The 288,358-nt window shown below is 40.7% G+C and overlaps 1 protein-coding gene and 1 long non-coding RNA gene across 14 annotated transcripts; one reads left to right on the top strand and one right to left on the bottom strand.

Annotated features, from left to right (window-relative positions):
* Positions 1 to 65,398: 65,398 nt before the first annotated feature.
* RAP2A (RAP2A, member of RAS oncogene family) lies at positions 65,399 to 110,468 on the top strand. The gene is made up of 2 exons (XM_051850525.2): positions 65,399 to 65,854; positions 106,713 to 110,468. Exons 1-2 carry the CDS (start codon positions 65,541 to 65,543, stop codon positions 106,948 to 106,950), a joined length of 552 nt encoding a protein of 183 aa, XP_051706485.1. The 5' UTR covers positions 65,399 to 65,540; the 3' UTR covers positions 106,951 to 110,468.
* LOC103349100 (uncharacterized) lies at positions 110,139 to 269,678 on the bottom strand. Of its 13 annotated transcripts, XR_011378725.1 has the most exons (10): positions 269,361 to 269,548; positions 222,003 to 222,135; positions 218,628 to 218,702; positions 216,535 to 216,599; positions 203,159 to 203,488; positions 169,721 to 169,849; positions 141,240 to 141,283; positions 135,830 to 135,942; positions 124,423 to 124,490; positions 110,139 to 111,660 (listed from the first exon to the last, which is right to left on the bottom strand). It is a non-coding gene; the product is annotated as an uncharacterized lncRNA (long non-coding RNA). The 13 variants fall into 13 exon arrangements; XR_011378724.1 differs by having other exon boundaries at positions 216,535 to 218,702; positions 269,361 to 269,678; XR_011378730.1 differs by lacking the exon at positions 222,003 to 222,135 and having other exon boundaries at positions 269,361 to 269,543.
* Positions 269,679 to 288,358: the final 18,680 nt, after the last annotated feature.

The following is a 288,358-nucleotide window of genomic DNA, read 5'->3' as shown; positions in this document are numbered from 1 at the left end:
AATCCACTTGCTGTTGCTTTAACAGAGTCCCCGAGACTGAGCAATTTACAAAGAATACAGGCTTATTTTGGTTCACAGTCCTGGAGGCTGGGAAGTCTAAGACCGTAGCCCTGGCGTCTTTTCTGCTTCTGCTGAGGCCATTGTGTGCTTCAACTCGGTGGTGGAAGGTTGAAGGGTAACTGGGTACATACCAAACACACAAAACAGGAGGGCAGGCTTTCTTTACAACAACATGGTGGATACTAAACCTGAATAACTAACCCAGTGCTGAGAAAGGGAGAATTCACTCCTGTGCACCAAAATTCCACCAAGGAGAAAAGCATTAATCCCTCTTACTGCTCCTACCACCTCTGAAAGATCCAGCTACCTCTCAATGCCATTAGATTGGCAATTACATTTCAACATTGGTTTGGGGGTACACAAAACATGGTTCAACCATAGGGGAACATTCCTTGCCATGCCGGGGTTGGCCAAAATCAGTTCCTCCATGAGCCAAGGCTGGAGCAGGAGAGAGCAGAAGCTTATCGCCAGGGCAGAATAAAGCTTCAGACCTTCTGGGGGGTTAGGACGTCCCTCACAAGGACAGAAAGTAGAAATAGTCAGCAGATCAGACACACACAAGTAAAGGCGCTTGTATTTTCTAACTGTCCCATCAGGATTTCCAAAGGTAAAAACATCTGTAACAGCTTTGTGGATATTTGTAAAACTGGCTATATATTTAGATGTGCAATTTTTTTCAGGGCAATGCACAAGAAAACCTGCTATTCCATCAGGTACGCCTTACAACAACAACAACAAAATCCTATGTTAACAGTAAGTTCAAGGTGCCAGCTTTAGAGAGCAGTTGTTATTTTAAGTGAAAAACCTAAGACAAGCTGTACTTAAAGTTTTTCACACCTGGTTTCATGAAGTGTAACTTCATCAGTAGGCTGGCTTTTTATGGCACTACATCAAAGCAAAAAATGAAACCTAAACCTCAGAGGGTTAAAAATATAACTCCTCAGCTTTGAAAATATTTAGGCATAAAATATCCATTAGCCTACAATTACTGCTAAAACAAAATCACTATTTTAATTGTGAACTGTCTAAACAAAAGTGATGTTTCAAACACAGAAATATATTCTTTGCCTTTTGACCAAAGTCCTCCTGCAGTGGTACAGATTTTAGGAGCGGCTAGGCAAACCAAATTAAAGTTCAACCTTTCGATATTTATAAGAAGGTACTGGCTCCCTAAAGAATTATTTTTTTCTTTCCCTCAAAAATATCTTTCAGTCTCTGGAACATTAAGTGATCTTTGCGGCTGTACTTGTCTGTCTCCATAGAAATGGCTGTACCACTGTAAGTAAGTATGAGTCCTACAAAAAAAAACCAAAAACCAAAAAACAAAACAAACAAAAAAACCAGCAAGGAACTAAGTGTAACAGCGGAAGCACCTCAGTCTCCCAAGCAGCACCCAAACCCCACCCACTTTCATGCTGACTGCCACTGTGGAAGGTTTTGCCATTTAAGAGCTAGCACCAGCTCGAGATATCCACCAGGGATGCAGGCTTGGCACACCCACTCCTTTTTTTTTTTTTTTTTTTTTTTTTTTTTTTTTTTTGACAGGCAGAGTGGACAGTGAGAGAGAGAGGCAGAGAGAAAGGTCTTCCTTTTGCCGTTGGTTCACCCTCCAATGGCCGCCGCGGCCGGCGCACTGCGGCCGGCGCACCGCGCTGATCCGATGGCAGGAGCCAGGAGCCAGGTGCTTTTCCTGGTCTCCCATGGGGTGCAGGGCCCAAGCACCTGGGCCATCCTCCACTGCACTCCCTGGCCACAGCAGAGGGCTGGCCTGGAAGAGGGGCAACCGGGACAGAATCCGGCGCCCCGACCGGGACTAGAACCCGGTGTGCCGGCGCCGCTAGGCGGAGGATTAGCCTAGTGAGCCGCGGCGCCGGCCCACACCCACTCCTATCATGCACCTGAACACCACTACCATCATGACATCATGCACCAGACTCCATGACAATTACCAGATTCCCAAAAGAGTGACACACTAATGGCAGGTACCCAAGCCCTGCCCCCAGATACCACCCTCAATATTCAATTAACCACCACCGCAGGCACCACTCCTATCCTATAAAAGGGACTACCCAAAATTGGTTTCTCTTTCTGGAACTTGCCTGCCCTTATTCCTTGTGTGTGTATTTTCCCTTCACATTTATATAAATCTTGCTTTCCTGCTCACCTTTATTTATGTCGCTTTTTAGAATTTCTTCCTGCATGAAGACAAGAATCTCGAATAAGCCTAGCAAGGGGCCTCCCCCACAAAACCTTCAGTAGCCTGCATGTAAATTTCGTTGGCGCTACTTGGCCCAAACTTCCATAACACTACTTTGGAATTCCTCTCAATACTGATGATAATTCAGGGCCAGTGCTGTGGCACAGCGGGTTAATGCCCTGGCCTGAAGTGTCGGCATCCCATATTGGTGCCAGTTCTAGTCATGGTTGCTCCACTTCCGATCCAGCTCTCTGCTATGGCCTGGGAAAGCAGCAGAAGATGGCCCAAGTCCTTGGGCCCCTGCACCCACGTGGGAGACCCGGAAGAAACTCCTGGCTCCTGGCTTCGGATAGGCGGAGCTCCAGCCATTGTGGCCAGTTGGGGAGTGAACCAGCAGATGGAAGACCTCTCTCTGTCTCTCTCTCCTCTCTCTGTATAACTCTTTCAAATAAATAAATAGGGGTCAGCGCCGTGGCTCGCTTGGTTAATCCTTTACCCGCGGCGCCGGCATCCCATATAGGTGCTGGGTTCTAGTCTCAGTTGCTCCTCTTCCACTCCAGCTCTCTGCTGTGGCCCAGGAAGGCAGTGGAGGATGGCCCAAGTGCTTGGGCCCCTGCACCAGCATGGGAGACCAGGAAGAAGCTCCTGGCTCCTGGCTTCGGTTTGGCACAGCGCTGGCCATAGCAGCCATTTTGGGGGTGAACCAAAAGAAGGGAGACCTTTCTCTTTGTCTCCCTCTCACTGTCTATAAATCTACCTGTCAAATAACAAAAATTAAAAAATAAATACATTTTTTTAAAAAAAGAAAAATAAAAAAGTAGTTTTCATGAGATAAAATATAAAGTACCTTGGTTTGTTCACAAGTATTTTACACAAGCCTTAGTGTTATAACAGATCTAATATCCTCATAATGTAGATGAAAAATTAACTCACAAAAATGAAACTCTTCCAAAATTGCTTACAGCAGAACTCTTCAAGTCTTGGCCTGTCATTAACTGCAGTCATGTTCAAGTGAGCTTTATTTGTGGCATATTTGGGTCAGAATTTCAGAGTAAAGGATAGGATTAACCCAGGCTCAAGGTGAAGTTACAATAAAAATACTTCGTTGGTGTACTTAAACAGGCTTTCTTCACTATTATAAGAATAGGATTTGTGCTGGGGCCGGCGCTGTGGCTCACTTGCTAATCCTCTGCCTGTGGGGCCATCATCCCATATGGGCACCAGGTTCTAGTCCCAGTTGCTCCTCTCTGCTGTGGCCTAGGAAGGCAGTGGAGGATGGCCCAAGTGCTTGGGCCCCTGCACCCGCATGGGAGACCAGGAGAAGCACCTGGCTCCTGGCTTTGGATCAGCACAGTGCCGGCAATTTGGGGGGTGAACCAACAGAAGGAAGACCCTTCTCTCTGTCTCTCTCTTTCACTAACTCTGTCAAATAAATAAATAAAAATAAAAAAGAATAGGATTTGTGAAATATTTTGATACTATGGACTTCCAAATAGTCATCTCTCTATATTCCTGGAGTCTACATGCATGATTTCAACCAAATTCATATAAAAAAGCATTCAGAATAAAAAACTGCACCTGTATTGAACATATACAGACTTTTTTTCCATGTCATTTCCTAAAAAACACAGTATAACAACTATTTAAATAGTATTTACATTATATTAGGTATTTTAAGTAATCTAGAGACAATTTATAATATTCAGGATTTATTTAACATTTATTAAATTATTTATTTATTTATTAGAAACAGTGAAAGAGAGACAGAGAGAGAGAGAGAGATTTCATAGGTTGATTCATTCCTCAAATGGTCACAACAGCCAGGGCTAGTCCAGGCTGAAGCCAGGAGCCAGGAACTCCATCTGAGTCTTCCACATGGGTGTCAGGGACCCAGGCGCTTCTGCCATCTTCCGCTGCTTTCCCAGATGCACTAGCAGGTAGCTGGATGGGAAACAGGGCAGCTGGGAATCAAACCAGCTCTCCAGTATGGGATGCTGGTGTTGCAGGCAGTGCCTTAACTAGCTGCACCATGCCTGCCCCCTAAATCCACCATAGATGTACAGAGTGATAACTATTCAAGGGTAATTCAAAAAGTTCATAGAAAATGAAATTAAAAGGTAAGTTTATTTTGGTTCAGAAAAAAGTTTGAAATCCTAGCATCATTTTTTTTGTAATATACATTCCTCCATAAAATTTTTGAAGACCTGGTGATAACATGCATTTCATTTTTTAGCACTAAGATAAATTTATCATTTAATTAAATTTTCCATTAATTCTTTTTAAAAGAAAAGATCTTAGTTTTTATTTGAAAGGCAGAGTGACAGAGAGAGAGAAGGAGAAACAGAGAGAGAGATCTTAGCTCCCAAAATGGACACAACAGCTGGGGCTAGGTCAGGCAGAAGCCAGGAGCTCAGAATTCCACCTGGGGTTCCAAGTACTCGGGCCACCATCCACTGCTTTTCCAGATGCATTAGTAGGGAGCTGTATTGGAAGCAAATCAGCCAAGACTCATACCAGCACTCTGATATGGAAAGTGGGTGGCTTAACCCACTATACCACAATGTGGGCCCCTTCATGAACTTTTTGAGGTACCCTTGAACTATTCCAGATTCAGGATAGAGCCTAATTCTTTACTAGGATCAGAGGAACATAAGAAATGTTAGCTACATTGTACCATCTCTTTTGTTGTTCAGAGTTTTATTTTCTTTTTTTTTAACTTTTATTTAGTAAATATAAATTACCATAGTACACCTTTTGGATTGCATTGGCTTTTCCCCCCCATAACTTCCATCCCATCTGCAACCCTCCCATCTCCCGCTCCCTCTCCCATCCCATTCACATCAAGATACATTTCCAATTCTCTTTATATACAAAAGATCAATTTAGTATATATTAAGTAAAGATTTCAACAGTTTGCACCCACACAGAAAAACAAAGTGTAAAATACTGTTTGAGTACTAGTTATACCGTTAATTTACATTGTATAACACATTAAGGACAGAGATCCTACATGGGGAGTAAGTGCACAGTGAATCCTGTTGTTGATTTAACAATTGACACTTTTGTTTACAGCGTCAGTAATCACCCTAGGCTCTTGTCATGAGTTGCCAAGGCTATGGAAGCCTTTTGAGTTTGCCAACTCCGATCTTATTTAGACAAGGCCATAGTCAAAGTGGAAGTTCTCAGGCCGGTGCCGCGGCTCACTAGGCTGATCCTCCACCTTGCGGCGGTGACACACCGGGTTCTGGTCCTGGTTGGGGCGCCGGATTCTGTCCCGGTTGCCCCTCTCCCAGGCCAGCTGCAGTGGAGGATGACCCAAGTCCTTGGGCCCTGCACCCGCATGGGAGACCAGGAGAAGCACCTGACTCCTGGCTTCGGATCAGTGTGGTGCGCAGGCCACGGCAGCCATTGGAGGGTGAACCAATGGCAAAGGAAGGCATTTCTCTCTGTCTCTCTCTCTCGCTGTCCACTCTGCCTGTCAAAAAAAAAAAAAAAAAAAAAGTGGACGTTCTCTCCTCCCTTCAGAGAAAGGTACCTCCTTCTTTGATGGCCTGTTCTTTTTGCTGGAATCTCACTTGCAGAGATCTTTCATTTAGGTGTTTTTTGTTGTTGTTGTTGTTTTCCAGAATGTCTTGGCTTTCCATGCCTGAAATACTCTCAGGGGCTTTTCAGCCGGATCTGAATGCCTTTAGGGCTGATTCTGAGGCCAGAGTGCTGTTTAGGACATCTGCCATTCTATGAGTCTGCTGTGTATCTTGCTTCCCATGATGGATCGTTCTCTCCTTTTTAATTCTTTCAGTTAGTATTAGCAGACACTAGTCTTGTTTATGTGATCCCTTTGACACTTAATCCTATCATTATGATCAATTATGAACTGAAACTGATCATTTTGACTAGTGAGATGGCATTGGTACATGCCACCTTGATGGGACTAAATTGGAATGCCCTAGCACGGTTTTAACTCTACTGTTCAGGGCAAGTCCAATTGAGCATGTCCCAAATTGTACATCTCTTCCCTCTCTTATTCCCACTCTTATATTTAACAGGGATCACTTTTCAGTTAAATTTAAACACCAAAGAATAATTTTTTGTTAATTAAAGAGTTCAACCAACAGTATTTAGTAGAACAAAAAAAAATACTAAAAGGGATAAAGTATTAAATTGTTCCTCTATGGTAGGACAAGGGCTGATCAAATCATTGTTTCTCATAGTGTCCATTTCACTTCAACTGGTTTCCTTTTTGGTGCTCGGTTATTTGTCAAGAGTTTTATTTTTAAATCTCCATATGGTTCTCCTGAAATAAAATATAATGAAAACCTTTGAATTTTTTCAACAGTGATGTGGAATTAAGTTATGATATAGCCAGTCACATAGAAGCAACCCCTGAGAAGATGTAATGTGACGTTCTAGGGGAAATGGCCACAGAGAGTGAATTATTGGATAAAGCTCATACATGGAATACGAATCTCTAAAACCTAGACCTCCAGAAAGGTAAGAAGTTAGATGTCACTGCTGTTGTTACCTTTCTCTAACTTTACTGGGGGTCCTTCCAAGACTTTGGCTTATATAAACAAAGAAAGAGATTAGTGTCAGTTCTGTGTATAAATTAAAATCTGAGTCAGGACTGTCCAACTTTTCCTTTGCTAGAGAACCTTTGCTTTCCAGGGGGTTGGAACCCTTTTTTTCTGTCAAGGGCCATTGGGATATTTATGACATCATTTGCTGGCCATACAAAATTACCAACTTAAAAATTAGCCTGCTTTACATATTGAATTGTGAGTCCTAAGTATGGTTGTCTTAGCAGGGCCAAATCAAATCATTTTTCAGGCTTCATATGGCCTGCAAGCCAGACATTCCCCAATCCTGCTTAAACAAAAGCTCACCCCTCCAAAAGTGCACAGCGATGTGATCTGGCTGCATGGACTTTCCCATTCCTGAAAGCCTCTAGTATGCGCCACATGCAGACATGGATCCTGTTCATTTAAATGTAAAATTTGAGGCTTTACAAAGGGAGAAAAGTGTATTCAAAGCAGCATGACAGCTTGGGAAAATGAGGTTCTCATATTCTAAATTTGTCTGAAAAAATTGATCAGATGTATATATGGAAGTAACATACTACAAAATAAATATATATTCTCCACTTTCACACATTTATATGGAGAACAATCTGAACACATTATCATTCATAAACCCAGAGTTGAGGAATTTTTGTATCCACAGAAAGGAAAGATCTGTGTTCACAACAGTTTAGTTGCTAAGAGCTAAGTTTCTGGTCATACTGTGCAAATTTAACTCTCAACTCTAAACAGCCGACAAGCACTGATTTTTGACATCAGTAAGCTGGGTTTTCAAGCAATGCATTTCTTTGAGACATAATAAGTATTAAATGAGCACAAGGAACAAAGCTGGACACTTAGCAAACTTTCAGTGAGTATCAGTTACTGTTCTTAATATAAAATTAAAATGAGCCCTTGTATTCCCCCATAAGTATTTATTTCCTTGTTCTATTCAAACATCATGGCAACTAAGAGCCACCTTGTCTATTTCCTCAACAACAATTCATGCCAAAACTTTATGGGTAAATTATATGAAATTTATAATAACAAATGATGAGCCACATTATTTCTGTGGAATCCTACAATTACCTCAATTCACCAAATGTTCACTGAGCCCTGCCTAAGCCTTGTTAAGCTATTCAAGAGACAGGAGAACATGAGCAAGCCCAATCCCCTGCCTTCAAAGCGTTTGCTGTGTGAAAAAGAGGAAAACACAGGACAAAGAATTTCCTGTGGTTGCCATAACAAGGTGCCACAGAAACAGCAGCTTCAAACAACAGGAATTTGTTTGTTGCAACTCTAGAGGCTAAAAGTTCAGGGTATCCACAGGTCATGCCCCTTCTGAAACTCTGGGGAGAGCCCCTCCTTGACTCTGCCAGTTTCTGGTTATGGCTGCTGACCCTTTGGTGTTCCTTGGCTTGCAGCTGCATCATTCCAATTTCTGCCTCTATCATCACATGGCCTTCTCCATTCGAGTCTGTCTTCACATCATTTCATAAGGACACCTGTCATTTGATTAGGGTCCACCATAATGACTTCATCTTAACTTGATTACATCTCTAAGGACCTTGTTTCTGAATAGCACTACATTCACAAGTCTTGGAGGTTAGGACTCTAACTTATATTTTTGGAGGACAAAATTCAACCACAACAAATAATAATAGAGCCTAAATAAGTATTTCTTTCTATAAATAACAATGTATTAATAAAAGAGTGTCAGTTGCTTTGTCAGTAGAGATACCACCCAGTATCACACAGCCAAGTGGTCTTCCTGATTTACAACAAGAACAAATGTATCTAACAGTTTTTGTGCCCTTATATTGTGATAGCCTACTAAAATGAAGTATCTCCTTTAATCTTTGCTGTAAGTTTCTATGGTTGATTGTGTCATGAACATTTTCAGTCACAGGACTGGACAGGTTGGATCACTGCACCAAAGTCACAAAGTTTGCAGTAAAGTGGGCATTCCAACCCAGCAGTCTGACTTTGGATCCACAGTGCTTTGATACCTTATTACTCTACGTAGATCTCGAGTCAGTCATGGAACTAACTGGGGATTTGCCAGAAATGCACAATCCTGGGTTCCATGTGAGACCTACTGAAGCAGAACCTACATTTTCACCAGATCCCAAGTGTCATGAGCACCTACTGTTGTGCAGCTTGACAGGGCTTAAGGGCAATGTGTCAGAGTAAGGGGAAGAAGGAACACATGGACACAACTGTCTTTCCAATGAAAGGATTTTATTGTTCACACCAATTCACACTAGGGCTTCACCACTCTGCATACCAATCTGTATAGTTATATTCATTAATCTACAAATCATAACACATCTAGCATCAAAGCAGTCTCAAAGGCAATCTAATTATAATAGCATAAGTACAGCAAAGCAAATGGCATTATTCTTAGTCATAGGATCGAGGCACATTCCTTCATATTACACATGGCTAATACCGTTATAAATGCTGCGTTCTCGAGGTTCATATCATGGTCACGAAAGTCAGAGTCCAAAGTCTCCATTACCACTCAGAGAGACAGATCTCAGAACAGTCCCTTATAGGAAGGAGTCCTGGGATGACTGTCACTCTGGGCAGTAGCTCGGAGTTCCCAGGCGGACGGCAAGGGAGGAGTTGGAGAGGTCCTTGCTGAGAGGTCTGGTCCGGCTCTGTGGTCGGGTCTGACAGCAGGCTGATAAGAGGTCCAAGAGAGGCAGCAAGGCGGCAGCGGCTCTGCTGGAGTTTGGTCCCGTAGTCGCGTTGTGCCCGCTACAGAGTAGTGAGCTGGTTTTCCAGTTCCAAGTACGAGGAGATCCAGAGATTCACAGGTACTGGGCCATGATCCCCGAGAGGATGGAGAGCAGTGAAAAGAGCTTTCCTTTTATCCTTGTCACTCCAGGGGAAACGGCCCCTGGTGGGGCTCTGGGTGTCAATCTGTCCTGGGGCACCACCAATCCGCTGTCTAGGACAGGACATAGCAGCTGTGTCCCTCAGGTGCTGCCAATCACCATGGTATTGTTGAGGGGACTTGAGGCTGTCATCCTTAGCACACACATTATCAGACTGTCCAGAGGCATCTGTTCAGTCTGAGGAGATGTTTTTCTTGGCAGATGCTAAACTAAGCGTAAGAAACTCCATTCTTATTTTAGTTTGCTTGTGGTTAGCTGTGCTCTGTAACTCATTTGGGACTACCATGATTTCTCCATGGTCCATCTCCTATTGGTTGTTGGGTAAGCGGTGATCCATGACTCGTCTTTGGGACTCCTGTGGGATTCCCCACACCAGGTGACTGGCATCACTGAAGGCTGAGAAGTGGTGGTATGGTACCCAGACCAAAATACCCTGTAGAGGCTTGGCTGACTAGAAAGCAATGAAGAAAGAACAATAACAGTAGGCCACTTTAAGGTTCCTCTTCAATAATTAAATTTAAAAGAATTGTGGTTGGATGAAAACTATGGTCTGTCTGATGCACACTTCTGCCCTTTGAGTCATTCTCCAAAGAAAAGACAATACCTTCATAAACTTGAAATCAGATCACAACACCATCCTAATCAGAGGTAGATACAGGTTTTGTGGACCCTGAACTTAAAAAATTAGGGATATTAAAGAAAAAGAACCCCAAAATTAATATAAAATTAAATACAGAAGGAAATATATAGCAAAACAACATGTCATTTTTATTAATTGCCCATTTCACACACATCTATAATGTTTTACTTAAATTTTTGACTGCATACCCTTTAAATTTATTAGATCTTAATGTAATAATGCTTTTGCAATACCTATTCTGATAAAATTCAAACCCTTTACCCTAGCTGACACCATCTTCAATCTCATCTACTGCCAACTAACCCCTCTGAATATTTCTATTTCTCAAATACATGGAGTCCTTTCTGCCTCCTGATTTCCTCTTTCTTTTGCCTGAAATGCTTATTTTTTCTCTCCAGTTATGGCAGAATCATTTCATCTGAAGCCAGTATTACCCCACCCTAGATCTCAAATGGCATACTCTGTCTCCCCACTATGTTTATTGCCATTTTTTCCCAAAGACAGAGTTACAGAGAGAGGTAGAGACAGAAAGAGAGGTCTTCCATCTGCTGGTTCATTCCCCAGATGGCCACAACGGTCGGAGCTGCGCCGATCCAAGGCCAGGAGCCAGGAGCTTCTTCTGGGTCTCCCACGTGGGTGCAGGGGCCCAAGGACTTGGGCCATCTGCTGCTGCTTTTCCAGGCCATAGCAGAGAGCTGGATTGGAAGTGGAGCAGCCAGGACTAGAACCAGCACCCATATGGGATGCCAGTGCTGCAGGCTGGGGCTTTAACCCGCCACACCACAGCGCCAGCCCCTATGTTTACTGCCTTTATTACACCTATCACATTGTGTAATTACTTGTTCATTCATGTTTCAGTACATTATCTGTCTCTCTCACTGGAATTTAAGTCTCGTACCCTCTATTCCCTCTCTGCTCAAACAGTATGTGGAGGGTCTAATCAATATTTGTTGAAACAATGACTAGTAAACCCCTGGTATCAAAAGGATAGCCAAAGAGGAAAATAAAACTGTGAAGTTCAAGTTTCTCATTACTGTTGCCTACACCCAATCTACATCACTGGCCATGGAGCTAAAAAAGATACCTACTCATTTACAAAGTTTTTTGAGCCTCTATAGTGTGTATGATTATTACAAAATGCTAGAAAACATGTAGAACACAGAGTTCCTTATTAGACTGAAAATAATCTGAGGTCATGGCAATCCAGTTACAATCTTGTGAGAAAAAGAAAAAAAACATACAAATGAAAACAAATGTAAGATATATATTGAGGCGCTTCATGTGAGTTCCAAATTATTAGACAGTGAGTGCTAGGAATGGTAAAAACTGGAGATGTTACAAAAGTCTCTCTGGAGGTCGAGTCTCTTGAGATGGATCCAGAGGAGGAGTAAGTACCGATTTTGGCAAAGCAAGATACATGAGGAATAACAAATACAAATGCAGAGATGGCTGAGTAGAATAGATGGGTTTTTATACTCAAAGGAATAAGAGGCACCCATAAAACAGGAGTATCAACCTTTACAAGATGGCCGAAACTCAAATAAAGAGTGACTTGGGGCATTCGGATCTGGCTAAAAGGCCCATGAGAGTCTCACAGGCATGGAAAGCCAAGACACTGTGGCAAAAACAACCTAAATGAAAGATCTTGGTGAACAAGACCCCAGCAGAAAGAATGAGCCATCAAAGAAGGAGGCACCTTTCTCTGAAGGGAGGAAGGAACCTCCATTGTGATATGGCCTTGATTAAACAAGTTCAGAGTTGGTGAACTCAAGGGGCTTCCACAGCCTCAACAGCTCATAGCAAGAGCCTTGAGTGATTACTGACGTCATAAATAAGAGTGCCAATTGTTAAATCAACAACGGGAGTCACTGGGCACATGCTCCCCACATAGGATCTCTGTCCTTAATGTGTTTCACTATGAGAGCTAAAGATAACACTACTAGTTGAACAATATATCTTGTGCGGCTGTGTGAGTGCGGTCTGTTGAAATCTTTGCTTAGTATATACTAAGTTGATCTTCTGTATATAAAGATAATTGAAAATGAAACTTGATGAAGGGTGGGATGGGAGAGGGAGTGGGAGAGGGGAGGGAGGTTGGGGGGAAGCCACAACAATGCAAAAGTTGCACTTTGTAAATTCGCATTTATTAAATTAAAAAATGGAAAAAATTGTTGGGGAAAAATAAATTAAAAAATAAAATAAAAATAAATAAATAAGTTTCAAAATTCTCAAAAAAAAAAAAAAAAAACAAATAAAGGGTGACACAGTGAGTCCCAGCCTTGTGCCTGATTCCAGTTTCCTGCTGCTGGGCTGCTGGGCACTGTGGCAGGCAACAGTTGACCGCTCAAGTACTTGGATCCCTATCACCCACGTGGGAGACCTGGATTGAGTTCCAAGTTCCCTGTTTCTACCTGGACCAGCCCTGACTATTGAGAGAACTTGGGAAGTGAACAAGCACATAGGAGTGTTCTCTCTCTCCCTCTATCTCTTCCCCCGATCCTCAAATGAATGAATGAATGAATGAATAAATGATTTAAAGTACAAATTCTGACTCTCTACTGTCTGCCTATGTGAACACAGGCCAGTGAACCTCCAGTCCTTTCTTTCTTGTCTTCCTTCTCTATACAATGGAACTGATAACGGAATCTATCACATCACATGGTTGTGAGAATTAAACAAGTTTCTATAGATATAACTCTCAGAACTATATCTGGTATATTAAAAGCATTAGTTATCCTTGAAAAAAATCCAACTTTTAAAAATATTTATTTATTTATTTATTTATTTGAAAGGCAGTTACAGAAAGAGAGGGAGAGACAAAGAGAGATGTCTTGTCCACTGGTTCATTACCCAAATGGCAGGAACAACTGAGGCTGGGCCAATCCCAAGCCTGGAGCTTCATCCAGGTCTCCCACATGGATGCAGGGGCCCATGGACTTGGGCCATCTTCCACTGCTTTCCCAAGCACACTAGCCAGGACACAAATTAGTACCCATATGGAATGCTGGTGTCACAGGCAGCATCTGAACCTGCTGTGCCACAGCGCCAGTCCCAAACAAACCCAACATTAAAAGTTTATCATCCAAAATCAGTTTCCCTCTGTGTGTCACTTCCCAGACAAGGCAGACTCCCAGGATGACTCCTAATAACGTTAACTAGGACAGTCTGGTCACCTCACATGGGAATTAGGTGAGCCGAGCCAGTCATCAGGCAATAGCTTGCTCAGCAGACAACTCAGCTCTTCAAATCTTAACAGTAATGAACATTCCAGACTTCCATTTATGGGGGCACAAAGGAATAAATACACTGAATGAGTCTCCGGAGGAGAATAACAAAGACAGCTGGATAAAATATTAGAGCTCCTGCATTAAATGTACTGTAGAGCTAGGAGCAAAGGAAGAAATGCTCAGGAGCTGAAAAAATGTGATGCTGTACCAGGAGCTTGCACCAAAGCTACCCTCGAACTTAGAGGCAGGAACTGGAGTCTCCACATGACACAGGAGCCGAAAGGATGACTCAGCCTGGCCCAGGCATAGGGACCAACAGAAAACTGGTTTATAGCCTTACTCCCAATGGGCCTCCTTGCCTGACTCAAAATAAAAGGAAGCAACACCAACAACGACATAAAAGAATTCAGGATAAAAAATGCCTTAGAAATCAAAATGCAGAAGAGTTCATGATGAACAAAATAACAAAACTGTAAACAAGGAGAGGCTATAGCTTTTTATTTGATTTGCAACCACAGCAAAGACAGTAAAATTTTGGGTTAATTTCACTCATGAAAATAGATATTTCACTACAATATCCATTTAATGGAGAAAAAACTTCTCTTCCCAAAGATGTATATCATTAAAAAAAGGTTTCACTCCTCTATAAGAAAATCTCTTGACAAACTAGTAATAAGAAGGGAACTTTAATATCCTGATAAAGAATATATACAAAATATCTGTTCCAAACGTGATAATTAATGGCAAAATGTTCAAATAATTTCCTGTTTTTGAGGATTTATTTATTATTTATTTGAAAGGCAGAATTACAGAGTGGGAGAGAGAGAGTAGGTGGAGAGAGAGAGATCTTCCATCTGTTGGTTCACTCCCCAAATGGCTGCAACAAGCCAGGAGCCAGGAACTCCATCCAGCTCTCCCAAATGGGTGGAAGAGACTCCATCTTCCATTGCTTTCCCAGGCACATTAGCAAGGGGCTGAATTGCAAATGGAGCAGCTGGGACTCAAACCAGCGCTCATATGGGATGGCAGCATCACAGGCGGTAGCTTTACCCACTGCTCCATAAAGCTGGCTTCAAAAATTGTTTTTAATATCAAGACCAGGGCAACATGGTACAGGAAACCTCAGCTAATAAGAAAGAAAAGTAAAATGTATAAAAAGAAGAAAAGAAGATAGCAAACTCATTATTTCCAGATGATATAATGCTTTACACAGAAAACACCAAAGAATGAACAACTTTCCGAGATTTGATCTTATTTGTAATGACAGATATAGCTCATTGGCTTAACAGAAGAAAATACTGTCTTTTGGTAAATAAGGCTAATTTAATGGTGAGCATGGCTATATTCCACAAAATCACTGATAAAGACACCACACTATTCAACATGAGACCTCCAAAATCTTCCAGACATGAACATTGAGAAATACACAGGGAAAGAGAAAATTAGGAGTTGTAGAGGAGGTTTTTATGAGCAAGACCTCAAGGCAGTACACATAATATATGCCTACCTTCGATCTGTTAGAAGGCAGTCACAGGGCCACTTCTAACTGGAAGAAACGATGAGAAGAAATATGGATATGCAGGAACAAAGGCAAATAGTTTCAAAGAAAATGCAAGGCTGTCTCTATCACATAATAAGCAAAAATTGCATAACTATCCTGAACAGCAATTTATTCTTTTTCCTTTTTCTTTCTTAATTTTTGTTTAATAAATATAAATTTCCAAAGAACAACTTTTGGATTATAGCGCCTTTCTCCCCCATAGCCTCCCTCCTACCTGCAACCATCCCATCTCTCTCATCCCATTTTTCATCAAGATTCATTTTCATTATCTTTATATACAGCAGATCAACTTAGTATATACTAAGTAAAGATTTCAACAGACTGCACCCACACAGGCATACAGTGTATAGAGAACTGTTTGAGTAGCAGTTTTACCATTAATTTGCATAGTACAACAGATTAAGGACAGAGATCCTACATGGGGAGTAGGTGCACAGTGACTCCTGTTGTTGATTTAACAATTGACACTCTTATTTATGACGTCAGTAATCACCTGAGGTTCTTATCATGAGCTGCCAAGGGTATGGAAGCCTCTTCAGTTCGCCAACTCCGATCTTATTTAGACAAGGCCATAGTCAAAGTGGAAGTTCTCTCCTCCCTTCAGAGAAAGGTACCTCCTTCTTTGATGGCCCGTTCTTTTTGCTGGAATCTCACTTGCAGAGATCTTTCATTTAGGTGGTTTTTTTTTTTTCCCCCAGAGAGTGTCTTGGCTTTCCATGCCTAAAAACTCTCATGGGCTCTTCAGCCAGATCCAAATGCCTTAAGGGCTGATTCTGAGGCCAGAGTGCTGTTTAGGACGCTCTGCTGTGTATCCTGTTTCCCATGTTGGATCGTTCTCTACTTTTAATTGTATCAGTTAGTATTAGCAGACACTAGTCTTGTTTAGGTGATTCCTTTGACTCTTAATCCTATCTTTTTGATCAATTATGAGCATAAACTGATCACTTTGATTAGTAAGATGGCCTTGGTACATGCCACCTTGATGGGATTGAATTGGAATACTCCAGCAGGTTTGTAACTCTACCGTTCAGGGAAAGTCCAATTCAACATGTGCTGAACTGTACATCTCCTCCCTCTCTTATTCCCACTCTTATATTTAACAGGGGTCACTTTTCAGTTAAATTTAAATACCTAAGAATACTTGTGTGTTAATTAAAGAGTTCAACCAATGGTATTAAGTAGACCAAAAAATACTGAAAGGAATAAAATAGTAAGTTGTTCATCAACAGTGATGATAAGGGCTGAACAAGTCATTGTTTCTCATAGTGTCCATTTCACTAAAAACAGGTTTCCTTTTTGATTCTCGGTTAGTTGTCACCAATCAGGGAGAACATATGATATTTGTCCCTTTGGGACTGGCTTAATTCACTCAGCATGATGTTTTCCAGGTTCTTCCATTTTGTTGCAAATGACCAGGTTTCATTGTTTTTGACTGCTGTATAGTATTCTATAGAGTACATGTCCCATAATTTCTTTATCCAGTCCTATGTTGATAGACATTTAGGTTGATTCCAGGTCTTAGCTATTGTGAATTGAGCTGCAATAAACATTAAGGTGCAGACAACTTTTTGTTTGCCAATTTAATTGCCTTTGGGTAAATTCCAAGGAGTGGGATGGATGGGTTGTATGGTAGGGTTATATTCAGGTTTCTGAGGAATCTCCAGACTGACTTCCATAGTGGTTTAACCAGTTTGCATTCCCACCAACAATGGGTTAGTGTCCCTTTTTCCCCACATCCTCGCCAGCATCTGTTGTTGGTAGATTTTTCTATGAAAGCCATTCTAACTGGGGTGAGGTGAAACCTCACTGTGGTTTTGATTTGCATTTCCCTGATGGTTAGTGATCCTGAACGTTTTTTCATGTGTCTGTTGGCCATTTGGATTTCCTCTTTTGGAAAATGTCTAATGAGGTCCTTGGCCCATCTCTTAAGTGGGTTGTTTGTTTTGTTGTTGTGGAGTTTCTTGATCTCTTTGTAGATTCTGGTTATTAATCCTTTATCAGCTGCATAATTTACAAATAATTTCTCCCATTCTGTCGGTTGCCTCTTCACTTTCCTGTTTCTTTTGCAGTACAGAAACTTCTCAATTTGATGCAATCTCAAATGTTAACTTTGGCTTTGACTGCCTGTGCCTCCAGGGTCTTTTCCAAGAAGTCTTTGCCTGTGCCTATATCTTGCAGGGTTTCTCCGATGTTCTCTAATAATTTGATGGTGTCAGGTAGTAGATTTAGATCTTTAATCCATGTTCAGTGGATTTTTGTGTAAGGTATAAGGTAGGGGTCTTGCTTCATGCTTCCGCATGTGGAAATCCAGTTTTCCCAGCACCATTTGTTGAATAGACTTTCCTTGCTCCAGGAATTGGTTTTAGATCCTTGATCAAATATAAGCTGGCTGTAGATGTTTAGATTGACTTCTGGTGTTTCTATTCTCCAAACAGCAATTTAAAAATCAGTTTTTAAGCAAAATAACAGAGACAATAACAATAAAAGTACAACATATCCAGGAAACAATATGACAAAATATGTGCAAATACTTTTTGAGAAAATTTTTAACTTTTTGGGAAGACCTTAGTAAGCAGAGAAAATATCCCTTTTGTACAAGCAGGAAATAAAGCAATATCATTAAGATGTCATTTATTAATCTGTAGCTTTAATGCAGTCCAATCAAAATATACCAACAAGTTTGTTTATGGTATCTGACAAAGTGATTCTAAAATAACATCCCTGAAGCTGATTACCCAGCACCTACCAGGAAGAATTAACAGAACTAGTAACTAAGTGAGGAAGTGATATAGTGTTAGCTAAGGTAGATCCATGGAACAAATAGCAAAGCTACATATAGTCCATGCTTACAAGAAAACTTGACTCAGGACAGATGAGCACTGAAAATGAGGGGAACAACAAAAATTACAAGGGAACTGCACAACAAATGGTCCTTGAGCATTTGTAACCCAGTGGGTTAAAAAAAAAAAAAAAAGCAGATCCCTACTTTAACATAAATGAATGGCATCCATTCCAATGTAAACACTTAAAATATAGATTTTTGAGAAGTTAGTACTGTATATTAGAGTATTGCTATCATCTTGGCATAGGGCAAAACACATTACTTTTTGTAAAGCTTAGAATCTTAAGGGAAGAGATTGATAAATTTAACTCCTTTAAAATAAGAAATTCTATTTATTAAGTGGTCCTAAAAAAAGATGAAAAGGTACAAACTAACAGAAGATATGTGATACAGATACTTGTAAAAAGAGATTAGAATTTGAGCATGTAAGGGATTCCCATGGATGAATATGAAAAAAAGATATAATCTTCAATATAAAAATGGGTAAATGACACGAACAGACATTTTGTAGACAAGGAAATACAAATGACTCAAAAACGTGAAATTTTTTCCACTTCATTAATAAAAAGGGAAATGCAATTTAAAGCCATAGTGCTATACCATTTCACACCACTCAGTTCAGTAAAACATTTAAACGTTAAACAGCAAGTACTCTCATACAGTGCTGGAAGTTTAAATTGGTATCAATACTTGAGAGACATTGGGCATTAACTAGTAAAACTGAGCATGTTCATGGCAAAATGGCTGGGGTAGAGCTTTAAGCCCCAACTTAGATACCAGCAGTGATAATAATGATAATAGCAACTGGAAATAATAGCGGTGTGATAGTTTCTGCCTATGTCAGAAGCTCATATCAGTGCCATAGTTTAATAAGGGAAGGGCAGTTAAGTGCGTGGCTTTGAAGAAAGATTGCCTGGGTTGCAGCCTTGTCTCTCGTCTTTTATTAATCGTGAACCTTTGGCGAGATCCTTAACCACTCTATTATATCAGTTTTCCCCCCATCTATAAATGGAGCCAGTAAGATTGAATATTTAGTAAGTGCTCCTGTGATTACTAATTCTATGAAAGTAAGGCTGAAGATGAAGATGAAAGAAGGGGGTGGACATGGCCCAGCCTGGAACAGGGCCCACTAAGAACAGTTGGAGCCCACGTCCCATCCAGGTGTGCTGTCTCCTCAGGACTGTCCTGAAGGCATCAGTTCCACCCCAGATGAAGGACAAGCTCAGGATATCTTCATGTCTTAGGTAGAATACAGCACATTCCTAACAATTCCACAGAAGTCATAAAAAGAAGCACATAAATTCCATGTCCAGTTTCCAAGCATAAATGAAAAAAAATATGAAGTCACTGCTATTTTAAAAGCTAATTGCCAGTAAAATACTTTCAGATTCACATTTCCTGTGAAATAAAAAATTCTGCCTTTGAAATAAAGGTCCCTGGCAAACCTACTCAGCAACACCTTGGTTGCAAGCAGACTTTTCCTTTAGTACAGAACACACTGTACCTACTCAGAAAATGACGGATTTAATGTTAAAAAGGAGACAATTAAAGCACATAACTCTTTAGACACATTCAAAAATATGCCATGTCACTAAAGAAACATAAAGGTCAATGAGTTCTTTAAATATTGATAGTTGTATGATGAACAAATGAAATAAAATATATAAATAGTTCACTGTCAGACAATAAAATAATTAATGAGAAGTGTTTGGCACTTTGACATGTTTGACAACCCACACATGGGCTACAAGAAAGCCTCATATCCAATTTCAGCTTCTTTGCTAGAATGTTCCTTATAAATATTTTAATGGCTCCACATTTTAACTGATACTTTTGTTGTATGAAGACTATTGATTCTTCTCAAAAAGCTAAGGAATAAAAAGGAATATGAAGAAAAGAGGATTTAGAACTTTTTATTTCCTACTGATTGAATTGAATCTTATTCCAATTTATGTGTGTCAAGCTTCAGGCTCTGTAACTGGAACAGAATAACAAAAATTACATCAATGAGTTGACTATACTGAGTTCGATAAATATAATTCTGCTGTATTGATGTCAGTTTACTTATAAAATTGCACAATCCTTTGAATTACTTCAAATCACTTGAGGTCAAGAAATAGAACACATTCTCTTTTCTTCTTCCCTTCCCAGTAAAAAAAAAAAAAAAAAAAAAAGGTAGAAAAAGCAGTCTTCACTACAATCTCCATTTCCTCATCTCTAATTTTCTCTTCCTTTTAGAAAAGGATTATGCAAAGTTTAAGATATGAAAAGGTATACAGAATCAAACAGTCCGTGTACCTACCTCCCAGGGCTCCCAGGGTAACATGCAATGCATTTGTATCACAAGTAAAAACCCTGTGAATGCTTTCTGATTATCACTCTCCTTCTTGGATTTGCACTATACCATTCTCACGCATCTCTTCCTCATAATTTTATTATGTGTATATCCTCAAACCACATGGAACTTGCTTGGCATTTTTTAAAAAAGATTTATTTATTCATTTTTGTTGTTGTTGCTGTTGACTTTTTTTTTTATTTGACAGATAGAGTTATAGACAGAGAGAGAGAGACAGAGAGAAAGGTCTTCCTTCCATTGGTTCACTCCCCAAATGGCCGCTACGGCCTGCACTGCACCATCCAAAGCCAGGAGCCAGGTGCTTCTTCCTGGTCTCCCATGTGGGTACAGCAGACCAAGCACCTGAGCATCCTCCACTGCCCTCCCAGGCCACAGCAGAGAGCTGGACTGGAAGAGGAGCAACCGGGATTAGAACCTGGCACCTATATGGGATGCCGGTGCTGCAGGCAGAGGATTAACCAATTGAGCCATGACACTGGCCCTGTTTTATTTATTTTTTACTTGAGAGTCAGAGTAACATAGAGAGAGGTCTACCATATGCTGGTTGACTCCCTACAACAGCCGAAACCGTGCCGATCCGAAGCCAGGGGCCAGGAGCTTCCTCTGGGTCTCCCAAGGGGATGCAGGGGGCCAAGGACCTAGGCCATCTTCTACTGCTTTCCCAGGCCATAGCAGAGAGCTGGATCAGAAGTGGAGCAGCCGGAACTAAAACCAGTGCCCATATGGGATCCCAGCACTTCAGGCCAGGGCATTAACCTGCTGTGCAACAGTGCTGGCCCCTTGTTTGGCATTATTGAACTTCATACACAGTGTCCTAGGATAAGTATTCTTCTGAAATTTGCCTTACTCAACAACATTATGTGTGCCAAATCATTCTTTTTAAAAAATTTTATTTAATAAATATAAATTGCCAAAGTACAGCTTTTGGATTACAATGGCTCCCCCGCCCATAACTTCCCTCCCACCTGCAACCCTCCCCTCTTCTACTCCCTCTCCCTTCCATTCACATCAAGATTCATTTTCAATTCTCTTTATATACAGAAGATCAGTTTAGCATATATTAAGTAAAGCTTTCAACAGTTTGCACCCACACAGAAACACAAAGTGTAAAGTACAGTTTGAGTACTAGTTATACAGTTAACTTACATTTTACAACACATTAAGGACAGAGATCCTACTTGAGGAGTAAGTGCACAGTGACTCCTGTTGTTGATTTAACAATTGACACTCTTGTTTATGGCATCAGTAATCACCCTAGGCTCTTGTCATGAGTTGTCAAGGCTATGGAAGCCTTTTGAGTTCGCCGACTCTGATCATATTTAGACAAGGTCACAGTCAAAGTGGAAGTTCTCTCCTCCCTTCAGAGAAAGGTACCTCCTTCTTTGATGACCTGTTCTTTCCACTGGGATCTCATTCACAGAGATCTTTCATTTAGGTCATTTCTTTTTTTTTTTTTTTCCAGAGTGTCTTGGCTTTCCATGCCTGAAATACTCTCATGAGCTTTTCAGCCAGATCTGCATGCCTTAAGGGCTTATTCTGAGGCCAGAGAGCTGTTTAGGACATCTGCCATTCTATGAGTCTGCTGTGTATCCCAATTCCCATGTTGGATCGTTCTCTCCCTTTTTTATTCTATCAGTTAGTATTAGCAGACACTAGTCTTGTTTATGTGATCCCTTTGACACTTAATCCTATCATTATGATCAACTGTGAACTGAAACTGATCACTTTGACTAGTGAGATGGCCTTGGTACATGCCACCTTATGGGATTCAATTGGAATCCCCAGGTCAGACAAATTTATTCTTAAGGTGTCTTCTATTTCTTATTAACATGAAATATTTATCTTATGTCTAGAATTTAATACATGTCAGAATTGCAAATTATACAATCCATCTTTGGTTTTGTAGTTTTCTATCTAGATAGGTGATCAATCTAAACTATTAGTTTTATTTATTAAACCCTGCTCAGAGGTATAGATTTCACCCCATCTACCATTATGTTAAAAATCTAAATATGGTAGTCCAAGATATCAGATGAAGTATAGCAAAAAAGAAAACCAATTTCAGTGAAAGATGAATTAATAAATACTGTGCCAGTCTAAGCCAAAATTAACATTTGGGATTGCATCAAATTGAGAAGTTTCTGTACTGCAAAAGAAACAGGAAACTGAAGAGGCAACCGACAGAATGGGAGAAATTATTTTCAAATTATGCAACAGATAAAGGATTAATAACCAGAATCTACAAAGAGATCAAGAAACTCCACAACAACAAAACAAACAACCCACTTAAGAGATGGGCCAAGGACCTCATTAGACATTTTCCAAAAGAGGAAATCCAAATGGCCAACAGACACATGAAAAAACGTTCAGGATCACTAACCATCAGGGAAATGCAAATCAAAACCAGAATAAGGTTTCACATCACCCCAGTTAGAATGGCTTTCATAGAAAAATCTACCAATAACAGATGCTGGAGAGGATGTGGGGAAAAAGGGACACTAACCCATTGTTGGTGGGAATGCAAACTGGTTAAGCCACTATGGAAGTCAACTGGAGATTCCTCAGAAATCTGAATATAACCCTACCATACAACCCAGCCATCCCACTCCTTGGAATTTACCCAAAGGCAATTAAATTGGCAAACAAACAAGCTGTCTGCACCTTAATGTTTATTGCAGCTCAATTCACAATATCTAAGACCTGGAATCAACCTAAATGCCCGTCAACAGTGGACTGGATAAAGAAATTATGGGATATGTACTCTATAGAATACTATACAGCAGTCAAAAACAATGAAATCTGGTCATTCACAACAAAATGGAGGAATCTGGAAAACATCATACTGAGTGAAATAAGCCAATCCCAAAGGGACAAATATCATATGTTCTCCCTGATTGGTGACAACTAACTGAGCACATAAAAGGAAACCTGTTGAAGTGAAATGGACACTATGAGAAACAATGACTTGATCAGCCCTTGCCCTGACTATTGATGAACAACTTACTATTTTATTCCTTTTAATATTTTTTTGTTCTACTTAATACTATTGGTTGAACTCTGTAATTAATACACAATTTTCTTAAGTGTTGAAACTTAACTGAAAAGTGATCCCTGTTAAATATAAGAGTGGGAATAAGAGAGGGAAGAGATGTACAATTTGGGACATGCTCAATCGGACTTGCCCCAAATGGCAGAATTAGAAACGTGCCAGAGGATTCCAATTCAATCCCATCAAGGTAGTATGTACCAAGGGCATCTCACTAGTTAAAGAGATCAATTTCTGTTCACAATTGATCATAATGATAGGATTAAGAGTCAAAGGGATCACATAAACAAGACTAGTGCCTGCTAATACTAACTGAAAGAATTAAAAAGGAGAGAACGATCCAACATGGGAAGCGGGATACACAGCAGACTCATAGAATGGCAGATGTCCTAAACAGCACTCTGGCCTCAGAATCAGCCCTTAAGGCATTTGGCTCTGAAAAGCCCATGAGAGTATTTCAGGCATGGAAAGCCAAGACACTCTGGGAAAAAAAATGACCTAAATGAAAGATCTCTGTGAATGAGATCCCAGTGGAAAGAACAGGTCATCAAAGAAGGAGGTACCTTTCTCTGAAGGGAGGAGAGAACTTCCACTTTGACTGTGACCTTGTCTAAATATGATCAGAGTCGGCGAACTCAAAAGGCCTCCATAGCCTTGGCAACTCATGACAAGAGCCTAGGATGATTACTGATGCCATAAACAAGAGTGTCAATTTGTTAAGTCAACAACAGGAGTCACTGTGCACTTACTCCTCAAGTAGGATCTCTGTCCTTATGTGCTGTACATCATGATTTAATGCTATAACTAGTACTCGAACAGTATTTTTCACTTTTTGTTTCTGTGTGGGTGCAAACTGTTGAAAGCTTTACTTAATATATGCTAAACTGATCTTCTGTATATAAAGAGAATTGAAAATGAATCTTGATGTGAATGGAAGGGGAGAGGGAATAGAAAAGGGGAGGGTTGCAGGTGGAGGGAAGTTATGGGGGGGAAAAGCCATTGTAATCCATAAGCTGTACTTTGGAAATCTATATTCATTAAATAAAAGTTAAAATAAATAAATAAATCTGTGCCAATCCTGCAAGCCAGGATTATGAGAAGAGATTAACGTGTTGCCTCTGCCAAGGCAGAAACCAGAACATGCTGCCAGCAGGTATAACACTGTATTAAATAATGTTCTCAAAAGTCATTCTGGGAATCTAGGAGAAGATAGTTTTAAAAAAAATAGGAAAGAGTGAAGTCTCAAGGAAGAGTTAGGGAGAAAACATCAGTGAACCTCTACTTAAATCGGAGTAACACGGTGGGTCTACATGGAGGGCAAAGCCATGCACAACTTAGGACCTCACCAGCCAAGAGCACTGCACCAGTGCTGGAGAGCAAGGTGAGACCAGACTACCGCAGTTCAAGCCACTGGTGAAAAAGCTGCAGGAAGAGCCTAGAGGGAATCAGGTTTGGAGCCCTGTGGGGGATAGTGTACCTGCCAAACTAGAGGAGAAAAAAAAACAAAGTGGGGCATGTTTTGTCTCTCCCCAATCATCTTGCAAAGGCATCTTGTAACAAGCTGACAGAAAGCCATTTTGGACATACATAACAGCTGTGCCAGCCCATGTCCAAGCCCAGCAACCAGCCAAGAGGAGACTCCTGAGTCTGGTGGGAACAGACAGGGTGCTGAATGCTTGTGGGAACAGACTGAGGGACTGAAAACACTGAGGTTGTGTGGGAGGACTCAGAGTGTGGCTGAGACACTGGACAGTCACTGTCGGAGGCTCTACATGATCAGGGCTCCCTGGTTACCTGGTAAGAGCGATTCCTGGGGAATCTGAGCTCATACTGAAGACTGCACAGATCCTTTGTGTAGTCCTTGTGGCAGAGCGGACAGATAATATATTTACTGGGGCTAGCGCCCAGGTACTGCTCTCCTTCAAGGAAAGGAGCTCAGCTGAGTCTACACCGAGAGACAAGAACAAAATGGATTAAAGATATGCCCTTCACCCTGAAGAACTAAACAGAGCTCCCTGGCCACTCCAACTACACACCTCTAGGTATTCCCTGAAGGAAGATACTCCACTAATCCTATTAGACATAGTCAAAAAAACAAAAGCCATCACAGCAAAAAAATCAAAGAATAAACAATTGAGTATCCCCACAAATGCAGAATAACAAATGCACCCATCCGAGAAACAAGGAAGACAATATGATACCCTCAAAAGAATACAACACCTCAATACTAGATTGTGAAGATGATGAGACTGAAAAAAGGCCAGAAATGGAATTCAAAAAAACTGATCATAGGATTACTTAGAAGTACTCAGAAGCAAATGCACAAAGTAATGAAATCCATGCATGACATGAAAGAAAATTTCTCCCATGAAATTAAGATCTTAAATCAAAATGAAATCCTGGAAATGAAGAATTCAATAGAACAAAGAAAAAATACAGTGGAGAGCCTGTATCAGTGAAGCAGAAGAAAGAATATCTGACTTAGAAGACAAAACACAGGAAATTATACAGTCAGATCAAACACAAGAATAAGAAATTAGAAAACTAAAGAACACTGTTGGGAATCTACAGGATACTATTAAACGGCCCAATATATGTGTTCTAGGAGTTCCTGAAGGTGTGGAAAGAGAGAAAGGATTAGAAGGCCTTTTCAATGAAATAATAACAGAAAATTCCCCCCATTTGGAGAAGGAAAGTGACATCCAAGTACAGGAAGCATATAGAACTCCTAGTAGACATGATCAGAAAAGATCCTCACCTTGACACATTGTAATCAAATTCTCTACAGTAAAACATAAAGAAAAGATTCTAAAATGTGCACAAGAGAAATGCCAGATTACTTTCGAGCACCTCCAATTAGACACACAGTGGACTTCTCATCAGAAATCCTATAGGTTAGGAGGAATGGCAGATATAGTTGTAGTCATAAGAGAAAAAACCTGTCAAACCAGGGTACTATACCCTGCATAGCTCTCATTTAAGAACAAAGGTGAAATAAAAACCTTCCATGACAGAAATTAAATCAGTAATAAAGACCCTCCTAAAAAAGAAAAGCCCAGGACCAGATGGCTTCACTGTCGAATTCTACCAGATAAAGAACTAACTCCAATTCTCAAGTTATTCAAAACAATTGAAAGGGAGATATCCTCCCAAATTGTTTCTATGAAGCCAGCATCACCTTTATTCCTAATCTTGAAAAAGATACAACAGAAAAAGAGAACTACAGATCAATTTTCCTGATGAACATAGACGCAAAAATCATCAACAAAATTCTGGCCAATCAAATCCAACAACACATCAGAAAGATCATTCACCCGGACCAAGTGGGACTTATCCATGGTATGCAGGGATGTCTCAGCACTCACAAATCAATCAATGTGATACATCACATTAACAAACTGAAGAACAGAAACCATATGCTTATCTCAATAGATGCAGAGAAAGCATTTCATAAAATACAACAGCCTTTCATGATGAAAACTGTAAACAAACTGGGATTAGAAGGCACATTTCTCAAAACAAGCAAGGCAATTTATGACAAACCCACAGCCAGTGTCCTACTGAATAAGGAAAAGTTGGAAGCATTCCCACTGAGATCCGGAACCAAACAAGGATGCCCACTCTCACCATTGCTATTGAATTTAGTCCTGGAAGTTTTAGCCAAAGCCATTAGACAAGAAAAAGAAATAAAAGGGATTCAAATTGGGAGTAAAGAAGTCAAACTATTCCTATTTGCAGACGACATTATTCTATAAATAGGGGATCCAAAAGACTCCACCAAGAGACTATTGGAGCTCATAGAAGAGTTTGGCAAAGTAGCAGGATATAAAATCAATACACAAAAATCAACAGCCTTTGTATACACAGTGTCATGATTGAAAAAGAACTTCTTTTTTTTTTAACTTTTATTTAATGAATACAAATTTCCAAAGTACAGCTTATGGATTACAATGGCTTTTCCCCCCCATAACTTCCCTCCCACCCGCAACCCTCCCCTCTTCTACTCCCTCTCCCTTCCATTCACATCAAGATTCATTTTCAATTCTCTTTATATACAGAAGATCAGTTTAGCATATATTAAGTAAAGCTTTCAACAGTTTGTACCCACACAGAAACAAAAAGTGAAAAATACTGTTTGAGTACTAGTTATAGCATTAAATCACAATGTACAGCACATTAAGGACAGAGATCCCACATGAGGAGTAAGTGCACAGTGACTCCTGTTGTTGACTTAACAAATTGATACTCTTGTTTATGGCATCAGTAATCACCCTAGGCTCTTGTCATGAGTTGCCAAGGATATGGAAGCCTTTTGAGTTCACCGACTCTGATCATATGAAAAAGAACTTCTAAGATCGATCCCAATCACAATAGCTACAAAAAAAATCAAACACCTTGGAATAAATTTAATCAAGGATGTCAAAGATCTTTTTGCTGAGCATTACAACACATTAAAGAAAGAAATAGAAGAAGATACAAAATAAAAAAAGGAAAAATCTGGCCGGCGCCGTGGCTCACTAGGCTAATCCTCCGCCTAGCGGCGCCGGCACACCGGGTTCTAGTCCCGGTCGGGGCACCGGATTCTGTCCCGGTTGCCCCTCTTCCAGGCCAGCCCTCTGCTGTGGCCAGGGAGTGCAGTGGAGGATGGCCCAGGTGCTTGGGCCCTGCACCCCATGGGAGACCAGGAAAAGCACCTGGCTCCTGGCTCCTGCCATCGGATCGGCGCGGTGCGCCGGCCGCAGCGCGCCGGCCGCGGCGGCCATTGGAGGGTGAACCAACGGCAAAGGAAGACCTTTCTCTCTGTCTCTCTCTCTCACTGTCCACTCTGCCTGTCAAAAAAAAAAAAAAAAAAAAAAAAAAAAAGGAAAAATCTTCCAGGTTCATGGATTGGAAGAATCAATATAATCAAAATGTCCATTCTTCCAAAAGCAATTTAGAGATTCAATGCTATACCAATCAAAGTAACCAAAGAAATTCTTCTCAGATCTAGAAAAATGATGCTGAAATTCATATGGAAGCACAGGAGACCTCAAATAGCTAAAGCAATCTGGATTTCCACATGCAGGAGTATGAAGCAAGATCCCTACTTTATACCTTACATGAAAATACATTCAAAATGGATTAAAGACCCAAAGGTATCACCTGATATCATCAAATTACTAGCAAACATTGGGGAAACCCAACAAGACAATGGCATAGGCAAAGAGTTATTGGAAAAGACCTCAGAGGTGCAGGCAATCAAAGCCAAAATACAAAAATGGGATTACAGCAAGTTGAGAAGCTTCTGCACTGCAAAAGAAACACTCAGGGAAATGAAGAAGCACATGACAGAATGGGAGAAATTATTTGCAAACAATGCAGCTGACAAAGGCTTATTCACCAGAATATATAAACAGATCAAGAAACTCCACAACAACAAACCAAACAACCAAATTAAGAAATGGTCCAAGGACTTAAACACACATTTTTCAAAAGAGGAGATCCACATAGCCAAAAGACACATGCAAAAATGCTCAGGATCACTAAGCCAGCAGAGAAATGCAATCAAAACCACAATGAGGTTTCACCTCACCCTGGTTAGAATGGCTTTCATACAGTAATCAACAAACAACAAATGCTGGCAAGCATGTGGGGAAAAGGGTACCCTAACACACTGTTGGTGGAAATATAAACTGGTAAAACCACTATGGAAATCAGTTTGGAGATTGCTCAGAAATCTGAATATAGATATGACCCAGCCATCCCACTCCTGGGAATTTACCCAAAGGAAATGAAATCAGCATATAAAAGAGTTATCTGCACCCCCATGTTTATTGCAGCTCAATTCACAATAGCTAAGACATGGAATCAACCTAGATGCCCGCCAACTGAAGACTGGATAAAGAAATCATGGGATATGTACTCTATGGAATACTACAGAGTAGTAAAAAATGAATTCCAGTCATTTACAATAAAATGCAAGAATCTAGAAAACATCATATTTAGTGAAACAAGCCAGTCCTAAAGGGACAAATACTGTATGTTCTCCCTGATCTGTGATAACTAATAGAGTACCTAAAAGGATACCTGAATAAGTCAAATTGACACTTTAAATGGAAGACTTGAACAGCCCTTGTCTTGACTGTTGAGGAACATTTTTTTTTGGTTTGTCTTTTTCTTAATGGAAAATGGGACTGGGAATGGGAGAGGGAGGAAGGGTTGGGGTGGGAGGGCGGGTATATGGGAAGAATTACTATATTCCTCAAGTTGTACTTATGAAATTTACACTCATTAAATAAAGTTTGATTGGAGAAAAACAAACAAACAAACAAAAAAACCTCACACAAACACAGAAGAGTGACAGTAAAACCAGGAAATGAGAATAAAGTGGGTGCATGGTGTCAAAAAAAAAAAAGTCATTCTGAAGAGGGGCAGGAAAAGTTGGTAAAACAAACTTCAGAAATGTTAAGGAATGAATTCTCAGATGTGTAAAACTCATCACCTCTTCTTATCTGGTAACTTTTTCCTATAATATTGGTTTCTATATCTTAAGATCCCCCAAGCAAAATTTATCAGAATGTGTTCTTGGCTTAGTCAGTAGATCCAGTGACAGTAGGGCCAGATTAGATAAACAAAGTGAAATCCTTTCTGAATTGTTTTTTTTATGTAGCTGCTTTCCATTTGAGAGTGTGGAGTATAGGAAGATTTAGCCGCTGTGACTCCTCTGGGCTAGGGGTAGAAGAGCAGGAAGGGAGATAAGAATACATATAGTCTTACAAAACAAGAAAGTAAACTTAAAAATTTGAGGCCACACTCAGCTAATCATTTCTTTTCTTGACTCTGCCTCATTAAGAATTATGTTTATCACCCAACTTCTTAAAACAGTCTTTGTTTTCCAGTCTTCCAAGCAGCTAAATAATTATCTTTTATTGAACAGAATACTTTGTAAAATCTCAAGAACTTGACCTTTCAGATAATTTTGCAGATACAAGGTGGTATGCTGTGGTCACAATGAATGACTGCTAAAGCTATTTTTTCCTCAGTGTTGCTAAACATCTTTTCTCAGGCAGCAAAGCCTTTGTGTGCACTATTTCCTCTCCTAGAACATCCTTTTTCCCCATCCCCCTTTTTATCTCAGACTCAGCATTCAAATATCACTGCACAAACGTTTCCTAGGGATGCTTTCTAAGTCTCTAGATGAACTTATTTTCCTCTGTGATAGTCTTACTTCCTTTCCACAAGACTTACTTTTATCCATGAAATTTTTTTATTGATGCCTGTCTCTGTCAAGGGAAGGTATGCTCCATGAGGCCAGGCCCATGCCTAATGTTTTCCATCATTCTGCCTCTACTGCTTAGCACAGTTTTTGGAGGATATCAAGAACTCGATTCATACTTCTATTTGTTGAGTCAATGACTGAAAAGCAAGAGCAATTTGTCTTTTGAATTTGGTGAGAAAAGGAATGCAAAACAGCTTTTGTACCTTTCAATACCATCATAGCATCTGTACTGAGTCCAATAAGAAGGGAAGGCTTCTCTCTATTATCTTACACACTGAATGATTGAACAGCAACCTCGAGTGTCAGCTAACTGGAAATAAGTATGAAAGATGTTTGAATGGATGCTACACTATTGCACAACAAATACAAGTACATAACTGCTTCAAAATTGCCACCAATTTTCTATTATTTGTTTGGAAGAAGGAAACAGGAGAAAATTTTTGAGATGGACCCACTGAGCTTCTTGACTATTTATAATTGTATCACTTCCGTTTTTTCTGCTGTTGGAAAATCTGCTGACCTTCCATGACATGTTTTATTGCTCCAGTGCAGCAGGAGAGATCTGCAGTTGAACATCCCATGGAGATTATAAAGTGGGATTTCCTTTTATTCTATGACCTCAAGCCTCCCTTCCCTCCTCCACCCTTTGTGGCCTTTAGTTCCTCTTTCTTTTGTCAAGGAAGGTGTCACCTATAGGTTTCCTCTTCACAATTGTAAAGGAAATTCAAGATGTAGCTCAGTGGAGTAGTAAAAACTAAGAAATGAATAAAAAGCTCTCTGTAGTTTGCTTTTTATCTCACTTTCAATTAGCATGTTTGTTGCTTCTATTTGATATGGTATGTGTCGGCTAATAAAGGACATTCACAGTCCAGTGGGAGAAGCAAAGTTGTAGCTATTAATATAAAATAGATAATGGTAAGTATTAGAAGAGAAGTTTAGACACCATGCTATGTGAGCATGGGGGAGAGGGAGATTGAATCCACTTTATGGATTTTCTAAGAATTTGGGAAAGATTGGATCTTGAAAGATGAACTTCAATAATAGGGAAGATTTCAGTGAGCTTAGAGACTGAAGAGAATCTTCTAGGCAGAAGGAACAGGGAAACAGACAAGAAGATCAGAGGACATAGACAATGCTTTAGAGTAACACTGAGTAATACTGAGTAACACTGTGTGGCTGGAGTTACCAGTTGTTACAAGATATTATAAGAAATAAATTATAAAGGTAGGTTGATCTTGTAGAATAAACCTCAAATGCTATGCAAGACAGTTTGGACTTTTTTAAACAGAAAGGATCTGTTTAAAGTTACTCTCATGAGAATTTCAATAAATTTTGTTTAGTATGGTTTAGTAAGGTAGCTGGAATTCTGTGCACATGAGGTAGTGAGGGATAGCCCAGTCTCTAATGCCTTCTTATGTCTTGTCTTCTGAGTCTCTAGGGATTTTGACATGAATCCACTGAAAGTTGTGACATGAACTTTGTTGGCTGGAAGGAACCTAAATGCATGCTGCCTGAAAATCTATTATCTATGGAAGAGGCTGGTTCCCCACTGGTCTGACTGATGATAATGATCCTGGATCCTTAAATCCAACAGAAGGATTTGGAGGTGAAACAATACTTCTTGGGGCCAACACCGTGTTGTAGGCAGTGAAGCCGTCACCTGCAGCACTGACATCCCATACGGGTGCAGGGTCTAGTCCCAGCTGCTCCACTAATGATCTGGCTCTCTGCTCTGGCCTGGAAGGGCAGAAGATGGCCCAAGTTCTCAGGCTCCTGCACCCACATGAAAGACCCAGAGAAAGCTCCTGGCTCCTAACTTCAGATCAGTGGAGCTCTGGTTGTTGCAGTCATCTGGGGAGTGTGCTAGTTTCTCCTTCTCTCTCCGTGGAACTCTGACATCCAAATAAATAAATAAATTTTTTTAAAAAAATGAAAAAGCCATCAGAAGACTGGAATTGGTAATCCTGTCTAGCCTGTTCTGATAAAACTAAGTGTTGCTAAAGGCAGCCTTTGGGAAGAAGCAAGCACTTTATCCACTCTTAAAAGGACTCTGCCCCTTTTCTCATTCTGACAAGGACCTGATCTAACTGCCTATTACCCCATCTGACTCTTCGCATCATGATATGTTTCTTGTCTGTGATTATTTACTAACGTCAGGCAAGATGAAGGGGAGTTTGGAAGGTCACCTAAGCCACTATTATAGCAGTCCAGGTGAGAGGGACTCAGGGCCATAACTCAGACTATCATAGTGGAAATATAGATGAGAGGATGCACATGAGAGTGCTCAAATGGGTAGAATATGCAGAAGTTTATTGTTGATTGAATTCACTGAGATAAAGGGTAAATTTAGATTATTACTCAGGTTTGTGCCTTCAGTGATGAACAGATAATAGAAAATGCTACTGAAAGGGATGATAATGTAAGAGTAAGTAAATATTTTTACAAGACCAATAATGAATTTCCTTTGTATGTGTGAGACTGAAATGCTTGTGAAGGATATAGGTACCTATATAAGCAATGAGAGAAAGATAGTCATTAAAAGAGATTAGTAGGTAGATTAACCCATGTGCCTCATCATCCTATATACAGGACACCTATAAAAATGAATTGAGCAGTAATCACATGGGATTACAGCTTAGGAACTATATCTGGCCTAGAATTGTTAGTTCAGTAATAAATACTACTGTGCTGAGGGACTGAATGAATTTCTCAAGGGTGAGCATGTGGAACACGAAGATTAGCAGGCCAGCATCTGAAGCTTTGAGCTAAAGATCACTTGTGGTATGAACAGAGGAAGAAGATAGCATCCAAAAATGTGAAGGAAAGGCCAGGAGGATATGGTAGAGGGAAAAGGTAGAGATTGGTAAAGAAAGGAAGGAGCGTTCCCATTATGGAACAGTTGCTTGAGCTGGATTGAGAAATAACCACTTTGCATTTAGATGCATGGAGATGGTTGCTAAATTATATATTTTATCAAACATGTAGTGTTTGCCCAAGTTGAGGAGGAAACTCAGATAAAGAGATGAAAAGAAGACATTTGTATATTACTGGTTATCTCAAAGAGATAAATGCATTGCTAAAATGTGAACATGTTGAATATGAATATAAGAGAGTCAAGCATGCCTCAATCCAGTCATTCAGCTTCTAGGACAGGAAACATGCTTGTCCTAGGGTTATCAAATTGCCTAGGGTAATTATGGTTATCAAACTCACTCAGTGCCAGAGTTAAGTCTGTAAGTTCTCTGGCTGGTGGGAGCCAGATCCTAGTGTTAGCAAAACATAGGGATCGTTTGCTTGGGATGTTACCAAATAACACCATACGAGATTTATTTGCAGAAAAATGAGTGTACTTGCAATGCACTTGCAATGTACACCTTGCAATGTGCTTCAGTCTCCTTTCTTGCAGCATTTAACTGTTGGCTGTGTTTGATGGTCTGGCCCCCTCCTAATACAAATTTGCAAAGAAGCCTTCCTGAAACATATTTGGGAACTCAAACTCATGTCAATACATTGTTTTAGATTCTTTTCCATATTCCTGTGCTCCCCTCTTGCCTAAATTCTATACTCTTGGGTGTACCAGTAAATGTTCTATTTTGTCACCCATGGACATCATAATGAATTTCGCATTGTTCTAGGAGCTCTGGATTCTGGATGAGAAAAGAATCTCCTGAATGCAGAACACAGAGATGCCACAGCAGACAATGGTCCTGAGGATAAGCTTAGAGGAAAATATCAAGGCACTGAGAAAACCCACCTGTATCGAAAAGACTCTAAATAGTCCAGTGTCTCGTAGACTTTAACATAAATATTTAAAACGTTAAAAGATATAAAAGAAGGACTGGGGTTTCTATTTTGATAGCTAGACACTTTTTTGGGAAAAAAATTTAAACAATGAGAGAAAGATAGTCATTAAAAGAGATTAGTAGGTAGATTAACCCATGTGCCTCATCATCCTATATACAGGACACCTATAAAAATGAATTGAGCAGTAAGTATACCACTTATGGTAACTTTGAAAGAAATGTCATTCAAATATTCACAAAATTTATGACTTGGGATTTAATATGATAAACAATGAAATGAATACCGGTGAAGAGGAAATTAATGAAACTTAAAGTATATCTGATGAAGCCATTATAAAATGTGTATCTCACAGAGAGATAAACAGATGGGAATATGAGAAAAGAAATGAAGAGACATGGATAAATGACACAGAAGTAGAAAGTAGAGTCTAGTAGAGAAGCAATTTTAAATGGCTTAGGGAAAATATTTTAGAACTGAAGGAAAAAAGAACTCTGTTTGAACAGGCATATGGAACCCAGACAAGATAAATTTTAAAAATCTGCATCTGGCAACATTATATTAAAATTGCAGAACATCAATGATAAAGAGGGAAAAAAATAGAAAATTATGGGCCGGCGCTGTGGCACAGTGGGTTAACGCCTGGCCTGACGCACCAGCATCCCATATGGACGCCAGTTCTAGTTCTGGCTGCTCCTCTTTCGATCCAGCTCTCTGCTATGCCTGGGGAAGCAATAGAAGACGGCCCAAGTCCTTGGGTCCTTGCACCCGCGTGGGAGACCAGGAAGAACCTCTTGGTTCCTGGCTTCGGATCGGTGCAGCTCCGGCCATTGTGGCCATCTGGGGAGTGAACCATCGGATGGAAGACTCTCTCTCTCTGCCTCTCCTCTCTCTGTATAACTCTTTCAAATAAATAAACAAATTTTTTAAAAAATATATAAAGCTACAGGAGGAAAGACAGATTTATGTGTAAAGAACCAAGTCATATCAACATCTTATGTACCACCTTTGTGATCACAGATATGAGAAGACAGAGCAATACTTTCTGTTTTTTTTTGTTGTTGTTGGGGGATAAATACTTTTATTTTTTTTAATTTTTATTTAGTAGATATAAATCTCCAAAGTACAGCTTATGGATTACAATGGCTCCCCCCCCCCCATAACTTCCCTCCCACCCACAACCCTCCCATCTCCCATTCTCTCTCCCATTCCATTCACATCAAGATACATTTTTGATTATCTTTATATACAGAAGATCAGTTTAGCATATATTAAATAAAGATTTCATCAGTTTGCCCCCACACAGAACACAAATTGCCAAATACTGTTTGAGCACTAGTCATATCATTAATTCACACTGAACTACACATTAAGGACAGAGATCCTACATGGGGAGTAAGTGCACAGTGACTCATTGTTGATTTAAAAAATTGACACTCTTGTTTAAGGCGTCGGCAATCTCCCCATGCTCTAGTCATGAGTTGCCAAGGCCATGGAAGCCCCTGAGCTTGCCAACTTTGATCTTATTTTGACAAGACCATAGTCAAAGTGGAAGTTCTCTCCTCCCTTCAGAGAAAGGTACCTCCTTCTTTGATGGCCCGTTCTTCCGTTCTATCCACTGGGATCTTACTAGCAGAGATCTTTCTTTTTTTTATTTTTTAACTTTATTGAATTATGATTGACATTAATATTTGGTGAGTTATACAAATGTTTCTGCTGTGTTACTGTTGTCCCAATCAATATACACATTTCTGTCAACCCACAAATTCCCCTAATTTCCCTTTGCAACCTAAATGATTCCCATTCCCATTTCTTCATAACCACTGCTCTCATTTCTCTCAGTACAAATTAATTTTTTGTAGGTGTGATACATTTATACATTCCCTATGTGTTCTACTTTGCTACTTCAATGCTACTTCCAGACTAGTATTCCTTATTTTTTTTATTTTTTTTAACTTTCATTTAATGAATATAAATTTCCAAAGTACAGCATATGGATGACAATGGCTTCCCCCCCATAACGTCCCTCCCACTCGCAACCCTCCCCTCTTCTACTCCCTCTCCCTTTCCATTCACATCAAGATTCATTTTCAGTTCTCTTTATATACAGAAGATCAGTTTAGCATACAGTAAGTAAAGATTTCAACAGTTTGCTCCCACACAGAAACATAAAGTCAAAAATACTGTTTGAGTACTAGTTATAGCATTAAATCTCAATGTACAGCACACTAAGGACAAAGATCCTACATGAGCAGTAAGTGCACAGTGACTCCTGTTGTTGACTTAACAAATTGACACTCTCGTTTATGGCATCAGTAATCAACCTAGGCTCTTGTCATGAGCTGCCAAGGCTATATCAGAGTTCATGACTCTGATCATATTTAGACAAGGCCATGGTCAAAGTGGAAGTTCTCTCCTCCCTTCAGAGAAAGGTACCTCCTTCTTTGATGACCCATTCTTTCCACTGGGATCTCACTCGTGGAGATCTTTCATTTAGGTTTTTTTATTCCCCCAGAGTGTCTTGGCTTTCCATGCCTGAAATACTCTCATGGGCATTTCAGCCGGATCCGCATGCCTTAAGGGCTGATTCTGAGGCCAGAGTGCTGTTTAGGACATTTGCCATTCTATGGGTCTGCTGTGTATCTCACTTCCCATGTTGGATCATTCTCTCCCTTTCTGAGTCTATCATTTAGTATTAGAACTTTCATTTAGGTTTTGTTTGTTTGTTTGTTTGTTTTTGCCAGAGTGTCTTGGCTTTCCATGCCTAAAATACTCCCATGGGCTCTTCAGCCAGATCGAAATGCCTTAAGGGCTGATTCTGAGGCCAGAGTGCTGTTTAGGACGTCTGCCATTCTATGAGTCTACTGTGTATCCCGCTTCCCATGTTGGATCGTTCTCTCCCTTTTTGATTTTATCAGTTAGTATTAGCAGACACTAGTCTTGTTAATGTGATCCCTTTGACTCTTAGACCTATTATTATGGTCTATTGTCACCTGAAATTGATCACTTGGACTAGTGAGGTGGCATTGGTACATGCCACACTGATGGGATTGTACTGGAATCCCTTGGCACATTTCTTTTTTTTTTTTTTTTTTGATACCTAAATGTCTTTTTTTAAAACTTTTATTTAATGAATATAAATTTCCAAAGTACAGCTTATGGATTACAATGGCTTTCCCCCCATAACGTCCCTCCCACTCGCAACCCTCCCCTTTCCCACTCCCTCTCCCCTTCCATTCACATCAAGATTCATTTTCAGTTCTCTTTATATACAGAAGATCAGTTTAGCATACAGTAAGTAAAGATTTCAACAGTTTGCTCCCACACAGAAACATAAAGTCAAAAATACTGTTTGAGTACTAGTTATAGCATTAAATCACAATGTACAGCACACTAAGGACAAAGATCCTACATGAGGAGTAAGTGCACAGTGACTCCTGTTGTTGATTTAACAAATTGACACTCTTGTTTATGGCATCAGTAATCAACCTAGGCTCTTGTCATGAGCTGCCAAGGCTATGGAAGCTCCCTGAGTTCACTGACTCTGATCATATTTAGACAAGGCCATGGTCAAAGTGGAAGTTCTCTCCTCCCTTCAGAGAAAGGTACCTCCTTCTTTGATGACCCATTCTTTCCACTGGGATCTCACTCGCGGAGATCTTTCATTTAGTTGTCCCCCCCCCCCCCCAGAGTGTCTTGGCTTTCCATGCCTGAAATACTCTCATGGGCTTTTCAGAGCCAAATGCCTTAAGGGCTGATTCTGAGGCCAGAGTGCTGTTTAGGACATTTGCCATTCTATGAGTCTGTTGTGTATCTCACTTCCCATGTTGGATCATTCTCTCCCTTTTTTATTCTATCAGCTAGTATTTGCAGACATCATTCTTGTTTATGTGATCCCTTTGGTTCTTAGTCTTATCATTATGATCAATTGTGAACAGAAATTGATCACTGGGACTAGTGAGATGGCATTGGTACATACCACCTCGATGGGATTGAATTGGAATCCCCTGGTATGTTTCTAACTCTACTGTTTGAGGTAAGTCAGGTTGAGCATGTCCCAAATTGCACATCTCTTCCCTCTCTTATTCCCACTCTTATATTTGACAGCGATCACTTTTCAGTTAAGTTTCAGCACTTAAGAAGAATTGTGTATTGATTACAGTATTCAACCAAAAGTATTAAGTAGAACAAACAAAAAAAATACTAAGAGGGATAACATATTAAGCTGCTCATCAACAGTCAGGGTGAGGGCTGATCAAGTCACCGTTTCTCATAGTGTTCATTTCACTTTAACAGGTTTCCTTTTTGGTGCTCAGTTAGTTGTCACCTATCAGGGAGAACAAGTGGTATTTGTCCCTTTGGGATTGGCTTATTTCACTCAGCATAATGTTTTCCAAATCCCTAACAGGGATCATTTTTCAGTTAAAATTTAAACACCTAAGAATAATTGTGTGTTAATTACAGAGTTCAACCAATGGTACTAGAACAAAAAAATACTAAAATGGATAAAGTATTACACTGTGCATCAACAGTGATGATAAGGGCTGATCAAGTCATTGTTTCTCAACAGGTTTCCTTTTAGGTGCTCAGTTAGTTGTCACTGATCAGGGAGAACATATGATATTTGTCCCTTTGGGACTGGCTTATTTCACTCAGCATGATGTTTTCCAGATTCCTCCATTTTGTTGTGAATGACCAGATTTCATTGTTTTTACTGCTGTATAGTATTCTATAGAGTACATATGGCACATTTCTAACTCCACCACTTGGGGCAAGTCCGATTGAGCATGTCCCAAATGGTACATCTCCTCCATCTCTTATTCCCACTCTTATATTTAACAGAGATCACTTTTCAGTTAACTTTAAACACCTAAGAATACTTGTGTGTTAATTACATAGCTAAACCAATGGAATTAAGTAGAACAAACAAAAATATTAAAAGGGATATAGTATTAAATTGTACATCAACAGTGATGATAAGGGCTGAACAAGTCATTGTTTCTCATAGTGTCCATTTCACTAAAAACAGGTTTCCTTTTTGATTCTCGGTTAGTTGTCACCAATCAGGGAGAACATATGATATTTGTCCCTCTGGGACTGGCTTAGTTCACTAAGCATGATGTTTTCCAGGTTCATCCATTTTGTTGCAAATGACTGCATTTCATTGTTTTTGACTGCTGTATAGTATTCTATAGAGTACATGTCCTGTAATTTCTTTATCCAGTCTACTATTGATGGGCATTTGGGTTGGTTCCAGGTCTTAGCTATTGTAAATTGAGCTGCAATAAACATTAAGGTGCAGACAGCTTTTTTTGTTTGCCAATTTAATTTCCTTTGGGTAAATTCTAAGGAGTGGGATGGCTGGGTTGCATAACAGGGTTATATTCAGACTTCTGAGGAATCTCCAGACTGACTTCCATAGTGGCTTAACCAGTTTGCATTCCTACCAACAGTGGGTTAGTGTCCCTTTTTCCCCACATCCTCGCCAGCATCTGTTGTGGGTAGATTTCTGTATGTGAGTCATTCTAACCTGGGTGAGGTGAAATCTCATTGTGGTTTTGATTTGCATTTCCCTGATGGTTAGTGATCCTGAACATTTTTTCATGTGCCTGTTGGCCATTTGGATTTCCTCTTTAGAAAAATGTCTAATGAGGTCCTTGGCCCATCTCTTAAGTGGGTTGTTGGTTTTGATGTTGTGAAGTTTCTTGATCTCTTTGTAGATTCTGGTTATTAATCCTTTATCTGTTGCATAGTTTGCAAATATTTTTTCCCATTCTGTCGGTTGCCTCCTCACTTTTCTGACTGTTTCTTTTGAAGTACAGAAACTTCTCAATTTGATGCAATCTCAAATGTTAATTTTGGCTTTGACTGCCTGTGCTTCTGGGGTCTTTTCCAAGAAGTCTTTGCTTGTGCCTATATCTTGCAGGGTTTCTCCGATGTTCTCTAATAATTTGATGGTGTCGGGTCGTAGATTTAGGTCTTTAATCCATGTTGAGTGGATTTTTGTGTACGGTGATAGTTAGGGGTCTTGCTTCATGCTTCTGCATGTGGAAATCCAATTTTCCCAGCACCCTTTATTGAATAGATTGCCCTTACTCCAGGGACTGGTTTTGGATCCTTGATCAAATATAAGTTGGCTGTAGATGTTTGGATTGATTTCTGGTGTTTCAATTCTGTTCCCTTAGTCTATCCATTTGTTTCCTAAGCAATATTTTCTAAAATACACCTTTAAGTGTACCTTTTTCATTGAAGAAAAGGTAAAATGTTTATACATTTGTAAGAAAGGTCACGGACTCTTCTAGCCAAAACTTCTAAGGGATCCATTTCAAATACAAAGAAATTGAAGCTTTCCTTTCAGAAGGAAGGAGCAGGAGGCCCTTACATATGTAGATAATTGATTTATATTTTAGGATTTTGCAGACCAATGGGTGAAAGTTACACCATTTGAAAAATGGTGCTGAGTCATTTTACTATCTTCAAGGGGAAAACAAAAAGAAATTGTATCACTGTATCACTGTATACACAAGAATACAAGCAGAATACTTTGAAAGGCAAAATTCTATATAAGAAAATTTAGGAAGGAATTTTTATGACCTTGCAGGTGTGAATAATATCCAGACTGCAAGCCATATAAGGCCGTGAAATAATTTGGTCTGGCCCTGCCAAAGCAACCACAGGCAGGATTTGAAATTGGATACATTGATAGAAGGCTAATTTTTAAGATGATAATTTTGTATGGCTTTTGAACGACATTAAACATATTCAAATGGCCCTTGGTAGAAATAAAGGTTCTCCACCTTTGCCTTAGAGTAATTTATTAAACCATAAAGAGAAATGCTTAATAAGTTTGAGAATAATAAAAGTAAAAAACAAAAAATCCTCCCCAAAGAGATTGGTATGTAGAACAAATGGCCAGAAACTTATAAGAAGGAGGTTATCTTTTGGATATATATGTAGTAGTAGGTTTGCTGGATCATATGGAAGCTGGATTTCTAGTTTTAAAAGGATCTCCATATGATTTTCCACAGTAGTTGTACTAATTTACATTCCCACCAACAGTTGATGAGAGTTCCCCTTTCTCCACATTCTTGCCAGCATTTACCACTTCCTTTCTAACGGGGTGAGGTAATATCTCATTGTGGTTTTGGTTTGCATTTCCCTAATGGCTAGTGATGTTGAATGGTTTTTCACATATTTGCTGGCTTCACATATTTGCTGGCAATTTGTATTTCTTTTGAGAAATGTCTGTTCAGATCTTTTGCCCATTTCTTAACTGGATTTTTTGTTGTTGAGCTTTTTGAATTCCATATATGTTCTGGAAATTAATGCTTTGTCAGAAAAGTACTTGCAAATATTTTCTCTTGTTCTGTGTGTTTTCTCTTTACTCTGTTGACTGTTTCCTTTTCTTAGTTTGATATAATCCCATTTGTATGATTTTACTTTTTTTTTAAGTCTCAGCTAAAAAAATCTTGGCCTGCACTTTCCCTTTGTTTTCTACTAAAACCTTCATAGTTCAGGTCTTACATTTAAATCTTTGAACCATCTTGAGTTGATTTCTATATGTGGTAAGAGGTACAGATCTAATGTCATTCTTCTATGTATGTATATCCATTTTTGCCAGCAATATTTATTGAAGAGATGGTTTTTCTCCAAAATATGTTATTGGCATGTTTGTCAAAAATCAGCTGGCTATATGTTATGTATTGGTTTTTACGCCAGCATCATGTTGTGTTAATTATTATATCATTGCAATGTGCTTTGAAGTAAGGTATCATGATGCCACTATCACCAACCCCCACCAAGGAGTGCTAAGGCTATTCTGGGTCCTTTGTGGTTCCACATGCATTTTAGAGTTTTTTTTCCTAGTCAGTCTGAACATAGAATAATAGAATCTGGGAATACTGAAGGAGGGATATAGAGGGGTTGGATAATGTATACGAACTCACAAGTAGAAGGAATAAATTCTCATGGTTAAATAGCACAGTAGAGTGATTGTAATTCATGAGAAACAATTATGTATTTTCTGATGTATTTTCTGAGCAAGTAGAAGAGAGGAGCTCTTAAACTGTAACTATATAAAGTAATGGCACAGAGAGGGAAACATTAATTACCCTGATTTTATCAGCACACCTTGTATATATGTATTGAAATATCAATACAATATGTACAATTATTGTTAATAAAAATTTAAACATGTTTTAAAAACTATGACAAATGCTGTAATAATAGGAAAGCAAATTAAGTTACAATAAAATAGCAAACAGCTAAAAAATGTAAATAAACTACCAATTTTTAGAGCAAGGGTAGCATAAAAAATAGAGATAACTGATGTCTATTCAAGTAGTGAGTGATCATTTATTGGTAGTCACCAACCAGTATGTAAATTAGAGTATATCCTACATGCATGTGCTAGAATGATTTGGCACACATCTACAGTAGACTCGACAAAAAATTATGGTATATGTACTCTATAGAATAATATACAGCAGTTAAAAAAATGAAATCTGGTCATTTGTAAAAAATGGAGGAATTTGGAAAACATCATGCTGAGTGAAATAAGCCAGTCCCAAAAAGACAAATACATGTTCTCCCTGATCAGTGACAACTAACAGAGCACCAAAAAGGAAACCTGTTGGAAGTGAAATGGACACTATGAGAAACAATGATTTGATCAGCCCTTGTGCTGACTGTCGAGGAACAACTTAATACTTTATCCCTTTTAATATTTTTTTTTGTTCTACTTAATACTGTTGGTTGAACTCTTTAATTAGCACACAATTATTCTTAGGTGTTTAAATTTAACGGAAAAGTGATCCCTGTTAAATATAAGAGAGGGAGGAGATGTATAGTTTGGCACATGCTCAATCAGACTTCCCCCAAATGGTAGAGTGCCAGGGGATTCCAATACAATCCAATCAAGGTGGCATGTACCAAGGCCATCTCACTAGTCAAAGTGATCAGTTTCAGTTCATAATTGTTGATAATGATAGGATTAAGTGTCAAAGGGATCACCTAAACAAGACTAGTGTCTGCTAATACTAACTGAAAGAATTAAAAAGGAGAGAATGATCCAACATGGGAAGCGGGATACACAGCAGACTCATAGAATGGCAGATGTCCTAAACAGCACTCTGGCCTCAGAATCAGCCCTTAAGGCATTTCGATCTGGCTGAAGAGCCCATGAAAGTATTTCAGGCATGGAAAGCCAAGAACACTGGCAAAAATAAATAAATAAATAAATAAAATAAAAAATAAAAAAAAAACCCTAAATGAAAGATCTCTATGAATGAGATCCCAGTGGAAAGAATGGGCCATCAAAGAGGGAGGTACCTTTCTCTGAAGGGAGGAGAGAACTTCCACTTTGACTATGGCCTTGTCGAAATAAGATCAGAGTTGGCGAACTGAAGAGGCTTCCATATCCTTGGCAGCTCACGATAAGAACCTCGGGTGATTACTGACATCATAAATAAGAGTGTCAGTTGTTAAATCAACAACAGGATTCACTGTGCACTTACTCCCCATGTAGGATCTCTGTCCTTCATGTGTTGTGCTATGTGAATTAATGGCATAACAAGTACTCAAATAGTACTTTACACTTTGTGTTTCTGTGTGGGTGAAAACTGTTGAAATCTTTACTTAATATATACTAAATTGATCTTCTGTATATAAAGAGAATTGAAAATGTATCTTGATGTGAATGGGATGAGAGAGGGAGCAGGAGATGGGAGGGTTGCAGATGGGAGGGAAGTTATGGGGGGGGGGAGCCACTGTAATCCAAAAGGTATACTTTGGAAATTTATATTTATTAAGTAAAAGTTAAAAAAATTATAAAAAAAGAGTAAAGTTTGTGGTTATCCTTTTACAGCAGATGAAATAAATGACAAATTTCATTAACTCTTGATGTAAGATGTCCTCCGAATGACTTTTAACTAACCATTGCCTGAATGAGACTGGTGTATAGATTAAAGAAATCCTGTTACCTGTCCTTAATTAGAGCCTTGCTTAATTAAATATCTAGATCTCTGAAAAAGTACTCTCTGCATATTCAAACTACCACCTTGTGATTTAGGGTATTAAAGTCCCTCAGATATTCAGAGAGAGAAGACACAGGCACAAAGAGAGGAATGCTAACTTCTTTTTCCTTAGTACCTGCCAAATAGAACCTAATGAATATAGTACAGAGTAAATGTTTGATTTTGTTTATACTTCTTATGAAGTGCACTTCAAAATGTTTATGGAAAATTGAATTAAAAGAGAAATTAATTTTGGTGCAAAATTAATGAAATCCATTCATAGTTTTTTAATAGTAAATATTTTCTATTACCTTCTTGAAGATAGATTTCAATTTTTTTGCAACAAAACTCTCTTTTAATTTTATTTTCCATAAACTTTTTGAAGTACCCTTGAATCCTTATATCTGTATGCTCAATATAGTAAATTAGCCTCTCAGGTTTTTCCATTTGTAAGCCAGGGATAAAAAAATCTGTTCCTTTATAGGAAAACTTTATGGTTCAGTTAGCTTTAAGGAAGGCAAAATAATCCTGAAAGCTAACAAGGAAGATATATAAATAAGAGACAATATGATTGCTTTTTAGAGCTTTTAATAAACAACTGTAGGCACTGGTTCTCCCATTGGGAAAATTCAGACCAGGAGTAGGGTGTCTAGGTGTCTAGCACCATGAAGAACAGGATTAGTGACTAAAGCAAGAAGATACAAAGAAGAACCCTTCCAGGTCTTCAGCAGCACAGAGAGTACGAGTGTGAGTGCTCAGCCCTGGAAACAGTGTTTTGGCCAGTGAAGTCCTTCCTGAACATAAACAAAGCAGCAGACCAGGATTTTCTGGAATATTCCAAAGATGGAGAGAGTCCCTACTTTCCAGGATTCACAAGTCATTTTTTTATGATAACTGTCAGAAGCTATTAGAATCTTTATTACCATTTTACAGATGACAAAACAAAGGCACAGAGAAGAGACTTCAGTAGTTTTTTCAGGGCCACAGAGACAGTGAAGGATGTAAATGAAACTCAACCTCACTCTCTAGCTTAATGTTTATGGAGAAGCAAGGAGATCTGCAACCCGGACTGTTTCTACATTTTGTTGTTTTCACAGATTAAAAGTTAACTAATCTTTGCCAGGGATGATGGCTTGAGTTTTAAAAAATTCTTGTTTAAAAGTGTTGGAATAATGACAGGTCCTAGGTATAAATTCTTCTGAGTAACCATATTCATTTTGGAAATAAGAGATTTCAAAGTTTCAAAGAGATTGCAAAGTTTCTATAGATACTGTTTTGAGCTACATAACCAAGGAATCCCTCACTACGTACGATTATCAAATTGGTTGAAGTTTTCTCTTAAGTTTAAATCGGAATTCTTGTTTTATTTTATTTATTTATTCCCACAACATTTTATCTTCTTTTAAAAATGAAATTGCAATGCATTATTTTCCAACAAATTTCTCTGAATCTACTAGTCACTATATTATGGCTTCTACCAAATTGCTAAGTCCTAATAACAATTATCAGAACATATTTCAAGTGAAAAAAAAAAAAGAGGTAACCATTTAAGTATTTTTAAATGACAGGAAAGGCTTTATGTTGCCTGAGTAAGAGAGCAGTTTAGGGGAGCTCTGAGGTGGCTGAGAACCTTCCAGAAGGTGTGCAGCCACAACAATGCAGGGGCCTCTCCCTAAGCCTAGAGACTGAGTCGCTCTAGTGCAGTACCAGCCCTCTTTCTCCCCCACTAGATTTGAAACCAGTGCCTTCAATGCCAAGCCCTTTACTTAAGTTTTCTTTTTTTCTTTCTTTTGCCTGTAACTGTTGGTGTTTATAGGCTGCCAACTTCTCCAGTACTCAGACTGGGACACGTAAGACAAACAGTAAACTCAGGCAGCAACTGTATTATTCTTTGAGCCTCAAGGTCCCTTAAGGGTCCTTCTACGCACCTCTTAGAGTCTTGTTTATTGTGTGTATTACGTGCAGGGGTTTTAGCTGTGCTTAGCGAAAGAAATAGGAAAGAGTATATGTATTTGATGTTTACAGAAGCTTGACTTTTTTGTCTAATTGTGGTAACAGATACACAACATAAAATTTGTTGTGATAAGCATTTCAAACATAAAGTTCAATGGCATTAAGTACGTTAACAATATTGTACAAAAATCACCACCATCCATCCGTCTCTAGGACTTTTCATCATTCCAAACAGAATCACCCTACACATTAACAATAGCTCACTCTACCTGCCACCCCCAACACTTAGCAACTTATGATCTATGTTATATATCTATGATTCTACCTATTCTAAATACTTCATATCAGTGGAATCAGACACCATTAGTCATTTGCGATTGGTTTATTTTCTTTAGCATGTTTTCAGAGCTCTTTCATGGGTCAGTAGCATGGTCAGAATCCTTGTCCTTTTCATGGCTGAACATTGTACTATGGATATACAGTACTACATCCTCCTTATTCATAATCTTTTGATAGACATTTGACTTTCTTCATTCGCCTTTTGACAAGGTAGTACTGAAAGCTACAGTAGCAGAGAGTGTGAAAGTGTGTGTCTACCTCTGTCTCTTCTTTTGGTACTATTAAACACAATGGAATAGAGAGAGCTTGGCTCTTAGGATGTAAGTCTCTGTATCCTGAAACAAATTTAGCCAGCTTTCCTTTCTTTAGGAAGTCCAAGAGAAGCTATTTTATAACTTACATAGTTGGCAGACTGGTGCTTACTTACTGTAATAACCTTCCAATACGGATTTATTCACAATGAAATCTGACACTTTTTAAATGCCAAAATGAAATTTAAAAAAAGCAAAGAAAGAAAATAACACTGTGAGTCTGTGCACATTCCTGCTCCTCCAGGCTTCATCAGTCCCTGTCAGAGCACAGCCCTACTCGGACTGCCCCAGCACTGTCACCAAGTCTCAGAGAACCAGTCAACCAAACCTGTGTGGAAAAAGCAGAAATGGGAAAACTACACACTTGTGAATGCTTGTGAACGCTTTTACACCCATTTAAATTTTGTCAAGAGATACAGTTAATGTACCAAGTCCTATAATTAAGTATACCAAATAAAAAACTTGTTTAAACACTGTAGCACCAGAATTGAGAGCAATGTGACTGAATAGTAGGACTCCTGATAACACAAGGGTAAGCATATGTCTATCTGCACCCTGATGTGTGCTCTGTTTCTGCAGGGATGAGCTGATGTTCACAAACTTCTTTCAGAAGTGTTACTCAAAATGAAACTCTACAAATACTATCTGACTTTTTGACATTATTCCTAGTAGAATAAATAATTCAATCTCCTCCCCGGGGTTTAAATTTTACAGTCTCACTGCCATCTGTGTCTAAGGTTTAAGGCTTTATCTCAAGATATTAAATATTTTAGGGTAGGAGCCTTTTGTTTTACCAAACAACCTGTTATATTTTGATGGATTTGAAATTTTTAGACTCCGACTCTCATTTTCTCCGTGTCAATTCTATTTCTGACAACCACTAGACATGTGATTTGGAAGACAAGAGGATCAGGAGAGTCAAAGCCTCATTTACACCAAACCTGAAGGTTAAACTAAGGTAGGAGGGCCTTTGTCTCATTCTAAGCACAATGTTGGATAAAACACATCAAGTATCACTACCAGAGCCAAGATTGGAAGATAGGACAGAGATCACTGGACATAGAAACAAGAAATTCAAACCTACAGTGGAAATTAGGAATTGCAGTTGAGGCTGTCGACAGGACCCCAATATAAACCCAGGGCCTGGTCAGTGAAGGAACGTTGGGATTTTAACAGCCAGGTCCAACCATAGTCAGGGAGGCAGAGAGCTGGACTATAGCCAGAGACTTTAAGGAGCTGCCAAATTCACATAGTAGGGACTAGAAGTTAGCCAAAATCTATTCAATCCAGATCCTTCTCCTCAAAAATAACTGAATGGTCAATTTTTTATTCAGTTGAAAAAGGCCTAAGGAAAGGATCTCCGGGTACCTGAAAGCTCAGAATCTTTATTAAGCAATGGTGTTTTAAGCCTTGTTGGAGTCGTGGATTATTTAAAACTTAGAATTGAGGGGTTGGCACTTTGGTTAAGCCATCACTTGCAGTGCTATTATCCTATAGCGACACCAGCTCAAGTCCCAGCTGCTCCACTTCTGATCCAGCTCCCTACTAACGCACCTGGGAAAGCAGTGGAAGATGGCTCAAGTGCTTGGGTCCCTGCACCTACATGGGAGACCCAGAATAATCTCCTGACTCCTGGCTTTGGACCAGCCATTATGGCTATTTGGGGAATGAACCAGCGGACAGAATGTCTCTCCCCCTCCTCTCTAACTCTTTGCCTTTCAAATAAATAAATAAATAAATATTTCTGTAATAACAAGGGTTAAGAAAGTATAGGTAAAAATGAGTTCTGAATTATTTCTGATGCACATGAGATAAATCATCATATTCACATTGCTGGTCCTTGTTAGTATCAGTTATAACTTCTAAATGGGACCATTGATACTTCATGCTAAATGTCTTATGAACAAATTATAGGAGTAACTCTTTCCAAAATAATGTTTACAAAAGGAAGCAAGTAGGGCTCAGGCTAATCAAACTGCTCTGCTGCATCAATAAATGATTAAAGCAACTTAACGTTGTTAGCCGAGTTCACTGCCAAGAGCCCTGAATGGGTAACCGCACTGAAGCTAGAATTGTTAGGAGTCATAGCAATCGCTTCTCAGCCTTTTGGCTAAGACCAAGTGCAGGAGTCATAGCATCATTGCAGCCCTGACAGACAGCCTGACAATGACCATGAATGAGATAATGCTAGGTGGGCACAGCACAATGCTGATGAAGTGCTCGTGAGTTTGTTATGTTAACTATCATTCTTCACATGTGGACACTTCTGTAATCTCCATGCACTACAGAAAACTCTTCTTAAAGAAACAGCTCTGTTCTCTCCACTCCAACCCTTTAATTGGAAACTTTCCACATCATCTTACCAATAGTTATAATAAGTGTATTATTATTGAACATACAGTAGGACTTGTGCAATGTGATTTATATACATGAATTTATTTATTACTTGAGATGAAGGAACAGAGACACTTTGAGCCTGTGAACACTTCCCAAGGTCATACATTCAAAAGGTGCAAGTGGGCAATTGAACCCAGGCATGTCTGACTCTGAATATTATTATATGTATAATTTTAACCAATGTAATTTTTCTAACAGTAAAAGCCCATATTGGAAATAGAGAAGCTCATTGATAATATTCTTACTTTTTTTTTTTTTTTTGGCAAGCAGAGTTAGACAGTGAGAGAGAGAGAGAGAGAGACAGAGAGAAAGATCTTCCTTTTTCCATTAGCTCACCCCCCAATGGCAGTTATGGCTGGAGCTACACCGATCTGAAGCCAGGAGCCAGGTGCTTCCTCCTGGTCTCCCATGCGGGTGCAGGGCCCAAGCACTTGGGCCATCCTCCACTGCACTCCCGGGCCACAGCAGAAAGCTGGACTGGAAGAGGAGCAACCAGGATAGAACCGGCACCCCAACCAGGACTAGAACCCGGGGTGCCGGTGCTGCAGGAGGAGGATTAGCCTAGTGAGCCGCGACGCCGGCCCCTGATAATATTCTTACTTTAACAGTAAGAAGGTGCAGTTGTACTTTTATGATATATTCCACATGACACTGACATTCTAATAGGAGCCAGATGGGTTCACAGGCAGTCAGGGTGGTCCTGGTGGAAATTTAGGGTGCAAAATGCTTGCTTTCCCCAAGGTCTTTAGCAAGGTCAAAAGTGCCTGCCAGCCCACTCCTTGAAAGCTTCCAGTTTTACTGTAAGAATAGCAAGCATTGGCTGGCGCCGCGGCTCACTAGGCTAATCCTCTGCCTTGCGGCGCCGACACACCAGGTTCTAGTCCCGGTCGGGGCGGCGGATTCTGTCCCGGTTGCCCCTCTTCCAGGCCAGCTCTCTGCTGTGGCCAGGGAGTGCAGTGGAGAATGGCCCAGGTGCTTGGGCCCTGCACCCCATGGGAGACCAGGAAAAGCACCTGGCTCCTGGCTCCTGCCATCGGATCAGCGCGGTGCGCCGGCCGCAGCACGCCGGCCGCGGCGGCCATTGGAGGGTGAACCAACAGCAAAGTAAGACCTTTCTCTCTATCTCTCTCTCTCACTGTCCACTCTGCCTGTCAAAAAAAAAAAAAAAAAGAAGTTCCATCATTTACTGTAAAAACAAGTCACCTATCTCACCCCTTGGCAAATAAGATTTCATATAAGGTCTTTTGATGGGTTTGTCCTTGCCTTATAACTGAATGCCAAATTAATAAGTTTTTCTGTCCCCCAAATTGTGCTTAAAAACCCCAGTACCACCAGCCCCTTCAGGTTCTCCCTCTCTTGGAGCCCCCCTACCCCCGCCATGCCACTCTGGGTGGAGGTCTCTGACTTAACTATGTCTTGCTTTTAAATCTTTGCTTTGTCCTCCTGGAAATTCTTCTTCCACATGAGACAAAGAACCGGAGTAATATTTTCTCTGCCACCATTTCATCTGTAACAATAGGAAGAGAACTATTGTTCCAGGTTTGCACAGCTAGTGATCACAGGCAACTCTCCAAAATGGCAACTCAAATTTGATTTGGTTAAAAAAAAAAAGTGCCAAGGATCTTTGAGCTTCTCAAAATAAAGCTACTGAGAAGCACTGAATGAAAAACTGAAGAGTGGAGTAGAGTGACAATAACATCCAGTTTGCCTGAGTCAACTCCAAGGTCTATTGTCCTAGCTTTATTAATAGCATCTCTTTTTACTCCCCAAAACGTCTAAACTTAGATGATAAATTAAATGGTCTAACAGGTTTGTTTCCAAAATGATTTAAAATTTAAATATAAAACTAGAGATGAAAGCAAGTTTACAAATTTTGACCTAGGCCATGATCCAGAAGTCCTGATTTCTCCTCATAGCAGATAGGACAACACGGAATCTCCTGTATTCACAGGAGAAAACTATACCTGTTTTCTGGACAAGCCAGTTACTCCCTTAAAGGAAAACTAGATGACCTCTCCAGAAGACAGTGGGAGAACTGTTGTTCCATAAGAGCACATGTAGGCCGGCGCCGCGGCTCACTAGGCTAATCCTCCACCTTGCGATGCCAGCACACCGGGTTCTAGTCCCGGTCGGGGCGCCAGATTCTGTCCCGGTTGCCCCTCTTCCAGGCCAGCTCTCTGCTGTGGCCAGGGAGTGCAGTGGAGGATGGCCCAAGTGCTTGGGCCCTGCACCCTCATGGGAGACCAGGAGAAGCACCTGGCTCCTGCCATCGGATCAGCGCGGTGCGCCGGCTGCAGCGCGCCGGCCACAGCGGACATTGGAGGGTGAACCAACGGCAAAGGAAGACCTTTCTCTCTGTCTCTCTCTCTGTCACTGTCCACTCTTCCTGTCAAAAATAATAATAATAATAATAATGATAAACAAAAAAGAGCACATGTGGTACACTGACGGAAAACACCTCCTTCTGAATTTGTTGACTACCTGCAGAAAGTGCTCAAGTCCTCCTGGACTGTCCTACCTTCACAGAGCTGGCACCCGGGTTCAGGCCTGGGTCTGAGAGATAAGCTGCACCCCAGGCCTCGCTTTGCATGACCCGGCTCTTGACTCGGGCTTTTGTGCTGCATTTTGTTATTAAATCTGCACGAGGAACAAAATTTCCATTTTTACAAAAAGTACAAACCATCTCCTCCAGGGAGTCTGGCAGGACCCTCTAACACACACTGTAATGCATCTCCAGAAGCCACTGTCATCAGCTATATACAATTAGGTTCTGAAAATACTTGAGACATAATTTATAATCAATGCTGAAACACTGACAGAGTGCAGTTCCATTCCAATGTAAACCTAATGGAAATGTAAGGGAGCATATTCTAACAGAATAACTTGTCTTCGTCAGAAATCTTCTGATTTTAAGTAATAAAAATCCACTGATATTAATTGGAAGGAAAATTTGGTGCAAGCTTTAGGTGGAGGAGGGATCTTATGTGTTAACATCAGAAAATGCCACTGGATCCCCTCACAAAGAGGAAAGGTGTCAGTAATGAACTGAACTACCACCTCTGAAACTAAGTGAGCCATCACTGCTTTGCTCCACCTCTCTAGGAATCGACTGCATCCTTTCAGATTTTACTGTAGGTTTGCATTCGCTGCTGATTTACTTACATAGAGAGAACCCGAAAAAGGCTTTCTCAGTGTAGCTTTTCCTTACTTCCTAGTTCAAATGTCCATGACTCTGGATCCCTAGTGTGATTTAGATAACTAATAGGCAGTTAGCTCAGGTCCTTGTTGGAATAAGAAAAGGGGGAGTCCTTTTAAGAAGCTACAAAATGCAGGCTTCTCCCCAGCCACTGACTTTTGCCAATCCTGCTCCTCTGAGTTTCTAGTTTTATCAGGAAAATATCAAGGAAGTAGTGATTCCACCCCTCTGAGTTTTTGGTTTATCATGAGAATAGAAAGAAGTTACCTATCCAGCCCTTGTAATACCTTTTCTACAATTCTGGCCTCCTAAAGGGTTTTGTCCCACTGATTGGCTATTCCCCCAGTTGAACTGCTTAAAAGACTCCACTTGAATCAGTTTCTGGGTCTTCTCTTGGAGCCTCCCTCCTGACAGCTGTGGGAGGAAGTTTCTGGCTTAAATAAATCTTGCCTTCCTCTCCCCTTGTCCATGTGGAAATTCTCCTACATGAGACAAGAACCAAGGTCATCTTTCTTCATCGTCATTTTACGCATACACTAGGAGGAAATAAATCTGACCATGAGCAAGACATGATGTGCCAATGCTTAGACCAACAAGCTGACCAGAGAATGCATGTGCTACAAACAAACGTGTCTTCTGGAGCCTAACAACAACCTGCAAAGGAACCTACACACAGCTATCAAGAGTTGTGTGCCTTTCTACTCTAGGTCTCTGTACCAAGAACACATGTTTTCTATTTTTCCCAAACACATTTGGAAATATGCTGGGCATATGGGTTCCCAGAGGCATCCTGTTCTGAGTAGATAGAAATGCCATTTTAGCACAATCAACCATGCTTCTAAAACTTCCGTATGGAAGTAGATCAGATTGTATAATTCATTAGAGTCACGCCAAGGGCCCCTGACCAAGGCAGCCAAGTAGCCACTGTGGACTCACAATGAGGAGGCCTGCATCCTGTTTTATCTACTCTGTCTGCTGTCACCTGGGTATGTCTGCCTGAGCCCCCGTGAAGTGTCTGTGCCACCCACTCTCTAAGCTTCTCTATTCTGCCTACAGCAGCCCTCAGGCTGGAATGAAAGAGGGGCTCTATAATAAAGGGATTAATGACATAAACATTTCCTTAGGTAGTTTTCCAAATCATGCCATTCAGATGTCCTTCATTTCTAAACAATAGAAAAAGTTCCTAAAATTTTAAGAGAATATAAGACAAGACAATATCAAGGTCAAGTTTAAGTCTTTATAAACTAGCCTAATATTTTTAATCTGGATGAGTCCTATCTTTAAAAATTCATTTGCCTTGGTGAATTATTATTATTGGTTTTGTTCTTCACCTGATTGAAATTGTCTTTCTAGCTATTTTTAATTAAAACAAATTGATGCAATTATTTTAAACATGATTTCATACACAATGTGATACAGCATAGGAGTTTTCTATATTCCCCACTATTCTGTCAGATTCAGTGTTTGTGTTTTAGTATAACAATTTGTTTAGAAAAACAAATGATTGCATAAAAGATGTTACTTAGTTGCAGTTCTGTACTCTAAGTCTATGTTACTGCTCCTTAAGGAACTATACTGTTTAAAACTTCACATTGTTACAATTTTATTTGGCTTAGAGTTTAAATTCAAAATTTTAAGACATCATTGACTTTAAGTATATAAAAGTAGATATATCTTAATACAGCATAATAATTCAATAACAGAAATTGATCACATTTTAATACAATTTAATATTTCATATTTAATGCATTCCGGTCAATATTTATTCAATACATAACTTTGACTAGCTAAAGCATTAGAGGGATTAGAAAGATAAAAATATTATAGCTTCACCATCACCCCCTCAAACATCCAAAAGATTATAAATATACTATATGCATATATCTGAAATGATAGATGAAAATAAAATAAACATACAAGACAAATTATGGGGCATATGAGAAAAAAGGCATAAATTATTTAGGGAATATGACAAGAGATTAATTCTAGTTTGAGAGACACATGGGAATGAAGAATTTAAGCTAAATCCTGGATATAGGATAGGTAATTGCTTTCAGTATACTCAGTAGAAATTTTCAGGATCACCTCCTACATTAAGCACGATTTTTACTTCAGAAAATATAGAACTGTTATATTGATTTTTTCAATCCAGGGGCAAGTCAGAATCATCAAGAGGTTTTTATTTACTATACTCATGTCCAACCTTCCTTTCTCAAATTCTCAACTGATGAGGCTGGTGTGTGTGTGAGAGGGTATGTGTGCATTATTCCTGTCAACAAACACACACACACACACACACACACACAGCACAATAAAATGCAAAGGCTATGGTGAAAGCTGTTCACGTGAGTGCACTCAAACATTTGTGAAGATGATATTAAGGTTTCTTGTAGAGATCTTATTTGACTATTAAAAATTACAAATTTGTCAATATACATCATTCTTAAAGTCTTCTCATTTTTATTTAAGGTATATGTATTTATAAAGTATACTTTAGTCCTCTCTGGAACTGAGAGGAGAAACAAACAGTAGATAACTAGATGGACAGCTAGTGATCTGATTTACTTGAATTCTTTATGCTGCTTTTTGGAGGAGCCAGAGTTTGAGAAGTATGACATTAAAAGCAATCCCTACTCACAGCTGGTTCACCAAGCCAGGGTTAAATGTCTTATTAAGCCTCAGCCCCACCATTATCCCAGAGTCACAAATCCAGATAGAAGAAACACCAGGCTTAAAATAATCTATGGTCCTAATGGACAGAAAACACTGGACGTTTCAAAATTCTGCAACTTTGGTATAAAAATCTCAATCATAATCGTAACCTTACAGTACCATAAGCTGTCCATTTTAGCTCCCTTCTCCGTCAGTGCATAGTATAGATATGGCTTATGCAGTTTCAGTCTTGAAGCTGAGTGTTGTTCATATAATACATGTACATATAAATATAATTATATTACTGACAGATTACTATTTCTTAGACAATTTGCATGTCATAGAATCTTTTCATCGGAAACATTAGTTAGTATGGAAAATGGCCAAAGTATCTATTTAAAACAAACATGTAGGCTGGTGCCGCAGCTCAATAGGCTAAGCACACCAGGTTCTAGTCCCGGTCAGGGCACCGGATTCTGTCCCAGTTGCCCCTCTTCCAGGCCAGCTCTCTGCTGTGGCCCGAGAGGGCAGTGGAGGATGGCCCAAGTGCTTGGGCCCTGCACCCCATGGGAGACCAGGATAAGCACCTGGCTCCTGCCTTTGGATCAGCGCGGTGCGCCGGCCGCAGCATGCTGGCCGCGGCGGCTATTGGAAGGTGAACCAATGGCAAAGGAAGACCTTTCTCTCTGTCTCTCTCTCTCTCACTGTCCACTCTGCCTGTCAAAAACAAAAAAAAATGAAAATAAAAAAATAAAAATAAATAAAAAAGCAAACATGTAATAGATACCAGAGACCAGTATACAGCAAAATATAGTCAAGGCAGCATGCATTAGGGAATAGTTTAACTTTGTTCAGTAACTAGGTACACCAAGAAAAAGAAAAAGCCTTACTGTCCCTGAAATGTCTCTCCCAGCTTCTCTCATTCAAATAAGGACTGTAATTAACTTCACCATCAGGCCATTGCACAGAGATAGCAGTTTGACTAAATAAATAAAGACATTTTTCCAACCAGTGCAGCCATTTGAATGTGATTAATTATTCATTAAGTAGTTAATATTTTGTAAGACTGTACGAAAAGCCTTAACTAGGATAATAATAAAATGATACACTGTTCTGTTAAAGCAGGAAATTGATTTTTGAGGAGATAACACTGGAAAGTAGGATAAATACTCTCCTTGACTAGGTATCTGAATGGATGCTGAGAATAATTGGATGGGTCTTCCATGGTGACCCACCCTGTCTTTCAGAGGCACCACTAAACCATGGTTGAACACAAAATGTAAGAAGCAGAAGAGATTTTGAGGGAATCAGGTGAGAAGCATACATCCAAATTTTGGAAAATTATTGCCTTCTTGTCAAAATAAGAGAGTATTTGTATCCAATTCAAGAATCTAGTACTTGGTGTGAAGGCTGTTATTTTCCACATTGTAACAGTTGAAAAGATTAACCTTATTACTGAAAAAGAAAATAAGCATATGACACAAAATATAATGGATTTCCATAACTTGCTCACACTTACTGTGCTTACTCAACTTGTGCCATGACTAATGCCCTGAAATACACTATTTTCTTCTCTTTATTTCCTTTCCTAGCCAAGTAAACATACCAGTATGCCCCAAAGTTGATTAATGATATTTCAAGTTACCTGCCTATCTCTTACATTTTGATTCAGAAAAAGAAAAAAAAAATTGACTTTTTACATCAAAAGAATAAAATTCTCAGTGTAAATTTGACTAGGAATGTGAAAGATCTCTATAATACAAATTACAAAAATTGAATAAAGAAATAGAAGACACTAAAAAATGAAAAACTTCCATGGAGATGAGAATGGATTGGAAGAATTAATATTATCAAAATGTCCATGCTACCCAAAGCAATTTACAAATGCAGTGTATTACCAATAAAAATACCAATGACATTCTTCTACGATTTAGAAAAAATGATGCTAAAATTCATATGGAAACATGAGATGCCAAATACCTAAAGTAATCTTAAATAACAAAAAGAAAGCCAGAAATATCACAATATCCTACTGGGCAGTTATAATCAAACAGCCTGGTAATGGTACAAAAATAGACTATAGACCAATGGAAGATAATGGAAACCCCAGACATTAATCCATGCATCTACAACAAACTAATCTTTGACAAATGAGCTAAAATAAATTCCTGGAAAAATGACAGTATCTTCAACAAATGGTGATGGGAAAATTAGATTTATGCATGCAGAAGTACAAAACAGACTCCTACTTCACACATTATACAAAAATCAATTCAAAATAGATCAAAGATTAAATCTACAACCTGACACCATCCAATTACTAGAGGACAACACCAGGGAAACGCTGCAAGATACTGGCATAGGCAAAAACTTCTTAGAAAAGACCCCAAAAGTACAGGCAATCAAAGCAAAATTAGACAAATGGGATTACATCAAACTAATAAGCTTCTGCACCACGAAGGAAACAGTCAACAAAGTGAAAAGTGAAAAGATAACTTACAGAATGGGAGAAGGTATCTGTAAACAATGCAGCTGATAAAGGGTTAATATCCAGGACCTTTAAAGAGCTCAAGAAACTCAACAAGAAAACAAACAATCCAGTAAAGAAATGGGCAAACGACACAAACAGGGATCTTTCAAAAAATGAAATTGAAATGGCCAACAGACACATGAAAAAGTGCTCAGGATCATTAGCCACCAGGAAAATACAAATACAAACTACAATGAGTTTTCAACTGCCCCAATTGGGATGGCTATCATCCAAAAATCAAAACACAATAAATACTGGAGAGGATGTGGGGGAAAAGGTACCCTAATATACTTGGTGGGAATGTAAACTACTGCAACTATTATGAAGAGAGTATGGAGATTCCTCAGAAATATGAATATAGATCTACCATATGACCCAGCCATCACACTCCTGGGAATTTACCCAGTGAAACAAAATCAGTATATGAAAGAGTTATGTGTACATCCCATGTTTATTGAAGCTCAATTCACATTAGCTAAGATATGGAATCAACCCAGATGTCCATCAACTGATGACTGGACAAAGAAAATGTGGTATACATACATGAAATACTACTCAGCCATAAAAAGGAATGAAATCCTGTCTTTTGCAACAAAATGGATGTGACTGGAAACCATTATGCCTAGAGAAATAAGCCAGTTTCAGAAAGACAAATATATGTTTTTTCATACATAATAATTAATATACAGTACAAAAATGTATATGAATGACATGGACATCTTGTGATATGATTGCCATTTTTGACCCTTGTTTATACTCCTGTGGAACTGTGGCGTGTAAACCACCACTCCTGTGGTCTTCCTACTTTTTATTTGTGAATATTATGGTTAGTTGTGAATTAAGCCTGTGATTAGTGTGGAGGGAAGTATATAGTGGAGGGTGGGAGATATGGTTATCTTCTTAGAACTATACCCATGAAATATAAAAATAATGTCTCAGGGTACAATTACAAGAAGCAGTTAGTGGAGAGAAGAGGTGATTTTTGAGATCCTTCCTAAAGCCTAGGGCCATAAAGTACCATCTTCTTTACTTATTTACTGCAGACTCATCTTTTTGAGTTGGAATCTTCTTTGAAGGTAAAGTCATGGAGAACATTTACATCTCCCTCATTTGGATTTTGAGAAAGATCTCCATTCCCTCCACTCTTTTTTTTAACTTCTGTGTATCAATAAAAAATAGGAGTTCTACAAAGTCATATTCTTTTCAATTGTTCATATATTTACAAGCATTATAGAAATTTCTAAAATGTTTTGGGGGATGTGCTAAGTGCTAGTAAAACAAAAATGAAGAAACCACAGTCCCTTCCCTCAGCCACTGGAGAAGACCACAATAATACACAACTGGTGGTAAGACAAGTCTGTTTAGGATTATACTTGGGGTCACAAAGAATGTGTGGTAGAAATAAGATGTATCTATATGTCTATATGTTATCTTTAAAAATGTTCTTATATTTGTATAGAAAATAGCATTAAAAATTCTATACCCATATCAGATCAGAAATGCATAATGCCTAATAAACATATGATTTTTTATCACCAGTACTTATTATTGCTACTATACTATTATATTTGGCACATCTGTTGGGGGGTTGTCATAAAGCTTCAATAATCTGTACCTTATTATTTCATTTTTTATTGAAAAGATCTTTTTACAACAAGGTATAAAAAGACATTCTAGGGAAAACACTTTAAATTAAATTGTTTACCAGAAGACTATTTTTATATATTACTGGTGTATTAAAATTAATTCAATCAAATTCCATTCACTTTTCATAATGCATGTGGATAACAGCTACCATGAAAAAAAAATTAACTACAAGTGAAAGATGTTTTCCTACTTGTGCTCTTTTTTTGCTAGTCCTCATTTTTCTTTCTAATTCTATTTGTGAAAGTTTCAATCTCTCCTTTATAATGCCCCAGGCCCGTAATTGCTTCTTATGACAATCCTTTCAGGATGCTCACCTTATAAATTATTCACTATTTTTGAATAATGCCTTAATTTCCAGTGCACTCTGTGCTCCTACTTCTTCTTCATTATTTCCTATATTTTTTATGCCTTTTAAAACTTTACTTCTTGCTTCTGACCCTGAGAGGCCACCATAGGATGCCATTGCTACAAGGAGTTCATGAATCAAGTGCTTCTGTATTTCCCTCTTTCACTCTTACTTCAGCCAGGCTTTCTTCTGCTGTTCTTTTGCTTCCTTCCATCTGGAGTACTCCTGTCTCGCCTAGCCTATCCTGTGTCCACTTCCTCCAGAACCTGGTTCTGCATTAATTTCCTTCAGACAGCATTTCTTGTCTACCCCACCTTAGTTTACTCTGTGAACTTTAGGAATTCGTGTCTAAACTATGTTTTGTCATACACTTGGAAAGTGTTTGATTTTATAAGCTTACTCATTTTAGTTCCATGTTATATTATTCTTTATGATTTTACATTTTATTAATCAGTTTAATCTCTTATTTTTCCTTTTAATTAGCATTAATTATGGGTATTATTACATTGATGTTTGTATATAATTTTGGTTGCTTGACATCTGTCACTCATAAGACGCATTCTTTTGGCTAATTGTTTATCATTGTATCCCCAAACCCTAGAGAAATATACATAGTATGTGCTCAATAATGAAATATCATTCTGGATGTGAGTAGAATAAAAGTACTTGCAAATGCTCTCTGATTTTTTAAAATACCATTTTGTCTGGAATCCCTCACAAGTTTTCTAACAGTTGGAATGGATTTGGTTGCAAGATGCAGAAAACCTAACTAAGATTTAAAGGACACCAGCTGTTTACTTAGCTGTAATTCCAAAGGTGAGCATGTTCAGTATTGGGTTGGCAACCCAGAACCTGGGTACTTCTCATCCTTTTCCTCAGCAACTGAAGCTGACTGGTTTATTATCTCAGCCATGAGGCATCAGAGTCCAAAACAAGAAGCAAGGGGAAGCAGGTGATGTCAAGACATGGGGACATCTCGCTCTTGTTACAATCCCCTGAATCCCTTAAGGCCCAGGGGCCTTTCTCCCATTCCAATGACAAAAACTGAGTCACAGCACAGGCATTTGCCCTAGAGGTTAAAGCTACCTGGGATACCTTCAACCCCATATTGCAGTGCCAGGATCTGTGTCCCAGCACCACTCCTGATTCCAGCTTCTTGCAAGCGTGCACTGTGGGAGGCAGTAGATGACAGCTCAAGTTCGTGGGTCCCTGCCTACCTATACAGGATTCCAAACTCCTAGCTTTTGCCTGGCCAGGTCACAACTGTTGCATGTATCTTGGGAGTAAACCAGTGGACAGGAACTCACTCGTTCTCTCTCTGCCTGTCTCTGTGTCCCTGCCTGGCAAATAAGTAAGAAAATAAATAAAAAATAAATATCACATGTCTACTGTCTACTTCTGGACTAACCATGCATACAAGGGAAGGCACTGCTATTTATTGCTAACCCTGATTCATCTGAACTGTCTCGGCACAAATAAAGAGAAACTGCTAGGTATGCAAACAGCATTGTGCCTGCTCTTCTGCTGCTTAGTTAAATGAACTCTGTTTGCCTCAGAACTCTGAAGTTCTTAAAACTGTTTAGGTTTTCCCTTCTTCTCCCTACATTTTCATCATTAAGTCTTTGCTTTCAAAATCTTGTCCTGCTTAAAAGTTGCCTTTGAACCATTCAGGTTTCAACTAATAGATTTCTTTTATTAACTCATTTTCATACTCAGTTTCTCCATTATAATTCTTTCATTTCAAAAGAATTCAGATGTATACTTTCAAAGAAGGACAAGTTTATTTTGCCCCTTCCTCTCCACTGCTCATTTATATTCCCGTTTCTTGACTGTATTAGGAGCCTCAGAGGCCAAGAATATGTCATTTGCTGTCTCTATAATTGCCACCAGCATTTCACAGGTGCAAAAGGTACCTGAGGTGTCCTTGCCTTTTAAGACCAACCAGAGTCAGGCAGGCTTGAAGAGAAAGCAACAGGAATCTGGGTTTTATTGCCAAGAATTACAGGTCATATTGCAAATGCCCTCTAGCAACTTGTTTACATTCGATTCTTTGCATATTTGCTTCTTACTGGCATCAGGAAGTCCCAGAACACAGTGTATTTCCCACTGCATTCCACCTTTTCCAACATCTTTTGCAGAAGGAAAGAAAGAAGCTGGGTTTCCATGGCAACACAATTGTGACAATTGAGGGTATCTGGATATAGGTGAGATAACTCCCTTTCAGTTGCAGCGGGAGAGGAGAAATGAAGTTTTTTCTTTCTTTCTTTTTTCTCCCTGCAATGTATTTCTGAAACTAAGGGGGCCCTGCAGTGTCTGGTACAGTGTTAAGTTTTCACTATCATACAGATTTAAAGCTCTTGGGAAAAATTCAATTTCATCTTATTTCACGTTTATTTTGCCTTTCCTACAAACAAATGAATGAAGACTTAAGTTTTTATAGCTAAAACCACTCTTGGAATAGCACCTATGTGGGCATAGAAATGAATATGATTAAGGGATCAGGAAATAAGACACCTATCTCCCACCCAAATTTTGAAAATTCTCTACACGTCCTGACATCCTTTTTAAAGCAGCTAATATTTCAATCAGCTTTTTACATACTGCCACAGATCACTGAAGTCCCATTATCCAAAGCAGAATAGGTGAGAAATATGTTCCTACCTGTTGTTTCTTTTGCCTGTTGGTAGTTAAAAATCTACTTCATGGGATTGGAAATATAAATTGAAGCTTATTTGTATGAGAAACATAAATGAGCTGCAACTACCCTATGGGATGGAATCCCTACAGTTTTTATCAAAAGTCAGCATTAGTGAAAGGTCAGGGAACACAGCCTAAGAAATATCAAAAAATCCCCCTCTGTATTATGCTGAGTAGAGGGACTAGGGAACTCACTGCTATTTTTGTGACATTTTCTATCAGATGCACTCCATTCCAGAGTTTCCCAAGTTTTGAGGACCTAAGAGTAATGAACACAATTGCTTAAGGCTACCTTCAGGACCCACAAACCCAAAGCAAATTAAAACAAACAAACAAAACAAAACAAAACCCTGAACCCGTATTCCTTGCTAAGTGAGTGGATTTTCAGTTCCACTGTAATGCAAGGTACTAGATGCACTGTTAGATCTTCACAAGATAGAAATATTTAAATCCCCAACAAATCTCTATATGAAGCATCCACGTGAGCTCTCTCAATTTTACTTCAGTTTTTCACAATACTCTTTCAGGATGAGATATTAGACGCTCTGGGGTTTCAATTCCCTCAAAATACTGCTGAATCTTTGTTCTTTTTACAATCTGCCTTCACTGCTGAATCTGCTGGTCAGGTATAATTGCTTGTATTTTTGATAACATATAACCAAGACATAACAACTGAGTTAGGCAGTCAGCCCTCCATATTCGTGGTTTCTGCCTTCATTGCAGAAGGGAACTATTTGATAAAAACTACAAATGTTCTGAAGGCATACAGACTTTCCTTATCAGCACTCCTTAGACAACACAGAATAACAACCATGTATATGACATTTGCGTGACAGTGGGCATTTATGCAATCTAAGGATAATTTAAAGTATATGGAAGGATTGTGTAGGTTTTATTCACATGAAAACAGTACATCATTTTAAATAAGGGGCTGGAGCATTGAGCTTTTGATCTGTGGGGAGGAAGCCAGGAACCAATCCCCAAGGATACTGAGAGGAGACTGTGTCTCTTACCCATTCTAAGTTTGACAGGACACTTGCCCAGAATTATTTCAAATGAAAACTTGCTTACTTATACCACACGTATGTGCAAATACAAATTATCCAGTGTAATATAGAGGGAGTGACAGGGCGGTGGGTCATTGCTTTAAAAGAAAAGAAAAAGCATGATTCTGCAGAGCTGGATCATGGACTGGATGGTCAAAGAACACCTGCAATTTCGAGGAACTCAGACCAAAACCGTCTTCGCGTAAAGACCTGTGGGAAAGAGGAAAGGTGGAGGGCGTGCCGCGATCTAGCATCAGCACCACAGAACGCACCATCCGTCAACGGGAAATGGTGATGGGCAGGTGTGCGCCGGTCCGAGAGGGACCAACAAGGTAAACTCGACAACCAATCATTGCAAAAATAATAATAATAATAAAATAAAATACAAAAACCCAGCAATGTCGGGAAGGCAAGCTCTGTCCTGAACTTGACGGCACGCGTGGGAGGGCGTGTGTGTGACTAAGACCTACGGCCGCGTTTTAGAACAGCAGTAAAAGGGGGCGCGCGGGGACGACGGCGCTACTGCGGCACCGCAGTCGCCTCCTCAGGGCCGGCGACGTCTCCCGCCCTGACCGCCGAAGTCCCGGCTTTCCCTCTGCAGCCCGCGTCCCACAGCACTGCTCCACGCCGACCCCGGGACTCGTCGCTCCCGCCTACAATGCACTCGCTCCCCTGCCAGAGCAGGGCACAGCCACCGGCCCCGCCATCCCTGCCCCTCCCGAACCCCACCAGCCCCAGCCCGGTCTCCACACCCCAGCCCTCCGAGGCCCGCGAATCGCGAGCTCCGATTGGCTTACCCATGCCTCCGTCATTGCCCAGCTCACCTACCATTGGTCAGCAGGTCGTGCGCATAAGCCCTGGGTGGTGGGGAGGCGGAGCCTGCGAATACACGTTTTCCTGATTGGCTGAAGCGGAGGGCATCACGTGGCATGAGGCTGCTCCCTATTGGCAGTCAAGGCTACCATGCGGTCCAGAGACGCGATCTGATTGGCTACCATGAATCCCGGCTTCCTACTAGACGTCCCCTGCGGGCTGTTGCTATGAGGTGTCCCCTGCCCTTCCGCAGGCTGGCGGAGACTCCGCTCTCCACGTTTTCCCTGTGCCCGTGGGTGACAGGGCGTGGGAAGAGCTGGACCACAGTCGGGCACCGGGAGGGCGGGGCTCCGGCGCAATCACGGGGCGTGGCCGCGAGCCCGTTCCCGACAGGCCTCGTGTCATCGTGTTCACACCACCTCAGGCAGAGGCCTGGAGGCGCCACACCACCTCAGGCAGAGGCCTGGAGGCGCTCGTCCCCTTCCACAAAGCGCACAGACAGCGCAGTGTCAGGCAAAGGCCCTCGCGCCTCTTGGACCCCGCGCGTCTCCGCCTCTCGCTACACGAAGCCTGACCGTGGGCGCTTCGAGGCGACTCGGCGCCCGCATCAAGCCGGAGCGGCACGGTCGCGGCCCCCAGCCCTGCTGCGGGGCAGAGCCCGGCGGCGAGAGCCCCCGGGGCTGGTTTATCTCAGCGCGGGCCGACGTTCTGGCGTGGCGCAGAGCCTCTCGGGAGCGCGCGCGGCCGGTCGCCTAGGCGACGGCTGCAGGGGCGGGGCTGCGCCGCGGGCCCCGCCCCGAGCTTCCAGGCTCCGCCCCCGGCAGGGCCGCGGCGGGGACTCGGGCGCGCTCCCGCGCGGGGAAGCGGCGGCGGCGGCGGCGGCGGCGGGCGGGGAGCTGGGCGTGGAGGCGCGAGGGGCGGGGCGGGCGGCACTGCGGGCCCGCGGCTCGGGCGGCTCCGGCTCCGGCTCCGGCTCCCTGCTCGCCTCAGCGCCTGCCGTCGCCCGGCTCGGCCCATGCCCAGGGCCGCTGCCGCCTCAGCCGCCGCCGCGGCCGTGAGGTGCGGGCGGCCGCGGGAGGCGGCGGCCGGGTCCGGGGGCGCAGCGCGGCGGGCGTAGGTCTATGTCGCGGGCGGCGGCGGCGGCGGGGGGACGATGCGCGAGTACAAAGTGGTGGTGCTGGGCTCGGGCGGGGTGGGCAAGTCCGCCCTGACCGTGCAGTTCGTGACGGGCACCTTCATCGAGAAATACGACCCCACCATCGAGGACTTCTACCGCAAGGAGATCGAGGTGGACTCGTCGCCGTCGGTGCTGGAGATCCTGGACACGGCGGGCACCGAGCAGTTCGCGTCCATGCGGGACCTGTACATCAAGAACGGCCAGGGCTTCATCCTGGTCTACAGCCTGGTCAACCAGCAGAGCTTCCAGGACATCAAGCCCATGCGCGACCAGATCATCCGAGTGAAGCGGTGAGCGGGCCCGCGGGGGGCGCGCGCCCCGCTCCGCGCCCTCCTCCTCCTCCTCCTCCTCCTGACCCCGCGCGCGAGGGCTTTGTTCCACCCCGGAGACCCGGCGTCCGGCCGCCCCCGGCGCCGCGCTTTGTCTCCCACGGCGCGGGTGGGAACCCCGCAGCCAACAAAGTTGGAAGTCGTGCGGGGGGACGGCGGCGCCTGACAGCGGGGCACGCTCCCGCGCGGGCTGCGGGGCTGTCAGGTCGGAGGCGGGAGGCCCCTGTCCGCCGCGCTCTACTCGGGGTCGGTGGGAAACTTGGAGGACGGGGCGCGCGCGACGGCCCGGTGGGGTTGCGGGAGCCCTGGCCCGGAGCGGGACCCCGGCGCCACTCAGGTTTGGGAACGCGGGTTAAGTTTTTAAAAATCGGCCTGCTGTACCCGCTCAGAAACGGGGCGGCGGAGGCGGCCAGGTCTGCAGACAGCCAGGTATTAGCTAATTTAAAGGTAATGCAAATAAACTGCCCCAGAGCAGCTTGGTCCTGAAGCATGCATTTTTGAAACAGGAACGACAGCTTAAATGGTTCAAAAAAATTTTTTTTTCTCCTAGAATTGACTATATTTTCCCTGTAATTTCAGTGTCAGGAACGTAATATCTTAGTTCAAAGTTTTGGCAAAGTTTTCTAATTGCTATTTAATTACACATTACCCCTGTGTCTGTTCCTTATTAGTTAATGCTTGCTGGCCATTTTCGTGTCATTTTCTTTTGTTGCTGCCTTATTCTCCCTGTGAACCAACATTGAAAGACATTTGCTGAAAGGTGGTTCTAAGAGTGATGCAGACGCGATGAGTTGTAAGTCAGTTTGAGTCTACTAAAGAAGTCCTGTGTACTCAGAGGATGTTCAAAAATTCATTACAAGTGGTGGATTTTTAACACAACTTAGGAGATCACAGGGAAGACTCACTTCCCCTTGTCTCTTTACATAATTAACTTTAATAACTAATTTTATGTTCTTTCTTGCATTAAGTTCCAAAGTAGAATAAAGTGTGTATTTTTTAGTCTTTACTGCTGTTCCCAGGTCTGTAAATCTGACAGCTTTTTGCTTCTCCAGTCTCATTGTTTCAAAGTTATATATCTGGGATTAAGAGAGAAACTATTTTGGTTTCAAACTAAGTGTGTATCCGATATTTAAGGAGCTACTTTTTAAGTGGTTCAAATCCTTTAACATGACTTCTCCCCAGTACTACTCAATTAAACAGAAAACTATAGTAAAGTAGTCTCATACATTGTCACAGGTCAATTTTAGGCCAAATACTTAGATGAAATAATAATTAAGTAAGTGCTTCACCAGCCCCACCCTTCACATTTGAATATCTACACTGAGTATGCATCCATACACTGCTAAAGTCACGTACCCAGACTATCTTCTTGACACAACCTTGGGGGAAGGAACATGGCAAACTGTCATTGGATGGTAGGCTGCACATCATTTTGGAGTTTATTTAGTGCAGGTTACTTTTCTCAGTTTTTTTTTTTTTTTTTTTTTTTTTGGACAGGCAGAGTGGACAGTGAGAGAGAGAGACAGAGAGAAAGGTCTTCCTTTGCCATTGGTTCACCCTCCAACGGCCGCCACAGCTGGCGCACTGTGGCCGGCGCACCGCGCTGATCCAAAGGCAGGAGCCAGGTGCTTATCCTGGTCTCCCATGGGGTGCAAGGCCCAAGCACTTGGGCCATCCTCCACTGCACTCCCTGGCCACAGCAGAGAGCTGGCCTGGAAGAGGGGCAATTGGGACAGAATCTGGCACCCCGATCGGGACAAGAACCCCGTGTGCCGGCGCCGCAAGGCGGAGCATTAGCCTATTGAGCCGTGGTGCCGGCTTTTCTCAGTTTTAATAATGGGTTAACCTAGGCTTGGTCTACAGGAAGAACTTAACCTGTTACACTGTGACTCAAGGGGGAAAGGGAGACATCTATCTGCATAGTTGGTTAGCATTTTTCTCACTAGTGTCAGTTCTTGATGTAAAAAGACCATTGATCAGCAGGAGCTTTTCGTAAAGTTCTCCCTGGAATTCAGCTATCATATCCATGAGAGCCACTTGGGCCTTTCTTCTGTGTCCTCTTATCTGGCTTCCCCGTCTGTAGCATATTATTTACAAACAGAAGGAAGAAAGGACCTGTGTTTGCTATATGGATTACAATGAATATATATTAAAGCAGGTGTTATTGAACCCTTCCCACTTAGAAAGAATAGAACATGATTTTCAAATAAGTGAATTTTCTACTCTTTTGAAGACCAGATTTTAAATGAAGCAGTTGCAATAGGAGTCATTGTTCCCACCCCTTGGCCCACTGTCTGGCAGCTAGCTACTTTGTACCTTATCTACAGCAGCTGTTCTGAGATTTCCTCCTGATACAGATGAAAACTGAAATGTAGAAATTTGGCATCTTGCAGGAGACTAAAACCAGTCACGGATGGAGTACGGATTTAAACCAGGATCTGTGTGAATCCACAGAGCTTCCTCTTTTGCACCCATTCATTCTTTCATCTTGGTATCTTCTGATAGCAGCCTTTGGTCTAGATCGTCACTGCCCCATAGAAGTATGATGCAAGTCACACATGCGATGTTCAGTTTTCTAGTAGCTCATTTTAAAAGTATAACATAAACAGGTAAAATTAATGTTGATAATGCATTTTATGTAATCCACTGTTTCCAAAATTGTCATTTGAAAGTGTAACCAGTATTCAAAAATTATTGAGATACTGCACTTTCTGTTCCATACGGTGTACTCACAGCACATCTCCATTCAAACTGGCTATACTTGGAGTGTTCAATAGCTACCTGTGGCCACAGGCTACCATGTTGGACAACACAGGTCTCAGGTGTTTATGACCTGGAAAAATGCTTGCTCATTGCTCTAAGCCTCATTTTCTTTTTTCTAATCTGTGAAATAGAGAACCTCTCAGAGTTATTATTAGAATTAAATGAGATAATATATTTTCAGATGCCAAACATGATACTACAGAAGGTGTTAAGAAAATTCTAGCTATTCTTTTATTTATAGTTTGTCCCCCTTCCTTCCTTAAATTTTGCCCTTGATATAAGTGAAACTTAGGAGGAAATAATTTAAACTTGTATTTGCATTGTGAAATCCAATAACTAGTATTGACAGGATAAAACAAAAAGCAATTAGGTTTGGAAATTTTACGTTGTTACCTTTAAAATGTTTTTTCTTATTAAGGGTCTTATGGAAAAAGGCATAGAGAATGGATATTTAACTTCAACTATAGAACCAGCACATAGCCAGTGAAATGGACTTGTCATTGGATTGTTTATATTTGAAGTGTTTCACTTTAAAACACATAAAAGTGGTTCATAGTCCCTTGAGTACTTATGTAGGTGCACACATATACATTTATTGGGAGATTTAAGAAAGTTTATGAAAAAGGAAACTAAAAGATGTTCATTTTGTTGCAAAAAATTTAATATCTATGCATAGTTTTTTATGAGAATGTATTTCAGTGAACATTTTGAAAATCCCCTTATACACCTATAACCTCCTGTCAAAGCTAAGTAGACCAAGTGAAAACAGCTTGATATTTTTTTTGAACTTCAGATGGTTGAGATCACAGATAAGAAGAGTGATGGAGATACAGATGTTTCCATGAAACAAAAATAAAATCCTGTCTGACGTGGTAATTACACCTCTTCTTCCCCAGTGCAGGGTCAGCAGTGATCCCTTCTTGAAATATCTTCAATGTGATTTACATGGTCTCTTTGTTCTTAGGGTAAAGCCCAGAAATCTTCCTTCAACGTGACCTTCCAAAACGTGGCATGCTCTTGCCTCTCACGGTCCCTGCAGCTTCATCCCTTACAGCTCTCCTCATCACTACTGCATCTAGGCCTTATTTTCGTTCTTTGGACGTACTCAGGCTCTTCCTCTACCTTGTGGAAGTCTTCTACCTTTTTTGCTGTTAATTCCTAGTCATTCTTTGCCCCTACTTAAAATATTTTCCCCCACACAAAGAAGTCTTCCATGTCTTCCCACACTGAATGAACGTCTTTCTTGTCTTCACACTGAAGATTACATGCCTCATCCCGTCCCTCAGCCATGCACACTTTAGACCTCAGTGGACCCCGTCCTTTCCCTTTGCTTGTAGCACTCAGCAAAATTTACTATTTGTGTGATAGTTTATGTGCAGTCAGTCTTCTCACCAAACTGTAAGTTCAGGTGGCTAGCGTAGTGCCTGACACAGAGGAAAAAATCAAGAAATACACTGAAAAAAGGAGTATTCACAAAGACAGACATATTTCTAATGTCCTTTGGCCTTAGTTCCCACAAACATTTTAATATTATAGATGGAGAAGATCTTCCTTCATCCCTAACACTCTGTGAGAGCATTTATAATTGGGGTAACAAGGGAAAAGGTAGAGTTTAATATGAACCTTTAAGATCCAGCTCGATGTCTTCCAGATGGAGGAAATGGCATGGGAAATACATAGAATATGGGTTTTTTAAAGATTTATTTATTTGTTTGAGAGGTAGAATTAAAGACAGAGAGCGGGAGAGATAGAGAGAAAGGTCTTCCATCTGCTGGTTCACACCCCAAATGGCTGCAGCAGCCAGAGCTGAGCCGGTCAGGAGCCAGGAGCTTCTTCTGCCGAGGCCCAAGCACCTGGGCCATCTTTTACTGCTTTCCCAGGCCATCAGCAGAGAGCTGGATCAGAAGAGGAGCAGCCAGGACACAACTAAAAATCCGTATGGGACGCTGGCTCCACAGGTGCAGGATTTGACTACTAAGCCACAGTGCCAGCCCCTAGAATATGATTTTTGGATGTTAAATCGACCACATGGGCTAAACTACAATTCTGTATAGAAATATGAGGGGAAATAAGGTTAAAAACATTACAGACGGTTCAAAGAATTCAGACATGATCCTGTAGTCAGGAACCATAGTCAAAATTGTTACAGATGGGGGCTGGGGCCATGGCGCACTAGGTTAATTCTCCACCTTCGGTGCCCGTATCCCATATGAGCGCCGGTTCTGGTCCCAGTTGCTCCTCTTCCAGTCCAGCTCTCTGCTGTGGCCTGCGAAAGCAGTGGAGGATGGCCCAAGTCCTTGGGCCCCCGCACCCGCAAGGGAGACCAGGAAGAAGCACCTGGCTCCTGGCTTCGGACCGGCGCAGCTCCAGCCATTGCAGCCATTTGGGGAGTGAACCAATGGAAGGAAGACCTTTCTCTGTCTCTCTCTCTGTAACTCTACCTTGCAAATAAATAAATAAATCTTTTTAAAAAGAGAGAAATGAATGGATATGGTTAGGAATCGATACTAGAAGTGAATTATTATAACCAAGGATAGAAATGATAGTTGTGCAATATAGAGACTTCATACCTTGCAGTGGGTTAGAACACATGAGAGGTTTTAAGACTGGAGAAAATGATGAGAAAAGGGTATTGATTTGCACTACCCTAAGTGATTTAAGTTACTGATTTTTAAAAATTATTTGTAATATTGCCCTATCATTTAAGGGATCACTTTGAAGTGGCCCAACAGATTTGATTGTGCTTTTCCCAGTAAGTAGCAACAGCGTTTGTTCTAAGGTTGAAACATATTGCCGGTTGCCATACAAAGGTCTTTGGCTCGTGCTCGATTAGTGCTGTGGAGCTAAAACCAGAGAACACAATAATATCAAATGATGTGTGTTTCATCCAAGTTAAACTTCCACAGCTCCACTGCCATTCCTTCCTCCACAACACCTCCACCCCATGAACCAAAATCTAAAGCTGGGCTTCCCCAGTACAAGTCACTCATCATTTTTTTTCTGGTTATGGTGAATCAGTAGGAAGAACTATCAACAGTTAAATTCATAAATATATACCATGAAAATTAATAACTCAATCCTGACAAACAAAAAATTCAAGTATGGAGGAAAGAACTAATGGTGAGAGAGCTATCTGTTTAAGTAAAAAATCAAGATTAAAAACCTGTGAGAAGTATGGCTTCAATATGGAATATTAGTGTTTATTAGTGTTTCAATATGGAATATTAATGGACAAAACAGTGTCACTAATAAGTCAGATTTGGAGTAGGGAATATGGGAAGTAAATCAATGTTCAAGTCCTTTCATGAGAGGAAATCAGATGGTCAAAAATTGAAATTTGTTTTAAAAATTGACTTCAAGAGTCAGTGTTTTTCATAACTTTTTTTGTCTTTCTTGAAAACTCCTTTATTGAGGTATGATTGGCATACAAAAGGCTATGCCTATTTAATGCATACAACTTATGGAGTCTGAAGACAAGCATACACATGTGGAACCATCACTACAGTCTATGCCAAAAGCCTATGCCTCATGCCCAGAGATTTCCTCCCACCCTGTTTATTTATCCATCAATTCATTCCATTTTTGTGATAAGAACACTTAACATAAGATCTATCTTCTTAGCATGTTTGAAAGAATACAGTACAGTATTGTGAAATAGAGACATTGCTGTACTGTAGATCTCTAGGACGTACACATCTTGCATAAATTAAGCTTTGTTCAATAAGTCCCTTTGTGTGGTCCAAATATTTTTTCCCAAAAGGAAATTTTTTTATTGTATTGTAAGGTTAGAACATTAAAAAATGGTTTTGTTTTTTCCATCCCAGGATTGGAATTTTAAAGTTCACTTTGCAGATGAAGGAGATGAGCTCCCTTGGGCTCTATCGTTCTGTGAAATCACTTCTGCCTAGTTGGGCTGGTAAGAGGGAAGGTAAAGGTTAATAAGAACCATCAAGAATCAGCAGCTTGTGACCTGCAAGTCTTGCCTCGTTAAGGTTTAATGATAATTGCACCAATGAAATCTATAATCAGGAGAATCATTATGATAATGTTTGTTTTTTTAAAGTGGGAGGAGCTAAAAATCAGGAGCCAACCAAGGATTCTACCACACACAGACAAAAGCTATCAAGTCTCCCTGCATATCGATAAACCCTCTGGCAAAGACAAATGAATGGCTGATCTGAAGGTGACTGAACAGGAATGAGAAATCTCAGACCACAGGCAAATAGATGTTGACTTTCCAGCCACCCTCTAGGAAAAGTCAAATAATTAATTAAAAGGCTTACATTAAAGAGAAGGAAGAGGAACTGATAAAAATGTAGATGCTGCAACCAATGGGAGGGGCCAACAAAGTTGGAATCTTTTTATTCAGTAAAAGTTTCCAGTATTAATAAACTTGTGATTCAATTTCTCTTGGCAAGCTTCTGGGAAATTTTCTATGGCATATTAAATCGTATGCTACACACTTAGACATATTTCTAAGCAAGAATTTTTACATAAAATCAGCTACATTTTAGGAATTTTTTTTCTTTTATACTGTTTTTCTTAGTCATTGTCTTCAGAACCTAATTCCTTAGGGAAGGCTGTGTGTCTCGCTCTAGGGTTTTCTTTGCTTCTGTTTTGACTTTTTGCCGTCACCTGTTTTGCTCCATCTGTCTTTACCTACTGTTTTCTTAACGTGGTTACATTTTTAGGCATACCATGTAAAAAGCTGTATATAAAAATTTTGGGTAAAAATATTTGAGTTTGAATAAGAGTAGATGTTCAAACCAGGTGAAACTTAGGGAGAGTAAATAGTTGCAAAGTAAATATATAGACATAGAATTTTGTAGGAAATTAAACATGAAATTTTAATGGTATACACAAATGTGCCATTTACTATATACTTTTGCCTATAATTTATTTATTGCTTTGACAGTTGTGGTTCTTTTCATTAAAAATTACTCATAAGCTGACAGAGGTTTTAGTTTCTTAAACATGCCTTTATGCTTTATCAGCTCAAACTGAGCCTTTTAGTAGAGTGGGATCAGTGGTGGTAATTCTGCAATCTTAGACGTTTCAGTAAAGTGTGTAAGTAAAGTATAAATATATTGATAAAGTTAAAGAAATAGAAATATCTGAAAATTCAAGAATACTTCAAAAAGTTCCTGGTAAGTACAATTAAGAGTAAGTTTATTTTGGTTGCAAACATTGTATGTAGATATAAGGAGTCTTCAAAAAGTTCATGAAAAATGCATATTATAACAAAACTTATCTTTCAATTCCATTTTTCCAAGAACTCTTCGAAGTCCTTTTGTAGAATATTTTAAGTTGCTAAGATTCTATCAGAGTATATTCTGAATACTAAATAGATTGAGTTTTGTACTCATCAAATATTTAAACCTCTTTGGAAATAATGGACCTAATATTTCAACTCTTTCACCTTTTATCCTTGCAAGAAAACTCTTAATAAAAAGCAAATTCTACATCAGGTTGATTTTTAATAAATTTCTATTTAAATTGGGGATTATTGCTATGAAGTAAGATTTCTTAAACATATGAGTCAGACTAAGGTTATTTATGAGTCAGATATCAATAGAATGAAATCATGGTTTGGAACAAATCAACTTTGGAAGTCTTTCGAAATTTGATGCCTTTAATTATAATGTTGGAAATGTACTTCTAATTACACATTGCTGAAAACTATTGAATAAACTATTTAAAATAGATTGAAACAGATAAAGTAAGTTCACTTTTAGATTAGACATTCAGGAGCTGGCACTGTGGCACAGTAGCTGGCATCCCATGTGAGTGCCAGTTCAAGTCCTGGCTGCTCCTCTTCTGATCCAGCTCTCTGCTATGGCCTGGGAAAGCAGTGGAAGATGACCCAAGTGCTTGGGCCCTGCAACCACATGTGAGACCTGGAAGAAGCCCCAGGCTCCTGGCTTCTGATCAGCCCGGCCATTGAGGCCATTTGGGAAGTGAATGAGCAGATAGAAGACCTTTCTTTCTGGCTCTCCCTCTCCTTGTAACTCTGCCTCTCAAATAAACAAGTAAAATCTTTAAAAATAAATAAATTAGACATTCATAGTGCTGAAACATACTGGCAGATTTAGGTAAATAGGTATGTGTATGTGTTTTCGTTTTCCTCTCATGTTTAAAATTTTATTTTTTTCATTTATTGACTTAAAGGACAGAGAGAAAGAGATCTTCCATCCATTGATTCACTCCCCAAATGGCCACAATACCGGGTTTGAGCCATGTAAAAGCCAGATGCCTGAAACTCCATCTGGGTCTCCCTAATGGGTGGCAGAGGCCCAGGCGCTTGGGCCATCTTCCACTGCTTTCCCAGGCACACTAGCAGGAAGCTGGATAAGAAGTGGAGCAGCAAAGCCAAGACTCAAACCAGCACCTGTGTGAGATACTGGAGTTGCAAGTGATGGCTTAACCCACTGTGCCTCAATGATAGTCCCTCATGATAAGATTTTAAAACATACAAAAATTGATATCTTAGGGAGAAGTAGGGGGATTGATGATTTTTGTTTTTTTAATCATTCCATCTGCCAACAAAAATATTGGGAAACAAATAACAAATCTCTTTTCTTTTTACCAGTCTACTCAGCAGTGACTTTCAGAATTTCTTAAGCAGAGCCCTTAGTAAGAAATACACTTTATACTATGACACAACGTACATAGGGGGGTAAATGTGTAGAGCTGAAACCAGTGTTTCATAAAACAATAAGTTCATTATGTTGCTTGTATTACATTTTCTGTTTGTCCTTTTTGTTTCTGTTTCATTGTTTTCACGTTCTTCATGACCACCAAATAGATATCAACTGCTCTCCTAGAACATTTTACTAAGAATACTAAATGGAATTGTGTGTTTAATATTTTGAGATAACTTTTTTATCATCTCTCTCCTGCTTTTCCAATTTCTAACAATTCTATATAAGATTACAAAATGAAATACTTCACTACACAAGTTAGTAAAAGCTACCTCTATTATAGAGAAAGTTAGCATTTAGTGCTTAAAAAAAAAAACTAAGGTACTTCTTTTGAAGAGGTTTTTATTACTGTTGTACATGATAGAAATATAAAGGTGTATTTCTTACATAATCTTGCTCATTCTAGCAGTGTTATGATAGCACTGGCCTTGTGAAAATCTAGAACAGAGCAAGGGAGGTTGTCTTAAATGAACATCCCTAAACAGAAAATTCAAAATCTGAAACTTTTTGAGTTCTGACGTGATGCCAGAAATGGAAAACTTTGCACTGACTTCAGGTGACAGGTCACAAGCAAAATACTAGCACACCAAAAATATTGTATAATGTTATCTTGAAGCTAGTTGTCTAAGACATATATGAAACATAAGCAAATTTCATGTTTGGACTTAGGTTGCATCCCCTCAAGATTTCATTATGCTTATGCAAATATTCTTTTTTTTTTAACTTTCATTTAATGAATATAAATTTCCAAAGTACAGAATATGGATTATAGTGGCTCCCCCCCATAACTTCCCTCCCATCTGCAACACTCCCCTTTCCCGCTCCCTCTCCCCTTCCATTCACATCAAGATTCATTTTTAATTCTCTTTATATACAGATCAGTTTAGCATATATTAAGTAAAGATTTCAGCAGTTTGCACCCACATAGAAACACAAAGTGAAAAATACTGTTTGAGTACTAGTTATAGCATTAAATCACAATGTACAGCACATTAAGGACAGAGATCCTACATGAGGAGTAAGTGCACAGTGACTCCTGTTGTTGACTTAAAAATTGACACTCTTGTTTATGGCGTCAGTAATCACCCTAGGCTCTTGTCATGAGTTGTCAAGGCTATGGAAGCCTTTTGAGTTCACCAACTCTGATCATATTTAGACAAGGTCGTAGTCAGAGTGGAAGTTCTCCCTTCAGAGAAAGGTACCTCCTTTGATGACCTGTTCTTTCCACTGAGATCTCACTCATCTCACTTGCGGAGATCTTTCATTTAGGTTTTTTTTTTTTTTTTTTTTTTTCTTTTTGCCAGAGTGTCTTGGCTTTCCATGCCTGAAATACTCTCATGGGCTTTTCAGCCAGAAATGAATGCCTTAAGGGCTGATTCTGAGGCCAGAGTGCTGTTTAGGACATCTGCCATTCTGTGAGTCTGCTGTGTATCCTGCTTCCCATGTTGGATCATTCTCTCCCTTTTTTATTCTATCAGTTAGTATCTGCAGACACTAGTCTTGTTTATGTGATCCCTTTGGCTCTTAGTCCTATCATTATGATCAATTGTGAACAGAAATTGATCACTTGGACTAGTGAGATATCATTGGTACATGCCACCTTGATGGGATTGAATTGGAATCCCCTGGTATGTTTCTAACTCTACTGTTTGGGGCAAGTCAGCTTGAGCATGTCCCAAATTGCACATCTCTTCCCTCTCTTATTCCCGCTCTTATATTTAACAGCGATCACTTTTCAGTTAAGTTTCAACATTTGAGAATAACTGTGTATTGATTACAGTATTCAACCAAAAGTATTAAGTAGAACAACCAAAAAAAATACTAAGAGGGATAACGTATTAAGTTGTTTATCAACAGTCAGGGCAAGGGCTGATCAAGTCACCGTTTCTCATAGTGTTCATTTCACTTTCACAGGTTTCCTTTTTGGTGCTCGGTTAGTTGTCGCCGATTATGGAGAACATATGATATTTGTCCCTTTGGGACTGGCTTATTTCACTCAGCATAATGTTTTCCAAATTCCTAACAGGGATCACTTTTCAGTTAAAATTTAAACACCTAAGAATAATTGTGTGTTAATTACAGACTTAAACCAGTAGTACTAGAACAAAACAAAACAAAAATACTAAAATGGATAAAGTATTACATTGTACATCAACAGTCAGGACAAGAGCTGATCAAGTCACTGTTTCTCAGAGTGTCCATTTTACTTCAACAGGTTTCCCCTTTGGTGCTCAGTTAGTTGTTGCTGATCAGGGAGAACATATGATATTTGTCCCTTTGGGACTGGCTTAATTCACTCAGCATGATGTTTTCCAGATTCCTCCATCATGTTGCAAATGATTGGGTTTCATTGATTTTGACTGCTGTATAGTATTCTATAGAGTACATGTCCCATAATTTCTTTATCTAGTTTTCTGTTGACGGGCATTTAGGTTGATTCTAGGTCTTAGCTATTGTGAATTGAGCTGCAATAAACATTGAGGTTCAGACAGCTCTTTTATTTGCCAATCTAATTTCCTTTGGGTAAATTCCAAGGAGTGGGATGGCTGGGTTATGTAGTAGGCTATATTCAGGTTTCTGAGGAATCTCCAGACTGACTTCCATAGTGGCCTCACCAGTTTGCATTCCCACCAACAGTGGGTTAGTGTCCCTTTTTCCCCACATCCTCGCCAGCATCTGTTGTTGGTACATTTCTGAATGTGAGCCATTCTAACCAGGGTCAGGTGAAACCTCATTGTGGTTTTGATTTGCATTTCCCTGATTGCTAGTGATCTTGAACATTTTTTCATGTGTCTGTTGGCCATTTGGATTTCCTCTTTTGAAAAATGTCTGTTGAGGTCCTTGGCCCATCTCTTAAGTGGGTTGTTTGTTTTGATGTTGTGGAATTTCTTGATTTCTTTCTAGATTCTGGTTATCAACCCTTTACCTGTTTATGCAAATATTCTTTTTTTTTTTTTTTTTAAGAAGTATGACGTGTGAAGCACTTTTGGTCCCAGCATTTCAGATGGGGTATTGGCTTGTGGTAGGGTTCAGACTTGAATGCCTGTTAGAATTCTCCCTCATTGCAACAGGTTGCTGAAGAGATCTGGGAAACTCATCTCTGAGGTCTGCCACGTCTGTCCAGGATGCTACTGACTTGGCTCTCCCTTTGTGGCGGTGAAATAGATGGTGACCACTTTTAATTATAGATTCCTTAAAAATCACTTTGTTAAGTTACCCAAGAGAAACATTACAAACCTTTACTTAAAACATTTAAATGTGTTGTTTTTCATGCTTTTTCTCCATCTGCTTACAAATTAATAATTCAAATGTAGAAATCTATATCATATTAATAATTCAATCCATATTAGTATTTTCTCCTTGCTATGTGTCTTTACAGCTCTCTTAATGAAATGTTAGTGTGCTTTTCTTCATATTTGGATGGAGAATTTTGTTCTAACTATATCTGTCTTTAGGTTTCCAATGAACATGGCAAATACAATATATATATATATATATATATATGTTTCTCCAATATGGTATTTTATTGTCCATACTGACCTTATTTTTTCATCTATGAAGACTGTAAGTATTGATCAGGTTAAAGCTGAGTTCTGGCACTTACTATTTTAGTAATTAGGAGCAAGTTAATAGTTGCTGTATTTCAATTTCCTCAGCTATAATATAGGCATGCTATAATAACTAACGAGCCAGTGAACATAAAGTGTTTCTTAATATAGCAAATCTAAAATATCAACAGTAAAGTTTTACCACAAACCACAGAAAAGGAATGAAACCCAAGGGCTTGCCTGTCGTAAAGTATACGCTGCTGTGAAATTTTAGGACTTGGGCTCAGTTACCTGACTGTATCTAGATGAATTAAATACCTAATCTGGTAGCACACTTCCATTCTTTTTCCATTGCTTTCTCCTCAGTGTTTTAAGCACTTGCACAGTATGTTACAGAACTTAGAGCATAAGCCTTGAATGCAGAAATTCTGCCTTTGCCTTCCCTGTACACCTAAACATGTTGACTATAAGTGATGACAGTATGTTTTTAAGAATCATAAGGAGTAATAGTAATGTTTAGCACATATATCTTTTTTTATAATTTTTTTTATTTGACAGGTAGAGTTATAGACAGAGAGACAGAGACCTTCCATTGGTTCACCCCCTAAATGGCCGCTATAGCCGGCATTGCGCCCATCTGAAGCCAGGAGCCAGGGGCTTCTTCCTGGTCTCCCATGCAGGTACAGGGGCCCAAGCATTTGGGCCATCCTCCATTGCCCTCCTGGGCCACATCAGAGAGCTGGACAGGAAGAGGGGCAGCCGGGACTAGAACCCGGCGCCCATATGGGATGCCGGTACCGCAGGCGGAGGATTAACCAAGTGAGCCATGGTGCCAGCCCCAGCACATATATCTTAAGTAGAAAAATGTTGTGTAAGAAGTTATTGATAATAACATTACTATTTGTTTAATAGCATTTTACTTTTCTTTTAAAAGTTGGTGGTAGACTTTTTAATGAATACCAAAAAGCAGGCATGAGGTGAAAATGATTTTAAGTCTTTAGCACTAGATATATATACTAATTGTGTTGACAGAGCTTTTAAGTAAATCAACTCCAGAAAAAGTTTCTCTATTTATAAAAATCATCACTGTCAACATCAGACAATATGATTTAAACGACTTCATTTGCATAGTACTGCCTTAGGCATATGCAGCATAAATATACTATCTTTGTCCTTCTGATAGTCAAAATGCACTATCAATGAAAATGTATTTGATTTTTTTGAGTTATACAGAAATTGTTTTTTTAACCAATTTGATTGCTAGTTTCAAGATATTTTTCTACCAAAAGTATTGCTTTCAGGAGACCACTCTTTCCAAAGAATTTTTCACTCATTCTAACATTACAGGAAGTCAAAAATTCGTAGGACTAATGGCAATTTTATATTAACTTGAGTCTGTCTTAATCTGTTCAGATTGCCAGAACAGAAGACCTTAGACGTGGTAATTTCCAAAGCAGGGAAATTTGTTGCTCACTGTTCTGGAGGTGGGGAGGCCCAAAATCGAGTCACCAGCGGTCAGTGTCTGTTGAAGGCATGTTTCGTAAATGGCTCCTCTTGCTCTATCCGTATGGTGGAAGGGACAAGTGGTTCCCTCCAGCCCCTTCTGAAAGGGCACTAATCTCTTCCACAATATGGGGAGCCCTCATAAGCTCATCATTTCCTAGAAACCCCGTGTCTTAAAAATACTGTCACACTCGGGATTAAATTTCATTAGAAATTCGGGGTCAAACAGCAGTATATTCAGTGCATCCTATTCCTCCCTATCCAATGTATAATCCCCCCCCCCCCTTAAATAGCAAACTTACACTCACAGTGTTCTTCTGCAAAGTGAACCAGCAGTCCAATAGGTGGCCATTAATGATACTGGTTGATAATGTGAAGGACCGGATACCTACTGTTTTTTTTTTTTTTAATCTTTTATTTAATGAATATAAATTTCCAAAGTACGACTCATGGGTTACAATGGCTTCCCCCCCCATACCGTCCCTCCCACCCACAACCCTCCCCTTTCCCACTCCCTCTCCCCTTCCATTCACATCAAGATTCATTTTCGATTATCTTAATATACAGAAGATCAGCTTAGTATACCTTAAGTAAGGATTTCAACAGTTTGCTCCCACACAGAAACATAAAGTGAAAAATAATAGATGATTTTTTTTAAATGATGATGAAATCAGATCAGACCTATTGTCCTGTTTAATCCCAGTGAGAGTCAAGTTGGGAATTGATACTTTTTTTTTTTTTTTTTACAGAAGATCAGTTTAGTGTACATTAAGTAAAGATTTCAATCATTTGCACCCCCATAGAAACACAAAGTGAAATATACTGTTTGAGTACTCGTTATAGCATTAAGCCTCAGTGTACAGCACATTAAGGACAGAGATCCTACATGAGGAGTAAGTGCACAGTGACTCCTGTTGTTGACTTTACAAATTGACACTCCTGTTTATGGCATCAGTAATCTCCCTATGCACCAGTCATGAGTTTCCAAGGCTATGGAAGCCCCTTGAGTTCTCCGACTCTTATCTTGTTTAGACACGGTCATAGTCAAAGTGGAGGTTCTCTCCTCCCTTCAGAGAAAGGCACCTCCCTCTTTGAAGACCTGTTCTTTCCACTGGGATCTCACTCACAGAGATCTTTTGCCAGAGTGTCTTGGCTTTCCATGCCTGAAATACTCTCATGGGCTTTTCAGCCAGATCCGAGTGCCTTTAGGGCTGATTCTGAGGCCAGAGTGCTATTTAGGACATCCGCCATTCTATGAGTCTGCTGAGTATCTCACTTCCCATGTTGGATCACTCTCCCCTTTATTTATTCTATCGGTTAGTGTTAGCAGATACTAGACTTGTTTATGTGCTCCCTTTGACTCTTAGTCCTTTCATTATGATCAATTGTGAACTGAAATTGATCACTTGGACTAGTGAGATGGCATTGGCACATGCCACCTTGATGGGATTGAATTGGAATCCCCTGGTATGTTTCCAACTCTACCAATTGGGGCAAGTCAGCCCGAGCATGCCCCAAATTATACATCTCTTCCCTCTCTTATTCCCACTCTTATGTTTAACAGGGATCACATTTCAGTTAATTTTCAAACTTAAGAATAACTGTGTGATAATTACAGAATTAAACCAGTCATATTAAGTAGAACAGACAAAAAAAAAATACTATGAGGGATAATGTATTAAGTTGTCCATTAGCAGTCAGGGCTATGCTGATCGTGTCCATTTCACTTCAGGAGGTTTCCTTTTTGGTGTTCAGTCAGTTGTCACCAATCAGGGAGAACATATGGTATTTGTCCCTTTGGGACTGGCTTACTTCACTCAGCATGATGTGTTCCAGATTCCTCCATTTTGTTGCAAATGACTGGATTTCGTTGTTTCTTACTGCGGTATAGTATTCTAAAGAATACATATCCCATAATTTCTTTATCCAGTCTACCATTGATGGGCATTTAGGTTGGTTCCAGGTCTTGGCTATTGTGAATTGTGCTGCAATAAACATTAGGGTGCAGGCCGGCGCCGTGGCTCACTAGGCTAATCCTCCGCCTAGCGGCGCCGGCACACCGGGTTCTAGTCCCGGTCGGGGCGCCGGATTCTGTCCCGGTTGCCCCTCTTCCAGGCCAGCCCTCTGCTGTGGCCAGGGAGTGCAGTGGAGGATGGCCCAGGTGCTTGGGCCCTGCACCCCATGGGAGACCAGGAAAAGCACCTGGCTCCTGGCTCCTGCCATCGGATCAGCGCGGTGCGCCGGCCGCAGCGCGCCGGCCGCGGCGGCCATTGGAGGGTGAACCAACGGCAAAGGAAGACCTTTCTCTCTGTCTCTCTCTCTCACTATCCACTCTGCCTGTCAAAAATAAAAAAAATAAAAACATTAGGGTGCAGACCGCTTTTTTGTTTATCAATTTAAACTCCTTTGGATAAATTCCAAGGAGTGGGATGGCTGGGTCGAATGGTAGGGTTATATTCAGGTTTCTGAGGAATCTCCAGACTGATTTCCATAGTGGCTTGACCAGTTTGCATTCCCACCAACAGTGGGTTAGTGTCCCTTTTTCCCCACATCCTCGCCAGCATCTGTTGTTGGTAGATTTCTGTATGTGAGCCATTCTAACTGGGGTGAGGTGAAACCTCATTGTGCTTTTGATTTGCATTTCCCTGATTGCTAGTGACCTTGAACATTTTTTCATGTGCCTGTTGGCCATTTGGATTTCCTCTTTTGAAAAATGTCTATTGAAGTCCTTGGCCCATCTCTTAAGTGGGTTGTTGGTTTTGTTTTTGTGGAGTTTCTTGATCTCTTTGTAGATTCTGGTTATTAACCCTTTATCTGTTGCATAGTTTGCAAATATTTTTTCCCATTCTGTCGGTTGTCTCTTCACTCTCCTGACTGTTTCTTTTGCAGTACAGAAACTTCTCAATTTGATGCAATCCCAATAGTTGATTTTGGCTTTGACTGTCTGTGCCTCCCGGGTCTTTTCCAGAAATTCTTTGCCTATGCCAATATCTTGAAGGGTTTCTCCAATGTTCTCTAATAACTTAATGGTGTCAGGACGTAGATTTAGGTCTTTAATCCACGTTGAGTGGATTTTTGTGTAAGGTGTAAGGTAGGGGTCTTGCTTCATGCTTCTGCACGTGGAAATCCAGTTTTCCCAGCACCATTTATTGAATAGACTGTCCTTGCTCCAGGAATTAGTTTTAGATCCTTGATCAAATATAAGTTGGCTGTAGATGTTTGGATTGATTTCTGGTGTTTCAATTCTGTTCCATTGGTCTATCCATCTGTTTCTGTACCAGTACCATGCTGTTTTGATTACAACTGCCCTGTAGTATGTCCTGAAGTCTGGTATTGTGATGCCTCCGGCTTTGTTTTTGTTGTACAAGGTTGCTTTAGCTATTCGAGGTCTCTTGTGCCTCCATATAAATTTCAGCATCTTTTTTTCTAGATCTGCGAAGAATGTCTTTGGTATCTTGATTGGGATTGCATTGAATCTATAAATTGCTTTTGGGAGAATGGACATTTTGATGATGTTGATTCTTCCAATCCATGAGCATGCAAGATTTTTCCATTTTTTGGTATCCTCTTCTATTTCTTTCTTTAAGGTTTTGTAATTTTCATCGTAGAGATCTTTAACGTCCTTGGTTAAGTTTATTCCAAGGTATTTGATTGTTTTTGTAGCTATTGTGAATGGGATTGATCTTAGCAGTTCTTTCTCAGTCATGGCATTGCTTGTGTATACAAAGGCTGTTGATTTTTGTGCATTGATTTTATATCCTGCCACTTTGCCAAACTCCTCTATGAGTTCCAATAGTCTCTTAGTAGAGTTCTTTGGATCCTCTAAGTACAGAATCATATCATCTGCAAAGAGGGATAGTTTGACTTCTTCCTTCTTGATTTGTATTCCTTTGATTTCTTTTTCTTGTCTGATGGCTCTGGCTAAAACTTCCAGAACTATGTTAAATAGCAGTGGTGAGAGTGGGCATCCCTGCCTGGTGCCAGATTTCAGTGGAAATGCTTCCAACTTTTCCCCATTCAATAGGATGCTGGCTGTGGGTTTTTTATAAATTGCTTTGATTATATTGAGGAATGTTCCTTCTATACCCAATTTGCTTAGAGTTTTCATCATGAAAGGGTGTTGAATTTTATCAAATGCTTTCTCTGCATCAATTGAGATAACCATATGGTTTTTCTTCTGCAGTCTGTTAATGTGGTGAATCACATTGATTGATTTGCGAATGTTGAACCATCCCTGCATACCAGGGATGAATCCCACTTGGTCTGGGTGGATGATTTTCCTGATGTGTTGTTGTATTCTATTGGCCAGAATTTTATTGAGGATTTTTGCATCTATGTTCATCAGGGATATTGGTCTGTAATTTTCTTTCAGTGCTGCATCTTTCTCTGGCTTAGGGATTAAGGTGATGCTGGCTTCATAGAAAGAATTTGGGAGGATTCCCTCTTTTTTCGATTGTTCTGAATAGTTTGAGAAGAAATGGGATTAGTTCTTCTTTAAATGTCTGGTAGAATTCAGCAGTGAATCCATCTGGTCCTGGGCTTTTCTTTGTTGGGAGGGCCTTTATTACTGTTTCAATTTCTGTTTCAGTTATGGGTCTATTTAGGTTTTCGATGTCTTCATGGTTCAATTTTGGTAGATTGCATGTGTCCAGGAATCTATCCATTTCTGATAGGTTTTCCTGTTTGCTGGCATACAGGTCCTTGTAGTAATTTCTGATGATTCTTTTTATTTCTGTGGTGTCTGTTGTTACGTTTCCTTTTTCATCTCTGATTTTATTGATTTGGGTCTTTTCTCTTCTTTTTTTAGTTAGTTGGGCCAATGGGGTGTCAATTTTGTTTATTTTTTCAAAAAACCAGCTTCTCTCTTGGCTGATTTTTTGTAATGTTTTTTTTGGATTCAATCCTGTTAATTTCTTCTCTGGTTTTAATTATTTCTCTTCTCCTACTAGATTTGGGTTTGGTTTGCTGCAGTTTTTCTAGGTCCTTGAGGTGCGCTGAAAGCTCATTTATTTGGTACCTTTCCAATTTCTTGATATAGGCACCTATTGCTATAAATTTGCCTCTCAATACTGCTTTTGCTGAGGATACCTACTGTTAAGACAAGTAGTAAAACACCCTGAAAGCTGACCAAAAGATTAGCTAGACTTTTCTTTCTAGTTTGTTTTTAGAGAAGATAAGAAAAGACTTTCTTAATGTTTAATTGAGTCTGCTTAATATTAATGATACAAAATACTTTTCCATGGTGTGGCATTCAGGAGCACTAATACATGTTCTCCTCACATGGCCATCAGCCAGTTTTGGAGTGCTGTCACCTTGGTTGAGGGAGGTTCGAAACAGAGTGTCGTGTCAGTGGCTGGTCATGTCAGTAGATGCGCTGCTGCATGGAATGTTGTACGGGGAAGCTCCTCCAGCTGGGTGTGGACTCAGCGGGGAGAAGACTGTGACCCACTGGCAGCATGTGCCCTGAGGAGGAAGCCAGGATGCTGTGTGTTTACCATCCCTGCCTAAGAAATCAGTTCCTTCATAAGGATGGGATGCCTCCCAGAGCTATGTACATTTTTAAGATTAATTTGGGAGGCAGAGAGAGATGGACAGAGCTCCCATCCATTGGTTCACTCCTCAAATTACCATAGTGAATGGGGCTCAAATGTGGGTGGCAGGAACCCAAACACTTGATCATCACCTTTGCCTCTCAGGATTTGCTTTGGTGAGAAGCTGGAGTCAGGAGCTGAAGCCAGGAATTGAACCCAGGCTCTCCAGTCCGGGAATGTAGGCACCTTAACTGCTTGGCTAAATGTGCATTCCTAAAAGTCTCCTCTTGAGGACAGCAAATGTTTATTCCTAAAGCCACTCAAGCACATCATCCCCCCCCCTCCCACCCCGTGTGTGTGTATGTGTGTGTGTGTGTGTGTGTGTGTGTTTAAAGCTTCATTTATTTGAAAGAGTGACAGAGAGAAAGAGAGATCTCATCTGCTGCTGTTTCCCTCTCTGGCCACAATGGCTAGGGCTGGGCCAAGCTGGGGAGAAGCCCCAAACTCCATCTGGTAGTGGCAGGAGCCCAAATACCTGGGCCATCTTCACTGCTTTCCTAGGCACATTAGCTGGACTGCAAGCAGGGCATCTGAGTGGCAGATTACCATCTATACCACAACATCAGTCCCTGTCATCTGGTTTTATTGAAAGTAATGCCTATACATTTATGGTGCCAGGGGCAGTTTGGGGGAAGGAAATTGATTCACTGTAGTCATCAGAAAAATACCAGTATAGGTTATGTACCCTTTGCAGCTACTTAAAATAAGTTGTACTGCCTCCTCCCCCATCACTCTCCCTGCAGTATATATTGCTTATAAAAGTAGTTGACTTGGACGATCTAATTTAAACAAAAAAGGTTCTTCCATGTATTTCCTGCTGCTTTGCTTCAGTGTTGAGATCTAGTATCTGGCACATAGGAAGCACCCAGTAAATGTTTGCTGAATTTATGAATAAAGGTCCCTTCAGGGCATTACATTCTGTATTTTGACCATTTTCTCCCTCAAATCTCTGGAGACCTCTTTTACCTCATATCAATTTAAGCATTTCAGCATCAAATGCAAGGCATGATAAAATAAAATAAAGATTTGTAAATAGTGTACCCTCCAAAATGTTACTTCAACCTCATGGCCATGTTTTATGGTTGCCTTGTTTCAGTGGGTTTTGTTACTGCAATAGTGCAGTGTAGGCTACATGAGAAAACTGTCAAGTTTGAAGACCATCACGTTGTTGACTTGGTTCTTCTTTGATGCCTGTAAGTGTCAAGAACTGATTCCAGCACTAGGGTACAGCTGCATTTCAAACATTCATGGCCCTTGCTTTCTTCAGCTCCCAGATGTAACTTCAAAAGTAGCACAGCTGGAGTTAAGGCAGAAACAAGACTTCAACACAGAACTCCTAATTCTATTGAGTATTTTTCCTATTTTTTATGTTTACCTAACTTCACCATTGTCTTACTAGAGCTTCCTAGCCATGTTTCCTTTCTAGCAACTTAGCAATATTTGCAGCAGGATGATAATCTACTTCTGTTTGGAGATGGTGAATTGTCAGCATTTGGCATTAGAGTAGGATGTCTCCTGTCTCTCTCAGATCTTTTCCACAAGGATACATGATCTTTAGACTAGATGGTGAGAAGTGACTATCCTCGGGTAAGAGAGAGGAAGTCAGACATAGGAGATTTGTACATTTTTATAGCTCTATCACTCTCAATTAAGATTCTAGAGCTGACTTACTAACAGATGGTTTGAGAGAAGTTAGAAAAGAATAATTAGCATTTTATGTAGTATCTTAACAGTATTCACAATACAATAGATAATTCATGTAAAGTACTTTAGCACAGTGACACACACTAAGGCTTCTACTAGCTGTTATTGGTGGGCTCATCATCAGGTTCTCCTTACCTTTACACTTAACTAGGATTAATATTGGTCTTTCACATATAAGGAAGCTGAGGCTCAGAAAGGTAAGAAAACATGTACAAGGAAGCAGATATTCTGAGTCCTCGAAATCCAGATCTAGCAGTCTTGCTCTCTATCTCTCACTCTCTGACTTACAGCACTCCATCCTGATTTTAGCCAACTGACCAATTGTGGTTGGCTTTGCTGTTAGTCTAGGGATAGGACTTTAGTCATGGTAGAGCCACCACATATTTTATGAAGGTGGTGGGGTTGGGAGAGGACTGTAAAAGCAGATAACTGTTGTGGTAATGGCATTGGGTAGGGTGGTAGGGTGAGAAACTGGAGGTAAGACCAGTTAGGAAACTGTTGCAGTAACTCAGGTGTGAGCTATTTTGGAAATAAAAGGATTTTTAAAGTGAGAATGAAAATAAAGGAACTGATTTTCTCATTCAGTAATATTCCTGCTCTGCCCATCTGTAATCACTGCTCTGCTAGACTTATTGTTACAGCCTTTCTTACACCTGATTACAGTTACAGACCACTGAAGGCTTTTTGCTTACCTCCCACTCTTCCATGCCCCACAAGGATTTCTTTTAACTGTTTCTCACTTTGTTTGCTTCAGTTTGGGCTTGAACCCTGGCAGAACATCTGAACTCATCATTCTGCGTTGGCCTCTGTTGGGGGCCACAATCTGACAATAATGAGTATGCAACTCCTTTCTTCACTGTGCATTTGTTTGATTTTGCTTTCTCCATCTATTACCTGTTACTTCTCCTGGTTCAAATCTAAAGATTTGTAAATAGGCATCACCAGACTATCTCACGGCAACTGAACCAGCCAGTTACAACATGTCCTATGTATTCCTCTTCCTCTTTTGTATTGTTAGTCGTGTAGCATGAGTTTTCTAGAAAGCTGGATTATAGAGCTTCAGTGTTTTGGAGTTTCTTAATTTTATTTTGTTTCTTACTATTTGTATTTAGTGGTTTGTAAGTGAGACAGTTTTTAAATTTTATTTCAACAATAAAGAAGATCTCTCAGAATAAATTCTCTCATTTAAAAGTTTCCAAGAGTCTTAGCTCCTTGTATATTTGAAGATCTTTAAATCTTCATTCAGATGTAGCTTGTAGAAAGTAGTTGTAACTGAACTTTGTGTTCTAGATACATAAAAATTTTTGTTCATAAAAAAATTTTAGCCAAGACTTCTGAAATGGTGCTAAAAATGTTTGAGAACTTATAAAAAAAAGTTCATGGAAAATACATATTATTTTTAAAATGCCTAGATTTCACCAAAATAAACTTATCTTTTAGTTCCATTTTCCCATGAACTTTTTGAGATACCCTCATATGTATTGTGTAATCAAGCTACAACTTTAGGTAGCAGTTCAAATAACTTGCATGCTAATGAGCTCTTGACTCAGTTTAATCTTTGTAAGTATAATAGTTAGGCCTATTTTTTTTTTAACATACCAGTTTCTGAACATCTTTGTCCCTGTTAGAGAGGAAAGCTGTGTGTTCTTCCTCTTTGTGGCCAATTTTGAATGTTCCTGCTGATTAAATTATGGAAGAGCCATCTTTGTGGGCTGATTTTAAAATGATAGAATTTTTTAAAATGGTTTTCTTGGCTGACACATAAGACTTATACATAGCTACTAGGTACTAAGTCATGTCTCCATATATGTGTACATTATGAATTGTACAATCACCTTAAACACATCCATCTCCTCATACAAAATAATGATGTATTTTTATTTGCATGAATGTACATGAAAATGTAGATGGGAATTTATCTGTGTATTTAATATGTATGTCATATATAGATTGACAACTGCTTTCCTTACCTTATCATGAAGATCTTGGGTATTGTGCTGTTTGCTTTTAGTTTCTAAATGACAAGTCTTTGATTTTCTAGGTGTGAACACTTCCTCACAACTAATGTATTACCGGCATAAATCACCTCCATTTCTAGTAAATGAAAAGTAACATTAAATGTAGTCATCATTATATTTTCTATTTTTAACATGGATTTTTGAAGAACCATGGCACCTTGGTTTGTCTGAAAATAATTATGGTCGGATGGATGTAATTTATAGATCTGATACTGAACAAGATGTTCAGAATTATTTCCAATAGCACATTGTACTTTGTGTCAGTATTGCTTATGTTTTCAATCTTTGGCCAATTTTGAATATAAACGAAACAGCATAGAACATGGACAGAAATTATAAATTGACCTAACAGACACTTTACATGACTTAAATGTGATAACAAACATGTAAGTGTACTCAGTTGGTCTTAAAGATTATTTTACTATTCCTGCTTTAATGAAGAACTTCTTTATTTCTTTTACTTACTGAGTTTTTTTTAAACTGTGATATAATTTTTAATGCAATAAAGTGCACAAATGTTAGGCATGTAACTAGATGGGTATGTCACAAAACCAACTCACAGATGAAGATGTGGGTCAAATATGTCAGACAATATAGCAAGCTCCTTTGTGCTCTATTCCTGTCACTTCTGTACTCAAAAATCACTATAGACTAGTTTTGTCTACTCTTGAACTTCTGGCTTTTGTCATTCCTGTTTGTGAAATTTATCCATGTTGTTGTGTAGCAACAGTTAATTCTCTTAGAGATTGACTGTACTCCTGTGTGAATGAACATACCAGGGTGTCCTGTTCTGTTGATAGGCATTTGGATAATGTCTAGATAGGGGCTGTGCTACTATTAATGCCCTTATGAGCATAGTGGTACATATACATTTTACTATATTATCTGTTGTTGACTTACAATGGTGTGTACCTTGCAGTGGAAATATCATTCCATAAATGGATATGTTCAGATTAGTAAATCCTGCTGAATGATTTTCCAAAGTAGTAACTAGTTGACTGTCCCACCAGCAAGAGTTCCAGTTACTTCACACCCTCAGCAACATGTGATATCACCAGTCTGTAATTTTAGCTAATCCAGCACGATTCTAAATATTTCAGTGTGATTTCGGATTTTTCATTTTTTGTTTCCCTAGTGTGTGAGTACCTTTTCATATGCTTTCTGGCCATTTGGAGTCTTTTGGAAATATCTACTCAAGTCTTCTGTCCATTTTAAAAACTTGATTTTTCTTCTTATGATTTGTAGAAATTCTTTATTTTTTTGATATTAGTCCTTTATATATATGTGTGTGTGTGTGTGTGTGTGTGTGTGTATTACAAATAGCTTTTCCCAATCTTTGGCTTACCTTTTTGCTGGCTTAATAGTTCCTTTTAATAAATAAGTATCAATTCTAATTTTAATGAAGTCCAGTCTATTACTCTTTTATGTTTAGTTCTTTGTGTACAATATATCTTTCTCAACTCTTACATTATAAAGATCTCTCCTTTGTATTTTCTTCTAGATGATATATAATCTAACTTCATTTTTATGTTCCATCTCTAACATGTATGGGTGATGTGAGATGGGGACCCAGGGATTTCCTTTGATAATATACTATCTGTTTGGCCTAGCATCTTTTATATAGAAGCACATTTTCCCCAATGAACTATAGGTGTACCCTTGTAAATGAGGCAAATCTGTATGTGTGAGTCTGCTTCTGGGTTCTCTACCCCATTCTCATTTTGCAAGTCTGCCTTCTTATGCTGAAATTACCTTCTTAATTCTCATAGCTGTATTATAAATCTTATTATCTGCTATCTAATCCTCCTGCATTGTTTTTCAGACTTGTTTTGGATTTTTAGGTATTTTGCTTTTCTATGGAATCTTCTGCATTTCCAAGGATCAGACTGTCCATTTCTATTGGGGTGGGGGGACTCGCTGGCATTTTAATTAGTATTGTTTGGAATCTGTAAGTCAATTTGTGGAGAATTGTCATACTAATAATAGTTCATCTACCAGTCAGTGAATATATTTCATCTTTCTGTTTATTTAGGTCTTTCCAAAGTTCTCTAAGCAATTGTTTTATAATTTATTTATGGTACTTGGTACTATTATAAGTGATTTATTTTAAATGGGTTTCCTAATTTGAATATGCTTCAATCCTATGTATAGATTGAGTTGGTATCTACAATTTTGCTTTCTAAAAGTTTGTAGATAATATTTATATTTTTATATTGCTTTTTTTTTTTTTGCCTTTTTTGGACTGGCTAGGATTTCAGTTGTACTTGAAAATTTCCTTTTTTGTACTTAAAACATTTTTCTTATCGTTTCTGTGAATTCTCTGTACCCTTTACTATCTGCAGTGATCACATCTTGTAAAGCCGTAGTACAGTATCGCAAGCAGAATATTGGCATTATTGCAGAACATGCTTGTCACCCAGGAACCCTCCTGTTGCCCCTGTGTAGCCACACACCCTTCCATAACCTCATCCTTAGCCCTGGTCAACCATTAATTATGTTGTCTTTTTCCATAATTTTACCATTTCAAGATTATTTAAGTAAAATCATGCAGGATGTAACCTCTTGGAGTTGGCTTTTTTTCCTCAGCTAAACTCCCTGGAGATTCATGCAAGGCTTTATGGATACCCAGAGTTCATTCATTTTTATTGCCAAGTGGTACTCCTGGTGTGGATTTACCACAGTTTGTTTAACCATTCATTTGTTGAAGGACTTCTAGATTGTTTCTGAATGGCCATGTATGTTTGTGTACAGGTGTTTATGTGAAAGTAAGTCTTCATTTTTCAAGGATAAATGCTCAGGGGTGCATTTCTCATTCATTTGTTAGTTGCAGGTTTCATTTCATACTGCCCAACTGGTTTTTAAAGTGGGTGTCCATTTTACATTCACTGGCAATGTGTAAGGGATCCAGTTTCTTTACATCCTTGCCAGCATTTTAATGTTCTTACTGGTCTTTATTTTAGAGGTTCTGAGAATAGATAGATAATTCATCATGTTTTTAATTTACATTTTCCCAATAACTAGTGGTGTTGGACATCTTTTCATGTGCTTGTCATCTATATACTCTTCAAACGTCTGCTCATGGCTTTGGGCCATGGTTTAATTGGGTTGTTTGTTTTTACTGCAGAGTTTTGAGAATTCTTTCTATATTCTACCTATTAGCTCTTTGTGGTATTAGCCCTTTGTCAGGTTATGTGATTTGAAAAATAGTTTCTCTCAGTGTGTGGCTGTCTTTCCATCCTCTTAGCAAGGTTTTCAGAGAAAAAGTTTTAATTTTGGTGAGATCTGATTTCTCAGTTTTTTGTTCTATGGATTCTTGTTTTAGTTTCAAGTACCTAGCACTAAGTCATGAAGATTTTCTCCTATATGTTTTTCTCTAAAAGTTTTACAGGTTAGCATTTTATATTTAAAAGATAATTCATTTGGAGTTAATTTTTTGTATAAAATGTGAGGTTTAGTTTAAGTATGCCTAATTGCTCAAACCTTTTATTGAAAGGGCTATCCTAGCCGGCGCTACGGCTCACTTGGCTAATCCTCCGCCTGTGGCACCCGCACACCAGGTTCTAGTCCCGGTCGGGGTGCCGGATTCTGTCCCAGTTGCTCCTCTTCCAGTCCAGCCCTCTGCTGTGGCCCGGGAACGCAATGGAGGATGGCCCAAGTGCTTGGGCCCTGCACCCGCATGGGAGACCAGGAGGAAGCACCTGGCTCCTGGCTTTGGATCGGCACAGCGTGCTGGCCATGGTAGTCATTTGGGGGGTGAACCAACGGCAAAGGAAGACCTTTCTCTCTGTCTCTCTCTCTCTGTCTAACTCTGCCTGTCCAAAAAAAGAGAAAGGGCTATCCTTTCTCCATTGAATTATTTTTATTGCATTGTCAAATGTCAGTTGGGCATCTTTGCATGGTTCTATTTCTTTCTCTTTTTTAAAGATTTAATTATTTATTTATTTGAGAGACAGTTACAGACAGAGAGGCGAGAGACAGAGAGAGATCTCCCAATCATTGGTTCACTCCCCAAATGGCCACAAAAGCCAGAGCTGGGCAGATCCGAAGCCAGGAGGGTCTTCTGAATCTCCAAAAGTACTTGGGCCATACTCCGCTGCTTTCCCAGGCTATTAGCAGGGAGCTGGATCAGAAGTGCAGCAATTGGGACTTGAACCAGTTCCCATATGGGATGCTGGCACTGCAGGTGGCGGCTTTACCCACTATGCCACAGCGCCAGGCCCCATGGGTCTGAGTTTCTTATTTGCTTTATTGATCTCTGTCCTTCAGCTAATACTACACAGTCTTGATTACTATCCATGCATAGAATAATTTTCAGCTATAAATTCTGCACATATATTGTTAGATTTATACCTATGTGGTTTTAGAGCAACTGCTAATAATATCATCTTTTACATTTCATCATGCTCGTGTTCATCACTAGTAAATATAAATGTAACTAATTTCTGTATGTTTATCTTGTATTCTGTGACTTTGCTGAATTCATTTATTAGTTCTAGGTTGGTTTTTGTTTTGTTAGATTTCTTGAGATTAGGTAACTAAATAATCTTTTCACCAGTATAGACAGTTTTATATCTTCTTTTCAAATCTATAAGTCTTTTATTTCTTGTGTATGTTTGTGTGTATGTTTGTGTATGTGTTACTGCTTATCATAATGGCAAGAACTTCTAGTACTATGTTGAATAAAAGTGATATTTTTCACCTTTAAGTATGATGATAATTGTAAAGTTTTATAGATACACTGTTTCAAATTGAGGGAGTTTTATTACTCTTATGAACAGGTATTGAATGTTATGCCTTTTCTGTATCAGTTGATAAGATCACATAAGCTTTTTTCTTTAGCTGATTAAAGTGGTATATTATATCATTTGATTTTTTTTTTGAGATGTATTTATGTGTTTGAAAAGTCAGAGTTACAGAGAGAGAGGTAGAGACAGAGAGAACTTCCACCTGCTGGGTCACTCCCCAGATAGCTGCTAGGAGCTTGGAGCTCTGTCTCGTCTCCCTTGTTGGTGGCAGCAGCCCAAGCACTTGAGCCATCTTCTGCTGCTCTTCCCAGGCCAGTAGCAGGGAGCTGGATCAGACAGTGGAGCAGCCATTACACAAACTGGGTCTTGTATGGGATGTTGGTGTTGCAGGCGGCAGTTCAACCCACTATGCCACAGCTCTAGCACTTGATTTTTTAATATTGAGTCAGCTGTGCATTCTTTTTTAATGTTAATAAACTGCATTAAAATTATAATAAGGACTTTTGCATTTATATTTATGAAGAATATTGATTTAAAGTTTCATGGTTTTGGTACTGTCTTTGGTTTTGGTATCAGAGTAATACTGTTTGTTTAGAGTGATTTGTCTAATTCTGTTTTCTGGAAAATTAACTAGAATTGGTGTTAATTCTTTAAACATTTGGTAGAATTCTCCAGTGAAATTATCTGAGCCTGGAGATTTTTCTCTTTGGGAATTTTAAACTTATAAATCCAAATGCATTAATAATTATGGGACCATTCAAACAATCTGTTTCATAGCAGATGAGTTTTGATGATTTGTAGTTTCCAAAGAATTGGCTGACTCCAGCTTACTGGGTACCATTTGTGCCACTGAGTACTGGGTACTGGTTACCTTTTCCCTAGATCAAGCAGCAGTGATAGCTTTTAGCTATCACCCCATCTTCCCTTCCCCCATCCTCCCAAACACCAGGATTTTGTGTACAGCCCTTGACTGTTTCCCTGCTGGACTAGACTATATCTGTTGAGCTCTTTCTTTAGTAGAGCCACTAAGCCTTTCACTATAATATAAATTAAAAATGTATTTTCTCAAAAAATAATAATAAAATATTAAGTTGATGGAAAAAAGAATTTGATTCACTGGGACCATCGTAGCCTGAAAGACTCCCGTGAGCAAGGCAACAGAATTTGAAACAGAAGTTTCTCTTTGAAAGCTGTGGGAGATAAGTTTAGATTAGATATGAGGGCCTAGGATTTAGATAAAGAAGCTGAACAGAGGACTTTCGATATGCTATGGTAAACGTGAAGAGCTTTTGTCAGCCCTGAAGAGGGGAGTGCAGATGTAAGTAAACTGGTGCATGTTATCTAATTTTCTATTTCAGGAGTCATATTTAATATCTGTAGGTTCCGTAATAATTTCCTTTTTCATTCTGATTTTGTTCATCTGTTGCATCCTTTTTTGGTCAGTTTGTCTAGAGGCTTAACAATTTTGTTAATCTTTCCAGAGAACTAGCTTTTTTGTTTCATTTGTTTTCTGCATTGTTTTCCTGTTTTAGGTTTCTTTGATTTTGTTCCTTATTATTTCAGCCTAATTAATTTGAATTTATTGTGTTCTTTTCCAGTTTCTGAAAATAGAAGCACAGGTCATTTATTGAGGCCTTTGTTAATTTTCAAATCTAAACACTTAATATTATAAATTTCCCTCTGTATAATGCTTTAGTTGCACCTCACAAATTTTAATATATTCTGTTCTCCTTTTCATTCAATTATTTGTTTTCTCATTTCCTCATACCTTCTTTGATCCAAGGATTATTTAGAGTAGTCAGTTTCCAAATATTTGGAGATTTTCCAGGAATCTTTCTGTTACTGATTTCTAGTTTAATTCCATTATGAACTGATAACATATTTATGTCATTTCATCTCTTCTGTGTTATAATTTTTATTTATAGCCAAAATTAAGGTCCTTTACAGTGCATATTTCAGAGGTACTTGAGAAAAATATGTTTGCTGGTGTGCAGTAAAGTGTGTTATAAATGTTAATTAGATAAAATTTATTAGTATTGTGCTGTTAGGCCTTCCATATACTCTAATTTTCTGTTTGTTCTTTCCATTACTGAGAGATGTGTTTGATGTTTTCATGTATGCTTAGGGATTTGGATCTGTGTATTTCCCATTTCTGTCTATTTTTGCTTAGTATTTTCCTTTATCTGAGAATATATTTTTCATTTACTTATTCAGGAAACTGAGAGACAGAGAAAGGGAGAGGAACAGACAGACAAATAGCTCCCATCCACTGGTTCAATCCCCAAATGCCTGCAAATGCTGGGACTTGAACCTAGGCACTCCAAAATGGGATGTGGACGTCTCAAGCAACATCTTTAACGTTGTACCAGATGCCCACCCCAGATAAATTTTGTTGATCTATTTTTAAGTTCACTGATTCTTTGTTCTGTCATCACTATTCTTCCTATCCAGTGAGCATTTTATTTCAAATATTCTAATTTTCAGTTCTAACATTTCCATTTGGTTCTTTTTTATACTTTCTCTCTAAGAGCATCTTATTTTTCTGTTTATCTCAAAACTGTTTATTTTTACCTCATGGGGCATGGTTATAAGCTTCTTTAAAGTCCAGCAGTCTCAGTATCTGGGTCATACCACATGTGTTGATTGTCTTTGCCTTTAGAATGAGTCATGTGTTCCTGATTCTTTGTATGTAATTCTGGATTGTATTGTACATTTTAGTATTAGTTTATTTCTCTGGAGATTTTTTTTCCCAACAAATGACCAACTCACTTAGGTTCCAACTGCAAACTTTACCTGTCCTTGTTCAGAAGATGGTACCAGTGTCAGTTCAGTTTTCAGAGCTTTTGCTGTCTTGTACAAGCTAGTCTGAGACTTAGGCAGTGGTTTAAATTGTGCTTTAGTTCTGAAACTTGTTATTCTGCTTGGGGTCTTTCCCACTCATGCAGAGTCCGTAAGAATTGATGTTGATGTGCACAGAGAATGAAGGAATCCCACTCTCCAGCTCTCCTCCCTCTGGGGTTCCTCCCACACTCCTTAGGACACATAAACTCACCTTTGTGTCCTCTGGCCAGAAATATGGTGTTCCCTCATCATTTTAGCTGTATACATTGCCACACAGTTTTCACAGTTGGGGTCATCTTAAATGGATAGTTAAAAGAGAAAACAAAAAAACAAAAAAGGAATTTCTTTCATTCTCTCACACTCTTTGGACCTTACAGGGAATCCTTTTCTCAGTGCCATTAGCCAGAAAAATACATTTATAATGATGGTTTAGCAGCTGGCACTGCCCACGACCCCAGGTGACAGGCCCTTTACCTGGGTCTTGAGGTTAAAAACACCAACTTTCTCCAAGGAGCATACCACTGAGTGCTCTGCAGGTGTTGATGGCTGCCCTGGGCTGTTTATGTGTCTTCATTCTCAGAGTTCTTTATTAAGTGATTTTTGTATTTTGTCCTTAGTTTTTTTGTTTGTTTGTTTGTTTTGTTTTGTTGTTGTTGTTGTTGTTGTAATCAGCAGGATTTAGTAGGTTTTCACCTTCCTGGCCATACCACAGTCCAAAAGTGGGTTTTGAATACAACATTTAAAATGCCTGGGGGGGTTGAATTTCCATCATTACTTTGTCTATCACAAATAAACTATTAGGAATCTGTTTTTCTTATAAAATATCAACTAATAATTTCTGTGAGAGCAAATTATTTATACTGGCATAGGGGATGAGATTTTAACATTGGGTAGAAAGTTGTAGGAGAGGACTTAGAATAGCCTTTCTGATTCCTTCTGAATTCAGATTAAATTGTCTTGCAACCTGCTTTTGACTAGGAAAACAACAACATGATAAAATTCATATGAGCATCCCTGAAAGCTTAGATAACTCAATTTTTACATTCTGTTCACAACTTTCTCTGTTCATCTCCACTGTGCGTTCTGAAACTGAGAGTAAGTCAGAGCAGAGGTATGTGGGTCCCTTTGATTATTCAAGGTAAATAACCAAATGCCCTTTTAATATGAAATATTGAGTCATTTCAAAACATGTCAGTGCAAAGGGAGAGGGCAAGCTTATGTAGCTTATGTTTTCCATCTTGACAAGAAGTACTGATGTTTCATGCTAGCAGGCTATGGTAGGAGCAGGCTATGGTAGGAGCCTTCAAGTCCTAGCTACAAATAGTTGTTTTTCTTCAGAACTTCCATAATATTTTATTGGAAAATTAGAAAATACCAATCCCAAGAGTGGGGAAACAAACTGTTAAATTCAACACTGTTGGTTTTAATCTAAATTTCCAGATATCCACTGTGTGTGTGTGTGTGCACGCGCGCATGTGCATGTATACAGTTGGATGAAGTAAAGCAGAAATGTAATTTTTTTTCTGGCTTAAAGGATATGCAAGAGAGAGAGAAAGACCCTTATTTTATATACTCCTTTGAAATGGAAATCTCACTTCTAGGTGTGGTTCATCAGGTTGCTATTTTAGCCCACAATTAGTGTGAGGGTCACTCAGGCACTAACAGGGAAGGAATAATTAACTGACGGTACACCCAGCAGTACAGATTGTAATCTGGAATACTACTTAGCCATTAGGATAGTGCATATCATTTATTGAAATGGAAGTCTCCATAATATTAAGTGAAATGACTAAATACAAGAGTAAAAACTTCATGAGGGCTGGCGCCGCGGCTCACTAGGCTAATCCTCTGCCTTGCGGCGCCGGCACACCTGGTTCTAGTCCCGGTCAGGGCTCCGGATTCTGTCCCGGTTGCCCCTCTTCCAGGCCAGCTCTCTGCTGTGGCCAGGGAGTGCAGTGGAGGATGGCCCAAGTGCTTGGGCCCTGCACCCCATGGGAGACCAGGATAAGCACCTGGCTCCTGCCTTCGGATCAGCGTGGTGCGCCGGCCACAGCGGCCATTGGAGGGTGAACCAACGGCAAAGGAAGACCTTTCTCTCTGTCTCTCTCTCTCACTGTCCACTCTGCCTGTCAAAAAAAAAAAAAAAAAAAAAAAACCTTCATGAAAAATGCATGTTATAAAAAAACTGTGCATGGATTTGAAAATTTTCTATACCCACATAAACTTTTAATTCCATTTCCATAAACTTTTTGAAACCCCCTCATTTAATTGATACAATCTCCTTTTATAAAAATATAAACCTATGTTTATAAAAATAATTTATATAAAAAGTCATCTGGAAGGATATTTGTACATCAGAGCATTATAGTGTGCATTCTCATGAATGTGACATTAAGGATATCTTCCATTTTCCTATTGAAGAATTATTAAGGATTTTTTTAAAATGATATTTATTTACTTGAAAGGCAGAGTTACAGAAAGGGAGAGGCGGAGAGAGAGAGCTTCCATCCCTCATTTGACTCCCGAAATAGCTGCCAAAAAAGGAGCCAGGAACTCCATGCAGGTCTTCCATTTGTGTGGCAGGGACCCAAGCACCAGGCCATCCTATGCTGCTTTCCCAGAGCATTAGCAGGGAGCTGGGATGCAGCAACCAGGACTTGAACCGGTGCTCATGTGGGATATTGGCATTACAGGTGGTGGCTTAATCTGCTGTGCCACAATAACTAACCCTAGGGATTTTTTTTTTCATGAAAATGTTTTCCATGTTTAATTTGAACAAAGCAAGAAGAAGGAAAGTCCACTTTCATTTTTGAGAAAAGAGTTCTGTGTTGCAAGTGTAAAAGAATTAGAACCTATGAGAAGATGGGACAGATCACAGCTCCTTGAATTGGAATAAACCTTTAAACTTTGACTTTATAACACAGCAGGTAACCGAACTGACAAAAGACAAGAGGTTGACTTTAGGTATGAGTTCCATGTCACTGAAGATATTCAGAGTTATGCTCCAAAGCCATGTGGTAAGGGTGTCATGGAAGTGATTGAAGTCACGAGTGTTTGGACATTTTGCCTTGAGACTCTTAAGTAGATGCGATTTTAACACCAGGTGGAAAAGCCATTCTGGTTGTTGTTTCTGAATTCAAAGAGAATTATTTCAGGATGCTCATGACTAAGGAAGTAAGAGCATGATAAAATTCACATGAAGTGTTGCCTTTTTTTAAAAAACTTTTAACATGTTCCAGAGCAGTCCCTTGAAGGTCAGTTAAACTGACAGGAGTGGTGTCTGTCTACAGTCTCACTGGTCACTAATGGAAGGGAAGAAGGAATTGACTCTGGATCCTCCATACCATAAAACCATAAGCTATGCATTTATGATGTTGTTTGGGGCCACAAAGGAGTAGATGAAGCCCCGATCCCTAAACCCTGGTGTGCCTTAGAATCAGTTCTCGGGGCTTACAGATACGGATCCATTATATGATTTTCATAGACTCTGGCATTCTGCTACCACAGATTCAGATTTATAGCTCTGGAGTAGAGCCCAGGAATCAGTTTTTTTTTTTTTTTTTTTTTTTAATTTTCAGATTAAGATGATCAGCCAAGTTTAGATAACACCAGAATAAAATATACAGGCACATGTGCATACATGTATATGTTTATTGAGACAGTTACAAGGCAAGAGAAAGCAACACAATCCATTGGTAAACACATCAGATGCTTTGGAGCCATTGATGTTTACAAAGCTACCTCACTGAGAAGCCCATCAACATTCTACAGCCAAGCAATGCCAGAGCCAGAAATACTGATGTTGTTAAATACATTAAGCAGAGCTGCTTGAAAGAACCAGTTTTACTTATTTTTAACATATGTAATCATGCTAATGAATACACTAGACAATAGGAAATTTATGTGAGTAAAACAAATGTCTACCAGCTATAAAAATGAAATTACTTAGCTGCATCAGTGGCCGTCTGCCTCTGGCTGTGCTCTTCCAGGAAGCAGGAAGGATAGTGTGCTGAAGTTGGGGAAATGTCCAAGAGATTCTCCTACAAACTAACAGTAATACATAAGTTGAATGGCTTTGGAATTTTGCCTTCTCAGCCACCTCCCCCAAATGATGTGTTTAGAAAAGGGAGGAAATGAAGACAGCCCACAAAACCGTTAATGAAAATAGAGCAACTGCCATCAGTCACTAACAAAGTGCTTAGTCTCCTAGATAAGAGAGCCTCAGCTCTGTTCTAAGAACAGCATCCAAGGGGCTGATCTGTTAACAGAGATAGGAAAGTGCAAGCCAGGAGTGAAGCCCAAATATAGGGGAGAACTTCCTGAGATCACATGGGACTGAGGAGCAAAAACTGCCCCTACCCTCCTCGCCCCTGCCCCCATGTGGAGCAGCTACTGCCAGGGTGTTCTTACTACAGACTAAGGCTCCTGAACGTCACACTGTCTTCCGAGGCCGCCTTCAGTGCCCAGCCCTTCAGTTCTGCTTGGCCTGAAATGAACACATGCCCTACACTGCAGGAATGCTGCTGGAAGTTCTGAGATGCCGCCCACAGGCCCACGTTCTACTCCAGAGCCACAGGCTCGAGCACCTTTGAGGCCGTGTCCTGCCTGGAGTGCTCTTCCCCAGATACCTGCTCGTGCCGATTCATGCCTTTTGCTCACAGGCTGCCTCCCCAGTGAGACCCCAGCCCACGCCCTGATCTCATTTTCTCTTTTGCACTCCCTTAACACCTTGCAGCACACCTGTAAATTACTTCATGGTTGTTGATGACAGTGTCCTCTGCTAGACAAGTTACTGTGAGGGCAGAGATCTCCGTTCATTCCCTGGAGTTATCGTTAGAACCTCGAACAGTGTCTAGCGCATGGGAGGGTCTTAGCAAATAAATATAAGGACACAAATATTTGTGGAAAATGGAATTAGAAGGTAAGTTTGTATGATGCAAAAAAAAGTAGAATTCATGCCTACAAGGGATCTTCACAAAATTCATGGAAAATATAATGGGAAAGTGCACAGATTTCAGTTTTTGTGCCAAAATAAACTTTTATTTGCATGTTTCACTTTTTGAAATACCCTCCTATGTGCTGAACAGATGGAAAAATATTTGATATATTACTAGTTTTTGTGCCATGTCAGGCATCTTTGAGCATAGCCTTAGTTAAAACCATCCCATAGCAGGTTAAATTCCAGGCCTGCGGCGCCGGCATCCCATATGGGCACTGGTTCCAGTCCAGCTGCTCCACTTCCAGTCTGGGAAAGCAACATAAAATGGCCCAAGTGCTGGGGCTCCTGCATCCACATGGGAGAGAGACCCGGAAGAGGCTCCTGCTTCCTGGCTTGGGATCACCTCAGCTCTAGGCCCTTGCAGCCAACTGGGGAGTGAACCAGCAGATGGAAGACCCTCTTTCTGTCTCTGTCTCTCTCTCTAACTTGTCTTTCAAATAAATAAAGTAAAATATGTCTTAAAAAAAGTTTGTGTTTGAACTACGCTGTCATTGACATGGAGCTGCCCATGTCCCGAGTGCTTTCAGAGAAGCGAATTCCGTCTCTGCTGCTCAGCCCTGCAGCCTCCCAGCTCCCCTCTGTTCTGGCTTTACTCCTGCTTGCGCTATCTCTGGTAAAGCTCAACCTCTTTAATGTGGTGGTGATTGTGCGCGTGGCCTCTCTGATGGTTTAACTTCAGATTTTAAGAGCAGTTTAGAAATGATTTACTGCAGCTCATTCTGTGAAGTATCCAGAGATGAAGATGGCAACCTTGTGTGTTACATGGGAACAGGTATTCTTACTCTTTTTAGACACATCTGCTAGGTGTTGCAGCCTCCCATGGGCAGGGCCGGAAGCAGAGCCTCCCCTAGAGTGCAATCTTGTCTTCAAATGTTAATGTTGATCCACCTGCCTGGTGTTTTTAAATGTACCTAACATTTCCTTCCTGAAGAACTCCGCTCAGTTCTCATTAAATGTTGTGAGGATGTTGATCTTGATTTTCTAGCATCCTGATTTTAGGAAAGACCACTGACAATCCAGTTGTGATACAACCTACAGGTTTCTGATACTGACTAGATTTCCTCCTGTATTTATCAGTTATTGAATTCCAGAACATACAGCCCTGTGCTTATACTGGTCTAATTGCCCTTTTGAGACTCACATTGTTGCCAAGATTCAAGTTCTTGATTTAAACAGTGTATTTACAGCTGTTAATAAATTTGTAAGGTTTGAGCATCCACATATGTGATAGATCCTTTGAAAATAGAAGTGTAAGAAATATTTCCTCCTTACTAAGATACTTTGAAAGTTCATAGAAGGCCAAGGTTGTAGCATAGCAGATTAAGCTACCACCTGTGATGGCGGTGTCCCATAGAGGCGCCGGTTTGGGTCCTGGCTGCTTCACTTCCAATCCAGCCCCCTGCTAATGGCCTGGGAAAGCAGCAGATGGCCTTCCACCTCACACATAGCAGACCCAGATGGAGCTCCTGGCTCTTGGCTTTGACCTGGCCCAGTGCTGGCTGTTGCAGCCATCTGGGGAGTGAACCAGTGGATGGAAGATATTTCTCTCTCTCTCTCCAACTCTTTCAAAATGAATAATTCTTTTTTAAAAAAAAAATTCATAAAGGGACTGGTCCTGTGGCATAGAAGGTTAAGTCTCTGCCTGCAGTGCTGGCATCCCACAGGGGTACCCATGGAAGTCCCGCATGCTCTGGTTCCCTGCTAATGTGCCTGGGAAAGCAGTGGAAGGTGGCCCAAGTACTTGGGCCCTTGCCACCCACATGTAAGACCCTGGCTCCTGGCTCTTGGCTTTGGCATGGCCCAGTCCCAGCATTGTAGCCATTTCAGGAGTGAACCAGTGAGCAGAAGATCTCTGTCTCTCCTTCTCTTTCTGTATCTCTGCTTTTGAAATAAATAAAAATCTTTAAATATATATATTTGAAAACTATGGTACCAAACATTAAAAAGTTTATCTTTGTGCAAAAAAATCTTGAAATCCACCCTTTTTTCATAATATATCTTGCATGAACTTTTTGAAGACCCCTTGCTTAATACTATATTTAAACTAAAAAATTTTTCCTTGAAATATTACTCCTTAATAATAGCAAGTGATAGCATATCACTTTCCTTTTAATTGATTTCCTACCTCTTACCTCTTTTGGTCTTTGAATGGTAAACAGAGATTGAAATTAAATTCAACTAGTACAATTTCCCCTTTGTATTCATGTTTATATGAGTAAAATTGACATTTTCAGATTTGATCGTTGTTTACAGCCCTTGTCTTCACCATTGAGGAACAGTGTTTTTTTCTTCTTACTATTTTTGAATTCTTAGTGGCGGGTTAAGCTTATGATTATAAAATAAGCTGAAAGTATGTCATTATAAAAATTAAAAGAATAAGAAAAGGAGGAGAGGAGCAGGAGAGAGGGTAGGGTAGGAAGTACTACTATCCTCCAATATATGTATATATGAAATACATGAAATTTGTTCACTTTATATAAATAAAAAATTATATAAAAAAGTTACTTCACTGCCAAGCAAAGCATACTCTTATGTATATACTCATAAGAAAACTGCAGTGCAGTTACATCTTTGCAAGTAAAACAAGTTAAAAACTGACATTGTTCTGACACAGCCGGCAGTGTAAGCTGGCTGCCAAGCTCCTCTGTACAGCACGTCAAGGGAGCCTGCATGCAAAGTAGCTGCTACATGGTGTTTTATGACACAGCTTCATTTTCACTGCCATTCGCCCTGCCTGAGGCCAGGGGTACACATATTGGTAGGTAAGAGTCCTAGAAGATGTGAAGAACATTTGGGTCCAATGTTCAGAGCTACCAGCATGATCTAAGGCTGAAATCAAAAGGTACAGTTGGTATTCAATAAATTCATGTTGAAGCTGTTTGATAGAAATTAGATCTGTCCAGGTTCATTTGTTTTTGCAAGTGATAATACCCAAAGTCTAGATTTACCCTGGGTGATGTCACTCCCACTCGTCTTTAAGTTGGCATTATGGTTTACATCTAAATGACATACTTCCTGGAGCATGCCCTCACTCACTGGGACCACCATTCTTGGTTTGATGTAGTGTCAAAGGGAAAAGTGAGGTTCTAAGGGGAATAGGATTTGTTGTGCAAGTTAGGTAAGTGAAACCATCTTGACAGGATGAGGGGATTGTTAACTACCTATCTGATCAGCATCCTAAATGCTAACAATGCCATCCAAATCCTGTCTCACCCGACCAAACTCCTAAAACTATCTTTAATGTAAAAATGATAATCTTGGGCAAATATGTTAACTACATTTGTTAGAACAAGTGCAAACAAGAATAGTGAATAAACAAACTAGTTGTTTTTACTCCATGATGTCTGTTGTGCCCATGTGGAGTAACCATTGTGGAGCCCCCATCTTAATGTACCTCAGTGATTTAGGAACTTGTTTTGTTCTTTTCTTCTTACATATTAGCTTTATCAGTGGAGTTTCTTCTAAATATGTTAACTCAGATCAATTTTGGTTAGGAAGAAAAAGAAATAACATCAAATAAAGCTAATGATTAAAGTGTGTGTCATCCTTGTCAGTCTTAAAAGAAACAGTGTCTCTCATCTAGCTAATTTCTAATAGTTTTATAAAGGAATCAAGTGTAGTTATATTTCGTGGTTTCCATCCTTTATGATTTCTACTACTTGTTTAGGAACTTACTAGAACATGATTAGTTTTAGATACTTAAAGAAGGTACTAATATTCTGACAATTGTGTTTGTTTACTTAGAACTATTTATTACATGATCAACTGGGAACTTCAAGTAAACAGCTCTTAGAATGAAAAAAAACTTTAAATGATCCTACAGATTTAGCCTGAAATTCTGAGAATATTTTTCCAAAGGTATCTGAAAAGGCAAATTGCTTTTTAAGGATATATAGGGATGGCACTGTGGCGTAGCGGGTAAAGCCGCTGCCTGCAGTGTGGCATCCCATATGGGCACCAGTTTCCAGTTCCTGTTGTGTCTGCTCCAGTTCTGATCCAGCTCTCTGCCATGGCCTGGGAAAGCAGAAGATGGCCCAAGTCCTTGGGCCCCTGCACCCATGTGGGAGCCCCGGATGAAGCTCCTGGCTCTTGGCTTCAGATCAGCACAGCTCTGGCCGTTGTGGCCAATTGGGGAGTGAACCAGCAGATGGAAGCTCTCTCTCTCTCTCTCTGACTCTCCTTCTCTCTGTGTTAACTCTCACTTTCAAATAAATCTTTTTAAAAAATGTATAAATGAATAGCCTAAAAATGCTCTCAGGTGGGTGTCAGATCAAGGGTGCAAATAGTTGTTCATGCAACTAAAGAGCCCATTTACAGCAGAATATAGTGAAAACTGAACAACATTTTTTCTGTTTTGTTATGTGCTAACTACTACAATATTTGTGTTTCTGTTTCTTTTCTCACAGATATGAGAAAGTGCCAGTCATCTTGGTTGGGAACAAAGTAGACCTGGAGAGTGAGCGAGAAGTATCGTCCAATGAAGGCAGAGCCCTTGCCGAAGAGTGGGGCTGCCCCTTTATGGAGACTTCCGCTAAGAGTAAAACAATGGTGGATGAACTCTTTGCAGAAATTGTGAGACAGATGAACTATGCCGCTCAGCCTGACAAAGATGATCCATGCTGTTCTGCCTGTAACATACAATAGCATCCAAGTCCAGCTGTATCCTAGGCGATAGAAACCTCGTCGACTCTACTGCAGAATTTGCAGTATGGGTGGTGTGAATCTACAGCGCACAGCAGCCCGTATTCAGAAGTGACAGTGGTTGTCAGTTGATACCTCTGAGTACCATTTGGGTCCAAAAGCTGTAGTTTTCACCACTGTCCTCAGTCTCCTTATGCATCTGCAACTTGAAGGCCTAGCCCAACAGTCTACAGGGTGACCTCACTTGAAAGCGATGATGATGCTGTCGCTGAGTTGACAGAAGCAGCAAATACATAACTTAAAATAATCATGAGGGAGAAACCGGAAGAATTCCCATGATCACTTACAATTAAAATATTTTGTCTTCTTAAAAAAAATTAAGTAAAGGAGAATATTTTGCTAAGAGAGTACTGAGTTTCAGGACTTGGTATAGAGCTTCTAACCAATGTATTCTGTCAAGTAAGATAACAACAGCTGACCTGTCAGTAGCATTGCAGGGAGGGAGTCTGCTCAGCTGACAAGGTTCTGTTTTGCAAAATTGATGCTTAATTGTAGATGATATCCTAATTTGTGACACGGAACTAACTCACACATCAGTCTTCGATCAAACAAAAGTACAGGTTCTATAAAAACACAATCTGGCTTTTGAATTTGTTAAATCACCTGCTTTGCCACAGGAAATGGAGGCTCTTACAAGGGTTGGATCAGAATTAAAACCCCAAACCCACCCTCTGTTAACCAAGCAGGGATGGTCTGCATTACTTTACTCAACAAGAAGGAAGCAACTGTAATGGGAAGAGATTGCCTCGCCTTACTAACAAGCATTCTAGTCAATTAGCTAGTACCATCATGTAAGGAAAATGAAGCCATGTTGCATCCACGTGTTCCCGTCTGCAGAAACTTCACAGGACAGTACAAATTCCTGGCACTTTTACGTCCATTAAAGCAGCAAATTCCTCCTTGCCTTTAAGGGCTATGGTTATGACGTGACCCTTGGCTAACAGGCTGTGAAAATCCAGTTTGCTGTAGCAGAGCTTTCTAACAGGCATTTTAAAAAAAAATGGAATAACCATGTGAAATAATTCCGGCTTAAAAATAGAACATAAATTACAGAGTAGAAGGTAAGGGACAAAAAGCCTTTTATCTTTAATTTTCCTGAAGAATTACATAAAGGTTTTCATATAACACCTTTGCCCTGATTACTGAAGTGGCAAGTAAAACTAGAGTGAATATTTTGTTCTGAAAAGGTGCTCAAGCTCTGATATTTTTGGTTTTCATAGCTGTGAAGTATTTATCATTTGCATGACTGATAGCACAGGGAAAACCTATTCATAAGTTTCACAATCAAGTGTAGAAGGGTTTTCAACTAACTTTGGAGTTTTTAAATGCTGACGAGATTATCTTGAGCTGGGCCGCTGGAGATAAATTTGGCCTTCAGAACTGCTATATCACTGAGCCTGAGATCTACGTACCACCCCAAATTTTCTTGGTTTCACAGTCTTGTGCAAGTAACCTTATGTCTTACGTGTGTAACTGAGAGAAGAGTGTATGTTGTGTGTGCATGTGTGTTTACAGTTCCTAAGAATTTGGCACAAGTTGGAAATAATTGCCTATACTGAGAATCTATACTGCAGAATATAGTGTATCAAAGACTTTTCTTTTAAATTATTTGAGTGTCTTTTATACATTATTGAAATCATTGGTAGCCCACCCCCCAAAGTGCTTAATAGCTGGCATTAAGGTTAGAGGATAGGAAAAAAGCTGGATAGTATTTTTCGTAGATAAGGAAACGAAAGAAATTAAAGCCAGGCCATGGCTATCAAGAATGTTTCCACTGTGAATATTTCCATGCTTTGGTGTAATTTTTTATAATCCTCATTTATGGAGCTCCTTGTGTAAAAGAAAGTTTTAACCAACTTTATTGAAAATATATTTGACTATTTAAAGTTGATTTGACTGAAATGCAGGGAAATCAAAGATTCAAGAAATATAGTTTACTGAAATAGGAAATATTCATTAGTGAATTGGTGGGGTTTTGAAGCTTCTAACTTCCCAGACTGATTCTGGTTTTTGAGAATTCTATAATTAATAGCAATTTATGCCAACTAAGATTGCATATTAGAAGCACCTATGAAAATTCTGCAGTTTTACATTTTGGATTGCTATGCAGAAGTTAAAAATAGGTTAAAAATGTGAAAGACTCGGCAAAATGTAAGCTGGAAAAGATTATAAATTTTGGAGTTTAGTTAAAAATGTTTCTATCAGATACTAAGGTGGGCTTTTACTGTACAGATGTTAGTAATAACTGATTTGGCTGCCTGATCAGTGTTCCCATATAGCCCTACACATTTTGTGACAAGACATCAAAGATTTCTGAAACCTGGACATCGGTCCACCTGTGCTCTTAGTATTGGTATTCATTTGGTATGAACATAACTCAGTTTGAATGAATGTGTCTGTTGAGATGGTAATAAAAAGCTTAACAATGGGAAGATTGCATTTGTTGTTACAAGAAATACTAGTGGCTATAGAGTAAAGCTGGTGACCTTGGGTCACTCTTCTATGCCCTGATCAGACTAGCAGCTAGATAGGTGAGTTTGAATTTCTAACATGCCTTAAAAATATGATGGTTTGATCCAAAGACCCACTTTTTCTTTAGCTACCATGATAAGGTTTTCTTTTGTTTTTTATTTTTATACAAAAGCAGCATTTTTTTAAGTTGTTTTCTTTCAATGTTGCAACTTTTGGTTTTTTCAGCTGTGATACTGATGGTAACTCTGCCTTTCATTTTGTTGAACTTTTAAAAGAAAACCAGCCAGCATCTGATCAAAAGTGTTACGTAAAATCTTTTCTTAAACTATTGGAGGTTGCTTCGGTGATTTTTCTCCTTTAGTTTGTAGTTAGGACTGAAGTTTCACCTCTGATCACTATAGATGCCATCACTTTTCTGTGTTTAAAACTACTGATATTTGCTTTCCTATATGAGGAAATGTTACCTAAGGATGTCTGGCATTTGCTTTCAGGGTTTTCCAGTTTGAGTGTTCTCCGTGTCTGTATGAAGATAATTGTTTTGTGTGTTGCTGTTGAGTTTTTGTTTGTCTTGTTTTTCAGTTTTTTGTTCTCAGTAGTTTTGTGTTAGCACTGGTTAAGCTTAATTGTCTCCTTAGCCAATGAAATGTTAAAGACTATGGGGGTCTTTTTTTTTTTTTTTTTTTAACATGTCATTGTGCATCTGTTAAATCTTGATCAGGGTTTCAAGAATGACTGCAGTGGGTTTTGGAAACAAACTTAACATTATTGATTTGGGGTTTCCCAGAGATATAGTTCACAGTTAATTGTTGAGCTCTAATACAACTGACCATTTAAAATTGAACAGCAGCTTATTGTTTTGTAACAGTGTCAGTTGTTAAATCTTGACATTTCAATTAAAACATGAATTGTAGTTATAACTCAATGCAAATTCAACAGTTGTATTTGGAGTTAAATTATTTTAACAAATAAATTTATTTAATGAAACTCTGGATTTTTGTTTGGCTTGTTTTGTTTTATATATACTCATGAGCTATGTCTATTTATCACATTATTACCACCTGAGATGCCCACATCCCAACTCAGAGTGCCTGAGTTCAAGCTCCAGCTTCACTTCTGAGTCTAGCTTCCTGCTAACGTGCACCCTGCGGACAGCAGCTGATGGCTCAAGCACTTGGGCTCCTGACACTCACGTGGGAGACTTGAATTGAGTTCATGTCTCCTACTTGGGCCTGGCGTAGTCCTTTCTATTGTGAGCATTTGGAGAATGAACCCGCTGATGCGAGATCTCTGTGTGTGTGTCTGTGTGTATGTGTGTCTGTCTTTAAATTAAATAAATACTTTGGTTTTTTAAAACAGGAAAGTTAGTAGTAGATAATTTTCATACCCTTTAAAAATAAAAACATGAGAGAGATTTTAAATCTGTCACTATAAATTTATAGGTAACATTTTTATTTTTTATGATAGCCAGTTAATTTGAAGCCCCAATCCCAAGGTTAATAGAATTGTTCTAGATAATTAACATTAATTATCAGTTGCTTTATGGTCTTGCCAATATCACTGAAATGTTTCATTGTCCCTTTAGTGATGCGGCTCGAGGCCGTCTTTCTGTCTTCAGGTCATGTGGATTGGAAGGTGCCGGAAGCTGAAGGGTGCAGCTCTGTGGGGCTGTAGGGCCTGCGTGTTCTACAGGGGACCCTGTGAATGTGGACAGATGCTGGTCATTGTATACAGCCTTCAGCTGCTCACATAGGAGCCCATTCATTCCCTAAGCCAATTTAAACTATGCCTTTTGGTTATGTTGCCTTCAAATTCTGTTGAAATCCCTGGCAACATCTCACCAGTTGAGAAGCTTCATTGTTTGAGAATATAAGAATAAGTTGAATGAATATAACAGAGGCACTGTAGACAGACTCTCAAAATACTTAAAGGAAAATGCACCTATATTTCAGTAATAAATATCTACCAGTTAGCTTGATCATCTCATGTGAAGTGTTTGTAAAGTATATAAAACCTGTCCAATTCTAATTTCAGTTGGGAGAATTTCCTGGAGGCTGAAAAGCAGTATTTTCAAATTCTCTCAAGTTGTACTGTTTGTCTTGTGTTAGTGGTCCATGAGTGAAAATATATGTATCCGAAGGAATACGGTTCTACCTGGTGTAGAGCCCAGGGGAACATTAGGACCTGTGAAGAAAAGAATATTGTCACAAACTCCCTTAAAAACTGTTGACCTCTGTCTGGGTTGCCACGTAAATACTAGGAAAATGTAGTGGCTTTTCATTTGTGAAATGGATCAAGAACACTGGTTTTACACTTGCAGTATTTATTTTTTATCCCTCCCCCTCTTTGAAGTATTGCATTTTAAATGATTTGCTGTTCTTCAAAGCAAGGTAATGTATTCTTTTCCTGTGTTTTCTAAGAAAAAATATTCTTTGTGTTGCCTTCCAGGGATTCCTCCAAGACTTATTGGTAGAGGAAAAGGTAGAGGAATATATGCTTGAAAGATGAAATAGAACATTTAAAATGCTTGAATTAGGAAGGCGTATACTAAAGCAATGATACTTGCTTTAGTTTAGGGGAAGTTTTTACACAGTCCTATTTCAAAGACTCAGAAGTATCAATGTTTTATTGTGTTATACATTTACAATTTTACGTTAGTATTTGGGGTACAGTTCTTCTTTTTTATTGTTATTTTCATCTACATAAAAGGCAGAGCAACAGAGAAAGAGAGATCTTCCATCCACTGGTTCACTACTCAAATGGTCATAAAGGCCAGGGCTGGACCAGGATGAAGCAAGGAGCCTGGAACTCCTTCTGGGTCTCCCACATGGGTGGCAGGGTCCCAAGCACTTGTGCCATCTGCTGCCTTCCATGACTGCGTTAGTAGGAAGTTAGATCAGAAGCAGAGTCCCTGGGACTCAAACCAGCACTCTGATATGGTATGCGGGCAACCCAAAAGGCAGCTTAACCTGTTGCACCCCAGCACCCACCCCTGATTCACTTTTTTACCTTAAAAAATCATATTTGTGAAAAACACAAGAAGGAAGAAGTTAGCCTAACTTCTAGATCCTTCAAATGACCCTGTTAATTAACCTTTGATGTAAATCATTGCAAACATCTTCCTGCACATTTGTACATATACAGGTATATACACACATGGATAAAATGGTAATAACTTGATGTTACTTATAGAAACTGTGGGGCTAAATACTAAAAATGAATTTACCAAAGCTCACAACTCATACAGTGGCATAGTTGTAGCGCAGCACCAACCTTCTAACTAAATCTCCTTTTCCTTGCTGTTAAACTTTGTTAAATCTTATCTATTGATTTTCCAGGTTCATTCAGCTATATTTGTTGAGGGTTACTCCTGCGTCTGGCACAGTGCAGCAGTACCAAACTAGTCACACACACATAATCCCTGATGTGAGACACATCCTGGTCTTAACTCCCCATCTTTCCCTTTTCTCTCAAGGAAGACACAAATTAACATACTCACGAGAACTAATTTGTACTGCTCCTACTTTGTTATTGTAGGACCCCCCATAACCAGGTTGAACCAGAGTCCTTACAGCACAACCCCCGAGCCTGGTGCTCAGTTCCCCAGCATCAGCCCAACCTACTTCAATCTGGGACCTTGAGGGGTGTGTCCTGCTGCACTGCCCTCTATCCTCACCCCACCACACACACACACACACACACACACACGTGTGATGGGGTGGGGATAGAGGGCAGTACAGCAGAACACCGGAGCCCTGCCACTGGAGTGTACTTCCTAAGGAAGAATTCAGGCCAACCGGATTTCACAAGGACCTTGGAGCCAGTTTGGGGAGAGCAGAAAAACAGTGGCAAAGGATTTATTTGTCAGACACCAGTCCCTGAAGAATAAATGGTTGACCCATGACTATGGTTAAATACTTGATATTTCAAGGTTTCAGTGAGATTTTTAGTTTAAAATGTCAGTATCAGAAAGTGTTTTGTAAGACCTGCCTACAGAATGAGAGATGAGTATTTGGAGAAATTACATCATTGTTTAGTGGAGAATAACATGAAATTAAATAGTAGTAATGCAAGACAGTATAATTTGGTCAAGAGTCAGAAAATCTGAGTAAGGGTTAGACATGAAATATAGAACTGTGAACTGAGGGAGGCGGTGGTCTTGATTTATTTAGTTCTTTGATTGTGGCTATATTATAAGAACATGAGATGGCCATGACTTTTCATCTGAATCTAGCTTCCAAGGGGAAATGTGCCAACAAGATGTTTTAGCAACTGGCCATTGCTTATTTCTTTGGTTGAGTGTTACCCTAGGTATGTTCTGAAGAAGTCTTATGCCATGAGACATTTGGCAGATTATTCTAGAATTGGTAACTTTGGGAAGCCCTACATAACATACATCATATATTGGAAAATACCTAGAAAATTACAATGATGATCCAAAACAAACAGGACCCCAGGATATTTTCCTAAATAATACATAGTAGCACACTGTGAAGCAAAATTGAGGAAATGGTGCAGTTAGACATGAGGCTTCTAAACCCTGCTGTGGCAGCTCTGTCCAGATGAGGTACCTGGATCAGTTGTGAACCTGAGAACTCCTGCCTTTGCAGTCTCAAAAGAGAAGGTAGGGGAGGAGAGAAACAGAGAAGTGAAGGATCAGCTACTGTTAAACTGTAGCTGACAGACATTTGGGTGGATTTCAGTTTGGGTCTATGAACGCTAATGTACATGACTCAGTGGACAGGCACAATGCTCACCTCTAGGTCAACATCTAGGAGCAGAATTGCTGGATCACAAGGCATGCTTATTGGTCTTTGCTACAGGATGATAAACAGTCTTCTCGAGTAGTAGTTAGCAATTTACAGCAACAAGCAATGTGTGAGAACTCCAGTCCCACCATGACACTAGATGGATTACTAAGGAAGCAGGCTATGATATAGAACTTTGTGTGCAGTGTCGGTAGGATCGACTCTGAGAAGGGGAGCAGTAGGAAGTAAAATTGGATGGTAGGCAAAGTTGACAAATGCAGAACCAATGACAACCTGGTGGTGAGGGTGGGGAGAATTAGAATTGCCCTCAATTGTGCACTAGACCAAGACGGCTAGACCTCTGTACTCTCCATCCATCAGTCACCATGATGCAGCCAAGGCAGTCTTCAAAGAACAGAAGAGTGTAGGCCCTCAGCACTCTGAGCAGCTGGCACAACAGTCACTTGACTGAACAGAGATCCAGGTAATGCCACACGGTGCTTACTGACACCACACCCCCACACACACTTAGGACTCTCAGTCCTGTTCATCTTGTCATTCTGGTGACCTGTAGACTTTGCTTTGTGTTCCTCTACAGCCAGTAATCATAATTAATGGTCGTTGAGTGCACTGCCGCCTCTTCTCCCACATGTGCAGTGTGGCTTCCACTAGCAAACTTTTACTGCACGTAGACTTTTGAGAGAAGGAAAATGGGGCCCTGCCCCTAACTAGGTAATACATCAGAGTCTGTGTGGAGCTCGATAGAAAAAGCTACGCTTTCCCCTGCCTGAAAGCTTCCACTGCTACCATTCTTTCCTACCCACTGAAAACCCCTGAGTTAATCAGTTAGGGCTTTCCTGGAATGGAAGTGATACTGTTGAAAGAGCCAGACCGGATGTTTTGCTGCCTTTCTGACTGGCCAGTACTGTCCTGAGTGAAAGCAAGAGCAGTTAAGTTATTGTACGGTTTACCTCATGACACTTAAATGGAAGATAGGATAGACAACGGAGGTCCCCTTAAATCAATTCCATTTCACTCTTCTTTGTTTCTTCTCCTTTTATCTTTCCTTCCAGTTGCTCATTGATTACTGGAATCTTCGTCGCCCAGTGTTGCTAGATTTTCTCCACATCCTAAATATAGACAACTGCTATTCAAGTCAGGAGCATTATATCCTTTGGGAAGTAGTTTTAGTCTGGTGGTTGCTCTGTTTGTTTTTCTGGCAATAAAAATCTTTTTGGGAAGCAAATTAGTTCAGTAGAACAGCTGGCATCAGCAAATCCCCATGGGTTTTCCCTCAACATCCTCAACATGTGATTTGTAACTAAAACAAGGCAAAATAAAAATTCAAAAAACTTTTCAGTTTCACATACCAGTAGTATTCATTGCATAAATTTTTTAATGATCAACTTCTTCATGAACATACACAAGACTAATTGTTCATCACTAACTTTAAACCATGATGATGATTGTTACTGTTTGCAGCCGTGTCTGCCAGCAGTCCTTTTTTGGATACTCTCAAAGCTGCACATGGCCATGGGCCTTGGACTTAGGGGCTGGAGCAATGAAGGAGAGGGGGGGGGGAATGGCTACAATAGTAGAACCCATCTGGTGTACCAGGGCAGACACTTCTTGGGAGGGACCAACGGAGAGTCCTTCAAGGGTAAGTCTTGGCAGGAGTCCTCATTAGAGAAATGTGATTCGAAGTGGAAAACCATGAAATAAACAATGGCCTGTCGGCTTAGTACTTAAAGGCATTCTCTCTGTAGAGTTCCTAACATGTGGTTAAGATGACTATTCATTTTGCTTTCTTACAATGACTTGTCAGCCTCAGTCCTGAGCAAATACCATCTGACATATCAGCACATCAGTAAGCTTAGAAAAACATAATTAAAAGGTAGAATGTACGAGAACTGAGAAAACAGCTATTTCTCAGTCATTTCCTTTTAATTACATTTAGATGAATTCCCCTGTTACCATGGAGACTCTTAGGACATTTGGGAGTTGGGAATCTCCAAGTTTCACAGTTCTTTGTCTTAAAAACTTTCTTGTTCTGTTTATAAGTTCAAAAGCCATGCTGCAACTTCCCAGTGGAGCAACATGCAAATTTAACTATTATAAGTTGTTCAAAGCGGTTAATATCACAGACATGGTTACAGATTACATCTATATGGAACCATTCATTGTAGTTTGGTTGATTCGGTAAGCAGCTTTGTCCAATATGGCAGCCATGGACTGTACCGCCATGTAGCTATTTAAATTTATATTAATCAAAATAAAATTGGGGCCGGCACTGTGGTGCAGCGGGTTAAATCCCTGGCCTGAAGTGCCAATGCTCACTTCAGCAGTACATATACTGAAGTGCCGGCATCCCATATGGGCGCCGGTTCTAGTCCCGGCTGCTCCTCTTCCCATCCAGCTCTCTGCTATGGCCTGGGAAAGCAGTAAAAGATGGCCCAAGTCCTTGGGCCCTTGCACCCACATGGGAGACTGGGAAGAAGCTCCTGGCTTCTGGCTTCAGACAGGTGCAGCTCCAGCCATTGTGGCTATCTGGGGGGTGAACCAGCAGATGGAAGACCTCTCTCTCTGTCTTTGCCTCTCTCTCTAACTCTGTCTTCCAAATAAACAAAATTTAAAAAAAAAAAGTACTCAGGTTCAAAAAAAAATTAAATATAGCTATTCAGTAGCACTAGCCAAATTTCAAATCACACTAGCTACACTTTGAGTGCTCAAGAGCCATAGGTAGTCAGGGGCTACCAAGTATCAACCATATCCAGCATCATGAAAATCCTATTAAGCAGCACTATATCTGAATAGAAATTGGCTCATATCAGACCCACTCGATTTTGTTTATTCAGAGACAATCAGGAACTGAAAGCACAGCTACAGCAGAGTGCAACTTGGGCAATCATAAATGACCCCACTCTTAGGGGAAACTAATGCTCAACTTACTTCCTTGTTATCACGATCTTGAAATTCTTAGTAATTTTGAATTAGGGACCTTGATTTTTTCCCCTGGGCTCCTAAAATTAGGTAGACAGTACTATACATACGAGAGGCAGCTTTTCTATTGAATTCTTTGTTTCTATTCCCTTGCAACTGCTTCATTTTCAGCCCCCTGTCTTTAGAGAGAAGGGGAACATAGTTGGAACATGGGCTAAAAATCAGGTACCTGGAATCCTTAGACATGAGAACTTCACCAGTAATTCACTTTAGAGAACATCTGTTCTCAGAAATTATAAAATCCTAAAATAGTGTCCTGGAAATACCAATATTAAAGAAAAATTCAGATTCTCTTATTAACTGATGTTTTCCAACATGGGTTCTGAGTTTCCCACAATGGAATTCCTTTCCCTTAAATAGCCCTTTTAGAGTTCATTTTTAAGATTTAACTGATTCCTTTTATTCTTTATCTGTTCATTCTTCTATTCTTGCAATCATAAACTCAACAAATACGAAGCATCTAGATACTGTTGTAGATCTAAATAAAAAATCATGTGGCACACACCTACTGTTGCCATCTGGCAAATTATGGGCTGCAATTAACCCGACACTAACAACAGATTCAGGAGGACAGTAAAATCAAAGGCAGCCTGAGCATCATCAAAGATTTATTAGCTGCTCTCCATGTTTCCATGGTCACATGAAAACAAAAACAGGATAAGTGTACAATTCCGACTGACTCACACACTCCTTCACAAAAGAGAAAGTTTTCTTCCAAACCAAATTTTGGTTAGATTATTTTTCCTTCAAAAATGTGTGCCAGGGGCCAGAGTTGTACAGTGGCTAAAGCAGCTGCCTGCAATGCTAGCATCCCATATGGTGCCAGTTCGTGTCCTGGCTGTTGCACTTCTGATCCAGCTCCCTGCTGATGGCCTGGGAAAAGCAGCAAAAAGAGATGGCCCAACTGTCTGGATCCCTGCCACCCATGTGGGAGACCAGATTGAAACTCCTGGCTCCTGGCTTCAGCCTGGCCCAGCCCTGGCTATTGCAGCCATCTGGGGATTGAACCACTGGATGGAAGATCTCTCTCTCTGTGTAACGCTGACTTTCAAATAAATAAATTAATCTTTCCCTTTTTTAAAGATTTATTTATTTATTATTTGAAAGTCAGAGTTCCACAGAGAGAGGAGAGGCAGAGAGAGAGAGAGAGAGAGAGAGAGAGAGAGAAAGAGAGAGAGAGAGGTCTTCCATCCGACGATTCACCCCCCAATTGGCCGCAACGGCCGGAGCTGCGCCGATCCAAAGCCAGGAGCCAAGAGCTTCTTCCAGGTCCCCCCATGAGGGTGCAGACTTGGGCCATCTTCTACTGCTTCCCCAGGCCATACCAGAGAGCTGGATCAGAAGTGGAGCAGCTGGGTCTCAAACCAGCGCCCATATGGGGTGCTGGCGCTTCAGGCCAGGGCGTTAAGCCACTGCGCCACAGAGCTGGCCCCAAATAAGTTAATCTTTCTTAAAAAATGTATACCAACCGGAAAAAGTAAAAATAGAATAATAAGAGTATTAGTAATAATAATACTTTTTTTAAAAGATTTATTTGTTTATTTGAAAGAGTTACACAGAGAGGGAAGGAGAGGCAAAGAGAGAGAGGTCTTCCATCTGCTGGTTCACACTCCCCAATTGGCTGCAACGGCCGGAGCTGTGCCGATCCGAAGCCAGGAGCTTCCTCTGGATCCCCACGCAGGTGCAGGGGCCCGAGGACTCAGGCCATCTTCTACTGCTTTCCCAGGCCACAACAGAGAACCAGATTGGAAGTGGAGCAGTTGGGACTCAAACCAGTGCCCATATGGGATACTGGCACTGCAGGCGGCAGCTTTACCTGCGATGCCACAGTGCCAGCCCCCAAAATAATACTTTTAATACAAAAGACATTTTCCATTATCTTGGGTATTCGTGTGCTTTTCTGACTAATTTGATTCCCAATTATGTCTCAGTTAAACTGAAATTTGCGTTGGTGCTGCGATTCCTGAGCTTGTATGATCCAGGCGTGTGCCAAATGGTAGAGGGAAGAGAGCATGTGGTTTAACTGGCCAACAAACATCAACAATGCCAGAGACACTCAGGCTAACTGAAATGTCATATCAAGATATTCTCTCTCTTCAATATCTGTGGCGGGGAATACTTACAAAAAATGCATACCACATAAATGGACTAGGAAATAAGGGCAAAGGGCACACTGTAGGAGAACACAGTAGGACATAAACCCCCAGGGAGGCAAAAGCTACTCGCAATGCAAGCTAACGATCCTTTATGTTTGAAAGCTGACCTGGTCATACTTGATTCTGAGTTCCCTGGCAGCCAAAGCCAAGAGGAAAACAAAACTATTTAGTGTCCTTGAGACCAAACAGACAACTTTGGAGATTTCTCCAGATGTCCCATGGATCTCCACATGACACACTGTGATGTAGCAAATGATGCCATCAAACTACCTGTCGCTCCCCCATTCGTGGAGGAACGACACCAGACCCTGCGCTGTTCTTTCTGCCCGGCTCTTCCCGGGTTAGCTGCCACTCCCTCACTCGCGGAGGAACGACGCCATCCTGGGTTAGCTGCCAACCCCTCCACCTCCGTGGAGGGGCGGCACCCACCCCCCCGCCGCCGCTTTCCCCACTTCCGTGGAGGAGCGGGCCGGCTCTCTCGGGGGCTGCTCAGATGTTCCACAGGTGTTCCTGGTGCATATTGTCTCTCTCTTCCTTTATAGTCCTCTTCCACCAATCTCAACTCTGCTACCCACACGCCGAGCACGCTGCTCTCCTCCAATCAGGAGCAGGATCAGCTCCTGCAGCTTATCAGTCAAACTGATGAGGCAGCTGCGTAGAGGTTGTTTTCTCCTCTCCCAGCGCCATATTGTGGGAGAGCAGATGCATAGAATAAGTCTTAATTCCAGTAACTTAGTCTAGTCTCAGTTGCTCCCCACACTACCAAGTGGGGACCATTCTGCTGTTAGTCTTGTGGTCCCTGTCGCTCATTTATACATTAACGCTCATTCTTGCCAATCTTAGTTTTCACAGAAAAATTCTCTTCCTTTCCCACGAAGGGCAGGTTTTGAACTATTCAGTTTAGAGTGTCCCAGAAAGATGATGGTTTTTGTTTCATACCCCAGGCACAGTGACAATGTGAACCGTTGTTCAGAGAACTTTTTGAAATGTGGAGAATGGGGGCCAGCATTGCGACATAACAGGTCAAGCCACCACCAGCAACACTGGCATCCATATGGGCACCGGTTCCAGTCCTGACTGCTCCACTTTCAATCCAGCTCCCTGTAATGTGCCTGGGAAAGCACAGAAGATGGCCCAAGTGCTTGGGGCCCTACACCCATGGTGAGACCCAGATGAAGCTCCTGGCTCCTGGCTTCAGTTGCCAGCCTAATCCCGGCTTTTGCAGCCATTTGGGGAGTAAACAAGCAGATGGAAGATTCTCTCTATCTTTCCCTCTCTCTCTGTAATTCTGCCTTTCAAATAAATAAAAATAAATTTTAAGAAAATGTGGAGAATGAAGAAGGGACTTGCAGGAGGTGTACCAAATTTAATGTCACCATTATTTGACAGTACATGCTTATCACATCTCTCATGTACAGAGGATGGCATAGAATGAAACTATGAGAATAAAAGAGGAAATAAAGTGGGGGGGGGGGGGGCGAAAGACTAGGGAGAAGAGAGCAGTCCTGAAAAATTAGCCCTCTTGGGGCCAGCACTATGGCGTAGTAGGTTAACTCTCCACCTGTGGCACCAGCATCTCATATGGGCGCCGGTTTGTGTCCCGGCGGCTCCTCCTCTGATCCAGCTCCCACTTATGGCCAGAAAAAGCGCTGGAAGATGGCCAAAGTGCTTGGGCCTCTGCACCCATGTGGGAGGCCCGGAAGAGGCTCCTAGCTTTGGATCGGCCCAATTTTGGCTGTTTGGGGAGTGAACCAGTGGATGGAAGACTCTCTTTGTCTCTCCCTCTTTCTGTCTGTGACTCTGCCTCACAAATAAATAAATAAATCTTTAAAAAAAAGAAAAAAGAAAAGAAAAATTAGCCCCCTTGCCCTTATTCTGACAAATAAGACAAGGATTTCCTTTGGGAAGATGCCAGACATCTGACATGAGGACAGTGTTTGGGGGCTAGTTAGCCATGTATATTATTAAACAGACTTTACTTTTCAGAGAAGTTTGTGGTTCACAGAAAAAAGCCAGAGAGTTCCCACACTCCTCGGCCTGCAAACCCACAGTCTCCCCCACCATCGACATCCTGCACCAAAACCAGGCATTTGTTATCATTAATAAACCTGCATTGAGGTAGGCTTTTAGCCTGCTGGTTAAGAATGCACAGCACCTTGGTTTGGCCCCCAGATCCAACTACAGATTCCACTTTCTTGCTAATGCAGACCCTGGGAGGCAGCAGTGATAGCTCAAATGTTTGAGTTCCTGCCACCCATAAGGAAAACCTGGATTGAATTCTAAGCTCCTGGGTATTATGGGAAATGAACCAGCAATTTGTTCTTAGTGTTGTACACTCTATAGATTTTGACAACTGTATAATGACAAATCCACACTTTTAACCTTAGAAAACTACAGTTCTTTGAATCCAGTGGGTAGAATTAAACATTATATTATTTAAGCCTGAGGAACAAGAGTTCAGGATATCAAACCAGCCAGAACCAAGGCCTTGCTCCACAGTAGGTATCAATGGGTTCTAGTAGAAGAGGTGGTAGATTTTCAGCTAAGGAGTTTGTTCGTTATTAACTCCAAGTTTGACTTTCGGTAGTCTTGGGATAGAAAGCTGAATTCTAGTGGGAGGTGGAAATAGCATGTATAATGGAAAATAATGGCATATCAGATAAATCTAATTAGGAAAAGTCAATTATAACCTTACCTCAGAAGACTGAGATGCTTAGGGAAATGGGTTGATCTTAAAGTTAATTAGGCAAGAATATATTGCACCATTTGTAGAAAATCTTTCTAAAATTTCTGTATTTGATTTGTTACAACAGCAGCAAGTTTGGGGAGCTGCATACCTGTTGTAATTCTCCCATTGAACTGTCCATGACAATACTGAAAATTAAAAACGACAAAGTGCCAAGTGAAGGTGAAATTTCCACTGATGGCATTCTCATCGTATGTTACTATAGAATACACACACACACAGAGAGAGAAAGAGAGAGAGAGACACTAATTTCAATGCCAAATACAAGGAATAATACCATTATGGTAAGGGACAAAATGGGATGTCCTATGACTATAACCATATGTAATACTGTTCTTAAAGTTTTATTTGATTCAATGAGACAGTAAATTAGTCTCAGAGATAACAAATAGTAGAAATTTAAGGAAAAAGGATTGCAGATTCTGCTGTCTACCTGGAAAACAAAAGATTGCTGAGAAAACTATCATAAGTAAAAAAAGAAAACACACAATCAGTGCTAATAATAGTCATTCATAAGATCAGAAACAAAATGCCATTCATTATTGAAAAACAGGGAAACAAGCAAAAATGTAAATCAAAACCACCATGAAGTATCACCTCATCCTTGTCAGAATGACTATGATCAACAACACAGAGTAAGAAATGCTGACGAAGCTTGGATAAAGGGGAACTCTTACATACTATTTGTGGGAACGCAAATGAGTGCAACCACTGATGAAAACAGTAGTGAGATTTCTTTAAAATCTAGAAATGGAATTGCCTTATGATCTGTCAGTCTGACTACTGGATATATACACAAAGGGCATGACTTCACTGTCTCAAAGAGATACTTGCTCCAACATATTTATAATGGCACTGTTCACAATAATCAGATTCTGGAATTAATCAAGGTGTCCATCATCAGATAAATAAAGAAAATGTGGTAAACATATGCAATGGAATATTATTTAACACTAAAAAACAAAGAAATCTATTTGCAGAAAAATGAATGGAACTGGAGAACATTATGTTGAGTGAAATAAACCAGACAAAAATACCACATGTTTTATCTTACATGTGGAACTAAAATAAAAATACAAAAACTCAATCTGAACACAGCATGTTGATTACTGGATGATGGAAGGGGAAATAGGGATAAAAGCATTCTGGATTAAAAAACAAAATAGGGGAAGCTGGGTATGGTTCATCAGTTGTGACAAAGAAATTAATATGTCAGTAGCAGAAATGGGGTGAGGGGTATATGGGAACTCTTTGCATTACTACCGCACACTTTTTGTATTGTGAATTTAAAACTATTCTGAAGTAAAATGCTTTTAAAAACACCTTAACAGTGAGGCAAAAAAACTATGTTGAAGGAAACCACAAAATGAAGTATGGTTCCTAAAAGACTCCCTGACATCATGTGGCAGGGAAGATTTAACTTTTCTTGAATTTGATGAAATGCCAATTTTGTGAGAATTGATAAAATGGTTATAAAATTCATATGGAAAATAAATTCAAAGGAAGAGATCGGATCATTTTAATAATGTTAGAGCTATGTGGTAAATGTCTTGGGTGCCTGATATTAAAAGGTTTGATAAAAATAATGATAACCCAAATGAAAAATAAATAATAGAATGTTCTATATTTCTTCATCTAGAAGATAAGTATAGTCACACATATATCATGAGGTTGCAGTTGAAACTAGGACAAAGGGCTGGCGCTGTGTAGTAGTGGGTAAAGCCGCCACCTGCAGTGCCAGCATCCCATATAGATGCCGGTTCGAGACCCGGCTGCTCCACTTCTGATCAAGCTCTCCACTATGGCCTGGGAAAGCAGTAGAAGATGGCCCAAGTCCTTGAGCCCCTGCACCTGCGTGGTAGACCCGGAAGCAGCTCCTGGTTCTTGGCTAGGATCAGCACAGCTCCAGTTGTTGAAGCCATCTGGGGAGTGAACCAGTGAATGGAAGACCTCTCTCTCTCTCTCTCTCTCTCTCTCTCTGCCTCTGCCTCTCAAACTCTGTAACTCTGCCTTTCAAACAAACAAAAAAAAAATCTTAAAAAAAAAAAAAAACAAAACAGAAAAGATCATTTCATCCCTTAGCACGATGGATACCACACATTCATCTGCTGTTTTATTTGACAATAGAACTTTAGATAAATGTGTTTCAGGTTTATTTTTTAAACCTGATAAAGCAAGCAGTTTGCAACAAAGTCAAATTATGAATCTATGCATTCTGCAATAGTACCCATTGCTGGGTCATGATATCATGAGGTGGCCCTGCAAAACAACTAGAGAAGAATTTACCAATACCTACCCAGAGCTTCAAGCATGTTTCTATCCTTTCATGAAGTAATTCTCTTTCTAGGACTCTCACCTAAGAAACTGGATAAGAATGAATATATTAACTGTTGCATTATATATAACAACTTAAAAATTCAGCAGGGAAACCATTAAGTAAAACATGATATGATATGCTCTCATATATCCACATGAGAATATTTTAAACTATACATATTTATGTAAATAAAGAATTATAAATGACATAGTAACTGCTCAGAGCAGAAAAAAGAATGTATGTATTAAATAATTCAAATGTTGAGAAATACTTGAGAGTAAGAAAAAGTGAGAGAGAGAAAGAAACAGAAGAGCACTCCTATCTGCTGGTTCACTCCTCAAATGCCTACAATGGTTGGGACTAGGCCAGGCCAACGCCAGGAGTCAGGAACTGAATGTGGGTCTCCATGGAAGTGAACGGAACTCAGTCACTTGAGCCAACACCACTGCCTCTCAGGACATACATCAGCAAAACGCTAGAGTCAGGAGCCAGAGTCAGAGATTAAATCCACACAGCCTGATAATGAACTTGGGCACCTCAATCAGCAACTCAACTGTTAGGCTAAAGAAAATACAATGTATCTTGTCTCTGACCATCGGATAACTTCATGCTTTTCTATATTTTATGAATATTATTTAAGCAATTACTTGTTTTATAATTGAAAATGCATCATGTAAAAATAATAGAACACACTGCTCTAAATCAAGAAAGCAATCTATTTTTCTTTCCTTTTCAAAATTTTTTATGAATAAAAAGAACATATTTCATATATTCCATGGATACAACTCTAAGACAGCCGTACTTCCCTTCCTCCTCAATCCCCTCTTTATTTTTTGCAATAAAATAATTTGAGTTTTCTGCCCAGGTCCGTGGGCCCTACACTCGCATGGGAGACCAGGAGGAGGCAACTGGCTCCTGGCTTCGGATTGGCACAGTTCACCGGCCGCAGCATGCGCAGCCGCCATTGTGGGGTGAATCAACAGAAAAGGAAAACCTTTCTCTCTGTCTCTCTCTCTCACTGTCCACTCTGCCTGTCAAAAAATAAAACAATAAAAAATAAAAAATTTGAGTTTTCTTTATAATCACAGGCTTAATGCACCATCAACCATACTGTTCAGCAAGTAAAAGGTAGAAAGATCACTATTCGATAGGAATATATACAAGGGCTAAAAACAATAATCAAATAATAAAATGTCAGTGTCATTCTTATTCATTGTGGGGTATTTTTGTATTCTATACTAGCTACAACAGATCAGAAAAAACAAATGATGTTTGTCCTTTGGGGACTGGCTTATTTCACTAAGCATAATATTTTCCAATTGCATTCATTTTGTTGTGAAAGACAGGAGTTCATTCTTTTTTTTTTTTTTTTTTTTTGGCTGAGTAGTATTCCAGTGTGTGTGTGTGTGTGTGTGTGTGTGTGTATCATCAGTTGATGGACATCTAGGTTGATTCCATATATTAGCTATTGTGAATTGAGCTACAATAAACACAGGGATACAAATAACTCATTCTGTTAGGGTAAATTCCCAGGAGTAGCATGGCTGGATCATATGGTAGATCTATTTTCAGATTTCTGAGGAATCACCATTGTCTCATCTGTAATGGCTGTGCTAGTTAACTTCCCCACCAGAAGTCTTTCAGGGTACCTTTTCTCCACATCCTTTCTAGCATTTATTATTTCTTGATTTTTTTGATGATAGCCATTGTAACTGAGATAAGTGAAACCTCATTGTGGTTTTTATTTGCATTTCCCTGATGACAAATGATCTTCAACATTATTTCATGTGTCTGTTGGCCATTTATATTTCTTCTTTGATATATGCCTGTTCATGTCCTCTGCCCATTTCTTAACTTGATTGTTTGTTTTATTGTTGTTGAGTTTCTTGAGTTCCTTATATATCCTGGATATGAAGCCTTTATCAAACATATAGTTTGAAATTATTTTCTCCCATTCTGTTGGTTGCCTCTTCACTTGGAAAAGTGTTTCTTTTGCTGTGCATAAGTTTCTTAGCTTGATGTCTGTGCTTCTGGAGTCTTAGCCAAGAAGTTTTCATTTATGCCAATGTCTTGCATGCTTTCCCTTATGGTTTACCCTTGAATTTTGATGGTATCAGATCATAGATTTGGATCCCTGATCCACATTTCATTGATTTTTGTATAATGTGTGAGGTAGGGGGTCTTGCATTATACTTCTGCATGTGTAGATCCAATTTTCCCAATACCATTTGTTGAAGACACTGTCCTTTCTCCAAGGATTAATTTTAGCTTGTTTGCCAAATATTAGTTGGTTGCTGATGTGTGGATAAATTTCTGGAGTTTCTATATTGTTATTTTGGTCTACATGTGTATTTTTGTGCCAGTACTAGGTTGTTTTTATTGTAACTTCCCTGTAGTATGTCTTGACTTCTGGTATTGTGATGCCTCCAGCTGTTTTTGTTAAGAATGCTTTAGCTCTTCAGTGTCTGTTGTGTTTCCATATGAACTTAAGCACTGGTTTTTCTAGATCTAAAAAGAATGTTCTTGGTGTTTTGATTGAGGTCACATTGAATCTGTAAATTGCTTTGAGTATCATGGGCATTTTGATGATGTTAAATTCTTCCATGGGGCTGGCGCTGTGGCACAGCGGGTTAACGCCCTGGCCTGAAGTGCTGGCACCCCATATGGGTGCCGGTTCTAGTCCCAGCTGCTCCTCTTCTGATCCAGCTCTCTGTTGTGGCCTGGGATAGCAGTAGAAAATGGCCCAAGGCCTTGGGCCCCTACACCAACATGGGAGACCCGGAAGAAGTTCCTGGCTCCTGGCTTCAGATCAGCGCAGCACTGGTCATCGCGGCCAATTGGGGAGTGAACCAGCAGATGGAAGACCTCTCTTTCTCTCTCTCTCTCTCTCTCTTTCTCTCTGCCTCTCCTCTCTCTGTGTAACTCTTTCAAATAAATAAATAAATCTTTAAAGACAATTCTTCCAATCTATGAACTTGGAAGTTTTTTCCATTTTTTTGTGTGTGCCTTCTTCTGTTTTTTCTTAATGCTTTGTAATTTGCATTGTAGAGATCTTTAACATCCTCAGTTAAATTTATCCAAAGTTATTTAAATTATTTTGTGGCTACTGTGAATGGTACCGATCTTATGAATTCTTTCTCAGCCATGGCACTGCTTGTGTGTACACATGCTATTGATTTTTGTGTGTCAATTTTATAACCTGCTTTTAGGAGTTCCAATAGTCTGTTAGTGGAGTCTTTAGGTCCCCTATATTTGGGATCACGTCAATAAGATGCATTTTAAATGAAATAAAATATATGCTTCCTGGCATGCTTTAATTAGCATAATTCTTATTTTGCCATTGATTTGGATTATTAAGAGGATTTTCTCTCAAAATAGCCATCATTCTAGAGTATTTGCAGTATGAAGGATAGACTATTAGACCCATTGTATTCCTATGGGAGTAATAAAATGATCTCTGGAATTGTATATGTAAATTTTTATGTTTAATTCCTGTTTAACAAACAACATTGCTGTACTTATAACTTTATCCTGAAAAGGAAATTTTTTTCAAGTTAAAAACTAATCGAAGATCACAGTTATTTAGATTCTTGTTGATGGAGATTTTTCTACTAAATGAAAATGACAGAGGCCTTATATATGATGAGAATTCTAATTTTCTCACTAACCACATGACTTTGTCAAAATTATTGCACCTTTACCAATCTCAGTACCTCAAATGAATAACAGAGACAATCCTAAGAATTGTTTGAGGTTATTTCCTGACATAGTTTTGGACAGAATTGGAAAAGCAGGATTTACCCTAGAGAGATGAATTTGGGAGATAAAATTTAAGCAGAAAATATAAAACAATATGTACTATAAAGTGTGTCATATTTAGAAGATGAGAGCAATTCAGCATACCCTTTAGTGACACAGAAGAGAACTGTGTTAGAACATAATTACCAAAAACGAATTATTAAAACTAGAACAACAGGCCAGAGAGTGTGTTTAGAGTTAGATTTATCAGCTTAGCCTCTGCTGGCCTAACTGATTCCCCACTCCACGCCTCCCTGCTCTGCCACTGTCTTCCTATAGATCCAGGAGAATTGGAAATTGACTTTTCTGATAAATTGCATATATCAATTCATTGATATTACCATAAGTACCAACAGCTTACATATTCCCAATTAACTAAAGCTTAATAAGCCACATTTCACATGAAATTACTCTGAACACAGACATTGCAAATCATAGATTGCATCTGAATTTCTGTAAATCGTAACATTAATTCAAGATTTTACAGGGTTGTCCATTTAAATGTCACTTGTATAACATAGTAAATAAAAGCCTATTTTTTCACTTGTATAACATAGTAAATAAAAGCCTTTTTTTAACTTATGGCTTTTTTGTGCTTTTTTTAAAATAAAAGTTTGTAGAAAAAATTGTAGCTTTTGAAAAATAGCTGAATTACAAATACACTATAAATCTCTTGTATTGGATCAGAAGCAAACTGGGTCAGCTTTTGCCAAGCCTAGTGTTGCATGGACATACATAGAGGCCTTAAATATTAAAACACTCAGTTTTAATAGTTGCCTTGAAAAGTAAATAAAAATTAATAGTATGATATTTTTTATTTGTGGACGTCTTTCTTGTAAATTTACCCATCTATTTTTTAAAAAAATTTTTATTTATATAAAAGAGAACAGATTTAATGTATTTCATGGGTACAATTCTAAGAAGATAACCATAATGCCTTCTTGGCATCCCTCCTTCAATTTCCCTCCTTCCCTCCTTTTTCTCTTTAATCTTAATAAAAACATAATTTCAGTCCACTCTCTAATCACAGGCTTAATGTACCACTAATCATAATATTTAACTAGTAAAAAGCAGAAAGACCACAGTTCCACAGGAGTATAAACAAGGGCTAAAATTATCAAATCACAAAATGTCTATCATTCTTATACATTTTTCATATTATATATTTACTACACATCAGAGAAAACATATGATATTTGTATTTTTGGAACCAGCTTATTTCACTAAGTATAATGGTTTCCAGTTGATCCATCTTATTGCAAAAGACAGGATTTCATTCTTTTTTAGAGCTGAGTAGTGCTCCATTCTGTATGTTTACTACATTTTCTTTACCCAGTCATCAGCTGATGGACATCTGGGTTGATTCCATATCTTAGCTATTGTGAGTTGCATTGCAATAAACATGGGGGTACAAATAACTCTTTCATATGCTGCTTTCATTTCATTTTGGTAAATTCCAAGGAGTGGGATGGCTGGGTCATAGGGTAGATCTATTTTCAAATTTCTGAGGAACTTCCATACTGTCTGTCTTCCATAACAGTTATACTAGTTTACATTCTCACCAACAGTGTATTAGGATACATTTTTCCACACATCCTTGCCAGAATTTGTTGTTTTTTGATTTTTGGATGATAGCCATTCTAACCGGGATGAGTTGAAACCTCATTGTGGTTTTTATTTGCATTTCCCCAAAACCCATCCATCTTTTGAAAATAAGAAATCTCCAGGGCCTGGGCAAATATGTAGCACATAGAAGAATGTACTTTATTTCTATACCCATTGTTATTATAGTATTAAAATTAAAAAGCAGCTTAAGTGAAAACTTAGGAGAAAGAAATATAAATGCTTGATACAAATAAAATATTCAGAAGTTTATAAAGAGATTAATTTTAAGAAGGAGAATCAATACGAAAAGCATAGCACAGTTTGGCACTGATCTTTGTGACTTTTTAACCCTGGGCAGTGGGACAATCTTCATAGATGGGTAGATAAAACATTGACTGCTGGCATGTGGATGTGTATTTTGGTCCCAGGCTGTGAGTTAATCCTCAAAGCAGGGTGGGGCAGGAGGAGACAAAGTATTCAGATTTGGCAGAGAGAGTTACAGAGTTTGCAAAATAGGGGATCTGGAAAATAAAAATATTGGCTCATGGGAGAAGGTGGATACTAAAGCCAGAGAATGCAAGGATGGAGATTTGGGAGACCATCTTAGTTATCCTTGTTGGTAGGCAGATTCCACTCACTCAACCCACCCGGGTGGCCTGTCTGAGTGATAGGACTTGTCAGAAGCCATTCCTAAACTCTCTTAGAATCCAGACCCAAGGATCAAAAGAGTACCTCGAAGCCTGGGTTTGGCAGCATGCTGGTCAAATATCCCCAGAATTATCTGCCAGAGAGAAATCAGTTCAAAGGTACTCTCATTTAAACATAACAGTATAGAGGACTTTAAAGAGTAGAAGAAGATATCAGAAAACCAAATATTTTAAAAACTGAACACCCATTTGCCTTTTTTCTGACTTCAGAGCATTCTCACATCCTGAAGCCAATGTTAACTCTTGATAAATTCTACTCTTCTTTATTCTGAAGTGTTTTTTTTTTTAAGAAAGATTTATTTATTTATTTCAAAGGCAAAGTTACAGTGAGGTAAAGGCAGAGTGAGAGAGAGAGATTTCATCCACTGGTTCACTCTTCAAATGACCACCATAGCCAGAGCTGGGCCCATCTGAAGCCAGGAGCCAGGAGCTTCTTTGGGGTCTCCCACGTGGATGCAGGGGCCCAAGCACTTGGGCCATGTGCCACGGCTTTCCCAGGCCATAAACAGAGAGCTGGATCAGAAGTGGAGCAGCCAGGACTTGAACCAGTGCTCACGTGGGATGCCGGCACTGAAGGCAGTGGCTTTATCTCTGTGCCACAGCGCCAGCCCCCTGAAGTGTTATTCTTAGTATCAGAGAACCTAAAGCTAACCTGGAGATCTTCTCCAGCCTGTCAGTTTCATGCACAAGGATACTGAAGCTCAGAAGTTCAGAATTCTCTTAGTCCAGGGGTGATTCACGAGCCATAGACACTTCATGTCCCGACCAAGCTCATTGTGGGCCACCAAATTTGTTCCTTTTCTTACACTCTGTATTTCAAATAACAGTGGAAGTGATATTGGACCACCCCCTTTACCATGATTCCTCTGGACACTTCAAACTCAAAAGTCTCCTGTTATATTTCCCCATTCCTTTCCTGAAATATCCTTACTTCATGCTTTAACAATGAATGTGATCTTATTTTGAAAGTTCCTGTTTTCTCAGAAGGCCTGCTTCATACTTAGCCACACAGGTACAGAGGGGAACACAGAGCTAAAAATCAGAAACCTTGCAACCAGGACCAATGCAGATGGAAAAACCAACTAGCCTATGGAACCAGAGTGATCAGAGCCATGGCCAAAACTTAAACACGGGAGCCCTTTCAGAAGGGCTAAGCCCATTAACCAAGGGAGCCCCATGCAGTTGCGACTGTAAATGGCCTGAATCCAAGTTCCTTCAATCAAAACGTTCCACACCAGCACTTTGACATACCAGCTTTTTCTACCTAACACAAAACTTTCCCCATCCTTCCCACTGCACTCTCTTCTGTCTCCTGCGCTGGTCAGCCACACAAACAAAGCTTTTCTCTCTCAAAGACCAGAGTCACACATTGGTCTTTATGCATACTGGGCAGTGAACTTACCTCATTCAGCAACAGGCCACCTAAGAACTTCGGAAATATCCCAAACCCTTCCCCTAAACACTAAATTATGTCATCTCTGTCCATCCATCCTTCAAACGTTGGTTTAGCTTTAACTACATAAAGACACCATGCTAGGCTCTTTGGACACAAAGATTAAATAAAATGGAGTCTCCGCTTTCCCGAGTCTCAGTCTGTAGATGGAGAAACAAAATACTTATGAAAATAAGTGTGGGAGACTGAGACAGAGGCTCCAAGAGAGGATTGTAGCAGAACAGAGAATAACCAACACACTCAGTTTGGAGTGGAACCAAGAATACTTAGGGGAAAAATGCCTTTATGATTAAGTTTTGGAATGGTCAATAGAATTTTCCCAGGCAGATGGGAAGAGGAGGGAAGACAGGCCACCACCCCACCAAGGCTATGCCAACAGTCTCCTGTATTGCCTCCTCTTAAACCGTTCTCCTAACTACAGCCAGACTGTAATACAAAGCCTCTTGACTCACTCTTACTCATCCCCTCTCTTTCCTGATTCCTTCTTCTCATTTTGTCTCTGTTAATAAAAGAAATATATATATATATATATATGGCTGAAACTTTTGTTATAGTGAAAATAGTAGAATGAAATGTTTGATTCCAAACTAAAAAATACATACATACAGGGTAGGAAAACAGAATGACCCTTCAAAACTACCAATTTAGTAATGTTTACAACTCTTCTGTGGTTCTCTGTCATACATAGACTAAAATCCAAATTCTGAACATGCATGGGAAGCACATATTCCTTGTATGCCCAAATGCCTTTTGGGAAACCGCAGATCCACAGCTCATGAGGAGCGGGATGGGTAAGGTAGCATATGCTGGCTGATCCAACCCCTGTTTTGAAATCTAGGGTGAGATACCCTTCCCAGGGGCCAGCACCATGGCTCACTTGGTTAATCCTCCCATATGGGCTCCGGGTTCTAGTCCCAGTTGCTCCTCTTCCAGTTCAGTTCTCTGTTGTGGCCCGGGAAGGCAGTGGAGGATCACCCAAGTGCTTGGGCCCTGCACCCTCATGGGAGACCAGGAGGAAGCAGCCGGCTCCTGGCCATATGGGGAGTGAACCAATGGAAGGAAGACTTTTCTCTCTGTGTCTCTCTCTGTCTATAACTCTACCTGTCAAATAAATTAAAAAAAAAAAAAAAAAGATACCCTTCCCAAACAGATAGATCATAAAAGATAATCCCTTGAAGAGAAAACAGCCTCATGCATACACCTGGCGCAAGCAGACACCACTCTGTATACAGGAAAAGTTGCCCCTTCCCCCAGGAGGAGGGGGAGTTCCATGGCAGTTCCATGGCTCAGTGAGCACATTGGGGCTGGATTTCAGCTCCCAGTCATTCCCTCTGGCCAGAAGCCTGTGTGTAGTGCACAGGTCAGGGACAGAGGATACAGACTCCAGCATGGAGGCTTATTCTTCCTGGGCCCAGTGCTTGACTGAGGAGTAGGCAGGTGACCAAACCAGAGCCAGAGTCCTTTTTACAAATTGATAGACACATGGAAAGAAAGAATTCCCTGAATTCCCAAGTTATTTACTGGAAAAATGTAAATCTGAGCCTGTTGTAGCTATTTTTCCCACTATGTGGGAAGAGACAATAGGAGAAATAAAGGATATGTATAGAAGGAAACAGAACCAAGATATCTGTATGTATGTCTATCTAGTCATTTATCTGTATCTATACCTGTATCTCTATCTATTTATCTATCTATCTATCTATCTAATCTACCTACCTACCTACCTATCCATCTACCTAGCTATCTATAGAGAGATCTGATATTACTCTTTGAGCCATTATATCCAGCTAAGCTTGAGGCCTAATCTACTGATTTTCTGGTTGTGTAAACCAATAGATTTCATTTTTTAAGTTGACTTGTATCATTACAATACTGTAACTAAAGTGGTTCAGATGCATCAGCTTGTAATAGGGTTTACAAATTCAAATGTCTTTGGGTATTTGATACAAGAAGTGACAGCATTATTACGACAACATGGAATGCAGCGAACTGTGACAAAACAGGGAATAAGTACCCTGTCTAGAAGAACCTTCTCCTAGTCATCTCCAATTTCCCCAAAAACACATGTCTTCAGCAAAACCAATGCTTCTAGTTTTATTTTAAAAGGTACCCCAGAAATAGATATATTTATACAAAAATCTTCTAATTTTTAAATTCTACCAACTAATTGTTAAAAATGTTAAAATACTATGCAAGTCAATTGTAATTATTTTTAGGCCAGATAAAATCAATAGTTTGGAACTTTGAAATTTACTTATGGTACTCCACAATCGGTCTCTCAGTTCACCACACCCCAACCTACTACCACAGCCCTCTCTGCTACAAACATCACTCTGTTTCTTTAATATCCCACTCTCTTTAAAGCTGCTCTCTCCACCTGAAGGTTTTTGTATTCTTTCTAGCCTTTTGTTTTCAGCTTGTCATGTTTTTTCCAGGAAACCTTCCCTGGTAAAACAGGTCTGGGTTAGATATGAGTCCTACATGTAGTTCTGGTAAGAATCAAAGAAGGAAGGAAGGAAGGAACGAAGGAAGGGAGGGAGGGAGGGTGGGAGGAAGAAGACAAAACTAGAGCTAGCTCGTTGAGTTCATAAAGAATTCTGTCTGCTGCCAGCACCATGGCTCACTTGGCTAATCCTCCGCTTGTGGCACCGGCACCCTGGGTTCTAGACCCAGTTGGGGCACCGGATTCTGTCCCGGTTGCCCCTCTTCCAGGCCAGCTCTCTGCTGTGGCCAGGGAGTGCAGTGGAGGATGGCCCAAGTGCTTGGGCCCTGCACCTGCATGGGAGACCAGGAGAAAGCACCTGGCTCCTGGATTTGGATCAGCGCTGCTAGCCGGCTGTAGCGGCCATTTGGGGGGAACCAACGGAAGGAAGACCTTTCTCTCCATCTCTCTCTCTCACTGTCCAACTCTGCCTGTCAAAAAAATAAAATAAAAATAAAAAGAATTCTGTCTGCTAAGGTAAAGACTAAAATGATTTCTGTACTCTCAGTTCTAAGCTTGTGAGATGATAACAAGACATTAAGAAAAATGTGATTAACTGAGTTCTACTCCAGAACCAGAAATGATTCCAGGGCTAGATCTCAGTTTAAAAAAAAATAGGATACTCCAAAAGCTCAGCAATCAAAATCAGTATAATTTAATGCCATATTTTAAAAATCAAAATTAATGCAAAAATTCCATGATGAACAAAATAGCAAATTTTAAAATAAAGACAGGATCATTATTACTAAATTTTCCTTTTGCTTCAAGTTTTAGTATGGCTTCGTACAACACTTCTTTATTTAAATTTTGATATTTTGTTCATCATGGATTTTTATACTAATTTTTATATTTCAAACTACTGTGTCACATTTGGACTTACCTTCATTACTGTGTTTTTGTAGTATCTTTAAATTGAGTGCCCATTCTGTATATAAAGATAGTTGAAAATGAAACTCAATGAAGGGCGGGATGGGAGAGGGAGTGGGAGAGGGGAGGGCCGCGGGAGGGAGGGAGGTTGGAGGGGGGGGAGCCACAACAATACAAAAGTTGCACTTTGTAAATTCACATTTATTAAATTTTAAAAAAATGGGAAAAAAATTTGAGTGCCCATGGCAAGTGCACTCCCTTGCCTCATCCTAGCCCTGGCTCTATTTAATCACAGCATTGGAATTTACAAAGGTATACTTCCATTTCTCTACCCCCTGCCTTTGTGCTAATGTTGTCATTCACTTTTTTTTATTTTGGGTTTTTTACATCACTATAAACCCACAGTGCACTGTTATTTTTGTTTATACTGGCAATTACCTTTAAAGATATTTATATATTTACTCATACCCTTACCATCTGGTGCTCCAAATTCCTTTGTATTTCTCTCTAGTATTGTTTTTCTTCTGCTTAAAGGGCTCTGTTTAATATTCTTGTAGCGCAGGACTGCAGATTATACCTTCTTTCAGCTTTTGCATGTTGAAAAAAATATTTATCATTAATATTTACATGGCACATAGAATTCTACATTAACAAGGACTTGCAACCCATCCCATTCCCCATATTTTAAAGATGTCCCATTGCCTTCTCATTTATGATTTCTAATGAGAAATATATTGTAATTCTTTTATTTGACTTTCTGTACCTAATATCTGTTTTTCCTCTATAGTCTTTCAAGATTTTTCTCTTTGCCACTGGTTTAAAGTAATTTGATTACTGCGTACCATGGTGTAACTATCTTCATGATTTTTGTGCTTGGAGTTGGTTGAACTTCTTGAATCTGTGGATTTGTACCTTACAACAAAATTGGGAGACATTGTGACCTTACTATTCAGTCTTTTCCTGTGTTTACCCTTTCTCCTTTCCTTCAGGAATCCAACAACAGGTATATTCAGCCCTTTGAAGTTGTCTCACTTCTCACTGATCTCTGTCCACAGATATTTAATTTTGATTTTCTCTGACTTCTATTTTGGCACTATATAAATCTTATTGCTGTATCTTGTGTTTCACTAGCTGTTTTTCTGAAATGTTTAGTCTACTGTTATTCCTTCTTTCATATATTTTTTGGTCACACACATTGTAGTTTATCAGCAGAAATTAGATTTGAGTATACGAGGGACTTCAAAAAGTTCACAGAAAAATAAAACTAAAAGTTAAGCTCATTGTGGTATAAAAAACCCTCTATGAACTCCAAGCACATTTTTAATGTAATACCCATTCCCTATGCTCTTTATGAAGTATTTTCATATAACTTGGATGTTTTTACTTATTTTAGGGATGTAGGGAATGCAGTTACAGCAACAGTTGCTGTGTCCTTTCTCTCTTCTCTCCACTAACATCTCTGCCAGTTCTTTTTTTTTTTGACAGGCAGAGTGGACAGTGAGAGAGAGAGACAGAGAGAAAGGTCTTCCTTTTGCCATTGGTTCACCCTCCAATGGCTGCTGCAGCCTGTGCGCTGCGGCCGGCGCTGATCCGAAGCCAGGAGCCAGGTGCTTCTCCTGGTCTCGCATGCGGGTGCAGGGCCCAGTGACTTGGGCCATCCTCCACTGCACTCCCGGGCCACAGCAGAGAGCTGTACTGGAAGAGGGGCAACCGGGACAGAATCCGGCGCCCCGACCAGGACTAGAACCCGGTGTGCTGGCGCCGCAGGCAGAGGATTAGCCTAGTGAGCCGCAGTGCAGGCCTCTGCCAGTTCTGAGCTGGTTTTGCTTCAGTGATTCATCTTCGCGGTTGGGTTGGTCTCCCTGCTCCTCTGCATGCATGAACATTTCTGATAAGGTTCCAGGCATCGTGCTCATTACAATGTTGTATATTGGCTAGCTTTTCTTTTTCCTGTGAACCTAACTGAGTTTTATTCTTGGATGAAGTTAAGTCACTTCAAAGTAGTTTGCTGTTTTCAGGTACTGCCTCAATATCTGTTGAGTGGAACAAACTCTACTGCCCTGCTGACAACAACTGTCACCAACAACTTCCTTCTTTTTAAGATTTTATTTACTTATTTATTTGAGAGTTACAGGGAGAGGCAGAGACAGCTGATGCTGTATCTTTATGAACTGTGGCAGGAGAGAAAAAGGTAGCCGCGAATATCCTGAGAAATTAAAAATGACCCAGCACAGTCCCTTTCTTAGAAGCAGGGATTTTGTTTTCTGCTAGAAAATGAGAATGAGGAGCAATGCATCAAAGATGATTAGGTAACAAGTATCAATTTTAGTTTTCTAAAAGCAAGTAAAAAGGAATGCTGCCTTGAGATTTTAAGGGCATTTTCTACAAGTCTCACTGTCTGACTTGTGAACAAAACTATTTTTTGGCACCTTTGATTTCCTTGGAGATATTCTCAGATTACTTCACAGTCACCTGCCTGTATGGCCTGTGGGGGTCTATCCCTTTATCCTGCGGCTTCTAGTTCTCAACTTGAAGTGAAAAAGTGGAGCATGAATGCTGACAATTTTCTCCAATTGTTTTAACACCATTTACAAACTTTATCAGTGTTGTTAACTTGTGGTGTGTCCTGTGTATGATGTTCTTGATGAAACTTTAATAAGGATCCTCTGTATCGCAACTATAAACTCTTTTAAAATTAGAAAATCTTTAGCTCTCACTTCAACAACAGTACATGTTCACTGTAGAAAAAGCAATGAGAAGCTTTTTTCTTATTTCAAGTCCTTTAAATTGAAAATCCATTTGTGCTGGCAGAGGACCCTTTTGAGAAAGGGGCTAAGGAACCTGTGATTTTCTATTTACTCTCATGCCAAGGGAATCGACAGAAAGGCATAAGGGTCTTGATGGGGAAAGTGTACTAAGCCACAGCTCCATTGTAGCTAGCTGCCCTGTGCTCGGCAGAGGTAAGAAGGCCAGGTGTTGAGCAGAGTTTTCTCAAGGGGCTGGGTCTTAAATTAAATGTAGCTGTGAAGCCCGAGATCTCTAAGGCCCAGCTTTATCTTTCTGTAGCACTTTCACGAAGCTGAGGGTTGGGCTTTCTTGTTCATTGCTACGTCCTCGGCTCCTAACACAATGTAAGACGCGGCAAGGATGGCTGCTGAGAGTTGAGTAACACACTCTTAGGAAATTATGACCCAATATAAAAATCTCTGCAGAGCTTACAGGTCACCATGCCTGACAACAGGTCCTTTCATTGGACACAAAAGAGAGGCAGAGGCTGTGTCTGGGGTGGGAGGGTACTGCAAGCACGATTTCAACACCAAACATGGGGAAGAGGGAAGAGGCTGCTTCCTTCACTCTAATACCTAAGGTTTGAAGTACTTACCATGTACAGGCACTGCTCTAGATCCTTTCTAAGTATTAACCAATTTAATTATCACTGAAATCCCTGTTTTTCAATGAAGGAACTGACACCAATGATGATTAAATCACTTCTACCAAGGGCACATCCACAGAGCCGTGATGGAATACAAAGCTGGCCCCACTATCTCCATTAGCAGCACACAAAGCATCTCTGAAGAGTGTGGGATGCTGAGGTCCTCCAGTTACGCTCAGTTCAGCAAGTTGTTTCCAGAAATGGGTGTGGGGTCTGCTACCTTCTCTGACTGGGATCTCCATAGAGCTTGGAAAGTTGCTCTAAGATCCGGTGGCAATGAGCTGCTAAGACTCGTGAACTCTGCCTCGAGTCCGAGCTCTCTCCTGAGCCTGTTTGGTTTGCAGCCATGCTCACATAGCCTGGCCACTGTCAGATCCTGAGATACAACTGACATCTAGTTTTAAGGCTTATGCTAGACTTCTTTCATCAGGAGAACATCGTGTTCATAGAGACTCGGTGTTTGGATGCTTTAGCAATTAGAGAGGCCTTGTTGGAGATAGTTTTCATGAGAAGCTTCTAGAAGCCTCTCTGCAGCTTTCCTGCCCTCTGCCAGGGGACACAGTAATGGCACTGCCAAAAGCCAAATCTGTTGCATCGATCAGGGTCCCCACAGGAACAGATGGCACAAGTAAATTGGGATAATCCAGGAAGAGCTTATTTATAAAATGACTAAGCTACAAAAGTGCAGGGTCACACAGAGATATGGCAGTAGAGCTGTCCCCAGCCCCCAACCTGGGGGAACAAGGAGAGTGTGTGCATATAGTATCAGAAGACAGAAGGGGTCTGGTCAGTTGGTTGCCTGGTGAAAGGCATCGTCCCTGGGTCAAAGGCTGCAGCCAGCCCAGGGATAAGAATCAGGGTAGTAACTACTCCAGCCCCACTTTCTTCCTTCCTTCAGATCTCTTGCCAGGAATCTCCCTTGATTGGACCCCAAAGACAGCAAGGAGGTAGAAATTGCTTTGGTTTAGACCACACAAACAGCCTCTGAGCAGAAAGAAGTGGGAAAGAGAGACAGAGGAGAGGAGCTGGGGAGAACAAAGGAAGCATCTGGAGGCAGAGAAGAGTGATCACCACGGGGTAACTTGGACCCTTCTTCCTAACAGTAGTGCTTGCCAAAGCAGGGCACAGAAACAGCATGGAAATGTCATACAGCTTTGTGTGCAAGCTATACAGAGATCTGACTCCAAAACGTAAGCTTTATCTCAGACCTATCTCTAACATCTGAACATAATGCAACAAAGCCAAGCAAGGGTCAGCCAACAGCTGCTGCCTAAGGGACACATCCCTTTTTGTAAATAAACTTTTCTTGCCACATCTCTTGGAAAATAAAGTTTCCTTCACATGTAGTCATGGACGTTCATTAGCATGTTGTCTGCAGTGGTGACCACGTGGCCCCAAACACCAAAAATACATATTGACTAGCTGCAAACTAGAAAGGTTCAGGCATGGAAAAGGCAGCAGTTTTTTTCTGTCTTGCTCATAGTTGAGCCCCAGTGCCTGGAACAGGGTTGTGTGAAGAATGGGAGTCAGTGAATGTTTGTTGAGTAAAGGAATGAACACTCTCATGTGCACAGCATACATGCATTTAGAGAAGTTAGACCAACCACCATCACACTCTGTAGAACTTCCCTTCAAAGAGATGTGAAACATACCACAGAAGTTTACAGATTTTTCTACAACTGGCTTTAAGATTTTGCTCTTTATCCTTCCCCTCCACATCAGTTGAAAGTTGTGGTTTGCACTACTTGAGGATAAGGAGAGGGGTAACTGTCAACTGTGCATGGAGCAGTGGAATCTCTCGTCCTGTCTCTGTTCTCTCATGTTCCCTTTGTGGTGCTGGACTGTTGCTTGGTATATGAACATGGAACCTAAGATTGCTCAGAAGGTGCCTTGGTGTTTCCAAATTCTCAGGCATGACCATGCTGTTGGTCAGGTCCTACTTGATCTTCGTATCAAGAAAGATGAAATCTCACTGTGCAACAGGTGATCTGACTTCCAAGTGTGTGGTTTTGGAAGAGTGAAATCTGTGCTTCGACGAAAGCACCACCTTCTATGGCATTCACTCATTATACTCATATGTATTATATTCACTCATTATATAGGTCAAATGGTATTCACTTCATGCCATTCTGCTTCATGCATCCTTCTAAGTACAGTAAATATAGCAGTGACTAAAACAGACAAAAATAAAATTTTGCCTTCATGAACTTACATTCTGGGATGTGTGTGTGTGTGTGTGTGTAAGAGAGAAAGGGAGAGAGGAAAACATTTAGTCTAAACTAAGTCAAACATAGAGTACATCCTAAAACAATAAGTTCTGTGGAGAAAAATAAAACAAGAAAAGTTGCTAGATAGTGCCAGTCTTGGAATGTGGGCAATTTCAAGTAGAACATCTTACCATATTGGCAGTATCTATCAATAATTTCAAATTCAATACATCAGTTAACTCACACTGTGGCAGGTCCATGTGTTCTTTCCTGTGTTAGCATTCAGCACTGTGAAAAGAAACAATCATCACTGCTTTAAAAAAGTAGCTGACTGTTTGATCCTCTCTTTGGGGAGGAAAATAAAAAACGACATTTTTTGAAAATTCAGCTTTGCCAGAAATTAACATTGTTAGTGTTGACATAGTAGCAATTCTTTCCCCTACCCTGAACATGTTGTGAGCATCTATAATATAAAACACTTGGCCAACATGGAAGCAATGCCTTGATGCAAAAAAAAAAAAAAAAAAAACACCACCAACAAACCCAAAACCGAGGACACAGAATACAGGAAACTCCTTCACATTCCCTTCACTGCCTTACACATTTTTCACCCAGAAGGAAGGACCCAGGGCTTCCGGAATTTTGATGAGAGTGCTGGTCAGTCATTCCTTCGTGCTCGCCAAAGCCCACCCAGTGGGTCTAGGCCCTGCAAGAGAGTGTGCATCTGGGCAGAGGGCCTGAGTTTGAAGCATACTCCAGACACGCTGAAAACCATGCAAAACAGTCTTCTTTAAACCATGATGGGCTTGGCCCATTAGACTGAATCATACTTCTAATAAGCGTGATGCAAAGACCGAGGGCATAGAAGCAAGATGAATATGTTTCCTCTTCCTCCTGGAATGGCCAGAAGAGCTGCAGTATCAGAGGAAGCAAAACCACACTTCATCTCTCAGGGGTAGGGAGGAAGCCAGAGGACTCACTCTCCAAACCAATAGCCCATTCTCTTCTACTTTAGCAGAATACTTGAGACTGGGCACTTGAGGAAGAACAGAGGCTGATTTGAGCTCACAGTTCCAGTGGCTGGAAACTATAAGAACACGGTGCCAGCAACCTTCTCAGCTTCTGGTGAGGGCCCCATGCTGAGCCTTAACATGGCAGAAATAAGGGAGAGTAGGCTGGTGCAACTGGGAGAGAAAATCACACATGGGAATGAGGACTTGCTCACTCCCATAAGAATTAGCCTAGTCTCTCAAGTGCGGCATTAATCCCTTCAATGAACTAAGCACCTCCCCACATTGCCACTTGGCAACCACATTTCAACATGAGTTTCCCAGGGACAAACGATATTCAAATCCTGGCGTCAGGTCACGTGCTGAATGCAGGGAGAGGTGAAACAGGAGGAGAGCGGGAGAAGCTTCCACTGATGCTCAGCAGACTGAGGATGACTAGGGGCCCAGGGAGACGAGGTGCCTGCCCTCCTTCCTGGAACAGAGGGGCCTCCTCTCAGTTCCTTCACGTTTGCCTGGGAGTCAACAAGCCTCCAGAGGCTGGAATGGGAGCTGGGGTTCCCCAGGCCCAGGGCTCCATCTGCCCTGTTCGGGAGCAGCAATAACTCCAGAAGGCAGCAAGAGTAAATCAACATTTCCGGCAGGCTCTGCACTCAGGGTCCTTCTCAGCTGGTCCCAAGGCACAGGCTCTGGAGCCCCCTACACACGCTTCACAGTCTCTGCTGCTTCCCTCTGGCTTCGGCGCCCTTTCCCACACTCTGGGCAGAAAAACCACTCATGGTTTCTCACTTCCCTCATTTCTTTTTCATTCTCACTCCAAATTTCAGTGCAAGTGCTATGTTGAGATGTATGTCAACAAAATCTCTCTCTCTCACACACACCCCATTAAGAAGTTTGGATGGGAGCCTCTGCCCGAGCAGGTCACTGGGGCTCCATCTGCCCTGTTTGGGAGCAGTAATAATTCCAGCCTTGTTCTTGTACTTACGCCAAGACATACTGCATTGAAGAAGGGTTGAAATTCCCCATGGCATTCTCTTTCTAATGTTTTAAATATTTGCTTCTTTTTCCCACAGGAAACTTTACATTTCAGCTCTGTTCCTAAATCAGTTGTTGCCAGTTTGCCCTTTCATGTTTCCCTTGGGAGGATATCCTTGGGAGGATATCCCTATGAACTTTTCTCCAAATTTGACACTTGTACTGCTGTGGGCCCCATACCTAAATTTTCAATCCAGGGTCTTGCCTGGCACAGAGATAAGAATTCTAAGCGGAGGCACATATAGGTGCAGAAGTGAGAAAAGGATGTATTGAAAGGTGAGAGAATGAATATTCATTCACATGTGAGTGTGGGCCACCCCACATGGAAAAACAGTCATCATGAATGGGCCAGAGGGTTGCATAAAATGAGAGGAAAAAAAGCCTGACTAGCACTCCCAACTGTAGTCTGAGACAAAACCTGGCCTTCCTCCACTCTCAGCCAGTGTCATAAGGTAAGGGGTGGTGCCTTAATTGAGTAAACAGATGGGATGGGGTTTTGGTGTGCGTGAAGCATGCACGTCCAAGTGGAGTTGAACACCTGTGTGGTCATCATAGTGTCTCCTTGCATCCTGGGAAGCTGGGCATTGTAGACCGACAGGTAAAGCAATAAACATGACATTGCAGACCTGGTGAGAATTCCAGCTCACCTGGGCCTCGCTATCTGCCTAACTATTCATATCACATCAGGAGAAGTGCAGGACCGTCTCCTTGGCACCGTGTGTCTTGGTCAAGGGCAGCCAGTTTTCTCATGTGCTACGCAAATGTGAGCCGTTGCCTCACTCACGACTCCTCTCCACACCTAAGAAGCATCTCCAAAAGCCAATCTGACCCCCATCAAGTTGTAATCACTCCTTGGTTCAAACGTATTGTTTTCTCTTGAAAATGGCCACATAATGCAATCCCTCCCAAACTCTGAAAGCCAGTAACTGTGTGATTTTTTTTCTAGTTATGTTTGAAACACCATGACAAAAGGAAACAGGGGCTTGATGAAGATAAGCTAGAAGCACCTGATGTTCACATTAAAAAAAAGGTCCAGGTAGAACACTGAGGGGGATGATTTGTCATCGTTTGTCCTGTATGTCTGGTGAGACGGCAGACCAGTCAGAAAATAAAACCAATCTGCCCTGCCCACCATGAGAATAAGCCAGGGAAACATCACCTCCACTGAAGTTATCACAGGTATCCGTGCAGATCCCCGATGAGAACACAGCCAGGAGACTTGTTGGTAAGAACCCAAGGCAGGAGCCATTTGCAAGTCTTGGGAAGATCATTACCAACCTTTGCTGTAAATGCAAGAGCTTCTTTCTAATCACAATCTCTTCCCCGGGGTTGGCTGTGTTTCCCATTAAGATCAGAGAGAAGATCCAGAGTAGAAGTTGGAGATTTAAGTGTTTCAGGAGCACTTATCACAGTTTTAGATCCATAGGACTTCCATGAGTGCTTATGGAGAATGTATCTGTCTATGCATTGAGCCAACAATGGCCCTCTCATGACTCCCAGGGAAGCTTTCACAACCTGGTCTCTAAGAATGGCCAAACCAGACTGTGCAGTTCAAAACCTACATGGCTGCAGATGGTGATCCGAGTGCTATGTGCCACAGGCTTTTCAAAGCTGAGGAAGACTCTGTCTGCCCTCAAAGAGTTTGTAGTCTGACAAGGGGAAGAAATGATGGCCACAGAAGCAACTAGAACAATGAAGAGCAAATGCAAAATGGAAATAAGAAACCAAAAATGAACTGACAATTACCTCAATATGCAAGGAATGGGCCACAGAAAAGGAACAGGATGGAGAAGATGGAGCCAAGAGTCTTGTCTTGTGGGAGGCTCCATTGCTAACTTGAAAGTCACTGAGAGTGGAGCTCTGGGAAGACATACTGAACAAGAAAAACTGGTGCATTGTTTGCAAGACTGGGGGCCGCAAAGACACTTCAGATGATCTAGATGAAAGATAAAGGGGCCTGAACAAGGATGGTGACAGTCAACATAGAATAAAGGCAATGGACTTGCAAGATGTTGAGAAGTCTATAAAAGTTCTTTTTGACTAACCATAAAGTTAATGGTGAGGAAATCTCTAAGGAGGAGCTGATTAACCTCAATTTTAATAACAAGAAACTACTGTATGGTGAAATACATTCAGCTGAACAATATGAAATTGCCACTTCTTAGGTTAAAAAAAGTAGTAAATTTTTATTGACAATTCATGAAATTCAAAGCCACTTTATAACAGATATCCTTACATATCCAATTACTGGCAAAGTCAAATCCAAACTAAATCACATTAAAAGAAGCAAAAATTAGCCATGAACACAAGAGAACCAAAATGGTTTATTTAGTAGGACCAGGCGAGAGAGTGTTTTAAAGAACAGACTCTACTCTTAAAGGAGATTTCCTGTCAGAGAATCTCCTGTGGCCTTCAGCCTAAGGCGAAATTCCAGAAAAAAAAAAGTCGTTAGACCACGGAAATCCCAGAACTGTTAGGGAATAAAAGGAGAGCATTGTAATTTAATTCAATTTACAACCTCCTATGTACTTCCCTTTGGGGATTTCCTTAACAGAAAATTTGTCCCAAAGCCAAAAAGCACCTCTTATGCAGTTTTCTGAGTCCATTTCCTACCCATGTTCCCTTCATCATCACAAATACTAAAGACTGAAGTTTAAGAACACATAGAGAACTTACTTGTGTTCAGCAAAACCTTAAGCAAACTTTCCATTACATCAGGATGTTATTAGGTCACCTAGTTAAGTGTCAATGGTTATCCAAGGGTAAGAGATGTAAATTTCAGTGACAAGGATATAGAACCCCAATAATTTTTATCTCCAAATTCCAAGCCACATGGGTGTGCTTCCAAGCCTTTTTTCCCACTGGTTCCTTCTGCTAGAATGTTCTCCCCTCTCCTTGCTTCTTTGCCATCCAAGAAATGACAAATCATCCCTCAAGACCTGATTCCTAGTTCACTCCTGAGAAACCAACTGTTCTTCTTATGAACACTCAGCTTGATGTGAGGTAGGTAGATAGCTAGCTCAGATACGCTGCGCTGGAATTTATCACAAGCCCCCATATGTAACTCTACCCTCCTACTTGTCAATCAAAATCACCCCTTCCCAGGATATATCTGCTTCATCCAGGACCTAAGGGGAGGACACCATGGAAATATTGATATTGCACTCCAAGTGGAACTTGTGGAGGTGCAGTATAATTTCTAGGTGGATTCACCCCTGTAGGGGAACCACCGCCTACTTCATAAAAGACGCCAACAACTGGAAGGGTCTCTTTCTTTCGTTGCAGACCACAGCTGGAGGTGCTGTGTGGGTGCTCTTTTGCTCTCCCCTCTCTCCTCCCTTCCTCTTTTGGACAGTCCTCTGGCCCACTGGCCATTTATGTTGAGTATTTCTCCATGTGGGGCAACTCTTGCTCACACATGTAGATGTGTTCACTTTCTCGTCTTTTGAATAAACTTTGTTATCACTTTTTGCACCTTATATGTGTCTGCACTTAGAATGCTTGTCTGGCTGCAAGGCTGGAGCCTGGAGTAGAAATTAATAATCCATGCTTATTTCAAGTTATGTTTGTTTCCATCTCTCTGAGTTGGGCTATCAGTCTAATTTTGGGTTTCACTCTTAGATTCGATCAAGAAAGGTAAACACAAAAATGCTCAATAAAACAAAGGTAAATAAAATTCAAGGTTGCATGCTGAGAATATACTGCATTTCTGTCAGTAAAATAATGAAAAGAAACACATTGTGAAAGAGTATGTAAATAATCTTATTTGTATATAAAAATACATGAATTACATATAATTATATATAATACAGGTATGTTTGCACAGGCATAGAAAACATTTGAAGGGATAGCCATCTGTTTCCCCTAGGAAATGAGATTGAGGATATTGGGAAGACTAGGAACTTTTACATTATTTAATCATTTCTTCAATGCTTACTTTTATTTTGAAAAACAATCCTTTTGAAATGGGGCTACTAGGTAGGAAGTTAGATAGGGATAAATGAGCTGGGAGATTTTCCCACACTCCTGTCTTGTAGCCCTGACTGTAACTCTACCCCCTTGCATGTCCGTCCAGTATGCCAATTTCCTATGATGGACCTGTATCTCATACAGCAGTAGGAAGGAGGAGGTGTCCTAATGTCCACAGAGGAGTTAGACACTCCACATGGAGGTGCCATGAAACTCCCAGAAAACCTCATGTACACTAAACTCTACCCAATTTCACTGCATTAGTATATTCAATTAGGAGACCACTCCTTACTCCAAAAACGGCACTGCTGCTCATGGGAGCAGCCATTTTTTGGCTTCTTGCCCTTGCAGCTGGCCTTTCTCCCGCATTCTCTCTTCACAGGCATCTCTGGCTCTCTCAAGGCAGATCTCTCTCATTGTGGGGTTACCCACACTCTTGGATGAGTGTGTTCTTTACTCTCTCTCTCTCTCTCTTTTTAAATAAGTCCTGCTCTTGAATCCTTATCTCAGATGGGTGCAAAATACTTGGAATCAGGAATGCATATTTTAAAACAAGCAAATGCCCCTCCCATCACTGGGTCTCAGGCAACTACATATGGTTCATTCAAGACCATCATCAAAGGGCCCACAACACCCACTACCCAAACTGTGACGTGTCCTCAGGCATCTTCCTCAGCGGTTTCCATCAGAAAGTCTGTCATGCTGCAGAGTGACCTCCCCAAAGCCGAACACAGCCAAGTTACTAGCACAGGAAGCTACGCTTCACGGCCGTGGTAATTTAGAATGAATGAGGCAGCCTTTAACTGAAGTTTCACAGGAACAGAAAGGGATTACTGCCCAAGAAAAACACAGGACAGCCCAAAACTGCAAATACAGCATCTGCTTTCAGGGTACTAAGAAGCAAGCAGCCATTTCCCAGCGTAGGAGGCTTCGCAGAGCCGCATGAGCTCTCTGACCTGAGCTTCCTGCCTTCCTCTTGCCCTTCTTGCTTCCTCAAAAGCTTCCCCTCCATTTTCCAGCCCTAAGTCTTTAGCCTTCAAAATCTTATTCTTTTATTGTGTCAAAGTCTCTATCCTCTGAAAGCAGGCTTTAGGCTTACCTTTAAATATACAACGATGTCCAGAAATTTTATATTGAAGAGTTCTTGCTTAGCAAAGGACCTTCCCCCGGGGATCTTTCTGTAGCAACTAAGTAATAATCAGGTGAACCAGCAACAGATTCTTCCACAGAGCTTCTCTGCAGCCCAGTCAGAGCCCACTGAGGATCCATTACCAGAGGCGAAACTGGAAAACCACAGCTTGGCTTTGTCGTGTTCTGACCAATAGTATGCAACTCTGGAAGAGTGGAGGGACAGTCTCCCTTAAACACCAACAAAATACTAACTGACCACTTTCTGTGGATCATAATTGAGACTAAGACATCTTTTATGTGACATCTCATTTAGTCTTCACAGCAACTCTGAGGTTGGAATAGAAAAAAAAAAAAAAAGCCTGTCACAAACCTGGGCTACATGATGCAATTTACACTTTCCTCCCAAAAAGAAATTAGGATTTTACTGATACTATGTTAAGCCATCTTTGGAGTAGTTTTAATAAGATTAAGACTGGATTTAATGGCCTACTCTATGACTGACTAATCAGTCACGAGTCTAGTGACTTTTCCTAATGACTTATTTTTCTTTTGGAGATCAGTCTGACACTGATAATCTCCACATTGCCTCCTCCTTTAAAATATCTTTACCAAATGTGAATCCTACTTGGCCTCTAAGAGGATTATTTCCTTTTGTTGCAGGATTTTCATAACATTTGGACACATGCTCACAACCAAATTGCCTGAAGAGTCTTTAATCAACTAGATACTAATATTTTCCCTGTGTAACACATAACAGGCAGCAGTAAAGCCAGAGCACAAGGTGGACTGTCTGCCTCCCAAATCCAAGTTTCTAACAATCCTCTTTTACCTCCTCCGCAAAGAAGCTGGCATACTGCAAAGACTGTGACTGTCATTCCAACCACTCACTGAAATCATTCTCTTGAGAGCCCATCATCCAGGACACCAGGCAGCCTTTAATAAAGCCATGTCATAGCTTTCCAATTTTGACTCTACTGACAGATTCTCCAAATGGCCCAAGAGGGCCATATCTGCAGCTCAACTCCTGTGTCTCTGTCGACCGTCCCTCAGCTGGAGCCTCTCTGGCACCTCCCTTACTGTCCCTGCCACCACTACACTGGCTTCAGGGGAACACACTTGCCCCTTTCATGTTCTGGGTTCAGGGGATCTAAGAGTTTTATGTCCTTTTCCCAGCTAAGAGATTCTCAGATATTTACCCTAACCTCCAATCACGGTTTGGGAGAAGTAAGATGAGCAGGATGTAGGTGCTCACAGAAGCTCAGAGTTCTCAGTTCAGAGTTCTCAAAAAGTGACCCTAAAGATTAGGGTCTTCTGCAGGTCCGGGACAGTGGTCTTAACCTGCCATCCAGGAGGGTCCTTATGTGTATCCAGATTCCTTAAATTACAAAGTCAAGAAGACAAGATCAACACGCTTTGTTTAGTTGCTGAGAACTGTCTTCAGAATTCCACTTTCTATTGCACCTGTATTGGACAAGAATCTCCAATCATCATTCACTGGAACATTTCAGGCCTTAATCCAAGGAATGCCAGAGAATGTCCTAAAATGCATTTTTCCTCAGTTCAAAAATGTTTCATCAAGAAGGACATTTGGTGCAGTGGTTAAGACACCACATGGGATGGCTACCTCCTATTTCAGAGTCTGGGTTCAAGTCCTGGCTCCAATTCCTATCCCAGTTTCCTGCTAATGTATATGCTGGGAGGCATCAGGTGATGCCTCAAGTACTTGGGTACCTGTCACTCATGTGGGAGTCCCATATTGAGTTCTTGGCTTGAGTGGCTTTTTTATCCAACTTGGCCCAGCCCAGCCTGTTGCAGGCATGTGGGGAGTGACCCAGCAGATGGGAGCTCCCTCTCTGTCTGCCTCTCACCATTTGTCTGCCTCCCAAATAACTATAAATAAAATTTTAAATATGTGATCATTGAACATTCATTCATTCATTCAACACACCCCGCTCCTCTCTGCCCTTTTCTTCTCCTCTTGCTAGTCTCCTTTTCCTCCACTTTGTTTGGATGATTTGTTTTCATCCGTTATGTCTCAACCTAAATATTCCTTCCTCTAGTAAGCCTTTCCTGAGACCCCAAACCATCTTCTATTCACCTGTTACAACTCCTATGCCTCTTTTAATCATCTCCTTTTTTGTTGTTGTTGTTGTTGCTCCTCTTTGTCACCAGACTCAGACATAATCTTTAAGAGTTGGAGGATCTACTCCATTCACCATTGACTCTCCAGTTCTTGGTTTAAATAAGGTGATAGTCAAATATTTGTTGAATAAATGAATTGTGAATCAACTGCATTTCCAAATGCACTGCACGTGCAGGGCTACTGATAAACGTGAGTCAGATTTTAAAAATGCTCAAATCTCTCTGCTGTCTATTTGGAAGTGATGATGTCTTCAAAGTAAAGAGATTCAGAAATGTGATTAGGTAATCAATCCAAGCCAGTTTCTTCTCTTTTGCTTTTGTTTTCTCTGAAAAAGGAAGAAATCTGGAATATACTGATTTACTTTTTCAGCCCTGATTATGCATTATGTTTCTGTGAGATCATTTAGCTATGTTAAATCAAAGTGGCTGTTTAATTAATGGTATGATGGAATAGGTGATAAAATCCTACATTTGTTTCCAACTCTGCTCACTACCTTAAACAACCTTTTCACAGCTTTCCAAGTCTGTCCATGAATTTTAATGTTACAGGATTGACAATTCTTAGCAACTGTAATTCTCAATTACATACATTTTAATTGTTGTTGGTACCTATAAAGGGAGCAATCCAAACTTATTAGAATGCCATTTTGAAAGTGTTGTTGACTGCAAATTTCTTATCAGACCACCTGCACTCATCCAATGCTTCAAGACAAGGAAAGACTCAAAGCAAGCCCTTAGTAATGGGAAATGTTGAGATTATAAATTCCCCTGCTCTGGGTCAAGATTTAGTTATTTATTTGAAAGTCGGAGAGAGAGAGAAAGAGAGAGAGAGAGAGAGAGAGAGAGAGAGAGAATCTTCCATCCACTGGTTCACTCCCCAGATGGCCAACAGCCACTGCTGGGCCAGGTTGAAACCGGTAGCCAGGAGCCTCATTTGGGTCTCCTATGTGGGTGACAGAGGCCCAAACACTTGGGCCATCTTTCTCTGCTTTTCCCAGGCCATTAGCTGGATTGGAAGTGGAACAGGGGCCAGCACTATGACACAGTGCTTAGGTTAAAGCCCTGGCCTGCAGCACTGGCATCTCATATTGGAACCAGTTCAAGTCCTGGCTGCTCTGCTTCTGATCCAGCTCCCTCTTAATTGCCTGGGAAGGCACTAGAGGATGGCTCAAGTCCTTGGGCCCCCATGTGGCAGACCTGGAGAAAACTCCTGGATCCTGGCTTCAGATCGGCTCAGCTCTGGTTGTTGCGGCCATTTGGAGAGTGAACCAGCAGACAGAAGACTGCTCTCTCTCTCTCTCTCTCTCTCTCTCTCTCTGTAACTCTGTCTTTCAAATAAAGTAAATCTTAAAAAAAAAAAAAAAGAAGTAGAACAGCCAGGACACAAACTGATGCCCACGTGGAACAGCGGAATCACAGGTTGCAGCATTAACTGCTATGCCACAATGCCAGCGCCACATGGGTCAAGTTCACATCACCTTAGCTTTTGAGGCTACCTAAGACTTCCAGTAAAGCAACAGCATGTGACAAGTCAGATCAGACTGCTTATTGCCTTCTGCAGAAAGCAGTAAACATGGAGTGGAACATGAGAAGGAACTGTGGCCCACACAGTGTAAACATATCTATTCAAGTCTATGCATTCAGTTGCTTCTTACATTGAAATAGTAGGAAACAATGGTGACTTTTTTCTCTTTACATTTGTTCCATGTATTTCTAGTTTATCAATATTAAAAAATTTTAAATGCTATTTTAACTAACTGAGAGATGATCTATCTCCAAGAATACAATTTTTCTATGGAAAAATAAAGCCATGACCCTTGTATGGAAGAACTTCAGAATGATGAATCTGATGATAAAAACATTTCTGGACAAACATGTACCAGGCAACCTTAATGATGGAAGAAGCGCCTTCTCACCTTGAGAGCGCTTTGCAACCTTCCACTTGTGGCCTTGAAGACACTGAGCACAAATTCACCAGAGAAAGCTATACCTATGTTTTAACCCAGATTCTTGGAAGGAAGTGGCTCTTGTCACTATAAGAAATTTCACATCCCCTTCCCATTTACTCAGAGCAGGAAGCTGATCCCAGAGAGAGTTCAGCTGGCAGAGAGGCCACAGGCAAGACTTCCCGGTCACAACACAGTAACACTCAGTCAAGGTAAGAGCAGAATGTTATGCCCATTACTAACAGGGAAAGAGTCGTCAGCATTTGCACAGCAAAGATGAGGGAAGTAAGACTCTACAATGTCTGTACGACTTCATAATGACTGTATTGAATGTACTGTGTTTTTCACAGGTTATGACTCAACCTCATCTAGATAGTCACAATGTTCTGAAAGTCCCATCCTAGTGTCATGTTGAGTGTAGCAGACAATTGGTGGAACTAAAATAATGCAACAGGAAAAGAGATCCAGGATATACCAGAATAAAGACTGGGTCTATTTCATTCACCACCTTCCCCAAAGCACACTGATTAAGGTGGTATCCTATGTTCTTTGTAAGGGCTCACAGTTCACATAGGAGTCCAGCTACATATAACATTCATTTATAAATGTTTGTATATGTGTAAATGTATACACACACAAATATATACATGTGGTATATACTGCATATGTGTAAATTACTTTGATGTTTATATGATGTACTATTTAAAAATTCCTCCATATATAGGCACACACACAGAGATGCACTGAACATGGCATGAAAGATGGCCTCTACATTCATTACTAAACTCAGGATTGTGGTATCCAGAATGGATTACAGAGATAAATAGCCTCCTTTCCAGAGTCCTATACCCATATATTTTTATTTTATTTGAGTTGATTTCATCTTCAATGCACCTTATACACTATGCATGCATGTTTTAAATTTCAAATCTATGATTAAGATTCAGCAGCTGTGTGTAGTCCTTCTAAAAAGAAAAAAAAATCGGAAGCCCTTGGGATTATAACTTAATGGTTTGTGAAAAGATAATACCCCCAAAAGTCCGATTCTTTCATTCCTATATTGACCTCATTTGGAAACAAATTCTTTACAGATGGAATCAAGTTAGGATGAGACAATACTGGATTGAAGTACACCCCAAATCCCATAACTGGTGCCTTAAGTAGAGAGAGACTCAGAAACACAGAGAGAAGAAGGCCGTGCGATAACAGAAGTAGACATGGGAGCAATGCAGCTGCAAGCCAACGGGAGCCAAACATTGCCACCAACTTCCAGAGGCCACAACCTCCAGAGGGAGGGGCTTTCCTAGTATCTTAAAGAGATACTAGGAAATAAATTTCTATTGATCTAAGCTACTGGTTTGGGGTTATTTTGTTATGGCAGCCCTGGAAATCTCATGCAGCCCTCTACTTAAATTGAAACTCCTCTGTGAGCTGTTAGATGAAAGCACAACTCAGGTAGAACAGAAACTAGTGACAGTAACCTTTGGGCAGCAAAAAGGGCCATCCAGCCAGCATCTTTCAGAATGCACCCACAGTCACGGCTCAGTGCTATAAAGTTTAACCAGCCCTCTGCTCCTTTACCAGAAATCCCATTTGGAAATGGAAGTCCTCTACACGTTCAGATTCTGCCTTCTTAGTGGTGTGTGTTTTTTTTTTTTTTTTTTTTTTTTTTTTGTAGTGGTGTTGTTTTACACTGAATACGGTGTGTCAGTATCTGTATTAATGTCTCTGTTACACCTTTGAAAGATTTTCCTTAGACATAGCCATTGTCTTGAACAAAGCTGAAATAAAACAGAAGATTATGTCTTGGTTCTCAGGAGAAAATACATGATGTGCTGGATCAGAAGGGTCATGTGTTTAACTCATGGCGAGAGATTAGAGGGTAGACACGGAATCCAATGATGGTGCTTAAGAGTGGGGGCTTGGGAGGTGGTCAGGATGAGGTATAAGTTCCTCAGGGTAGTGCCCCATGACTGAATACTGGTGGCTTTATAAAAAAAACAGGAGACCAGAGGAGACTAACTCATGTGAGCTCTGTATCTCTTGCCATGTGATGCCCCGTACCTTGGTCTCTTTCAGCAAGAAGGCAATTACTGCTTGAGTGCCCTTGAGCCTCTGCAACTATGTGCTAAATAAACCTTTTTATAAAGTTACCCAGCCTTGAGTATCTCATTACAGTAACAAAGGACACTAATGCATCTGAGTACATAGGAAAGGTTTATTCCTGAATGACACTAAATGTTGCCCTCTGTGGTTCATGGAAGAACTGGGGGGAATATAAGGCAGTGCTTCCAACAGAACTTTAGGCACTAATAATCTGCACCGTTCAATATGATGAGATGTGGCTGATGTAATCCACAAAACCAAACTTCAAATTTAATAATTTAAATGGGACTGTGAAGACTGAGAGTATAAACAGCATGATAAGGGGACTAGAAGTGAGACAAAGCCTGAAAGAAGACTTAAAATGAGAAAAGCACAAGTTGATTTAAATCAAATCTAGAAACAATGAACAGAAAACAATGTCTCATGTAGAACAGACAATCAACTTACACAGATCATTCTCTCTCTACCTTTTAGATGATCATATTTCTCCAATATAAAGTACCAAAATGAATAATACTTGAGTTATATAAATAATTTTAAAAGACTATCTATTTCATCAAATAAAATACTTGATCTCATAAACTCAATGGTCACAGTCTTACTGGATTATATAGATAGCAATATTTATTCTTATGCACAAAAAAATCATCAATTTAATGAAGTGAAGAGATAAGAAAAAAACTAGGGAGAAGAAAAAAAGAGATAAGAACATCTAAGAGTGACCAAAAGTGTTATTAACTTTTTAACTGCAACAAGAGAAAATGTACAGGAAATAAAAAAGGGCAAAGGAAAGGGATGAGGAGTGGGGTTGGAAAGGAGAAAAGGAAGAAAGAAGAGAAAGAGACGCAAGAGAAGCAAACAAACCACCCTCCGAAAAGCAAAAGCTGTTGGTGTTGGGAGGAAGCATTTGAGAAGACCCTACAAGCTGAAGAACTGTACTACTTTTGAAGAGAAAGCCCTGAAACACATGGGGTGAGGAAATGTCATTTGGAGACACCTGACTACAAAGAAGCCAATGCCTGCAGCCAGCTGGTTCCCAGCAGTGACCATAACCTGACACCCTCTACATCTGGATTGGGATCCAGCTGAGAAACTCAATTAGCATCTTGGTCACTCGTTATGTTCTCTGAGCTTGACATTATAACCAGAAATCCCACTTCTGTGATAACTTGGACACAATATATTATTGAATCAAGCCAAATACATTCTATCAGCATTTCTAAAACAACATAGTGACACCCATATTGTTGGACGATTTGTAGCACTGCTTGGGTCTAAACCAGAAGAAATAGAACCAGTAGAGGCCCTCAAATAGTGAAGGTTTTGGAAATCTCTCATATTTTGGAAAATTCAGTCTTTGGAAGATCAGAGACTGCATGAAACTGGTAACAAATCTAGTTCTCCTTGCATTTTGAGAAATGATTTAAAATTGTGTCAAATTTTATTTATTTTGTTTATCTTTTTGTAGAATACTCTGAAAGGGAAAAATACTGATGTGGGACTCAAAACCCAGCTACAGTATCTTTCGGGAATGAGGACAACATGGGTATTTTCAAGCAAAAAGCTGAGATTTTGCAACATTTGGATACAAAGTGAGGAAAACCTAAAAGATATTATTTTTCAGTCAGAGTTAAATCATCCCAGTTGGAAATTTCAAGGTAAAGAGGAATAAAGAACAAAGGATATGGAAAATGTGGAGAAATCAAAGCCAGCATTGGTGGAATGAAACATAATTAAACTATCTATACAGCTAGGAAAGCAAGACAGAACTAAAATCTTTGACAATAGCGTATAGCTAGAAAGGAAATACCATCCTGAGTTTCTTCTGTTTTGGAAGAGAAAGATAAACATACTGATTTAGAAAATAGTGTAACTAACTTCCATAACAGAACAGGAAAAAGCCAGAGTGAGAAAATAGGAAGAGTCCAAAAGGAGGTGAGAAGAAATGAAGCGTAGAGAAGGGGGTGGGGAATAAAAGCATAAAATAACCTGGTAAAAATGGATGTCATGTATAAATCCACTCATTATTACAATTACAAATGGACTTGACTTCTAAGTTATAAGGCAAAATATTATAAGACTGGGATTAAAAATATAGCTATATTTCTTTTTACAGAGATGCTGTGGAATACTAAAATCATTAGAATTAATTGGATGAGAAAAATAGTCCAGATAATCATTCACTAAAAGAAAGTTAGTATAATTATATTAATATCAGCCCCAATACACGTACTACTTAGGCACTGATTAAGATATAAATTACAATGTGTGCTTTCTTTTTCTCAGACATAAAAGGTCTGCAGAAAACTTTGTGATAAGGCACATGCAATACTTCTTTTCCTTCATTCATTAAAAACCCTTGGCAGCATTAGTCTTTGAAAAAGTTCTAAAATCTCTTTTAGAAATTGCTTTAAAATCTTCTTTTTCTTCCCATTTTCCCTATATTTTCATTTTTTTGCTTTTACTCTGAATAAAATTCTTTTACATAGTAAAAATCACATATCCTACCTTCTCCATATACAGCCTGAATCTATCATCAATTGGTCTCACAGTAGTGCTCTTTATCTGTCTCATTTTTTCATACTATTTCCATGAAAACATACCAGATTTATTTTAATGGTGCCATACTTTTTTTTCACGTGTCTAAATCTTTCACTTAGGTTCTATGATTTTCTTCCTAAATTGGATCTCTTTGTTTGGATCACGACAATCACTCACGGTCAAATTCTCTCATTAGATTTAAATGCGTTTTTAGGTGAAATCAATTAACTTCTGGTGAACTAAAAATGGCTTCATAATATTTTAAATAACCACCATGACTTAAATTAAAGCTTTAGTTTTTTTAGTACATACCATTCAACTGAAATTCTGGGTTCCATAAGCTAGTTGTACTTGACCTTGCAATTCATATTGAATTCATTTCATTTTTTGTGTTGTAGCTTGGAGTAACCCGTTTGAGCTTCTTATTTCATTTGTTTTACTTTGATTCCTTTCAGGTCAAGCATAGTTAGTTATTTGATCATATAAAATGTTTTGCATGACTGGATGTTTTTATGTCCTACATGTCATGAGGTTGTTGGTTCCATTCTTGGGTGAGTTTTTCCCAATAGTGTGCTACACACATAGCTGACTGCTTTGTTACTCCTGTTGTTACTAACAACTCAGAATTATAAATCATTCACCGACCATGTACACATGGTGCTTATGAATCAAAGAGAGTCTTGGTTCTTCATCCCCATCACTAGGTTGGCACTGATTCAAAAGACAGTAAATAATATCAGCCAAAGCAAATAATTCAACCTGTTTGGAAGCCCATCTCTTCCTCTTGTTCCCAAGAGCCGGAGAAGGAGGATGAACTTTATCATCAAAAGCTTTGGGCTGATCACATTTTGTAATGTGCCAGCTAAGTGAACATGTGAAAATCAACCAACTTCTCTGAGCTTCAGTTTCCTCTTCTGTAATATTGGGAGTATTGTTAATACATCTGCTGCTGTGAATTTGCAAAGTGACCATGCATGGAAAGCTCTTGCAAACTACAATCCACGAATCAGATGCGATTAGATGCATTAGTTTACTTTCTGTTAGTAAAATGGAATATCTGAAGCTGAGTACTTTAACAAGAAAACAGATTTATTTGCCTCACAGTTGGGAGGTTCAAGGACATGGTCCCAGAACACGCTCAGTTGTGGTGAAGTCCCATTTGGCTGCATTTGGTAGGAGAGCATATGACACTGTGAGAGATCACATGATGAGACCAGAAACCAAAGAGGGCAGGGTCACCTTCCTCCTTTATAACACCCCTCTGTGAGAACTACCCAGTGTCCCATAAGAATTGTCTTAATCTCTTTTGAGAGCAGCACCCCAGTGACTCCCACTAGGCCCTACTTCTGAATAGTTCCACTATCTCTCTACATTGCCACACTGGGAACAAAGCTTCCAGCACATAAACCCACAGGGAATTTAAACCATAGGTAAATCATAGCATTGGTTAATGAAACAATCCTGCTCTCCTTAAAACTGGGTCATTTAACCACTATGTGCCCCAGTATCTATTGTTCTAATCTCTAGTTTCCCTACTCCCTTGGAAGAATAGTGTGGGGATCATCACAAATCTCATATCCAGGCGCATTTCACCTCCTAAGTATCATCACCTAACATTAGGGATTGTCTTACTCTTCTTTGATTATCATAGATTCAGTGATGTAACAAAGAAAATTTGTTTTCTAGAGCTCCAGAGACTGTTAAGTCCAAAATAAGTTGTGTTCTGATTCAGTTCTGTTGAAGATTCTCTTATTAAGTTGGTAGTTACCGACAGCTGATTTTTTTTTTTACCTTTCATGGCCTTTCTTCAGTGTGCAGAAGGAGTGGAGGAGGTGTGTGTGTGTGTGTGTGTGTGTGTGTGTGTCTTCCTGTTCTAAGGCCACTAATATCATGAGGGCTTCATCTAATCTAACACTAATTAATCGAACCCAAAGCCCCTATCTCCAAATCTCCAAATATCACCATGTTGGGGGTTAGGATTTCAACATATGAATTTGGGGGAGAGGGTCTGGGACACAAATGTTCACCTAATAGCAGGGATATAACTTCATTTGTCATGTAACGTATATCCTATAGTGTCTGTAATTATCAGACTGAGATCAACCCAGTCATGAGGAAAACACTTTCCCTTCTCTAGAAAACAACCCACTTTCAGAATAAGACTGAATTTAGAAAGTTTTAATAACATATACAGCAAGCAGAACCTAATTCCAATATTTGACACCTGGAAATATGAACTAATTACAATAACCAGTCAGCTGGATCCAAGATTTTTCAGGTGAATTCTGTGTCCCTGGAGTCTACAAAGGCTTAGTCAAGATGCTTTTACAACTCCATCCTGATCATCTTAACCAAGCAAACGAACTTTTGCATGTTACTTGTTTAGTTCATCTCAGCTGCCTTGAAATATCTGAGAAGTTAGGCTGACCCATCCAAGAGTGTGTAAATAGCAGCTCCAGGAGGGGGCAGCTCACTGCATCTCTGACCAACTGTTATGGAACGTACCTGGTAGGTGGAGTACACACGGAATGCTGTGGTGTTGGGGTTTCTACTAGGTCAAATTAGGTAGAAGAAAAGCCTGCAACTGGCCTCTTTTGTACTCTCAATATAGGATCAGAAGAGAATCTGCAATCATCTCCAAGTATGATCTAAATATTTTCTATCAAAGCATCAATGGGCTGCTTCATTTCTGCCCTTTTCTGGATGAACCTTATTATTATATCCATTTTTTTTGTTTGGACATTTCTAGTCCCAATATTTATTTACTTTTTGATGCATCTGCCTGAGATACTGTAATATTTCTGCTTAGATTTTTCAAAATAATGGAGAAGATTCACAGATTTTGAGAACACCATCAAAGTATAATCCTCAGGGGTAAAAACTGGTCACAAACAACCAAGTCAAGAGCAGAATGTATTCTCATGTGTCCTAAGAAATTTCATCCTGCATTCACTCTTTTTGAGATTTCATGTATGAAAATTCAGTGAGGCCTCCAGGAATGGTTCATTTCTCTAGAGAGGATCTACGTGTGCTTTTTCCAGGGATCACCTAGTGCTGTTCCCAGTTTGACCAATTTAGAGCACTGATCATCAATTTATAGCATTTAAGATTTTCGTATTTTGTTTGTGAGTGATTTCTAATTTATTGAATTTATGGTCAGACTATAGCCAAGAAAATATTATTTTGGAATATCTTAAGGTTTTCTTTCCTTTTTTTTTATTTTTACAGGCAGAGTGGACAGGGAGAGAGAGAGACAGAGAGAAAGGTCTTCCTTTGCCATTGCTTCACCCTCCAATGGCCACCGCGGCCGGCATGCTGCAGCCGGCGCACCACGCTGATCAGAAGGCAGGAGCCAGGTGCTTCTCCTGGTCTCCCATGGGGTGCAGGGCCCAGGGACTTGGGCCATCCTCCACTGCACTCCCTGGCCACAGCAGAGAGCTGGCCTAGAAGAGGGGCAACCGAGACAGAATCCAGCGCCACGACCGGGACTAGAACCCGGTGTGCCGGCGCCACAAGGCGGAGGATTAGCCTATTGAGCCACGGCGCCAGCCAAGGTTTTCTTTATAGTTAGGTAAATGATTTTATTTCCACAACTCTTCAATGGGTGCACCACCTTATAAATTTCGCAACTAAGGTATTTGCAGACATACAATTTTATTAATATTGTCTCTTCATTGTGGATTGCACATGAGATTATAGGTGAGATCATTTTCTCATGTCATGCTTCAGGCCTAAATTTCTTGTTTATCTGGTATTATATTAATAGAGTTGACTTTGTTTTATTTTGTTTCGAATTTTGCTTAAAATGCTTTTGTACATCTTTCTTTATTACTTTATTTGTATTCATTTTTAAACATGTAGCTAGAATTTGTACACATCCTACAGTTATTTTTCCTTAATTCCTATTTCTTTTCTTGAAAAATTTTAAGCCAGCGCCGTGGCTCAATAGGCTAATCCTCCACCTTGCGGCGCCGGCACACCGGGTTCTAGTCCCGGTCAAGGCGCCGGATTCTGTCCCGGTTGCCCCTCTTCCAGGCCAGCTCTCTGCTATGGCCAGGGAGTGCAGTGGAGGATGGCCCAGGTGCTTGGGCCCTGCACCCCATGGGAGACCAGGAAAAGCACCTGGATCCTGGCTCCTACCATCGGATCAGCGCGGTGCGCCGGCTGCAGCAGCGGCCATTGGAGGGTGAACCAACGGTAAAGGAAGACCTTTCTCTCTCTGTCTCTCTCTCTGTCTCTCTCTCTCACTGTCCACTCTGCCTGTCAAAAATTAAAAAAAAAAAAAAAGATGGGATTTCATTCTTTTTATGGCTGAGTAGTACTCCCTAGTGTGTGTGTGTGTGTGTGTGTGTGTGTGAATATCACATTTTCTTTATCCATTCATCAGTTGATGGACATTTTGGTAGATTCCCTATCTTAGCTAATGTGAATTGAGATGCTATAAACATGAGTGTACAGATTACTCTTTCATAAGCTGCTTTTATTTCCTTTGGGTATATTCCCAGGAGTGGGATGGCTGGGTCATAAGGTAGAATATTTTCAGATTTCTGAGGATTCTCCATATTGTCTTCCTTAATGTTTGTACTAGCTTACATTCCCACCAACAGTGTACTAGGGTACCTTGTTCTCCATATCCTTACCAGCATTTATTATTTTTTGAGTTTTGAGTGACAGTCTCTCTAACTGGGGTGAGCTGAAATGACAGTGGTTTTTATTTGCATCTGCCTGATGGCTAGTGATCCTGAACATCTTTTCATGTGTCTATTTACCATTTCTATTTCATTCTTTGAAAAATGCCTGTTCATATCCTTAGCCCATTTCCTAACTGGATTGTTTGTTTTGTTGTTGATTTTCTTGAGCTGCTTATATATTCTGGATATTAATCCTTTACAAGATATACACTTTGCAAATATTTTCTCCTATTCTGTTGATTGTCTCTTCACTTGTTGAGTGTTTCTTTTGCAGTGCAGAAACTTCTTAGCTTGATTTAATCTCATTTGTCTTTTTGCTTTTGTTGCCTGAGCTTCTGTGGTCTTATTCAAGAAGTCTTTGCCTAGGCCTATGTCTTGCAGTGCTTCCCCTATATTTTCCTCTAACAATTTTATGGTTTCAAGTCTCAGGTTTGGATTCTTGATCCATTTTGAGTTGAATTTTGCACAGGATTTAAGGAACAGATCTTATTTTGTATTCTGCATATGAAGATCCAATTTTCCAAACACCACTCCTTGAAGAGACTGTCCTTGCTCCAGGGAGTGATTTTAGCTCATTTGTCAAAGAGTTTGGCTGTAGACGCATGGGTTAGTTTCTGGGATTTCTAATCTGTTCAATCGTTCTTCGTGTCTGTTTTAGAGCCAATATTAAACTGTTTCAATGACAAATACCCTGTAATACGTCTTGAAATCTGGTAATGTGATACCTCTGGCTTTTGTTTTTTTATTGTTTATGACTGTTTTAAATATTCAGAGACTCTTGTGTTTCCATGCAAATTTTAGGGTCATTTTTTCTAGATTTGAGAAGAATGTCCTTGGTATCTTGATTGGAACTGCATTGAATCTGAAAATCACTTTGGCTAGTATGGACATTTTGATTATATTAATTCTTCCAATCCATGAACATGGAAGATATTTTTCAATTTTTTGTTGTCTTCTATTTATTTTCTTAGTATTTTGTAATTTTCAGTGTAGAGCTTTTATAAGATTGATTGAGTTATTTGAAAGGCAGAGTTAAAGAGAGAGAGAGGGAGGGAGGGAGGGAAGGAGGGAGGGAGGGAAGGAAGGGAGTAAAAGAGAGAGAAAGAAAGAGAGAGAATCTCCCATCTGCTGGTTCACTTCCCAAATGGTACAATGGCCAGAGCTGTGCCAATCTGAATCCAGGAGCCAGGGGCATGTACTGGGTCTCCCATATGGGCACAGGGGCACAAAGACTTGAACTATCTTCTGCTGCTTTCCCAGGTACACTAGCAGGGTGATGGATCAGAAGTGGAGCAGCTGGGACTAGACCTGGTGCTGGTGGCTTTACCTACTATGCCACAGCACCAACCCTCACTATAGAGATCTTTTATATCTTTGTTGTTAAATTTATCCCAAGATATTTAAATTGAAATTTCTATGTAGCTATTGTGAATGGCATTGATCTTGCAAGTTCTTTCTCAGCCTTGGCACTGTTTGTGTATACAAATGCTATTGATATTTTGTATGTTGATTTTATATCCTACTTTTCCAAAATACTTGACTTGCAAATAGTCTCTTAGTGGAGTCTTTTGATTCCCCTATGTGTAGGATCACATCATCTGCAAACAGAAGTAATCTGACTTCCTCCTTTCACACTGGTATCCCTTTGGTTTCTTTTTCTTGCCTGACAGCTCTGGTTAAAACTTCAGAGTGATACTGAACAATACGGTGAGAGTGGGCATCTTTATCTGGTTCCAGAATTCAATGGAAATGCTTCCAGCTTTTCCCAATTCAGTATGATGCTGGCTATGGATTTGTCATATATTTCCAGATTGTATTTAGATATATCCTGGTCTTCCCTGAGGGTAGAGGGTCCAGGTATTTTTGGCCATCTTTCTTTGCTTTTCCCAGGTACATTAGCAGAGATCTGGATCAGAAATGAAGCAGCCAGGACTCAAACCAGTGCCCATATAGAATGCCCCAACATCACAGGCAGTGGCTTAACCTGTAATGCCACAATGTTGGTCCCTCAATATGTTTTCTTAATTTGACATATTGATTTTTTTCTTTTCATTTCCATTTTAACTCTGGAAATCAACCAGGAAGTTCCTTCCTTTCTTTCTCTTTCTCTCCCCCTGCCCCCACTTTACCCTCCTGATTTTGAAGTCACAAACTAATGGATTTGTAGCTACAAATTTAAATAATATTAATGTTTCCCATATCAAGGATTTTTACTGATTTTATCTCTACAAAATCAACTCTAACCAAAGTAAGAGCTTCCCACTGCATTCATGCCAGCTTTGTTAAAAAAATTATTTAAAACTGAAATCTTAACCCAAGTATTCAGAAAATAATAGCAATTGCTTACTGACTAGGGGCAGAGCTATTATTTCAAAGAATTTGTGTTCTTTGTTGGGGAGTTACTATTCACCTCACATTCGTTTCTCTGACTTGCTATCATCATCTCTTAGACTTAAGTATATGGTCCACAATAATGTTGCTCACTTCTCTTTCTTTCACTCTTTATTTTCTACTATTCTAAGATTTAGAACATCCTTAAAGTTCATTTTGTTGAAATAATTTATCCAATGATAAATAAGATTGTGTCCTTAGGAAGAGTGGGCTCTGGTGTTTCTCAATGACTTCCTTTTGATCACACATTTAAATGAGATTACCAATCCATTTCTCTCAGACTTTTGCAAATGATCTTTACTGTTCTGGCTCCAGTGTCATAAATAAGAAGACTGCTGCTAGTCTTACTCCTCTCTTTACGTAGCAGGCTTTTCTTTGCATGAGGAAGTTTATTCAACTTTCTCTCTTCTTGGGCTTCAGGTGCTTAACTTGGATGAGTCTGATGTCTGTGCCACTGGCATTAAAACTTCCTGGTGTGGGTTGAACCCTTTCAATCTGAAAAAAAGCATGATTTTGTCCAACATAGAGAATCTCTGGATATTATTATTTGATCAGTATTTCTCTTCTCCAGTTCTCATTTTTTCAAAATTCTGATTACCCATGTCTTCTATCTTTTCATCTAAAATTTCCATATCTTTGTACTTTTGCTCTGCAATTCCTTCCATTGTGCCTTTTAGGTAACCAATTTTATTTGTGTTAGGAACTGTACTCCTTTTGAGTTCATGTCCAACTTTACATTGCAAAACTGGGTGAGCTTTTTTAAAATTTCTAAAGCTCTTTTATATAGTTTTATTTTATCCTAATCCTTCTCAATACATTTGTATTAAATCTTTAGTTTCTTTTTTCACTAATTACATTTCAACAGAACTGAGGTAAGATAGTTGTTGAAGCCGTTATGAGCACTGAAATGATTTGCTCATTGCTTTTCCAGTCAGCAGAGTGAATGTGGATTTCTTCAGTGAGCAATGGTGCAGGTCCACACTGAGTGTCCTCGAGGATGAGGAAGTGACAGACAATGGAAGACATGCTTGCTGCCTGCTTTTTCCCTCTTCCCTGGGTCACTATTGAATAAACTCACTGGGCCCTTTGGCTCTGAGGTGAAACCTACCTATTCTCAAGATTCCCCAGGTTCCTCAGTTCCCCTCTGCAGACCTGCTGGCAACTGCTAGGCCAGGCCCTAATCAGGGAAGTGCAGCCCTCCTTTGGGAAGACAGACTGGGCAGCCAGCTGCTACAGGTAGATCCACATGGCAATGGAAGTCCACAGGTAAGAAGACTGTGTTGATCTTATGATAATTTATACCCTCACAATGACTCTTCTTCAAAGCCCCGCCCCCCAAATTTTTTTGATAAAAAGTAAAGAAAAACAGAAAAGAAAGTTGAAATTTCCTATCATCTCTCCCATGGCCCTATTACAATTACAGGGGAAAAAATAAAAGGCATGATCAACAAAAAATCACAAAATAGAACAGGCTATAGCCAGGGATAAGGCAAGGATTTGTTTAGCAGAGGAGAAGTCTGCTTGATTATGAGAAAGGACACAGATGAAAGGAGAGCCCAAAGGATGTGGAACTCTGGAGATGGAGGCACATGACAGAAGACAGAGGCTTCACAGGCACACTGAGTGTGTTGAGAATCTCCGTCCAGCAATCCAGGAACAGGCAATAGAGCAGCCTTGCACCCCACCCCCACAGGCAGCAGGTGGCTTACTTCTGGCCCTCTCCTGATGATGGAGCCAGAGTCAAGAGTTTGAAAAGATAACAATTATGTGAGATTGAAGGAGGCCCTCCCTCATGGCCCAGGTGAGTAAACACAATAGGGTTCTAGGTAATTCACAGGCCCCATGCTGGATCTGCATTCCAGTGTATTTTCTTGGAAACAAACTTTTGGACTAAGTTCATTCATTCACTTAGCAAAAACCAAACAACAACAAAACACACACACACACACACACACACACAATGCATTAAATACTCCATTTATAGGGTTATCTTGTTTTATTGGTCATTAAGGACAGTGCATTCTGTATAGCAAATGATTAGATGTTTTTAATTTGTTAAATACAAACAACCCACTTAAGAGATGGGCCAAGGACCTCAATAGACATTTTTCAAAAGAGGAAATCCAAAGGGCCAACAGGCACATGAAAAAATGTTCAAGGTCACTAGCAATCAGGGAAATGCAAATCAAAACCACAATGAGGTTTCACCTCACCCCGGTTAGAATGGCTCACATTCAGAAATCTACCAACAACAGATGCTGGCGAGGATGTGGGGAAAAAGGGACACTAACCCACTGTTGGTAGGAATGCAAACTGGTCAAGCCACTATGGAAGTCAGTCTGGAGATTCCTCAGAAACCTGAATATAGCCCTACCGTTCGACCCCACATCCCAAAGGAATTTAAATTGGCAAACAAAAAAGCGGTCTGCACCCTAATGTTTATTGCAGCACAATTCACAATAGCCAAGACCTGGAACCAACCTAAATGCCCATCAACGGTAGACTGGATAAAGAAATTATGGGATATGTACTCTTTAGAATATTATACCGCAGTAAGAAACAACGAAATCCAGTCATTTGCAACAAAATGGAGGAATCTGGAACACATCATGCTGAGTGAAATAAGCCAGTCCCAAAGGGACAAATACCATATGTTCTCCTTGATCGGTGACAACTGACTGAACACCAAAAAGGAAACCTGTTGAAGTGAAATGGACACTATGAGAAACGGTGACTTGATCAGCATAGCCCTGACTGTTAATGAACAACTTAATACATTATCCCTCTTAGTAGTTTTTTTTGTCTGTTCTACTTAATGTGACTGGTTTAATTCTGTAATTAATACACAGTTATTCTTAAGTGTTGTAATTTAACTGAAATGTGATCCCTGTTAAACATAAGAGTGGGGATAAGAGAGGGAAGAGATGTACAATTTGGGACATGCTCAAGCTGACTTGCCCCAAATGGCAGAGTTAGAAACATACCAGGGGACTCCAATTTAATCCCATCAAGGTGGCATGTACCAATGCCATCTCACTAGTCCAAGTGATCAATTTCAGTTCACAATTGATCATAATGAAAGGACTAAGAGTCAAAGGGAGCACATAAACAAATCTAGTACCTGCTAATACTAACCGATAGAATAAATAAAGGGGAGAGTGATCCAACATGGGATGCGAGATACTCAGCAGACTCATAGAATGGCGGATGTCCTAAACAGCACTCTGGCCTCAGAATCAGCCCTAAAGGCATTCGGATCTGGCTGAAAAGCCCATGAGAGTATTTCAGGCATGGAAAGCCAAGACACTCTGGCAAAAAAAAAAAAAAAAAAAAAAAAAAAAAAAAAAACAAGCCTAAATGAAAGATCTCTGTGAATGAGATCCCAGTGGAAAGAACAGGTCTTCAAGGAAGGGGGTACCTTTCTCTGAAGGGAGGAGAGAACCTCCACTTTGACTATGACCTTGTCTAAACAAGATAAGAGTCGGAGAACTCAAGGGGCTTCCATAGCCTTGGAAACTCATGACTGGTGCATAGGGTGATTACTGATGCCATAAACAAGAGTGTCAATTGGTAAAGTCAACAACAGGAGTCACTGTGCACTTACTCCTCATGTAGGATCTCTGTCCTTAATGTGCTGTACATGGAGACTTAATGCTATAACGAGTACTCAAACAGTATATTTCACTTTGTGTTTCTATGGGGGTGCAAACTGTTGAAATCTTTACTTAATGTATACTAAACTGATCTTCTGTAAAAAAAAAAAAAAGAAATTATCAATTCCCAACTTGACTCTCACTGGGATTAAACTGACAATAGGTCTGATCTGATTTCATCATCATTTAAAAAATCATCTATTATTTTTCACTTTATGTTTCTGTGTGGGAGCAAACTTTGAAATCTTTACTTAATGTATGCTAAACTGATCTTCTGTATATAAAGAGAATCAAAAATGAATCCTCATGTGAATGGAAGGGGAGAGGGAGTGGGAAAGGGGAGGGTTGCGGGTGTGAGGGACGGTATGGGGGGGAAGCCATTGTAATCCATAAGCCGTACTTGGAAATTTATATTCATTAAATAAAAGTCAAAAAAAATAAAATGACCAGAAAAAAAAATATCCATAACACTCTAAGACTGAAATAGAAATAAAGACAAGGAGTCTGTGATACATTAATTGTAGTTTGAGCTTCTTTCAGATAGAGAACTAATGATAAAGAAATTTAAAGAAATTAAATGATAACTAATAAAATCATTTAATGCAAATGGAACTCCTGTAACGTGGTTCTCACAGAAAATAACGATAAGTTGGACACCACATGTCTTACTTAGTCCAGTAGCAATTTCCCGCCATTGTCTATTTATGACACTACCTTGTAATCTTCCACTGCTGAGTTCCTCTGGCCTACCTAGGAATGGATTCCACCCCTATCTTGTCACAATCTTTTCTGATGAAAGTCATCACACCACTATCCCTTTATGTTAACTACTAGGAACTTTTCTCAGGGTCAGTATAACTCCCCATTTATCTCATTCATTAAGCAGCCAGGATAGCTCTACGGCATGGATCACGTTGACAACATGCTTCACCTTGGAATTCTCCTAGACAGAAGTTTCCTTAGCACTTCCTCTGTCCTCCCCTTCTCCCCTCCATTCCACCTCTCCAGCGGTTTCCCTTGCAGTCTGCTTTGGTGCTGGCCCTCCTGGTTCCCAGATCTCAGTCTGTCCCTCCATCTACTTCTGTAAATTTGTCCCAGCCTATGTCCTGATAGCACACAGATACAGATCTAAGTTGGGGCTACATTCTTCTGCTACACCCCTGGCCTGATGGCTTGGTCATCTCCTCCTGAAGCACATGGGAGCCAGTGTGGTGTGGATGCAGAGAGTGTGGATTCTGGACTAGACTGCTTGTGTTCACAACACCACTATCTGTCAAATATTAAGCAAATTACCATATATTTCTGGGCTTCCCCACCTGGAAAAACTGGGATAGCAATAATGTTCCCTACTATAATTGGTTGCTAGGTGAAATAAGTGAGTTTTTATATGTGATGCACTGAGACAGTCATGGCACATAGTTTAAGTTCCACACAAAAAGCCCACTATTGTTATGATGATTTCAGACAAAGCATCTACAAACAAAATTACTTTCTCTTCATCCTTATTAATTTCCCATAGTAAGACTGTTTCCCTCCATAGTCTTCTAAACCAGAAAGACATTCAATCTCTGCTCCTCTCTCTTTGTGTTCATTCAGCAAGGTTGGTTTTGCTTCTTACCTATTTCTCCCATCAGCTTCTTCCTCACCATTCCTTCTCCACCTTCTCCATTGTCTTGGGCTATTGGTTGAATCTGTAATCATCTCTTATCTGGAGTACTGCTATACACTCCTAACTGATTATTTTGCCTTCACTCTCCCCCTTTAAAAATCATCCTCTGCCCAGCAACCACAGCATTAGTATAAAAGTAATGATAATGACAATGATAATAATAATACTCAATGTTTTCAGGCACTGTCTGAATCCATACAACAAATTGATACAGCAAATATACTTATATTGTTTTTATAATTGTGGAGACTCAGGCTTTCAGAGGCTAAAGAACTTACCCAAAGCTCAGAGCTGGAACCCTACAGTTGTAGAACATCAAGGCCTTTCTGACGGGGACTGCACTCCCTCCCTCTGCTGACCATGGTCCCTTGCTCCCAGCTCTTTACCAGCTCATCTGCTTATAGATGGCTCACACACAGCCTACTAGGCCCTTGACCAGCTTACCCTTCAGCTGCGTCTCTTCACGTTTTACTCTTCAGCAAGACCATGTTGCTATGGTTTCCAGACACTTCCTGGTGCTTCATTCCTCCATTTATTTGCAAAAGCTCTTTCCTATTCCTCCATGTTGTTGACCTAGACAACAACAATTGAGAAAAGTTATTTATGTGTTAACCTTCTAGCCCTCTGTGGCAGGAAACATTCTCCCCTTCGGGTTTCATATTTTAAAAATCTCATATTTTAAAAATTCTGTGTTTCTTGTTTTATACCACTGACTCCACTAGTAGAGAGTTAGCTGAGGGTGAGGGTTGTATTCTCATTGTATTCTTAGCAAAATCTAATTTATTGTGAAATAATTGACCTGGTGTAAACATAAACCATATTAAATGATTTCTATTCAGCTCTTCATTTTCTGTATTTATTACCACATCCATGGTTCAGGTCTTTCCCCAAGAGAACACCCATATTCTGTCTCCGTATCTACTCTCTAGTCATCACTTTTGCTTAAAAAACTCTCTTACCTACACACCCTCAGCATCTCTTATGTCCATTTGACAGTCTCTATCCTTCTTTCTTCCTGCAGATGGTGAATCTGGAGCCCATAAATGAACCAATGGAGACTCGGCCTGTGGCTGCCACCATGTGACAGAGAGGCCAATGACCTCATCTGGGGTCTGGGCAGCCAGGGAAAACACTAGCTGATCTATTAGCTGATTACTGGGCACAGGCGACATCCTAATTGTGCAAGAAGGGGAACCAATCCAAGTCACAGACATGGAGGCTTGTATGTTTCTTCACATGATGATACTACAACTTACCTCTCTCAATATTCTAACATTATTGGGAATGATAAGGATACCATGACTCACAACAAATGAACCAACAAAGAGATACTGATCTTTTTTATATTTGCTCCAAGAAATAGTCATTCTACTGACAATGAAATCAAAAGGAGACAATTTGCTTTAACTGCTCATTGACTCATAGCCTTTAGCATTCGTACTACCAATCAATACCACATGTTGAGGTGGCTGAAGAGAAAATGAACAGAAATGTTTTAAAAATTCACAGGTCTGGGCCGGCACCGTGGCTCAATAGGCTAATCCTCCGCCTACGGCGCCGGCACCTCAGGTTCTAATCCCGGTCGGGGCGCCGGATTCTGTCCTGGTTGCCCCTCTTCCAGGCCAGCTCTCTGCTGTGGCCAGGGAGTGAAGTGGAGGATGGCCCAAGTCACTGGGCCCTGCACCCACATGCGAGACCAGGAGAAGCACCTGGCTCCTGGCTTCGGATCAGCGTGGTACGCCAGCCGCAGCGGCCATTGGAGGGTGAACCAACGGTAAAAGGAAGACTTTTCTCTCTCTCTCTCTCTCTCTCACTGTCCACTCTGCCTGTCCAAACAAACAAACAAACAAACAAAAATAAATAAATCCCTAGGTCTGCATGTGGTCCTTTTATACTGCCTCCATGGTACACTGTACCATCCATACAGGGACTTCAAGTGTTCTTTTATTTTCTTTTAATGATTTGCAAAGTCAAAATTCCTCAAGGTCTCTACACTCCACAATATTCTGCACTCAGGCAACACTCCGAGTGAAGGAAAATAATAGACTCAGGCAGCTGTGGCAAAACTTCAAATAAAGATTTAACTTGAAAACTGTAAAACTGTCACATAAATGGTCATTTTAATTGTGTAATAATCTTGTAAAGCAACTTTGTAAAGCAACTTGAAAATATATGTCAAAGCCATTAAAATTATCAAACCCTCGAATAACTCTAGGACATATCAATAATGTCAATAATCTGAAACAGAAAGCTTTATTCACAAAAACTTAATCACAGCATTATGACAGTAAACAGCAGCAAAATCTTAAATGTCTAAAATAAGAGGAGCATTAAGTCAATTATAGCATTTACTAGTCGTGCAGATAATGAAATAAGGAGTCTAATTATGTTTCAAATCAGTCCAGTTTAACATCTATCGATTTCTCACATATACTGTAGTTTGAATGTGTCCACCAAAACTTCATGTGTTATAACCTTAAATCCTAATGTTGGGAGCTGGGACCTAATGAGAGGTGTTTGGGTCATAAGGTTTCATCCCATGAACTGTTTAAGGCTGTTCTCGTGGGAGTGGATTAGCTCTCAGGGGACTGGCTGTGCTGCAGAGTTTTCTTGCTCTTTTGCCACGTGATGTCCTCTGCCACATTATGATGTGGCAAGAAGGCTCTAACCAGATTCCAAATAGATGTCTATGTCATGCTCTTGGGTTTACCAACCTGGAATCATGAATTAAATAAATTTATTTTCTTTACAAATTACCTTCTCTCTGGTTTCCTGTTCTAGAAACAGAAAATGGGTTAAGGCACTCATGATCCAGTATACAACTATTAAAAAAAAGATTGAAAGAGAATGTGGTAGGTGCCACAAAAACCCAGAAGCCTAACTGCCGCAGAATAAGAGAATGGAAATAGAGGCTAAAAGAAGGTGTATATTGAAATTGCAGAATATTTTGGGTAAAGCTATTTATATTTTTCCCAAAAATTTTTTATTTAAGGTATACAAAATTCATCCATTTCATAAACACAACTTTTGGAACATAATGATTCTTCCTACCCTACCCAACCACACTTCCACCTTTCTTCCTCCTCCTTCTCCCTTTCTCAATCCTATTTTTTACTAAGGCCTATTTTCAGTTAACTTTATGCATGTAAGATTAACTCTATAATAAGCAAAGAGTTAAAAATAGCATGAAAAAAAACTGTTCCTCAACAGAGAAAAGAGCTGCTCAAAGTCATCCCATCTCAAAGTGTCAACTTCACTTCTATAGATTACCTTTTAGGTGCTCTATTAGTTACAAGAGATCAGAGAGAACACATGTTATTTGTCCTTTTGGGACTGGCTTCTTTGACTAAGTATGATGCTTTCCAGCTTTATCCATTTTGTTGCCAATGAGAGGATTTCAATTTTTTTCTGCTGTGTAGTATTCCATGGTAGACATATCCCATAATTTGTTTATCCAGTGTTCAGTTGAGAGACATTTGGATTGATTCCATATTGTAGCTATTGTGAACTGAGCTGCAATAAACATGGTGTGCAGATAACTCTTTCATATGCTGATTTCATTTCCCTCAGGTAAATTCTGAACAGTGGGATGGCTGAGTAATATGGCAGGTCTATATTCAGATTTTTTAGATATCTCCATCCTGTCTTCCACAGTGGCTATACATTCCCACCAGCAGTAGAGAGTGTACCTTTTTTCCCACATCCTCACCAGCATTGTTTTTTGTTGATATCTGTATGAAAGCCATTCTAACAGGGGTGAGGTGAAAACTCACTGTGGTTTTGATTTGAATTTCCCTGACAGCTAGTGATACTGAAATTTTTTTAATGAGTCTACTGGCCATTTGGATTTCCTCTTTTGAAAGTTGCCTGTTAAAGTCCTTTGCCCATTTCTTAACTGGGTGGTTTGGTTTGTTGTTGTTGAGTTTCTAGATCTCTATATATTCTGGTGATTAATCCTTTATCAGCTGCATAGTTTGCAAACAATTTCTCCCATTCTGTTGGTTGCCTCTTCACTTTGCTGAGTGTTTCTTTTGCAATGAAGAAGATTCTCAATTTGATGTAATTCCATTTGTTGATTTTGGCTATGACTGCCTGTGTCCTTGTTGCCTTTGCCAAGAACTCTTTGCTTGTGCCAATGTCTTGCAGGGTTTCTCCAATGTTCTCTAATAATTCGATGGTATCAGGTCATTTATTCAGGTCTTTCACCCATTTTGAATGGATTTTTGCATCAGATGTAAGGTAGGTTTATTGCTTCATACTTCTGCAGGTAGAGGTCTAATTTTTCCAGAACTATTTGTTGAAGAGACTGTGCTTGCTCAAGGGGTTATAGCTCCTTCGTCAAAGCTAAGTGGTTTGTAGATGTGTATGGGTTGATTTCTGGCATTTCTATTCTATTCCATTGGTTTAGCCATCTGTTTTTGTACCAGTAACAAGCTGTTTTGATTATAATCTTCTCTAGCATGTCTTGAAATCTGGTATTGTGAAGCCTCTTGGTTTGCTTTGGTTGTATAGGATTACTGTAGTGATTTGGGGTCTCCTGTATTTCCATATGAATTTCAGCATCACATTTTCTTTATCTGAGAAGAATGTCCTTGGTACTTTAATGATTTAGTGAGTCTACTGCCAATGATTGAATCTGTAAACATTTCTAGGCATAATGCACATTTTGATGACTGATCATTCCAATACATGCATATGGAAGAATTTTCCAATTTTTTGTGTCTTCTATTGCTTTCATTAATGTTTGGTAATACTCATCATAGAGATGTTTGACATCCTTGGTTAAATTTATTCCAAGGTATTTGAGTATTTTTGGAGCTCTTGTGAATGGGATTGATCTTAGAAGTCCTTTCTCAGCTGTGGCATTGTCTGTGTATACAAAGGCTATTGATTTTTGTCTGTTGATTTTATATAATGCTACTTTACCAAACTCTTTCATGAGTTCCAACAGTCTCTTAGCGGAGTCTTTTGGATCCCATATATATAGAATCATCTCATCTTCAAATAGGGATAGTTGGACTTCCTCCTTCTCAATTTGTATCCCTTTGATTTCTTTTATTTGCCTAATGGCTCTGGATAAAACTTCCAGGACTATATTGAATAGCAATGATAAGAGTGAGCATCCTAGTCTGGTTCCAGATCTTAGTGGACATGCTTTCAAGTTTTCCTCATTCAATAGGATGCTGGCTGTGGATCTGATATAAATTGTCTTGACTGTGTTGAAGAATGTTCATTCAATACCCACTTTGCTTTGGTTTTCATCAGGAAAGGATGTTGTATTTTATCAAATTCTTTCTCTGCATCTATTGAGATAATCATATGGTTTTCTTCCTTAGATTTTAATGTAGTGTACCACATTGATTGATTTGCCAATGTTGAACCATCCCTGCATACCAAGGATAAATCCCACTTAGTCCGGGTGAATGATCTTTCTGATGTGCTGCTGCGTTTGATTGGCTAGTATTTTTTTGAGGATTTTTATTTCTATGTTCATCAAGGAAATTGGTCTATAGTTCTTTTTCTCTGCTGTATCTTTTTCAGGTTTAGGGATAAATGTGATACAGGCTTCATCGGAGCTTAGAGGATTCTTTCCCTTTCAACGTTTTGAATAGCTATAGAGTAACTAGAGTTAGTTCTTATTTAAATGTCTGGTAGAATTCAACAGTGAAGCCATCTGGTCCTGGCCTTTTCTTTTTTGGGAGGGCCTTTATCATTGATTTAATTTTTGTCTTGGTTATTGGTCTGTTTAGTTTTTCTGTGTCTTCATGGCTCAATTTAGGTAGTTTGTATGTGTCCAGGAATCTATCCATTTCTTTGAGGTTTCCTGATTTGTTGGCATACAGCTCTTTGTAGCAATTTCTGATGTTTCTTTTTATTTCTGTGTTGTCTTTTTATTTTTATTGATTAAGATCCATTTTATTTCTGTGGTATCTTCTGTGTTACCTTTCCCTTTTCATCTCTAATTTATTGAATTGGGTCTTCTCCCTTTTTTTTTTTTTTATTAGTTGGGCCAATGGTGTGTCAATTTTGTTCATTTTCTCAAAAAAAGCAGCTCTTTATTTCACTGACCTTTTGTATTGTTTTTTGTTTCAATTTTGTTTATTTCTTATCTAATTTTAAGTGTTTCTTTTCTCCTACTAGTTTTGGGTTTGTTTTACTGTTGTTTTTCTAGGTTCTTGAGATGCACTGATAGCTCATTTATTTGGTGCCTTTCCAATTTTTTGATGTAAGGACTAATTGCTCTAAATTTTTCTCTTAAGACTGATTTTGCTGTATTCCTTAAGTTTTGGTACCTTGTATTGTTATATTCATTTATTTCCTTTTTTTTGATTTCTCGTTTGATTTCTCCTATGACCCAGTGTTCATTCTGGAGCATGTTGTTCAGTCACCATGTGCTTGCATATGCTCAAAAGATTCTTGAGTTGTTGAATCTAGCTTCATTCCATTGTGGTAAGAGAAGATGCCTGGGTGATTTTGATTTTTGTTAATTTGCTGAGACTTACTATATAGCATAGCATGTGGTCTACCCTAGAGAAAGTTCCATGCACTGGTAAGAATGTGTATTCTGCAACTGTGGGGCGAAAAGTTCTGTAGATATCCATTAAGTCCATTTGGTCTACAGTGTCAATTAACTTTGTTGTCTCTGCTGACTTTCTGTCTGTTTGACCTGTCCACTGCTGAAAGTGGGGTATTGAAGTCCCTCAGTACTATTTTATGGAAGTCTAAATCTCCCTGTAGATCCATTAACATTTCTTTCAAAGAACCAGCTGCTCTGTAATTACATGCATATACATTTATTACAGTCACATTTTCCTCCTTTAATCATTCTATAGTGTCCTCCTTTGTCTCTTTAACAGTTTCTATATTGAAGTCTATTTTGTCTGATACTAGCACTTTTTTGGTTTCTGTTAGCATGGAGTATATTTTTCCATCCTTTCACTTTCAGTCTGCATGTATCTTTGTTGTTGAAATGTGTTTCTTGTAGGCAGCAAATAGATAGGTTTTATTTTTTAATTCACTCAGCCAGTCTGTATTAACTGGAGAGTTGAGGCCATTTACATTCAAGGTGACTATTGAAAAGTTATGATTTGGCCTTTCCACTCTCTCATAAATATTCCTATTGTTTACTTTGGATTTCCTTTGTAATTTTACTGGGAGATTTTCTGCCTTCACCTTCTTACATAGTCATGACTAGGTTTCTGTGTTTCTGTGTGTAGCATATCCTTAAGCACCTTTTGCAAGCCTGGACAAATGGTGACAAATTCTTTCAATTTCTGTTTGCTATGGAAGGACTTTACTTCACCTTCATTCACAATGAGAGTTCTGCAGCATACAGTATTCTATATTGAGAGGATTTTTCCCTCTTCAGACTTGGAATATATTTGCCATTCTCTCCTATCCTGTAGAGTTTCTGATGAGAATTCTGGTGTAATTGGAGATCCTCTGCAAGTAATCTGGTATTCCACTCATACACATTGTAGAACTTTTTGTGTTTTAGTTTTTAGAACTTGACTATAATGTGTCATGGTGAGGTTATTTTCTGGGGGTTCTTTCTTCTCTTGGAAGCCCCCCTCCATGCCACTGGTTAGAGGTCATTGACTCTAGTAAATCTTTTTTAAATCTCTCTGCTTGTCCGCTTGGAAATTCTTCTTCCACGTGAGACAAAGAACTGAGGTAACAATAATTTCTCTGCTGCCCTTTTCCTCTGGCATTTTGGTTCCATGACTCTGAATGCAACTCCAACATGACACAGATCCAGCATTGGATCATCCCGCCAGAATAGTGAGCATGCACACCGCTGTCACTTTTTTTTTTTTTTTTTGAGTCTTGCTCTCCTTCATAGTAACTCAGCATTTTTCTCAAAAACAGCAGATCCCTGTCAGCCAGTTAAAAGCAGTTAGCGCTGCTGCCAGTCTTGAGACTCAGGGGCAAGAAGTGCTGATTAAGGCCAGATCAATCCCCTGGAGCTGAGACTTTATCCTAACACCTCGCCTCCCTCTTGTGTCGATCAGCACTTCACATGGGACTGGAAGAAGGCTTGAGACAACTGATGAATTCTGGCTGGGGCTACACCCCAGTGTTTTCAGAAGGTCTCTTGGACGGGCACCAGACTCCAGTTGCCAGAATGGTGTTGGCCTGAGAAATGCACTTTCCAGCAGGGAGCAAGTCTCCTGCCATTTTGGAGTCCTCACAAGCTATAAAGTAAGAGGCTCTACTCTTCATACATCTCATCTCAGCTCTGGGAACGTTGGTTTGGTCCAACTCAGCTTCCTTTTGTGGGGATTGGTCTGACACATGGGACTGGGAGAAAGGTTTGGAGTAACCTTAAAATTCAGGCCAGGACCACTCTCTGGCATTTTTCAAGGACTCCCTGACTGGACACCAGATCTCAATGGCTCATTAGGGTGTCAGCTGAAAATTGCATTCTGTCTTCCTTCCTTGAAAATTAATCTGTCGGTGAGACAGGGTGCAGCCTGGAGTGAGGCCATGGGCTCCTGGCTCCATGCCTCAGTGAGTTTTTTCCTAATCTCCATTTCTCTCTGCTCCTCTAAATGCTTTCTGTACCTCATCAATTCACCTCAAATCCTGAAAACTCTATTTCCTGGTTCCATTAACAAGTATTTCCTAGATATTTTATTTGTTAGTTCTGGATTACAATTTAATTATCCTGTATGCAGATAGGTAGCTTTTCCATCTAGACTCCCATTGGATTGAAGTCCCCACATGGCATAGACAAGTCTCAGCATGTCTCTGGTAACCCCCCAATTGCCCTCTAGAGTCCACTTTTTGGGGTCTCCACTGTCAGATCTTTCCTATGCATTCTATGGAAAAACTACGTGGGTTTGCTAACATGTTTTCATAAATTTTCCATATGAAAATAGTTCAACCCCACTTAGAAGTAAGCAAGCTTGGCCAGCGCCATGGCTCACTAGGCTAATCCTCCACCTGTGACACCGGTACTCCGGGTTCTAGTCCCAGTTAGAGCACCGGTTCAGTCCTGGTTGCTCCTCTTCCAGTCCAGTGGTCTTCTGTGGCCCGGAAGGGCAATGGAGGATGGCCCAAGTGCTTGGGCCCTGCACCCGCATGGGAGACCAGGAGGAAGCACCTGGCTCCTGGCTTCGGATCGGTGTAGCACACTGGCCATAGCGGCCATTTGGGGAGTGAACCAATGGAAGGAAGACCTTTCTGTCTCTCTCTCTCACTAACTCTGCCTGTCTAAAAAAATAAAAAAAAAAGTAAGCTTGAAGTTTGATGTGCCTTCTTAATTAGAAAATGTTGTCTTAATTTGAAGATTTCTAAAAGGTTATTTCAAAATGTAAATCCAGGAAATCAGCACATAGAAAGAAAAAGCTGTTAGTCTATTTGACACAGAACTAAAATCTGATCCTCTGTTAAAGCAATGAGGTTTGTGCAATGCATGTATGTTAGTATTCTGAAATAATGTTAAAGATCTATTTAAAAACTGTAGCATCTCCTTTTAATAATTTTAATTGGTGACTCTCTGTTAAGTTTTCTAGCCAGCTCCAGTAAGCTATTTTCTCTTCTCTAGTTCTGACTCTGTTAAAATTGTTCCAAATCATATTTAAGATTTTATTTTTGATTTTTGGGATGACCAAAGACAGATTTTGTGTTCTGCTGAAGTAATCTTGTGTTCTCTTAATGTCTCTGTTAAGTTCTAATTGTTTAAAAATAGCTGAGTTTTTATTAAGAGCTATGAGTTGTTTAATTTTCTGTTTATTTTAAAGCATTTGATTAATCACTTTGTATCAATGATCAAATCTGCTCTCTATTATAACATGATGTTAAAGGATCGCATTTCAATCAGATATTTTAAGCCTTCTTTGCATCTCTGACAGGCATTAAAAAAAATTGAAGTTTCAAATTCTCGGACTTTGATATTTCCAGTTGCCTCTGGAAATATCAAGAGATATATCTCTCATCTTGTAGAGATACCAACTAATACGCTATTTGGATTATACTAAAGGTATTATCAAGATGTGAAGTGGTGCTAAATTTTGTAATGATAATGTAAAATGCTACTGACACAAATGCCCAAAAGTTAAAAAGTCTAATGATCTTGTGTTAGACATGATGATTATCTTAATGAAAAAGACCCAGATGCCTAAAGGGGTTATATGCTTTATAAAACCCTACAGGTGCTTTCAAAAATACTGCATGGAATAAGCAAGTGCCTATTATTATTGCTTAATGAGTTTATAATTTTAAACATGGCTATTTAAAGCCTTTGTCATCCAGTTTTGTATTCTCCAAATCCTAAAAATCAGATTTATTGCTCATGAAGTTGGTTTTGTGTTTAAATGTGTCCCTTTAGATTCCAAAAGACTTCTTTTTTTCTTGGCCTCTATTGTGTTCAATACTCTGGGACTGTTCTGTAAGCAGATAAAGCCAACAATGTACTACAGGTTTCAACTTAGAAAAAGTATGGTTAATTCAGATTACTAAGAACAGAAAGTAATTCTAATTGGTTGATGGTAATTTAAAAAGAATGGCTAAAGACTTTAGGAAACTATTACTGAAGCTGTTTTATTGTACTATCTTGTATGTTATGTTACATGTGTGCATCTACTGCATTTATACATCGGAAAATGTATTAAGAGGTCTGTTTTAATTGGCTTATAGATAAAATATTACTCAAATTCAAACTGCTAAATTAATCAAAGATACCTCTTTGGTTTGTGTGACCTAAATCTCTGTACCAGATGTTTTAAATTTTGTTGACATGTTTGTACTTGGGTTTGCTGGTTAAACAAGTTACATTTGTATTAGATATTTAAGCAATGTTTCCAAATACATATACCCTTGCCTTAAAATTTATAGAAGGCATTAGACTTCCTGGTAAATATTTTCCTAAATTGTCATTTAGCAGTTAAAATTGTTTGCTAAGTTTTCATTTGATATTGTTATTGTCAGTAATCGATCTGTGAAGCCTGACTTGTTCCCTCATTTCTCTATTCTCTTCAAGATAGGCAAATAATTCTATTATGAAGAACTCTCTAGAATGTACAATTTGATCTTTAGACCTTATAAAAGGGATGGCTAACACTTTTCTGTAATTGTAGTATAGCCAAAACGAGAGCTTAAATTATGATTCAACAGCTAGATTTACTTTGCCATGGGCACAGTAAATAGAAAAAACCTCTCTTTTTAAACCAAAGGGAGAGAGTTTTACTAATGACTTAAACTTTGATAGATATGGTGGTCATCATTTTGACACAGCTTTGCTCATGGGCATTATCTACCTCAAAGGAAAAAACCACTATCAGAACATGCTTATGACTACAGATTTCTAGTTTAGGCCACCAAATATTAGGGATGGAGCACCCCCTTGACTTGCATTCTCTCAAAGGTTTCCTCAGGTCTCTTTTAAGAAGAGGAAGTTAGGCTGCAGGAGCAATGTAAAGATAGGTTGCAAGCCAATCAATTGCTGCTTTACAAAGTGATCTGGATCAAGGATACCCAACAAGCCAATCCACTGCATTGGTTTTGGATGTGGAAAGCCAGGGCTTCAGCAAAAGTTAGCTTATGAAGAGCCCTAGCAGCTATGGCAGCCAAGAGTTGGGTCACTGGAAATGGACCTGCCCTGGAGTCGATGGGCTCCAGGTCAGAGCCACAGACCTTTTCGCACTAAGTTGAAAAGCCCTTCACTTGGCCCAGCTTCCAAAGTAATCACTGCTGTTAAGGGGATGGCCAAGTAGGGCAACAACATTGCAGGCAGAACTGTATATAAACTAAAAATGTTTTTCTTTTAGAAATGTCACCTACCTTCTCTTCAAACCAGCTCTCCACCCAGGCCAGCTAAGTAATGAAAGTCAATAGGGTACCTCCTTTATGATGTACGCCATGTAAAGGTACATAAGGGCAAGACCTTAAAGCCCACCTGATTATTTTCAAGCCCTGTCAGTTTCTATTTGCCTTTCAAAACTTGCTCACCTATCTTAGGGCCTCTAACAATGACACTGTCCTTGGTTTTAGAACCTATGATTTTAGATCCTATGACTTTAAACTATTTATTAGATTCATTTTATCCAGACTTGAAAAAGTAAAATTCTAGGTGGCCATGCACATGAAGCCTCCGACGGAAGCAGTTTCTGCAGGCTGGCACTGCATCATCCCCCTGGAGAATCCACCTCCTGCTGAGAAGCCAGCTCCTGCTAGAACCCTGTCTTGACTCCTTCCCAAAGACAACCCTTTACAGCATTGATCAGCCAGGACAATCATCATCCAGAACCCCCTAACAGATGTTAGGGTATATTCATGTTAACAGGGGATGTGAGGTGTCAGATGGGTTAATAGGTAGTCAGGGTGCTCCCAATGGAGTCTGGGGTGTAAAATATTTGCCTCCTTCCCCAAAAATGCCTGCCCTCTTTCCTCAGGAATCTCCAATTTTATCATGAGAATAGCAAGGGAGTGGTGATTTCAACTTCCTGAGCTCAGTTACCTACCCCACCCTTCTGGATGGTATTTTGTTTTATCATGAGCAAGCCAGATAGGATAAAGGATTGTTAATCAGGTCTTTTTTTTTTTTCCAAAATTGTACTTCAAAACCGTAGTGCTACAGGTCCTATGGGTTTTTTCCTCTCTTGGAAGCCCCCCTCCATGCCGCTCTGGCTGGAGGTCTTTGACTCTAATAAATCTTTCTAAATCTCAAGAAGAGAGGATATTTTCTGGTCACATCTTTCAGAAGTTCTATGTGTTTCTTGTACTTGGACGTCCCTTTCTTTCTCAAAATTAGGGAAATTTTCTGTAATTTTTTCACTAAAAAGGCCTTCAATCCATTGTTTCATTCCATGCCTTCAGGAAACTCTGAAGACATATGTTGGATTGTTTGATAGTATCTCATAAATCTCCAACACTGTTTTTTTAGTTTTCTAATTTCTCCTTTGTCTAAAATTTCTATAGGTTTGTCTTCTAACTCACATATTCTCTATTCTGCCTGAGTCTATTATTAAAACTTTCTACTGCATTTTTATTTGACCCACTGAATTCTTCATTTCTAATATTTCTCTTTGATTTCCCTTAAAATCTCAATTTCATGGGAAAATTTTCATTCATATCATGTATAGATTTTTTTAATTCATGAAGTTGCTACTAATTACTTCTGAGTAATCCTACAATCAATTTTTTCAATTCCATTTCTAGGATTTCTTCAATCTCTTAATCTTCACATTTTAGTAATGAAGCATTATTGTGTTCCTTTGGGGGCATCATGTTGTCTTCCTTATTCATGTTCTTGAATTGCTACATTTTTATTTTTAGGCATTTGTGGAGATACTTATCAGTTTTTTTCCCTTGATGGCTTTCATCTTTGGACTATCCCTCTGTGGCTTAGTGGAGTGTCTGCTCTTTCAGTGAATACCCAGAAGCATGTGCTGGGTTTGGCCGTGGAGCTCTGTTCAGTTCTCCAGGGTGAGAGGAGTGTCCAAGGCCACACCCAATCTGGGTGTGGTAAATTTTTTTAATCAGTGGGGAGCTTTAATCAGCTCTGTTGGTGCGGTCTTATGCTCACCTCTTCTCCTCCCAGGAGAACAATGCCTAGGTGCTAGCTACAGTTGGTACAATATTCATCCATGCTACCATAAGAACCACAAAAGGATCCGTGCAGTCCTCAGTGTGAGACCAGATCCCATAGCAGTGACCCTCACCAAAGAATCAGGGAGCCCCAAACATGTGGAGCTGCCCACAGTGACTGCCTGAAGACCCAGCCATACCCTGCACCCTCCCACTCTGCCACAGTGTTTAAATAGTCCCAGCATACAAGGCTCCCACAGTCATGAGCACCCAGCCCCCTGTCTATTCTCCCAGCCAGATTCAGGCATCTCCTCTCAACTGGTTGCTGGACACATGGATATAAGCTGGCTCAACTGTTACATATGTCCAAAATGGTGCCCACTCCCTCTTGGCTAATCACAAGATGCTGGTACTGGGTTGATGGGGAGAGAGAGATATGCTCCCTTTTTTCTCTCTAGGTTGGCAGTTATACTGTCATCCACAGACCTCCAGGCTGCACTCACACCAGATTCTTCCCGCAGCTTTATCACTAGTGGCTTGAGCTGCTGCAGTCTGGTCTCACTTCACTTTCCAAAGCCGTTGCTGAGGCTGTTGGGTGCTTCAGTGCCACCCTCCATGTAGATCCACAGTATCCCTCTAATCTGCAGTTTTTTTCTGTAACTCTCCCCGAGACTGCACTCTCTCTGCCTTTTTTTTTTTTTTAACTATCTTCCCCTAGACTAGAGCAGCATGCTCTCTCCCTATCCACCATCTTGGAATCCTCCTGTAAAGTTGTTTATTAGGGAGAAATTTTGTATGAATAAGAAAGAGTTCTAATTGATTCCTGGGAGAAACAATGATTAGAATGAAACCTACAGGTGAGGTAGGAGTTTGCAATGGAACAGAGATGTTCTTTGGGAGAATGTTTCAGGTGGAAGGACTGGCCTGTGCAAAAGCACAGAAGTGAATGAGAGGATGAGAATGAATGTCAGGAGCATCATCCTTAGTCAAAATGTCCAGGGATCACAGAGTCATAGGGTGTTGTGGTTGTGAATCTGAAAACACATGCACGTCCATGGGATTTCTTCTGGCAGATAACAGGAAAACCTTGAAGTTTTTACGCAAGGAACTGACATGTGTTTAGGCTTCCACTTGGGAGTAGAGAAGGAACTGTTTAGGGGGAAAATGCTGAGTTCGCTTTCAGGAATATTGAGTAGAGTCTACCAGGCCATTTAAAAAAGGAGATATTCAGAAGAAACTTCGGGTAGACACAAGAATTCATTGGGGCCAAGGGTACAGATGAGATGTGGGAAGTGTGGGAGTTCCCTAAGGATATTAAATGGGTGGCTGTAGCAGTAGGAGGCAAACAAGAAGAATGTGGTGTCAGAGGAAAAGGGTTGTTTCAAGAAGTGGGTGATTGTGGGGAGCAACTCGGACTAGACTGTTACTCGAATTAAGACTTACTCTATGCATCTGCTCTCCCACAATATGGCGCTGGGAGAGGAGGAAACAGCTTCTACACAGCTGCCTCTTGCCAATTTGATTGACTGAGCTGCAGGAGCTGATCCTGCTCCTGATTGGAGGAGAGCAGCGTACTCGGCATGTGGGTAGCAGAGTTGGGATTGGTGGAAGAGGACTATAAAGGAGGAGAGAGACAACATGCACGAGGAACATCTATCTGAAGGAACACCTGAGCAGCCCCCGAGAGAGCCGGCCGGCGGTGTGCCGCTCCCCCGCGGAAGTGGGGAAAGTGGCAGGGGGAACCGCCCTTCCACGGAGGTGGAAGGGATGGTAGCCAACCCGGGAAGAACCAGCAGCAAACCTGGGGAGGGCCGAGCAGACAAAAGAACAGCGCAGGGTCCTGTGTCGTTCCTCCATGAAGAGGGGGAGCGACAGGTGATTGGCCGGTGCCATGGCTCATTTGGATAATCCTCTGCCTGCAGCGCTGGCACCCCAGCGTTCTAGTCCCGGTTGGGGCACTGGGTACTAGTCCTGGTTGCTCCTCTTCCAGTCCAGCTCTCTGCTGTGGCCTAGGAGGGCAGTGGAGGATGCCCCAAGTGCTTGGGTCCCTGCACCCACATGGGAGACCGGGAGGAAGCACTCGGCTCCTGGCTTTGGATCGGCACAGTGCCAGCCATAGCAGCCATCAAGGGAGTGAACCAACGGAAGGAAGACCTTTCTTTCTCTCTCTGTCTCTAACTCCGCCTGTCAAAAAATAAATAAATAAATAAATAAATAAATAAATGAAGTGGGTGACTGCCAAAAGTTGCTGAGGATAAACTAAGATAAAGACCTGAAAAATCCAAAGGAAATTATCAGCAAAACCATCAGTGACCCAAGCAGGAGCAGTTTTAGTGAAGTGTTACAAACAGAAGCCAAACAGCAGAGCACTGTGGTGTGTGTGGGTGTGTGGCACAAAGCAGAGATAGGAGAGAAGCAACCCTTTCAAGAAATTTGGCTAGAAGAAATGGAGAGAGCTAAGGCAGCAGCTGCAAGGGATTGTACTGTCAAAGGAATGATTTCCCGGACTGTTTTTCCCTTCAGATGACTGGATGTTGATGGAGATGATCTCTCAAGCAGACTGGAGGATTAAGGACAAGAGTGAGAGAAAACATAATTGATACAATGAGATTCTTTGGTAAGGAAGGAAGGAATGGGATCCAGAACCTCAGATGAAGAAAGGATCTGTTCATTATATTTTTAGGACATTTTGTGGATTTAGTATTTTGAAGTTTAGAGATTTATCTGTAGATTTCTATTTTCAATAAGCAGTAGGAAGAGAAGGCATTTGTTGAGAGTATATGTGAGGAAATGGGAAAGGAGGCATGAGGAAAAAGCAAATTTGCAGTAGCATAGAAATTGGGAGGATTCACTGGAGATAGAAAGTAGAAAAAAAGCCAAATGATGACACCACTTGTCCATGTAGTTGTGTGATTGAACTCCTCCAGAGTAAACTACCATACTTCTCATTTTTTATCCCCAGAAAAAAATGTGTGCTGAAGCAAATTCAACAAACTCATTTCCAACTAACCAATACAACTTTCATGGAATTTGCGATAGAGAGATCTAATTTATCCAAGAAACTTCCATTGCTTTCCTAGATGTTTGGAGAAGCTTGGGGAAACTGGTAGGAAAAGGACGTGGCAAAACTTGTTCTCAGTTGTTTATATCTTGTGTGTGTGCAAATTGTTGAAATCTTTACCTAGTACAGAGTTGGTCTTCTGTGTATAAAGGTAATTGAAAACAAATCCTAATGGAGAATGGGACTGGGAACAGGAGAGGGAGGAAGTAGAGTAGGAGTGGGGATTGCAGTGGTATGTTGGAAAGAATTAGTATATTCCTAAAATTGTACTTATGAAATTTGTATTCATTAAATAAAAGGTTTCTTAAAAAAAAAAAAAGGAATGTCAGAAATGATGAAGGTGGCCAGTGCTGTGGTATAGTATGTCGCTCCCCCTCTTCGTGCAGGAATGACACTAAACCCTGCCTAGGCTTCATATCCGAGTCACAGCACCATTATGTCGCTCCCCCTCTTCGTGGAGGAACGACACAGGACCCTGCGCTGTTCTTTTGTCTGCTCGGCCCTCCCCGGGTTTGCTGCTGGTTCTTCCCGGGTTGGCTACCATCCCTTCCACCTCCGTGGAAGGGCGGTTCCCCTGCCACTTTCCCCACTTCCGCGGGGGAGCGGCACACCGCCGGCCGGCTCTCTCGGGGACTGCACAGGTGTTCCTTCAGATAGATGTTCCCGGTGCATGTTGTCTCTCTCCTCCTTTATAGTCCTCTTCCACCAATCCCAACTCTGCTACCCACACGCCGAGTATGCTGCTCTCCTCCAATCAGGAGCAGGATCAGCTCCTGCAGGTCATCACTCAAGTTGGCGAGAGGCAGCTGCGTAGAAGTTGTTACTCCCTTCTCAGCGCCATATTGTGGGAGAGCAGATGCATAGAATAAGTCTTAATTCGAGTAACAGTCTAGTCTGAGTTGCTCCCCACAATAGTAGGTTAAGCAGCCACCTGCAGTACCAGCATCCCATGTGGTGCCAGTTCAAGTCCCAGCTGCTCCACTTCAGATTCAGCTCCCTGGTGATGGCCTAAAAACCACTAGAAGATGGCCCCAGTGCTTGGGCCCCTGACCCGTATGGGAAACCTGGAAGAAACTCCCGGCTCCTGGCTTCAGATTGGCACAGATCTGGCCACTGCAACCATCTGGGGGAGTGAACAAGCAGATGGAAGACCTCTCTGTCTCTCCCTTTCTCTGTCTGTAACTGCCTCTCAAGTAAATAATCTTTTCTAGAAAATTAAAAAAAAATGAAAAATACACGATAAACAACAAACATTATGTAATGGTTTTACAGTTTAAAATGGTATTTTCAAATACATTAATTTACATATTTTCTCAATAATTTTCTCAGTCACAGAACAGGTGGAACATGTTCAGACCAGACTACAATCCAGAGTTTCTGAACATATAGCTCTTCTCATTTCCATATTGCATGAGTCTCTCTGGTTCCATCAGAGTAGTGATGAAGTAGATAATGTAGGAAGATGCAGCATGAAATCCAAAGATCACTCTATGATGAGGTCCAAGATCTTTTCTCACAGGTATGGTCAAGCCCTTTCTAAACTCAAACACGTGATGTCCCATTCAACAACAAAAGCAAAAGAGAAGTGCTCTGCAATTGATTTTCAGCCTAGATTTATGGCTAACTGTCAAGAAGAGAAATGAAATTATCTCCTGCCTTCTGTGAAGGATGTGATTTCTTGACTCAGTGATAGTAACAGGAAATTCATGCATCACAAAGAACACACACTCAAATAAGACCTTTTCAGCTGTGCTGAGTCACTTGTCTTTTATAGATGGACTACAAACCTCCATCCCCTTATGAGTGGACAGAACTTTATCATCACTATCTCTTTCTATCACAAGACTTCAATTTCTGCCAAGTAGGTGGAATTTCTTGCACTAACACATGGAAATCAAGGCTTCCAAATCATGATGAAGCAATCAGTTGATTGCCATTGTCTTCTCTTCAATGTAGTCTTCATCATTTTCACTGTTTGTCATCATCATCATCATCAAAGATTGCTCCCAAAATGCAGAGACTATTTTGAAGCAAAATCTCTTATGAGGAAAAGTAAAATGTCAGATATATTTGAACTTCACAAGCTTTTACTACTTGGTTCCAAGCAACTTTATGGAATAGAGTCAAATAGCCTTGCTTTGTCCCCATTGAAAAACAAAAACTTTGAAGCAGACATAGGTTTTCAAGACATAGAGTCAAATTCTAGTTGTGTAAATTCTTAGTTGTATAACTAAGTTACCTTATCCTCTTTGAGCCCCGGTGTGTACCCTCATTAACAAGGAAAACATCTCCTATGCAGAGCTTGGGGAGAATTAGAAAAGACACTGTAAGTGGAACACAGTAGACATATGGACACTGGTTTCCAGCCCACTCTTCTCTACCCACTCTCTCACTTCCTAGAATCATATGTAGTCCTCCACCAAATATCACTTAAAATTAATTTATTTGCTGAGAAAAATAACTGTGCAGGTGTCACTTATTTTTATTCTGTTTTGTGAAGATATGGCAGGACTGGACAGTCTTAACCCAAAGCTTAATTAGAGTTTTTCCATTACTGAATTTGTGTTTGTTTTTGCTTCCTTTATTCAAGTTAGGTTTTTAGGCAGCCAAAATGAAGCATTCACCAAAGAGTAGTCCTTTGTACCAGTAATGACACAAATTACATTGTTCTCCAGGGTTTAAAATACCCAGCCATTAAATTTAACTATGTGAGGTTGGCAAATCTTCTTCAAAAGCAAAGCAGCTGCTTCCCTTTGGCTCATTTTTAAGGCTTTGCTCAATGATTTAAAGATATACACACTCCTATTGTAAACCCAGGGAAATACTCTGTAGTATTTCAAATACTACTGTGAAGGTTACAATGACCAAAAGAGAATGAGGTGTTGAATTTTATTTTCAAGCAGTTGCAGATTTTATATTTGTTGAAAAATACAAGTATGCATGGATTGCAAAATTTTTTTGCATCAAGATAAAATTACATTTCAATGCTATTTTCCACAAACTTTTGAATCATCCTCCTATAGTGCTCCTATCAAGCAATATTTCAAGTATTACATGAACAGTGGTTCACTTAACATGCATAAAGTAGACAGCATTGTTATTTCCATTTTGCTAGCATAGTCCACAACACAGAGAATGTAACAATTTGCCCTAGATAACATTAACTCCTAGTATACAGAACTGGGGTTGTGGACTCAGGCATATTAGCTCTGTGGTCTTTGATTTATGTAGATTCTTCCATCTCTCATTGAACTATTAAATTTATTTCATTTATTCCTAATACTTTATATAATATCCCTCCATTGTCTCCAACTGTCAAAGCCAAATCTTGAGTTTTATCACCACCTGTGACACCCTCCCAGTACCCACAAAGATGGCATCCCCAAATAGTCACCACCACTGGAGCTGCCCACAGGTCTATCTCTCTATAGGACTAGGGGAACCAACAGGAAACTTGACTTTGGTCAGTAGTTCACAAGATGACACAGTTCAAGTTCTGAGCAACGTACTTACACCTGGGAAAGACTTAGAGAAGAGACTGCTGCCACCACTCTATTAGTGTCTCCTACAATGGGATCCTTCTCAGCTCTTTGTGCTGAGCCTTCCTTCCTACGACAGCAAATCTTCTCAGCATATATATGAATATGAGATTATGTCACTCCTGTTATCTGGACAATACAGAGCTCTTAAGTGAATTAGAGAGAAGTGCCCCTCCCCAGGCAAAGAGCAGGTGAGATAAAGCAAAGAGGATGTTCACTTTGGGTTTGAGAATAATTTCTGAGATCACCTTCTCTGAGCCTGGTCAAAGTTCTAGCTCCTCTAAGTTCAATCCAGCAAACCACTGTTGAAGTTGATTGCTTCTGAGATGAGGAGCGTGGTGGGGGCAAGAGGCACAGAGTCACCACACAGACCCCGGGAGTTGGGCAGAAGCAGGCCTGAGTCGAGCAGCCTGCAGACTCGTTTATTTCAGTTGCTACAGCTGCTTATATAGCCAAGGCAGCCAATCCGGTCAAGGGGTGGTCTATGTCCTAACCAATCACAGCCTGTTGCCAGGCAGTTTCCAAAGCCATCCAATCACAGCCTGTTGCCAGTCAGGCTCTGTTGTCAGGCAGTTTCTGAAACCATCCAATCACAGCCTGTTGTCAGTCAGGCTCTGTTGTCTTGTGGTTTCTGAAGCCATCCAATCACAGCCTGTTGCCAGGCAGTTTCTGTTGTCAGTGGCCATCTTGGCATGACCTCACCTCCTCATGACCTTCTCACCTTCCCATTCCACCAAACCACTGCTGAGCATCTCCTGAAGACCAGGAGAATGTGAAGCAGAGCAAAGATCAGAATTATGGCACACTTTCTGCTCATTATGGTCAGTGTCAACAGTACAGGCAAAAAACGCATAATAAATCAATGGTAGGGTTACACTGAGTACATTAGAAAGCAGAAATGTGGGCCACCCATCTCAATAGGGCTATGAGTAGGTATGTAGTGCAGTACTTGGTATATAGGAGCCACTCAATAAATATATGGAGAGTAAATGAATAAATGCATGAATGAAGAAAGGCAGGCATGTATGTCTTAAAGAAAGATTAGACATTAACCTGACTACAGTGGAGAAATAGATCCCAAACAAAGAGAACAGAGTAGGAGAAACCCAGAGATAGGAAAAAGCTTTGTGTATCTGGGGAACTTCAGTTCAAACTCCAAGAAGGGGAATGGAGGGAGGTGAAGTAAAAGAGTCAGCAGCAATATACTATTCCATAATTAGGAATTGGAACCTGATCCAGCAAGTCATTGCTTCTCCAGCTTCAGTTCGAACACAAATTATTTTGTGATCTGATTCTGACTCAGGGGATCTGGGCTGGCTCCACAGATTCTCTAGTTCTCACAAGCACTTTAGTGCTGCTGCCGCTGCACTGCTGCTAGTCCATGACCATACTTAGAGTAGCAAGGCATTGGGAGACAACAGAAAGCACGAAGGAGCGTGACAGGTGTTTGGCCCCTGAAAATCTTCAGGAAACTGTAAGCGAATGAGAATGTAAAGTATATGAATATCTGAAAAACGATCAAAGTTTACTCCCTTTCACAAAGGGAATGAAGCAAGCATGTACTGAGTACTTTTCATATGCAAGGCCCTGTCCTATCTGTCTATCCTATCTATCTATCTTCTAGTAAGAGAAATTTAATCCCTAGATCAAACTCGTGACTAAATGATCAGTATAACCAAACAAGCCTTTTGAGTAATTTTCAAATAGAATTAACTATAGTTAAATAAACTTATCAACAGGAAATTTTTAGCATTTTGAAAACTGTTTGCCATTTAATAGTATAATAGCATTTTTTCTCTTGAGTCATGAGTCCAGGTACATTTTAAAAGTTGATAAATCTACAACTCACATCTTTGATGCTTACTACTGGGTAAGAAATTAACTTAAGTGTGTACCCCACAACTGCCAGTTCCTGAAACATGCCCAGATCACTAATTTAAACTTCAAAATTATACTTCACTCTCCTGCATAGCTACCCTTGGTGTTTTTGGCTAGTGACACAACATACCACTGGGTTATTTGGAACTATTATTTTCAGAGACGGAAAGACTGCTAGAATGGGAAGCAGAAAACAGAAAGGAAAATAAGGCAAAGGGAGAAGCATGGATGAGCTAAATCACCCCTTCTCTGCAGTGAACACTGAAACATGGCCAGGCTCCTTCTGTGTTTGATTGATACCTACACTGTGCTTGACATACTTTCCCCACCTCAGCCTGGAGGATTTATCAATTCTTCCCAAACTATTCATATTGGGAAGTGATTCTGTAGAATGTACTGAACTAAGCAAAAACTGAGGTGGTCAAAGCTAAAAGCATAACTGCACAAAAGGAGGTGAAACTAGAAACTACACCTTCCCCCAGAAAAGTTCAAAAGGTTTGTAAACATAGGCACAAGAATCTTCTGGGATGTGCACACCATCATGTGCTATTATGCTCAGCACAATCACAGGGAATTGACACAGGAAGAGATGGATAAAGGAGGTGTTTGGTGATGAGAAAGACCTGAGTTCAAATCTCAGAGTTGTCATGTAGACATGTGCTTTGGCATTTAGCTACACATATTTGACAAATTTCCTCACCTCTAAAGTTAGAGTGATAGTAAAGAAGACACGGTAAAAGAGAAACTGAAAACAATTACAGTTAACAAAGTTTATTTGGGAAATTAAAAGCTTCCAGACCCAGGTAGCTTTCTGAATCAAATATGGTTCATCTTCATCTTGAGGACTGTAATAGGCAATAGCTTAAGCCATGATTCTGAGGCCTCCTAGAAAAGCTTAGTCAGAGTTGTTTTAAGAGTATGCTTAGATTTTTCAACTTACGTAAGACTGGAATCTCTAGAAGGCACAGAGATGATGAAAGATCCCTAAAGTGGCTGCCATCAACTGAGTTACTTTAGACACAAAAGAGGCTCAACTGTCACTTTGGGGTGATCTGAGGAAGCCCAAACGAGGAATTATTTCCTTTAGTGGGGGTTTAGACACTTTTTTTTTTTTACAGGCAGAGTGGACAGTGAGAGAGAGAGACAGAGAGAAAGGTCTTCCTTTGCCGTTGGTTCACCCTCCAATGGCCGCCGCGGCCAGCGCGCTGCGGCCGGCGCACCACGCTGATCCGATGGCAGGAGCCAGGAGCCAGGTGCTTTTCCTGGTCTCCCATGGGGTGCAGGGCCCAAGCACTTGGGCCATCCTCCACTGCACTCCCTGGCCACAGCAGAGAGCTGGCCTGGAAGAGGGGCAACCGGGACAGAATCCGGCGCCCTGACCGGGACTAGAACCCGGTGTGCCGGCGCCGCTAGGCGGAGGATTAGCCTAGTGAGCCGCGGCGCTGGCCCGGGTTTAGACACTTTCGTGTGTTTTCTGTTTGGGTTGGAAAAGCCTCTATGCACCTTATGAGAGTATCAATAAAGATCAATAGATATCTATGACTATTTGCTAAGGGCATCTTGGTAGAATCTGTCTGCCAATCTTCACCTGGGTATGTTCCTCTCCTTGCTACAGGAATAAAAGGTGTTGTCTCATATGACCACTATTCTTTTCATAAATAAAGTACTGCTACAATACCATAAAGTTATGTACAATAAAAAATTCCTGACTCTTTTTTCTGCCTACTACAGAAGTCAAGTTGTGAGATATGAGCTTCATTTACAGGTCAGTAATCTCTATCTTCTAGCTTGCATTTTTACCAGACAGTACTGCAAAGGAAAACAAGCATCTTCTTAATTACACCATTTAGCTTGAGTTTTCCAATTATTAAGCATGAACCATAGGGTGAGTCCATGGGAGTGGATGCAAAATTATTCATAGCTGAAAGTCCCTCAGTAACTAAGGAAGACAAAGGTAGAAATGGCTCCATATGAGCCCAATTAGGTTCCAGAATTTGGTTTCAACCCATGTATTAAGTGAGAACTGGCTTCCCTATTTCCTTTCTGTACCATAAGTTGGGGCTCCCTGTAGATCTATTGCCCAGCCATCTTCAGTGCTCCCTGTAGGTTGATCTAGACCTGGGGTTATCCTCCCAGATCCAAGGAAACTGCCCAGCACTCCCGAATTATATTTAGGGGCTTCTACCACTACATATAGGGCTTTTGACCTGTAGGGGGTACCACTGTACCTAAGGCCCCAAGTGGACCGGAGAAGGTATTTAGCCCATGCCTGAGATTTATATGTCCCAAGATTATAGCATTGCTCTAGCCTCCTTATTATAGTTAGGGGTTTGTGCCACCATACCTAGGGTTTTTAACCTCCAGGGCACACTCACATGTCTAGGGCTACAAAGAGGCCAAAGAAGGCATTGAACCCATGCCTGAAGTCTATATCCCTGGGTAATACCAGTGCCCAAGTATATTTAAATGCCAGAGAGGAGACCCGTATACAAACATCTTTGGATGCTGCAGCTTAAGAAAACCAGTGTTCAAAGTTCTAGAAGCTGACCCTTGCAGTGACATATCATGCCCCAGCAGGCCAGCAGAAGCCACATCCATAGCCAGGAGCTGTGAGTCGGGTGCTTTTACATCTGCTTCATCACAGCCTAGCCTTCATGCAAGAAGCTGCAGCTGTTGCCTATGGAATCATTATCCATCAGACTGTGGTGCTTTTGATCCAACCAAGCTACGAATTGGCTAACCAACCTGATGAGAGAGTGGTGCCCCACCTTTCAAACATGTCAGATGCCAACCAACTGGCCTGTACTCTGAGGGTCTGGGGCAGTGACCACCCATCTTCCACTAAAGCAGGAAGCCCTACCTTGGCAGCTATAAGTGGTCAGAAGTTCCTTTACCAGTAGCCAGGTATGGTAACCAGCTAACAGGAGCTGGCTCCTCCCTCTCCCACTGCACTGTAATTTTGATCCTGTGTGCAGGGAGCAGAGAAGAGGAGCCAAGAAAATAAATTCTAGAAACAAGACTTAAGTCAGTGTCATGGAACCTGGCAGCTGCAGCTCACCACTAGTAGCTACCTTCTCCTGCAGTGCACACTATCTCTGAAAATAGTGCAACAGATGGTGGGCACTTGCATATTCCAGGTGAGTGGCAAATTGTAAGCGGCCATGCCCATGAATTGGTCAAAATTTCCTATCTCCCATCCATTGGGAGCTCTCTCTGAGCCAGGACAAAGAACATAAGTATCCATATTTGCATCTTAAAGGTCCACCCACAGTAAAGGGCATAGCTTGCAGGGAGGAAGAAAAGGCCAAAAGAGAAAGAGGGTATTCACTCACTAATCACTGTCCTTACAGTTACAATTCTACTGTAATTACTCCTCCTGGCTGGCTCGCCAATTTTGACATGGGTCTAGGTACCTTAATCTTCACTCCAAACTCTTGCTCCACCACCACCCCTACACAAACACAAAGAATTCAAAGTGGAGGCATAGAACAGTGCACAAGTGAGAACAGGATTTACTTAACAGTCAAAGACTGAACATACATTCACATGTGAGTGTGGGTCATCCCACACTGAGGGATACTATGAGGGGAGAGAGAAAGCCAGGGAGGACGCTCAAGTAGTACCTTAAGCATAGTCAGCGGCAAAAGAGGCTTCTCTCTCATTTCTTAGTCTTTTATAAGATAGGAGGTGGTACCTTAATTGAATAAGCAAACAGGGTGTGTTCTTAGCATGTGAGGAGCTTTCTAGAATTTTTATGGCACTTTCATGTAAAATTTAACTTCCATGTGGTCATAATGTCATATCCTCCTTCCTGGTGCCAGGTGAGACACAGGTGCATGCTAGAAATGTGGGAATATTAGATTGACAGGTGAAGGAATAAATAAATCATGACAGGACTGACAAAAATTCCAGCTCACCTAGACCTAACTCCCTCCTTACTTATCCCATATCACAGGAAGACAGGGAATGTCATACAAAAATTACCTGAAAGGTGCACTTTGACATTTGCCTTATTTGGGCATGATTTAGTAGCCTTCAGCCTGGGATTGGCTGAAGCTCAGCTGCTTAGCTACAAAAGCATACCTGTAGGTTACAAGTTGCTTCCACATCGAGTTAGGCTGTAGGTCATGACATACAGAGATTCTCTTTGGGCCAACTCATCAATCAAGTACAGGAGTTGCTTAAGGCCAATTTAGTACAGTTCAATGCTTTTGATCTTTGCCTTCATAGTACTTGCTCCTTGTCTCTTTTGGTTAGTGTCCCTCATTTCCCACCACAGAGAACACCTTCCCCATGTCATGCACTCTTAGGGACTGCCAATGAAGGCACCCTAAGGGTAAACAGTGTCTCCAACCAGCACAATCAGACACCCCATCCATACCACCAGCATTTGTAGGACTTGAGGCAAAAACAATTGGAGACTGAACAAATTGCTCATTGCTTCTTTCTTCTAAATTTCCAAAATCGCTTTGGTTTTTATTCTTCCTGAAGCCTATGTGTTTGACTTTTCTCTCCCCTCTGTGAATTTTTTTTCTGGTAAAATAAACCACGAGGAAACGTAATGATGCAAATTCTTACCTTTAGGACTGCTGGTAGGAGTAGAAATACCATATGCAGTCCTCAATTTAAAGCAGAGGCTCAGATCTGGTCCAAAGAATTAACATTAGCAAATAACTTGATGTGCTATCACCAGCAATCAATCCTAGGAAATCCACAGAGCTGGTGAGTCTGCACCCCTGGGTGTTAAGTAACAGGAACAGCTCTTTGGAAGTAATTTCAGGTCCAAATTAATCGAAAAGAGCTGAAACTTTGCGAGACTAAAGCACTTTGCTCTCACTGGTCTGCCATCCCTCCCAAAATCTATACCATTCATAGTATTTCTCAAGCTTTATCATAAGAAACAATTGTTTAATGAACTTTTTTTAACTTTTATTTAATGAATATAAATTTCCAAAGTACAGCTTATGGATTACAATGGCTTCCCCCCCCATAACTTCCCTCCCACCCGCAACCCTCCCCTTTCCCACTCCCTCTCCCCTTCCATTCACATCAAGATTCATTTTCGATTCTCTTTATATACAGAATATCAGTTTAGCATATATTAAGTAAAGACTTCAACAGTTTGCACCCACATAGAAACACAAAGTGAAAAATACTGTTTGAGTACTAGTTATAGCATTAAATCACAATGTACAGCACATTAAGGACAGAGATCCTACATGAGGAGTAAGTACACAGTGACTCCTGTTGTTGACTTAACAAATTGACACTCTTGTTTATGGCATAAGTAATCACCCTAGGAACTTGTCATGAGTTGCCAAGGCTATGGAAGCCTTTTGAGTTCACCGACTCTGATCATATTTAGACAAGGTCGTAGTAAGAGTGGAAGTTCTCTCTTCCCTTCAGAGAAAGGTACCTCCTTCTTTGATGACCTGTTCTTTCCACTGGGATCTCACTCACAGAGGTCTTTCATTTAGGTTTTTTTGTTTGTTTGTTTGTTTTTTGTTTGTTTGTTTGCCAGAGTGTCTTGGCTTTCCATGCCTGAAATACTCTCAGGGGCTTTTCAGCTGGATCCGCATGCTTTAAGGGCTGATCCTGAGGCCAGAGTGCTATTTAGGACATCTGCCATTCTATGGGTCTGCTGTATATCCCGCTTCCCATGTTGGATCATTCTCTTTTTTATTCTATCAGTTAGTATTTGCAGACACTAGTCTTGTTTATGTGATCCCTTTGACTCTTAGTCCTATCATTATGATCAATTATGAACAGAAATTGATCACTTGGACTAGTGAGATGACATTGGTACATGCCACCTTGATGGGATTGAATTGGAATCCCCTGGTATGTTTCTAACACTACCGTTTGTGGCAAGTCAGCCTGAGCATGTCCCAAATTGCACATGTCTTCCCTCTCTTATTCCCACTCTTATATTTAACAGTGATCGCTTTTCAGTTAAGTTTCAACACTTAAGAATAACTGTGTATTGATTACAGTATTCAACCAAAAGTATTAAGTAGAACAAACAAAAAAAAATACTAAGAGGGATAATGTATTAAGTTGTTCATCAACAGTCAGGGCAAGGGCTGATCAAGTCACCATCTCTCATAGTGTTCATTTCACTTTAACAGATTTCCTTTTTGGTGCTTGGTTAGTTGTCACCGATCAGGGAGAACATATGATACTTGTCCCTTTGGGATGGGCTTATTTCACTCAGCATAATGTTTTCCAAATTCCTAACAGGGATCACTTTTCAGTTAAAATTTAAACACCTAAGAATAATTGTGTGTTAATTACAGAGTTCAACCAATAGTACTAGAACAAAAAAAAATACTAAAATGGATAAAGTATGACATTGTACATCAACAGTCAGGACAAGAGCTGATCAGGTCACTGTTTCTCATAGTGTCCATTTCACTTCAACAGGTTTCCTTTCAGGTGCTCAGTTATTTGTCGCTGATCAGGGAGAACATATGATATTTGTCCCTTTGGGACTGGCTTAGTTCACTCAGCATGATGTTTTCCAGGTTCCTCCATCTTGTTGCAAATGACCAGGTTTCACTGTTTTTGACTGCTGTATAGTATTCTATAGAGTACATGTCCCATAATTTCTTTATCCAGTCTACTGTTGATAAGCATTTAGGTTGGTTCCAGGTCTTAGCTATTGTGAATTGAGCTGCAATAAACATTAATGTGCAGACAGCTTTATTGTTTGCCAATTTCATTTCCTTTAGGTAAACTCCAAGGAGTGGGATGGCTGGGTTGTATGGTAGGGTTATATTCAGGTTTCTGAGCAATCTCCAGACTGACTTCCATAGTGGCCTTACCAGTTTGCATTCCCACCAACAGTGGGTTAGTGTCCCTTTTTCCCCACATCCTCGCCAGCATCTATTGTTGGTAGATTTCTGAATGTGAGCCATTCTAACCGGGGTGAGGTGAAACCTCATTGTGGTTTTGTTTTGCATTTCCCTGATTGCTAGTGATCTTGAACATTTTTTCATGTGTCTGTTGGCCATTTGGATTTCCTCTTTTGAAAAATGTCTATTGAGGTCCTTGGGCCATCTCTTAAGTGGGTTGTTTGTTTTGATGTTGTGGAGTTTCTTGATCTCTTTGTAGATTCTGGTTATTAACCCTTTATCTGTTGCATATTTGCATAGTTTGCAAATATTTTCTCCCATTCTGTTGGTTGCCTCTTCACTTTCCTGTTTCTTTTGAAGTACAGAAACTTCTCAATTTGATGCAATCCCAAATGTTAATTTTGGCTTTGACTGCCTGGGCTTCTGGGGTATTTTCCAAGAAGTCTTTGCCAGTACCTATATCTTGCAGGGTTTTTCCAATGCTCTCTAATAATCTGATGGTTCGGGTCGTAGATTTAAGTCTTTAATCCATGTTGAGTGGATTTTTGTGTAAGGTGAAAGGTAGGCATCTTGCTTCATGATTCTGCACATGGAAATCCAATTTTCCTAGCACCATTTATTGAACAGACTATCCTTACTCCAGGGATTGGTTTTGGATCCTTGATCAAATATAAGTTGGCTGTAGATGTTTGGATTGATTTCTCGTGTTTCTATTCTGTTCCATTGGTCTATCCATCTGTTTCTGTACCAGTACCATGCTGTTTTGATTATAACTATCCTGTAGTATGACCTGAAATCTGGTATTGTGATGCCTCCGGCTTTGTTTTTTGAGGTCTCCTGTGTCTCCATATGAATTTCAGCATGATTTTTTCCAGATCTGAGAAGAATGTCTTCGGTATTTTGATTGGTATCACAAATGGCACCTTCCTGAGCCAGTGACAGGTACATTACTGGTCTCCCATGGTAGCAGCTGAGGCATTGGTTCTAGGACTCACCCCATGCCCCGCACAAATACTAAAATCCAAGAATAATGATAGAGCATTTCCTTACATCTTTTTAAATGTTTTTAAAGATTTATTCTATTTGAAAGGCAGAGTGACAATGTGAGGGAGAGGCAAAGAGAGAAACAGATCTTCCATCGGCTGGTTCACTCCTCTAATGGCTGCAACACCTGAGACTAGACCAGGCTGAAGCCAGGAACCTGGAACTCCATCCAGGTCTCCCATGTGTGTGGCAGAGGCCCAAGCATTTGGATAGTCTTCCACTGCTTTCTCAGGTGCATTTGCAAAGAGCTGGATCAGAGGCGGTGCAGCCTGGACTTAAATTATGCTCCATAGGGGATACCAGCATCAAAACAAACAGCTGAACCAGCTATGTCACAACACCAGCTCCTCAAAATGTTTTGATCCACTGCTGGTTAAATTTGCATGCAGAACCCACAGATCTGAATGGATGATATGTGTGTGTGTGTGTGTGTGTGTGTGGTGCTTTCTGTGCCATTTTTCCTAATGAAGGGAAGTACTGTGTAACCAGTTTGGAGAGAACTTACACTATACCTAGCATGTTACTTATGATCAAGGTTTGTAATTATATTTATTTGTTAAGAAATTATATTTTTTAAAATATAGACCATTTCTTAGAACTGTTTTAGGCAAAATTGAGCATAAAGTACAGATTTTTTATGTTACTAAAGTTTATTCATTTACTGTTATTTGAAAGGCAAAGAGGAAAAGAGATCAACCATCTTCCAGTTCACTCCCCAAATATCTGCAATAACTTGTCTGGACCAGGCTGAATGAGGAGCCAGAAACTCCATCTGTATCTCCCACATGAGTAGCATAGACACAAGTACGTGCACCCTCATCTGCTATCTCCCATGATGTATTAGCAGAAAGCTGGTTTAGAAGTGGAGCAGTGGGGACACAAACTGGCTCCAATAGAGGATGCAAGTATGTGTCATGATGCCCATCCCATTCTTTGCATGTGTGTTAACTCATTTTTATTTGAAAGGCAGACCCACTGAGACAGGTAGAAGTGTGTGTTTCAATATTTTACTATGACTGTAACTTTTCCTTTGTGACAAAATGTAATTATGCAGCCCTACAAAACCCATAGTTCAATATATTCTATTGAACATAGAAAGAATTATCAGGATTTTCCCCTGATGAAGTGGTACTCCTCTTAACCTTTAAACCTGTGACCTACATCTGTACAACTTCTTCCATCACATGGAAGCCAGGAGTCTGGTGCCTTTTGCTCTGAACACTGCCTATGGATTACTGATTTGTAAGGTTTCAAGGGCACACTTCCCTGGAGAACTCAAGGCCACATGCAAAAGATTTGCATTTTCTTTGTCATAAACATCCTTGCAACCCTACCAGAGACTAAACATGTTTTGTATCAAGAGCAGCAGCAAAGCAGTATGGGAGTGAAAACTATATTTCCTCAGAGTCTGGATGCCACTTAGTAGATGTCAGAGTTACCTTCAATTCAACTAGGGGGTCTTTTTGTTTTCTTCTGTGAGGAAATTTAAAATGATGTTATGTAGAAATCAGAAACAAGTAACTCAAAAACAAACATGAAGTTTTAGGTACCTGCTCTAAATTATAGGTTACTCAAATGCAGGCATCTCATGAATACGGTGTTCCATCATGCCAGGACAAACACCTCCAAGTGAGTGTTTACCACGTGTCAGGGGCAGCCTCTTCAATGAGGTAAGCCCGATGGTATCCTTATGAGACAGCTGAGGAAAGGGAGGCACAGAGACTTGCAGGGACTCAAAAATCTCATCTGGCCAAAATGTCAGATCTGGAACCCTGTATCACTGTGTGTCTGGGTCAGGTGATGCTACTATGAAAACATATTACAAGCCGGCGCCGCAGCTCAATAGGCTAATCCTCTGCCTTGCAGCGCCAGCACACCAGGTTCTAGTCCCGGTCGGGGCGCCGGATTCTGTCCCGGTTGCCCCTCTTCCAGGCCAGCTCTCTGCTGTGGCCCGGGAGTGCAGTGGAGGATGGTCCAAGTGCTTGGGCCCTGCACCCCATGGGAGACCAGGTAAGTACCTGGCTCCTGCCATCAGATCAGCGCGGTGCGCGGCGGCCATTGGAGGGTGAACCAACGGCAAAAGAAGACCTTTCTGTCTGTCTGTCTCTCTCACTGTCCACTCTGCCTGTCAAAAACAAAAACAAAAACAAACAAACAAACAAACAAAAAAGCAAAAAAACATATTACAGCCGGTGCCAGGGCTCACTTGGCTAATCCTCCGTCTGCGGCACCGGCACCCCGGGTTCTAGTCCCGATTGGGGCGCCAGATTCTGTCCTGGTTGCCCCTCTTCCAGGCCAGCTCTCTGCTGTGGCCCAGGAGGGCAGTGGAGGATGGCCCAAGTGCTTGGGCACTGCACCCACATGGGAGACCAGGAGAAGCACCTGGCTCCTGACTTCAGATGGGCACAGCGCGCCAGCCTTAGTGGCCATTTCGGGGGGGGGGGGGGTGAACCAACGGAAGGAAGACCTTTCTCTCTGTCTCTCTCTCTCACTAACTCTGCTTGAAAAAAAAAGAAAAGAAAAGAAAAGAAAAGAAACGAAAAGAAAAGAAACGAAACGAAATGAAACATATTACAGACACTGATGAGTATTTCCCGCACTTTGGAGGCCGGGGCTCCCAGTCTGAGTCCCTGTCTTTCTGGCTTAACTCTGCTGTTTCTACTCATATGGCCTTTCCTGGGGGAGGAGTTACAAGAAAAGATTCCGGGGCGGGGGGTCAATGTAATCCATAAGCTGTACTTTGGAAATCTATATTCATTAAATAAAAGTTAAAAAAAAAAAAAGATTCCACATGTAAATCCCTGAGGAGGGTAGCAAACCGTTTTATTAAAAATTAACTCTTTCTAGATAGACTATAAATGCAACTTTCTTTTAACTAGATCGCTCTCCCTCCCCCTCTCCCTCCCCCTCTCCCTCCCCCTCTCCCTCCCCCTCTCCCTCCCCCTCTCCCTCCCCCTCTCCCTCCTCTTCTCCCTCCCTCTCCCTTCCTCTCCCTCTCCCTCTCCCTCCAACTCTGCACTCTGCCTTTCAAATAATTAAATAATAAATCTTTAAAAAAAGGTCTCGGAGATGTTGTTTTATGCCAGGAGACATTCTAGGCATTTGTCTCTCTGCCCCAAGGAGCTTTGTAATTTAAATGTGGACAACTAAAGTATAGTTTGGAAATAAAGATACAAATAAAGCACAAATCATCTGTGCTTTATTGGGTGGAAATGCGTGCTGTGTTTAAATCCCTTTACATATTGGTAAATGCCTTGCTAACAGCCTACCTTGCCTGTACCTCCTCCTTGACTTCCTGCATGGGAATTTAGAATTTGAGTTTCTGATTTCTGCCAGTGAGCCGGTGAAGAAAAGATGAGTTTGTGAAAGCAGGCACCTGTCAATGATCTCTGCAAAAGAAGTGCTTACTCGATCATCACAAAGCAAAGCGAAGCAGGGTAGATTTTATTTCAGTGTCTCAGAGGAAAAACAACAACAGAGACTCACGTGTGTATCACGCACGTCTGCCTACCATTCCCCAGCTATAGTTATCCTCATCGTACAGATGCCTAGTCTTAGTCTCAGGGAGAGAAAGCACCGGATAAATGATTCCCAGGTAACACAGGGGGAAGAACTGAAACTTCAAGCCAGCCTTTCTGACTCCAAATCCCATGACCTTTAGAGCATCATCTGAGAAGCAAATTTGCATGTTTTCATCTGGGATGCGTGCTGCGCTTTCCCAAGCCATCTGAGATGTCCAGGCTTACTCGAGTGACTTCTAACACCTCCCTACCGGGTCTTCCTGGCTTCTGTGAGCCAGCAAACATGCTGTGGTGGCATGTAGCTTTGTTAGGCTGAGCTTCATTTCCCAGAAATTCCTTGCTTGCTTGTTTCTGGTTCAGGTGAGCCATGAGAGATGTCAGGTAGTGGATTTGGGGCCAGAGGGAAGCAGCAACCCTTCTGTAGCTCACAGATTGCTTCAGATCTGCAGACTCACCCCACTGCTCTGGGCAGCAGCTGGATCTGCAGTTCTCCACCTCCCCTGGATTTCCTTCAGCTTCTTTGATGCCTGGGCCAGCTGTATGGTTAGCTCCCAGGGTCCTGCCTGGCTTCTGCAGAAATCTCCTTGCCACCACAATCCACTGCATCCAAAATAACATAGATTTTAGTTCATCTTCCTGTGGCACACACTGTGGGTTTCAGCTTGTTATTTATTGGTCTTCACTTCTTAACTGCCTGCTGTGTGGGTGTGAAGCTCCAATGTCAGAGGCAAAGGCAACAGCCAGAATCTGCATATGCAGTTCCCATGGTGCAGAAGGTCAAATCCCTATAGGTAGGTAGACAGATAAATAGGTGAATGGATCAACAGATAATAGATTGATGGTAGACAGGGATGGATGATAAATAGAACACAGACAGAAATGTATGGATGCATGAACAGACATAATAGATGGATAGGCAGATGATGAGTGATGAATGGATAGACAGATAATAGATACACACACACATACATTAATTATGGACAGATGGATGGAGAAACAGGTTGCTTAATAGAGAGTTCTAGAGCGAGCTGAGTCCCTGATTTGTTGAAGGGCTAACCCCAAGTACCTTATAACATGACCATATTTGGAGGTAGGGTCTTTAAAGAGCTGATTAAGTTTTTTAAAAAAAGGCCAAAGGGGTGGGTTCATTCAATCTGACAAATGTTCTTCAAAGAAGGGGGTATTAGGACAAATAGAGAGAGATAGCCAGAAGGTAGCCGTCTGTAAGGTACTTGAAGTACCCTACATCTGTAAGGTATCTAAGGTACAGAAGGTAGCCATCTGTAAGCCAAGAAGAGAGGCCATGGAGAGACCAACACTCTCAACACCTCAATCTCAGGTTTCTAGCCTCCAGAATTATGAGAAAACATTTTTTTCCCTTAAACTGCCCAATGTGTGGCACTTTGTTATGGCAGCCTAGCAAACTAATGCAGACAGACAGATAGAAGACATACATACCTAGTTCTGTACAAAAACAAATAGGACATGGGTATGCATGCATTGTGTTCAGAGCTACACACACATACAGACAGATTTTAAGGAATCAGCTAATACAATAGGGTGGTGCCAGAGTACAGAAAAGTCTGAAATCAGTATGATGGGCCAGAAGATGGGAAATTTTGGCAGGAGTGGATGTTGCAGTTTTGAGTTCAAAGTCAGTCTGGAGGCAGAATTCTTTTCTTCTCTGGGGACATCAGTTTTTCATCCTAAGGCCTCCAAATGATTGCAGAGTCCCACCTACATGAAGGAGGGGCATCTGCTGTACTCAAAGTCTACTGATTTAAACATCAGTCATGTCTAAAAACACCTTCCCTACAAGTCTAGACACACATAACTGGGAACCAGAGTCTAGCCAATCAGACACATACAATCAACTAACACGGTATGTGTGTACGCTGATTGATATGGATGATCTCATTTTTAAAATTCTGAAAAGCTTCTGTAGTCTCACTTTCAATAATTACCTTTGTTCCCCACTCCAACACGATAGCCGCACCTAAGATCATGGATCTAAAACAGTGTTTCGCCAACTTGTGTGCACATCAGAGAGTTCTGGGTCCCACTCCCAGAAAGACTACTTCTGTAAGTCTGGGGTGAAGCCTGAGATTTTTCATTCTCTGATAAGTCTTCAGGTTATGTCAATACTGGTCCCAGGCCCACACTTTGAGAAATACTTCTCCAAGAGGTCTCAAAGCCTGGGTCAGGAACTTTTAACACCAGTGTCAGAACAAAGGTTAAGAAGTTAAACCTCAGGTTAAAAAGGATATTAAATAATGTTCAACCTTGATTTAGAAATGTCAACTCCAACACTGAAAATATATATTTATAAATCTCCTCGGGATATACCCAAGAGAAATGAGCATATCTGTTCCCCAAAATATGTGCTCAAGAATGTTCATAGCAGATGTTTTCACAGAATCTCAAAACTACAAACACAAATGCCCATTAACAGGGTTAGGGATACACAAAGTGCGGCACATTCAAACAGATGAATACATTCCTCATATAAAAAAGAATCAATTGTGCTACATGTGCCAACATATAAATCTGTCAGATATGAAGTTTAACAAATAAGCCAGATATAATAGTGAACACGGTGCAATCCCATTTAAGAAAGTCACAAATCGGCAAAACTAATTGACATGTGGTTGACAGGACTGACTGGGATGCAACACAGGAGACCCAGCAGGAAGGCTGGAAATGCCCTTTACCTTAACCAAGGTTTTGTGACATGGAAAAAAGTCCTTGAGCTATATAAACTTAAGCTTACAATATTTTATGTAGGTTGCTTATAAGTTCTACCACATAGGACTAACTTTCCCATCAGGCATAGAAAGTTCAGTACCTGGGGTCCATAATACCTGGAGGAGCCATAAAGATGTTTTAATTTTTTTTAATCAGAAGAATAAAATGAATAAAGTCCAGACTGGGTTGTATTATCTTTAAATAAACACAGTTATAAAATATAGTTTTAATAACTTTTATGGGGGAAAGGAGTCCACAATGGTCAAAGTACTTAAGGTCTATGAAAGTCATGATACAGCTCTGATACCACACACACGCACAAACACGCCTGACTGCATGCAGGTCATTGAGGAAAGCATTTAGAATAGAACTGTGTCCTTATCTCATCACCCAGCCTCCTCGAATAATTTACTGCTTATATTTCCTATAATGGAGCTCTTAAAGGCTGAAGACTCTGCATATTCTCCAGTGACACACTGGGCTTTCTCAATCTGAATGTGACTGAAACAGAGAGGGGGGGAGCCTGAAAACTGTCAGCTTGAGGGAGTTTTGAAGCAGGTCATCCTGGACAGGAGGCTATAGCACTCCCAGAGATGGTGGCAATGGGTGTCTGCCACCTTGCTCCCTAACACGAGCTCTCACTGCCTCCATCGCTGATGAGAATGATGACAAAGGGGTATGGAAGGCCAGAGGGTGGTTCCTGGACCAGGAGACTGCTTTGCTTCTGGACCCTTCCTCACACTCTACATGAACTCAGGGACTTCAGGGAAAGGCCTAAAGGAAGCTCGAGTGTGCTTGTTTCAGACCTGGTCAATCACTCAGAGTCAGGAACCCACTGAGCACCCACTAAATCACAGCCCAGGAGCCATAGGCACACAGAGACCTCCAGAGTGCCGGGTCCCTGCCCTCAGAGTGCCACACTCTAGCTGGTAGGAATACTGCGCTTACTTAGAATGGGAAGCAGTAAACTGCTAAAATACTGGGGCAACTGGACAGACACTTTGAGAAGAGACAGATCCAAGAGGGTACTGTGACTGGTTGAAGCAGGAACTGAAGGATAGAAAGTGGGCATAGGAATCAGAAAGTGAATGTAACTGAGCCCTGTAAGTTCTCATAAACTCTGCAGTGAATGGCTCCATTTCTGTACTGACTCCAACACCAGAAAGCCAGGGTCCAAAGTTGCCTCCACTGTGATCAATGGACACTAGGCATCACTTGCTGTCTCAAGCCTCCATTCTTTCCTATATGCAGAATTGGTGTTTTAATGACACCTAACCCCTAGGACTGTGACGATCAAGTAAATTCCTTACAACAGTGAATGGTTCTGACTATGTAAAAATCTATTTCTTTATTATTTTCAATTGTTCTTTTTATTACATTATGCCCCCTTCTAATCCTCTGTTTCTAGATTGGGGCCAAGGCTGATTAACTTTCTTTGAATGAACCAAGGTCTTGCTCTGATCTTCCTTTAAGGAACCCTCAGACTGCCATATCACACAACTGTTTTACTGGTGCTGTGGGGTTTGAACTTCAGTTAAAAATACTCTGTCCCCAAGGAAACAAGCCCTGTTCTAATAGCACTGAGGATGAAAGATAGGTGGAAGCTAAAGCACAGGAGGTTTATACAACTGAAAATAGCCTGAGAGAGTATGTGTACCCTTTTTAAACCTAAGTGCATTGTCATTTGAAAGGTTATTTTTTGTGTGGAAAACAATAAAAAAAATCATTGTCATACCCTAGCAACCAGACTGGTAAGTAATACAGAACAGACTGAACTGATAGGAAAAAAATCTGTGAAAATGTCCAGATTGATGAAATATTCTAAAAATATGTTTAACAAAATAGTGAACAAAGTGACATGGGTCTAATTTTCCATACATGCCATTTCGTGTTTTATTTTTTTTGAAAGCTAAAATATTCACTTTGAAAATTATTTTAGGACTGCCATCTGGTAAATAAGAGAGTGAAAAACCCTTGATTTGGGACAATAGAAGGATACATTTGTAAAACTAAGAGGTAAAACTTGAACATCCTAAGGGCAAACAAATACATTAGTATAGCTCAACAGAGTTTACACTTTCCCATGCTAAGTGTGCAAGGTAATATATTTTGTAATATTTGCATGCTTTATAGTAAGCACTAACTTATTTTTCATTACTGTTATTTACTTCTCTTTTCAGGATTTCAAAGCAGATGAAGACTGCTGCTTTGCCAGTTTTCAAGAAAACAGAATTTCCAATTATAAATTCTAACTATACATGAGCAAAAACACTTATCCAACTTTAACAAGGAATTCAGAGATTCTCAAACAGCAGTGTTTTAAGAAAGGAACTGGCAGCATTAGTTACCACACAGCTGCACAAGAGAACTTGCTTGAGGCCTGCAAGTCAATTAAGGGTGCTTTGTGTTTCCAGAGTAGACGGAGAAGTGGGTTACAGGAGCCGAGCAACTCCAAAAGCCATTTGTGTGTCTCAATATTCCTCTGTGAGTAGGAGAGTGAAGGCAGTGAGCTGCCATTAATGGGCCTCATGCTCTATCATTGCGAGGATGTGCCAGGGAGTTCATCTGAACCACATCTTCATTCATTCAACAAACATCAAATCAACTGGACAGACAGGACATGTGCCAAACACTGTGCTGGGTCTTAGTTGTGAGGGTGAATAATATATAGCTCCTACCCATGAAGAGCTTAAATATTTAGGGAATGTATTTGACATATAATGTTCCTAAAGTTGTAATTATGAAATATATGAAGCTTGTAACTGTAAAGCTATATAGTTCTGCATACTTTCCTACAGACTTACTTCTAAGGGTACAGTTTAAAAACTTGTCATGGGTTGCCAAATCTCCATAAAAGGGGTAAAAAGGAATTTTAAGTGTTAAAGTGATCATAGGGATAGGATTAAGCATTAAAGTGATCATATAGCTAATATTAAGTATTAAAGTGATCATACAAATAGGATTATGTGTTTGGTAATAATGATAGATAGAATTAAAAAGGAGTAAATGCTCCAAAATGGGAAGCAGTTCACACAGCAGACTTATAGAATGACAATCATTTTAAATAGCACCCTGATCTCAGATTCAGCTCTTAAGGCATTCTGGTCTGGCTGAAAAGCCCACAAGAGCATTTCAGGCATAGAAAGCCAAGACACTGTGGTAAAAAATGTCCTACCTGAAGGATCTCTGTGGGTGAGACCCCAGCAGAAAGAAATGGTCATCAAAGAAGGAAGTACATTTCTCTGAGGGCAGGAGAAAACTTCCACTTTGCTTATAGCCTTGTCTAAATACTGACAGACTGTGTGGATTCAAAAGGCTTCCATAGCCTAGGCAGCCCATGTCAACAGCTTTGAGTGATCACTGATGTCATTTATAAGAGTGTTAATTGTAAATTAACAACAGGAGCCACTGTGCACAATCTCCCCATGAAGGACCTCTGTCCTCAAAGAGTTTTATTATGAGAGTTAACAGTAAAACTTGTTCTCAAAGATTTACTTTGTTCCAGTGTATTAAATGGAGGATATTCTTATGTCTCATACATTTTAGATAAGCCTAAGTGCCCAGATCCATTGCCAGTTTCCTTAGGTGCTTCTTCAATTAATGATAAAACTTTTTCTCAAAGGAAAAAAAAGTATATTTTCACAAAAATTAAGAGAAAATAAGAAAGGAAGCAGAAGGAAGGGTGGGAGTAAGGGAGGGAGAGAGGATGGGGTGGGAAGTAACATTATGTACTTAAAACTGTATGAGACACATGAAATTTGTTCCATTTAGAGTAAGATTGAAGTCGGTGAACTCAAAAGGCTTCCATAGCTTTGGCAACTCATGACAAGAGCCTAGGGTGATTACTGACACCATAAACAAGAGTGTCAATTTGTTAAGTCAACAACAGGAGTCACTGTGCACTTACTCCTCATGTAGGATCTCTGTCCTTAATGTGTTGTTCAATGTGAATTAATGCTATAACTAGTACTCAAACAGTATTTTACACTTTATGTTCTGTATGGGTGCAAACTGTTGGAAATCTACTGAATATATACTAAATTGATCTGTGTATAAAGATAATTGAAAATGAATTTTGATGTGAATGGAATGGAAGAGGGAGCAGGAGTTGGCAGGGCTGTGGGTGGGAGAGAAGTAATGAGGGGGAGAAAGCCACTGCAATCCATAAGCTATACTTTGGAAATTTATATATGTTAAATAATAGTTTAAAAAAAAAGAAATGTGTTCCATTTAGATAAATAAATTTTAAATAAAAATCTGAACAAATAAAAAAAATCTTGGACATATAAGCAAAATGTTTTTTAGAATTATTATAAATCCTAAATTTATATAATTATAAATCACTATGAATCATTATACTATACTAATTTACTATAAATAACTATACTCATAATTTACACTATTATAAACATACAAATACTTAATAAATTTAAATATTAAGTAAATATTTGCATTGATAATTTATATTAAGATATTGATTATGATATAAATATTTTAGATTACTTGAGGGGACCAAAAGAAACACTGGTTGATTCTCCATGAGGGGGTCAAAGAAAACTTAATTAAAGATTAAAAAAATGGCCGGCCCCACGGCTCACTAGGCTAATCCTCTGCCTTGCGGTGCCGGCACACCGGGTTCTAGTTCCGGTCGGGGCACCAGATTCTGTCCCGGTTGTCCCTCTTCCAGGCCAGCTCTCTGCTGTGGCCAGGGAGTGCAGTGGAGGATGGCCCAAGTACTTGGGCCCTGCACCCCATGGGAGACCAGGAAAAGTACCTGGCTCCTGCCTTTGGATCAGCGCAGTGCGCCGGCTGCGGCAGCCATTGGAAGGTGAACCAACGGCAAAAGAAGACCTTTCTCTCTGTCTCTCTCACTGTCCACTCTGCCTGTCAAAAAAATAAATAAATAAAAAATAAAGATTAAAATGTTGCTGAAATTTAAATATTGGTAGATTTCAAGTACATTCTAGGCTTGGAGGATATTTTCAGAACAATGGGATACTGTTAGGAAGGTTATGGAATCATGACATAGCTATGGATGGAGACACAAAGGTGGTTTTTGGGGGGTTGAAAGATGGGGAGCCAGGATGCAGTGACAAGTGAAAGAGTATGGATCTAGTATTATACATAAAGGGTAGCAATCCAAGGGGTTTGAGCCAAGGAACAATACACTCAGCTTCTCCTGGCATATGTAAAGATGAGGCCCAAGTGGAAAGCAGGTCATTCAGGAAGCTATAGCTGACTGACAGGTGAAGAGGACTGAATACAGACATAGGAATAGAGATATTGAGGATGGGACACTGGAACTGGCAAGAATTAGAAGTCAGTTATATTAATGCAAGGAAGAATGGAAAGAGCTTGAAGTAACTTCTGGTGTTTATTCTGGTCATCTGAATGGATGGTGGTTCCATTGATACTGATGGGGTTGTTAGAGGAGCATGGTTGAGACATGTTGAACTATTCAGACTACAGGATCCTTGAGGGTAATGCCATGTCTTGTGTGACATTTGACATTCATTACCTAGGACAACTGGCCTGCAGAACTGTACAATAAATATTGAGTGAATAAATGAACAAAGTCCAAAGGAAAGAAATTATGCCTGTAGCACGTCAGGTAAACCACTGGTTATTAAGGCCAGACACATAGATTTGGGAGATTGTTGAAATTTCCAGCAGGATCAAGTAGGTAAGACATTGGCCAATAACAAAATTCCACAGAGATACCAGAATGGAAATGCAGAGCAAAAAAGAAAGAAAGATGGCAAAGGAATCTTAAAATCAACAAGTTGAAGAATGAGAAGAGATTCTATCTTTACTCCTTCTGTGTCAAATCCCATTGTCGCCCCTTTCTAGCTCACATTTCAAAAAATAACTTCCTCTTGTGACCATCAATTGCATCATCCATAAAATATGAGTAATAATACCTAACATATGAAGCTCTTTCAACGACTGACCACATGTGCACATATTTAGCATGCACTAAGTGCTCAATAAACATTGGTCCCATTACTCTTCCAAATATACACAATATTACCTGAAGTTCCTGTTTCAATTTTACAGTTTCAACTTCCTATAAGCATCTCAAAATGCCCAAGATCTGCTGAGGTAGTCTATATTTAAGCCAGGATATGAATTTGAATGCAGACATTAGGAGGCAAACATGCAGGAACCAGTCACTCAATATTCAAATGTTAAAATATTTTTGGTGTTTTCTATTCATCCGGATAACTTTATTAATTCTTGCCAAGTGCTATTACATCATTTTTTAAAAACTGAGTATTTGCAAATATTTGAGGTTGTATAAAGAGCCCATTATGTAATAAGGAACAAAATTATGGATAAAAACATTAAGCTATGCAGCACACTGTGAAATCATTCAGAAATTACTAAATAATGGTAATTAATCAAAGTAAGTCCAGATGATTCCTTCTTTCATTTAAATACACATTAGTTGTGCTTTAATGCGTACTAAAACCACTGGAAGGAAAAATATATTACTTAGATTCATTGCTGTTATTGAGTAACGTCTAAAGATTATTATAGCTTGGATCGCACTCCCTTCATAGGTTCAATTTCCTTCTTGCTGAAACATATCTCTTTTGGTAGTTCATTCATCAGATCTTAAGAGTAGTGAAGTCTTTCAGTCTGCTTGTTTCAAAATATTCTTATTTTGCTCTGTCTTTGAATGACACATTAACTGGATACTGAATTCCTATTTGATATTCACTTTCTGTCAGTCCTTTGAAGATGTTATTACATTGTCCCTGTAATCTGTCATTGATCATCACTGCTAAGATCACTGGTAATCTAATTGTTGTTCTTTTGTAAGCAGCTCCTCCACACCTTAAAAGGTTTGCTTTATCCCTTTGATTTTCTGCAGTTCTACTGTGATGTGTCTAGCTGTGAATTTATTGCCATTTAACTTGCACACAACTCATATTCTTACAAGTTGGGTTCTTCGAAAATGGATACTGAGATAGAATAGAGAAAGCAGCATTTAAATTAGGGTGCCAACACAGGGCCTCTATGTGGGGTATCATCCTCTTCACTGCATTCATCAAATAAAGTTCTATTATAGCCTCTCTCTCACTCTCTGCTTTGGTTTTCAGAAAGCCTCCATGAATCCTTCAGCAATTTTTGTAGCCATCCATGTGGCTTTGACAGATGATGTCATCTAGGCCTTCCTATGGTAAATGACCACGTGGCCAGAAGTCCTTGTATAGTCTATCCATTACTGGCTACTCACTTTCTTAAGCCTTCTAATACGGTCTTTAGCAATTCCTCCTTGGCAACATCTGCCTTGGCACCTCAGCTTTGCTTTGCATAGACATCACCCTATCCATGCTTCCAGGAGCCATCCTAGGAACAACTAAATCATTTTGGGGGTCCTTGCCTGGGTGAAACTTATGTATCCAGTATTTCAGGAGACAACTCTTCAGTATACTTAACTGATTTTACCTGTTGACTCTCTCAATCAAGTATCTAGAGAATCTAGTCCCCACATTTTCTCTAGGTCTTGCTAGGGTATCCTCGGTAGGTCTTGAAGCACCTGTGAGATACAGTCCCTTCACTGCCTTATCAGACACAGTACCTCACCAGCTGAATGGTGCTGCCCCTTAATTTGAACTATTGGCTGGATATCAAGGAGGAAATGTGAAGGCAAATTCTGGAGAAAGAGGACATATTTCCTTAGAAAAGGAAAAAATGCCCTGATTCCAGGGCATTGATGGAGGGGATGTGAATAATGGGGAAGATGACATTTGCAGGCTCAAAATATTAAGGCAAAATTCTCAAGAGCATCCATCATGGTTTTCCAAGCTTGGCATAACAGACCTACCCTGGTGAGTCACTGGACAGTATTAATTGCCCCCTTAAGTTCTGGGCCTGATCCTCATTTTTCTCTGCTCTTTTGCTGGAGGAAATGTCTTTGTACATAACCAAATGAGACCCCTGGCTTTCCCACCTGACTTTCAACTGCCTCCAACTCTTCTGTAGCCATTTTCCATCTTTGTGTAGAACATCAGCGCTGTGTAGCAGTAGGTGCTCAATCTGCATAGCTACCAATTCATCCATAGTCTTAAATTCCTGAGACATTCAACACACTAGAGTATTCCCTTCCATTAATATACCCTCTCAACTCTCCACTGATGAGAACTTCAACACTTTGCCACTTTGTGCCAGGGACTATAGAAATGAAGACAAGAAGAGAAAGTTCCAATCCTGGCTGTGATACACCTGTGACACTCTTGCCATTGTCTCACTAGTAAGCACTGACTATAGATATTTAGGCTTTTTCTAGACGCTAAAACAGAAGTTATTTCCTTCTCTTTGTATTAATTTATGCTGGATTCTTGGGTTTATGTAAAGAGTTCAAGATAGTCTTGCAGTAATTCACAGACACCATGTAGACTCTGCTAACAATAATCCCATCTACCTTCAAAAATAGGAAATTGGGGCTGGGATATTTTTTATCATAATTTGCACTGCATACTGAAGACTGCTAAGTAAACATGAAGTGTCGCTCCCCCTCTTAGTGGAGGAACGACACTAAACCCTGCCTAGGCTTCATATCCGAGTCACGGTACCATTATGTCGCTCCCCCTCTTCATGGAGGAACGACACAGGACCCTGCCTAGGTTTCCTATCCTCCTAGGTTTTCTATCCTCCTAGGTTTTCTATCCTCCTAGGTTTTCCTATCCGAGTCACGGCACCATTATGTCGCTCCCCCTCTTCGTGGAGGAACGACACAGGACCCTGCGCTGTTCTTTTGTCTGCTCGGCCCTCCCCGGGTTTGCTGCTGGTTCTTCCCGGGTTGGCTACCATCCCTTCCACCTCCGTGGAAGGGCGGTTCCCCCTGCCACTTTCCCCACTTCTGCGGGGGAGCGGCACACCGCCGGCCGGCTCTCTCGGGGGCTGCTCAGGTGTTCCTTCAGATAGATGTTCCTCGTGCATGTTGTCTCTCTCCTCCTTTATAGTCCTCTTCCACCAATCCCAACTCTGCTACCCACACGCCGAGTATGCTGCTCTCCTCCAATCAGGAGCAGCTCCTGCTGTTTATTGGTTGAACTGGAGGCAGCTGTGTAGAAGCTGTTTCCTCCTCTCCCAGCGCCATATTGTGGGAGAGCAGATGCATAGAATAAGTCTTAATTCGAGTAACAGTCTAGTCTGAGTTGCTCCCCACAATGAAGGTGTACAAACAAAAAGAAAAATGTCCTTTTAAATTATACAACATACACACACACACACACACACACACACCCTTTGATCTTAAACAACTTAACAAAACACAGTCCTAAATCACAGTATTAATATTGGCAAAGGAAGTCATTATTTAGTTTTAATTATGAAGTTCTTTATGTTAAAAGCAGAGCTGTTTTGCAATGGCCAAGCAATTTAGATCTGTGCTGTGACAAACAGCTCTACACAACCCCATGAAGGAAGAGAGAGTGGTGGATTTGAGGAATTGATAAGAGCACACTTGTGCAGCCAATAGAAGGCTGGTTCACAGCAAATGATCCAGCCCTCTCTGAAAGGTATATTTTAAGTAAGGTATTTTCAGTTACTTACTGTGTCTGCAACCTTGGCCAGGAATTTAATTGGAATAGAATGATTATTTAAGGGTAACTTTAAGGTTAAAGTCAATTGGCAATGACCAATAGCCATGGATCACTGCACTATTTAAACCATGGTGCTTTCTGACACAGTAGTATTGCTCCTGGGAAAAAATTCCAAGTATTACTTTCCAGCACTAAAAATTCTAGAACATCTAAATGTTCACATTCTCTTAGAGAAAAGAGTATGTCTAACAGTTTTATAATTGTGTATTAGCAAATGGTGACAGCACTTGAAATCAAAAACTTGAACATTCTGCTCCTGTGAACTGGCATTAACACAAATACCCCTTGTGCTAGGTTTGCACTGATATGTCTATAAAGCATATTTTCCCTCAGTATATAGTCCTAGAGCCCAAGCTATGCCCTGCATATGTTGTAACTATGTGAGTATACTAACCGTCAACTTTCTTTCTTAGTTTCCTTGTATAAGAAAATGCTGATCACAATTGCAAATTTTCAGTGTAGGAGAATTCATCTTGCTTGGTCACTTAGCAAATGTTAAGCACATCAATTCACTGTGAGTACAAGAGGGACAGGTAGACACCACTTTCGTATATTATTTCAGACACTTTCTAGGAAAAGACATCACATCGGCTGGCGCCGCGGCTCACTAGGCTAATCCTCCACCTGTGGCGCCGGCACCCCAGTTCTAGTCCTGGTTGGGGCACCAGTTCTGTCCCGGTCACTCCTCTTCCAGTCCAGCCAGTCCAGCTCTCTGCTGTGGCCCAGGAGTGCAGTGAAGGATGACCTAGGTCCTTGGGCCCTGCACCCACATGGGAGACCAGGAAGAAGCACCTGGCTCCTGGCTTCGGATCAGCGCAGCATGCCTGCCAGTTGCGGCCGTGGCGGCCACTTGGGGGGATGAACCAACAGAAAAAGGAAGACCTTTCTCTCTCTCTGTCTCTCTCATTGTCTGACTCTGCCTGTCAAAAAAAAAAAAAAAAAAAAGACATCACATCAAAGAAAAAATTTCTCAACAAGTAAAATGTCACTTAATTATAAATGATCAGATTAGATATAAAATAACACATATTCTACACATTTTGACATAATTTTTTTCAAATTGCTCTGAATTTTTTTAATGTATATACATGTAATGGGATAAGATTGAAGTTATTTTTGTCTAATGTTTTCACTGATGATCTTTATTTTCCCTTTTGTAAGCCATCCCATGCCAGTAGACTGTCAAGCCAGAAGCCATGGGTAACTTCATAGCAACACTTTCAAAATTTCTAAACCCACCCCTCTAATTCCAAGTCAGACTTATAGCAATTAAGTGAGGATGGAGTAAAAAGGAGAGACCAAGAAAAAAAAATGGGTGAAAAAAATAAAAAGAAAACCATGAAGCAACCTTTACAAGGGTAATGTGTGTGGCAGCAGAAGGATGATGTTAAAATAGTAGAAAGGGTATGCAGGAAGGGTTGAACAAATTAAACTTCATTCTTGGGACATACTGAGTTGAATGTTTTACAGACCTTTATCAGAATGTTCACTGGTTAACTGTTGACAGGTCTTCAGCTGTTTCTTAGCCTTCAGATGTCTGTATGAATGGAAGCGTCATTAGGCCCCTAGAACTAGAGAAATGACCCTCTTAGCTTCAAGAAAATTCTCTTGCCCCACAAAAGAGTAACAGAAAAAAATGCTGCTCCAGAGCAACCCAGGAAACAAAGAGAGGAGTAAGGAAGGAAACAGAGAGAGCAAGTCCACACTAATACTAATGCAGAACAACACAGGCTTTGGAATCCAACAGCCTGGGAACTGGTACTGCCTCCACCATCTACTAGCTCTTATCTCTTTGCACCTAAATTTCTGAACTTGTAAGGTGAGTTGCACCTCAAAGGAAAATTGAGATGTGTATAGAAATTGCCCAAGATTATTGCCAGATGCAGCAGGTCTCCCACTACCGGCTACTGTGATTGTGATTTTCCGTGCCTCCTGCTCCTACCCTTCCACCATTACTCTTTCCACTCCACTATTTCACTTACAAATGATCAAGCAAATAAATCAACAGTGATCAATTTACACAAGAGTTTGCCATCAGATTATTCAAAGATTTATGGTTCCCAGTTATGTTTTATTGGTCTACTTATACTGTCCTGACCACTTGAAAGGGGTGTGAGCAGAAAATAGGAAATGAGAGAGCCACCAGTGAATAAATGTTAATCTCAAAGTATAATCAAATAGCCCTGAAAGTGCTATAAATAAATAAGGAAATATAATCTTATACAACTTATTAGGAACACATTTATCATGTGATGAGGCACATGCATAGATTAGTTTCCTAGGGATGTCAGAATTAATTACCACAATCTACTGGGTGTTTTAAAATAGGAGAAATGTACTCTCTCATAGTTCTGGAGGTATGAAGTCTGAAAGTAAGGTGTCAGCAGGGCCACCTGCTCAGAGGCTGTACAGGTGTACTCCTTGCCTCGCCCAAGTTCTGCTGGTGACCAGCAGTACTTGGCATTCCTTGGTCTGTATCTGTAGCACTGCAATCTACTTCCATCTCTATGTGACTGACTTCCCTCTGTATATGTCCACCTAAATCTCCTTCCCCTTCCTCCTATAAAGGCCCCAGTCACTGGCTTTAGCACAAACCTTAATCAAGTATGACCTTACCCTAACCTGATTAAGACTATAAGGATCCTGTTTGCAAACACAGTCATTCACACATGTACTGGTAGTTTAGGACTCAAGTTTCTTTCAGGGCAGATCTTTCAGAGAGACACAATTCCATCTGCTACAACGTACAAAATGAAATATTTTAAGGTAACAAGGTCAATTTTGATGTATGATTCGTGAAATCTATCTTGATACCTTATAGTCAACTACAATAATAAGATATATTTGAAGTGTAATAACATCAAAGAATATTTTTAAAAGCAGTCAAAAATATTGTTTTGGCCCTCAAAATAGTTGAGGATCTGTTTCATCACCATTATCCAGAGAAACAGAGCAAAGATCACGACCCTGCACTAGTGTTTTGAGTCTACTGCTCACCATGGAATTTTATTAAGCATGCCCGTAATTTATTGGGGCTTTGCATTACCCACTTTATACACATGATCTTTGTTTCTCAGCGTAACTCTATGTTGGACAAAGTATAATTCCCACTTTATAGACTACGACCAGGAGCCTCTGGTGAAGAAACTGCCTAGTCTAAAGCCAAACAACTAATGAGTTCTGGAGAGAGAGTCAAGTCCTGGTCCTTCTGGATCCATTGCTTGTGCATTTAACCACAGTGCTCTTTTTATTTTGAGCAAGAACTTTACTTCAAGGAGCCTCTCTAAGCTTTAATTTCCTCCAAGCAATCTGACAGTTTGACTTCCACAGCCATGACTCTGCCCCCCTGCTGTAGTACAGAGACCAGAAAGCCTAGAACTACATTCCAACATGCTTTTGCAAATAGGTTTCTGAATGCTGGGCTCCATCACTTATATCATCTTGTATAAATCTAAAAGGCCACAGTGAGACTGAGGCCACCTCTCTGTCACTTTGTCTAGTTTTCTGCTAAGCAAGGCTGAAGGAAATGGGGTCTAAGAACAGTAGCTTTTCAGTGTCCACTCACCAGGTTCCTGGGTATTAAGGGTATCAAGATGAAGGTAGTGGCTGCACTCAATACTCTGGTAGCCAGTCTCCAGCTCTGTGAATATAGACAGGCAGGAACAGAAGGTAACTTCCTGCCCAACATTTCTGATCCTTGGATTGTTGCTACAGGGATGTGCTATTGAACTCAGAAGTTTCTGAGGCGGCCTCTGAGATAATAATTTCCTGGCTGGTCAGTTCTGAATTGTTATGGAAGTTTTTCTTGATGGCTGAGCCTAGAACTCAATCCTCTAGGCCTTCCCAAAGCTTTATCAGCATCTAATAACCGCAGATGATCTAATAACCTTAAAGACTTCCTGGAATAGATTCAGTTTTATGCCCTGAAACTTCCTTGATTAATACATAAATCAAGAATAATGATACCAACACATAGGACTTTTTTGTAGAAAACTTAATAAAGATGTATCACAGTGTCTATTTGTAAATCTCCTTATGTACCTTCTTCCTCTGCTCTCCTTACTATAAAACCAACAGGAGAAATATTATTAGTTCATGCTAAATATACCCAGCATTATCCATGAGCACATATCAAAATCAAAATCACACCAAGAGAGTATCAATTTGAAAGTCAGAAGATGACTATTTCTATCCAACTTCTTTTTCTTCCACAGTATGGGCTTCTATTGATGAACTTCATTTGTTCATCATATATGGAGAGATTGTTATATATCACATAGTGTGATATTCACATAATGTTACTGCAAATAAAAGGTTGAATTCCCATTGGACATGAATCTCTGGCTCCTGAATAAATTCTTGACAACTCAAAAACATTTTGGGACCCTGACATGATATTTACTTTGTGATAGGATTTGAAGAAAGATAATCTCTGTGAATCTGGCTTTTCTGGGAAATGTTGCTCCCTCAAGCACAAGTGACCAGAGGCATAAGGTCCTGCTTTTCACCAAGGACTATGCACTGGTTCAGTCTGAAAATGGATTTCCACTCAGCACTCAGCCTACTGGCCCACTCTGCAATTGCATACCAGCCCCAAACTCCATCTTTCCTAGAAGACCACTTATATCACAAAGGCAGGGAAAGGTAGACCACAAAAGGGGAAGAATGTCTTCCCAGTTAAAAACTGCCTAGGACAGTAAAGATTGTCAATGGTGTCCAGGTACATCAGAGACCTGTGACATCTCCATCAAAGAAAGTTTACTTCAGGAGCTGGTGCTGCAGCTCAATGGTTATGCTACAACTTGTGTTGGCATCCCTTTATCAGGGCACTGGATGCTTCTGATCCAGCTCCCTGCTAATGCTCCAGGGAAAGCAGCAGCAGGTGGTCCAAGTTCATGGGCTCCTGCCACCCATGTGGGAGACGTGGATGGAACTCTAGGCTCCTGGCTTCAACCTGGCCCAATCCTGGCTATTGCAGCCATTTGGGAGTTAACCAGTACATAGAAGATTTATTTTTCTGTGCCTTTTCCTTTCTGTCACACTGCTTTCAAATAAATAAAATAAATTTTTAAAAAAATCTCTCTTATTTGCTTTTACTCTCAGGCCTGACACCAACATTACTGGAGCATCTGTCTCAGATTTTACCCAGGTGGGTCTCGAAGTCCAAGGATGAGTTAAGAAAAGGACCCCAAGCTTGTCTCCTCAGTGAGCTCTGAGACAGGGAGTCTACCAGATTGCTTGGCCCTCCCTTTTCTGAGCACCTCACACATATCCTTAGCCACTCTGCGGGCTTATTTTCTGAAGAGTGCTTTCAGAAGGAAGGGACAAATGACCTATTTCCAGGGACTAAGAAATACGTAGAAAAGCCTCACAAAACTCAAATATAACACGGCCCCAACCCCCAACATACACACATGCTGTGATTTTGCAAAATCGTGATTCGTCGGAGGTTGGCTTCTGTTTATTTTCTGAACAAAGGCTGCTCCCTGCTTCTTCGTGTGATGGGCGTAATTATCCACATTACCCAAGGCTGCACATGCTATTTTCTTTCCACTAGCTGCAAGACTGGAACACCAACACCAGCAAGAGAAATGGCAGGCCCAGCGTGGCATCAACACGCAGACCACATGCTGCTTTCATGTCTTCTCTGGCTGCCAGAAAGCTGGAAACCCTGACCTTCCCCAGCCTCAGACACAAGGTCTTCCATTTGTCAAATACTGTGCAAGGTACCGGGGGAAGGAGGAAGGGTGCTGAGACAAATGCAGGCTGTGGAGGAAAGGCTGATGTTCTTACCTGGACTAAGAATTTGAAGACCAGGCCATGAGGTAAGAGTATAACCCATAACTATCCATCACATCAGGGAGAAGACTCCCTGTTGTTAGAGTGCTTACCCGTGTCTCCTATAAGGACTAGCAGGGGGGAGGGATCCGTTGCCTTCCTTCACACCTGCACTGCCAGCCACACCTAAGCATCTCAGCTAAAAGCCACATCTCTTGACAGATGACCCCATACATCCCTGAGATCTTCTCTTAAACAACTCATGCAGCGATGAACCAGTTTGTTAGCTCCATTAAGATGACAACCACCTTAACATCTTAATTCATGCAGAACACCATGGGGAAAGGCTGAGGATAGGTAAGCTCAAATCAACTCCCTGGGAAGATTGCAGTCAGGGAAAAACAGCATTGGTTGCCTGCTAGAAGTTTTGCTTTCTGAGTGGTAAGTCTTTACAATCTGTTAGCCTTCTGCAATGTTATTTTGATATGCTTCAGAAACTTAGCAATGGGGTTAGGGCCCTTGCAGGACTGGAAGCATCATGGAAAAGTGGGTGATAGACTGTAAGAGAAGGTTAAAGCCATGATCCAGAAAACAGGTGACAGGTGTCAGCAAGGCTGATGTGAACAATGCTGAGCAATCCCAAGGGAGTTGCAGAAATACCTAGGTTGAGATGCAACAAAGTCTGCCTGAAATAGATAGCTATGTTAAAGGAGTGCCTTCTAAAATACTGAAGAAACTGGGATTCTGTAATGATACATTTCTTATTGTCCCCATGGTTGGCAGGACCTGGGGAAGATTTTTAGCACACTGTGACCTTGCATTTACAACCAGACTCTCATAAATAGCCAGAAGTTCTCACGCTACTTTCTGGAAACCAATGATTCACCCAACTGGACCACAGCCTAGGAGGGGCTCGAAGGCCCAAGCTCAAGCACCCACCTACTAGGGCATTTCTGGAAGCCCAAAGCTGACAGCCTGTGCTCCAAAGATCAAGGGTGCAGAATTAACTGGAAATTCCAACTTGGATCTTTGTTGAGTGAGCATAAAATAAGGCCAGCAAATGTATCCTAGGTCCAGGGAAAACCGCGCTGCTGGAGTAAAGGAAACAGATGCTGGTCTGAGTGAGAATTGAATGTCAAGCCCCTAATCTCAATATGCTCACCTGGTTCTGTCTCAATTCCTCCATTCATTAAATGGCAATCAGGGAGGGAGTTACAAGGCAGTTGTCAATGTGCTTTGTACCTTGATAATCCAAAGGAGGAGGCAGAGCTTGAAGAGGTCCATATTCTTATTTCCTGAATGACAGACCAAAAAAAATTTACTTGATCTACCTATAGTGAGGGCAGCCTGCTCCCCAAAGGGATGAAAGTGAGGTTTTGCTTTCTTGGTTTCTTCCAAGAGTAAATACAAATAATGTAAATATTCTAGAAAAGGCAACAGAGTAATTAAGAGACTTAAATTTTGAGGATAGATCTGCCTCTCCCACACACTTGCTTCTGTTTCTAAGTCAATAACATGAGGAAGATACTTCTACCTGTCTTATGTTAACAATTCCACCTATGCTGACAATTCAAGGAAGGGACACACATCAAGCACTTTTTGCACCAGGTGGCTGACTAGGCTTTGGCATTGGCTTCTACCTCCTTCCTCTGCCTTCCTGCCCTGCAGAGTCTGGGAAATTGGAAACCCTTGCTACTGGGATTCTGCATGCAAATTAGGTCTACACAGCTGATGCATCTGGTACAATTTGGAAGGCAGGTACCTTTGACCTGCCGCTTTTGGCTTCCTGCCAGTAAGCAAGGTGGTGGGATGGGCTGGTTTTTGCAGTCTTGTCCCACAGTTCAACCTCAACTCCTGGGTATAAAGAAGCTGGTTGCAATAGTGTGGCATGGAACGCAAGAGGTGCAGCAGCAGCTTCCACCTGCCCCTTCCTACATGGAACAGAGGTGGAAGCTTCCCTGGTGGGCTGCTCTGGGGACCAGCAACCTAGAGCTCCCTCCTGGCATTTTCCATGATTTTGTCAGCACCAACTTCCTCCCTCCTAATCTTTTCTTTTTTCAAACACCATGAGTCTTTCCTGATCACTTCACTCAACTCTGAGTTACACTCCCATACAGCTCAGTAAACTTACAAAATTAATAAATAACTCTGGCTGGATATCCAGTTGAGGGTTTCCTTTGCACCCAGACCTTAAATACATGTTATTTCAACTCACTTTCTGCCAGATGTGAATGATTATTCCTATTTTATACATAAAGAGGTCCAGCGACTTAAGACCACTCCACTGATGTAATTGACAGCTGAGTAAGCCCACAAAGCTCATAAGACCACAGAATAATCTTAACACTGAACAGAAGTAAAATCCTCATTGCTTTTGCTTTTCTCTGTTTACACCAAGTCAGAGTCACACAGAAAATAAAATAATCCTAGGAGGCCACTGTCATCAATTAGCTGGTTTTTGGAAACTTTCAAACTAATGAAAGATGAAACTCAAAAATTAATAGTGACTCACTTAAAACAAGAAGCAGCACCCACCCTTAATGATGTTAGAACCAGATAAAATGGAGTTCTTTAAAGCACAGAACTATGGGGTGGACAGTTCAGATTTCAATTCGGATATTTAGGATCTGTACTGCAGTGCCTGAGTTCAAGTCCCAGCTCTGCTCCCATTCCCAGCTTCCTGCTAATGCACACTCTGGGAGGCAGCAGGTTATGGCTGCAGTAGTGGGTTCCCTACCACCCACACAGGAGAACTGGCTTGAGTTCCCAGTCTCGGGCTTCAGCCTAGCCCAACCCTGGCTGTTTTGAGCATCTGAGGATTGAATCAGTAGGCAGGAGCTTTCTCCCTGTCTCCTCTCTGTCTCTGCCTTTCAAACACTTTTTTTTTAAATCATCAAAACTCAGAATTGCTTAAAAACAACTATGAAACTAAGGATGCAGACTATCACTAGCATGAGAATGGCTCACAGAGCTTCAGTGACAGAGTGTAATTAAGCAAAGGCTGCTCCCTCCTGTGTGTGTATCTGTGTGTGTCTGTGTGAGCTGTCGGAGATGCTAAGGCTTCTGGTTTCCTGGGAGACATCAGACTCCAGTGACCATCAAGTTCAACCCACAGACTCTACAGTGGCCTTCCTTACACTAACTGTATGGCAGCCTATGATGCTTCCTCCAAAACTTTCCACCTGTCTTCTTCCTGGGTCCTGGCATGGTGCACAGTCTTTTCTGACCCTCTTTCCACTTGCTCTCACACAGGAACAGGCAGCCCTTATTGAAATCTCTGCATAGTGGATCTAAGTGCTAAACCCATCGCAACTCAGAGAAGGAAAGCACGGATTTGCTTTTCCCCAGAGATCTGTGATACAACAGGCCCTGGGGAGGCTGCATTCATTAAGACAATCCAACCCGAGACCCAGAGAACCAAGGTCTCACTTGATGCCTCATCCCACTTGACCACCGGCTCTGCTTTCACTATTACAACTGTTACAGTACATTCTAATGGCTGGAAATGACAGCATTTTATTCATCAAATGGCTCTATTCCTCAGGAAAGCCAACAGCCAGTGCATGGTAACAGGCTATTGACAGAAAATGGAGTGCATATGTGATGGAAGCTGGTCCCACTTCCCTGTCACCTTATTCCTTTGGGGGTCAAATGTTCCTGTTTACCAACTCACAGGTAAGGCCCGACAGCAGTCTAACAGCACCCCCAGAGAACTACGCAGAGAGCTCAGGCAAGGTGAAATGAGATCCAACACAACATTCTGACTTCAAGATGCGAGTCCTGGGATGATGAAAACATCTGTTAGTCCTAGATTAGAGCAAGAGCAGAGCACAATAGTGGCTCTCCTGCTTTCAATGACAAAACATGCAAACCACAAATCTGGTCAGGTACCCTCTTACATCTTGGTCAAGGACCTATGTTACAGTCCCATAAGACTGTATCATCATGAGACATCACAGTTGTTTTAGTTTGTGTAGACACACCCTACCACATCCGCACAATAGTGAAATCCTCACAATGCGATCCACTGTTAAGTAACACATGAACTGCATTATCTAAAACCCATGGAAGAAGGTCTGTTTTCCATGAGAGGCAGAATTTACAGACTTAAAACAATAAACCCAATATGAATTCTCAATTAGCAAATGCCACATTTTTTTAAAAGCTCACTTTCATCTTCTATGAGCAAGAGGAAGTTTTGCAGGAGAAATCCCTCAGGAGTTTTTGGAAATAATAGGCCCTGAAACAGGGTCAATTTAAGGCGATACATCTTTCTTTGCTACTTTAACAGATTGTTCAAATGACCCATCTGGCCTTGGAGAAGAGCCGTATCCTCACTTTGAGAATTTCCAGGGCAGTAACTGTGTGTTAGTCACTGATTTTTATTTATTTATTTATTTTAGCATCCAGTCACTTGGCAGGCAAATTCAATGGAGGAATAAGTAAGCGAGTATAGCGTCTTTGAGGGTTAAAACATTTAATCTTTTTTATGTTTTTAGCTAAGTGTCATATATTCACTGAAATTTCTTTAATGGACATATGATAGAATATTATTCAGGCTTAAAAAGGAAATTCTGAGTCCAGCATTGTGGCATACTGGGTTAAGTCACCACCTGTGTCTAGCATCCCTTATGAGCACTAGTTCAAGTCCCAGCTCAAACTAGTCCGCTTCTGATCCAGCTGCCTGTGAATGTGCTGGGAAAACAGCAGAAGATGACCCAAGTGCCCAGGCTCTCGTCACCCATTTGTGAGACCTTGATGGAGTTCCAGGCTCCCAGCTTCAGCCGACCCAGACCTGGCCATTGTGACCATTTAAGGAGTGAATCAGCTGATGGTAAATCTCTCTGCGTCTTCCCCCCAACCCCCTACCCTGTAACTGCCTTTCAAATAAATAGACAAAGCATTAAAAATATAAAGGAAATTCTGACACAAGAAACAACATGGATATACCTTGAAGACATTGTGTTACATTAAATAAGCAAAACACAGAAAGACCTATAGTGTGTGATTCCACTTGTATGAGGTTTTCAGAGCAGTCAAATGCATGTGATCAGAAGGGAGGATGGTGGTCGCCAGGCGATGGGGGAGGAGGAATGGAGTTTTTGTTTAATAGCATAGAGTGACAGTTTTACAAAATGAAGACGTTCTAGAGATTGTTTGCACAACAACATGAATACACGTAATGCTTCTGAATTGTATGTACCCTTAAAAATGGCCAATGGTGAATTTTACATTATGTGTACTTTACTGAAATTTTTAAAATTCTTCAATAGATTTAAGGGCTTACTGAGAGATTGCATTTTTCTTTGGAGACCCTTAGCTATGCCAAAAAGATTATATCGAGATCATAATGGACTTCACACAACCCGGGAAATGGCATTTGTTCATTCAGTAGGAAAAAACCTGTGAGCAAGTGCTAAACTTGACCCGGGCAAGCTTCAGGGGTTCACTTTTGAGGGTTCTGAGGAAAGCAGTTGATTTCTGAGGGAGAAGAAATTGTCAGAAAGATGTCAGTCAGCGTGCTCCCAAGCAACTGTCACTGGCGTCTCGGAGTTCTCATTCAACAGGCCTGCCCACATTGCACAAGAGTTTCCCAGATAATCTGGAGAAGGATTTCCTCCTCTTATCTCTTAACCAAATGCCTGGCTGATAGTATCCACACTGCAACACATAATACATGTTTCCATGGCTGAAAAGGATTAACAGCTGGCAACATGAATAAAGGACCACATTAGGGAATTATCTGGAATTTGATAAGTCAGTACATAAAGGGAGCAATATTAATTCCAGGGCTTATTTGAGGTTTAATGTCCAAAACCTCCTAAGCTATTAATTAGAGGAAACTGGATGCTTCTACAATAAAACACGTATCTCAGTGGTATGTCTTATGGTCTGGCATTTATCTGGTATATGATGTTTTATGGTCTGGCATTTATCTGGTATATGCAAAAGACGTGCTACCCTGGTACACAGCACTTATGTATTTTGCTCTGGTATACAGGCTGGTCTATTATAAACAATGCTTACATGAATATTCATGTACAGGTTTTTGTATTAACTGTTTTCAGTTTTTTTGGCTATATATCTAGGATAGAATTGCTGAGCTATGTAGTAATTCAGTACTTATCCTTTTGAGGAACTCTCAGGCTGTTTTCCAACATAAATGTACCATTTTACATCCAGGAAGTCACCTGTGAGGGTACCACCTTCTGCATATCCTTACCCACACTTCTGTTATCTTTCATCTTCTTAGTCAACTAGTAGCTATGAAGTGGTATCTCACTGAGTCACTGTCCATTCTTGCTTCACAATTCTTTTAGAAGTACATTCTAGCTTCTCCTTGATTAATTTTAAGGTTTCTTTTCCATTTGTGTCTGCAGTGTATCTAAATTCCCAACTACTGATTTACTTTATCATATTTAATGGGATTTTTAAATTTTTACCTATCTATTTTTAAGGTGAACAAATTTCATGTATCTCATTTATGCAGATTTAGGAGATTAAGTAGGATTTATGCTGCTTCTGTCTGAGAAATCCCAGCTTTCATAACACCAAAGGAAATTCTCAGCCCTCTCTTTTATGACATCCGCCACATCATCGCTTCTGATCTCAGAACTGCTCCCAGAAGGTACTGGCTTTTGCCATCTCAACTTCTCACTTAAATCCTTTACCTCTTTATATTTATGATGCACTCTGGATAATTTTCTCATGTTTCTATTTCCAGTTCACCAATTTATCCATGTGTAATTTACAATTAACCAATCACTGAAGGGTTTCTTTTTCATCAATGATAATATTTTCCTTTGCTGAGAGCTCTATTTGGCTCACTTTGAAATATGCCCAGATTATTTTTGACATTTTCTTCCTTTCGTCTCGATTTTTAAACCATTTTAATAATTTTTATTTATCTCAGACATACATAATCCAGAACACTTTTAAACTAATTCTAGGACCTGAATTCCCTCGGAGCCTAATTCTGTAATGTTTACTATTGTCTTAGTCATTCATCTTTCTCCCTTCCCGTGTTTTGCAATATCTGGTGGACAATTCTCAAATAACCAAAGTCAATAAAACTTTAACATCAAAAGGGGTCATAGCTGTGCAATATCCCTGGGGTGTCTAGCAAAATAAATGTCAGGAAGGATACTTTACACAAGAGTTTCAATGGACTTCCACAAACAGTACACCTTACTCCTGACTTCTTTCTCTTATCTCTCACACCTAATCCTTACTGAGACCTTAGGGACTGTTGCAACCACCTCACTTACTTACTGCTTCCAAGTGACCCTCTCCAAAGAACTCTGTCCTAACAATCAGACGGACCTTTTACAACTGTGCATCACACCATATAACTCCCTTCCTTAAAAATTTCTAGTTGGGGGATCCAAGATGGCTGAATACTGAGAGCCACACTGACTTCAGCATAAAAACAAAGACCATGTTCCTAAGGGACTGACTGATAGAAATTCTCAACGTAAAAGTGACACAACATAACAGAGACCCTGTGGGATGGGGAGAAAAGAGGAAAACCATGCCAACGTGTTTGGCGATACCACCAGCCAATTCTGCATCTATGCAGCTGTCTGCCACCTGGGAAACACCATCTTCTCCTGAAAAGACAGGAAGAAGTTGCTGTGGTGCCCCAACAACAGCAGCTTGAACTGAGGGAGAATTCCACAGTCCTCCAACAACTTCAAGTCCAGCCTGGGGAGCTGACGGGAGTCTGAACAACTACTTTGCTCTGAAAAATTAAGCCACATCGCCTCCATCTCTTCCTATACCTTCCCAAAGTGCCAGTTCAAATTGAGTGTGGCAGAATCTTGGCTGAACTATGTTCCAACTCAGCAGACAGAACATCATCATGTTGCTACATGAAGTCATCAAAGACAAGTCAGGGTAATTTTCAGGATAGAGGGTAGAATCCACGAATCCTGCAACTATGAGAGTTCTTGGCATTAGCTCCAGAGCTGTGCTTATGCACTCTACGTAACCCATGGGAGTTCCCCTCAGTTTCTTGGGGTTAGCACCAGCAGCAGCCCACAAAACATCTGGGCCTAACCAGAAAGTTCCCTCTGTATTTCTTAGCTCATAGCGTTGGGAGCCCCAGGAACAAATTCTAGCTACACCCTTGCATATGTGAGAACTGGGGGCAGTTCCATGTCTGTCATCTGGAACTGGGACTGCTAATGTTGGTATTATAATCTTTGGATTAACTAGCATTTACTCACAGTACGTGGAGTGCACTATCACATTTTTCTGCTTCAGGCAGGTGACTGCCACTAACCCCAACACCTGATCCCCACCCTAGGAGTTCTGGGTAATGATCCCAGTGTATCCTACAACAGGACTGTAACAATTAGTACTAATTTCCTCAAACCCACTGTATTCTACTAGTGGAGCTTAGGGAAGAACTTGGCTGCATTCTACCTCTCTGGACCTATACCCGCTAGTACAAAATCTCCTATATACCCAGTGGTCACCTTGTAGTATTGTAGCATGCTTCAGCTCACTTGCCTTAGTCTTAGGACTAGGAGTTTTGGTGTTATAAGCCCCAGCACCAGTAACATTCTCCCAACAGAACCAGGGAAAGGCCCTATCCATGTCAATACTAGAACCACAGCTATTGGTGCCATAAGCCCCAGGAGCAAGAAGGCTTCCCAGTGAGACAAGAGGACAGCAGACCTTGTATCCCCCAGCACCAAAAACAAGGCCCTGGCTATCACAACCCATAGAATAACTGACATCCGAGTCTCTGGGGACTAAAGATCCACAGCCTAGGAAGCTCACATTCACCTCAAAATCACACTTGTACTCCTATGAACTGCTGCAGTGTTATGTATAGATATAGCTGACACTGATTAAAGAAAGGAATTTTACTTCTTCGCTCAACAAAAACCAAAGCCAAATAAACAAGCCAGTCACACTGTGCATCCATCTAAACTATAAACCATTTTCAAATAAAACCTGCTAGATAAAGATGAAACTATTCTACCAGATGTACAGACATCAATGTAGAGACATAGGAAACATGAAGAAACTCCAATTCCTCTAAAGCTATTCAAAACATTTGAAAAGAAGGGAATCCTCTAAACTCCTTCTATGAAGCCTGCATCACCTTTATTCCTAAACCTGAGAATGATACAACAGAGAAAGAGTATACAGACCAATTTCCTTGATTAACATAGATGCAGAAGTCCTCAGTAAAATACTAGCCAACTGAATCCAACAATACACCAGAAAGATCATTCACCTGAACTAAGTGAGATTGATTGCTGGTACACAAGGCTGGTTCAACAGTCTCAAAACAATGTGATACATCACATTAACAAAATGAAGAATAAAAACCATATGATTATTTCAATAGATGCAAAGAAAACATCTGATAAAATGCAATGTACTTTCATGATGAAAATGTTAAGCAAAGTGGGTATAAAAGGAACATTCTTCAACACAATCCAGGCAATTTATGACAAACCCACAGCCAGCATCCTATAGAATGGGGAAAAGTTGGAAGCAATCCCACTAAGGTCCAGAACCAGACAAGAATGCCCACTCTCACCATTGTTATTCAATATAGTCCTGGAAGTTTTAGCCAGAGCTACTAGGCAAGAAAAATGAATCAAAGGGATACAAATCAGGAAGTAGAAAGCAAAATTACCCCTTTTCACAGAAGACATGATTCTATATACATGGGATCCAAAAGACTCCACAAAGAAACTACCAAAATTCATAAAGGAGTTTGGTAAAGTGACAGGATATAAAATCAACACACAAAAAGCAAGAGTCTTTGTATACACAGGTAATACCACTGCTGAGAAAGAACTTTGAAGATCAATCCTATTCACAGAAAAAATAAAATACATTGGAATACATTTAACCAAGGATGTCAAAGATCTCTAGATGAGAATTACAAAACATTAAAGAAAGAAATAGAGAAGGATACAAAAAAAGAAAAAATTTTCAATATCATCAAAATGTCCATACTACCAAAAGAAATTTATAGATTCAATGTAATAACCAATCAAAATGCCAAAGACATTCTTCTCAAATATAGAAAAAACGATCCTGAATTTCATATAGAAATACAGGAGACCCCAAATAGCAAAAACAATCTTATCCAACAAAAACAAAGCTGGAGGCATCACAATATAAGATTTCAAGACATACTACAAGACAGTTGTAATCAAACCAGCCTGGTACCAGTATAAAAACAGATGGATAAACCAATGGAACAGAATAGAAATGCCAGAAATCAACCCAGGCATCTAGAACAAACTTATCTATGGCAAAGAAGCTACAATCAATCCCTGGAGCAAGAACAATCTCTTCAACAAATGGTTCTGGGAAAACTGGATCCCCACTTGCAGAAGTATGAAGCAAGACCCCTACCTTCCACCTTTCACTAAAATCCACTCAAAATGGACTAAACACCTAATTCTATGACCCGACACCATGAAATTATTAGATAACATTGGGAAACCCTACAAGACATCAGCATAGACAAAGAGTTCTTGGAAAAGACCCCAGAGGCACAGGCAATCAAAGCTAAAAATGACAAATAGGATTACATCAAATTGAGAAGCTTCTGCATGCAAAAGAAACACTCAGCAAAGTGAAAAGGCAACTGACAGAATGGACGAAATTATTTGCAAATTATACAACTGATACAGAAATAATAACCAGAATATTCAAACAAATCAAGAAACTCAAAAACAACAAAACAAACAATCCAGTTAAGAAATGGGCAAAGGACTTAAACAGGCATTTTTGAAAAGAGGAAACCCAAGTGGCCAACAAACACATAAAAAATGCTCAGGATCGATGAAAAAGGAAACGTAACAACAGACACCACAGAAATAAAAAGAATCATCAGAAATTACTACAAGGACTTCTATGCCAGCAAACAGGGAAACCTATCAGAAATGGATAGATTCCTGGACACATGCAACCTACCTAAATTGAACCAGGAAGACATCGAAAACCTAAACAGACCCATAACTGAGACAGAAATTGAAACAGTAATAAAGGCCCTCCCAACAAAGAAAAGCCCAGGACCAGATGGATTCACTGCTGAATTCTACCAGACGTTTAAAGAAGAACTAACTCCAATTCTTCTCAAACTATTCAGAACAATCGAAGAAGAGGGAATCCTCCCAAATTCTTTCTATGAAGCCAGCATCACCTTAATTCCTAAGCCAGAAAAAGATGCAGCACTGAAAGAGAATTACAGACCAATATCCCTGATGAACATAGATGCAAAAATCCTCAATAAAATTCTCGCCAATAGAATGCAACAACATCAGAAAGATCATCCACCCAGACCAAGTGGGATTTATCCCTGGTATGCAGGGATGGTTTAATGTGCGCAAGACAATCAATGTGATTCACCACATTAACAGACTGCAGAAGAAAAACCATATGATTATCTCAATAGATGCTGAGAAAGCATTTGATAAAATACAACACCCGTTCATGATGAAAACTCTAAGCAAACTGGGTTTGGAAGGAACATTCCTCAATACAATCAAAGCAATCTATGAAAAACCCACAGCCAACATCCTATTGAATGGGGAAAAGTTGGAAGCATTTCCACTGAGATCTGGGACCAGACAGGGATGTCCACTCTCACCACTGCTATTCAATATAGTTCTGGAGGTTCTAGCCAGAGCTATTAGGCAAGAAAAAGAAATTAAAGGGATACAAATTGGGAAGGAAGAACTCAAACTATCCCTCTTTGCAGATGACATGATTCTTTATTTAGGGGACCCAAAGAACTCTACGAAGAGACTATTGGAACTCATAGAAGATTTTGGCAAAGTAGCAGGGTATAAAATCAATGCACAAAAATCAACAGCCTTTGTATACACAGACAATGCCATGGCTAAGGAAGAACTTCTAAGATCAATCCCATTCACAATAGCTACAAAAACAATCAAATACCTTGGAATAAACTTAACCAAGGACGTTAAAGATCTCTACGATGAAAATTACAAAACCTTAAAGAAAGAAGTAGAAGAGGATACCAAGAAATGGAAAAATCTTCCATGCTCATGGATTGGAAGAATCAATATCATCAAAATGTCCATTCTCCCAAAAGCAATTTACAGATTCAATGCAATACCAATCAAGATACCAAAGACCTTCTTCTCAGATCTGGAAAAATTGGTGCTGAAATTTATATGGAGGCACAAGAGACTTCGAATAGCTAAAGCAACCTTGTACAACAAAAACAAAGCCGGAGGCATCACAATACCAGATTTCAGGACATACTACAGGGCAGTTGTAATCAAAACAGCATGGTACTGGTACAGAAACAGATGGATAGACCAATGGAACAGAATAGAAATACCAGAAATCAACCCAAACATCTACAGCCAACTTATATTTGATCAAGGATCTAAAACTAATTCCTGGAGCAAGGACAGTCTATTCAATAAATGGTGCTGGGAAAATTGGATTTCAACATGCAGTATCATGAAGCAAGACCCCTACCTTACGCCTTACACAAAAATCCACTCAACATGGATTAAAGACCTAAATCTACGACCTGACACCATCAAGTTACTAGAGAACATTGGAGAAACCCTTCAAGACATTGGCACAGGCAAAGAGTTTCTGGAAAAGACCCGGGAGGCACAGTCAGTCAAAGCCAAAATTAACTATTGGGATTGCATCAAATTGAGAAGTTTCTGTACTTCAAAAGAAACAGTCAGGAGAGTGAAGAGACAACCGACAGAATGGGAAAAAATATTTGCAAACAATGCAACAGATAAAGGGTTAATAACCAGAATCTACAAAGAGATCAAGAAACTCCACAAAAACAAAACCAACAACCCACTTAAGAGATGGGCCAAGGACCTCAATAGACATTTTTCAAAAGAGGAAATCCAAATGGCCAACAGGCACATGAAAAAATGTTCAAGGTTGTCGCTCCCCCTCTTCGTGGAGGAACGACACTAAACCCTGCCTAGGCTTCATATCCGAGTCACGGCACCATTATGTCGCTCCCCCTCTTCGTGGAGGAACGACACTAAACCCTGCCTAGGCTTCCTATCTGAGTCACGGCACCATTATGTCGCCCCCCCTCTTTTATAGTCCTCCTCTGCCAATCCCAACTCGGCTGCCCACACGCCGAGTACGCTGCTCTCCTCCAATCAGGAGCAAGTCCTACAGTTTATTGGTTGAACTGGAGGCAGCTGTGCAGAAGCTGTTTACTTCTCTCCCAGCGCCATATTGTGGGAGAGCAGATGCATAGAATAAGTCTTAATTCCAGTAACTCAGTCTAGTCCGGGTTGCTCCCCACAAAGGTCATTAGCAATCAGGGAAATGCAAATCAAAAGCACAATGAGGTTTCACCTCATCCCGGTTAGAATGGCTCACATGCAGAAATCTAGCAACAACAGATGCTGGCGAGGATGTGGGGAAAAAGGGACACTAACCCACTGTTGGTGGGAATGCAAACTGGTCAAGCCACTATGGAAGTCAGTCTGGAGATTCCTCAGAAACCTGAAGATAACCCTACCGTTCGACCCAGCCATCCCACTCCTTGGAATTTACCCAAAGGAATTTAAATTGGCAAACAAAAAAGCGGTCTGCACCCTAATGTTTATTGCAGCTCAATTCACAATAGCTAAGACCTGGAACCAACCTAAATGCCCATCAACGGTAGACTGGATAAAGAAATTATGGGACATGTACTCTTTAGAATACTATACAGCAGTAAGAAACAACGAAATCCAGTCATTTGCAACAAAATGGAGGAATCTGGAACACATCATGCTGAGTGAAATAAGCCAGTCCCAAAGGGACAAATACCATATGTTCTCCCTGATCGGTGACAACTGACTGAACACCAAAAAAGAAACCTCCTGAAGTGAAATGGACACTATGGGAAACAGTGACTTGATCAGCATAGCCCTGACTGTTAATGAACAACTTAATACATTATCCCTCTTAGTAGTTTTTTTGTCTGTTCTTCTTAATATGACTGGTTTAATTCTGTAATTAATACACAGTTATTCTTAAGTGTTAAAAATTAACTGAAATGTGATCCCTGTTAAACATAAGAGTGGGAATAAGAGAGGGAAGAGATGTGTAATTTGGGACATGCTCAAGCTGACTTGCCCCAAATGGTAGAGTTAAAAACATACCAGGGGATTCCAATTTAATCCCATCAAGGTGGCATGTACCAATGCCATCTCACTATTCCAAGTGATCAATTTCATTTCACAATTGATCATAATGAAAGGACTAAGAGTCAAAGGGAGCACAAAAACAAGTCTAGTACCTGCTAACACTAACCGATAGAATAAATAAAGGGGAGAGTGATCCAACATGGGAAGCAAGATACTCAGCAGACTCATAGAATGGCAGATGTCCTAAATAGCACTCTGGCCTCAGAATCAGCCCTAAAGGCATTCGGATCTGGCTGAAAAGCCCATGAGAATATTTCAGGCATGGAAAGCCAAGACACTCTGGCAAAAGATCTCTGCGAGTGAGATCCCAGTGGAAAGAACAGGTCTTCAAAGAAGGAGGTACCTTTCTCTGAAGGGAGGAGAGAACCTCCACTTTGACTATGACCTTGTCTAAACAAGATAAGAGTCGGAGAACTCAGAGGGCTTCCATAGCCTTGGAAACTCATGACTGGAGCATAGGGAGACTACTGATGCCATAGACAGGAGTGTCAATTGGTAAAGTCAACAACAGGAGTCACTGTGCACTTACTCCTCATGTAGGATCTCTGTCCTTAATGTGCTGTGTATTGAGATTTAATGCTATAACGAGTACTCAAACAATATATTTCACTTTGTGTTTCTATGGGGGTGCAAACTGTTGAAATCTTTACTTAATGCATACTAAACTGATCCTCTGTAAAAAAAAAAAAAAAAAAAAAAAAAAAAAAAAAAAAAATTATCAACTCCCAACTTGACTCTCACTGGGATTAAACATGACAATAGGTCTGATCTGATTTCATCATCATTTAAAAAAAATCATCTATTATTTTTCACTTTATGTTTCTGTGTGGGAGCAAACTGTTGAAATCCTTACTTAATGTATACTAAGCTGATCTTCTGTATATTAAGATAATCGAAAATTAATCTTGATGTGAATGGAAGGGGAGAGGGAGTGGGAAAGGGGAGGGTTGTGGGTGGGAGGGACGGTATGTGGGGGAAGCCATTGTAATCCATAAATCGTACTTTGGAAATTTATATTCATTAAATAAAAGTTAAAAAAGAATGCTCAGGATCACTAGCTTTTGGGAAATTCATATCAAAACCACAATAAGGTTTCATCTCAACCCCATTAGAATGGCTTTCATACAGACATCAACAACCAACAAATGCTGTAGAGAACGTAAGGGAAAAGATACTCTATCCACTGTTGCTGAGAATGCAAACTGACAAAACCACTGTGGAAGACAAAATGGAGATACCTCAGAAATCTGAAAATAGACCTACCATATGACCCAGCCATCCCATTCCTGGGAATTTATCCTAGGGAAACTAACTCAATATATGAAAGAGTTATCTGTAACCCCATGTTTACTGCAGCTCAATTAACAAAAAATAAGATATGGAATCAACCCAAATGTCTGCCAACTGAAGACAGGTTAAAGAAATTATAGAATATGTATAGCATGGAATACTACACATCAGCAAAAATAAAAATTAAATTGGGGCTGGCATTGTAGCATAGCAGATAAAGCTGCCACCTGCAGTGTCTGCATCCCATATGGGCATCGGTTCGAGTCCCTGCTGCTCTACTTTTGATCTAGCCTTCTGCTTTGGCCTGGGAAAGCAGTAGAAGATGGCCCAAGTGCTGGGTCCCTGCACCCACATGGGAGACTCAGAAGAATCTCCTAGTTTCAGATCAGCCCAGCTTCAGCCATTGTGGTCATAGTGAATCAGCAGATCCAAGACCTCTCTCTCTCTCTCTCTCTCTGTACCTCTGCTTCTCTCTCTGTGTAACTCTTTCAAATAAATAAATCTTTTTAAAAAATGAATTCCCATCATTTGCAACAAAATGAATGAAACTGGAAAACATCATACTTAGTAAAATAAGCCAGTTCCAAAAGGACAAATATCATATGTTCTCCCTGAACTGTGGTGATAGAGTTCCTAAAAGCAACCTATAGAAGTGAAATTGAAATTTTGAGATGTTATCACTTTGAAAGGTCCTTGCCTTGAATGTTGAGGAATAGTAAATTTTTCATACTATTTGTTGAACTTTTTACTTAGTATAGGGTTTTACTTAGTATAGAGTATCTGTTTCTTCTAGATTTTCTAATTTGTTAGCATATATCTGTTTGTAGTAATTCCTGATGATTCTTTTCATTTTTGTGATATCCATTGCTACATCTTTTTCATTTCTGATTTTGTTAATTTAGGTCTTCTCTCTCTTTTTTTTCTTGTTTAGTTGAAAATATCCATGTTTGCAGGTGGGATGACACTGTACGTGGAAAAACCTAAATACTCCACAAAAACTGTTAAAACTGATAAACAAATGCAGTAAAGTTGCATTTCTATACATTAATTATGAACTCCCTGAAACAGAAAAAAGAAGTCCCATTCATAGCAGCCACAAAAATCAAATATTTAAGAATAAATTTAACCAAAGAAGTGAAAGATTTCTACAATGAAAATAATATACCATTGATGAAAGAAATCACTGAAGACACAAAAAATGAAAGATATTCCTTCCTCATGGATTGAGTGAATTTATATCATTAAAATGTCTATTCTATCTAAATCCTAAATCAATCTACACATTCAATGTAATACATATCAATATACCAATGATATTCTGTATAGAATTAGGAAAAAAAAAACCCTGAAACTCTTAAGGAATCACAAAAGACCCAGAATAGCCAAAGTGATCTTGAGCAGAAGAAATTAAGCTAGAGGCATCACAAAACCAGACTTCAAAGCAAACTACAAAGCTATAGCACTTGAAACAGAGTCGTACTGCCATAAAAACTGACAGATATAAAAACAATCAAATACCTTGGAATAAACTTAACCAAGGATGTTAAGAATCTCTACGATGAAAATTACAAAATCTTAAAGAAAGAAATAGAAGAGGATACCAAAAAAATGGAAAAATCTTCCAAGCCCATGAATTAGAAGAATCAATATCATCAAAATGTCCATTTTCCCAAAAGCAATTTATAGATTCAATGTGATACCAATCAAAATACGAAAGACATTCTCCTCAGATCTGGAAAAAATGATGCTGAAATTCATATGGAGGCACAAGCAATTTTTGTACAACAAAAATAAAGCCGGAGGCATCACAATACCAGATTTCAGGACATACTACAGGGCAGTTATAATCAAAACAGCATGGTACTGGTACAGAAACAGATGGATAGACCAATGGAACAGAATACAAACACCAGAAATCAATCCAAACATCTACAGCCAACTTATATTTGATCAAGGATCTAAAACCAATTCCTGGAGCAAGGACAGTCTATTCTGCATATGGTGCTAGGAAAATTGGATTTCCACATGCAGAATCATGAAGCAAGACCCCTACCATACACCTTACACAAAAATCCACTCAACATGGATTAAAGACTTAAATCTATGACCCGACACCATCAAATTATTAGAGAACATTGGAGAAATCCTGCAAGATATAGGCACAGGCAAAGACTTCTTGGGAAAGACCCTGGAGGCACAGGCAGTCAAAGCCAAAATTAACTATTGGGATTGCATCAAATTGAGAAGTTTCTGTACTGCAAAAGAAACAGTCAGGAAAGTGAAGAGGCAACTGACAGAATGGGAAAATATATTTGCAAACTATGCACCTGATAGAGGGTTGATAACCAGAATCTACAAAGAAATCAAGAAACTCCACAAGATCAAAACCAACAACCCACTTAAGAGATGGGCCAAGGACCTCAATAGACATTTTTCAAAAGAGGAAATCCAAATGGCCAACAGACACATGAAAAAAATGTTCAGGATCACTAGCAATCAGGGAAATGCAAAACAAAACCACAATGAGGTTTCACCTCACACCAGTGAGAATGGCTCACATACAGAAATCTACCAACAACAGATGCTGGTGAGGATGTGGGGAAAAAGGGACATTAATCCACTGTTGGTGGGAATGCAAACTGGTAAAGCCACTATGTAAGACAGTTTGGAGATTCATCAGAGGCCTGCACATAACCCTATCATGCAACCCACTCCTTGGAATTTACCCAAAGGAAATTACATTGGCAAACAAAAAAGCAGTCTGCACATTAATGTTTATTGCAGCTCAATTCACAATAGCTAAGACCTGGAATCAACCTAAATCCTCATCAACAGAAGACTGGATAAAGAAATTATGGGACATGTACTCTATAGAATACTATACAGCAGTAAAAAGAAAATGAAATCCAGTCATTTGCAACAAGATGGAGGAATCTGGAAAACATCATGCTGAGTGAAATAAACCAGTCCCAAAGAGACAAATATCATATGTTCTCCCTGATCGGTGACAACTAACTGAGCACCTAAAAGGAAACCTGTTGAAGTGAAATAGACACTACGGGAAACAATGACTTGATCAGCCCTTGTCATGACTGTCAAGGGACAACTTACTACTTTATTCCTTTTAGTATTTTTTTGTTCTACTTAATACCATTGGTTGCACTCTTTAATTAACAATTATTCTTAGGTGTTTAAATTTAATGGAAAAGTGATTCCTGTTAAATAAAATAGTGGGAATAAGAGAGGGAAGAGATGTACAGTTCAGCACAAGCTCAATTGGACTTACCCCTAAAGGTAGAGTTAGAAACGTGCCAGGGGATTCCAATTCAATCCCATCAAGGTGGCATGTACCAATGCCATCTCACTAGTCAAAGTGATCGGTTTCAGTTCATAATTGATCATAATGATAGGATTAAGTGTCAAAGGGATCACATAAACAAGACTAGTGTCTGTTAATAGTAACTGATAGAATCAAAAAGGAGAGAACAATCCAACATGGGAAGCAGGATACACAGCAGACTCATAGAATGGCAGATGTCCTAAACAGTACTCTGCCTCAGAATCAGCCTTTAAGGCATTTGGATCTGGCTAGTAGGCCTATGGGAGTGTTTCAGGCATGGAGAGCCAAGACACTGTGAAAAAAAATGACCTAAATGAAGGATCTCTGTGAGATCCCAGCAGAAAGAACAGGCCATCAAAGAAGGAGGTACCTTTCTCTGAAGGGAGGAGAGGGCTTCTACTTTGACTATGGCCTTGTCCAAGCGGGATCAGAGTTGGTGAACTCTGGAGGCTTCCATGGCCTTGGTAGCTCATGACAAGAGCCTTGGGTGATTACTGATGTCATAAATAAGAGTGTCAATTGTTAAATCAACAAGAGTCTCTGTGTGATTGCTCCCCATGTAGGATCTCTGTCCTTGGTGTATTGTACTATGTGAATTAACGGTATAACTAGTACTCAAACAGTACTTTATACTTTGTGTTTCTGTGTGGGTGCAAAATGTTAAAATCTTTACCTAGTACATACTAAATTGATCTTCTGTATACAAAGATAATTGAAAATGAATCTTGATGTGAGTGGGATGGGAGAGGGAGCGGGAGATGGGATGGCTGCAGGTGGGAGGGAGGTTATGAGGGGAAAAAGCCACTGTAATCCAAGGGTTGCACTTTGGAAATTTATATTTATTAAATAAAAGTTTAAAAAAAATAATCAACTCAAGATGTATCAAAGACCTAATTTAAGACCTGAGACTACAATTTGTTAGAAGGAAATGTAGGGAAAACACCTCAAGACATTGGTGTAGGTGGTGACTTCTTGAATAAGACCCCCAAAAACACAGGAACCCAAAGCTAAAATAGACAGACAGAATTATATCAGATTCAGATGCTTAAATACATCAAAGGAAACAATCAATAAAGTGAAGAGACATCCAATAGAATGAGGAAAAAAAAACTGCAAGCCACCTATCTGACAAAGGATTTATATCTAGAATATATTTGCAACTTAAAAAACTCAACAAGAAAACAATCGATCCAGTTAAGAAATGGGCAGAAAACCTCAACAAACAGTTCTCAAAAGAAATACAAATGGCCAACAAATATGTAAAAAAATGCTTACCATCAGTAACCATCAGGGAAATAAAAATCAAAATCCCAATGAGATAACTCCTCACCCCTGTCAGAGTGGTTATTATCCAATAGACAAAAAGTAACAAATAATGGTGAGAATGTGGAGAAAGGGGAACTCTTATACACTGATTGCAGGAATGTAAATTAGTACAGCCACTGTGGAAAACAGAATGGAGACTTGTTAGAAAACCAGAAATAGGTTTGTTTTTTTTTTTTTTTTTTTTTTTTTAAATAGGCAGAGTGGACAGTGTGAGAGAGAGACAGAGAGAAAGATCTTACTTTTGCTGTTGATTCACCCTCCAATGGCCGGCACGCTGCAGCCAGTTCACCACGCTGATCCGAAGGCAGGAGCCAGGTGTTTATCCTGGTCTCCCATGGGGTGCAGGGCCCAAGCACTTGGGCCATCCTCCACTGCACTCCCTGGCCACAGCAGAGAGCTGGCCTGGAAGAGGGGCAACCGGGACAGAATCCGGCACCCCGACTGGGACTAGAACCCGGTGTGCCGGTGCCACAAGGTGGAGGATTAGCCTATTGAACCACGGCGCCGGCTAGAAATAGGTTTTCTATAGGATCCAATAATCTCACTACTGGGTATATACCCCAAAGTGAACACATTATATCCAGGAGACACCTGTACCATGTTTATAGCAGCACTGTTTACAACAGCCAAAATATGGAATCAACCAAGGTATCATTCATCAGATGAACAAACAAAATGTAGTATTTATACACAATGAAATATTAGCTATAAAAATGAAATTCTACCATTTACATCAAATGGCTACATCTAGAAGACATCATGTTGAGTGAAATAAACTGGACACAGAAAGACAAATGTCCCAAGTTCTCCTTTATATGTAGAAGCTAAAATTAAAAAAAGAAACAAAAACAAATGGCTGTGTATTAATATTGCTATAAGTATAGTTTTATCAAACTGTTTTACATATATATCAAATTGTTAAGAACAAGGTACTATTATAATCTTAATGATCTGTTAGTATTTTAAAATTTACTGTACATGAGTGAAATTGACATCTTTTCATTTGATTGTTGTTTGTAGCCCTTGCCTACATGCTTGCTGTAGTGTAGCATTAATCTTTTGACTATAGTGTAAATTAAAACTGTTTCTCAAAAAAATTTTTAAAAGAAAGAAAAAATTTCTAATGGCCTATCCCTGCTTTTAACACAAAGTTCAAAGTCTGCACCAGGACTACAAGGCAAGTACAAGTCTGACTACCTGCTTCTCTGCATACCCCTAATCATTCACAAAGCTACAGTCACACCAGCCTCCTTTATCTCCCATGAAACCAAACACAAAGGGGACCGCACTTGGGATGGCGTGCCAAGGAGGAAGAGAGAGGGCAGAGATGAACACACATTGCTGTCACCACCGAGACACTGGATCCAACCTTGCCTGAAGTCTCATTTATATCTGGACTTTGCAGGAATATCCCATCCTTTTCCCTCCTCATGCAAAGTTTTATAAATCAGGGTCTTGGTCTGTAAGAAACTGCTATGCTACTCTATTGATCAACTCCCAGAGACTTTCCAAGAAATGTGACAACCAAAGGTTAAGCTAAGCTCTTCACAGAGACCCTGATTCTACTTCAGGGTTCAGCAAAAGCTAAAAAAGAAAGCTATTTTTAAAGAGTTATTTATTTATTTGAAAGGCAGAGTTACAGAGAGGCAGAGGCAGAGAGAGAGAGAAGTGTTTCATCCTCTGGTTCACTCCCCAGGTGGCCACAACGGCCGGAGCTGCACCAATCCAAACCCAGGAGCCAGGAGCTTCCTCCAGGTCTCCCACATGGGTGCAGAGGCCCAAGGACTTGGGCCATCTTGCACTGCTTTCCCAGGCCACAGCAGAGAGCTGGATCAGAAGGGGGCAGCCAGGACTCGAACCAGCACCAGTATAAGATGCCAGCACTGTAGATGGTGGGTTTTACCCACTTCACCACAGCACCAGCCCCAAAGGTTATTTTTAATACATTGTCGGGGAATTCATATTTCCCAGTATTTCAGGAATATAGTATTTATGTAATTGATGTGAAATTATTATTTGTGTAATTTAATGTTCTCTCAATCAGGTAACAATAGCTTCTGATGGAGTGCATACATTTTTCTACACATCACTATACCTGGATATTCACTTTTAATTAATTTAGTATTACATAACAAACATCACTCATCTTTCAGGTCTTTATGCATACAACTTCTTCAGTGAGCAAAACAATTGGCAGGATAATTTTTCATGTTCTATCAAATGTTCTGGAATATGACAGGTACTTAGGTACCTGTAATATTCTCTTAATTAAGAAACAAAGAACTTAAAAACAGTGAAGTTTTACATATTCGATAGTGAACACCAATAGTTGTAGGCTATTGGAACTGGCGCTGTGGCACAGCAGGTTAACACCCTGGCATGAAGCACCAGCATCCCATATGGGCACCAGTTCTAGTCCCGGCTGCTCCACTTCTGATTCAGCTCTCTGCTTTGGCCTGGGAAAGCAGTAGAAGATGGCACAAGTCCTTGGGCCTCTCCCTCTCCCTCTCCCTCTCCCTCTCTCCCTCTCTCCCTCTCTCCCTCTCTCCCTCTCTCCCTCTCTCCCTCTCTCCCTCTCTACCTCTCTACCTCTCTACCTCTCTACCTCTCCCTCTCTACCTCTCCCTCTCTACCTCTCCCTCTCTACCTCTCCTCTCTCTGTGTTACGCTGACTTTCAAATAAATAAATAACCTTTAAAAAAAAAAGTTGTATGCTATCTTCCAGTTTACAAGGTTAACATGTTATTGCATTAAATCCTTTTTTAAAAAGATGTATTTATTTATTTGAAAGGCAGATTTACGGAGAAAGGGAGAGAAGAGAGAGATTTCCATCTGCTGGTTCACTCCCCAAATGGCTGCCACAGTCAGAGCTGGGCCAGGCCAAAGCCAGGAGCTCAGAAGTCTATCCTGGTCTCCAGCATGGGTAACAGGGGCCTGAGTACTTAGAGAATCATGCGCTGCCTTTGCAGGTGCATTAACAGAGATCTGGTTCAGAAGCAGAGCAGCCAGAACTTGAACAGGCATTCCACTGTGGGACGCTGGTGACCCAAGCAGTGGCTTAACCCACTGTGCCACAATGCTTGCCACAACTGTATTAAATTCTAACACCCATGCTGTAATCCTGCAAAGTATGTATTAGGAATACCATCCTGGTTTTACAGCTGATGGAAGGAAAGTGAGAAAAGGGAAATAAGCAATTACTGAGCAAGAGCTCTGTGGAAAGCACCACTGCACACAGAGCTTCAATGTGTCATCTGCTTCGATCGACTGCGAAAGCTGTGTCGTCACTGTATCACACACTAATTGACAGAGGCAGGACACAACCCCGGTGTGCAGAGCTCTCTCTGCTGCAGCTTGCTTCTTCAATTCAACACCCAGGGAGGCCTTGCTCTCTACAAAACCAGGCGCTGAATATGATTTATTCTGCAGGAGCTCATTACTGCCTTTTTTTTTTTTTCATAGCTGCTACCGACTGCTCTGACTTGTGTCTTCGACTTAATGTGATTGGTACTGAGTTTGGCACTTCATTATTTTCAAATGACAGAACAATCAGCTCCCAAGACAATGTAGTTTCCACAAAGTAAGCAATTCCTAAGATTAAATGACATATTAATAGGAGACCTTCCTATTAGAACTCGTTAACACTGTGGCCTTGGGCATGGATCCTATTTTAGTTACATCTTCTGTGTAGGACCAAAGTGTTTTTCTGATGATGTTAATCTGCACCTCATGTTAAACCAAAATGTCTCCTTAGAGATAAAGATGTTCATGTAATGCAGACATGATCTAAGCTCCTTACAATGGAGTCTGGCAGCCAAAGTGAAATTTATTAGTAAGATAAACTACAGTGCCTTCCTTCTCCAGCTATCCTTCTGAAATTACAATTCCAGTCTGTCTCCAATTCTCCTACCTCCCAATCCATTTTTATTGCTCTCCGTAATGGTGATCTGCTACAGTGTCTATTGTATGTCTTCTCCTTCACTAGAGGGTTAGCAGCACCCAGAATGGTGTCCAACACATGGTAGATGCAGGAATTGAAGCTCAGCATTTTGGGAAAAGGGGAACTCTTAAGAGAAAAGACACAAAGCTACAAATACAAAAAATAGATGTATGCTGTACTGTAGCAGGATTCATGTACAGAGACAAGAAACCAAAGCTTTTTAACAGGAAGTACTGTTTTATTATTTCTGCCGGCATAAGGTCCAGGTGTAATTTCTTATCCAAAAGCCTGAACCCTGAACAAAGAGGGGTATTTCCTTGTATATGGTGTTGGCCTCTTTGCTTCCCTTATATATGGTTACATGCATTTGATTGGATATTCTAATACTACATGGCTGCCATAGGAACTGATACTGTACCATGCATGTGTGCGTAGTTACTGGTGATTTTTTTTCCACACATCTATTGAGCCACACGCTGTCTGGCAAGGCTTAACACCATTGCTCTGTACTGGCAAACAGACCCTAAAATGGGTACATATAAGCAGATGGTAACTACAGCTGAAGCATCCATAGGCAAGCAGATAAAGCCCACATTCCATTTCCAGGGTAAGTGCCTTCTTTTTTCTATCTGATCTTCGGAAGGCCTCTACCACAACTTTCATCATGTCAGTTAGAAACAACTTTAATTAAAAGACAAAGGCCTTTACCACAGTATCAATATCCTAGTTGTGATAATGTACTACAGTTTTTCCTAATGTTCCCACTGAGGGAAGTGGGGTGATGGGTACAGAAAAATCCTTTGCATTATTTCTTATACCTGGGTGTGAATTGACAATTTTCTCAAAGTAAAAACTTAAAATAGGTATATAAAGATGTTAAATGTGTAATAATACTTAGAATGAGAAAAGGTATCACAACAAATTAAATAGTTATTCTTAAGTGTTGAAAATTAACTGAAATGTGATCCCTGTTGAACATGGGTGTGGGAATGGGAGAGGGAAGAGATGTATAATTTGGGACATGCTCAGGCTGACTTGCCCCAAGTGGTGGAGTTGGAAGCATACCAGGGGATACCAATTCAATCCCATCGAGGTGGCATGTACCAATGCCATCTCACTATTCCAAGTGATCAATTTCAGTTCACAGTTGGTCATGGTGGAGGGACTGGGAGTCAAAGGGAGCACATAGACAAGTCTAGTACCTGCTAACACTAACCAATGGAGTAAATAAAGGGGAGAGTGATCCAACATGGGAAGTGAGATACTCAGCAGACTCATAGAATGGCAGATGTCCTAAATAGCACTCTGGCCTCAGAATCAGCCCTAAAGGCATTCGGAGCTGGCTGAAAAGCTCATGAGAGTATTTCAGGCATGGAAAGCCAAGACACTCTGGCAAAAGATCTCTGTGAGTGAGATCCCAGTGGAAAGAACAGGTCTTCAAAGAAGGAGGTACCTTTCTCTGAAGGGAGGAGAGAACCTCCACTTTGACTATGACCTTGTCTAAACAAGATAAGAGTCGGAGAACTCAGAGGGCTTCCATAGCCTTGGAAACTCATGACTGGAGCATAGGGAGATTACTGATGCCATAGACAGGAGTGTCAATTTGTAAAGTCAACAACAGGAGTCACTGTGCACTTACTCCTCATGTAGGATCTCTATCCTTAATGTGCTGTACATTGAGATTTAATGCTATAACGAGTACTCAAATAATATATTTCACTTTGTGTTTCTATGGGGGTGCAAACTGTTGAAATCCTTACTTAATGCATACTAAACTGATCCTCTGTTAAAAAAAAAAAAAGAAATTATCAATTCCCAACTTGACTCTCACTGGGATTAAACATGACAATAGGTCTGATCTGATTTCATCATCATTTAAAAAAAATCATCTATTATTTTTCACTTTATGTTTCTGTGTGGGAGCAAACTGTTGAAATCCATACTTAATGTATACTAAGCTGATCTTCTGTATATTAAGATAATCGAAAATGAATCTTGATGTGAATGGAAGGGGAGAGGGAGTGGGAAAGGGGAGGGTTGTGGGTGGGAAGGATGGTATGTGGGGGAAGCCATTGTAATCCATAAGTCGTACTTTGGAAATTTATATTCATTAAATAAAAGTTTAAAAAAATAAAAAATAAAATAAAAAATAAAAAATAAAAAAATAATAAAAAAAATAAAAAAATAAATACAATCCATAAAAATGAAAAAAAAATAATAGAGACCTGGCAGATGCCTATGCATTACAAAAATATTTCTATTAATTAACTCCCTGGAAATTCTAACATTTTACCTACATTTATGTCTAAGTGTACTTTATCTCCTCATATAAAATGACTTTATAATATTAGCTAAAGAGAAAATATAAAAATATCAATCTTCCCACTAGCTTTTTTGACTGATTTTAGCTTTGAAAAATCTCTTTCAACTTTGCAACTCATTACTGATAATTTCATGTAAATGATTATGACTATTGTCACTTTTGTGAAAACAGGGGTATGAGTCTGGCACAGTGGTCAAGATGCCATTTGGGATGCCTGAGGCCTGTATCATGGTATGCCTGACTTTGAGTCCTGGCTTTCATCTCAATTCTAGCTTCCTGACAATGCGCACCTTGGGAGGTAGCAGTAATAGCCCAGGCACTTGGGCCACTGTCTCACACATGGGAAACCCAAATTAGGTTCCTGGATCTGGGCTTTGGCCTGACCCAGCCTCAGATATTGCATGAAGCGAACGAGAAGATGGAAGATCTCTCTTTGTCACTCTCTGTCTCTGTACTTTTCAAACAAATAAATATAAATTTTAAAAATTGTGAAAACATTCATTCCCTGCATATGTGAGTCATGAGATTTGTGGGCATTTCAAGTTTTCTTGCATGATGGCTAACCTTATATTCTTGAATTAAATACCCTCATTAATCAGTTTGTCTCTTATTTAAATATTTATTTATTTATTTGAAAGGCAAAATGAAGGGAGACAGATATCTTCCAACCACTGTTTTACTCCCCATATGGCTGCAACAGCCAGGTCTGGGCCAAGCTAATGCCAGGACTCTGTTCAGGTCTCCCATAGAGGTCGTAGAGTGCCAAGTTCTTGAGTCATCATCTGCTGCCTCCCAGCACATTTGCAGGAAGCTGGATCAGAAGTGGAGTAGCAGCCGGCACCGTGGCTCAATAGGCTAATCCTCCACCTAGCAGCACCGGCACACTAGGTTCTAGTCCCGGTCAGGGCGCCGGATTCTGTCCCGGTTGCCCCTCTTCCAGGCCAGCTCTCTGCTGTGGCCAGGGAGTGCAGTGGAGGATGGCCCAAGTGCTTGGGCCCTGCACCCGCATGGGAGACCAGGAGAAGCACCTGGCTCCCGGCTTCGGATCAGCGCGATGTGCTGGCCGCAGCACGCTGGCTGCGGCGGCCATTGGAGGGTGAACCAACGGCAAAGGAAGACCTTTCTCTCTGTCTGTCTCTCTCTCTCTCACTGTCCACTCTGCCTGTAAAAAAAAAAATAAAAATAAAAATAAAAATAAAAATAAAAATAAATAAAAGAAAAAAGGAGGAGTGGAGTAGCTTGGACTCCAACTAGCATTTTGATGGGATTATGCTGGTGTGATAAGCCACAGTTTCACCTGCTGTGCCACAACACCAGCCCCTACTAGTTTGTCTGTGTATGTTTGTGTCAATGACTGTGTTTCCGTTTGCTTTAAAATTTGTTTATTACTGATTTTTTTTTAAACTTTTATTTAATGCATATAATTTTCCAAAGTACGACTTATGGATTACAATGGCTTCCCCCCCATACCGTCCCTCCCACCCACAACCCTCCCCTTTCCCACTCCCTCTCCCCTTCCATTCACATCATGATTCATTTTCGATTATCTTAATATACAGAAGATCAGCTTAGTATACATTAAGTATGGATTTCAACAGTTTGCTCCCACACAGAAACATAAAGTGAAAAATAATAGATGATTTTTTTAAATGATGATGAAATCAGATCAGACCTATTGTCATGTTTAATCCCAGTGAGAGTCAAGTTGGGAATTGATAATTTCTTTTTTTTTTTTTTTTTTTTTTTTACAGAGGATCAGTTTAGCATGCATTAAGTAAGGATTTCAACAGTTTGCACCCCCATAGAAACACAAAGTGAAATATATTGTTTGAGTACTCGTTATAGCATTAAATCTCAATGTACAGCACATTAAGGATAGAGATCCTACATGAGGAGTAAGTGCACAGTGACTCCTGTTGTTGACTTTACCAATTGACACTCCTGTCTATGGCATCAGTAATCTCCCTATGCTCCAGTCATGAGTTTCCAAGGCTATGGAAGCCCTCTGAGTTCTCCGACTCTTATCTTGTTTAGACAAGGTCATAGTCAAAGTGGAGGTTCTCTCCTCCCTTCAGAGAAAGGTACCTCCTTCTTTGATGACCTGTTCTTTCCACTGAGATCTCACTCACAGAGATCTTTTGCCAGAGTGTCTTGGCTTTCCATGCCTGAAATATTCTCATGGGCTTTTCAGCCAGCTCCGAATGCCTTTAGGGCTGATTCTGAGGCCAGAGTGCTATTTAGGACATCTGCCATTCTATGAGTCTGCTGAGTATCTCACTTCCCATGTTGGATCACTCTCCCCTTTATTTATTCTATCGGTTAGCGTTAGCAGGTACTAGACTTGTCTATGTGTTCCCTTTGACTCCCAGTCCCTTCACCATGACCAACTATGAACTGAAACTGATCACCTGGAACAGTGAGATGGCATTGGTACATGCCACCTCGATGGGATTGAATTGGAATCCCCTGGTATGCTTCCAACTCCACCACTTGGGGCAAGTCAGCCTGAGCATGTCCCAAATTATACATCTCTTCCCTCTCCCATTCCCACCACCATGTTCAACAGGGATCACATTTCAGTTAATTTTCAACACTTAAGAATAACTGTGCATCAATTACAGATCTCAACAGCCTTTGTATACACAGACAATGCCATGGCTGAGGAAGAACTTCTAAGATCAATCCCATTCACAATAGCTACAAAAACAATCAAATACCTTGGAATAAACTTAACCAAAGACGTTAAAGATCTCTACGATGAAAATTACAAAACCTTAAAGAAAGAAATAGAAGAGGATACCAAGAAATGGAAAAATCTTCCATGCTCATGGATTGGAAGAATCAATATCATCAAAATGTCCATTCTCCCAAAAGCAATTTACAGATTCAATGCAATACCAATCAAGATACCGAAGACCTTCTTCTCAGATCTGGAAAAAATGGTGCTGAAATTTATATGGAGGCACAAGAGACCTCGAATAACTAAAGCAATCTTGTACAACAAAAACAAAGCCGGAGGCATCACAATACCAGATTTCAGGACATACTACAGGGCAGTTGTAATCAAAACAGCATGGTACTGGTACAGAAACAGATGGATAGACCAATGGAACAGAATTGAAACACCAGAAATCAACCCAAACATCTACAGCCAACTTATATTTGATCAAGGATCTAAAACTAATTCCTGGAGCAAGGACAGTCTATTCAATAAATGGTGCTGGGAAAATTGGATTTCCACGTGCAGAAGCATGAAGCAAGACCCCTACCTTACACCTTACACAAAAATCCACTCAACATGGATTAAAGACCTAAATCTACGACCTGACACCATCAAGTTACTAGAGAACATTGGAGAAACCCTTCAAGATATTGGCACAGGCAAAGAATTTCTGGAAAAGACCCGGGAGGCACAGGCAGTCAAAGCCAAAATTAACTATTGGGATTGCATCAAATTGAGAAGTTTCTGTGCTGCAAAAGAAACAGTCAGGAGAGTGAAGAGACAACCGACAGAATGGGAAAAAATATTTGCAAACTATGCAACAGATAAAGGGTTAATAACCAGAATCTACAAAGAGATCAAGAAACTCCACAAAAACAAAACCAACAACCCACTTAAGAGATGGGCCAAGGACCTCAATAGACATTTTTCAAAAGAGGAAATCCTAATGGCCAACAGGCACATGAAAAAATGTTCAAGGTCATTAGCAATCAGGGAAATGCAAATCAAAACCACAATGAGGTTTCACCTCACCCCGGTTAGAATGGCTCACATGCAGAAATCTAGCAACAACAGATGCTGGCGAGGATGTGGGGAAAAAGGGACACTAACCCACTGTTGGTGGGAATGCAAACTGGTTAAGCCACTATGGAAGTCAGTCTGGAGATTCCTCAGAAACCTGAAGATAACCCTACCGTTCGACCCAGCCATCCCACTCCTTGGAATTTACCCAAAGGAATTTAAATTGGCAAACAAAAAAGAGGTCTGCACCCTAATGTTTATTGCAGCTCAATTCACAATAGCTAAGACCTGGAACCAACCTAAATGCCCATCAACGATAGACTGGATAAAGAAATTATGGGATATGTACTCTTTAGAATACTATACCGCAGTAAGAAACAACGAAATCCAGTCATTTGCAACAAAATGGAGGAATCTGGAACACATCATGCTGAGTGAAATAAGCCAGTCCCAAAGGGACAAATACCATATGTTCTCCCTGATCGGTGACGACTGACTGAACACCAAGAGGGAAACCTGTTGGAGTGAGGTGGACACTATGGGAAATGGTGGCTTGATCAGCATAGCCCTGACTGTTAATGAACAACTTAATACATTATCCCTCTTAGTAGATGTTTATTACTGATTTTTAACACTTGATTATAAATTACTTTATAATATATTCATTCCACCAATTTGTCTTTAATGTCCTCATTGGAGTGACTTACTATAAGTTTTACATTATCTCTGTGTATGTTGATATTTAATATAAATGAGCAAGAAATTAGTAAGAACCTATGTGGACAGGCTTGAGGATATGCCTGGTAAGGGGCAGGGGCTCCACATAAAAAGGATGGCAGTGGGCAATAAGCCAAGAGAAGCTTGTTGGAACTAGAAAGGGAAATGGGATTAGCATCTGGTGCTGACAAGTATTCAAGGGAACCGCAAAGATTTCTGTAGATTAAAAATTCCAAAACCATTTGATCAACCACCAAACAAATAACAAGAAACAGAATGTAGTATGTTGTTAGCAACAGTCAAATCTCAAGCTGCCCCACTTGACACATCATAAATCTTTGATAGCTATATCAAAGCTGCACACATAAACATATCCCACCGGGGTTGGTATTGTAGCACAGCAGGCAAGGTCATTGCCTGTGATGACAGCATCCCATATGGGTACTGGTTCAAGTCCCAGCTGTTCCACTTCCAATCCGGCTCCCCGCTAATGTGCCTAGGAAAGCAACAGAAGATGGCTCAAGTGCTTGGGCCCCTACACCCTTATAGGAGACCCAGAGGAAGCTCCTGGCTTTGGTCAGGCCCAGCCTTGGCTGTTGCAGCCATTTACAGGGGGTAAACCAGCAGATGAAAGAACTCTCTCTCTCTGTCTCTCCCTTTCTCTGTAACTCTGCCTTCCAAATAAATAAAATAAGAAACATATCCCACTGAACTCAAAGGCAGTGAATCTCCAACTCAACTTTACCCTTGCCCAATCTCATATTTCCCTGCAGCTCTCACTCAACATGAGAGGAAGTGGTCAGGAGGAAGGGAAATCAGAGAAGAAAAGCAGAGAGTAGAAGAGTGATTCCTGGAGGCTGCAGGAAGTAAGGGGTGGACAGAGACGGGGAGCTGTTGGTCAGGATGCACAAAGGCAGTTAGGTAGGAGGAGAGTACCTTCTGGATGTGTTGGATATTCCAACATAGCTAAAAGAGGATTTGAACTGTTCTAATCAAAAGAGATGATCAATATTTGGGGTAATACATGTGCTAATTATGCTGATTTGATCATTTCACAATGCACAGGTATGAAAATGCCATATTGTATCCCATAAATATATGCTATTAACAATTAAAAATAAAATAAAACTAAGGCAAAAAGAACATCAATCATTGTCATTGCCCTAAACAAAAAATCTTACTTTTGGAAATTTAAAAAAATCTTGCAAACATGTGGATGCATTTCCATGGTTCCTTTTGGGGACACAGAAGATGGTCAAGAAAAAACTCTTAGAAGTTTTGGTGTCTTTACCTTCATAGTAAATCTCACTTTTCAGGGCCATGAAAAATCCTTTAAATGAGTGGATATGTATTTGAGTGCTCGGACTTAAGGTCAAACCATTAAACAATGGGGCTGGCGCTGTGGCGCAGCAGGTTAACGCCTGGCCTGAAGCGCCCGCATCCCATATGGGTGCGGCTTGGAGACTTGGCTCCTCCACTTCCGATCCAGCTCTCCACTATGGCCTGGGAAAGCAGTAGAAGATGGCACATGTCCTTAGGCCCCTGCACCCACGTGGGAGACCCGGAAGAAGCTCCTGGCTCCTGGCTTCGGATCGGCACAGCTCTGGCCATTGCAGCCATCTGGGAAGGGAACCATTGGCTGGAAGACTTCTGTCTCTTCTTTTCTCTCTATGCAACTCTGACTTTCAAATAAATAAATCAATATTTTTTTTAACTTTTATTTAATGAATATAAATTTCCAAAGTTCAGCTTATAGATTACAATGGCTTCCCTCCCCATAACTTCCCTCCCACCCGCAACCCTCCCCTTTCCCTCTCTCTCCCCCTTCCATTCACATCAAGATTCATTTTCGATTCTCTTTATATACAGAAGATCAGTTTAGCATATATTAAGAAAAGATTTCAACAGTTTGCACCCACATAGAAACACAAAGTGAAAAATACTGTTTGAGTACTCGTTATAGCATTAAATCACAATGTACAGCACATTAAGGACAGAGATCCTACATGAGGAGTAAGTGCACAGTGACTCCTGTTGTTGACTTAACAAATTGACACTCTTGTTTATGGCATCAGTAATCACCCTAGGCTCTTGTCATGAGTTGCCAAGGCTATGGAAGCCTTTTGAGTTCACCAACTCTGATCATATTTAGACAAGGTCGTAGTAAGAGTGGAAGTTCTCTCCTCCCTTCAGAGAAAGGTACCGCCTTCTTTGATGACCTGTTTTTTTCACTGGGATCTCACTCGCGGAGGTCTTTCATTTAGTTTTTTTTGTTTTGTTTTGTTTTTGCCAGAGTGTCTTGGCTTTCCATGCCTGAAATACTCTCATGGGCTTTTCAGCCAGATCCGCGTGACTTAAGGGCTGATTCTGAGGCCAGAGTGCTGTTTAGGACATCTGCCATTCTATGGGTCTGCTGTGTATCTCACTTCCCATGTTGGATCACTCTCCCTTTTTGATTCTATCAGCTAGTATTTGCAGACACTAGTCTTGTTTATGTGCTCCCTTTGGCTCTTAGTCCTATCATTATGATCAATTGTGAACAGAAACTGATCACCAGGACTAGTGAGATGGCATTGGTACATGCCACCTTGATTGGATTGAATTGGAATCCCCTGGTATGTTTCTAACTCTACTGTTTGAGGTAAGTCAGCTTGAGCATGTCCCGAATTGCACATCTCTTCCCTCTCTTATTCCCACTCTTATATTTAACAGCAATCACTTTTCAGTTAAGTTTCAACACTTGAGAATAACTGTGTATTGATTACAGTATTCAACCAAAAGTATTAAGTAGAACAAACAAAAAAAAAACTAAGAGGGATAACGTATTAAGTTGTTTATCAACAGTCAGGGCAATGAAGACATCCAATGAGTACTTATGAATTACACTTGAAATTTTTAAAGCTAAAAAACAACAAAGAGGTTACCATCAGAAAACAAAACAAAACAAAAAAAAACTCCTGTTATGAAATACTACAAGTCTAACCCATAAGACTGAACTCTGCCGAGCTGCCTCCCAGAGGCCTTGCAAGCAGGTTTCCATCTCTCCAGAATCAAAAGATGAGCTCATTGTTAACATATACAAAGATGAACCCAAAATAGATTAAAGACTTAAAGGCAAGACCTAAAGGTATGAAAGTACTAGAAGAAAATGTACAGAAAATGTATTTCATGATATTGGACTGTGCCAGAATTTTTTGGATAAGACTCCTATGGTATAGGAAACAAAAGCAAAAATAGACAAATGGAATTTCATCAAATCACATCTGCACAGCAAAGGAAACAGCAGAGTGAAGAGTCACCTACAGAATGAGAGAAAATATTTGCAGACTATGTATCTGACAACAGTTAACCACTAGACTATAAAAGGAACTCAACTCAATAGCAAAATAGTAATAATAATCTGACTTTTAAATGGGCAATAAACCTAAATAGACGTTTCTCAAAAGATACATAAATGATCAACAGATATATGCAAAAAATGCTCAATATCCCAAAACATCAGGGGAAAACCACAATGAGATACTGCCTCACTCCAGTTAGATGGGCTACTATCAAGAAGACAAAAGATAACAAGCACTCGTGAGGATATGGAAAAAAAGGAACCCTAGCACACTGCTGGTGGGAATGGAAGTTAGTATAGCCATTATAGAAAACAGCCTGGAGGGTCCTCAAGAAATTAACACACACACATGTTAAATTAAACATAAAACCACATGATCTAGCAACTTCTGAATATGTAGTCAAAGTAGAGGAGACTGGTGTGTCCAAAAAACATCTATACGCCCATGTTCATGTGGCACTGCTCACTGTAGCCAAGATACAGAATCTACCTACGTGTCCTTCAACTGATAAAGACAATGTAGCGCACTTAGCAATGGGTTACTCTTCATTAAGAAGGATGAAACACTGGCATTTGTGAAAATTAAGATGGAACTGGAGAATATTATATTGAGTAAAAGAAACCAACACAGAAAGCAACTGCTACATGACGGCATTCATATGTGGGCTCATCAAAGTCGATTTCATAGAAGAAGAGAGTAGATGGTGATTACTAGAGGCTGGGGAGAGTCAGGAGAGGGAGGGCTGGGGAAAGGCTGGTCAATGGGTACTAGGTTACAGTTGCTTAGGAGAAATGAGTTCTGGAGTTTTCTGTACTTATAGATCATTATAATGAACTTTGCAAAGAAGCTATAAGAATGAACTTGAATGTTTTGCTACAAAAACATACTTAATGTCTGAGGAGCTGGATATGATCTGGTCATTATACAATGTGTACATGCATTGAAACATCACATGGTACCCCATAAATATGTACAATTATTATGTATGAATTAAATATATATATTTTTTGAAATGTCTTATAAGTAAAATGAGAACTTTCACTCTCTTCAGAATTTTTTTTAAAAAAGATGTGCTTGCAAATTTAAAAGCATATTAGTTAAAACTCCTATATTCCACATGGGATATTCCACATGTGTGCTGAATGGCCAAATGAAAGGAATAATGACAGAACAACTGTTGCTAAGTGGGATAAGCCCAGCCACCCCTTCCTTACGCCGAAGATGAGGATGAGCCCGTCCTGCCAGTCAGGTTTAAAATCTCAAAGGAACTCACATGTTCGGCTTGCACTGAGGCTCTTCTGCGCATGCTTGGCAGCAGGAAAGAACGGGCTGCAAACTACTCTGCCCCAAAGGCAGGAGAGGTAGAGGTGGGCTTATATGTGATCTGCCTTCCATCTGCTGCATTGCATCTTGGGATAGGAGCAAGACTGGCAGAAAGAGGTGAAGAAAAGCCAAAGGCTCATCCAATTAATATAAAACTCAAAGAAGTGGACCACATGTGGAAACTAAACCAAGGCCAACCAAAATGAGAGAAGCCATGGCCATTTGTTCCCAGCCTGCTGGGGCAAGGGAGCAGGCCATCATCATTGAGCTCTGGCAAAGACTCAGGGGCAGGCAGGAGGGTGAGAAATCTGGATAGTCACAAAAGGGGACCTCTTCAGTTACCCCTGGTTGGAGGCTGCAGGCCTGGGGAAGCCAGAAGTGGCTAATTAGGCACAGGGCAGCATGTGTGACTGACTCTGGGGCATGTTTGACTTTTTCTAATTAGTCCTAAATTAGAAAGAAGCAGGGACAATGAGTAGGGGAGTGGTCAGTCATTAACCATGTCCTGGACATTTGGGGCACATTGTTACGGAAGTTACTGTTTAGCTTTCTGGGGTGTTACTACACATAGAAAGCTGGCTTCCTGCAGGCCTGACAGCATGCTGGCTTCCCTGTTGTTTACTGTAGATAAGGGGTTGGTTTTCTTGTGGGTCACTTCTGGTTTATTTAAATTTTAAAATGTATTTACTTGAAAGGCAGTGGGAGAAAGAGAAATCTCCCATCTGCTGATTCACTCCCCAATCGCCCACATCAGTTGGGGCTGGGCCAGACTAAAGTCAGCAGCTAAGAAACTCAATCTGGGTGTCCCAAGCAGATGGTAGGAACCCAACCACGGAAGCTATCACCTCCTGCCTTCCAGGGTGCACATTTTCAGGGAGCTGGGATCCTGAGTGCAGCCAGGACTCAAACCCAGGCACACTGATATGTGATGCAGGCAACCCTGGCAGCACCTTAACTGCTATGCCAAACACTGCCCTTGAGTTTTGTCTGTACAGACGGTCCAGCCACTGATCATTTCTCACCTCACCTGGCGTCAGACACAGAGGCTTTGGGATGAGTACAGATCTGCAGATAGAGGAGAACGCAAGATGTGTGCATTGGTTTCAGTTGTCTCTCTAGAAAACAGTTGTTAATAGCTGCGTGATGGAAGAAGTTGTTAAAGGGTAAACAGACATGCAGGGTCCAAGCTGCATGAATCTCATCAGTGGTAATAGGAGGCCTGTGGCTAAGTGCCCACACACTGGGCTGGAAAGTTCTCCTTAAATAAAACAAAAAGGCACAAACAAGGTTCAGTTCACATTGCAGCTGCTCAACTCTGCCGGGACCTCACCCCTTGGCAAACAAACCACACACATCTGTTTCTGTGAGGGTTGCTGCAAGCTATGTGTCCTAACACTTCACAGGGCAGAAGTCTCAGGAATGACTTAGCTGTGGGTGAGGTGGGGTCTAAAACCCTATTCCAGGCTCTCCTTTTACCTAGAGAAGGATTCTAAGTTCAGGCACATATATGATGCACAGAATGATAAAGTTTATTTAAAAGGTGAGGAAAAGACACACATGCACACACACACACACTGTTCAGGAAGAGAGTGACCCAGGAAGGGAAAGGAAGAAAGAGGAAACACGTATCAGCACAATTTCTCTTCCTTGTCTACCGGGGAAGAAAGAGCCCTTGGAAAGGGGCGTGGTTTCACAGTATGGCCTCCAGTCCCCAGGTGAGGGGAGATACATCCTGGGAAAGGGGTTGGTTGGCTGACAGGTAGGCAGACAGGATTACCTAGGGTGAGGGAGGTATGTCTTCCAGCTCATTGACCTAATCAAGCTTCCTGCCTTATCCCATGTCAACTGGACTGTGGTTTACACAGGAGCACTCTCTGAGTTTTTCACTTGAGCCAATTATTTAAAGCAAAACCGTCTTTCACATTAGAAACCCAGTGGGCAACTTGCAAGCATCAAGTAAGCTGCACTAGGGGTCCATTTTCAGGCTCTATTACAGAAACCTGTCAACCATTGCTTACTCTGCTGCTTACGGGAAAACAAAAATGCTTGCATTATTCTGTTTTTCACACACAAACGACTGAAGCTCACAGGAATTTAAAAAATGCTGTCTTGCCTTTTCAATCTTTTCAGCACCCATGAACTCTAAGGAGTGGAGTGAGTGTGCTGGACACCCTAAAACAGCCTCTGATGCTAGCCGAATGAGTGTCCTCCCAATCCAGGCAGAGCAAGGAGGCAGGAAGACCCCTCCAGCAGCAGCCACAGACTCTCTCTGTCCCTTCGAGAAAGGGCCAGTGGATTCACTCAGCCCTTGGCTACCCTGGAAGAGCAGCACATACGAGACTGGAGCTGAGGCTCAGAGACAGAAGTCTCCAGCCGCCCAGACCAGCAGGCCAGAAGCCAAAACCAACCACTCCCTGCCGCTGCCCTGCCTCCCAGACTGCGTCAGCGCAGCCCTTGGCTACTTGATGAGCACTGCAGCCCTTTCCTACGTTGAATGATTCTCAGAGTGATGAGCTAGGTCTTTAAGTTCCCTGCTTGTTCTAAACTCTCAGAGCCTCTGCCTCACATTCCCAGAAAGGAAGAAAGTGAGGGCAGATCAACCAGAGCCATTGGGCATCATTTGCTTCATCCATCACCTGCCCAGGTTGATTTGCTGTCAAGCCCGGGGCTGGGGAGCTGATCAGCAGGTCCAGCTTCCAGGAGTGATCCCTGGTGAAGGCAAGAGTGGGAGGCACAAATGCCCTATTGAATTTATTCATTTTGCACAAGGCTCCCAGCTCAGAACCATCCTCTGTGGGGGTTGCACAGTTAGCAGATAAGCTGCATTTATAAGGACCTGAACATTGTACTTGTTGATTCTGGACAGTACCCAAAATATACAAGGTATGACCTGTGTAACTTAGTGTCATCGTGTGTTTTACCCATTTTATAAGTGATTGTTACAGTCCTGAGTTTTCACAGTTCTTCAGAATTCCAGATGCAAGCCCTCTGTCAGACATGTGTTTCACAAATATTTTCTCCCACTGTGCAGCTTGTCTTTTCATACCTTAACGGTCTTTTGCATAGCAAAAGGTTTTAATTTTGAGGGAGCTCAATTTGCCAATTCTTCCTTGGGTGATTGGTGCTTTTGATATAATGTGTAAGGGCTCTGCAGGGCTCTGCATCAAGTCCTAGGTCCTGTCTTGTTACTTCCTAAAAGTTCTATCATTTTATGATTTAGACTTATCTCTATGATCCATTTTGAGCTATTTTTATGTATGAAGTTTGCATTATACTTTTATTGTTACTATTTTTTGACCTATGGATTTCAATTGTTCCAGCACCTTGAGTTGAAAATATCATCCTTCCTTCATATAATTGTTTTTGACCTTTGCAAAAATCAGCTGGCTTTGTGAAGGTCTGTTTCTGGGCTTTCTATCATGCTGCACTCTTCAGTGTATCTATTCTTTCATCAATACAACCTAGCCTTGATTACTGTGGCTATACACTAGGTCTTAACATTCAGCAGGCTGGTTTCTATCACTTTTTTCTTCTTCTTTTGGCTATTCTTGATTCTTTTTTGTCTTCACATCCAATTTTAGAATAATTTTTGTCTATACTGTATCTGTGAAACATTTTAAAATTTTGATGGGCATTTCATTAAAGTTATATTTCAATTTAAGAATCAATATCTTTACTGGGCTGAGTCTTTCCACCATAGCAATGATTGGATTTTCCATTTCTTTAGATGTTCTTTGATTTTATTTTTAAGTATAGTGTAGTTTTTAAGCATATAAATCTTGTACATATTTTAGCAGATTTATAACAAGATTTTTTGGTAAGTTGTGAATAGTCTTATAGTTTTAATTGGGTTTTATGTGTTCATTCTAAGTATACAGAAATGAAATTATATCTTGCATTTGGTGACCTCACTGATGATAAGTACGTACTCACTTCATTGGTACTCATTTATTCACACTTACTGGATAGTACTAAGAGGATGTTTTTGGTAGGTTCCTGGGAGTTTTACATGTAGACCATCGATCTCAGTTGCTCCTTTACAGTCAATAAGCCTTATATTCCTTTTCCTGCCTTGCTGTGCTGACTAGAACCTCCCTCCAGTAATATGTCCAGAGTGCATACCGCTGCCCTATCCCCATCTTAAGGCAAAAGCATTCACCAAAGGCAATAATTTAAATCCAACTGAAATCCCTCCTTAGCGATGTGTCTTTTCAAGGTTTCCTAGATGCCTCCAATGCAAAAATGGGTAGCCAAATATTCATTTTATGAGATTGTAGAAATAAATTGAGGTATAGAATTTAAAGTATCTGACACAAACCCTAATATCTAGGGGAGAGTCAGTAAGTCTCTCTTTTTAAGTCTAAATCGAATTCAGAAAAAGCAAAAATAACAACTCACTACCCAGCTTGTGAATGTACTTTTTTAAATAAAACACAATTACTCAATGATAGCTGGGATTCCCTCTGGGATCCATAGGTTACTATGAAATGAAACAAAGGCAAACTCATGTTAAAACTTTTTAAGAGGCCAGCGCTATGGCACAGCAGGTTAAAGCCATGGCCTTCAGTGCCAGCATCCCATAAGGTTTGAGTCCTGGATGCTCCACTCCCTACCCAGTTACCTGCTAGTGGGCCTGGAAAGAATCAGATGGTCCAAGTCCTTAGGCTCCTGCACCCATGTGGGAGACTCAGATAAAGTTCCTAGGTATGGCCATTGCAGCCATTTGAGGAATAAACCAGCAGATTGAAGATCTCTTTCTCTCTCTCTCTCTCTCTCTCTGTCTTTGTAATTCTGCCTTTCAAATAAATAAATAAATCTTAAAAAAAACTTTTTAAAAGAGTACTTGCCATCCCAAAAAGCTTCTCTATTATCAGCAAACCAACCACTACATCCTAAATGAAGTTTACCTGAGTGTTAAGAGTCAAAAATACTGTTGCCAATCAGCTACTGCTGGTTTAATCAAACTGTCAATTGCTCCAGGCCAGATGTTCTGAAGAATGAAGGATAAAATAATCTCCTACTATTAATAGCCACTGTGTTTGTTTTACCTACCATTGCTATCACAATTTAGAATGCACAGAATAACGTGAAGAGGGTTTCTGATCTGTAGAGTCCTCACTGAAATGAAAACCCCTTAACAGCAACAATTGCACAGGTTAGATTCATATGAAATGGTGTCTTCATGTTTTTCCAGCACAAAATATCATCATCTCATATGCTTCTGTGATCTGTAGCCTGAAAACCTGCCTTGATTAGTAAAATGAAGCAACAGGGAAAGCTGATGGAGCCATGTTGATGGCAGCACAATGAATGGAGCTGAAATTATTGGGTAAAGTAGTGAAAACCACAGAAACCAATCTGGCTCACCTGCTAGAAAAGGAACTTCTTGGAAGATATGGCAATGGCCTCTGTCCACCTATCTCTAGCTCTCCCACTGCAGCACCTGGCCAACTTCTGCCTGCATCACTGGATGCTCACTTTACCTTTCTGCACTGTGCAGGTGACAAAGAATTAGCAACTCTGGAAGTAGGCTCTCAAGCAATGGCCAACTGTAGCTGACACATAAATACTCCAGTCCCCTCAGCCACTGGGTGGGATATTGTCTTAGTCCATGTTGTGCTGCTATAACAAAATATCTGAGAAAAAATGATTAATTTTGGTTCACGGTTTTGGGGGCTGAAAAATTCCAAACTCGAGCAGTACATGTAGCAGAAGCCACACAGGTGAGTGGACTTGCTTTAATCAACCTGCTCTAACAGCAACCAACCCAGTCCTATGTGTGATAACCTGTTTCTATGCAGGGCATTAATCCCTAATTAGCTACCTAACTACCATCTACTAGGCCCCACCTTGCAAAGGTTTGGCCACCTCTCAACACCATTACATTAGAGATCAAGCTTCCAATGCATGCAACTTTGGAAGGCAAACTATATCCAAGCCATCGCATGTATGTTCTGCATGGTTCCAGAACTCTCCAACAGAATGGAGTTTCAATCACCCAGTTATCATTTGCTTGATGACTCCTTATTAGCTGTCTTCCCTTCTTTTTCTCATTTCCCTTCTCCCCTTCTGGGGTCTTTGGGTCTGCTACTGCAGCACCCAAAATTAAGATGAAAGGATAGCAAGTAGCTTGAAGAATCGATGGGAAATGAGAATTGGGAAATAGAGAAGAACCACAGGCAAGCAGACAGCAGGGTTCCTGATAGTTCACCACACAGGAGTGGTTCAAACAGAATGCCATCAAGGGCACCTTCGTGTCCCTCCCTCCACTCCCAGCTAATGTCACCTTTTCAGGGCATCTCTACCTCTGCCATGAACTCCATTTCTGGTTGCCTTTATGATGTATAAACCTCAAAAAGCTCTTGCTTATTTGTGCCACCAGTTCAGTGGTCAACATCTCAGAGATGAGAAAATAATTGGCCATGCCTAGGTTAGGTGATCACAGACCAATAGCCAGGTGGTAGGAAAAGGGAAAAATCTGGTTACCTTTGGTTTTCACAAGGAAAGCAGGGGCAGACTTCCCCAGACAGGACAGAACTCTGAATGCTGGGCCATTAGTGACAAATGCCCTCTACAGCAATTAAATATGCAGTTATTTTTTAATCTTCAAATCCAACTTTGTCATCTCTTTCAATGGTCCATAATAACTCTATGATAAGGATTTAAATTCTTCTGTGTCCATCTACATATTTATCCTAAGACACATTTTTATTTAAACACCTGTAAAAATATTGTTTTACAATCAGTGAAAATTGTCTATCAACCCACTAAAATCAATGTCAAACAATATTTTCAGCATTTTTTCTTAAAGGTACATGAACTAATGCTGCACCTTGTAAATGATCATCTGAGATTCAATGAAATTCTTTCTTATCATGAACTTCTCCCACTGAATTGTCTTTGTTCCTCATTACACTATCAACTCCACAGTCCTACTTATAGTGATATGTACACTGCATAGCTCAGCTTAGCATACAACAGATTCAGAATGTGTATTTTCATAAATAAATAAGTAATTTGGTAAATAAGAAAGCATTTCCTGTGCAAATTTCTGTGTGCCATTTTTCATGCTCCATAAGTCTCTGAGATTTAAAAGTATCCAGAACATTCTATCCTGGGTGTCTGACTTACTCATTGAACAGTTATTAAACAATCAATAAATCCTAAACATTGTGTTAAGGGCCTGATAGCTCATTTAATACTTAGAATCATCCTCAATGAGCACAACAAGAAGTTTGGTAAACTGCAGAAGGTCACACATAAGGATGGATGGTCTGAACACACCCTGACAGCCAGTTTGCTTGCCATAGCTCTACAATGTCAGGCTGTGTTCTACAGACACTCCCGTCTCTCTCACAGATGAGCATCAGCGTCAGATGTAGCAGGAACCCACCTTGAGCCCATGCTGTGTCCACCCTGCAATTATGGCATCTTTAGAAGCCTGGTTGGTTTGGTCTATCAAGAGTCTACATGGAGATGTTGGTGAAAACCTCGTCCTCAGGGAACAAAAGGTTGCAGGCTGCTGAAAATGATCCACAGGCGAGGAGAAGCCTGGTTGTGTGCATGGGGGCCAGCACTGGTGGGCAGGCTGACACCAAGCAGCACCACCACTCTTAACCCAGATGGAAGTGGCACCATCTCAAGGACTGTGACCTTTGTCAGCAGCTGGGATGTCTTGGGCAGGCACCAGCAACAAGGCAGCGTCTTCTCAGGATCTCCGTGGTCTGGCCGCCATCTGTGGCACCAAGACAATGTAGGGAACAGGGAAATGGAAGAGGACACAGTGTGCAAAGGTTTTCCACTTGTACATCTTGCCTGGTGGGCTCCTGGAACCATTTGAGAGGAATCTGAGTGGACCTGAAGCTTAGTAGAGAGCTCAGCATTGGAGCCAGAGAGATACTGTTGTTACCTGTTTTTACTCGCAACTGTGCATCCTGAACAATGTAGGCTGTATAATTACAAGTCAGAGCTTAAATCTATATTTGGAAGTGAACTGGAAAATAATGAACAAGCAGTGTATTTGCAGAGAGGGACCAGTTAGATGTCTAACAAAGCTGTCTCAAGAAGAAGGCAAGTGAGCTGGGTGGGGCTGTGCGCAAGAAATCAGGAGACATGAAACCTAGTCTCTGCTCTTTCCCAAATTTGCCTCCCTGGGGAGAAGCTGATCATCTTCTGGAGCCTGTATCCTTACTTGCTGCAGGAGAGGGCTGGGCCACATGGGTGGACTGATCCTCACGTCTGCCTAACTCGTCAGTGCTGTCATCCTGCAAACACTGGATGGTACATGCTAACATCCAGCCAACTTTTAGAACTGCTTTGCAGGGGACTCACTCAGCTAGTAGGGGTTCTGCATAACAGAAGTAGAACTATGTTTCTTTCTAGGTTCTGGAAATCACAGTGGTAAAGCAACAGGAAAACTGAATGCACAGCACACAGAGAGTTGACCCATGTACCCAAACATCTTCAGACAGGGAAAATGGGCTCCACTTTGGGAATTTAATGAGTACTTCCGGCTGAGCATGTTTTTGGTCAAACTAATGGCACCTGTGGGGAAACTAGCAGAGAATGTACATTTCTTAGCTCATATTCCCACAGAGTATTTTCCAGTGGATTTAGTAGCCATGGGTAGAATAATATCACATTTTAAAAGGGCTCCTATTGAGAGCAATGTTTTCTCAGCTTAGTGCCTGATTAACATCAAGCTAAACTTCCTTCTGTCTCTCCAACTTATCTTTCTTTTAAAAGATTTATTTATTTGAAAGGCTGAGCTACAAAGAAAGGGAGAAAAGGAGGGAAGGGGAGGGGGTGGAGGGAGAAAGAAGGATTGGGAGGGGGGGTCAAGGTCTCCCAACTGCTGGTTCATTCCTCAAATGACCACAATGGTCAGAGTTGGGCCAGTCCAAAGCCAGGAGCAAGGATCCAGGAGCTTCTTCCAGGTCCCCCATACGGGTGCAGGAGAAAAAGGACTTTGGAAGTGGTACAGTCAGGACTGGAACCAGTGCCCATATGGGATGTTGGCACCACAAGCAGTGGCAAGCAGTGGCTTAACCCGATATGCCACAGCACCAGCCCCTCTCCAACTTTTCCTAGCTGTTTTTTTCCTACATTATGATTTCACTAAGTTGGATAGGAAGATGACTTTCGCTAGATGAATGACCCTGGACTTTTTGGGCCCTGGGGTTGGCATGGCCTTCTCTCTGTACCTTGCACTCCATGCTTGACAGTTCAGGGGTTTCCAGGCCTCTATCCCACATCTCCTTTCTGGTATCCATCACTCTCTAGCCACACTAGACCATTCTATGTATCACACTCACCCTGGGCCTTCCAGCTTTGTGCCATTCCTTCTGCTCCAACTCCTTTCATGTACTTCATTACTTTCTGCCCATTAAATCTTTTGGGTTTTTTTTTTAAAGATTTATTTATTTATATATTTGAAAGAGTCACAGGGAGAGGGGGAGAGACAAAGACAAATGAGAGTGAGAGTGAGAGTGAGAGAGAGAGAGAGAGAGAGTTTTTGCATCCACTGGTTCATTCCCCAGATGGCCAAAACTGCAAGGCTTTGGGCCAGGCCGAAGCCAGGAGCCTGGATCTCCCATCTGGGTCTCTCACATGGTAACAGAAGCCCAAACACTTGGGCTATCTTCTGCTGCTTTTCCCTGACCATTAGCAGGGAGCTAGATTGGAAGTGGAACATCCTAGACATGAACTGGTACCCATATTGGATACCAGCATCAGACAGAAGCTTTACCTGCTATGCCACAACATTGGCCCCCTCTGCCTACCAAATCTTACCCATCCTTTTGTACCTTAAAGGTTTAATGCTTCCCAAGGCTATCTATGCAATTAGTGCACTGTGATTCCAATCCTGAAAACATTTCTCAGGGATCTTGATTCTGAAATTTAGCAAAGGGTATCACAGGCCCAGACAATGATAAAGAATGATATGACAGAATTTCTATCCCAGGTGTAAAACATTGTACAAAGCAGCTGAATGAATACACATCAGTGTATTCAGAGTGACTGGTTCAGGTGTAGCCCAACAAATCAACAGAAGAGGAACAAAAGCCCAGAAATGCACCCATGACTATGTGGTAATTATCTGGAACCGAGTTGGCATCACAGAGCCAAGACATTTTATTTTTTAAAAAATGGTGGAGAGACACTAAGACCCATGGGAAAAAATTAGATTTCTATCTCACCTTATACACAAAATTCCACATAGATTGAGACATAAATATGAAAGAAATAATACCAGTCATTTAAATAAGAACCCACATTTTCATAGCAATCACAGGAAATGGGTATTGTTAGTCCACTCTCAGGGGAGAATGAAGCTCAGATAAATTAAGTGATTTATCTAGTCAGTTAACAAGGAACTGGTTGACAATTCCCAATTGTCACCCTAAAGCTTTAGTTTTGCCACTGTGCCATACTGCCTCTCCCTCTTCTGAATAGTCTTTCAATTATTTGGCTGATTTTTTAAACAGTGAATTGCAGAATGTAATACTTTGTAATTTAACTATTAATCTCTCTACCTCCTCACACACCCATTCACTTTTGCCTTCTGTTTGCATGTACCTTTTCTATTCATCTCATTGAAGTCAAAAACCACATCTTGCCTTGTGGCATTTCTGTGAGGGACCTGACAAGAGGTCTTAGTGGCAGATATTTCTGGCAGTCTAACAACCATTTGGGCCATTTAAGCAGATCTAGAGAGTTATCAAAGAAAGGAGAGTAAAAGTGGCTGGCACTGTGGCACAGTGGGTAAAGCCATGGCCCACAGTGCCAGCATCTCATATGGCACCAGCTTGAGTCCCAGCTACTCCACTTCCAATCCAGCTCCCTGCTAAAGAGCCTGGGAAAGCAGCAGAAGATGGCCCAAGTGCTTAGACCTCTACACTCATGTGGGAGACCCAGATGAAGCTCCTGGCTTCAGCCTAGCTTAGCCCCATCCATTGCAGCCCTTTGGGAAGTGAACCAGTGAATGGAAAATCTCTCTATCTCTCCTTCTCTCTCTCTGTTTTTCAAATAAACAAATAAATCTTTTTTAAAAAAAAAAAGGAGAACAAAATAACTTTTTATTCCTTACTCAATTCCATTCTCTGTGGAAAAAGCTTAGAGAAGAATCTGAGGAAATCCTACTGGAAAGTACTAATGCAGAAAAGTGCTGGTAATATAACATAGGCCCATTCCTCCACATTGAAACTACCAGAAGAGTTGTTCTGCTATGTGTCTGCTAGGCCCCCCCTCCCCCACCAGCAAAGAAGCAGACCATCCAGCACATTCCCTAATACACAGTCTACAGCATTTTGTTTAATATTGTTGATTACTGAGTTGTTCTCATCAGTACATATGGAACATGCAGTTCTTTGCACACAGCAAACACTCAAGCAGTTGGTTATAATTGATTGAGTGACTCATTCCCTTGGAATATTCATTCTGGAAATAATACCTTCAAACTACTTTTTTCAATTAGTTCATTTTGTTGTTGTTGTTGTTGTTGTGAAATATAGAAGCCTTATTAGAAGAGAAATGTTCTTCTATTAGCTGGGTCCCACTTTAATTTCTAACTCTTAGGACAGTGTGTCCATTATTTAAATCACATAAATATGGGTGACTTCTAGATCTTGCATGAATTGATTCAAATCAAAATCTTTATAACTTTATGTTTTCAAAAACACTACCTTTTCTAAAGAGACAAGAATTATATTCCAAGGAGCTAAACTGAAGTGGCAACATTATTATTTTAAAACCTAAGCCAAAGGGCGAGTGGGTTAAGCTGCCACTTTGATAGCCCACATTCCACATCTGAATGTCTAGGACCAAGTCCTGCCTGTGCTTCTGAAATCACTTCTTGGTAATGCACACCCTGGGAGGTGGCACATGATGGCTGGAGTATCTAGGTCCCTGCTACCCACCCAGGAAACCCAGATGGGGTTACTGGCTCCCGGCTGCTGCCTGGCCCATTCCTCGCTGTGGCAGGCATTTGGAGAGTGAATAAACAGATGGAAGTTATTTCTCTATATATCAATCTATCTTTCAAATCAGTTTGAAGAAAAACTTAAGTCCAAAGGGAAATAAATCCAAGTAATGAAAGCAGAGATGAGTGGTTTATAAAATTCTCATTATTTTTAGTCTTGGGTGGTTTGGAGAAATTTCTTAGAGGAGAACAAATGACGGTACAGTTGGGAAATGGGAAATATTTTCACTCTTATTCCATTTTCCTAAGTAAAAATGAGTAGAGGAAAAATTGGCCAAGCATTGGGATAAAAGAAGAGTTAATAAACGGAATTTTTTTAGAGCGGTAAATTTACTAGCTGGTATTTATTACCTAGGACTCTGGCACTATACTATGCACATAAAATCTCAACTTGTAAGTTTTAAAATGTGTTATTACCTATTTATTGTTATAAATGATCAGAGTGGGAAGAGGTTCCGCCCACGGGCTCTCCACTCGGCACTGAACAGGTGCTTTTCTTGGCCAGAGAAAGCGTGGTGCCGCCCCCTCTGCACACGGCACTCAGCTCCGCACCTGGCTGGTGTTCCGCGCAGGCCCTGCTGGGTATTCTGCACACGACACGCTCAGAGTGGCGGTGTGGCTCCCGGCTGCCAGCCCCAGCATCCACGGGAGAGTCCCGCAGGGCTGTTCTAGGCAGGTGCGCAGCTGGGGCGGCCCTAAGCGGGCAGTAGGGCCCTTGTGCAATCCGGAGACCCCTTATTCGGACGGGTTTGGAGCTGGACGCGGCCCGGCGGGGAGAGGCCTGGTTCTGTGAGTTCTGTTTCTGCCTGGCCTCGCAAGGCCTAGAAATGAAGGCAGAGGTGGGGTGTACACGCCGGCCACGTTTCTCCCTTTGTAACCGTGGAACTAGCCACCCCGAGAAGCCCCAAAGGTGGGAGGGAAGGGCCGCGTCTTCCTCCCTTCACGCTTCCCCACGCCATCCACACGTTCTTAGGGATAAAGGAAGGAACGGAGAACTACACACGTGGAGAAGACGCAGCTCCGGGAACGTTTTCCTCCCCTCTGGCGTCTCAGCACATCGCCCTGGCCCTCACCAGGCCAGAGGCGTGGAAATGGGAGCAGCTGGGCCGCGTGGACGCCACGAGGGGCTGTGAGCGCCTGCGCGCACCAAGCGCGCTGATTGGGCGGCAGCAGGGAGCTGGGCGGGGCTCCTGGGTCCCGGGGCGCCCCCTGCTGGGAAACACGGGCACTTCCTCAATCCTCGCCTATCCCGAGCGCGGCCACCATCCGGCCAGGAAAGCTGGGCGTGGTGGACCTGCTGGCTCCCTGGAGACTCCAGGTTTGCGGGAGACTTTGCCGTAAAGCCAACTGGAGTTCAGGAGTTGAAGGAAGTTGGCATTAGCAGGAAGCGGAATTAGGCGGGAATAGGACATCACGAAAGACGTGTTTTTCCAATAAAGTAGAAAAGACCTCATTTATCCTGACGGCCTCTCCCTCGCTCCCTCCTTCCCTCTCTGGTTCTCTTCTCTCTCTCTCAGACACACAGCCTCCCCTTGGTATCTGTGGGGGATTGCTTCCAGGAAACCCCACAAATACCAAAATTCATGGATGGCCAAGTCCCTTAAATAAAAAGGTGCAGTCGCACAACCTATGCACAGCCTCCCAACTTTTCACTAAATACCTACAATGATGTAAATGCCAGGTAAGTAGATGCCATGTTGTTTAGGAAGTAATGACAGGAAAAGCAATCTGCGCGTGCTCAGTGTGGATCTGATTTCCCTCCTGAATGTTTTCTAGATGGTGTTAGTGGAACTTGGGATACAGGAGGGAGAAGAGGAGGAAGGCGGGAAAATGGTGGTGGAAGCCAGCAAGAAGCCACACAAGGATGGAGCAACTTTAGATGAAGAGCGACAGCGAGAGCGAGCTAGCAAGGGAGAGAGCGAGAGCTAGAGCGAGAGAGAGAGGGAGGGAGAGAGCGAGAGAGAGGGAGAGGGAGGGAGAGAGCGAGAGAGAGAAGGGGAGAGAAGCTGAGCTGGTTAGAGGAGAAGGGAGAGGGCAGGTCTGCCCCTCTATCTTATGCCTCCCACCTCGCTCTCATAAATGCACATCTGGGGGTTGGCATTTGGCCTGGTGGTTAAGATACCTGCTTCCCACATCAGCCTACTCAGCTTTCATACCTAGGCTGCATCCCAGTTCAGCTTCCTGCTAACGCAGACCTAGGGAGGCAGCGAATGATGGCTCAGTACTTGGGTCCCTCCACCCGCATGAGAGACCGAGATGGAGTTCTCACTGTGGCTGTGGCTTGGGGCAGCTCCGACTGTTGCAGGCATTTGGAGAGTGAACCATCTGATGAAAACTTTATCTCTGCCTCTCAAATAAGTTAATTCCTGGTTGCTCCATTTCTGATCCATCTCCCTGCTAATGCACTGGGAAATGCAGCAAAGGATGGGCCAAGCGGTTGGGCCTCTGCCACCCACAGAGGAGAACTGGATGGAGTTCCTGACTCCTGGTTTTGGTTTGGCCAGGCCCTGGCTGTTGTAGCCATTTAAAGAGTGAACCAGTAGATGAAAGATACACACACACACACACACACACACACACCCATCTCCTTCTCTCTGTGACTCTACCTTTCAGATAAATAAGTAAATTAGGGGAAAAAAAGGAAACATGGATCTACATTTTGGTCCACAAAGGTCAATTTGGGACTTTGAAATGTGGCAGAATTACACCTCCAGCACTTTTTTTGTCTTAATAATCTCTACTTATTTCTCCGTAGATTAGAATGTTGTAAACAAAAGTGAATAAAAAATCAAGAGGAGGCAGTGAGCCCCAGAGCCAGCCCTGAGCCTCCCGGAGTTTTGGCAGGAGGGACAGGTGACTGCTGCACCTCAGGTAGGCTGAGCGGGCAGGCGAAGCAAGCCGATCCCAGTTCACTAAGGACCACGACTCCTGTGTCAGCCCCTCCCCTGCACATGGCAAGGTTCGTGACTGTTCTGTGATGCCGCTGCACTGAGCCACAGAAATCTCTGTGGGCTCAGAACCTACTGAGTACAATGCCGGATGGTGATGCAAATGCCATTGCTATCTTCAGCACCGTGCTAATGAATTGTACTTAACCACATTAAAAAAATAATGATTTGGAAAGGCTACAATTATGATATTTAAAACATAAATTGTACCCAACGGATATTAAATGTGAGCTCTGCATTTTCTTCTGCATTTGGAGCTAACAAATGCTCTTTTATCCTCTGACAGAAAATGGGCAGACAGGCTGATCAAACAGTTCAGTCCACGTACTTAAAACTTTCCATTACCATGTGGGAAGATCTATGGGTTGATCCAAAACACTTGCCTTTCATAAGGATGTTATTAACATCTGCCAGCCAGAGTTCAGGAGTTAAATGAGATGGCAGTGGAGGGATTAAGACATCATGAAAGATGTGTTTACCAATAAAGCAGCAAAAGTGTCACTTATCCTGAGAAAGAAATGCTTCCAGGACACCCCACAATTACCAAAATCCATGGATGTCCAAGCCCCTTACTTAAAATAGCACAGTATCTGCATAACCTATGCACATCCTCCAAGATACTTTAAGGTGTCTCTAGACTATTTAAGTACCACACATGATGTAAATGCCATGTAAATACTTGTCATGTGATATTGTTTAGGGAATAATGAGCAGGGCAGATTTAACTCTTTCCTGAACGTTTTCTGTTGCCATTGGCCGAACCTGAGGATGGGAAAGGTGAGAATGCAGAGGGCCGACTGTGTGTGTGTGTGTGTGTGTGTGTCCACTTCACACGTTTTGTGTGTGTATCTGTGTGTGTGTGTGCTTACTGCTGCAGTATGCATTTGTAAAATATTCCTATCTTACCTCCACAGAGGCAGCTTTACCATCCAGCTAACTGCCTCAGTCACCTGGGGCTACTATAACAAAATACAACACACTAAGTAGTTTAAAGAACAGAAAAGAGAAGAGGTAAGGAAGGAGAGGGAACAGATCTTCCTCTTCTTATAAAGCCCCAGATGATCAGGACCCAACTTTATAACCTCATTTAACCTTTTTTTAAATTTTTTTTTAAAATATTTATTTAGGGATGGAGGCAAGATGGCGGAATAGGAAGGGAGCACACTGATAGTCCGGGGAGAGATAGTTTAATAAAAGTGGAGATACTGCAGGTTCAAGGAAGAGTAGGGGAGGAAACAGCAGAAGAAACTCTTCCGGAATGCGTGATTCACAGCGGACCTGCGTGGAGAGCGTGGGAGCCCACAGTTCAGGACACCAGCGGCAGACTCAACACACCAGCGCTGGAACGCGAGGTGAGCCAAACCTCAATAGCCCGAGACACTGGCAGGCAAGCGGAGAGAGGAGACTAGAGGGAACGACCCCCCCGGGGGGGGGGGGGAGTTCACCAGGCTAACTGGAAGAGAGAGAGAGAAAAAACAAAAGGTGACTGGTACGGACACGGGTTTCTCTCTCTCCACTCACCTCTCAAGGGCGAGCAAGACAAAGAGCAGGCGCCATCTTGGACATACGTCATAAGCAGAGCGACCTCAGGTCTGCACCGGCCCTGAGCCTAGCAGAAAAACCTGACTCTGGGCGGGGCGAATTAACAGGAGATTAGGACCTAGTAAATTTGTGGTGCTACTGAACTGAGACTGTGAAAAAAAGAGACGGTGGGGGAGAGAACTCACGGAATTCACGTGAGCACTCTCCAGAGACGCTACAATTCCGTAACTTTGGCAACCCAGTGGGAGACTGAAGGAGAATTTGAGCCCACTCTGAGGGCCGAACAGATTCCCTGTGTGGTCCCTGGGAAAGAGCTTCCAATCTCTGGCTCCTGTGGGTATATCATTTGCCCGCGAACTACCTCCAACTTCGTTCAGCTGTGCGGAATTACTTCCCTTTTGAATCAAAAAAAAAAAGAAAGAGAGAGAGAGAGATTTACCACGCCTAACCTGGGAGTGTCACCTTTGGCACACCAAACAGAGCTCTCAGGCCACACCCATCTCAAGCCCTAAGGCTCCATCAAAAAGAGATAGTCCGCTTAATCTAGAGTCATAGTATAACAAGAAATAGCACCACAGTGAAGAAACCAAATATCTCCAATATGCCAAATAACAAACGCAAAAACCAAGGTAATAAAAACAAGGAAGTCACCATGAAGCCCTCAAATGAAAAAGACACCCCAATTCAAGATTGTGAAGATGATGACATAGAAGAAATGCAAGAAGCAGATCTCAAAAAATTGATAAGAACATTAAGAACTTCTCAAAAACAAATTCTTGAACTACAGAAATCCTTAATGGACAAGATAGAAAACCTCTCTCATGAAAATGAAATATTAAGGAGGAATCAAAATGAAATGAAACAACTAGTACAACAGGAAACTGTGATAGTGACTGAAGTGAAGAATTCAATAGATCAAATGAAAAACACAATAGAGAGCCTTACAAACAGAATGGGTGAAGCAGAAGAGAGAATATCGGACTTAGAAGACAGAGAACAGGAAAGGATACAGTCAGACCAAAGAAAAGAAGAGGAAATTAGAAATCTAAAACATATTGTCGGGAATCTTCAGGATACTATTAAAAAACCCAACATTCGGGTTCTAGGAGTTCCTGAAGGCATGGAGAGGGAGAAAGGATTAGAAGGCCTTTTTAGTGAGATATTAGCAGAAAATTTCCCAGGTTTGGAGAAGGACAGAGAAATCCTAGTACAGGAAGCTCACAGAACCCCTAATAAACACGACCAAAAGAGATCCTCACCACGACACGTTGTAATTAAACTCTCCACAGTGAAACATAAAGAAAAGATCCTAAAATGTGCAAGAGAGAAACGTCAGATTACTCTCAGAGGATCTCCAATCAGACTCACAGCTGACTTCTCATCAGAAACTCTACAAGCTAGGAGGGAATGGCGAGATATAGCCCAGGTACTAAGAGAGAACAACTGCCAGCCCAGAATATTATATCCTGCAAAGCTATCATTTGTGAATGAAGGTGAAATAAAGACTTTTCATAGCAAACAGAAATTGAAAGAATTTGTTGCCACTCGTCCAGCCCTGCAAAAGATGCTTAAAGATGTGTTACACACAGAAACAAAGAAACACGGTCATCAATATGAAAGAAGGTAAAGGAAGGAAAGCTCACAGCAAAAGATCACAGGGAATTCAAAGCATATATTAGAACTTATCTTTGGCAAATGGCAGGGCAAAGTTACCACTTATCATTAGTCACATTGAACGTGAATGGCCTGAACTGTCCAGTTAAAATACACCTTTGGCTGATTGCGTTAAAGAACAAAACCCATCTATTTGCTGCTTACAAGAAACACATCTTTCCAACAAAGATCCATACAGACTGAAAGTGAAAGGCTGGAAAAAGATATACCATGCCAACAGAAATCAAAAAAGAGCGGGCGTAGCCATCTTAATATCAGACAACATAAACTTTACCACAAAAACTGTTAAGAGAGACAAAGAGGGGCACTATATAATGATTAAGGGATCAATACAACAAGAAGATATAACAATTATCAATGTATATGCACCTAACTACAGGGCACCGATTTATCTAAAAGATTTGTTAACGGACTTAAAGGGAAACTTAGACCCCAATACAATAGTACTGGGGGACTTCAATACTCCACTCTCAGAAATAGACAGATCATCCGGACAGAAGATCAACAAGGATACAGTAGATTTAAACGACACTATACCCCAAATGGATCTAACAGATATATACAGAACTTTCAATCCTACAGCTAAAGATTTTACATTCTTCTCAGCAGTACATAGAACCTTCTCTAGGATTGACCACATACTAGGCCATAAAGCAAGTCTCAGCAAATTCAAAAGAATTAGAATCATTCCATGCAGCTTCTCAGACCCTAAAGGAATGAAGTTGGAAATTAGCAACTCAGGAATCCCTAGAGCATATGCAAACACATGGAGATTGAACAACATGCTCCTGAATGAACAATGGGTCATAGAAGAAATTAAAAGAGAAATCAGAAATTTTCTGGAACTAAATGAGGATAACAGCACAACATACCAAAACTTATGGGACGCAGCAAAAGCAGTGTTAAGAGGAAAGTTTATATCAATAGGTGCCTACATCAAGAAATTGGAAAGGCACCAAATAGATGAGCTTTCAATTCACCTCAAGGATCTAGAAAACCTATAGCAAACCAGACCCAAATCTAGTAGGAGAAGAGAAATAATTAAAATGAGAGAAGAAATCAACAGGATTGAATCAAGAAAAACATTCCAAAAAATCAGCCAAACAAGGAGCTGGTTTTTTGAAAAAATAAACAAAATTGACACCCCATTGGCCCAACTAACTAAAAAAAGAAGAGAAAAGACCCAAATCAATAAAATCAGAGATGAAAAAGGAAATGTAACAACAGACACCACAGAAATCAAAAGAATCATCAGAAATTACTACAAGAACTTGTATGCCAGCAAACAGGGAAACCTATCAGAAATGGATAGATTCCTGGACACATGCAACCTACCTAAATTGAACCAGGAAGACATCGAAAACCTAAACAGACCCATAACTGAGACAGAAATTGAAACAGTAATAAAGGCCCTCCCAACAAAGAAAAGCCCAGGACCAGATGGATTCACTGCTGAATTCTACCAGACATTTAAAGAAGAACTAACTCCAATTCTTTTCAAACTATTCAGAACAATCGAAGAAGAGGGAATCCTCCCAAATTCTTTCTATGAAGCCAGCATCACCTTAATTCCTAAGCCGGAAAAAGATGCAGCACTGAAAGAGAATTACAGACCAATATCCCTGATGAACATAGATGCAAAAATCCTCAATAAAATTCTCGCCAATGGAATGCAACAACATCAGAAAGATCATCCACCCAGACCAAGTGGGATTTATCCCTGGTATGCAGGGATGGTTTAATGTGCGCAAGACAATCAATGTGATACACCACATTAACAGACTGCAGAAGAAAAACCATATGATTATCTCAATAGATGCCGAGAAAGCATCTGATAAAATACAACACCCGTTCATGATGAAAACTCTAAGCAAACTGGGTTTGGAAGGAACATTCCTCAATACAATCAAAGCAATCTATGAAAAACCCACAGCCAACATCCTATTGAATGGGGAAAAGTTGGAAGCATTTCCACTGAGATCTGGTACCAGACAAGGATGTCCACTCTCACCACTGCTATTCAATATAGTTCTGGAGGTTCTAGCCAGAGCTATTAGGCAAGAAAAAGAAATTAAAGGGATACAAATTGGGAAGGAAGAACTCAAACAATCCCTCTTTACAGATGACATGATTCTTTATTTAGGGGACCCAAAGAACTCTACTAAGAGACTATTGGAACTCATAGAAGAGTTTGGCAAAGTAGCAGGGTATAAAATCAATGCACAAAAATCAACAGCCTTTGTATACACAGACAATGCCATGGCTGAGGAAGAACTTCTAAGAGCAATCCCATTCACAATAGCTACAAAAACAATCAAATACCTTGGAAGAAACTTAACCAAGGACGTTAAAGATCTCTACGATGAAAATTACAAAACCTTAAAGAAAGAAATAGAAGAGGATACCAAGAAATGGAAAAATCTTCCATGCTCATGGATTGGAAGAATCAATATCATCAAAATGTCCATTCTCCCAAAAGCAATTTATAGATTCAATGCAATACCAATCAAGATACCGAAGACCTTCTTCTCAGATCTGGAAAAAATGGTGCTGAAATTCATATGGAGGCACAAGAGACCTCGAATAGCTAAAGCAATCTTGTACAACAAAAACAAAGCCGGAGGCATCACAATACCAGATTTCAGGACATACTACAGGGCAGTTGTAATCAAAACAGCATGGTACTGGTACAGCAACAGATGGATAGACCAATGGAACAGAATTGAAACACCAGAAATCAACCCAAACATCTACAGCCAACTTATATTTGATCAAGGATCTAAAACTAATTCCTGGAGCAAGGACAGTCTATTCAATAAATGGTGCTGGGAAAATTGGATTTCCACGTGCAGAATCATGAAGCAAGACCCCTACCTTACACCTTACACAAAAATCCACTCAACATGGATTAAAGACCTAAATCTACGACCTGACACCATCAAGTTACTAGAGAACATTGGAGAAACCCTTCAAGATATTGGCACAGGCAAAGAATTTCTGGAAAAGACCCGGGAGGCACAGGCAGTCAAAGCCAAAATCAACTATTGGGATTGCATCAAATTGAGAAGTTTCTGTACTGCAAAAGAAACAGTCAGGAGAGTGAAGAGACAACCAACAGAATGGGAAAAAATATTTGCAAACTATGCAACAGATAAAGGGTTAATAACCAGAATCTACAAAGAGATCAAGAAACTCCACAAAAACAAAACCAACAACCCACTTAAGAGATGGGCCAAGGACCTCAATAGACATTTTTCAAAAGAGGAAATCCAAATGGCCAACAGGCACATGAAAAAATGTTCAAGGTCACTAGCAATCAGGGAAATGCAAATCAAAACCACAATGAGGTTTCACCTCACCCCGGTTAGAATGGCTCACATGCAGAAATCTACCCACAACAGATGCTGGTGAGGATGTGGGGAAAAAGGGACACTAACCCACTGTTGGTGGGAATGCAAACTGGTCAAGCCACTATGGAAGTCAGTCTGGAGATTCCTCAGAAACCTGAAGATAACCCTACCGTTTGACCCAGCCATCCCACTCCTTGGAGTTTACCCAAAGGAATTTAAATTGGCAAACAAAAAAGCGGTCTGCACCCTAATGTTTATTGCAGCTCAATTCACAATAGCTAAGTCCTGGAACCAACCTAAATGCCCATCAACGGTAGACTGGATAAAGAAATTATGGGATATGTACTCTTTAGAATACTATACCGCAGTAAGAAACAACGAAATCCAGTCATTTGCAACAAAATGGAGGAATCTGGAAAACATCATGCTGAGTGAAGTAAGCCAGTCCCAAAGGGACAAATACCATATGTTCTCCCTGATTGGTGACAACTGACTGAACACCAAAAAGGAAACCTCCTGAAGTGAAATGGACACTATGGGAAATGGTGACTTGATCAGAATAGCCCTGACTGTTAATGAACAACTTAATACATTATCCCTCTTAGTAGTTTTTTTGTCTGTTCTACTTAATATGACTGGTTTAATTCTTGTCTAAACAAGATAAGAGTCGGAGAACTCAAGGGGCTTCCATAGCCTTGGAAACTCATGACTGGTGCATAGGGTGATTACTGATGCCATAAACAAGAGTGTCAATTGGTAAAGTCAACAACAGGAGTCACTGTGCACTTACTCCTCATGTGGGATCTCTGTCCTTAATGTGCTGTGCATTGAGATTTAATGCTATAACGAGTACTCAAACAATATATTTCACTTTGTGTTTCTATGGGGGTGCAAACTGTTGAAATCTTTACTTAATGCATACTAAACTGATCTTCTGTAAAAAAAAAAAAAAAAAAAGAAATTATCAATTCCCAACTTGACTCTCACTGGGATTAAACATGACAATAGGTCTGATCTGATTTCATCATCACTTTAAAAATTCATCTATTATTTTTCACTTTATGTTTCTGTGTGGGAGCAAACTGTCAAAATCCTTACTTAATGTATACTAAGCTGATCTTCTGTATATTAAGATAATCGAAAATGAATCTTGATGTTAATGGAAGGGGAGAGGGAGTGGGAAAGGGGAGGGTTGTGGGTGGGAGGGATGGTATGGGGGGGAAGCCATTGTAATCCATAAGTCGTACTTTGGAAATTTATATTCATTAAATAAAAGTTAAAAAAATTTATTTATTTACTTGAAAGGCAGAGTTACAGAGAGGCAGAGGCAGAGAGAAAGTCTTCCATCCACTGGTTCACTCCCCAAATTCTGGAGCTGGGCAGATCTGAAGCCAGGAACTTCTTCCAGGTCTCCCACACAGGTGCAGGTGCCCAAGCACTTGGGCCATCTTCCACTGCTTTTCCAGGCCATAGCAGAGAGATGGATTGGAAGTGGAGCAGCTGGGATTTGAACCAGCACCCATATGGGATGCCAGCACTGCAGGCAGCAGCTTTATCAGCTGTGCCACAGAGCAGCCTCCCCTCATTTAACCTTAATTCCCCTGTCTCCAATATGGGCACACTAGGGGTTATAGTTTTAACATTTGAAAGGGGGACTGAGGGGCTCCATAATTTAGTCCATAGCAATAATGCAGCTTAAGCTCCAGCCCTCTTTCCTGCACACGTCCCTTGTCGGTCTATTTGTGCTTTTGGTCTTGTGGGGTTTTTCCCTATTAAAGAGGATTCTTCACTTGGTTTAAGCATCTGGCCCCTCAGATCCTTTAATGTCCCCCTATTTTAAATATGGAATGCATATTTAAGTGTTCTGGATGTGTATAAAAATCAACCATGCATGGGTTATATGGCCCTCTCCAATAATCAGTGTATACCACAAAACTGAATGTAGCTTCCCCATCATTGGAAGGTGTTACTAAGGCTCAATGCTGAGAGCAAAATGGACTCCATGCCACTCAAATAGTTGAAGGCCTTCAGAAAAACTTGAGATCCTCAGAAGGGGAGAGAAGTCTACCTGCATGTGGCCTTTGGGCCCAAGACACTTTCAGTCTTGGCAGCCCCCACGTTTGTGAGCCAGTTCCTTAAAATAAATAAATAATGTATATCTAGTATGTAGTATACACACAGACATACAATCATGTGCTGCCTAACCGTGTTTTGGTTAACAACAGGCCATATACATATACAAAGGTGGTCCCATAAATTTGTTGTATGACTCACTACTCAAAGGAATGGTGTCATTTTGCTGAAGTTGTTAGTAAAAATTAAACTGAGAAGGCACCCTTCACGTGCATGTCCTAAGAGTGGAAACTCCCCATAAGCAATTCCCATAGGAATCATTTCCTAAATGAGCCAGGCCTCAAACTGTGCTATTCCATTTACACATGGTCTTCCAAAAATCAAATAGCTGGATAGTCTGGTCCCTGATAGGGAAGCAAGATCTTAAGTGCAAAGTTATGGAAGCATTACTCTAGCCGGAAGTGGACATTTTTCTCCAAGGCCAGAGCATCCAGCTGTCCCCTGCTCTTCTCTGCCCATCCAGCAAGGGTGGCCTCAGGAGCAAACAGATGTTGGCTCAAGCTCCTTCGCCTCATATCCTGCCCCTCACATCCCCATAAGCTGCAAGAAAACAGTCACCACACTCCGTTTTCACTGCCCAGTGCTCACCTGGAGATGTGAAGCTTGGTGTGGAGGCCCCTGCATCTGGCTGTTCTTCCTGCTGAATGCTCCACCTTCAGGAAAGGGGATACGGAACACTGTGAGGGATGGAGAAGGACACGGCATGGCTTTGCATTGTCTTTTCTAACTTCACTCATCCTTTTTACTTATTTTCTAACCCTTTTCTGCCTCCCTCCATTTCTCTGTGATTTTTCCTGGCCTTACAGTGTGGGTTCCTGCAGAAATCAGTAAGCCTATTGTTAATTGACAAAAGTAAACTAGTAATCAAATTGCCTGCCACCAGAATGCCTTCATGCAAAATTTGATGGGAATATATCAGGTGCATGGTGTGTGTATGATGTGGTGTATGTGTGTATGTGTGTGTGTGTGTGTGTGGTATGTAGGGAGTGGGATATGAGTGTATATGCTATATGTGTGTGTGTGCATGTGTCTCTGCATGTCTATTTTGTACTACTGCATCTTTAGTGAAGAAGAAAAGAACCCTTTGGGACCAAAGTATCTATAAGAATCTATATTTGAAGTGGGATAATAGTTAAGATTATGTAAATTATAATGTGATCATTTACATGTAAATAGAATATTATTACTTTTGAAATAATGTTTTCAAGTTATTATCATGCAAAGCAAATATTAATGTTTAGTAACTGTTCAGTAACATTTTATTGATTACTATTTATTACAGTGTCCTGGAACTATAAAGTGCTTTACACACACTATTAGATTTCATTTTCATTTACAACAATGCCTTGGGGGTCAGAGATCATCTTTCCATTTTGCAAACAGGAATCTGAGTCCCAGGAATCAGGGATAACTTGCCGTGAAGAAAAGACACAGTAGCAAGGAGAGGGCAAGTGAAGAAAAGACACAGTAGCAAGGAGAGGGCAAGTGAAGAAAAGACACAGTAGCAAGGAGAGGACAGGAGGGAAAACCTGTCTGATTCTAAGAGCCAGGGTCGCACTCAATGCCTTCCTTCCAACAAAGCAAATGCTGAGTGAGTTGAGAAGTATATCTGCAGATGGCTCATGGAGAGGCTGCTTCATGAAAATCAGCCCTAAGCCTAACCAATGCCTTTGTACATCAGTGTAGGTCCACATCTGCCTGGAGCAAACAGTAATCTCAAGAATCCGTTCCAGGTGACATTCATAAACCTTGTCTCTACCAAGACATTTATGAAACCATCTCATCAGCCCTGTGCCCTCCAGGCTAAGTCACACATGTGGCATTGTAAGTGTGTAAGCTTCTTTTCTAAAGATGAGAAGACATTCCCTAACTTCTTTCCTTGGTCAATTCTGATTTTTTAAAAAGATTACTTTATTCATTTGAAAGGCAGAGATACAGAGAGAGAGAAGAGGGGGAGAGAGAGAGAGAGATCCTCCATCCATTGGTTCACTCCCTAAATGGCCGCAATGGCTGGAGCTGGGCCAATCCAAAGCCAGGAGCCAGGAGCATCTTCCAGGTCTCCCACATGGTTGCAGGGGCCCAAGGACTTGGGCCAACCTCTGCTGGTTCCCAAGTGCATTATCAGGGAGCTAGATGGGCATTACAGCAGCTGGAACTCAAATGTGTCAACGTCCATTATAGGACGTTGGCACTGCAGACACCAGCTTAATGTCCTAAGCCACAGCACTAGTCCCCGATTCTGATATTAATATCATGCATTCTTAAGCAATTTTTACATCTAAACCTATTTCTTCACCTACTCAATGCACACTTTAAAAAAAAGTAGTGGCCATCTTTCTTCATAATTAGCTTTCATAGAATTTAAGACAGCCGCAAGATTTCTCTTCATGTGTGAATCACCTCCATACTTTTAATTCTGCTTTGGTGCATTAACATTTCCAAGCTTTTACTAACTTCTGCAGCTCCAGCTCTGTTCCCTGAGTTTCCTCCAAGCTTTTACAGTCAGTGCAAAAGCCATGGAAGCCAAGGAATCAGGGTCCAGGTTCCACATAGACCAGTAGGCATGGAACGTGCTGCTCCATCCCATCAAGTGGATCGTGTCTGGTTTCCTCCTTTACTTGTGCTTCCATTGCTGAGTCACGATTCTCTTAGACACTCTTTTTTAAAAGAGAGAGAGAGAGAGAGAATTATTTTATTTATTTGAAATACAAGAGTTACAGAGAGGAGCCAGCGAGGTGGCCTGCGGCGCCAGCATCCCATATGGGCATCGATTCTAGTCCCGGTTACTCCTCTTCCAGTCCGGCTCTCTGATATGGCCCTGGAAAGCAGTGGAGGATGGCCCAGGTGCTTGGACCCCTGCACCCGCATGGGAGACCAGGAGGAAGCACCTGGCTCCTGGCTTTGGATCGGAGCAGCTCTGGCCATGGCAGCCATTTGAGGAGTGAACCAACAGAAGGAAGACCTTTCTCTCTGTCTCTTCCTCTCACTGTCTGTAACTCTACCTGTCAAATAAATAAAAAAATAAAATAAAATAAAAGAGTTACAGAGAGAGGTAGAGCCAGAGAGAGAGAGAGGTCTTGCATCCACTGGTTCACTCCCCAAATGACTGCAATGGCCAGAGCTGAGCCAATCCGAAGCCAGGAGCCAGGAGCCTGGAGCCTCTTCCAGGTCTCCCACACAGGTGCCGGGGCCCAAGGACTCAGGCCACCTTCTACTGCTTTTCCAGGCCACAGCAGAGAGCTGGATCAGAAGAGGAACGGCCGGGACTCAAACCAGCGCCCATTTGGGATTCTGGTGCTGCAGGTTGGGGCTTTAACCCACTATACCACAGTGTCGGCCCCTTAGACACTCTCCAAATGTCAGCTGGGCCCATGGCACGGTGCTTTTTCCCCTGTATCCTCATCAAATTCCATTTTCAAAGTGCCTGGCACCATAAACTGCAAAGGATATTGATGGGTGAGTCTAACGGTAAGGCCCTATGGTTTTAGTGCAAATAAATAAAGTCTATTCAGAGCACACAGATAGCAAATTCTAAAACACATTTGGTGAAAAAGTGAATGAATAAATTAAACTCATTAGCTGTATGAGAATAACTCACCTGCTCCCTCATTTTGCGCTGACTCTATCATGTAATCCTATACAGCAGGAGTAAAGAGGAATCTGGAAAAACCCCACAAGAGTCATAGGGTAATGGGTAGAGGTTCTGCTAACTGAAGTTTCTATCTTAAACAAAGTTTGCTTAGGGAGAGTCTTCCTCCAAAGGAGCCTTAAAAGAAAAACCATTTGTCTGGCATCCCTGAAATAATTAAAGGTTATGCATTAGAATTGGATGCTATAAAGATTTACTTAAGAAATAGACTGAACTTGACCTCCTAAAATTGTAATAAACTGCCATCTTCTTCACTATGGATGGTCTTACCAGCAAAGTGCTTAAGACTGGACTCTGAGGTCAAATGCTCTGGATTGAAATTCCAGCTCCATCCTCCACTGGCTGTGTGCCTTTGGGGAAATCACTTAAGCATTCTCTGACTCAGTGTCCTCAGCTTGAAACATTAGCGCCTTTCTCGTAGGGCTGTACAGATTAAATAACTCTACAAGGGATCAGCGCTGTGGTGTAGTGAGTAAGGCTACCACCTGCAGTGCTGGCATCCCATATGAGCACTGGTTCGAGTCCCAGCTGCTCCACTTCCAATCCGGCTCTCTGCTATGGCCTGGGAAAGCAGTGGATGATGGCAAGATACATTCAGAGATCCTCCTCCCACGACACAGATCACAGCAAAACAACATGCAATGGACCAATGAGATTTCCTGCCCCAAAACTAGTATGCCCTCCGGGTTGTCTGATTTTATGGTGCACTGCCCCTTTCATTGTCTTTGAACTTATTTGACAACTCCTCAGGTTGTAAAATATCTCATATGTATTTCTTGCCCATTGACACATGCAAATGTATTTATTTCCCATGGAAATACAAATAATTTCCTCTCCTCTAATCCCCTCAGACAGTTTCGGCATCTTATTTGTAAATTCATGTCAGCATTATTTTCTTTCTACAGACATGTGACTCAAAAGGATTCTCTTTTGAACTGGTTATGTTTTACTCATTTCCTCATTAACTAATGACTTACATAAAGTCTTTGACATGTACTCATTTTGTCTTTGTATGTGAGTCATGATTACATCCTATTTGAATGTTATCCTGTAATAATCGGTTGTTGGATGTACTTTCATCCATTCATGCATTCATTGCAGACACCAATTAAGCAACAAAACTAAGGAGCTATGTTTAAATAATGCACGATGGAAAGATGAAGACACATGGTCTTGACCTCAATATGCTCACCAAAAACTGTAAAATGCTTGCAGTTGTAGATCACTGAAAAATGCCCCACAGCGGGGAATTGGGAAAGGAAGGCATCCTGTTTCTCAGATGATGTGGAGGGGCTCATTCGGGAATTCCATTTCCAGTGATGAGTGCCTTGGAACATTCCAGCTTTTGTCTCTTAAATTTTATTTAAGGTACACAAATTTGATGTGTTTCAGGTATATGGATTTAGAATATAATGATACTTCCTCCCCAACCCCCCCTCCTGCCCATGCTCCCACCCTTCACCCTCCTTCCTCTCCTATTCTCCCTCTTAATTTTTACAAAGATCTACTTTCAGTTTACGTTATATGCGTAAGATTAATCCTACACTAAGTAAAGAGTTCAAAAACAGTAAAAAAAAAAAAAAAAAAAAAAAAAAAAAAAACACGCTGGTTCCTCAACAGTAGAGAAAAGGACTGTAAATAATCATTGAAACTCAAAGTGTCAATTTCACCCCTACATTACATATTGGTATTCTATTGGTTACCACACATCAGGGAGAACATACAGTATTTGTCTTTTGCAGATTGGCTTATTTCACTAAACATAATAGTTTCCAGTTGCATCCATTTTGTTGCACGACACAGAATGTCATTCTTTTTTTTTAAAAAATTTATTTATGTATTTGAAAGTCAGAGTTACACAGAGAAAGGAGAAGCAGAGAGAGAGAGAGAGAGAGAGAGAGAGAGAGAAAGGTCTTCCCTCCGATGGTGCACTCCCCAGATGGCAGCAATGGCCGGAGCTGCACCCATCCGAAGCCAGGAGCCAGGAGCTTCTTCTGGGTCTCCCACTCAGATGCAGAGGCCCAAGGACTTGGGCCATCTTCTACTGCTTTCCCAGGCCATAGCAGGGAGTTGGATCAGAAGAGGAGCAGTCAGGACTAGAACCAGCGCCCATATGGGATGCCGGCACTTCAGGCCAGAACGTTAACCCATTGCGCCACAGCACAGGCCTCAGAATTTCATTCTTTTTGTACAAGATGGGAGGAAGATATTGTGGGGAAGCACCTGATTCCATCTGGCTTAACCTCAGTGTGCAAAGTCAGGGTGTAGGAGACAAACCTGGAGAGGAAGGTTAAGTGTATAGTGATGGAAAAGGCAGAAGGGAACCACAGCAGGCTCCTGAGCAGGGAAATATCACGGTCCGGCCATTGAACATCACATCCCCACTGGGTGGAGAGTAAGGTGGAAAGGAGGATGCACATCTCCAGGAAGAAGAGTAAGGAGCCAGTGTGGACAGTCCAGGGAGAAGCAGTGATAGGGACTAGAACAGCACAAACATGTAGGAAAAGGGAAGGGAGAGACCCAGAAGGGCTGCCTGGTCATCACCCTGCCTATCCTGGCTTTCCATGCCATGCTATTGAAAAAACCAATATTTCTGCAGTTTTCTGTCTTCACTGATGGCTTTCACACAGCAAACAATCCTTTATGATTCCTTCTATTCCCCATCAATCCTCCAGCTCCTGCTGTCTGACCTCCCTGCCCACAGAGCATTTCCACACCCTCCTACACCCTCAGAGGTCTGATGTGCCATTGCTTCTCAGTAAGTGCTTTCAAATGACATTGAACTACCTGCTAAAGTGCATCCAAAAGTGTTCCTGTTTGACCTACGGAGACACCACGTTCCAGGCCAACAGAATGCTCTCCTGTGCCATTAATGCATGACTAACTACTTTAATCACAACAATAAGCTCCCCATCAGTGGCATTTTGCAGGTACAGGTGCAGAGATTTCGGCAATGGCAGAGTGCACTCAGGCACCATGGCAACCAATGCGTCATAACACGCAGCTAGCTCTCTGTTCATTTTAGCTGACAACAAAACTTGGAGCTGCGTTCTCAAACATGGCTGTCGAATGAGGAAGGAAATGTTTGGTGGGTCTCAGGGCAGCAAGGATGCTCATCTTTCTGCACAGGGAAGTAGTTCTGATGGGGGTTGCAGCCTGATGTGGTTCTGGTTTTGTCAATCCATCTGCAGCGGCTGCTTTCCTCTGGAAGTCCAGGCAGGTCCTGGCAGAGTGTGTATGCTGTTGCTGTTATTTCACATTTGTTGCTTTAGCTCCGTTGAAAATCATTTGCCAAAGACCTTCTGCCAGCTCAGTGGCCCCACATGTTATGGACTTACAAAATGATGGGTATTTTGTGGTTACTGCTGTAGCCCTTGTGTAAAAGATGCCCAAGGGTTCAAGTTGCTATTGATTTTGGGAGTGCTCTGAGGGAAACAGAAATTCAGCTAAAGCTATCTTCAGCAGAACAGGCCATGTAAAGACTTATATAACTGGATAATCCAAGAGTGGGCTTGACTGCAGGGAGTCAAATAATCTCTCTCTCTCTCTAAGTCAAGTGAGAGAGAGTCAAGTCTTTCTCTCCCTTCTTCCCTCCCTTTCCCCTCTCTCCGCTTGATTTGACCTAATCCCCTCTTATTCCTTATATCCTTGTAGTCTACAATTTCAGGATTTAGCCATAGACAATTCTAGGTTTAGAGCCCCAGATTGGCAACTCCATAGCGAAAGGACAGCATGCATCACTATATGCATAGAAAATCCCAGGGAAGGGCTCTGATTGGTCTTTCCTGGATCACATGTCCGTCTCCAGTAGGAACCACAAGGAACCAAGCAAGGTAAGGTGCCTACCATTCTGGCCAAAGGAGTGAATACTACAGTTAGAAGCCCCAGCAAGACAACAAGAGGAAGGACCACCTTCTTAAGACAGGGTGGGAAAGCTGGTCACCATAGCCAAACAAAAGATCATGTTAGAAATGCTGGAAAAAATTTCTTAATGGGCTAGCGCTTCAGGCTTCACAGTATGCCCCACTTCCAAGGGGCACTGGCTGTAATCCTGCAGTGTTGCCCAAGTCCAGGGGAAACTGCTCACAGTTTTGTGTAACAGCTTTCCAGGGCTGCTTTTCACATGCAGTCCTGAGCAAATTCACTTCTGGAGTTGTGTGACTTCAGAGCTATGCCTGGTCACTCACAGAGGAAGAGGAAGAGAAGTGGTAAGTATCAGGGACTGAAATTAGAGAGCCAGAGACCAGTGCCTCGTCTGAACTAGAGATATGAAAGAAATCAAAGGACTGGGAGATGCAAAGTCAGCAGGGAGTAGAGTAGCAACAATAGCTGCAACAAGTGAAGGGTACCGTGGGTAGGACTGGTACTGTTTGCTCTTGTGTTTCCTCTGGTTCGGATGGGCATGGACATCTCTGGCTGTATAGGAGGTAACTCCAGCTAGAGAAACCATGCCTATGTGGGGGTGGTTGGAGAGTAGTTTGTCTCAGTTGAGGCAGTAATAGGAGGAGAGGAGCAAGTATCTTCTCCTTGTTAATGTGGGCACCGTAATAATGGGCATCATCTGGGCTCCTGCTGACTTGAGCCTGCCCAGCAGAATTGCTCAGTGATGAGTACCTCACGCCCCTCAGTGGCAGGCAGGCTAATATTTATCTGGGACACGATAACACACCTTGACCAGTGTCCACCCAGATTGGTCAGTGCCTGT

The sequence above is a fragment of the Oryctolagus cuniculus genome, chromosome 9 (genome assembly GCF_964237555.1).
Source record: "Oryctolagus cuniculus chromosome 9, mOryCun1.1, whole genome shotgun sequence".
Taxonomy (NCBI): domain Eukaryota; kingdom Metazoa; phylum Chordata; class Mammalia; order Lagomorpha; family Leporidae; genus Oryctolagus; species Oryctolagus cuniculus.
This window is presented reverse-complemented; position numbering and strand designations above follow the sequence as displayed.

Bases quoted from the DNA above. Each gene is read 5' to 3' on its own strand.
- RAP2A (XM_051850525.2), top strand. From the start codon at position 65,541: ATGCGCGAGTACAAAGTGGTGGTGCTGGGCTCGGGCGGGGTGGGCAAG. The intron at 65,855-106,712 runs GTGAGCGGGCCC...CTTTTCTCACAG, and splicing joins CAGATCATCCGAGTGAAGCG to ATATGAGAAAGTGCCAGTCA.